Here is a 288,358-nt window from a genome sequence, read left to right on the forward strand (position 1 = left end):
TGCAATGGAGGAATTGTGAGATTCGGAAATGATGCTCCTTGTGGAGTAAAAGGTAAGGGGTCTATATCCCTGAATGATAAGACAAATTGTGATGATGTCTATTGAGTATAAGGGTTAAAATATAGTTTTTTAAGTGTTGCACAACTTAACAATAAGGGTTACCAATTAGAATTCAATGAAGGAATATGCAAAATAAATGATAAATTAGGAAGTCTAATTGCTACCAGTAAATAGTCAAGAGGCAATTTGTTTCACCTAGACACCACCATAGGTAGTTGTCTAATGGCTAAGGTAGAAGATGGTTGGTTGTGGCACAAAATATTGTGTCATGTTAACTTTGATAGCATAGAAAAAGTCAATAAGGGAAAATCTGTTAGAGGTATGCCTAACATAGTGAAACCTAAAAACACTATGTGCAAAGAGTGTCAACTAGGAAAGTTGATCGGGTCTAGTTTCAGCAGTAAAACCATTTCATCTAAAAATGTATTGGACTTAGTTCATATAGACCTGTGCAGTCCCATGAGATTCAAGAGTTTCTATGGAGACTGGTATTTTATGTTGTTTGTGGATGACTTCTCAAGAATGATGTGGGTTGTATTCTTGAAGGAAAAATATGAAGCCTTCATATGTTTAAAGTTTTTAAGGCTCGAGTAGAGAGAGAAACTGGTAAGAATCCAAAGTGTCTAAGATCAGATAGAGGAGGAGAGTTCACCTCTCAGGAGTTCATGAATTATTGCAAGGAGCAGAGGATTATGAGACACATGTCTGCACCCAGAACACCTTAGCAGAATGGGGTTGCTAAAAGAAGAAACATAACTCTTATTGATTGTGAAAGGACTCTGATGATAAAGAAAAACATTCCACATATTTTCTGGAGAGAAGCAATAAGAACTACTATATACACCTTGAACTGAATACAGGTAAAGAAAGGGACAAATAAAACTCCCTATGAACTATGGTGTGGATACTCACCTAATGTTTGTTATTTCAAAGTATTTGGAAGTAGGTGCTATATCAAGAGGGATGAGTACACTAGAAAATTTGATCCCAAGAGTGATGAAGGAACCTTCTTAGGTTACTCCACAAAGAGTAAGGCATATCAGTGTTTGAACAAAAGGACCGGTAAGATTGTAGAAAGTGCAAATGTCGGGATAGATGGGTACTCTAAGAAGAATGAACAAGATAGTAAGAGTGAACTGGAGGACTACAAAGGGTTTGAGTACAATATACCAGTAAAACCTACTGAAGAAGATCTTGTTGAAGTGGCAAATGAAGAAGATTGTGAAGTAGAACTTGCACAACCAGTTGAAGAAGCTCCAAGAAGTGAATCGGTATTGACTAAGTATATTAGAAACAATCATTCTACAGAAAATATCATCATGACAAAGATGTAGGGGTTCTACCCAGAATAAGAGCAAGAGAGAATGGTTGTATTCTCTCCATATTTGAGCCCAAAACAACAAAGGACGCTCTAAAAGATGATGATTGGGTCAAAACCATGGAAGAAGAACTAGAGAAAACTGAGAAAAATGATACATGGACTCTAGTGTCTAGATCGGAAAACAAAAATGTGATAGGCACTAAGTGTGTGTTCAGAAATAAAATGGATGAAACTGGTAAAGTAATAAGAAATAAAGCAAAATTAGTCTATAAGGGCTATGCTTAAGAAGAAGGTTTGGACTATGGAGAAACCTTCACACTATTGGCCAGGCTGGAAGGGGTCAGAATTTTACTAGCGTATGCTGCTTATACAAAAATTTAAAGTTTATCAAATGGATGTCAAATCGGCATTCCTAAATGGGGTGTTAGAGGAAGAAGTGTACATAGAGAAACCAAAAGGGTTTGCATCTAAAGATGGAAGAAATATGGTATGCAGGTTGCAGAAGGCTCTATATGGGCTGAAACAAGCACCAAGAGCTTGGTATGACAGGCTACACTCATATCTGCTAAGCGTAGGGTTCAAAAGAACCAGTGATAACCGTAACCTGTATTTGAAGAGTGGAGCTGAAGGAAAACATCTAATTGCTAAGATCTTTGTAGATGACATCATCATTGGGGGAGATGATGAGATGAGAAGAAGCTTTAGAAAACAAATGAAGCAAGAATTTGAGATGTCCATGATTGGCGAGATAAAGTTTTTTATTGGCCTGCAAGTCTCATAGCTAGAGAATGGCATCTTCATCAGTCAGACTAACTACATAAGGGAAATTCTAAATTTTTTTCAAATGGAAGATTGAAACTTATTGGAACTCCAATGGTTATAGGTTGCAGGCTCTCTAAATATGATGAGGCTAAAGAAGTGAATGAGCCACTTTACCAGTCCATGATCGGTAAGTTACAATATGCAGTACATAGTAGGCTTGACATAGCACAATTTGTTGGCTTGGTTGCCAGATTTTTTGCAAATCCAAAAGAGACTCACATGGTGGCAGTCAAAAGAATATTTAGATACCTCAAGGGAACTGATGAATATGGTCTCTGGTATCTACATAAGGGAGACTTCAGCTTAAGTGTCTTCACTGATTCAGATTGGGCAGGAAACATTAATGACAAAAAGAGCACTAGTGGAGGTGCATTCTTTCTTGGAGATAGGATTGTATCCTAGAAAAGCAAGAAACAAAACTACATATCTCAATCCATAGTTGAGGGTGTGTGTAGCTAGTGCAATCAACTGCACACAGATAGTTTGGATCAAGCAATTATTGGAAGGTATCCAAGAAAAAGTGATTGGATTGGTAGTGATTCATTGTGACAACACCAGTGTCATTGACATATCTAAGAATCCAGTGATGCACTCCAAAACGAAGCATATAGCCATCAAATATCACTATCTAAGGGAACAAGTTCAAGAAAAGGAAGTGATGTTGGAATATATACCAACAAAAGAGCAAGTGGCTGATATCTTCACCAAGTCACTATAGAAAGACACCTTTCACTATCTTATAGGTAAGTTGGGGGTTATTCCCCTACATGCAATAAAGTAAGCAAAAAGGGCTCTACATCAATCTGGTATGATTTCAAGTTTTTCTTCTAAGACTAGATTGATAAGTGTGGACTACTCTAGTTAGGGGGAGCAGTCCTGTAAGTATACTAAAATGATTCTTTCTCATTGTTGTCAAAGGGGGAGATATGATTATAGTGTTTGAGCATTGGTAAGTAGTAATAGATGAAGTTGTTGTATTAGAGTATTACCAGTGATAGGGGGAGATATTCATTACTTAGGGTAGAAGTAATGACCAGACTGATATAGAGATGAAGGAAGAAGAAGAACATGCAACTGATTAGACAGATGTTGAAGTGTTTGCCATCAATTCCAAAGGGGGAGATTGTTGGCATTGACAAAATCGATCAATCCAGAGAATCGGTATATGCACTAAGATTTGTCATTGATGTCTAACACTAACCAGTGAAGACACTAACCAGTGTAGTGGTATCGGTAGAGTGATGTTTTCTCAGTAAGAAAAGGTGATGACTTACAAACACATGGAAACAACATTTGTAACAAATGACCAAAAGTTCAATTAGCTCAACGAAAGATAGAATAAGACAACCAATCTATCATTTAGGAAGATCGGTCACTCTGGTGATGATGAAGTCACAAAAGGTGACTCAGGAAAGAAAACTTGAAGTTGTATGCAAACCATAACCTCATTGGAAAATAGGGGAAAAGACTTGATGCTAGCACAACAAACTAGCAATCATGCTTGATGCTAGCACAACAAACTAGCAATCAAAGGATGAACTGGTAATATAGAAGTGCACTGGCATACTGGTACACCTGTATGACAGAAGGAAGATAGGTGATCACCATACATCATGGAGCGGTGATTGGTTATTCAGTTGTGGTGGTAAAAGATGAGTTGGTGATCTTGTGTCTATGCCAAATCACATGTTGGTAAGGTCAACTTCAGTTATCACATAGTCAAGCATGATTACCTGCAGATTTTTTGGTTCGCACTTAATTGGCTGAACATGAGCTAGAAGTTATTATCTTTGGGAGATGTAGTGGTAGAATTTGTTGAATACTTGGAGGAATTGTTATGAGGAGCACAGAGAAAGAGTGGGAAATTTTGAATTTGAAATCTTTTGAAATCCATGATTGCTTTGATTGAGGGAATGCCTAAAAGTATCGGTAGAAAATGTATAAAGTGTTTTTGAGTTTATTCAGAAAGATTTGATTGTGAAATTTGCAATAAGTAGATCTTGTTGAAGGCAATCTAAAGTGAAGAGCAGAGAGAGAGGTAGTGCTAAAAGGATGTATCAGAGTAAAGGGTGTTTGAGGTAGACCGGCAGAGTGCAGAGATGAGAGATAGAGAACCAGCAGAGTGTAGAGCTGAAGGTCAGAGGATTGAAAGAGTGCAAAGCCAAAGGTCAGAGGATCGGAAGAGTGTAGAGCTGAGGGACAGAGGACAGACTGAGTGAAGAGTCGAAGGTGGAAGAAGAAAACTGGTGCTTTGTAGAGAAGACACAACCAGTGTGGATAGAATGTGATTTATATTGAGATTTGATGAAGCTATCAGTAGCTAATTCAACAAATCATCCAAATGTTGCTTTCTAACCATTGCAACTTAAATCCCTTAACTGGGTGGACTTTAACAGGTCCCTTTTGTAAAATCCCTTAATTGTGTGACATCTTAATTGATGTTCTTAAGTTCTTTAATCAGGCTACCTTTAACAGGGTAAAGGTACTAACCATCCTTAAATAAAATCCCTTAACTAGGTGGCACCTAACAGTGTCTTTGTAATATCCTAACAGGGATGGCTCCGCACGGGGCATACTCCAGAAGAGTACAAATTTTGTGAGTTCCTACTCAGACTGTGGTTTTCTCCCATTTGGGTTTCCACAAGATAAATCTTGGTGTCACTGTCAACTTCTCATGCTTGCATATTTTACTTTAGTGATTTAGTATATTGATAAATATTAGATAAGTGCAGATTAGAGTTAACAAATTTAATTGTGAAAAATTGATCAAGTGTTGATTCACCCCTCCCCTCTCAGCACTGGTTGGGACTAACAGTGTTTGATATGGATCTTGTTGCTTTCGATATGAGTTGCTAAGTTGATTTGAGTCTTGATTTTAATATGGGTCTGATTCTGATTTTGATATGGGTCCTAGAGTTTGATTTCGATATGGGTCTTTGATTTTCAATATGGGTCCTTGATTTTGATATGGGTCTTTGATTTTTGATATGGGTCCTTGATTTTTGATATGGGTCTTTGATTTTTGATATGGGTCCTTGATTGATTTTTGATATGGGTCTTTGATTGTTTTTTGATATGGGTCTTTGATTTTTGATATGGGTCCTTGATTGTCGATATGGGTCTTGATTGATTTTTGATATGAGTCTTTGATTTTCAATATGGGTCTTTGATTGATTTTCAATATGGGTCCTTGATTTTCGATATGGGTCGTTGATTTTTTATATGGATCCTGATTGATTTTCAATATGGAACTTTGATTTTCGATATGGGTCCTAATTGATTTTTGATATGGATCTTTGATTTGATGTACTGATTGATTCATTGATTGATGTGAATATGTTTTTGATGTTCTCTTGAAATGCTTTGCTTTTTCAAGTTGATTTTATTTGATTGCTGATAGATTGGATGGAATTGAGAACTGATGATAGATACTTGTTGATTTGTAGGCAGAGCTTGGCATGCTCCAATCTCGAGAGCAAATTATGAGGCCATGGACACTTATCCCACGTTTGTCACAGGCTGATAGAGATGTGATTGAGAGATGTGGGTTATCATCTTTGTTAGACATGCCTTGATATATCATTAACTGAGAGTTATTGACAACTTTGGCTGAGAGGTGGCATAGTTATACAAACACCTTTCACTTGGTGACTGGCAAGATGACACTCACACCTGAGGACTGTTATCGGATTCTATGAATTCTTGTGGCTGGGGATTTTTTACCTTACAAGAAAACCGAGGAGGGTGGCATAGAGGCTCTTTGCCACATCTTTATGGATGATGAGATTAGTGGCTATGAGATCTTGTGGCAGGAGTTTTTGGATTTAGGTTATGCTCCACTGCCATTAGTATTAGAAAGTTTCATTGGTGGGTTCTTGTATCTCGACCATAGGTCAAAGGGACTAGCCATTGTATGGGGATTGGTGTTGGAGGACATGGTGACATAGGGACACAGGTTTGCATGGGGGTCTTGTATGTTAGCCCATCTATATAGAGAGCATCAATAGGTAGTATATCTAGGATATACTATTTTATCAGTCAAGGTGAAATTGTTACAGGTGTGGGCCTGGGAGCATATACCAGTGTCAACACCTCTTGCAGACATGGATAGGCTAGTTGGTCAGGCCTATGTTTATGGGTATATAGGTGTAGTTGTCTAGCATAAGTTGGGCAAACTAGAGCATTGGTAGAGGGCACTAGATGAGAATGATATGGTCATCTGGAGACCATATATGGATTGTGAGGTGTGGGTAGAGGACGGGCTAGAAATACCCTATGTATACATGTTGAGGTACTTGATTGGGTGGATGCCCTTTATTATTGAGTGATTCTTGCATAGCCACATTCATTGGTAGTATGGTAGATAGCAGGGGATGCCATAGGGAGCTTGTTTGTATGTTCGTCAGGCGATGGGATGTGTCAGAGTGGGGACCTACCCTAGATAGCGAGATAGTTGTAGATGAGTACATGTCCCTAACAGGATAGATCTGGGATTATGGGGCTGGGTAGTGGATGCTAGGATGATGGAGGAGTTCTCCACCTACTTCATGGAACATGCAGTGGCATGCATATTTGATTCAACAGAGCTTTTGCCAGCTTTTAATGGTGATGAGGAGGAGCAGCCATAGAGGTGAGGGGTATCTAGATACAGAGAGGAGGATGAGGGAGAGTAGGTAGGAGAGGGAGGTGGAGGCAGGGGTGGTGGAGATGCAAGTGGAGGAGGTAGAGGTGGAGGTGGCGAAGGTAGAGAAGATAGAGGTGGAGGAGGATTTAGAGGTGGAGATAGAGATAGAGGTGGAGGAGGAGCTAGAGGTGGAGATAGAGATAGAGGTGGAGGGGATGGAGGAGATAGAGGTGGGGGTGGCCAAGGAGGTCTCATTCTTGGTGTTGGTGGGGGTGGTAGGGTAGGTGTGGTGCTAGCTATTATGGGAGGGATAGAGGATGATAGGTGACACATCCAGAGGAGGAGATCTGATTTTCTACCTCCACCAGTGCCTCAAATAGGGATACGTGTGGGTGGGATGACAACATAGGTACCCGTTCAGATCAAGGTGCCCACCCATCGATAGGATTCTTAGATCAGAGCGTTATAGGTTTTGGTACAGGAGATGCAAGCATAGGTGCTAGCGCAACAATGACAGATTACGTAGGTTATCGCAGAGTGGGATACGAAGATAGAGCATTGGGGTCGGACAAAGGCCCTTTCTTATAAGTTAGAGATAGCCACAACTGGTGCCCTAGTTTGAGACACACTATGAGACATATAGTACTTGGCCAAGGAGGCTAAGTATTATGGGTGTTTATATGAGGAGGTGGTCCCTCAAGATCATAGAGCTCCTAGCTATGCTACAGTGGCATCCAATTGATCTAGTCATAGTCATATGAGGACAGAGAGTTGAGGTGTTATGGGGCTTGTCCGACATGATCCACTTGGTGGAGATCCAGGAGCTAGGACATCTATTGCTAGACTGTCTACCTCAGGAGATAGTCATACCTGAGATACCTATCTCTATTTTTTTTATCACTTTTGTTGTATTTTGACAGACATGATATCCCTTGTACATTTTGACTATATATATATATATATATATATATATATATATATATATATATATATATATATATATATATATATATATATATATATATATATATATATATATATATATATATATATATATATATATATATATATATATATATATGGCACTGATTTCTCTGATCCACATGTGATGTGTTTATTGATGATGATTGATTTATGATGTGCATTATGTTTTGATATGATGATACTATGAGGATGATTAGACACTTAGATAATGATACTCTTATTTTTTTATATGATGATGTGAATGCATGATTCATAATGGAATGAGTTATAATGTGATGATGTATTCTTGTGATTACTTTAATAGGAGATGTAATGTTATCTAAATGTTATGATTTGTATGATGTATCTTGAAAATGAGATGTAATGTTATCTAAATGTTATGATTTGTATGATGTATCTTGAAAATGAAATGTATGATAATGATAATGATGTGAGATGTATGCAATATTAAGATGATATGCAACTAAATGCAAGATTAAGATGATATGCAACTAAATGATCACTTTAATTCCATCATTGTCATTCTCATTTAGTCACTTGTTTGTGCTCTTTTTGTTAGCATTGAACTTTTGATATGTTGAAATTTTAATACAAACATCATGGTATAATTGAACCATAAGGACCTAAGTAAAACTTACATGGATTTTTTATATTTCAAGACAACACAAGCATCAAGGTATAATTGAACCAAGACAACTTGAGTGTTGCTTGAGTAAAATAGACAAGAGTTAACCATTTTAATGTACAAAGTGGAAAATTTCTTCAATGATATGTTTCTAATAATGTCTGGAGATAAATTTGCATCATACAAATGATCACCTCACAAACAAAAAACAAAAGAAAATATCAAATTCCTTCATTGCTTCTCTAGCTCACTGCATCCTTGAGTAGCTCAGGAGATCTAATGATTCAGAAATCAAGATACAAATAGTCAAAAATTCATGCTAAAATGTAAGCAAATCATAACTCATAAAAATCATCCATCGTGTGTGTGTTGAAATTATAGTTGGAAATGATCCTGTTTTCTAGCCTGAATGAGCAGTTTTGACATTGGTTTCCTAGTATGTTGTGATCCTTGTTTGTTGTTTGAATGCTAAAGTGAGAGGAATGTTTCCCCCAATTATGGATACTCGATGATATGGATATATACATTGATCACCAAGTCATGGTGGGATACGATATGGATAACTGTTTTTAGATAATCAAGGGCAGTGAGTACACCAAGTATGTCCGGGATAATGTTGCGTGTATAAATGTTTGGCAATGGCTATTTGCTGAACTAGATGGTTCAAAGATATGAGTACTGATAGATAGAGGAGTTGTTCTCTAATAAATAGCACTTATTGCCAAGTTTTCAAAACTTTTTTTTATTGCACTTTTTGATTTTTTTTTTTTTTATTTGTAATTTTCTTTTTTTTTTTAATTTTATTTTTGCTTTTCCATGCATTGGACAACTCAAGTATAGAACTTATTTAAATGGATGTTGTTGGTTGGTTCATCAAGCATGTCCCCTTCTGAAGTTGACAACTAATATGCTCTTGATCCATAGGCTGACATGATGACAAAGGGTCCCAACTAGTTAGGTTCAAACTTCCCCTTCTTTTCTCGATCTTGTTGATTTCAAGGATTTTCTTTTAGGACAAGATCACCAACTTTGAAAGCCCTTGGGATGAATTCATGATTATAGTTGTATGCAGGAACAGCAGGTTGATGAAACTTAAAATGTGAAAAATGAAGCTCCAAGAGGCTTGTCCACACACCCATAGGACTTCTTGGTGCAAGTTATGGAGTCATGAAGAATGACTCAACTTCCCAATGATGGTTCCATGGTTCTCTATCTCACAAGGTCCCTCAAGCCAATGCCTTTTCTCTCAGATCACTGAGCAAAGTGGCTTAGGGATGACAAATGCAAGAATGAGGGATGCTTGTGATTGATTTAGTCATGAAAATGCATCCTATCTATGCATGATTCTACAAATACGATAAACTAGATTATAAGATGACAAGATTAGTAACGATACTATCCTAACATGATATGCTAGTTTATGAGTTAAGCTAATGATAAAGGAAATAGTCTAAAATGCTTATTAGATTTATTCCTATAACAAAGATAAGCTAGATGAGTTAATAAAATTGAGCATAAATGAGATACTAAAGCTTGCATGGATCTTTAGATAATAGATTTTTTAGATTCATGGATCCTCAAAATGGAGGAAGGAGAGCTCTATTTATAGCAAAAATAGGGCAATGGATGGCCAGGATTGAAAGAGTTAATCAAGGGTCAAGATTGAAAGTTTTCAATCCATGTTTTCAATTTTCACTAATGAAAATTGTCAACATAAGGTTGGTTGAGAGGAGATGTAAGAAGCATTAAATGCTTGAGAAGACCTCATGGTTACCCTAGGAGGTAAGGGTTAAGGTTAGGTTAGGGTTATCCATTGGATAAAGCTTTTATCCAAGGCATAAACTCTTGTGCAAATGTTAAAGGAATAACTATGGTCAAAGCAATAAATGCTTGATGAGACCTTTGGGTTAGATGGAGGTTAAGTTAGGAAAAAAGTCTCTAACAATGCCACTAAGGATTAGTTAACCATTAATGGTTTGAAGACTTTGGGGACAAATTTGTAAGAGTCCTTCCAAATTTGGGGGCATTCAACATAAAGACTTTAATGCATTTTGAAGACTTTACTCCAAATTTGAGAAGTGACCTCCTCAAATTTAGGGAAAGGGGATAATTGATGGGTTTGGGTTAATTGATTAGGATTAGATGGATTCTAGAAGAATTTGGGAATAGGGTTTAGGATGAAAGTGGGAGATGTAGGAAAGTGCAAGTGGGTGATGGAAAATATAATTTAATTAAAATAAAATTAATTTATTTCAATTTGGTTGCAATTTGGGAATTTGAATAAATTAGATTTATTCAATTTGGGGTGAACTATTTAATTTAATATAAATTTAATTAAAAGTAGAGAGAAGGGGATTTAATTAAATAAAATGATTTATTCAATTAAATGATGCAAAAGGTTTAAGTGAATTTAACTAAATAAATTGAATAATTTACTTAATTAAATAGAGGAATGAGAATAAAATGAACATTAAATATTCATTTAGGAATATGGTCATTTTTATATGTCTACAATAGCTTCTACACATTTGTTGCTAATATGCCTTGAGATGGTCATAGGCACGTTGTCATTTTTCATCAAGAAGTTCTAGTTCTTGCAACCTGTTTACTCGATATTCCTCATTTGGTATGAGTCCCTTCAAATATAATTGGAGAGATGCGATTTTGACCTCCAGAGGTAGAGTTGCATCTAAACCATCCACCAATGAATATGGCGTAGCCCTTATAGGTGTCTTGATTCTCGTTCTATAAGCCCAAAGTGTCAGATTGAGCTGTACATACCAATCCTTGCCAACATCATTTACTATTTTCTTGAGGATTTTAAGGATTTTTTTGTTTGATGCTTTTTTCTTACCATTCCCCTGCGGTTAGTATTGTGTGGAGAAGCGATGTTGGATTTTGAATCATTCACATAGATCTTGTACATCTTTTTTCTTGAAAGGACATCTGTTATCTGTGATGATGGAACTAGGAATGCCATATCTGCAAATGAGATAGTTGAGGATAAATGATGAGATCTATTTTCTAGTTATGGTGGTCATCAGGATGACTTCAATCCACTTGCTGAAGTAATCTATGTCAGTGATAATGAACTTATGCCCATTTGAAGAGGAAGGATAAATATTTCTGACCAGATCAAGTCCCCATTGACAAAAGGGCCAAGATGTGGTGAACGGTTGTAGCTCCTGTGTTGGTGCATGTATAAGGTTGCCATGAATTTGACATGTAGGATATTTCCTAGAAAATTGATAAGACTCTCTCTCCATTGTCGGCCAATAATATCCCATTCTCAGAAGTTTCTTGGCGAGAGTAGGACCACTTGAATGTGTACCACAAATACCTTCACGAAGCTCATGTAAGGAAGAGTCAAATTCATTACGATCGAGGCATCGAAGAAGAGTACCATCTAGATCTCAGTGGTATAGTGTGTCAGCGGTTAAGGTATACCAAGTGTCTAGTCGTATGAAGCTGCATTTTTGGTTGCAAGATAGGTCAAGTGGGAGAGTATTGTTTTTGAGATAATCATAGATCTTCCCATATAGAGGTGAATCCGAACTAGTTAGGGCATAAATGACTTGGGATGCAGAATTGTCATAGGTTGGTGAAAACAATTGCTCCACCAGGAATTCATAACGATTCTATTTTTTTGGAATTTATGGAAGTGAGGCAATAGTGGCCATTGCATCGATAGCTCTATTGTCCAATCTTGGGATTTTCTCAAAGGTGATGTGCACAATGTATTTTTTAAAATCATCTGTCATTCTCTTGTAAGGCATTATCTTATCATCCTTTGTCTGATAGGCATCGTTAATAACCAATTATGTGTCCCTATGGAGTGACAAACAAGATGTTGACACCCGATCCATGTTGTGTATAGGATCCATCAAAGTATAGGGTCCATTGCTTGGGTGTGATAGTGAGTACATCCATGTCCAGAAATTTCACCTGTAGTGGTTGTTAGTCTGGTAATGGTACTTCTGCCAGTAGATCTGAAATTACCTGTCCTTTGATAGCTTGGTGTTTTGTATACTGGATATCAAACTCACTCAGAATCATGACCCATTTAGCTAATCGTCATGTGAGAGCTGCCTTGTTGAGTAGATACTTGAGAGGATCAATCTTTTCCACCAGCTTGATTGTGTAGCATAGCATATAGTGGCAGAACTTTTGAGAAGCAAATACCACTACCAAGCAAGCCTTCTCAATGAATATATCATTGAGTTCATATCCATTCAACATTCTTCTAATGTAATAGATAGCCCTTTCTTTGCCTGCTAGATCTTCTTGTGCTCGCAATACCCCCAATGATACTTATGTTGTTGATATATAGGGAATTAGTGGTTTGCTTGCTATCGGAGATACCAAAATTAGCGGATTCACCAGATATTGTTTGATCTCATTGAATGATTTTGCACACTTGTCTTCCCATTTGAAAGGTATATTCTTATGAAGTAGATGAATGAATAGGAGACATTTATCTGCTAGCTAAGAAATGAATTGTTTGTTGGATTGCAGTCGTACCTAAAGAGATCTGAGTTGGCTAATGTTTTTAGGAGGTTGCATCTCCATGATAGCCTGAACCTTTGCTGGATCTACTTCGATGCCCTTTTCTAATATAATGTAGCCTAACAATTTGTTGGATGTGACCCTAAAGACAAACTTCTTAGGGTTTATTCTGACCTTGAATTGCTCCAATCATTGGAATATTTTATCTAGTATGCCCAGGTGTTCTACTTGGGTGAATGATTTAGCTAGTAAATCATCCAGATAGTCCTCCATGAAGTATGCATCATGTCGTGGAATATTGTTGCCATGGATCTTTGATAAGTTGCCCCAACATTTTTCAAGCCAAAAGGCATGATGTTCCAACAATATGTTCCCCATGGACAGTTGAATGCAGTTTTATCTCAAAGGGAAAAAGTGATTTCTTTTGTCTCATTTATGGTTGTTGACTCTGGAGATAGTGACATTTGGAGTGAAGTCAACATGCTGATTCCGTATTCTTTTCATTGATTTGAGCGCGTTAGGAGGTATCAGAGGCCTATCGCATATGGACCACCGGTAAATCAACCTTTTTGACCCCTGTTTGATTTTTTATTTTGTTATTTTTGGTCATTTTTTGAAATTTTTATGCGGATTTTTACGTTTTAGCGCATTGGGTCAAAAGGGTAGCACATACGAAAAATTGCATAGCATGTAGGTTTTAACAATAGAGGGCAGCATCCAAAAATTTTAGGCTAGCACATCGTTAGGTTAGGGTAGCGCATAGGATTAGGTTAGTACACCGGAGGCACAGGGTAGCGCATTGGGTAAAATGGGTAGCACATAGAAAATTTCCAGTGTATAGGGCTTCTAGGGGGTCGCATGGGTAGGTCTAGATAGTGTGTAGGTGTGACCTAGCACATAGGGATAGATACGTAACACAAGAGTAGGATAAAATAGCACCTAGGGTAGGTTTAGCGCATAGGGTAGGTTAGGTGGCACTTTGGTAGAAAAGGGTAGCGCATAGGGTAAATTAGAGAGCACATGGAGAAAATAGGTTAGCGCATGAGAAGTAGTTTAGTGTGTAGACAAGATGATTTAGCGCATATAGGAAAAATTTTGGTATAGTGGGATATGGGAATGAAGAAAATGGGTAGGGTGATGCCAGTTCTGCTGGGATAAGTGCGTTTTGCTAGTGTTCATGTTTGTTGCCATTGGTGTGATAAGTGTGTCCAATATGAGTTCTGAGATAACTTGATTTGATTTGTGATGTTTCAAGTTGATATAGATTTGATGCGATTTTGATATGATATGGAACTTGATTTAAATTGTTCAAAGTTTTCAAGTTTTTGATATGAATGTGTTTGATATGAATTGTGGAGCTTGAGTTGTGTTACAAGTTGCATTGATTGTGGAACATGAGTTGTTTTACAAGTTGATATGGAACTTGAGTTGTGTTACAAGTTGATATGTTTGTGAAACTTGATTTAGATTTGTTCAAAGTTTTCAAGTTTTTGAGATGAATTTGATTTTGATATCTATGTGTTGATGAGGGAACTGATATTGGACTTGTGTTACTTTTTGACAGGAGCGTCTTGGAGTGGTGCAGTCGTGTGAGAAATTTTTGAGACCGTGGTCCTTGATACCACAATTGACACAGGCTGACAGAGACATTATTGAGAGGTGTGGTTTGACCTCTTTGTTAACTATGCCTCAGTTTATCATAAACTGAGGTTTATTGACAGCCTTGGCAGAGAGGTGGCATAGCGATATGAAAACCTTTCATTTGACGATAGGAAAGAATATAGTAACCCTTGAGGATTGTTACTAGATTCTGTAGATTCCTATAGTAGGAGCATTGCTACCCTACGAGCAGACCGAGGAGGGTGGGACTGAGGCACTTCCCTAGATCTTTTAGGATGATACTGTGTGCAGGTATGAGATCCCCTGGCAGGAATTTTTGGATTTGGATTACGTGCCTCTACCATTAGTTCTGGCAAGCTTTGTAGGTGGTTTCTTATGTCCCAACCATAGGTCAAAGGGACTAGTAGTGGGGTGGCGATTGGTTCTGGAGGATATGGTGACGTAGGGTCATCGATTTGCATTGGGGTTGGCTATGTTGGTTCACTTATATAGGGATTTACACTAGGTGGTATACCTAGGCTATGATAGTTTATCAGCTGGAGTGATATTGCTACAGGTATGGGCATGGGAGCATATTCCCGCAGCTAGGCCACTAGCGGACAGAGATAAGCCTGTTGGGTGTGCCTATGCATATGGATACAGAGGGATAGTTGTCCAGTGTAAGCTGGGCAAACTAGACTAGTGGAGGAGAGTGCTGGATGACATTGGTATGGTCATCTGGCAACCATATGCAGGTTGCGAGGTATGGGGCAAGGATGGGATGGAGATGCCCTATGTCTACATTACCAAATATTTGATAGGGCAGATGCCCTTTATCATTGAGAGGTTTCTGCATAGCTAAGTGTTGTGGTAGTATGGTCGACAGTGGGGGATTCCATAGGGAGCATGTTTTTATGCTCAACGGAGATAGGATATTCCAGATTGGGGATCGACGATTGATAGAGGGGTAGTAGTGGAGGAGTTTTTTCATGCAGCTGGCCAGATTTGGGATTATGCCCCTAAGATAGTAGATGCAGGGATGATGGATAATTTTGCAGCACTCTTTCCAGCACGTGCAGTGGCTTGGATATCAAATCCAACAGAGATGATTCCTACTTTTGATGACAATGAGGATGATCAGCAAGGAGAGGTTGGTGAGGAGATAGAGGTTGGAGGTGGGGATGGAGGGGGTGATGATGGAGGAGGTGATGATAGAGGAGGTGGCTGGGGGCGGTGGGGGGAGAGGAGGAGATTGGATTGAGGAATACTTGATTAGGGGAGGAGAGGAGAGAGAGGTGGAGATGGTGGTATGGTGATGGATAGGGGGAGAGGAGGTTTGGCTATCAAAGTTGGAGAGGTGCTAGTGGTGGTGGGAGGGTATGATGATTTCAGACAAATAGCCCAAAGGAGGAGGTCAGATGGTTTACCTCCACCTACACCGAGGATAGTTAGAGGGACAGGGGGTACCCCTTCATAGGTACCCTTGCAAATGTGGATTTTGACGCATGTGGAGGATGTACAGATTAGATTGCTGCAGTTGTCAGTGCAGCATTTGCAGACACAGTTGTTGGTACATCAGCGTCAAATGACACAGCTAACCACAGAGCAGGATACTGCTTTGGAGTGGTTGGGTCGAGCAAAGACTTTGGAGAGAGCGGCAACAGGTGGCCTGATGAGAGACACCTTGAGAGAGCTGGCTTTGAGAGCCAAGGAGGTGGAGTACTATAGGAGACATTATGAGGATGTGGTGCCCAGGGAGCACCAAGTGCAGAGTTTTACATAGTCGAGATCTAGTCGAGGACGGAGAGCAAAGGCGTGACAAGGCCTCCTAGACAGGATCCACCTAGAGGTCCAGGAGCTAGGGCATCTACAACGAGACCATCTCCTTCAGGAGATAGTCATACGTGAGAGACGTTGTCTCCATTGTATTTTGATCATTGTATTGTACTTGGCACAGACATGACATATTTTGTATATTGATCATTTGTCGAGATATATATTACATCATTTTCTTTGATCTTCATGTGATGTGTTATGGATGATACGTTCTAAATGCTTTTGTTTATTCTATGATGATGCAATGCTTAGATAGATGTATGTGATGCAATATTTGATGAATATGATGTGATAATGCATGATGCTGTGAGATGTTTCTTGTATGATATGATATGCTGTGAGATGTATCTTGAAAATGAGATGTATCTTGAAAATGAGATGTATGATATGATATGCTATGAGATATATCTTGAAAATGAGATGTATGATATGATATGCTATGAGATGTATCTTGAAAATGAGATGTATGATATGATATGCTGTGAGATGTATCTTAAAAATGAAATGTATGATATGATATGTTGTGAGATGTATCTTGAAAATGAGATGTATGATATGATATGTTGTGAGATGTACCTTGAAAATGAGATGTATGATATGATATGCAACTAATTGTAAAATGATATGCAAATAATTGTTTTTGAGCATCCTCATTCTATATTTGTCATCCCTGTATAGCCACATGTTGTTTGCTATCTATATATGTATCATCATTAAGCATTGATTTGTTTGGGATATGTTGAAAATTTATACAAGCATAATGGTATATTTGAACCATAATGACCTGAGAAAAATTTACATGATTTTTTAGTTTGCAAGATAGCACAAGCGTCAAGGTATAGTTGAACCAGGACGACCTGAGTGCAGATTGCGTATAAACAGACAAGATTAAATAATTTGTGCGTAAAGTGGAATCATGTCTTCAGTGATATGCTGTGAATCACATCTCAAGACAAGTATTTACACAGTATAGATGATCACCTCACAAACAGAAAACTAAGAAAAATATTGAAGTCCCTATGACATTCTCTAGCTTTGAAGCATTGTTGAGAAAATTTGGAGGATCCAACAATTCAAAAAGTTAAAGTGCAAAAATAGTCAAAACTTTATGCAAGATGCAACATTTGATATTTCAGAAAATCATCCATCATATTTTGTGAATCCTGTTAAGCGATCAATGTTTTGCTTTACAATTGTACGAGTGTTGTTTTGCTGGATATGAAGTTCTAAGTTTGTGACAAGTTTTGATGTTTCAAACATGTTACAAGTTTTGATTACTGCCCCTAGTCAAGTGTACTTCTTAATGTGGATATGTACAGTGATTACCAAACCATGGTGAGATGCAGTGAAAGGATATGCGGACAAACTAGGATAGTGACTACACTAAGTATGGCCTGGATGGATATTGTGCTAAAAATGTTGAGTGATGGCCGATAGTGCTTTACTATGGAGATAATGGTATGTATATAGATAGAGGAGATGTCCTCTCACAATAGCGTCTGTTGTCAGGTTTTCACCAATTGCTTTTATTGTACCTTTTTATTTACCCTTTTCTTGATTTTTTTTTATTTTTTTTATTTTTTGACTTTTCTGTGCATTAGATTACTCAAGTGTAGTATTTCTTTAGATTAATGATGTTAGTTGGTTCATCAAGCACATCTCTTTCTAAAGTTGTTAGTTGATAGGCACCTGATCCATAGGATGGTATGATGACATAGGGACCTAACCAATTAGGTTCAAATTTCCCTTTCTTTTCCTGATCTTGCTGATTCCTAGGATTTTCTTTGAGTACTAGCTCACCAATTTTAAAAATTCTGGGAATGACCTTGTGGTTGTAGCTCCTGCACATATGTTGATGATATGCTTTGAGATGAGTGTAGGAATGTTGACATCTTTCATCTAGAAGCTCGAGCTCTTGCAGTCAGTTAACTCGATACTCTTCATCTGGGATTAAGCCTTTCAAAGAGACTCTAAGAGATGGAATTTCTACCTCCAAGGGTAAAATTGCTTCTGATCCATATACCAATGAATAGGGTGTAGCTCCTGTAGGTGTGTAGATGCTATCTCTATAGGCCCAAAGTGCTGGATTGAGTTGTATATGCCAATCTTTGATTGCATCATTCACTATTTTCTTTAGGATTTTCAATATTGTTTTATTGGATGCTTCCGCCTAACCATTCCCTTGTGGGTAGTAAGGTGTAGAGAAACGATGTTGGATTTTGAATTTTTCACATAGTTCTCATACACCTTGGTTTTTGAAAGGTCATCCATTATCTATGATGATGGAGCTTGGAATGCCATATCTACAAATCAGATAATTAAGGATAAAAGAAGCAATTTGTTTCCCAGTCACTGTGGTCATGGGAACTGCTTCTATCCATTTGGTAAAGTATTATGTTGTCATTATAATGAAATTGTGTCCATTTGAAGATGAAGGATAAATTTTGCCAACCAAGTCTAGTCCCCATTGACAAAAGGGCCAGGATGTTGTGAATGGCTACAGTTCTTGTGCTGGTGCATGTATAAGATTGCCATGGATTTGGCATTTAGGACACTTTTTTGCAAAGTGATAAGAGTCTTTTTCTATTGTTGGCTAGTAATATCCCATTCTTAGAAGCTTTTTAGCAAGAGTAGTACCACTTGAATGTGTGCCACAGATACCTTTGTGAAGCTCATGTAAAGCGGAGCTAGATTCATTACAATCAAGACAACGAAGAAGAGTACCATCTAGACCTCGATGGTACAAAGTATCAGCCGTAAGAGTATAATGGGTGGCTTGTCAGATAAAGTTGCACTTTTGGTTTCAGGATAGGTCAATGGGTAGGATATTGTTCTTAAGATAGTCGTAGATGGGTCTATATAATGGAGAGTCGGAACCAATCAAGGCATAGATAACATGGGATTTTGAATGGTCATAGGTAGGGGAGAACAATTGCTCTACTAGAAACTCATAACAATTCTATTGCTTTGGAATTTGCAATAGTGAAGTGATAGTAGCCATGGCATTAGCTACTCTATTATCCAACCTTGGTATTTGCTCAAAGATGATGTGTACAAAATATTGTTTGAAATCATCCACCATTCGCTTGTAGGGTAGCAACTTATTGTCCTTTGTCTGATAGTCATTGTTGATTTGATTTATGATGAGTTGTGAATCTCTGTAGACTTTTAATTTGGTGATCCACCATTCTATGGCCATTTTGATGCCTATAACCAATGCCTCATATTCAGCAATGTTGTTGGTGAATGGAAACATAAGCCTATATGATCTTGGTATAGTGTGTCCTTCAAGAGTGATGAATAGAATGCCAACACCTAAGCCATGTTGTGTGTAGGATCCATCAAAATATAAGGTCCATTATTTGGTAGAAATAGCGAGTACGTCCCTGTCCAGAAATTCGATCTCCATAGTTTGTTTTCCAAGTAGTGGTGTTTCAGCCAGTTGATCTGAGATTGCTTGTCCTTTGATAGCTCTTTGTTCTATGTAGTGGATATCAAATTCACTAAGAGTCATGACCCATTTAGCCAATCTTCCTATAAGAGCTGCCTTGCTGAGTAGATATTTGAGAGGATCAATTTTTGCAACTAGCTTAATTGTGTGCACTAGCATGTAATCTTAGAATTTTTGAGAGGCGAATACTACTGTTAGACAATCCTTCTCAATGAATGTATAGTTGAGTTCATGTTGGCATATGGACACTCCAATGAGACATTATGTATGATTGAAGGTTTTCTCATTGATGGCAACCTTGCAATCCTATGGCACCAGCAAGACATTATACCGGCAAAGCATTACACAGACAACCTTGCAATCCTATGGCACTGGCAAGACATTATACCGGCAAAGCATTACTCAAACAGAACAATGTACCGACATCAACAAATCAATCTACATTAGCACCAGCACAGAAGATGTACACTAGCACAGAAGGAAATATGTATACCGGCACAGAGGCCGACAGGATTTTTGATATGTAATATTTTGTTTATCATTGTAAGCTGACTTGGCAAATTGTAAAATGACTCTTGTATATAAAAGAGATCATTGTAGGCATTTGTAGGATATGGAGAGAATGTAATAAAGAAATTATAAGGTAGACCTAATGTGCAAATTATAGGTCAAGGGTATATGTAAAGAATAGAGCAAGAACTGGTACTGAATCTGGCATTAAAGATGCTATTATAAACCAGTACAGAATATTAGATTTGCATAAATCCTCATTGTAAGTCAGTGTGACTTCTTGTTGAGCATTGAGCTCTAGGTAGTTGGCCTTCCTGCATGTGCAGGCCCCTATTGTAAGTAATATTCTCTTATTGGCCAGTAAGTGAATATTGTGGGTCACAAATCCCACCGAGGTTTTTCCCACACCGGGTTTCCTCATTAAACATCTTGTGTTATGGTGTTCTTTTCATGTGGATGCTTTTGATTTTGTTATTTGCATTAATTCTTGCATACCGGTATACTGTTACTTTATATTCTGCATATTCAATTTTAAGAAAATTACATTACTAGTCAGATACTGATTCACTCCCCCCTCTCAGTATCTGTGGGAACCCTAACAATTCATACGTGTTCAATGTCTTGCTGATGTAGTATATAACTCGTTCCTTGCCTTGTTGATCTTCTTGTGCTAACAATGCCCCCAGTGATATATCTATTGTTGAAATGTATAGAATGAGTGGCTTTCCTTCTATTGGTGGTACTAGAACTGGTGGGTTCATTAGATACTATTTGATTTGATAGAAAGATTTTGTACATTTAGCTTCCCATCTGAATGGTACATTTTTATGTAGCAAATTATTAAATGGGAGACTTTTATTTGCTAGTTGAGCGATGAATCACTTGATTGATTGGAGTCATCCTTGTAGAGATCTAAGCTGACTAATATCCTTTGGTGGTGGCATCTCCATAATGGTTTGTACCTTAGCTGGATCCACTTCAATACCCTTAGGTGAAACTATGTAGCCTAGTAACTTTCCTGATGTAACCCCGAAGACACACTTCTTAGGGTTGAGTCTGACTTGGAATTTCTCCAATCGATCAAAAATATTTTCTAAGATGCTTAGGTGTTCTACTCTGGTGAAGGATTTAGCTAGTAAATCATCTACATAGTCTTCCATGAAGGTATGCATCATGTCATGAAAGATTGTTGTCATTGCTTGTTGATAAGTTGCGCCTGCATTCTTCAAGCCAAAAGGCATAACATTCCAATAGTATGTTCCCCAAGGACAGGTAAATGCTATTCTATCTTGATCTTCTGGGGCTATCTTGATTTGATTATAGCCTAAAAAACCATCCATTAGTGATAGAATTTCATGGCCTACTGTGAGGTCTATAATTATGTTGCTACTGGGTAAAGCAAAGTCATCCTTTGGATAGGCTTTGTTGACATCTCTGGAATCAGTGCAGGTTCTGATAATGCCATCTTGTTTTGATACTGGTACAATGTTAGAAATCCATTCAGCATAGTCAATGGGTTGAATAAATTCGACGTTTAATAGTTTCTTCAATTCAGCTTTAACCATGAGTGCCACATGTGGATTCATCTTTCATAGTTTTTGCTTGACTGGCTTAGCTCCTGGAGCAATGGACAAGTGGTGCATGATTAATTGTGGATCAATCCTGAGAATATCTGCATATGACCAAGCAAATTTGATCTGCTTTTCTTTAAAAAATTTGATAAATTCTGATCTTTCTACTTCCGTCAGAGATTCTACAAGGTGTATAGTTTTGGCTACTTCTGTAGTACCAATGTTGATTGATTGAGTGGGCTCAATCAATATGAGTGATCAATCATGATAATGTTTAGGAAGAGTGTCAAGTCTCTCATCCTTAGGTTCCTTAAAAAGGTTTTCACCCTCAGATGCATCCTTTATTTTTACTTTTGTGTGATCTATTGCTGCCATTGACTGGTTTTTAGCAGTAGATCCTTTATTTGGTTCATTTTTGTGACTGAGAGACTTGGCACTCCCTAGATTGTACACGTCGTTACTTTGTTCACTGGTAGATTATGTTTCCAGGTTAGCAATACATAAGTAATGGATAATGGATTCATCATTTGGGAAAATTGGTATATCATGTATTTCAGGTTCGTCCCAGTCTATGAGGTCAAGAAAGACAAGTGGTAAGGAGTCATTTGACCAATCAAGTTCTGTTGTTGTAAGTGTCAGGATGGAAGTATCATCATGATTGGTCAGGGTGTTAAAGAAGTTAAGGATTTCATCAAGGTCTTTGATGGTATCATCTTCCGTATAGACTTGCGCATAATGTTGCTGCTCATTTTCCTTGGCGTCATAGATATTTTGTGGACCAAATTCAAGTGGTCTAGATTTTGTGTTGCGTTCTTCTTGAGAGATGGGTGTATTACTATCATTTGCACAAATATCTTTAGTAATATTAGAATAGCTGCCCCATTCATATTCATTGGAATTAGTCTCAGAGGTATTATCCTATATTTTATCAGTGTTGTGAACTGGTATGTTGTAGGGTGAGAACAGGTCTTTGATGATTGACACAAGTTGGATAGTTTTCTCTGACTCTGTATCAAATCCTGCTTCCACTTTTTGCAATTGTTCATATATTGTCCCTCCTTGGGGAGGAATGATGTTTTTAGGAGGTGATTCCCCTTTGCCAGACATGAGTTCTTAAATATGATGTACCTCTGCACAAGGTGCTTCTTTCTTTGGAATAATGGACGTCTCTTGATGGTTCTTTTGTTCTTGATAATCACATTCCTTACGTATGTTCTCTACTGACTCAAATAGTGCCTCCTACAAGGAGTTTTCCTTGTACTTCTTCTTTGCTTTCCACTGAGGTTTTTGATATTTGTGTGGTACCTTTTTTGATAGTAGAGCGAGTTTAAAGCCCAATCCCTTTTTGTCTTTACTGAATTGTGAAGGAGGATCCAATGGTTCTGTGACGCCTTCCTAACGCTTGCCAATAGGTCCTTTGCCATTGTATCCCATTTGCTGCATGATTAAGTAACCTTTTCCATACAAGTGTCTTGGTATAGCTACATCCATAGAAGTTGCTCTGTCTTCTTCCTCATCTTTGTATAACTAGCTAAGGATGTCCTTTTCCTTGGATTCATGTGCTAGAGTGCCGAGTCGGATGAATGTGCCATCAAACTTGGTGATGGGCTGAGTTGCTTGATGTGTTGATGTGGTAGGTAATCCATGAGATTCAGGTGATGTTGGTAAGTTGGCCAAACACATGGGTTCCAAAGAGTATTCTCCCATGCCTTGTTCTTTGATCTTCATTTTCTGCTTGAAATCTCTAAGTAATGATTTAGACCTTTCTTGTTGAAGATCTTGTGTTGATGAATTTTGTTTTTCTCTATTATGTGGAACCAGGCTGTCTTGGGCTGCCCCCATTACATTAAAATGTTGAAATGGATTATGATCAGCTGATATAGAAACCTCTTGGCCATTATAGGGAAATTTGACACACTGGTGATATGTAGAAGGCACTGCTTGCATTTCATGTATCCAGGGTCGACCTAATAAGATATTGTATGTGAGATCTATGTCTAAGACCTAGCACATAGTATCCTTGTGTATTAGTCCTACTTGAATAGGCAACATCACAATTCCTTTAGATGATCTTTCTTCATCATCATATGCCTTTATGATGATCTTCTTGCGTGGATCAATAGACTCTTCAGAAAAGCCTAATGCACAGATAAGTTTTAAGGTACAACTATTAAGTCCAACTCCTCCATCTATTAATACTTGTTTAACTCGGTGTTTATAGACTATGACTTTAATATGGAGAGGAGTATTATGTGGATGGCTCAATGAGATATTATCATGCTCAGAAAAAGTGAGATTATGAGGCCCTGTCATATGAGTGACCATGGCTTGGAATTTGTCAGCATCCAGATCTTGAGGTACATTTGTTTCTAATAATGCTTGTTCCAATATGTCTTTGTGTTTTGGCAAAAGTTTCAACAACTCAAGTATAGATATTTGAGCAAGAGTTTTGCACAGTTGACTGACTAGGTAATATTGAATTTTGGGTACAGTTTTTGTCATTGATGTATGTCCCTTCAAGACATATTTTTGAGCTCTGGTTGTTACATTGATGGATTCATGTTCACACCTGTCTTTGATTATGATAACATTAACTTGATTTTCCTCTACTGATAGGTGATTGATGGTGTTATTGTAAATGTGATTGATACGAGCTCCACGTGTATCATTTGAGGTTGAAGCTCCATCCTTGTTGTAGTTTGGAAGAGGAATTTTAAAAGCTTTGTGGTCACCATTTGTTTTGAGACCATCGACTATTAAATCACCTCTGTCGATCATGTCTTGAACAATGTTTTTCAACCTCATGCAATCATTTTTTTGATGACCTTTATTGTGATGAAAATCACAAAAGTGTGAGTCATTCCACCAGGGTGGTTTGATTTGTGGTTCAAAGTTGCTGATTGCAGGTAAAGAGATAATTTTGTTTGCTAGGAGTTCTCTAAATGCTGACTCCAGTGATTGCCCTAGTGGTGTATAAATGTGTTTTGGAAAGTTGTTTGTGTTACCCCATGAGTTTGGATTAGGTCCTCTATTGGTGTTATTGTTTTGGGTATTGTTGGTGTTGTTTGTGTTGAGTTGATCTTGATTGGTATTTGGTGCATAAGTGTTAGTGCCTGGGTTAGCACCTTTGGTATTTTTTGTAGCTTGAGGGTTACCTGATAATGTGAGCACGGGGTGTTTAGATTTTGGATCATTTGATTCATTACCTCCTTCATTTCTATTGTTTTTGTTTCTGGTCCAGAATCTAGATTTGTCTAAATTGTTGTTGTTTTGATTATTGTAGTTTAATGAACTTGTTCCTTCTTTGAAGAATTTTAGCATTCCTTTCTTGACACATGCTTCTTCCACTTGAATGCCATTCTCAACAAATTTAGTGAAAGATGGTATGCATTGGAGTTTGAGCCTGTAACTCATCTCACCATTTAAGTTGTTGATGAAAATTTCCATTTTCTCATTTTTAGGGATATCTCAAGGATATCTTGAAACCATATGCCACTATCATTGAAGGAAAACCATGAATGTTTCATTGTTTTTCTGTTTGGTGTTACAGACGTCTAACATGGTGATAGCATGTTGAATGTTATAGGAATATTGAGTTATGAATTTGTTGACTAGTTCATCAAATGATCTAATGGGAGGTGTGATTTTGGACAACCATTCCATTGTTTGCCCTCCCAAGCTTCTTGGGAATAACCTCATCAAATAGGTATCATCATGAGCGAATTCAAGACTCATTGTGCATAATTCTCGAACATGATCATAGGGATCGCTTTTTTCATCATATTTGTCAAATTTGGGAACATCTAAGTTTGGAGGAAAAGGTATCATGTTCAATCTTCTGTCAAACGGATAAGGACAAATTTTAGTTAAGGAGTACCATACTATTATACCTTGTTGTATGTCTTGCATTTTTCTTTGTAACATTTACATTTGTTGAGTAAGAGCAATCAAAGGTGCATTGTTTTGTTGAGGGAAGAATTCTTCTCTTGCATTAATTCTAGGCTGAAATGAGGTATGGAACGGTATGTTTTGTTCGGGGATGTTTTGCTCAGGTATATTTTGTTCTTGTAGATTTTGTTCATGAATATCCTGCTCAGGTAACATGTCTCTTCCTCTCATTGTCATTCTTGATATTCGTAATTTTGAGATCTTGTTCAAAAAATGTCTGTATCAAAGTCCTTCAGAAGTTTGACTCCTTTTCTTATGAGCATGAGTAGGTATTTTTCTTTGTCATTTTCCATGAGTCTTTCCACAAGCCTTTGAAATGAAGCACTTTCTTGAAGAAGTTCTACAGAAATTTCAGTGTCCTCTAGATGCAGACCTTTGAAAGGATTAGATAACCTTCAATTCATGCTGGATTCAGTTTGTGCTTTGCTTTGTTTGTTTTGTTGAGAGCGAGTGATAATAGGCATTTTAGAAATATTCTGGGGTTGGTGGTGGTAACCTTGGGAAGTTCTAAGTGATGCACTCATTGGGAAAGAATGCTCGATTGATCTTTCCTCCATGATTTATTTGTTGACTAAACACAGATTTTTGAAAGAATGATCTACTCTGCAAAGGTTCCTTGTTAAATTCATTTGATTTGTTCTGAATATATAATCATACATGACAAAGGAATGTTTGATGAGATTTGAAGAGTTGACGATTGATGTATAAAAATTTATTTCTTTTGGAAAGTTTCGAAGAACTTGGTTGCCGTTTCTTCAACTTAGTATTATGATAAATATTCTTTCTTCTCAAAATATGAGGATTATGTTGGCATTACAATAGAAAAGAGATTGTTGGCATTTCAATAAGGATATTGAGAAGGTTGTTGGAGATTATTGATATAACTGAAGAAGGATGATTACTGTCTTAATAATATTGTTTTGTCATTGATGTCAAGAAATTGATTTTCTGATTCAGTATGATGTTGCCATATCTTGAGAAGTATGTGTTGATGAGTATTAGGAGGTCGGTAAGTGACACAAAAATAATGTGATAATAAAGGGGTGATATAAGTTATTCAATGGGCAACTATTACCGAGTTAGAAAATGATGAGATCATGTTGTTTTGATTGTTTTGATATCCTACACATGTTGTTGATTATAAGGTTAATATTGTATTATGTCACTGAGCAAGGAACCTAGTCAGTAAACCCTAAGGTACCTAGTTGATAAACCCTAAGGTTATTGATATCGGTTAAAGAAGGCATAATGTCTACCGAGCGAAGTTCAATATTAACTGAGTAACAACCAAGTTATAATAGATCGCATTGGATGGATAAAAGCATTATTTAATGAAGGATGCTGATGAGCTAGAGTTGATCAAATGATTGGTTTGTCGTGCAAGAAGTTTGTTGAGGATTGACGACAAGGAAAATACAGGAGGAAGATCTACAACATAGATTGAACCACAATAACCTAGCACAAGTTCCAAGGTGAGGTAAAATGTTTTCAGATCAAAGAATACATTGAACCTAGTCAAGTTTGATGATCTGATGGCTAAGATTGATCATGGGAAATGTGATCAAGGAGATTAAGCGGTTAGAAATTGTTTATAAATAATGAATTGTTGATAAACAATGCATGCGGGTAAATGTATGCATAGTGATGCTACAAGAATGTTTACCAAGCTCAGAAGCTTGAAGATCTGATTGAAGAACAGATTGAAAAGCCCAACAAGCCCATCAAGGGACTAGATAAGTCTTATGACAAGATTGTTTTGAGCAAATAGAATTTGCTTTAGTATTTCAGATGTGAAGTTGCAGATATATTTATTACTATTATTTATTTTGTAAGTGAGAGGAAATCTCTTAACTGAGTGGACCTAACAGTCTTATTTGTAAACCCTCTAGCAAGGTAACATTCTAAATGAGTCTTTGAAATCCTTTAATAAGGCCACTTCTAACAAAGTGCAAGACTCTAACAAGTCTGAGGGAAATCCCTTAACTGAGTCACATCTAGCAATGTGTTTGTAATCTTTAACTAGATTTTCTTTTAACCGAGCATACTCTAGAAGGGTATATTTCTTAGTGGGTCTGAAATCCCACAGTGGTTTTTCCCTATTTGGGTTTCCACATTAAATTTGGTGTTATATGTGTTGTGATGTTATATGTTCATGAGTTTTAATGTTTTACAGTTTTGGTTATGTATTCTAAAACATAAGCTACCGAGGTTGAATCTGTTCAATATATTGAAGATTAAGTTTGTATGATTCACCCCCCCTCTCATCTTATTTACTATTATCATCAGAGCTTTACAATTGGTATCAAAGCTCTACAATTGGTATCAGAGCTCTAAAATTGGTATCAAAGCTTTGGACTTCAGAAGAAAATTTTAAACAAAGCTTTGGACTCCGAAAGAAAAGTTTAAAGGTACTTTAGGCAAAGATCCAAAGATGTATAAAAGGGATGCACCAAAGCTAAACAAGTCAAGTTTCTCCACATGGCAGAAAAGGATGAAGCTGCACTTATCAAGAATTGGAGAATATGCAACATAATATTTGGAGAATGATTACATAGCACCTAGCACCAACCCGATGACCTTGGAAGAGATAAAGGCAAAGCAAGAACATATTCAAGATATGATTGAAATAACATTAGCATTGACCGACTCAAAGTTTAATGATTTAGAAGGCTGTAATGATGCAAAAACAATGTGGACCAAGCTCATATCTGTGTATGGCAGTGATGAACATGTTCAAAGAGAAAAAGTAGATAGTCTAAGAGGACAACTTGAATCCATGAGAATGAATGAAGGTGAGAACTTAACACAATACAGTACAAGGTTAAAGGAAATTGTTAATCAAATTAAAGGAGCAGGAGGAACTATTGAAGAAAAGGATATAACAAGTAAGTTGTTGAGAACCCTTCTACCTTCTTATGCCATTTGAGTCTCTTTGGATGCCACTATTGGTAAGCTACATGCATTTGAGTTAAGTAATTTTGATAATAGTGGGTCTTCGGTAAATAAAGTAGAATCAGCATTCAGTTCTTTTCATATTGGTGAATCTGATGACTATAATGATAGAATGAATAAGTATTCTGAAGGAAATCACAGTGGAGCAAGTGAGAGATTTTGTAAAAACATGGAAGAAGTACACAAACTATATGAGGAAATCAGAAAGCAAGAAGAGTTTGAAGCACTATTGGCCAGAAGGTTACCGAGAGGCAAAGGTAAGTATAAAGAAAAGCTACCTTTAAAATGTTTCAATTGTGATAAAATAAGACATATGGCTTCTAACTGCCCTGACAAACAATCTAGTGAAAAGAGAGAATATCGAGAAGACTGACATAAAGACAATCAATACATAGGACACTGAGACTTCAGAAGGAGAGACAGAAAGACATGCCTAGTAGCTGATGAGGAGTCCAACGATGATAAATCTAATGAAACTGATATAGAGGAAGTTGTTTATGTGGCTATGAAAGATGGATCAGATGAAGAAAGGTATGAAGAAAAAGCCCTAATATCTCACATAAATAATAATGATTCTTGGATCATAGACAATGGATGCTCACATCACATGGCAGGTGATAAACACAAGTTTGTTAAATTAGAAGACTATGATGGAGGATGTGTAAGATTTAGTAATGATGCACCATGTCTGGTGAAAGGTAAAGGATCTAAAACACTTCTTAAAAATGCTAAATGTGATGATGTATACTAGGTTGAAGGTTTGAAATACAATTTGTTGATTGTAGCATAGCTAAACAATACAGGATACCGAATAGAATTCTAGAAGGGATGTGTCAAAGTTAATGACAAACTTGGAAAGTTGGCTGCTACCGGGACACAAACAAAAGGTAATACATTTCATCTTGACTCAACTTGGAACAAATGTCTATATGCAAAAATAGAAGATACCTAGTTATGGCATAAAAGGTTTTGTCATGTAAATTTTGATAATCTAATCAAAATAAGTAAGAAGCACCGAGTAAGAGGTCTACCGAGCCTAGAAAAACCTGAGAATGCTATGTGCTGAGGATGCTAGATGGGTAGGATGACAAGATCAAGTTTTACAGGTAAGTCCTACACTTCTAAAGGAATTTTAGATCTAGTACACACTGATCTTTGTGGTCCCATGAAAGTTCAAAGTTATTATGGTGACAAATACTTCATATTATTTGTGGATAATTACTCAAGGATGATGTCAATTATGTTTTTAAAAGAAAAATCAGAAGCTTTTCAAATGTTTAAATGGTACAAGGCAAGAGTTGAAAATGAAATAGGAAGACAGCTGAAATGTCTTAGATCTGATAGAGGAGGAGAATTCACTTCTGATGAATTTAACTTATTCTGCAATGATCATGGTATAAAAAGGCAAGTGTCTGCACCGAGAACACCTCAATAAAATGGGATAGCTAAGAGAAGAAACAAATCAATTGTAGATTGTGCCAGAACCCTGACGATAGAAAAGAGGGTACCTCAAACATTTTGGAAAGAAGCAATCAACACTACAGTTTACACCCTGAACTGAGTACAACTGAAGAAAGGAAATATGAAGACACCATATGAAATTTGGTATGACAAGAAACCTAATGTAAGTTATTTTAAAATCTTTGGAAGTAGATGTTATGTTCACAAAGATGACAAGAATGGAAAGTTTGATCAAAAAAGCAAGGAAGGAACATTTCTTGGTTATTCTTCTAGAAGTAAAGCATTTAAATGTCTGATCAAATCATCTAACAAAATAGTAGAAAGTGCAAATGTGAAAATTGATGAATTTGCAGAAATAAATGATGAAGGAAATTCCAAAGAACTTGAAAATTATGAAGAATTTGTTTATGTTCAATCGAGAAGTCCTACCGGGAAAGTTGTTGAAGGAAATGAAGATAATATCTAGTTACTAAGTGATGAAGAAGATCATACAGAGCCTACTGAGCCTATATTAGCCAAATATGTCAGAAGAAATCATGCATCAAGTGAGATTATAGGAGACAAGGATGATCCAGTGATGACAAGGAACAAACTGAGACATAACACATGTCTAATATCTGAATTTGAACCGAGAATAGTAAAAGAGGCATTTAACAATGAAGATTGAGTGAATGCTATGACAGAAGAGATTGATCAAATCAAGAAGAATAAAACATGGACATTGGTCCCAAGACCAAAGGACAATGTAATTGGTACAAAGTGGATTTTCAGAAACAAGCTAAATGAAAAAGGTGAGGTCATTTGGAACAAGGCAAGACTAGTTTGCAAAGGTTATGCTCAAGAAGAAGGAATAGATTATGGTGAGACTTTTGCACTTGTGGCTAGACTTGAGGGAGTAAGAACATTGTTGGCATATGCTGCTTTCAAAAATTTCAAGGTATATCAAATGGATGTTAAATCTTCATTTTTGAATGGTATACTAGAAGAAGTTTATATTGAACAGCCTGATGGATTTGTTGAAGACAAGAGTAAAGATTAGGTATGTAAATTAAACAAAGATTTATATGGTCTGAAATAAGCACCTAGAGCATGGTATGAGAGACTACACTCTTATTTGATCAAGATTGGATTTATAAGGACAAGTGAAAACAATAATATGTACATGAAAAATGATGAGGACAATGGAATACTGATCTCAGCCATATTTGTTGATGATATTATGTTTTGTGGAAATGATTCTCTATGCAAGAACTTTGGAAATGAAATGTGCAAAGAATTTGATATGTCATTAATCGATGAGATAAAGTATTTTATAGGTTTACAAATACTGCAAATGAAAGATGAGATTTTCATTACTCAATCCAAGTACATAAAGGAAATCTTGAAGAAATTTGGAATGGAGGATTCTAAACCTGTAAGTACTCCTATGACTACTAACTGTAAACTATCAAAGAATGATGAATCTGCATCTATTGATGAGACACTTTACCAATCTATGATTGGAAAGCTAGAATATGTTGTTCGCAGCAGACCAGATATAGCACATGCAGTAGGAATAGTTGCAAGATTTTCTACAGATCCCAAAGAAACCCATATGACAGCAATCAAGAGAATTTTCAGATACCTGAGAGGCATTGAAGATTATGGCTTAGTATATGAAAAGATGAATGATTTTGATTTAAAAGTTTATAGTGATACTGATTGGGTAGGAAACATTGATGACAGGAAAAGCACAAGTGGTGGAGCTTTCTTCTTGGGAGATAGACTAGTAAGTTGGCTTAGCAAGAAACAAGGATGCATTTTACAATCAATGGCTGAAGCTAAATATGTCACTGGAGCACTGAATTGTACCAATATAGCATGGATCAAGCAACTATTGGAAGGTATAAATGAGAAAGTTACCAAGTCAGTACTATATTATGTGATAATACTAGTGCCATTAACATTTCAAAGAATCCGGTAATGCACTCTAAGACAAAGCATATCTGTATAAAGTATCATTATCTCAGAGAAGAAGTTCAAGAGAAGAAAGTTGTACTGGAATATATCAGTTCAAAGGAGCAAATAGCAGACATCTTCACAAAGCCACTGTCAAGAGACACTTTTGAGTATCTAAGAAGCAATTTAGGGGTTCTACCCCTATCTTCTACTCACTGACAGAGTTCAGTGAAAGCATCAATTTGATGACTCCATCGAATATTATTTGTGGATTGATGCTGATTTACACACTTTAGGAGGTTTTCTAAAGGTGTGCAGGAAATAGTGATTGGAGACAAGTTGCTCTGACCAAGACTGAGATGATACATGTGTAACACAGTAATGCAAATTACTTCACAAAGGAATAAATCATGAACTAAATGGAGAAGATAACAGAAAACCAATGACAGGGGGAGAAGACTTCAAGAAACAGCTCAAGGATAACAAGAAAAGTCTAACAAAAATCTGAATCCAAATCAGTTGGAACAAACCAAGTTGGTATTACCATTTAATTGTGGGTTTTGCCATCAATGTCAAAGGGGGAGATTGTTGGCATTACAATAGAAAGGAGATTGTTGGCATTTCTATAAGGATATTGAGAAGGCTGTTGGAGATTATTGATATAACTGAAGAAGGATGATTACTGTCTTAATAATATTGTTTTGTCATTGATGTCAAGAAATTGATATTCTGATTTAGTATGATGTTGCCATATCTTGAGAAGTATGTGTTGATGAGTATTAGGAGGTCGGTAAGTGACACAAAAAGAATGTGATAATAAAGGGGTGATATAAGTTATTCAATGGGCAACTATTATCGAGTTAGACAATGATGAGATCATGTTGTTTTGATTGTTTTGATATCCTACACATGTTGTTGATTATAAGTTTAATACTGTATTATGTCACCGAGCAAGGAACCTCGTTGGTAAACCCTAAGGTTATCGATATCAGTTAAAGAAGGCAGAATGTCTACCGAGTGAAGTTTAGTATTAACTGAGTAACAACCAAGTTATAATAGATCGCATTGGATGGATAAAAGCATTATTTAATGAAGGATATTGATGAGCTAGAGTTGATCAAATGATAGGTTTGTCATGCAAGAAGTTTGTTGAGGATCGACATGGAAAATACATGAGGAAGATCTACATCACAAATTGAACCACAATAACCTAGCACAAGTTCGAAGGTGAGGTAAAAGGTTTTTAGATCGAAGAATATATTGAACCTAGTCAAGTTTGATGATCCAATGGCTAAGATTGATCATGGTAAATGTGATCAAGGAGATTAAGTGGTTAGAAATTGTTTATAAATAATGAATTGTTGATAAACAATGCATGCAGGCAAATGTATGCACAGTGATGCTACAAGAATGTTTACTGAGCTCAGAAGCTTGAAGATATGATTGAAGAACAGATTGAGAAGCCCAGCAAGCCCATCAAGGGAGTAGATAAGTCTTATGACAAGATTGTTTTGAGCAAATAGAATATGCTTTAGCATTTCAGATGTGAAGTTACAGATATATTTATTACTGTTATTTATTTTGTAAGTGACAGGAAATCTCTTAACCTAGTGGACCTAACAATCTTATTTGTAAACCCTCTACCAAGGTAACATTCTAAATGAGTGTTTGAAATCCTTTAACAAGGCCACTTCTAACAAAGTGCAAGACTCTAACAAGTCTAAGGGAAATCTCTTAACCAGGTCACATCTAGCAATGTGTTTGTAATCTTTAATAGGATTTGCTTTTAACCGAGCATACTCTAGAAGGGTATATTTCTTAGTGGGTCCGAAATCCCATAATGGTTTTTCCCTATTTGGGTTTCCACGTTAAATCTGGTGTTATATGTGTTGTGATGTTATCTGTTCATGAGTTTGAATGTTTTATAGTTTTGGTTATGTATTCTGAAGCATAAGCTACCGAGGTTGAATCTGTTGAATATATTGAAGATTAAGTTTGTATGATTCACCCCCCCATCTCATCTTATTTACTATTAGCATCAAAGCTTTACAATTGGTATCAGAGCTCTACAATTGGTATCAGAGCTCTATAGATTAGTCATGCACAAGCGATCAATGGTTTCCTTTGAGTTGTTTTGGGTTCAATTTATCTTGTTTTGGAAACTTAAGTTTTTACTTTATCAAAGTTAAGGTTTAGATGCCCCCTCACGACAAAGTGTGTCAAATGATATGGAATAGAGCTTTCCTGATATGGAAACTTGATTTGACAACTTGGAGTTTTAAACAAGTGTTTTTTGGGATAAAAATCCGTGTGATTAAAAGGACCTATTTGCCACTTGTGATGATGTTTCCTGATTTTGATATGATAGATATGTTTATCATGCGACCAGTTTCAGATTTTGGACAACTTTTGTTTGATGAGAAACTTGCTTTGGAAATAGTTTTTGATATTTTGTTTTGATGAAGTTAAGGTTGATGAAAGGAGGTTTCTGAAAATGTTTTCAAAATTTTCCAATTTGACCTTTGTTTTGCCTCTTGTTTTTATGGTTTTGACCATGTGCTGAGATAGAGACTCTATATGCTATAGAAAGTTCTCAAAGCACTAAGGAAAAGACCCCACATGCTATGCTGCCCCGTGCTACGCACTAACTGGTTTTACGGGTTAAATTTGTTTCATCTTTGGTTTAAAAGATCATGCGCTAATATGAGCTGCTGACGCGCTACTATCTATACTCTACGCACTAAAGGTTGACTTCCACGCACTAAGCTGATGCTTCAACGCGCTAAACTATTTTCAGAACATGCTAACTGCTACTGCTGATTTTAGATTCTAGTGAAGTGCTACTGTTAAGACTTTACGCATTAAAGGTAGGGTTTGATGCACTAAAGTATGGTTGCTACACACTAAGATGTTTCTCTTATGCACTAAACTGCCCTGACTTGATTGTTTTCTGCAATTTTGGGAACTTTTTTTTGAGTTTTCAGTGATGATAAATGATTTTATGAAGTAACAAATGAAGACACAACACCAAAGAAGAAACCATTTTTTCTTAATCTAAATAGTAAGTGTATGTTTTGTAAGGATGTGTTCAAATCCCCAATATTTCAACAGGTTTGGATACAAAGAATACACTTCAAAAAGACTCTTTATTCAAGGGTCACAAGTAATACCATAGCCCACTAGTCTCGATACTCCATGAGCTCAAACAACCGTGTCACCCCTAGAGGGCGCCCATTTTTTTGCCTTTGCCAGAAATTAAGTCAAAGTGAATTTCTTCACAATTGAGTAGTTATCTTGGGAGATATATGGTGAGCGATCTTGGGGGGTAGATTCTTCCCCACCCTTGCACTATGATATTACAAATGTTTGGTTACTAACTCGGCTCAAAATTTCTATGCTAAGGTTCGTAATCAAGCTTCTTGTTTGACTATCAGTGATAAACTCCCTCAGGAGGCTTCCCAACCTTTAGAACAAAGGCTTTACATATCTCAAGGATACTGGGGGAAGGCTAATCGCTGTGTGTAACCGTTGAAAAGGACTTTCATCACTTTCCACATTTGATAATAGTGGGTTGGAACACTTGGCTTCAAAGTTGTTTCCCACTTAGGTCATTCCCTTCACACTGGCCAAAAATGGCTTTAAGAGTTTTTCAACCCCTCGGGAAGGTAGGCCTACTAAAGGATTTATTGCTTGAATTAAAGAAAGCTTTTAAGAGTAGTTTGGCATTTTGATCACCCAATTAAGGGAAGAGCATATACCTTCCACTTTCGAGACAAAGCACACAAGTTCTTTTTAACCCTTCAAAGCAATGATTTGTTAATCCTATATGGAGATGTTGCTCCATGAAAACATGATGTTGTTTTTAAATTTTCAAGGCAATGATTTTCTAATCTAAAAAGAAGAACCTGGTCAACAAAATGAACATGATGTTTTGTCAACAAAAGAAATCGAGCGAAAGGGGAAGATCTTCCCTCTTTAAATTCCAAAACAAAAGACTTTTGGGACTGTGATTCTTTTCCTTGCTAAGACCTATAATGGATCCTTTTATACACCAAAGGATGGTGAAGTTCTTTTTAATCCATTTGTTTGTAAAACTTTGAAAAAACAAAATTGATTTGTTCTTTTTACAACCCAATGTAAAAAATTTCTCTCCTAGCAAAGCAAGGAAAAATTTGTTTTGTGGTTCTTTTTAAAGCCCAAAATAAAAGTGAGTTCAGTTTTAAGAAGAAATAAAAGAAGCTCAAATTTTAACTAGCTTAACTAAGTTAGTAAAAACTTTAAACTATCTTAATGGTCCTAAATTGAGCTCCTATTTGCAAGAAATTTTGTTAGAACCCTACAAAATAACAAGCAAAATTGTTAGATAATCTGTGGACTTCAACAAGTCTAATTTCGCACTTGGTTACAACTTTTTTTTTTTTTGCCTCAGTTTGTGATGCGCTATAGAACAAACTGTATGCACTACAAAGTAATCTAGATTCTCTATCGAAAAGGCCCGACGTGCTGAACTGTGTTTCAGATGCGCTACTCTTCTTTTCTCCCGTGCTAAGGCCAACAGGAAAGTATTAGTGGGGACGATGCACTAAGGGATGTTCCCTACGTGCTAATTCTTGTTTCCCGCGTACGTGCAAAAGTGTTTATTTTTGAAAACCAATTTGATTAATGGGAAAGGGTCCCATGGTGGGTGCCAAAAATGTATGCAGGAAAAGCGGGTTGATGAAACTTAAAATGTGAAAAATGAAGCTCCAAGAGGCTTGTCCACACACCCATGGGACTTCTTGGTGCAAGTTATGGAGTCATAAAGAATGACTCAACTTCCCAAAGATGGTTCCATGGTTCTCTATCTCACAAGGTCCCTCAAGCCAATGCCTTTGCTCTTAGATCACAGAGCAAAGTGGCTTAGGGATGACAAATGCAAGAACGAGGGATGCTTAGGATTGATTTAGTCATGAAAATGCATCCTATCTATGCATGATTCTACAAATGAAATAAACTAGATTATAAGATGACAAGATTAGTAAGGATACTATCCTAACATGATATGCTAGTTTATGAGTTAAGCTAATGATAAAGGAAATAGTCTAAAATGCTTATTAGATTTATTCCTATAACAAAGAGAAGCTAGATGTGTTAATAAAATTGAGCATAAATGAGATACTAAAGCTTGCATGGATATTTAGATAATAGATTTCTTAGATTCATGTATCTCAAAATGGAGGAAGGAGAGCTCTATTTATATCAAAAATAGGGCAATGGATGGCTAAGATTGAAAGAGTTAATCAACGGTCAAGATTGAATGTTGTCAATCCATGTTTTCAATTTTCACCAATGAAATGGTGACAATTGTCAACATAAGGTTGGTTGAGAGGAGATGTAAGAAGCATTAAATGCTTGAGAAGACCTCATGGTTACCCTAGGAGGTAAGGGTTAAGGTTAGGTTAGGGTTATCCATTGGATAAAGCTTTTATTCAAGGGGTAAACTCTTGTGCAAAGGTTAAAGGAATAACTATGGTCAAAGCAATAAATGCTTGATGAGACCCTTGGGTTAGGTGGAGGTTAAGTCAGGAAAAAAGTCTCTAACCATGCCACTAAGGGTTAGTTAACCATTAATGGTTTGAAGACTTTGGGGACAAATTTGTAAGAGTCCTTCCTGATTTGGGGGCATTCAACAAGTTATCTTGTTGAATAGATAAAGGCTTTAATGCATTTTGAAGACTTTACTCCAAATTTGAGAAGTGACCTCCTGAAATTTAGGGAAAGGGGATAATGGATGGGTTTGGGTTAATTAATTAGGATTAGATGGATTCTAGAAGAATTTAGGAATAGGGTTTAGGATGCAAGTGGGAGATGTAGGAAAGTGCAAGTGGGTGAGGGAAAATAGAATTTAATTAAAATAAAATTTATTTATTTCCATTTGATTGCAATTTGGGAATTTGAATAAATTAGATTTATTCAATTTGGGGTGAACTATTCAATTAAACGTAAATTTGATTAAAAGTAGAGAGAAGGGGATTTAATTAAATAAAATGATTTATTCAATTAAATGTTGCAAAAGGTTTAAGTGAATTTAAATAAATAAATTGAATAATTTACTTAATTAAATAGAGGAATGAGAATAAAATGAACATTAAATATTCATTTAGGAATATTGTCATTTTTATATGTCTACAATAGCTTCTACACATTTGTTGTTGATATGCCTTGAGATGGTCATAGGCACATTGTCATTTTTCATCAAGAAGTTCTAGATCTTGCAACCTGTTTACTCGATATTCATGATCTGGTATGAGTCCCTTCAAATATAATTGGAGAGATGGGATTTTGACTTCCAGAGGTAGAGTTGCTTCTAAACCATACACCAATGAATATGGTGTAGCCCTTGTAGGTGTCTTGATTCTTGTTCTATAGGCCCAAAGTGTCAGATTGAGATGTACATGCCAATCCTTGCCAACATCATTTACTATTTTCTTGAGGATTTTAAGGATTGTTTTGTTTGATGCTTCTTCTTGACCATTCCCCTATGGTTAGTATGGTGTGGAGAAGCGATGTTGGATTTTGAATCATTCCCATAGATCTCATACATCTTTATTTTTGAAATGATGTTCATTATTTGTGATGATGGAACTAGGAATGCTATATCTACAAATGAGATAGTTGAGGATAAATGATGAGATCTATTTTCTAGTTATGATGGTCATTGAGATGACTTCGATCTACTTGGTGAAGTACTCTATGGCAGTGATAATGAACCTATGCCCATTTGAAGAGGAAGGATAAATCTTTTCGACCAGATCAAGTCCCCATTGACAAAAAGGCCAAGATTTGGTGAACAGTTGTAGCTCCTATGTTGGTGCATGTATAAGGTTTGCCATGAATTTGACATTTAGGATATTTCCTAGAAAATTGATAAGACTCTCTCTCCATTGTCGGCCAATAATATCCCATCCTCAGAAGTTTCTTGGTGAGAGTAGGACCACTTGAATGTGTATCGCAAATACTTTCGTGAAGCTCATGTAAGGAAGAGTCAAATTCATTATGATCGAGGCATCGAAGAAGAGTACCATCTAGATCTCAGCGGTATAGTGTGTCAGCGGTTAAGGTATACCAAGTGTCTAGTCGTATGAAGCTGCATTTTTGGTTGCAAGATAGGTCAAGTGAGAGAGTATTGTTTTTGAGATAATCATAGATCTTCCCATATAGAGGTGAATCCAAACCAGTTAGGGCATAAATGACTTGGGATGCAGAATTGTCATAGGTTGGTGAAAACAATTGCTCCACTAGGAATTCGTAACGATTCTATTTTTTTGGAATTTGTAGAATTGAGGCAATAGTGGCCATTGCATTGATAGCTCTATTGTCTAATCTTGGGATTTTCTCAAAGGTGATGTGCAAAAAGTATTTTTTAAAATCATCTACCATTCTCTTGTAAGGCATTATCTTATCATCCTTTTTCTAATAGCCATCGTTGATAACCAATTGTGTGTCCCTATGGAGTGACGAACAAGATGCCGATACCTGATCCATGTTGTGTATAGGATCCACCAAAGTATAGGGTCCATTTCTTGGGTGTGATAGTAAGTACATCCATGTCCAAAAATTTCACCTGTAGTGGTTGTTGGTCTGGTAATGGTACTTCTGCCAGTAGATTTGAAATTACCTGTCCTTTGATAGCCCGGTGTTTTGTATACTGGATATCAAACTCACTCAGAATCATGACCCATTTAGCTAATCATCATGTGAGAGCTACCTTGTTGAGTAGATACTTGAGAGGATCAATCTTTTCCACCAACTTGATTGTGTGGCCTAGCATATAGTGGCAGAAATTTTGAGAAGCAAACACCACTACCAAGCAAGCCTTCTCAATGAATGTATCATTGAGTTCATATCCATTCAACGTTCTTCTAATGTAACAGATAGCCCTTTCTTTGCCTTCTATATCTTCTTGTGCTAGCAATACCCCTAGTGATACTTATGTTGTTGATATATAGAGAATGAGTGGCTTGCCTACTATCAAAGATACCAAAATTGGCGGATTCATCAGATATTGTTTGAGCTGGTTGAATGATTTTGCAAACTTGTCTTCCCATCTAAAAGGTATATTCTTATGAAGTAGATGATTGAATGGGAGACATTTATCTACTAGCTAAGCAATGAATTGTTTGATGGATTGCAGTCGTACCTAAAGAGATCTGAGTTGGCTAATGTTTTTAGGATGTGGCATCTCCATGATAGCCTGAACCTTTGCTAGATCTACTTCCATGCCCTTTTCTAATACAATGTAGCCTAACAGTTTGTTGGATGTGAAGCCGAAGACAAACTTCTTAGGGTTTACTCTGACCTTGAATTTCTCCAATCATTGGAATATTTTATCTTGTATGCCCAGGTGTTCTGCTTGGGTGAATGATTTAGCTAGTAAATCATCTAGATAGTCCTCCATGAAATTATGCATCATGTCGTGGAATATTGTTGTCATGGCTCTTTGATAAGTTTCCCCAACTTTTTTCAAGCCAAAAGGCATGATGTTCTAACAATATGTTCCCCATGGATAGTTGAATGATGTTTTATCTTGATCCTCTGGGGCTATCTTGATTTGATTATAGCCAGAGAAGCCTTCCATTAATGATAACATTGTGTGGCCCGTTGTTAGATCCATAATAATTTCAATGTTTGGCAAAGGAAAGTCATCCTTTAGACATGCTTTGTTGACATCCCTAAAGGTTGTGCATATTTTGATGCGTTTGTCAGGTTTTGAAACTAGTACAATGTTTGAGATTCATTCAACATAGTCTATAGGTCGAGTGAATCCGACATCTAATAACTTCTTTAGTTCTGCTTTGACCAATAATGCCACATGTGGATTCATCTTTCTTAATTTTTGCTTGACAGGTTTACCTCCACGAGCAATGGATAGGTGATGCATGAATAAATTTGGATCTATCCCTAGCATGTGAGCATAAGACCAAGCAAAATTAACTTACTTTTCCTTGAAGAATTTCATAAAATCTGGTTGTTCTTCTTCTATGAGTGATTCTACTAGATGTATGATTTTGACTTCTTCTTTAGTGCTGATTGTTGGTATTTTGGTATGGTTTTGTCATTGATGTCAACACCTACTAAAACACTAGAACTTTGGAGATCCAGTAGCATTCACCGACAAGCAAGTAACTATTGCACAGTTATTGGTATATGGTTCACCGACAGGATATAATGTTCACCAGCAGGATATAATGATCACCGACACTTGGAATGATATGGAAGACACTTGGTAATGTCGAAGACATCGTGTGAACACTTTATTTTTAAGAATTAATCATTGGTATATTCATATTCACATATTTGCTTTTACCGGCAAATAGGTCCCAGGTTACCTAGGGTTACACTGGCAGGTTTATCTTTTCCAAATCAGCATGGCACACTATGGAGATGATTTATTATTGTTGTAAATGCATTAATCCGACATGTTCAATCGGTTATTGCATCGGATATTATATTGTTTGTAAAATGTTTTTATTGTAATATCTTGTAGAGCCGACCTATCAAAATTGGTCTTAGGTTATGGTATAAATGTATGATCTTATTTGTTAGATCGAATGTGGAATGTGAGAAAAAGGATTGTGAGAAGGTATATGCAAGATTAAGTAGAGGTATACACGAAGACATCATTTGAAGGTGAAGCTAGGTTTTTGTAGAAGCATATCAGCATTACACTGATACTGAATCCAGCATATGAAGATGCTATTTTGTGCAGTACATTCTTATTAGATTTAACCATCCAACTGTAGTCAGTGTAACTCCCATTTTGTGATTGAGCAGTGAGCTCTAGGCTGTTGGCCTTTCTACATGTGTAGACCCCATTTATGTACACTTACTATCTGTAGTAGTATCATCTGATTGTGGGTAAGGTTTCCACCGTGGTTTTTCCCATTACAGGGTTTCCACATACAAATATTGGTGTTATGTGTTGTGGATGATTTTATGTTTGTGTTTCATGCATTAATCTTTACCGGTATAGCAATTTACTGTTAACACTATCTACTGACATACTTAATTGGTTTACCGGTATTAAGCATTAAGTTGGTTTAATGGTTTTTTATTTGAATTTATTAGACAACTGATTCACCCCCCCTCTCAGTTGTCTCTGGGACCTAACAATTGGTATCAGAGCCTAGTCCTATTTTTGCAAAAGTTTAACAACTTGAGGAGATCCAATGACTACTAATTATTTCAGGAAGGATAGTCCTAAACTTGATGGAACCAACTATGGGATATGGAAGATTAGGATGGAGACACATCTGGGAAGTTACAAAGAATGGTTATACTGTTGTTGTAGCTAGTCAGACTACTCCAACTACCTTAGCTAAAGATGAGGAGAATGATTGCAAAGCAAGAGAAGCACTTTTGAGTGCATTATCTGATCAACAAATCATGGGACTATTAGATAGATCTACTACTAAATCTATTTGGGATCATTTGGAAACACTGAATGAAGGAGATTCCACAGTCAAGATTTCAAAACTTGAAAGCTTCCGAGTCAGGTATGAACATCTAAAAATGGAAGAAGATGAAAGAATTTCTACTTTTATGGAAAGAGTAAATGAAATTGTTTTGGGTATTAAATGTTGTGGAGGAACCTTGAGTGAGGATGAAATTATTTCAAAAATCTTAAGAGAATTGCCACCAGCATATAAAATGAAGATTATTGCTATAAATGAGTTGAGAACATTGCCTAATACATCAGTAACTAGGGATACATTGATTGGAAAACTTTCAGCTTTTGAAATTGAGGAATTTGGTCCTCTTGCTACTATAAAGATAGATTTGGCCTTTAAAGCATCAAGATCATCTGCTCCATCATTTGACAAATCAGATTGGAAAGCCTTTTATGCAAGAGAACTTGAAGAAACTAGGAAGGAGAATGAAGAGCTTGAAGAACTTGAAGCACTATTTGCAAGGAAAATGCCAAAAGGTCCAGTTGGAAGTATGAAGGTAAAGCACCCTTTAAATGTTTTAACTGCAATAAGATTTGTCATATGGCTTTGAGATGCTTTGATAGACATGCTAGACTAAGAGAAGAAGCTAGAAGAACATACAAGCCTAATCCTAAATATCAGAGATACAGATTTAAGAAGAACAAAGACAAATCTTGTTACATTGTTGATGAAGGTGTGACTGATGATTCTGATGAGGATCCAACAGACAATGGATGGGTTTTTGTTGTTATAACAGAAGATCAACTAGCACCTACTACTCAACCAATAGAACAAGCCCTAACAACTAAAGTTGAAGTAAAGGATGAATGGATCATTGACTCAGGATGCTCACATCATATGACAGGAGACAAAGGTAAATTCTTGAACTTTCAAGAATACAATGGAGGTTTAGTAAGATTTGGAGATGACAAAGCATGTTCAATCAAAGGTAAAGGTTCAATATCTCTTGATGGTAAGCATAACACTGACAATGTCTACTATGTTGAAGGATTAAAGCATAATCTTTTAAGTGTTGGTCAATTGGTTGAGAAGGGATTTTAGTTACAAGTTTAAAATGGAAAATGCAAAATCCTGAATAGAACTGGTTTAGAGATTGCAACTGGTAATCAGACTAGAGGTAATATCTTTCATTTGAATAACAGTGAAAAGGCATGCTTGATTGCACATATAGATGAAAGTTGGTTATGGCATAAGAGACTATGTCATGTAAACTTTGATTGCATGGTGAAGATCAGTACTTCTAAGGTAGTTAGAGATCTAGCCAAAATTGTGAAACCTCATAATACAATTTGTAAGGAATGTCAATTTGGAAAACAAGTTAGAGCTAGTTTCAAAAGTATTCTAGAAAAATCCAATAATGCTCTTGATTTGATTCACACTAATTTATGTGGTCTAGCTAGAAGTAAAAGCTTACAAGGTGATAGATATTTCATGCTAGTTATTGATGATTATTCTAGAATGTGTTGGGTTACTTTTCTCAGAGAAAAATCATAAGCACTTGGAAAGTTCAAACTGTTCAAAGCAATGGTTTAAAATGAAACTGGTAAGAAAATAAAATGTTTAAGATCAAATCAAGGAGGAGAATTCACATCTAAGGACTTTAATACATTCTGTGAAGTGAATGGAATCAGAAGACAGCTATCAGCACCTCAGACACCATAATAGAGTGGAGTTGTTGAAAGGAAAAATAGAACTATCTTGGATGAAGCAAGAAGTATGTTATCTGAAGCAAATTTACCACATGTGTATTGGACAGAAGCAGTCAGCACAACCGTCTATACATTTAACAAAGTTCACATCAAAGGTGAAATCGGTAAGACCCCTCATGAACTATGGTTTGGTAATACTCCTACTCTTAAGTATTTCAGAATTTTTGGAAGTAAATGTTATATTAGAAGAGATGAGTATATTGGCAAATTTGATCCTAGAAGTGATGAAGGAATATTTCTTGGTTATTCATCTAAGAGCAAGGCATGTAGATGTTTCAACAAGTGATTGCAAAAAATTGTTGAGAGTGCAAATGTAAAGATTGATGAACAATTTAGAGTAACTTCAAGGTATATAGACTCTAAATCGGCAACAGAAGTTGTGACAAATGAACCTACACTAATTCCACTGGTATAGAATGAAGATCCACAGTAATTGAAGAAAAACAACAAACTAAGACACCCCGGTATGTAAGATTGAATCATTCTGAAGATCAGATAATTGGAAACAAATTTAAAGGAGTTATGACAAGAGGAAGATTGGCAAATGAAGAGGTATGTCTTATTTCTCAAATTGAACCATCATCTGTTAATGAGGCATGTGAAGATAAATTTTGGATTAAAGCTATGGAAGAAGAGTTAGGACAAATTGAGAAAAATAATACTTGGACATTAGTTCCCTGGCCTAAAGATAAAATGTAATTGGAACCAAATGGGTATTTAGAAACAAACTTAATGAAGATGGTAAGGTTGTCAGAAATAAAGGAAGATTAGTATGTAAGGGATATTCTCAGAAAGAAGGAGTTGATTACAATGAAACCTTTGCACTGGTAGCTAGAATTGAGGCAGTCAGATTATTCTTGGCCTTTGTAGCTCACAAGGACTACAAAGTTTATCAAATGGATATTAAATGTGCATTCTTGAATGGAGATCTTGAAGAAGAAGTCTATATTGAACAACTTGATGGATTTTCTTTGACACATGACAATGATATGGTTTGCAGGTTAAGAAAGGCTCCGTATGGGTTGAAACAAGCCCCAAGATCTTGGTATGCAAGGTTGGATAAGTATCTTTTAAAGATTGGTTTTACTAAAGGAAATGCAGACAATAATTTATATTACAAAATAACTAATGATGACATCTTGATTATAGAAGTATTCGTTGATGATATAATCTTTGGAGGAGAAGATGGATTATGTAAGGAATTTTCTATTAAAATGCAGCAAGAATTTGAAATGTCTATGATTGGAGAAATAAAATTCTTTTTAGGATTGCATATTTGACAGACTGACAAAGGTATATTTTTGAGTCAATCCAAGTACCTGAAAGAGTTACTAAAGAAATTTGGGATGGAGAACTCTAAACCGGTAAGCACACCTATGACTACAAATGACAAATTATCTCAAAGGGATGAATCTACACCTGTTAATCCAACTAGATACAAATCTATGATAGGAGGTTTAGTGTATTTGACACAAACTAGGCCTGATATTATGAATGCAGTATGTATTATTTCAAGATTTCAAATTAATCCTAAGGAAAATCATGAATCAACAATAAAAAGGATTTTCTGGTACTTACAAGGCAATGCAAATCTTGAATTATGGTATTCTAGAGATGAAAATTTTGATCTATGTGCATACACAGATGCAAATTGGGTAGGAGATGTGGATGATAGGAAAAGAACCACTGGAGGAGCATCCTTTCTTGGAAAGAGATTAGTTTCTTGGTTGAGTAAGAAATAGAATTGTACATCTTTATCAACAGCAGAATCAGAATATGTTGCAGTAGCAACTAACTATACACAGGTACTATGGCTTAAGCAAATGTTGAAAGACATAAAGGTAAAATGCAAGGAACCTATTACTGTATATTGTGATAACACTGCAGCAATTGATATATCTAAGAATCCGATATTACATTCTAAAACAAAACATGTTTCTATCAAACTGAATTTTCTAAGGGAAAAAGTTGAAGAAAAAGAGATAAAACTAGTTTATGTGAATGCTAAAGAACAGCTTGCAGATATTTTCACAAAACCTTTGCTTAAGGAGACTTTTGAATATCTCAGAGATCAGCTTCGAGTCATACCACCACCGGTAAAGACTTGGACAGTTGATGATTGTCATCAACCGGTAGAACTAAAAGACAAATCTTTTACTCTGGTCTTTGATGAGGAAGCTACTTCTCAGGGGGAGTAGTTGGTATATTGAACTGATTGGTATTTTGTATATGAACTTGATTTTTGTAACTTTGGCATTTGATGTCAAAGGGGGAGAGGTATCTATGGAAAAATGCATTATCTTTTAAAGAGAGATTGGTATTGAAAACCTTTTGATAACACATGTTGCTCCCAGGGGGAGAGATTGTTGATTTTTGGTATTTGGCATTTCTGTTTTGGCACTTTGATGGTTTTTCCATCTTGTGTTGCCATCAATGCCAAAGGGGGAGATTGTTGGTATTTTGGTATGGTTTTGTCATTGATGTCAACACCTACTAAAACACTGGCACTTTGGAGATCCAGCAACATTCACCGACAAGCAAGTAACTATTGCATAGTTACTGGTATATGGTTCACCAACAGGATATAATGTTCACCGATAGGATATAATGATCACCAGCACTTGGAATGATATGGAAGACACTTGGTAATGTTGAAGACATCACGTGGACACTTTTTTTTGAAGAATTAATCATTGGTATATTCATATTCACATATTTGCTTTTACCGGCAAATAGGTCCAAGGTTACCTAAGGTTACACTGGCAGGTTTATCTTTTCCAGATCAGCATGGCACGCTATGGAGATGATTTATTATTGTTGTAAATGCATTAAGCCAACATGTTCAATCAGTTATTGCATTGGATATTATATTGTTTGTAAAATGTTAATATTGTAATATCTTGTAGAGCCGACCTATCAAAATTGGTCTTAGGTTATGGTTTAAATGTAAGATCTTATTTGTAAGATCAAATGTGGAATGCGAGAAAAAGGATTGTGAGAAAGTATATGCGAGATTAAGAAGAGGTATACATGAAGACATCATTTGAAGGTGAAGCTAGATTTTTGTAGAAGCATATCAGCATTACACCGGTACTGAATCCAGCATATGAAGATGCTATTTTGTGCAGTACATTCTTATTGGATTTAACCATCCAATTGTAGTCAGTGTGACTCCCATTTTGTGATTGAGTAGTGAGCTCTAGGTTGTTGGCCTTTCTGCATGTGTAGACCTCATTTATGTACACTTACTATCTGCAGTAGTATCATCTGATTGTGGGTAAGGTTTCCCATCATGGTTTTTTCCCTTACAGGGTTTCCACATACAAATATTTGTGTTATGTGTTGTGGATGATTTTATGTTTGTGTTTCATGCATTAATCTTTACCGATATAGAAATTTACTATTAACACTGTCTACCGGCATACTTAACTAGTTTACTGGTATTAAGCATTAAGTTGGTTTAATGGTTTTTTATTTGAATTTAATAGACAACTAATTCACCCCCCCTCTCAGTTATCTCTGGGACCTAACACTGATATTTATTGATTGAGTTGGATCAATCAATATTGGTGACCTTTCTTTGATAATGTTCAGGAAGAGTGTCAAGTCTCCCATCTTTAGGTTCCTCACAAAGTTTTTCACCTTCAGATACATCTTTTATTTTGACCTTTTTGCGATCTAATACTGCCATTGACTGGTTTTCACCATTAGATCCGTCGTTTATTTTATTTTTGTGACTGAGAGACTTGGCACTCTCCTGATTGTAGATATCGTTATTTCATTCACTGGTGGAGCATGCTTCTGGGTTGACTGAGCACAAGTATTGGAAATTTGATTCATCAATTGGGAATATTGGTATATCATGATGTTTGGGTTCTTCCTAGTCTATGAGATCAGGATATATGAGCGGTAAGGAGTCATTTGGTGGGTTAAGATCAACTGTTGTAAGTGTCATGATGGAGTCATCGTTATAGTTGTTTGGGATACTAGTGAGGTCTTCGATGGTATTTTCTTTGATATTGCCTTGTTTGTATTGTTGTTTCTCGTTCTCACTAGCCTTGTAGATATGTCATGGTCTGAATTCAAGCGGTTGAGGTTCTTAGCTTTGTCCCTCCTAAGAAATGGGTGTGTATGCATGGATGGTATCCACCTCAATGTCTTTAGTAACATTAGATTAACTACCCCACTCATATTCATTGGAATCGGTTTCAAAATTACTATCCCAGGTTACCTCACTATATCTGACAGGTATGTTGTATGGTGAGAAAAGATCATTGATGATTGACACCAGTTTTGTAGCTTGTTCTAATTCAGGATCAATGCTTTCTTGTACCCTTTGAATTTGTTTGTACATTGTTTCCCTTCCATGAGTAGCAATTGCTTTAGGTGGTGGCTCCACCTCAGTTTGATCAGGTTCTTTCACATGATGTACTTTCTTATAAGAAGCTTCTTCCCTTTGAATGGAGATTTCTTCTTGGCATCTTTCATTTTCTTGATGCTTTTGCTCCTTCCTTGTTGTTTTTGTTTCTTGGTGTAGTGCTTCTTGCCATGATTCTTCATTATATTTTTTCTTTTCTCTCCACTAAGATTTCTGCTGGTGATTTTGCTTCTACCTAGGTGGAACGTGTTGTTCATACCCAAGTCCTGTTTTGTCTCTTGCAAATTGTGAAGGAAGTTGCAGGGGTTCTATAATGCCTTCTTGGTGCTTTCCAATAGGTCCTTTTCCTTTGTATCCCATTCTTTGCATGATCTAGAACCCCTTTCCATATTGTTTTGTTGGTACAACCACTTGTGTGGTAGTAGCTCGGACTTCTTGTTCATCCTTGTATAACTAGCTAAGGATGTCTTTCTCTTCTGATTCATTAGCCAGTGTGTTGAGTTGGATAAATTTACCATCAAACTTGGTGATGGGTCGTGTTTCCTAATGTCTTGATGTGGAATGTTGTCCATAAGATTTTGGTGATGTTGGCAATTTAGATAGGCATAAGGGTTCAAAAGACTATTCCCCCATGCCTTGGTCTTTTATTTTCATGACGATTGGATGTTGAGGAAGCTTGGGCCTCCCTATTGTGCAACACTAGGCTATCTTGAACTGCCCCCATAGCATTGCAATACTGAAAAGGGTTATTATTTGTAGATATCAAAATTTCCTATCCGTTGTAGGGGAACTTGATACATTGATGGTACATGGAAGGAACCGCTTGCATTTCATGGATCTATGGATGACCCAATAGTATATTATATGTTAAGTCTATGTCCAAGACTTGGCATATAGTGTCTCTTTGTACAAGACCTACATGAATGGGTAGTATTATAGTTCCTTCAGATGATCTCTTCATCATCATAGGATTTGATGGTAATTTTCTTTTTTGGATCAATAGACTATTCAAAGAAGCCCAATGCACAAATAAGCTTTAGAGTACAGATATTAAGACCAGCTCCTCCATCCATTAATAGTCTTTTTACTCTATGTTTATAGACTAAGAATTCGATATGTAGTGGGGTTTTATGTAGATGATTCAAGAAGACACCATCATGTTCAGAAAAAGATATGTTGTGTGGCAATCATATGGGCCATCATGGCTTGGAATCGATCAATATCCATATTATTTGGAACAGTTGTTTCAATAAGTGCTTGTTCCAAGATATCCTTGTGTTTGGCGAAAGTTTGAGTAACTCAAGTATGTTAGGCCCAATATGGAAAGCTAATGTACTGAGAGGGGAGGGGTGAATCAGTACTACAAAACTTTTCTTGAATAATAACTTTATTGTTATGCATAAACAGAATAGTGCAATAACATAAAATAAAGTTAAAGCAAATAGATAACAATCATACATGATTCACTCCATAACACATATATTTTGGTTACGCAGAAACTCTTGGTTAGAGAGAAAAACTGTGGTGGGGATGGCACCCACAACTTCACTACTGCAATAATAAAGAGTGCTCAATTAGAGCTACATTTTATCTATTTCTGATAGCTTACCCTGTTAGGAGTAACAAGATCTATTAGATCTACCTTGCTAGAGGATTTTACAACATTTATTTTGAATGGTGCACCTGGTTAAAGGCTTTACAATTTATAGACTTGATTAGAGTCTTTTACCCTGTTAAAGGTTTCTCTTTCAACTTCACAATATTACAATAAAATCATTACAAATATCTGTAACTTTACATCTAAAATGTTATAGCAAATTCTATGTGCTCAGAATAGATTACCTTGCTTATAGCATACCTTGGTAACCCATCTAGTAACTTGTTAAACCCTTCTGTTTACTCTGTTCTTCAACTGTTCTCTGAAAACCTTCTCAATGACCTCTGTGTCTCTATAACAATCTTCTTACACACATATACACTCTTAACTCATGTTGTATAAATAGATCTCTTAAGACGGTGATCTAATTCATTACTTTGATCTTACAAACATGATTCCTTGAATGAATAACTATACAAACTATTTCATTGGTTAGATTGATCACAAAATCATACATAATCTTCTGGTGCAATTTCCAATGTGATAACGGTTAGATGTGCCTTGATCTTGTAACACATTTTCATATGCATGTCTAGGTTCAATGTATTTGGTAACACATTGCACTCGATGTATATCAACTCACTGTGTCATCTTTGTTGCTCGGTAGACAGCTCGGTGTATACTACGTTCTGTGACTACTTTCCTCTGTAAGCAACTAGACTATGCATACCGACTTCTCTGTGTGTATCGACTACATGATTCGGTAGTGTTAACCGACTAGAGTATATAGTATGACTTTGAATATACAAACTAATGGCAACTTGATAAGTAGTAACAATCTCCCCTTTTGACATTAGTTGAGATGTTTGACAAAACTACTTTCAAAGTCATAACTCAAAAATCTATATACTTTGCAAAATGACTATACTTGACAATATATACAATAGTCAATGAAATAGTATAATTAGATATACTCCCCTTATCATTATACTGTACATAACTCTGATTTTGCATGCTTGGTTCTGTACATGTGTGCTCTGCTTACTCTGCTCGATATACTCCCCCTATATACAATACTCTGAATACTATATCAAAACTGTATCACTAAAACTGTATCACTCTCTAAATATATAGTATCACTCCCCCTTTTTACCAAACATCAAAAACTTAATTTCCATCTGGGGGTGGTAACTGATCAAAAATGGATTTATACTTTGTCCGGGCATCGGTGAGTGCAACAGAGAGTGCATCCTTTACATTTTCCATTAAAGAAGTTTGTGCTTGAATATCAGCCAATAGGGATATTAAGCCATCAAGAGTGCTTCCCTCTTGTGTAGTGGATAGGCGTGTAGTTCGGTTAATCTATTCTTGAACTGATGAAAGATGAGGGAGGAATAATGTCCGGAGTGTCATTATATCCATCCTGATCTTATGTTCTTCATTTCTTAGTTCCAATTGTTGAGCCATGAGCTATTGAAGCTTTGTATAAAAATTCGGAACTGAATTGGGCTCTGTGGTCAACTTATTTGAGAGATCGGTGATCTCTATCTCAATTGCATCAATTTTATTCTTGATATCTTTAATGAATATAGAAAATGTACAAAGTTTCTGAAATAAATAAAGAATATGCTTGAGTTGTGGGGACAACTCAGCAATGAATTTGACAAGCTTGACTTTGTCAATAGCTAGAGCTTTCTGTACCTCTTCTATCATTTTTGCAGTAAGCTCCTTGTATTTTAGCTTGCTCAAGTACTCAGATGCATCTACACCAGATGTTTCTATTTGATTAAGGAGTTCATCCAGTTGAATGTGGATGGCTGCATCAGTTGACACTGTAGCTATAGGTAGCATATCTGATAGCAGTGCCTTCACCTTCTGAAGTACTTTATTCTTCTTTTGTATGGCCATCTATTTTTCTTGTTTGGCCTTTGCTTTGCATAGTTCACCGAAATCAATGAGTGCTTGCCCCTTTAATTTTGATATATCCACATTGGGCAACACTATTAGTTGAGATAAATCAACTTTGAAGCTATGCTTTTTCACCTTCTTCTCTTTACCTTTGGTTAGTTGGACCAAGACAATAGCTTGAGAGGCTTGCTGACCCTCGGTAGGTTGCTCAGTAGAGGCAACACTTTGGTTGGTTCCTATAGCTACTGTGGTGTCTTTTGGTGCCTCGGTACTAGGTGTCTTAGCTGCTACATTTTTGGTGCTCGACAGTGCTTGAGAGGTCTTTTCTTGAGTAGTCTCTTCTCCTGTTGTAGACTTGTGACTTTCGGTGCTTTGTGCTGTATCTTGAGGAGCTTCGGTAGAGATAGGTGGATTTATCGATGGATAAGGCTGAACTTGTTCTAAAATAGATTCACTAGATACAAGTTTTGCATATGTAGTGCCTTCTATCATTTCCTGCTCTGGTTCCTCTGTATCCATGACATCTTCATCAATTTGAATAGTGTCAGTCAGGTCTTGTTCGGTAACATCAGGACCATGCTCAGTGACATCAACAATTTCAACTGTAGATTGTTCACCGAAATCTTTAGTTTTGAAAATTTCCTACCATTTTTCTTTTGTCTCATTTTCTATGTCAATATATAGCCCATTCATCAGTTTTAAGGCTCTCTGTTTGACAAGAAATTTGGAATTGTAGGTTGTCAAATGTTCCTTTATTTCTGCTACAGACATATTAAGAAATAGATGGACTAGACGTCTTTCTCTGATTTGTTTCTCTGAGTCCATTGCATATTTCCACCTATTGTCAATATGCAAGTAAAGTTCATTTGGAAGTGACTTTACTAGTTCCAATGGAGCTAGCTGAAACTTTAGAAGTGTGCAAATGACAGCTTCTTCAATTTGTCTCTTCTCATCATTATTTCTTGTTTCATACTTGACATATCTAAAAGAACCAAATCTGCCATATTCTTTCAGATTGGCACAAAAGTTTTCAACACTATGTATATTTACCTTCTTACTCTTGATAATCTGGAATTTGTTGGCATCCTCAGATTTTGTATCACTAGACTCTTTTGCCAAAATGAGTCTCTGAGTAGATTTCTTGTAGGTCTTGGTTACCTTGGGAGTAGTAACATTCTTTTGTTTCTTACTCGGTGATGCAACTGATTCTCTTGTATTAGTCTCTTTGTTGGAGGAGTCGGTAGGGCCTTTGAAGTGTCCAGTTTCTTTCTTTTCAACACTTTACCCTTAGGCAATTCGGTGCTCAATGTTATTGCTGCCTCTTGAGCTTCTGATTCCTCTTCGGTGATGGCAAGAGTGCCTTTGATTGGGAGTATTTAAAATTGAGTCAAAGTTTGTAGGCCTATTTCAAATTTTTGCTCTATATGTCAGAAAGGCACCCAAATAAGTCAGTTTGAATGGTCTAGTTAGCAAGGGGGTAAAATGGAGCCGATTGATTTTCAGAGGGTAAGGCTCAGGATTCATGTCCCACACCTTTCATTTGGCCTATTTAGTGTGTTGCAACTTTCAGAATTCAGTTTGGAGAAGTTTATCAAGTACCCATTTTGAGGGGTGAGCTGGAAGTGCATTTTAGGCACAAATGCAGATTTTATTGAGTAGCCTACTTTGAGTGATTACATCTTTTTCCCTATTGATCTTCATGAAGAAATTAAAAGTGGATTCAATTATATGCATAAATTTGAGTGAGCTCAAAAATTTTCAAGTCTTAACGAATCCATTTGCTTAGTTTTTGAAGCCAAATCCGTTTGCAGTTTGTATGTTTTGGCAAGTCCCTGTTTCGACAGCTAGTCGGAGCCCTGTTTCGCATAAGTGTAAAAGTTGCCTCAGTAAGAATCATGCCAAAGTGTTTCTTCCAGGTTGATGTCATTATAAATGGTGAGTTACGTCTCAAATTTCAAGTCCTTATGAATCCGTTCGCTCAGTTTTCAAAGCTCAATCCGTTTGTAGTTTGTGATGTTTGCACAAGTGTAAAAATGTCCCGGTGAGCATCATGTCAGAATGTTTGTTCCAGGATAATTTTGTTATAAATGGTGAGCTACATTTCAAATTTCAAGCTTTTATCAATCCGTTTGATCGGTTTTCAAAAGGACTCATTTTGCCATCAAATTCAGTTATCCGCACTTCCAGTGTTAGATCAGTTAATGTAGCCATTTTGGTGAGCGCGCCGTTTGCATCCTGTCAGTCGGGTGATCGAACTGAGAATTCAAAGATTTAATATGTACTTAAAGGTACCTATGTTCTGAATTTGAGAGCCTACGGAGGTCGTTTGATATTTTTGAGAAAGGCATCATGTGTTGCCAGAACATTGACTTCATCAGGTCCGCAGTGTCAACAAAGCCAATTGGGCATTTTCGGAAATTAATATCTCTTCACTCGGGACTCATCTTGAGAAACCATTTGGTAGATGTCATCCTTATATATCAAAGTACATGCCTGTCAGATGGTGAGCTCCAGAAAAGTGTTTTGACAGGTTTGAAAATTACGTCTTCGCGATTAAATGCGAAAATTGTGGCGTAATTGCCTGAAGGTTGTAAAATGCGGATTAATGATCCGAAAATGATGCCGATCGTTCCCAGAGGTATGTTTGAGGTCTGTGAAGATATTCCAGAGGCCAATAGCTTGAAAACAAAAAAAATTTTAGTCAGACCACTTTGGGGCCCGACCTGGCTTGCCGCTTCATGCATCTTTTCAGGCAAAGTTAAATTGTTATTTTCGCAATCATATGTTTATATGATTTAAATATGAAGGAATTGTATTTATATTGTTGAAAAGAAGAGATTTGCGGAGTTTGGGAAGTTTTAAAACTTCAAACAAGTGTGTTGACAATTCAGAACCAGCTTCTTCCCCCAATGTGGCAGTTGAACAGGAAGCTTAAAAGCTTTTTAGCAAAATGAAATGGCAATCTTATGTATAGTGTTTGGAGAAGGGAATTAAAACTCCAACAATACCGTTGATAGGTGAAGAGCCTCCTTCCTTCTCCCACGTGTTGGCAGCCCTCAAAAGATTTCATCAATGGCTGGGGAGTGCAAGTTAAAACCTTCAGCATTAAATCTTCAACCAAATTCAATTGGCAAATGTAAAACCAGTAGCTCTTTGTTGTAGCATGGTTTGGGGCTTCCTTTTTCCACGCTAATGTATAGGAAATAGAAAAAACCATAAAGCAATTCAAATGGCAAGTGTGCAGCTATGAGCCCTCCCTCTTGTGTAGCATATAAAAAACTCCAGACTTCAGCAAGCATGAAGGAAAAGTTAAATCTTCAAAGCAATTTGCAAGGGCATCAAATCAAAACCATTAAGAAAATGCTCTAGCTGTGCAAGGTCACGTGGAAGGATTGTTGATTGCAGCAGGCAATGTGGATGGTGAGGGGAGTTGAAGCAGATTTTCATGTATCCTTTTCTCCCACGTGATGCTCAGTCAATATATTCTACATTAAGATGTTTTAAATTCAACGAATGCAATGTTTGGAGTGTGGAATGTGGTGTAGCCTTGCAATCCTCCCCTCTTCTCACGTGCTAGCAGTGAGCAGCATGTATAAACCTTCAAGCAAAGTGAAAGCAGCATTAAAATGTTTCAAATCAAATGGAAACTTCTGCAATCTCCCCTCCCTCACGTGGTGTCTGGTAGGTTGGACGTGGTGATGAAGAAGGAAGCTCAGAAGATTTTAAACAAATGTATTGCTAGCCATTAAAACTCAGAGAAAAGCTCCAAAATCGCAATCCCAGGCATAATGCATTATCCCACATTGACTGGGAAAGAGACGTTTTTGATGTTTATATGCAAATCTCCACCATACTATAATGTCTAAGCCATAAAGGCTTTTGACACAAAGTGCCTATGGGCGCCCAAGGCGGGCCCACGCGTGAGCATGCTTCCCGAGAAACCCCATGAAATAGCGAAAGTGAATGAGAGTCGTCCACGTGTCGTGATAGGTGGTAGTCCAGCAGGCGGCTCCTGGTGAGGTGGCACATAGTTGGCGCACAGGTGGCAGTCTAGTGTCGATGACATGGTGGCCAAGTAGCAGTGATGAAGCAGATGACGTGGCGGTGATGAGGTGTCATCCCAGGTGGCGTCCGATCAACCCCATCGACCAATCAGAGGCCACCACGTGGCAAGGCATCAAAGCACAAATGGAGGCAAAAATCAAAATTAAAATGAATAAATGATATAGTTCTGACTATATTAAAATTTGAAATATTTAAATGACTGAGCACAAATGGGAATTAATTCATCCAGGGTCTAAATTTTGGCCAAAATATAATGTATTATATATCGCCAAAAAGCTCTCAGAGTGAGGAATCCGATTATGAGGTTAATTTTGACAAATGTGGGATGTTTTGGAAGCAGTATCCACGAAAACAAAATTTAGTTAGAGGGGCGACACTTGGCAATTTTCAGTTGTAGATTTGATTCTCTTCCCTCTCCTTATTCCAAATTCTTCTCAGTTGTAAGGGTTCCAGAAATTTGGAAAATGCTCCAGATTTGATGGCTTCCACTTTCTGAATATCATGACCCAGATTTGTGAATGCTTCTGTTTGGTTTCAAGGTACAGAAATTGTAGTGCATTGTTGTAAATGTGATTTTAGTTGCAGGTCTTGCTTGTGTCAGGCATGAGTAAATTCCTCACAGTATTGTCTCTAAGTATGCATTTCATTATCATAAATTGAATCCTCAAGGAGGATGAAGATTTGTCAATTTTAAGGAAATTGTGTGACTGTTTATAGGTATCCTTCAAGGAAGGTTTTAAATTTTGTAGTCAGTCATGAATGATGAAATGTGTATCCAGATCTGATAAATTTGTGAATGAATCAAATAGTGCATTAATATAAGGTATTGGTGTATGAATATTTTGTTTAAGGAAAATAAGCTTGCATCTATGATTCATATTTGTAGTTTTGTCTGTGACTCTGTTGCCCAATGAATAAGGCACTGGTCTCACAAGTTTGGGGATGTTTTCAGATATATATTTTAAACGACAAATCTAATTTCCCTTCATGTTTAGGGGTGTTTGTGTTCCATTCTTTCCAAGCTCTATTTCATCCTATTGTTTGTATAGATCTAGCCAATTTGTAATGTTTCTTAACCTGTTGAGCTTGTGAAATGATTTATCTACTTAGTGTTGATGCAGTTATGTGTCTGTAATTGTTGTATTTAATGCATCAAAAGGGTGTCCCCCCCTAGGTCTAGCAGAACCTGAAGTGCAGGAGGATCATTAGGATCCTATGTTATGTTGTCCAAGCCCTGAGGTGTTTCATTGATTGAGATTGGCTATCTCATAGATAGATTTACAGGTATCTTGGGTTATCACTTTTGGTGAACAACAATAGGTATGGAGGAAGAATATTCTCCGAATTTCTCCCTTAAAACCTTTATCATCTTTGTTTCTTTTCTTGTAGCCTTGGGTACTACAATGGTCATTTTTACTTTTCCCTTCACCTCTTCATAGGTTCCATACCTCAGCTCAGTAGCATGCCTTGGTAATGTAAGATATGCATCAATTTGTTGTTGTGTGATATCAAAGTTGATCTCGTAACCCATAGGTGGAAAAGATTGAGTTTTTGGTTCCATAGCATTCACATAACAGTAATTAGTATCTACCTCAAAGCATATATCATCCTTATATTTCTCCACTAGCTGGGGTGGAATCCGATACCTGTTGTACATTTTCTCCTGAAATTTACTAAAATAATCATCCATTATATCATTGAAATTATCACCTAGATTCTTGATAAAGTCATTAATTTGATGGGTGATTGGTCGGTGTAGCTCCCAAAATACTTTACCAACTGATGGAAATAATTTCTCAAAGTAGAAAAACATGCATACAAGAAGTGAACCAAACTTTAGTGTATTTGCCGAGTTGTTCTTCTTCAGCTTCCTTATTGTGCTCAGATTCTCAAACAGGTTCTTCAGTAACACTTCACATAAGTCAATTTTCATTCCCTTTTTCACAATTTTATTGGCTATGTCATCTACAGCATAGGGTACATTGTTTTCCCTTACAGATTGGAAGAAACAGTAACCGATTACTCTAATGGAAAACTTAAGTTCAGCATCAGTGACATTGTTCAATTTCAGTCCTTTGTAATCAGATTCTACTCCGGTTAAGCTGATTAATTCCTTTTGTGATATCATCTTTTGAGCTCATGCATGATCATAGATAGGATAACCGGTGATCACATGAATGATTTCCTTGGTGATTTTGAATGGTTTCTCTTCTAGCCACATGAAATCATCATGAACTCTGCTTAGAACAAACTTGACCCATTGGCGCTTGAACATGAGGGTAGGTTAGGGCTTCAGTCAATCCCTTGATTCTGATGTGTTCATACTTGTTGTTTAATACACCATCGGTACATAATTCATCATAGGTGCCTCTAATCTCAACATGACCGAGTTCTTCAACACAACATTTGGTGAAGAATCTCACATCTTCAACTAACAAGACTCGATCTGGGATGAGTGAAAAGGTGGTTTTGTCATCCGGTTCAAAGGCGACTTTAGGAGTCAAAGTGTATTTCAATGAGGGCTTCTATACATTCTTGACAACTATGGGATCTTCGATCTTGGGTGCCATTGTAGATTTCAGGTAAAAACTTAGCAAACTATCCTTAGGGTTTGACAGTTTACAAATGGCAGATGCTTCACACTCAACAAATAATAACAATTTGATAAGATTGGTAAGCTAGCTTAACAGTGTGATGAGATTTGATGTAAATACCTTGAATTCACTTAGAATGAGGTTTGATCACCTTGGAATCGCTCTTCTCTGCTCTTTCGAAAACTTGGTAAGTGTAAATGATCATGAAAATGCTTTTAAGTACACAAAATACCTTATCGGGCTCCATGCGGGTTAGGTCAAAGATATTAAATGCACTCGGTTCACCTTTTAACCTATTTACTCTCCTTTTTTTGTTTTAACCGAGTAACCAAATTTCCTTTATTTATCGACTTGATAGGCTTCCTGTATTCACTGACTTGATAGGTTTCCTGTAAAGTACTTTTGATAGAATTTCAAACTTACTAATGCATCTTAACTATGCAGATTTTGAATTTAGTACATAACAAAATAGGAACTATTATGATTTTAACCTTTAGAGAATGCAGTCCTTTCATACCTTTTCTGATTAATTTGGAATAGGTGCACCTAACTCAGTAGGTAAGGTGCTTTCTTCATTTGACACAATTTCCCTCTTTTTCCAAATCATCTTTAATTTCTCTTTTATTTCTTCAGTGTCTCCTCTAGGTTGATCTTTGCAATCTCCAGCTAAATGTCCAACTTTGTGACAATGAAAACATGCCATACCAGGATTTCTCCATGATCTTTGGTTGTTCATTCCAAACCTTATAAAACAGTTGGCACTAATATGTCCATATATTTCACAACATTCACACCATATCCTTGTGTTGTAATCCCATGGTACTACTGCATATTGTCTATAAGAATCTGTGTGAGTTCGGTAACCTCTAGTGTTTGCTCGGTGTGCAGACCACATGTAGTTCTTTTGCTTAAGCCAACACTTCTCAGTACTATGTCCATATCTATTGCAGTTTCTACAAAACCCTTTGTATTTTGCCTTCTAATAGTTGTTAACAGACTTTGTCCTACATTGGTTAAATGTGTGACCATATTTATTGCAATTGTAACAATAACCATTGGACTTAGTGATATTCAGTTGCTTACCTTTTCTGATTTGGTATATGTTGGCAGTATGACCTTGATTTCCATAGTAGTAGCAAATAGACTTCTTTCTTTTGATGTTATTCCTGTTTCCAGCTTGGCTTGATGATTCTCCTCTCTCGGTAGTATGAATTCCTTTGTAACCGAGTCCTGCATCTTTGTTGGGTCTTCTTGTATTAAATTTCTCATCCAACATCTTTGATGCTTCATAACTCTTCTTCAGTGTTTCTTTCAATTTCTTCTTTGTTTCAAGTTCATCGGTCAACCTTGATACTTCAAGTTTCAATGCTTGATTTTCATCATTCTTCAAAATTGGTTCATGATGTGCATAACCTAGTTGATCTGTCATATTTTGTTGAATCCCAATCAACCTTATGATTTCATATTTTTATCAGATACTAAGACTTCAAGTTGTTGTTTCTCTCTTTCTAGATTTCTTATTTTGTCCTCAACTGTCCTTAATGCATCTAGATTTTCAGTCATTTGTGTACTGAAATGTTCATGTTCTCTTTTCATTGCTTTTAGTTTATCAGTCAATGCTTTGTTCTTTTCTTTCAATACCCCAATCATTTCTTCAATCTCTTCAGATATACTATTCTTAGATGATGTCTCAATTTGTTCCACTAACTCTTGATAATCCTGCAAGTCATCAGATAATCTTCTTCTTACTTTCAAAGATTTTTGCATTTGCCTTTGCATGTCTGCAATCACTTGATTAGCATGATCCAGCTCTTCTTGCAAATACACAATCCTCCGAGATTGTTTGTAGCCTTCCATTGATAGGATCTTTTTATTTAGGTAGTTAAACCCTTTTTCAAGATTCAAGCACTGATACCAATTGTTAGGCCCAATATGGAAAGCTAATGTACTAAGAGGGGAGGGGTGAATCAGTACTGCAAAACTTTTCTTGAATAATAACTTTACTATTATGCATAAACAAAATAGTGCAATAACATAAAATAAAGTTAAAGCAAATAGATAACAATCATACATGATTCACTCCATAACACATATATTCTGGTTATGCAGAAACTCTTGGTTAGAGAGAAAAACTGTGGTGGGGATGGCACCCACAACTTCACTACTGCAATAATAAAGAGTGCTCGGTTAGAGCTACATTTTAGCTATTTCTGATAGCTTACCCTATTAGGAGTAACAAGATCTGTTAGATCTACCTTGCTAGAGGATTTTACAACATTTATTCTGAATGTTGCACCTGGGTAGAGGCTTTACAATTTATAGACTTGATTAGAGTCTTTTACCCTATTAAAGGTTTCTCTTTCAACTTCACAATATTACAATAAAATCATTACAAATATCTACAACTTTACATCTGAAATGTTATAGCAGATTATATGTGGTCAGAATAGATTACCTTTCTTATAGCATACCTCGGTAACCCATATAGTAACTCGGTAAACCCTTCTATTTACTTTGTTCTTCGACTGTTCTCTAAAAACCTTCTCGGTGACCTCTGTGTCTCTGTAACAGTCTTCTTACACACATATACACCCTTAACTCATGCTGTATAAATAAATCTGTTAAGACGGTGATCTAATTTATTGCTTCAATCTTACAAACATGATTCCTCAAATGAATAACTATACAAAATATTTCATTGGTTAGATTGATCTCAAAATCATACATAATCTTTTGGTGCAATTTCCAATGTGATAACGGTTAGATGTGCCTCGATCTTGTAACAAGTTTTCATATGCATGTCTAGGTTCAATGTATCTGGTAGCACATTGCACTCAGTGTATATCAACTCGGTGTGTCATCTTTTCTGCTTGGTAGACATAAAAAGATATTGGGTAGACAGCTCGGTGTATACTGCATTCTGTGACTGTTTTCCTCTATAACTGACTAGACTGTGCATACCGACTTCTTTGTGTATACTGACTGCATGATTCAGTAGTGTTAACTGACTAGAGTATATAGTATGACTTTGAATATAAAAACTAATGGCAACTTGATAAGTAGTAACAAAGTATAGATATCTGAGTGGGAGTCCTCCGTAGTTGATCAACCAAGTTATATTGAGTCTTGGGGAGAGTTGTCGATGTTGATGTGTTCCCTTTCAAGACATATTTTTTGCACTCTAGTTGTCACATTTATTGACGTATGTTCTTGCTTGTCTTTGATTTTTATGGAATTTACTTGATTGTCATATGTCGATATGTGATTGATAGTGTTTTCATATATGTGATTAATACGAGCTCCTTTGGTATTGTTTGATGTTGATGCTTTTCCTTTTTTGTAAGTTGGAAGAGGATTTTTGAAGGCTTCATGGTCACCATTTGTTTTATGATCATCAAGTGCTAAGTTGCCCTTGTCTATCATGTCCTAAACTATGTTCTTCAGCCTCATGCAATCATTTGTGTTATGGCCTTTGTTTTGATGAAAATCACAATAATGTGAGTCATTCCACTAGGGCAGTTTGACTTGGGGTTCAAAGTTGCTTGTGGCTAGAAATGTGATGATCTTATTCATCAATAGTTCTTGAAATGCTAATTCTAAGGTTTGTTCTAATGGTGTGTATATGCATCGAAATGGGAAAGTACTAGTGTTGCCTCTTTGGTTTGTGTTGTTTCCTTGGTTGGTGTTTTTGTTGCCTTGATGATTTTTGTTGGTGTTTGACGTTGAAGCTTCTTGGTTGGTGTTTCGCTGATAAGTGTTAGTGTCTTTATTAGCACCTTTTTGATCATTAGTGGATAGTGGGTTTCCTGATAAAGTCAACACTGGTTGTTTAGACTTCACATTGTTGGCATCAATTACCCCATCATTAACAATGATTTTGTTTCGTGTCCAAAATCTAGATTTGTCTAAAGTGTTGTTATAATTTTGATTGTTAAAGTTGTTATAGTTTGACGAATTAACACCTTCCTTAAAGAACTTCAATGTTCCTTTCTTGATGCAAGCTTCCTCTACTTGGATACCATTTTCTATCAATTTTGCAAAAGATGGTATGCATTGGAGTTTGAGTTGATAACTCATCTCACTATTTAGATTGTCGATGAAGATTTCTATCTTTTCCTTTTCAGGCATATCTTAGGGATATCTCAAAACCACGCACCTCCACCATTGCAAAAACACCATGAATGTTTCATTGCTCTTTTGTTTTGTGTTACACACATCTAGCATGGTGATTGTGTGTTGAATGTTATAGTATTATTGTGTTATGAATTTGTTTAGCAACTCATCAAATGATATGATGCGAGGTGTAAGTTTAGTCAACCACTCCATTGTTTTCCCTCCCAAACTTATTGGGAATATTTTCATTAAGTATGTGTCATCATGAGAAAACTCTAAGCTCATGGTACAAAACTACCAAACGTGATCTCACGGATCACTTTTACCATCATATTTATCATACTTTGGTATATCTAAATTTGGAGGAAAAGGTACTGTGTGTGTGGAAAAGTGAAATAAGGTCTGATAGCTGTAGGCACAACACTTCAATTAAGTCATTACATATATGGTTAGTAAATCAATATTCAATAAATAATAAACCATAACAAAGTGACTAATTGCCTTCTAAAAGATGTGAGTATAAGATTGCTCTCAGATTTTTATAAGCAATACCAGTGACTAGACTACACCAAGATGAAGGATTTAATCTATATGAGCATGATATTAAGCTATATGGATGCAAGATGGGTGAATAATTCAAGCAATAGTGATTCAAGCAATATGGATTCAAGCAATAATGAAATAAACTAAATATGGAAAAAAGCTAAACTAAGATGCAATAATCTCAAAAAAGCAAGCACAATACCTTCAATGACTCCAAAGAAAAATCAGCATAATAATAATCTCCAAGGTGTTTCTCAAATATCTTTGGGGTGATTTGAATGAGAGCTGAAGGCTGAATTTATAGAGAATTCACAAGAGAGATCAAGAAAAAGCACAATTTAGAATTAATTGAAATAATTGAGAAATCAAGTTCAGTTAACATTGAGATAGATTCCAATTATAGTTTAATTGAAATGCATTTAGATAAGAAGTTCAAGTTGCATTAGAAATAAGAATTAATTAATTCCATGCATTTGTGATAAAAATAGATAATTCTTTTATTTATTCAAGAAAAGAGTCTTTTAATGCAACTGAACATCTTTTTTCTCAAAAGCTATGAGTTCCAATTTTAGAGAATGATTAAATTCCTTTTAATTGTTTTTCTGATTTCAAGTTCTCAATTTAGAAGAAAGAAATAATGTCTCAAGTTTGATTTCTCTCTCAATTTAATTCTTTTATTTTATTTTCAATTTAACTCTTGCTTTGTAATTAATTCCTCTTTTGTAATAAATTGATTCCTTTTTTGCATGATTAAATGGCAAATATATTAATTAATTAAATATGCTAGGATATTTAATAAATTAAAATAGGGTAACTGATCAAAATGATATTCTTAGAATGATTCAATTAATTAAATAAACATTTAATTAATATAGAATAATTGACTTGCCATGTAATATTTGATGATTAAAGAATTAATTAATGTGTTCAAGATTGATTTAATTGCCTTTGGTTAGGACCTTGGTGATGCTATCGAGATTAGGGGCCCATGGTTTAGATGACCAATTTTAGGGTATTACATTTGCCCTTCTTTGAATTAATGTGTGAGCAATGCGTTGGTTCAAAGAATATGTTGATGTGTCTAGGAGATGCCAGTTCTAAACTTGATTGATCATGAACCAGATGAAGAGCGAGGTGTTTAACTTGATTTGAAGCGACAAAGCTGAACAAAGTTGATTAAAGCATTACCGATCCCAAACTTGATTGAACTAGGAATGATAGAGAGAAAAGATATCAAACTTGAACTTGATTGATCAAGAAGCGGATCTTACTGATCTAGAACTTGATTGAACTAGACACAGCGAGCGAAGATAAAATTGATCTTGAACTTGATGGATCAAGACACAATGAGTGAAGGTAAACTATCCAGCTTGATTTGATGTGATGAAACTGAACACCTGCTTAGATTGAGTGTGTGATCGAAGATACTCTTTAAACCCTTGATTGAGTTTAAATGAATAATCAGCTTGATGAAAAGTGATGAAACCGATTAATGTTAAGAGACTAATTCAGATGAGGGCAAATATCAGCTTGATTTGAAGCGATGAAACTGATATGCCCTTAGTGATTGATTCAATTTGGATGATTGAGAGATCTCAACTTGATGTGAAGCGATGAAGCTGAGAGCCCCTTAGCAATAAGAATTTGATTTTCTTTAGTTGAAAAAGATTTTTTTTTTTTTTTTCGACTTTGATGAAGATTTAAAAAATTTCTTGACTTTGAAGATGTAAGGTCATGAGTATGCCCCCTCGGGAGCGAAATCGAAAGATAGTGAGGGTACATGATGATTAGGCAATTGTTTAGTGATGATAATTATTTGAGCACAAATTGATTCAGAGGAATTTTTGAAAATTTGGCATTGATTGATGAGAAATTGAGCACAAATTTTATGTAGAATTGAATTGAGATTCAACATTGATTTATTGAAAAATTAAGTGCAAATTGAAACGAGAATGAGCATCTGAAAAAAAAGCGCTAAGTGGTCCAAATTGTGAAATTGACTAGGAAAATAATCTCGTATTTCAATTTCAATCCTGAAAATGGAATCAGAATAGGCAAATTGGTACAGTTTTCATGTCCATCGGAGCAAGTTGAAAAATTAGGGTTTTGGCTATATATGGGGTAAAAGTGTCATTTTCAAATCATTTTAACCCTCCAAGTTTGAAAATTCAAAAAGTCTTCTATGAAGAAAAGTGGTGGTTCCCATTCATATGCATCGATTCGAGCACTAGAGATGACATAATCGACCTCAGAACTATGAGCCAGCAGTAAGTGATCTATCTTAAGCCTGTTATTCATTTCAATTTTGAATTTTTTTGTTGAATTTTTCAATTTTTGGTATGTTGAAGTCGGGATTTCTTGTTTTGTTGTGCAAGATAGGATCATGTCTCATACGACAAACTAACTGAGTCTCTTTTTTCATTTTAGTCCATTAGTTTTGTCATTCTAGGCCTACCCTTATATCGTACAAGAACAGTCAAAAGAGCCCCTTTTGTCATCCTAAAGCTAGTCTTGTGTCGTATGGGAGTCTTTTGTTGTACTAGACCTATTTCTGACTCGTACAAGTTGCTGCCTCTACTGTGTTTTGTAGTTTGAAAAACAGTGAGCATTTTTAAATGTGCAAACTTGAAATTTTGATTTTGTAGTTGATGTAGTTGGATATGCGTGATGTTTTGCTTCTCTTCTAGGCTAATTTGAAATGTTTCCTGATGCTTTGTTGTTTGATTTTTGTAGGTTCGATTGCCTCATATTCTTTTCAGATGTGTATATCCACTGATGATGACATTAGTGCATCAGTTGTCAGAGGTTGACCAGGCACATATTGATTTGTGCAGATTGACCCACCTTCTTGATTTACCTGATATCTATGTGAATCACAGAATGTTGACTATGCTTGTAGAGAGATTCCATTATGAGTATAACACATTCCACTTGCCAATTGGGGAGATGACCATCACTCCTGAGGATGTATACATGATTCTCTGTATCCCTTTTGCTGGGGATAAGGTGGATTATGATGCAATGCAACTTCCTAGGTTACTAGCTGTTAGACATGTTTTTAGGGATCCAGATATTCTGACACGTTCTGTCAGTTGGGACTGGATGATGGGAAGGTACAGTGAGGACTTCCCACTTGCTTGCATCTTGGCAGGTTTTATCGACTATTTTCTAATGCCGGACATGGGATAGTAGGGTTTTTTGTGTGGATGGGGTAGGATGTTAGAGAGGATTATTGAGACCCCTCAAAGATTAGGCTGAGGCTCTTGTATATTAGCACACATGTATTGCGAGATACATGAGATTGTATTTAGGGAGGGGAAGAGTATGGCTATAGGAGTTTTGATTTTACAGGTATGTTCCTAGGAGCACCTCCCAGTTTGTAGGCTGATTTTAAATGACGATAGAGATCCTGGTCAGCCCATTTTATATAGATATTCAGGATATGTTAGACAAATTTTTGGAGATGACAACTGGATGGTTTGATAGCTGTGACATGGAGACCGTACATACAAGGGTCTAGAGCCATGGGATGATTGGAGAGTTGTTCACAGGGATTTGTTCATGACTTACCGACTCATCGATAGATCATAGATAGTAGTCGAGCGGTTCGTTGTTTCTCGAGTGATGAGGTAGTATGGTAGACCTCAGGGGATCTCGCAAGAGTACATTGCATACGTGTGTTATGTAGATGAGGAGAGGCAGGGATGGGCACTGAGATTATCTTATACCTTGAGCATGTAGGAGCTGACTAGATTACATAGTCTCAGATGGGACTATATGGATGATGTTGTAGATGTGAGGGTATTACCCCAGTAAAGGAATTGGTTCTAGTAGCATCCATTCCCAAGATTTACGGATCCAGCTGAGCATGCACCTCGCATAGAGGAGATAGAAGATGATGCCCCCACACAAGAATAGGGATAGGGACAAAGACAAGGACAGAGAGAAGAGACTCTGAGGCAGGCAGGTGGTGATCCTGGTGCTAGCAGCAACAAGGTACGAGCTATTGGTAGATAGTAGAGAGGAGAGGGTGGATCCCTAATTACGGTTGGAGTGAGAGTGCTGGAGGGTGGAGGAGAGGAGGAGAGAGTAGCACCGAGATAGGTTTGGCAAAGGAGAGAGGAGCAGGGGGGAGTCAGAAGTGGAGATGGAGGAGGAGATGGAGGCAGAGAGCCTGCGAGGGATGAGGGGGCTGACATAGTGTGGTCGATGAGAGCATGCCTAGAAAAGTTACAGTCACAGTTGATAGTGTCACAGACTCAGCTGGTGGAGTGAGACTATTAGTTAGTGGATATTAGAGCGGAGCGCGATCGCCAGGTTGCAGTGGTGAGGGTAGAGCGAGACACTCTTCAGCAGGAGGTTCTCGATTAGACGAGTTGAGCAACCTATTATGTTGTAGCTTATAGCATAGTTGTTCTAGTAGTGCAGCAGGTTGTACCATATTCATAGTATATGGCTCGATCTGAGGGAGCGCGAGCACCTCATTAGGATCCCGGTCAGCAGGCTCCACCTCCTCCACCAGGCGATGAGGGAGAGGCCAAAAGCTAGATTTTATTTTTGTAGCTCAGAGATTTTTTGTAGACACACCCATTTTTGTAGCCCTTATGATTCTTGCTCCGATGGGATTTTGTATATGTCAGTTGACATTATTTTGTACCCTAAGACTTGATGATTATATAGATATGAGATCTGATTGGACTTCATAGTACTTGTGTTGATCGATTATGAGATGTCTTCTATATGATTTATTCTATATGTATGCATATTTTTTTTTCATGGATGTATGTAAATTCAAATGAATATGAATGTTTGTTTTTGTTTCTTTTCATATACAAATAAATGATGAAAATGAGTAATGAGTAATGTAATTTGTTTTTTCTTTTTATGCAATAAGATGAATGCGAATGAGTGATAATGAAATGGATGAATCTACATAAGATGATTATGTATGCAGATAACATCTCAATACACAAGTACTCGATCGAAGAAATGATGAAAAAGAGACTGCTTAGCTAAGAAATTATGATGCATCTAACTCTCATTCAGAAGATAAAGAGATTATTACCATACCAAAATCACAAAATACAGAATGAAATGCAAAATGAGATGCAAAATAAAATGCAACCTAAACCTAGTCACTGGATTTAAAATGCTTAAATTTCATCACTGAGCATAACAAACATAACAGGCAGATTAGATTTCCTTTCTCTTCATTTGCAATATTAATTATCTTGTCCACAATGACCCTTTTTTTTGTTCATATCCTTGGATAGATTTCGCAGGGACCCGGATTGCGTGATAAAGAAATTCCCTCAAAATAGACAAAGAAATGATGTGAACCTCCCTGTAGCATACAAATAAGTGGAGTCAAGGTATGTGTGGCAATTTCACCTTGATGTGAAGGCTCTTATCAAAGACACCCAGCTTATTAGATGTTTCTAGATCATCGGAATCATTCCTACAAGCAGAATACAAAGAAAAAATTATGTCCCCAATCCTTGCTTCTCTTAGTCAAGATAGACTTCCTTGAGTTACTAAGATGGATAATGATCAAAAATCAATATAAAAGACAACATACAAAGAAAATTTTCATTCATAGCTCAAACTGTTTAGTGATTGTTTCCAGTAATGTTTTTTTTCTTGTGTACTCAGTGATAAAACTCTTCAGTAGTTAGGAGATAGGTGACTGACTCAGAGTGGATGACTAGGTTTCACTGATGGAAAGATGACTTGGTTGATACTTCTTAGGACATGTAAATTGCTCTGTCGATTAACCTAAGAATAAGAAATTGATAGTTTCAAGCCATGAGGGTTCCAATGAATTAGGATGTCACAAAAGTGACTGAAATATATGTACAAGCAAAAGTGTAGATGCAACACATCAGTATAGGAGATAAGACTAACCTGGAGAAAATCCAACAACCATACTAATCGATGTCATTGTTTTGATTTGATTATTGATAGGAATTTATGGTTTTAAAGAGTAAGTACCCCATATAAGACTGATCTGTTTGGTTTGGAGTGTACCCTTCCTTGTATAAGACATGTTGATGTTTGATAGTTTGATAGATTGATTAACAAGACATGCGATAAGTTTGATTGCAGACTTTGAGAGTTTGTTTGTGGTTGATTTGGTTTGAAGGATAGTCTATACTTTCTTGCTTCGGTTTTTTGGTTTTTTATTTTATTTTATGATTTTTTTTTTAGAATTTTCTCTGCTATGCCCCTAGTATGCAGACCTATATGACATGATGATCTGTAGAATGCATATGTAGACAATAATTTTTGATATGATCTATATTAATGCAATATGCATGATGAAGATGCATTTCCTATTTGAACAAGGATAACCATGTTTGTTTAGCACTTTGTAATACACCAATTGAATTGGAGATACAAAACATTTCATAGATAAGCAATTAATCAATCCTTAAGGTTCCTTGGAACATCCAAATTAACACACTTAGTGACTAGGATTTACAAATGGAGATGCAAAAAACTTCCCCATTGGTTCTTGAAACTTTGATCTTCTTTTGCCCATGTGAGTGCAAATGAGTTAATTCCCACTCTTGTGTTCACTAAAGATCATTAGCATCCTATATGACTAGCTATGTGGATTATTCTAACTTCAAAAGCATCCTGAATAGAGCCTCATTGCCAGCAAGCCTTGAGAGCTCCGACAAGGTTATAAACTATAATTTCTCAAATATTGATCCATTGCCAGTAGGTGTCCATAGCCCTGATAGAGTTACTCGCATGGTCCCATAGTCAAGCTTTTTGTCACACTTTGTATGCATGATATTTCAGTTATATATCATTGCTCTTTTGCCTTGAGATGAATATTTGGCATAACACTTTTTCTCTTTTTTTTTTTCTTTTTTCTTTTGACTTGTAAGTAGTGAAACCTACTTGGGTGTGACAATTACAGCGGCAATAAAGTAGAATTTTAGATTTTTCACTAGTCATATGATCAACCAGGTGTCTAGAATGAATTAGAGATTTTTTAATGTGTTTGAGATATAGCGATTGATAGATTTTGGGTTAACAAGTCTCAAATAGTGAAATCACTACCCAACCATAAGTAAAGTGTCGTCACAGGGTAATGTTGAAAATGAATGACCTTATAAACTCAAGGACTTCATGTCTGAATATCTAAGAAAGGAGACAACCCTTGTTTGTCTTGAATGCAAACAAATGATAAACTTGGGCAATTGTCTTGTTTTATTAATGCTGCTATATGCTAATGCATAAATTGTATGAATGAGATGCATTTGAAAAAGAAAGTATATGTGATGCAGTGCTTTGAATAAAATGATATTCAATGCAGAAAGCAAAACCTGAACTAACCCAGCCCTTAGATATGATATCGTTGAAGGTGCATGTTGTTCATAGGATCAGGGAATTTTGTGTAGGTAGTTCATTGGTCCAACATAATGATGTCTTTCCAAGAAGGACTCAGGTAAGTGTACATGTCCAGCATCTCCAATGTTGATTTCCTTAGTTTTTGGATTTTGCAATGAAACTAGGGTAAAGTTTTATGCAAAGGATTGGATAAGGGGTATGGAAGGATGAAAATGAGGTGTTGGATAATGGACCAGATATTGAAAGTTTGTTGCATAAGAAAATGGAAACGTTTGTGGGATCACCATTGGCACACATCTTGAGGGATGGTGGATTGATGGAGGAAAAGTGGATCTTAGATTTTGAGATTTGAATGGAGGAACAACTAGGGATTTTGGGACATATAGATCCAGAATGGATGAAGGAGGTGATGGAAGAATAGATTTGGAAGGTTTGGATGGAGGAACAACAATCTTGGCTATTGATTTGCAATTTTCTTTAAATAGTTATGCTTCAAGGAGGCGCTTAGGGATCCACATGGTTTTTTATTTTTCATGCTTTTGCAGTTTCTTGGAATGCATTGCTTCTACAAGTGCCTTAGGAACCCATATAGCTTTTGATTTTTCTTTCTTTTGCTCAGTGAGCCTTTGTGTCTTTTTAGATGGATGGAAGGTATGTGAATGTGTACACCTTTGTTGATTCTGCACAAGGGATGGAGGAATATAAGGTCCTAAAATGGATGGAAGAGATGAAGGGAAAGGTGTGTACCTAGATTTTGGTTTAGTAAGGATACCACCATTTTGAGGAATGTCTCTAAGGCCATGACCCTTAATATTTTCTTTAACATGGAGGGATTCTTGCTTGTGAAGGTCTACCCCTTTGCATTTATAAATATTTTGACTTGTAGGATCATGAGAGGGTTTTGTAGGCATGATGGATCCTTGAGGTGAACATTGAAGATTATGACAAGGAGATGAAGGTATTATTTGATCTTGACATGGAAGAGGGTCATTGGATAGAGTATTTGACTCTTCATTTTGAATAGGATCATTTGAAAAGGTATAAGAGGCATAATGATCTTGCTTAGGAAGGATGCTTTGCTCTTGAGATGGAAGGAGATCATCTTGGAAGAAATGGAAAGGTATAATGGGATCCTCATGGGATGCTATGGAGATAAGATCCTTTTCAACCATTGGATGGGATTGAGGAGTTTTGGTGTCTTGATCTTGATTTTTATGATAGGACTTGTTTCTTCATTCCTCAAATTATCCTCCTAGCATGGAACCACTTCTAAGGAAGGGATAGGATTTTGCATAGGCATAGGGGATTCTTGGAAGGTCTCCATATTTTGGCATGATGGGGAAGCATTTTGAGTGGGATTCTCCGGAGTGGGAATGTTTGGAATTGGACTACATGATGGCATAGGATCTAGGATTTTTAAATCATGTGAGGAACTTATATCAAGATTGAGATTAGCTTGAATTTCAATAGGAGATAAACCCTGAAGGTCAACATGAAAAGTTTCATCATTAGGTTCATTGTTTGAGGGATATAATATGGATTGTTGTTGAGAAGCCTTAGGAGATGAAGACATCATGGAAGAGATGGAAGCCACATATGGAGCCTGATGAATACTAAGAGGGGGGGGTGAATTAGTATGCCAAAAATCTTTGCACTAAAACACTTACACAGTCTAGAGATAAACCGGTAAAGCAGTCTAACAATCAAACCTGTTATCACACATACAAACCAAAATGTGAATAAACCATTCACCCACAAAAGTAATACAACCATAACACAAGATATTTGATGTGGAAACCCAACTGGGAAAAACCACGGTGAGATGGAACTCACAAGTCACTATCTATAGAATAGAAACCAGACCGGTTAAGGTTAGACCAATTAAGGTCTTACAATGTTCTTCACCAGAATAGATCCTATTATGAATCTCAATCTTTGTTAGGAGATAAGTCCGATTAAAGACTACCTTGTTAGAGGATTTTAGATTCACATGTGTGAAAAACCTTGTTAGAGGATTTTACAAAGGCTTTGAGGCCTACCCGATTAAGGGCTACAAACTTGTCAAAGATGTGAGTAATCAACAAGTGTTTGATCTATCTACTAGCACAAACTACTTGGTTAGATCCAGTATGCTCACAGCTAATGCATTCTAGCATTACTTCAGTCTTCTCTATCTCACTCTGAGTTACAACTCGATCTCCTCTCATAAGATCACTCTACTCTTTCACCTTAAACCCTAGCTCAACATAAACCCTATTCACAGCTCTTTCAACAACTTCTAAAACCCTAGACATGATGTCCTTTTAAAGGAATCTGATTTCATGTCGATCCAATAGGATTACATTACAATTTCCTAGGTTCAGTGAATCTAGACATACTCAATAACACGACACAAGAATCACCGTCAATGTGTCGACACCATCAAACAATCGGTGGATTGGTAACTCATCACAAAATGTTGGTTGGTAACTCATCACAGAGTGTTACCGGTTCATACAAAATGTTCATTGCTGGTTTGACAAAAATGAAGACTGGTAAGAATGTGTTGTGTCGCTTTGCTTCCTTGTACCACTTGTGATCTATGAACCGCTTGGGGTCGACATGCCACTTCAGACCAGGAAAACACATTCTACAAAATCACTACTAGTCTAAAGACTAGAGTACAACATACCGGTTGGAACAAATACCAGTTGAGCATGAGTTCATACATATAAAGGGGATCTCAATACAAGTGTGTGTCCATCAATGACAATCACAACATAAACATCAAAAATGCCAACAATCTCCCCCTTTGGCATTGATGGCAACACTTAGGAAAATAAAATTTTGACATCTAAGTGTTTTACAACAAAAACTTTCCACTAACAAAATTGCTCCCCCTAAGCATATACACTATCCCTTAATCAACAAAGTGTATAGCAATTTTGCATTCAAAGCATAATCATCAAAGCATATAGCATATATCACAGCATATATCAAAATTTCAAAAAAAAGATACTTCTCCCTCGGATATACTTCTCCCCCTGATATACCAAAATTTCAAAATTTAAGACCATCAAAATTTTAATTAAAACTATGTACTTCTCCCCCTTTGCCAACAATGACAAAGTACCATTGCAAAAACCTGTTTCCATATATATAAAAGAGTTTATGACAATAATGAATAATACTTGTCAAAAACCACTTTGTAGTCCTACAAAAATTGTTTCATGGAGAGAGACCAGGACTCAAGTAGGGAGGTCGCCACTTCCTTCTCTGTCTACATTTGTGATACCTGTTCCTCCATGGCCTCTATTGTGCTCAGTTCTTGGGTGACTGTCAGTGCTTCCAGGTTCAGATAGCATTTCTGAAGAATTTGCAGTCGTGGAAGTAATACCAGTTGAAGTTCTTGCAAATCCCTAGATCTTGTGCTGATCTCTTGCTCTATCTTGGCTGACTAGATCTGGAACCAATGAACAGTTCGCCCATATGCCACAAAGGAGTTGTAAGGAGTCTTGAATGTACTTAAGTAGGACTATAAGTCCATTTGAAGTTGTTGCTTCTTAGCTAGCACATCATCACAAAATACATGAGGTTGACAGATTTTGCTGAGTAGCAAGTTTCCCTCATCCAAAGCACTCCTTATGTCCTTTTGATCCTTTGACAATTCAGTCCTAAGCTCATTCAGTTTCTTCACCAGAGCAACATTAAGAGCCTTTTGGTGCTCTTTCTTTACATTGGCCTCAGCTACTTCTTCTAGGCTTTGCACCTGATCATCCACTATAGTACACAAAAGTTTGAGTTGTGCTAGTGATGAATCAGTGTCAGGAAGATTAGTACCGGGGATTAAACCGGTGAGCGTGTCTATAGCTTTCTGAATGATGTCTTGTTCCTTTTTTCTGTGGATGATCTCAAGGTACTCTTGAGCAACCTTGATGCTCTGCATAAGTTCTGACTCACTTGTAGATTGGAGATCGATAGGACTAGAGAGATCAACCGGTGAGGGCTGACTTCCGGTTGCCTTCGGAGTCTCCACCTGAGAGCTTTTTTCCGCTTCACATTCCTTGGCTTCTTCAACTTTATTCTTTTCCGCTTCTCTTCTCTTCTCTTCTTCCTTGTCTTCTTCTACCTTGTTCTTCTCCTTTTCTCTCCTCTTCTGCTCTTCCTTTTCTTCTTCTTCCCTCTTCTTCTTCTCTTCCTCTTCCTTTTCCTTCTTTTCTTCCTCTTCCTTCTTCTTTTCTTCCTCTTCCTTCTTCTTTTCTTCCTCTTCCTTCTTCCTCTGTTCCTCTTCTTTCTTCTTCTTTTCTTCTTCTTCCTTCTTCCTCTTTTCTTCCTTGTCCTCTTCTTCTTTCTTTTTCCTTTCTTCTTCTTACTTCTTTTTCTCTTCATCTTTTCTTTTCTCCTCTTCCTCTTTCTTTTTCTCTTCCTCCTTTCTCTATTTCTCATCTTCATCCTTCTTCTTTTTCCCTTCTTCTTTTCCTTTTGCCACTTGTTGTGTGTCCACAACTTGTTCACCACCCTGATCGGCCTGTTGCCCCTATTCAGTTCCTTGAGTGACATCTTCTGTTTCCAAGGCATCGACATCTATGCTATCGATTGGTTCCTCCACCAGGTTTCCTTCCTCATCAAAAACTTCATCTGGTTTGGAAATAACTGGTTCCTTTTCCACTTGGAGGTTGGCCATTTGAGCTTTGTGTGAATTGATAGCATGGGCCATGTGTTGATGTGTATCCTTTTCTACATCATCAACTCTCCCTTCCAACAACCAAAGTCTTCTTCTCCTTGTGAAGAAGAGACCTTTATTTTGATCTAATACATTAAATAATTCTGAGTTTGAGAGTTCAAGGAAGTAATGTGCAAAAAATTTCTCCCTAATCTCTTGTTCCTTTTCAATGGCGATGCGCCATCTATTATCCAATGCTTTATACAATGAATCTGGTGTCTGAGATTTAATCTCTGATGGTGACTGGTCATTTCTACATAAATAAAGAATAATCTCCTACAATACTTCATCTTTTTCCTCACTATTGAAATCATCATAATAATCAATTAAATCATGAAGTAACTTTCTCCTAATATTCTTTACTATTCTTTGACAATGTGTTAAAGGTTTGTAAGAGGAGATATCTATATTTACCGGTGTGGATGTTGTCGGTTCATTCTTCGTCACCTTCTTGGTCTGTCTAGCCTTCTTTGGTTGTTCATCAGACTCAGTTTCTTCGGAGTTCAGTTCATTTGCCTTAGTCTTCCTCTTTCTTTCGAAGACTTTTGCCAGTGACCACTTGGTCACTTTTGGAGTCTCAGTGGTAGTTGCTACTGATGCTGGATGCACTTCCATAGCTTTCTTGGCTGCCAGTTCTTATCCCTTCTTCACTGATGGTTCTTCAACGAGTGCAATCCTCTCCAAGTAGGTTCCGGTTCGCTTCACCTTTGGATCAAGAGGTGAGGCAATAAGGGTTGAAGCATACCCTTCCAACATGTCATACATGACTTCATAGCCCATAGGCTCCACTTCCTCCACTCTAGGCTCAACAACCTCCATTAGACATTTGTCCACCTGAATAGTGAAAAAGATGTCGTCTTCATACTTCTTCACTATGTCACCTGAGATTCGCATCCTCTAACTCATTTTTCTTTTGAACTCATCAAAGTATTTGTTTAGGATCTCAGGGTAGCCGGTTCCAATAGCTTGCACACTTTCCTTTATCTGCTTGGTTACCAGTTGGTCAGGGGACCACTAGACATCTCCTACAACTGGAAAGTAGCCTTGGAAATAGAAAAATAGTCCTACCAGTAGTTGTCCAAATTTAAATCTCAATGAATTTTCCTTTTTGATTGCCTTGAGATTTGATAGGAGTTACCTTTGCATACCGGTGCATAAGTCAAATGATTTATCCTCTATAATCATTCAGTAAGCGGCATTTACCACTGCAGCAGATACAGAATTAATCCTATTGGCTGAGAATGTCTTGTAGCCTAACACCATGCAGGCGTATTTTACCAGTTCATCCTTGATAGAATTAACTATCATACCTCGTGAATCACTTGTTGAACTAGTGAGCTTGGTCATTTCCATTTTCCTTACCGTTCTCAGGGCTGATACTTCCCTTGTGTTGCAGAAACTAGTGACTGCATGAATTTCCTCAGGCATGATATCATGCGTTCTCTCTAGGTACATCTTGTCACCATGGACTCTGCTCAGGATGATTTTGATGTGATCCTCTATGAAATCGTCCAAAAAATACACCGCATTATGGAGTTTCTTCTTCTCTAAGATACTGAACTCCAATTTGATCCTTTTATCCTTTCCGCAAAATAGACCTAATTGAGTGTGAATGGCCAAGGACCCTATGTCCTCTATCTTGCAATCAATATAGTCAGAAATTCCTTCTTCGACTATGACTCCAGCTAGGACTTGTGACAAAACATTATACTTGGACTTCCTCTGAATGAAATTTTCTGACTCAATGGATGTGCTTGAACTAGTATGAGATGCGGAAGCCATTGAAGAGTATTTCAAGAATACGAAAAATACCTTTCAAACGCAAATTTAGGGCTTCCTGATTTTGCTTTGCTTCACTCTCTGTCGGATGCCAAATCACTGCTTTGAGTTCTCCACTACCGATTGCAAACTATATTTGAATACCCTTCAAATCTCTCCAATTCCTTGAAATCTAAGCTCAAATCGCCTTCTCTTTGCTCTGCACTTGAAAACTTTTCTTCACTCAAAAAACATATAGTGAGAAATGATTTGAAAATTGCATTTATACATGTCTCTCACCTACCATCATTAATGCTCCTATATTAGGGCATAAACCCTAATTTGCCTATTTACCATTTCTGGTCTTCTACTAAGTGACAGGTGTAGCATACCGGTTAAGGTCTTTTACCAGTGTTAACTGAGGGTTCGAAAGCATTTTTCCATTTGCTCCCCCTAAGCCTTTGAGGCTTAGTTTTCCGGTTCAGATATTTCCACACTGGGTGTAGAAACTAGTTCCTCCTCCAATAATACTGGTTTCTTCTTCCATACTTTCTTCATGTCTTCTTGAACTATTTCAACATCTATTTCTCCTTCCTGAGTGACTGGTATATCATCAGATATACTTTTTCTGATTCTACAGAATCTTGCAATGTGACCCAGTTTGTTGCAGTGATAGCAAACAAGTCCAGGTGTTCTCCAAGGTCCATTGTACATGTTTCCATTATTCCTTCTGCATGTTGCAGCAATGTGACCATGACCATGACAGATCATACAACTTTCTCTCCATCCAGTTGCCGCTTGATGACCACCACTTCTTGACTGATGATTGAGGACATTAAATTGGTTGTGGTTCCGATTCATAAAAGATTCGGGACTAGTTCCTTTGGTCCTCTGAGGATATCTTCAAGTGTTATCCATTACAGACTTGCATTCAAATTCTCTATTCCCAAACTTGTTGCATGCATAACAATGACCATTGAACTTATTGGATCTAGGTATATTGTTGACAAAATAAGGAAAATTATTGTAGGCTTTGCTCTTACACACACTGGCAGTGTGTCCTTCTTTAAGACAGTTAAAGCAAATAGGTTTGAATTTTTGCTTACCTTTTGCTTTGAGTGTCGGTTGCTTCTTTGATGCTTCAGCATTTGTCCTTGAGGATTCTCCTTCCTCATGTTCAGAAAAACCAAGACCATTGGTATTCTTTGCCGGTCTAGATGATTCAAACTTTTGCTCTAGCCTGACTATACTTTTGCCAAACTTAGCTAGCATTTCCTCTGATTCAAAGAGTTCTTTGGAAATAGCAGTGTTTGTCTCCATAAGACTTGCATTTTCTAAGATGGCAATGTTCAGTTCTCCTTGCATGTCTTCTTTCTCCATTCTACTCTCAAGAAGGCGAGTAGTTAGTGCACTAATCTCTTGTTTCAACTTGGAGATCTCATGATCTCTGTCTTTTACCAGATCTTCAGCCTTTCTCTGGTTCTCAAGCTCTTGACTAAACCAAATAGTCAATCCTTCCAACCCCTTTCTCAAATTAGAGTTTGAATCATTCAGCTTATTCACTTTAGTAATCATAGCTTCCATGTTAGCTTCATCTTTAGAACTAATTTCAGATAGTTCCATTAGCCTCTCTGCATGTTCTCTTCTTTTTGCTTGAGATGCCTTATATTTGACCATAAGATCATCATAGGCTTGCTCAGACTTAGTGAGCCATTGAGTAAGTTCCCTCAATGTGTATTCTCCCATATCTCTTTCCAAGTGGTTAAACTTATAGAAAGGTTGGCTCTGATACCAATTGATGAATACTAAGAGGGGGGGGTGAATTAGTATGCCAAAAATATTTGCACTAAAACACTTACACAGTCCAGAGATAAACCAGTAAAGCAGTCTGACAATCAAACCGGTTATCACACATACAAACCAAAATGCGAATAAACCATTCACCCACAAAAGCAATACAACCATAACACAAGATATTTGATGTGGAAACCCAACTGGGAAAAACCACGGTGAGATGGTACTCACAAGTCATAGACTGGTTAAGGTCAAACCGGTTAAGGTCTTACAATGTTCTTCACCAGAATAGATCCTGTTAAGAATCTCAATCTCTATTAGGAGATAAGTCCAATTAAAGACTACGTTGTTAGAGGATTTTAGATTCACATGTGTGAACCACCTTGTTAGAGGATTTTACAAAGGCTTTGAGGCCTACCTGGTTAAGGGCTACAAACTTGTCAAAGATGTGAGTAATCAACAAGTGTTTGATCTATCTACTAGCACAAACTGCTTGGTTAGATCCAATATGCTCATAGCTAATGCATTCCAACATTACTTCAGTCTTCTCTATCTCACTCTGAGTTACAACTCAATCTCCTCTCATAAGATCGCTCTACTCTTTCACCTTAAACCCTAGCTCAACATAAACCCTATTCGCAGCTCTTTCAACAACTTCTAAAACCCTAGACATGATGTCCTTTTAAAGGAATCTGATTTCATGTCGGTCCAATAGGATTACATTACAATTTCCTAGGTTCAGTGAATCTAGACATACTCAGTAACATGACACAAGAATCACCATTAATGTGTCGGCACCATCAAACAATCACTGGATTTGTAACTCATCACAAAATACTGGTTGGTAACTCATCACAAAGTGTTACCGGTTCATACAAAATGTCGGTTGCCGGTTTGACAAAGATGCCAGTTGCTGGTTTGACAAAAATGAAGACTGGTAAGAATGTGTTGTGCCCCTTTGCTTCCTTGTACCGCTTGTGATCTGCGAACCGCTTGGGGTCTACATGCCACTTCAGACTGAGAAAACACATTCTACAAAATCACTACTAGTCTAAAGACTAGAGTACAACATACCGGTTGGAACAAATACCGGTTGAGCATGAGCTCATACATATAAAGGGGATCTTAATACAAGTGTGTGTCCATAAATGACAATCACAACATAAACATCAAAAATGCCAACAAGCCTTTCTAGACACAGATTCATAATTTTGATTAGGCATGGAGGTAGTTCCTTTTCTTTCTTTAGGTGAGTCATTAGGACCTTCAATTTCAATGACACCATTATCGATGAGATCTTGAATCTTATGTTTTAATTCCATGCATTTCAAAGTCTTATGTTCATTCTATCTATGATATGCACAATACTTACTCACAAATTCACATCCCCATGTGGTCTTCTTAGGCAATATGATAAGATTATGCTCAAGAAGTTCTTTCAAAGTTGACTCAATAGATTCCCTCAAAGGTGTAAACTATCTATCTAGGGGATATATGTCTTTTTGTCTTGGTGAAGGTGTCTTGTGATTTTGTATGAGATTTGGCTTTTGATTTTCAATTACTTTATGTTCTATCTTATGTAATTGTTTTAGCATTTCTTGAAGTCTAGTGTTCTTAATATCATGAATTTTCATCTCAAGAGGAGTCATTGAATCTTTTTGTTGAGCTTGAATATCATATATTTCTCTCTTGAGAACTTGAATTTGTTGAGCCAAGGTAGTCATGGGTTTCTTACTTTTGTCAGAATTTTTAGAAGAGCTTCTGGTTTGAGTAGGCATTTTTATTGACTAGTGTGTCCTAAAATTTTTTGTGATGTAGAAGTCAAGATCAAATTTAGAGCTAGTTGTTTAGTTAACATATTGTTTGAGAGGAGCAACTAAGATTTAGTCTAGTTTCAGGAATGATCTATCCTTTATAAGACATTTATCTAAGTTGATCCGAGAGAAGTGACTAAGACTCAGTCTGGTTTCAGGAAAGATCTATCCTGTATAAGACGTTTATCTAAGTGACTTAGGTTTGATATGCAATTGCTTGAACTAGCTGAAAGATAATCGACAAATCATGCAACACAAATGGTAGAGGTACACTGTTTTGATCTGTTTATGCTCAGGATGATGATAACCAGTTTTATGCTCGTTGTAGACTATTTTAGGAAAGTTTGACTATTTTGGACTGACAAAATCAGAGATTCATTTACAGGTTTCTCAGGACCAGACGACAATTCAATAGTTTCAGGATGACAACAACTGTGTTTCATACGATTTTCTACCTAGTACCATACGAAAGATGGGTATGTCTAGAACAACAGACTGATCAATATAATATTTATCATACAACACAAGATTTAGGATAAATGACAATTTTCAGAATCAGAGGATAGATAATCAGGATGCGTACGACACAAGATGCAGGCTCAAACAATAGATTGTTAGGACTGATGGAATTTCATACGACATAGAATATGAAACAAAATGATAAATCAGAAGGCTCGTACGACTATTTACTAGATAGAGGCAAAATTATGAGTTTTCAATGATTGAGTATGACCAGATTTGAGATGGACTGGGTTTTGATCGCTAACTGATGATGAGAAATTTAGAGGTGGACTGAGTTTTTTTTATCACTTAGGTATACTAGTTTGTGAGATAGAGTTTCAACTGGGATAGACTAGTTTTGACACGGACATAGTTTTTGATCATTGAGTTGTTTCTTGTTTTTCTCTAGTTTTGGTATTTCAATTTCAGTTTTAGGGATGAAAACACAAAAGACAAGTAGTATGAATAATAACTCCAATCACAACATGCAAACCCTACAAAAATTGGTGAGAGAAGAAAACCTTTTCTTGTAGACTTAGGTACACACCCAATAGCTAATCAGAATACGGTCATTGAGTCTCACGCAATGGATTCTCAACGTCATATTAGCTGACTCCAAATGCTAATGGGGGCATGAAATGACAAGTATCTTGGGAGAGTTACTATCTCTCTTACACAAAGATTATCCCCCCTTTTGGAGGTGAACTAGGTAGCTTCTAATAAGGGGTCTGTTCGGCGCGTCGAGGTATAAACTCAATTAAGAGGTCTCCCAGCCTTGAAAACCAAGGTTCAATATACCCAAAGGTACCAAGGAGAGCTATTCTTGAGCACTGTCATTGACTTGATTTTCATCAAATCACATTTATTTTATAGTGGGTTGGAGTACTTGGTGTAGACATCTAAAAATGGTCAATGCTTGTGGAGTCATACTTTAACATTTGTGCATTGCCTTATTTTAGGGTTCTTGCATCGCATTAACATTTCTTCTATGTTGCACACTTGGTCTTTATCATTTGCGAGCATTGAGTCCTTCTTCTGCATTCCTTATTTTTATCACTTTCAAATTAGGTCTTGTCGATAACAATCTTCAGTCATGATTTTGGTCGATCTTATCCTTTCGCATCATGGTGCATGCTCATTTATCATCATTTTGGACATTGTCAATCCTAATCATTGATAGAATTAGGGTTTTGTCCTCTTGTCAATCTTTCAATCATCTTTAGCTTGTTAGTAATCATTTGTGATTATCAACTTGTCAATCTCATCATTTTGTGATCGATTCGTCATCGATCCTTGTCCTTGTCAATCTTGTCATTTTGCGATCGATTCATCATTGATCCTTGTCCTTTTCAATCATGTCAATTTGGATCAATTAGTCATTGTTCCTCATCAATTGGCGCCTATCAATTTGTCATTTATTTTTGTCAACCAATCTCAATCATTTATCAACATTGGTCCTTTGTCAATCAGAATCATGATCGAACCTACATTAATTTCTTGTTGTCTTGACCTAATTCCTTGTCCTCTTATTTATAGGGTTTTATGATTTGTTCATTTAATTATTTTCTTCTTCTTTGTGGGTTAAATAAATCTATTTATTTAGTCCTAGGTCTCTTTCATGAATTAATTAATAGATGAAAACCTATTAATTAATTCACCTAATTTCTATTTCATCTTTTTCCTCAATTTTCTAATTTGCTAATTTCTCCTAATTCCTAATTTCTATTTCTCTTATTTTCTTTAATTTTTCTAATATTTCCCCTAATTTTATGGGAATGGTATTTCAATCTTGTCATAATTTGTCATACATCTTGCATAGCAACTTGTCATAATTTGTCATACACCTTGCATAGAAATTGTCATACATTTGTCATAATGTTGCCATTCTTGATTTAAATTTCCTTTCAAATCTCTTCATGTTAATCTTGTCCTCTCTCCAATTTGTCTATAAATTGGGTGAGTTTCTTCAATCAATGAATCAATCACATCTTCGAGTAACCTTATACTGTGAATTTCATCAACAACTTGCTTTCCACTTGCATTTTGCACTTGTAGGTGAGATCCATATCAAATTTGAAGGTGAAAGAAGAACAATGGAGCCACATGAAGGAGATATCTACGTCGGTTTGCTTCGATTTCATTTGATTTGAATATCTTGTCTTTATGTCTTCATTGATTGGATTGGGATTGTTTTCATAGCAGCTTTAGGTTTTGTGGTTCTCCTAATTTGTATTGCTTTGATGATTTTCAATTTCCTGATCTACACTTGGCATTTAGCCATTCCTACTTGGGTCATTCCCCTCACACTGGTCATAACGACTTTAAGAGTTATTAGCTCCTCAAGAGGGTAGGCCCGCTAAAGATGTACAAATCTCAAACTTAAAGAAAACGCCTCAAGGGTCTAGATTTTTGATTGTCTATGCAGATAAGAGCATACTCTCCTACCTCTCAAAATTTACTTAGAACATGAAATACATATTTGTTCTTTAACTAGATAGCAATTTAGGTGCCTAAAAATGAATTTAACTAATACACGATGTTTGGTCGATTCTTCTCAAGCAACCTGCAAAGACAACGAATCAATAGTCATATTGTCTTTGTATGACAAGCATATTCTTCAACAAGCATTCTGCAAAAAACTGATTAGGCTATGAAAGATTCTCAGATAGATAGATAAACAGCTAGGGTCAGTCATCATTATAATCAAAATTGAATGAGAAAATTGAAGAATGAAATCTGCTTTTTAACCAGAATACAGAATTGTATGATAATTTTTACCAGACCGTACGATAAACCATACCAGATCATATGACACCTACAGTTTGTCATTTGGTCATATGGGAAATGTCACACGACAAATCATGAAACCTATATGGACGAAAATCTAAAAAGTCAAAAAATCCAAAAAATAATAAAAATAAATAAAAATAAGCAATTAGTCTTGGAGGCCAAAAAATGTAGTCTTTTGCCCCATGGTGGGCGCCAAAAATGTGTGTGTGAAAAAGTGAAATAAGGTCTGATAGTTGTAGGCACAACACTTCAATTAAGTCATTACATGTATGGTTAGTAAATCAATAATCAATAAATAATAAACCATAACAAAGCGACTAATTGTCTTCTAAAAGATGCGAGTATAAGATTGCTCTCAAATATTCCTAAGCAATACTAGTGACTACACTACACCAAGATGAAGGATTTAATCTATATGAGCATGATAGTAATCTATATGGATGCAAGATGGATGAATAATTCAAGAAATAGTGATTCAAGCATTATGGATTCAAGCAATAATGAAATAAACTAAATATGAAAAAAAGCTAAACTAAGATGCAGTAATCTCAAAAAAGCAAGCACAATATCTTCAATGACTCTAGAGCAAAATCAGCATAATAATAATCTCCAAGGTGTTTCTCAAATATCTCTGGGGTGATTTGAATGAGAGCTGAAGGCTGAATTTATAGAGAATTCACAAGAGAGATCAAGAAAAAACACAATTTAGAATTAATTGAAATAATTGGGAAATCAGGTTCAGTTAACTTTGAGATAGATTCCAATTATATTTTAATTGAAATGCACTCAGATAAGAAGTTCAAGTTGCATTATAAATAAGAATTAATTAATTCCATGCATTTGTGATAAAATAGATAATTATTTGATTTATTCAAGAAAAGAGTCTTTTAATGTAACTGAACTTCTTTTTCTCAAAAGCTGTGAGTTCCAATTTTAGAGAATGATTAAATTTCTTTTAATGGTTTTTCGGATTTCAAGTTCTTAATTTAGAAGAAAGAAATAATATCTCAACTTTGATTTCTCTCTCAATTTAATTCTTTTATTTTTTTTTCAATTTTACTCTTTCTTTGTAATTAATTCCTCTTTTGTAATAAATTAATTCCTTTTTTGCATGATTAAATGGAAAATTTATTAATTAATTAAATATGCTAGGATATTTAATAAACTAAAATAGGATAATTGATCAAAATGATAATCTTGGAATGATTCAATTAATTAAATAAATATTTAATTAATATAGAATAATTGACTTGCCATGTAATATTTGATGATTAAAGAATTAATTAATGTGCTCAAGATTGATTAAATTGCTTTTGGTTAGGACCTTGGTGATGCTATTGAGATTAGGGGCCCATTGTTTAGATGACCAATTTTAGGGTATTACAGGTACCATGTTCAATCTCCTATCAAAAGGATAAGGAAAATTTTTATCCAAGGATAATCATACCTGTTACTACTTACTAAGTTCCCATTAGTTTTATATCCAAAGTCATTCTATATACTTTAGTCGGTTACTACTACCAAAATATTCAGTCGGTAAGCACAACACAGTCAGTTATAGAAGAAAGTAGTCATAGAGCTTAGAATACACCGAGCTATCTACCGAGTAACACTCTATGTCTACTGAGCAACAAACATGATATACTGAGTTGATATACACTGAGTGAAACGTTTTACTAGATTCATTGAACCTAGACACATGTTTGGAAACGTGTTACAAGATTGAGGAACAAAGAACCGTCATCTTATTGAAAATTGCACTTAAAGATTTTGTATGATTTTGAGGTCATCTATCCAATGAAATATTTTGTATGGTTATTCATTCGATAAATCATGTTTGTAAGATCGAAGCAATGAACCAGATCACCGACATAAGAGATCTATTTATATAGCATGAATTGGGATCAAAATGTGCATGTGTGTATGAGTGTGAAGACAGACATATGTGAAAAGAAAAATCATGGGAAAGCACTCAATGTTATGACTGTTATAGAGACACAGAGGTCACCGAGAAGGATTTCAGAGAATAGTCAAGGAATAAAGTAAACAGAAGGGTTTACTGAGTTAATCTATTGATTACCAAGGTATGCTATAAGCAAGGTAATCTCATTTTGAGCACATAGAATCTGCTATAACATTCTAGATGTAAAGTTGTAGATATTTGTAAATATTTTATTGTAATATTTTGAGTTGTAAGAGAAACCTTTAACAGGGTAAAAGACTCTAACAAAGTCTATAAATTGTAAAGCCTTTAACCAGGTGCAACATTTAGAATAAGTGTTGTAAAATCCTTTAGCAAGGTAAATCTAATGATCTTGATACTCCTAATAGGGTAAGCTATCAGAAATAGCTAAACATGTAGCTCTAACCGAGCAACCTTTATTATTGCAGTAGTGAAGTTGTGGGTGCCATCCCCACCGCAGTTTTTCTCTCTAACCAAGAGTTTCTGTGTAACCAAAATATATGTGTTATGGAGTGAATCATGTATGATTGTTATTTATTTGTTTTAGCTTTATGTTATGTTACAATAGTTTTTGGTTTATGCATAACAGTAAAGTTATTGTTGGAGAAAGGATTTGAAGTACTGATTCACCCCTCCCCTCTCAGTACATTAGCTTTCCATATTGGGCCTAACAATTGGTATCAGAGCTTGAATCTTGGAAAAGGGTTTAATAGCCTAAATAAAAAGATCTTATCAATGGAAGGCTATAAACAATCTTGGAGAATTGTGTATCTGCAAGAAGAGTTGGATCATGCTAATCAAGTGATTGCAGACATGCAAAGACAAATGCAAAAATCATTGAAAGTTAGAAGAAGATTATTTGATGATTTGCAGGACTTTTAAGAGTTAATGGAACAAATTGAAACATCATCTGAGAATAGTATATCTAAAGAGACTGAATAAATGATTGGAGAACTGAAAGAAGAGAACAAAGCACTAACTGATCAGCTAAAAGCAATGAAAAGAGGACATGAACATTTTTTTAGTGAATAGATTTGCTCTTTGTTTTTAAATGATTAATTTTAAACTCTGTTACCTTATTCTAAGAACAAATGATTCACTGAATAGTTGGGTAAGTGTTGTTCAAATCACTTCCCTCTGAATTTTTGCATAGGTACAACTCCCTATCTTGGTTTTTCATGAAATGTGTTTTGTTTTTATTTATATATGAATGAAAGCTTTTAACCCAAAAGCCTATAAGGCCACCTATTCCATTCTTGGATGAAAGGCTGCAACTTTGCACATGTCTCATAAACAATAAAAAGCTATTTTCTTTAATTTCCAATGCATGTAACTATAGAAACTGAAACAAAGTTCAATATACTTTCTCCACGTAAACTAATAAAAGATGAATAGATTCAAGGAAAATAAATCCGCTCTCAATCATGAGTCTTTTCTAAAGTAAACAATGCATTCAAAGGAAATAACATCAGAGGAATAATGAAATACTGTAATGGAATGATTAATTATTGTTTCTTGATCAGATGAATATATGCAAAGATATGTTATCTATTCGGATTCAAAATACACAGATCTTCCTTCTCCCAAAAAAATATGATTAGATTTCATATATATATCTTTATCTAACAAAGACACAAAAATATATCAGCCAATATTTTCCATAACAGATCCCAACCATTTGATTCTTCCTTTGATTAAAAACAGAAAATGCCAAAACAAAAACTTAAGTCGAAGCTCACAAAATTAGTTACTAAAATCTAACCCTTCTACCATCTGTTTTACTTAATTTATAGTCTAAATAGGGGAGGTCTCCCTGAAAACTCGACCACTCCCCGATAAAACAGTTATGAAACCAACAAAAAGTATTTTGGGACAGATGTCCTGAAGTTTTTGCATAACTATGAGAAATGTTTTAAAAATAAAGGAAACTAGTCCTAAATTGATGCATTATGTCATATTCCATCATCGTCATCTTCTCTGTCTTCGCGGGCCTCATGAGTAGTTGTGAGTTCTTGAACCATGGATTGGCTCAGGACTTTCATTGCATTGAGTTTCACCTTTGCCACCTCTTTATTCCACTTATGTTGCACCATCTTCTCTGAGTGTTTTAGCAGCTGATCATTCCCAATGAAAATCATAGATTCGATCCTGGCCACCTTGGTTATATCCTCCAGCATGAAGCTACTCTTGACTCTCATCTTCTCCATGTTCAACCAGAAAGATTTGATTGCTTCCTGTGTGCTTGAACTGCAGATTCCTAACTCCCAGTCATGATCAGGATTAACCACTTTATTATCCTTGACTATACTACTTTGCAAATCCTAGAGTTCATAGACAGAGGTTCTTGCATCCATAATCACCGACTGAAAGGTAAGCACTCGCCACATGATTGTTTTCTTCAGCATGAAAAGTTGACATTCATTGACCACCAACTTAATTGAATGTTCTATCAGAAACCTGGTAGTCCCATATTCTTCGATTTTGGCAAATAGAGGCAGGACATTCTGCCATTTGTGCTCTTCTTTCTCCCATGGCACAAGCTGGTTTTGGACTTTAGAAATCAGGGTTTGTATTTCATCACACAATTTCTAGGAGTCAGTAATGTACTTTTCACCGTCTTTGATTATTTGTTCAATCCACTTCTCAACTGCTTCAGCGATGCTCTTAGCCCATTGAACTTGGTTCATCAACCTCTTGTTTTCTAGAGAAGTTGGGTTGAAATTCTCAGTGGCATGGGATATTGGAATTGCTCCAAGGCAATCGATACTATCGATGAACTGAGCCAAAACACTTATGTGTCTTTTAAGTTCTCTTTTCTCTCGTCCATCCTTCTCTGATTGGGTAAGCATTTTCTTTGTTGACACTTGGAAAAAATGGTTATCTGTATCTCTACTCATTTTTCCCAACTCTACCTTTGTGATCTCAAAATCATCAGGACCAGCCTCTTTGTTTTCATCTTTCGGTTTGTATGAGGCAATTTCGGCCATCCATTTTCCAGTTTCTTCATCATTGTTTAGGTAAGCAGTGGTCTTGAACCTTTTTCAGCTTTGGATTCTTCTCTGAATACTTAGCAACCATTTCCTAAATTGGAATGGTCATAGGAAGAAAGCTCCTTTTCTTGTTCACTGAGGTTGTTAACCATTTAGGGGTCGCAGTGGAATGAGTAGTTCCTTCAATCATTTTTGGTGGTGGCGTCATTGCCACAGTCACTATTTGGGAGTCCAAAGCACAAGCAACTTCACCATCCAAATCTTCAATTTCAAAAATTTGAGCCTCAAGCACAACATCCTTTACTCCCATATCCTTGACCTAGTCCATTTTCCTCTGGGTGACACTTCATGATCGAGTATGTCGTGGGGTACTAAAATCCAGAGTTGGACTAGACCTACATCTAGGTTGAGGTGACTTGGTATCCTTACTTGCATGAACAAGAGCACTGTTAGAAGGATTTTTTGGTGAAGATAGTGGATCCTTATTATTTCTTGCAGAAAGGGACTTGGCGTCTGACTTTATTGGTTTCTTTTTAGCCACCCAAGCCACGGTTCTTTCTAGAACTTGTTTGGTCCTCAATTGTATGTCATCATTTTCCTCCTCATCCCAATTAATTGGGAGCATTTCAGTCTCTACATGGGCTAAATATCCTAGTTCAAACAATTCAAGATAATCCTCTTCGAGCCCTTTAATGTCTAACTTTATTTGCAAAGAGACAACCTGTTTTAGCACCAATCTCATGTTTTCCCTTTTGAAAACTTCAAGTTCATCTATACAGTCTTCCCAGAAATCTTCTAACTGTGGCATGGGAAGATAAGGCATTAGGCCAAGGCTACGAGAAAATCCCTTATTGTCAAACCCTTTTCTTTCAGAATACAGAGAGAAATTAAAACTCCTAAGGTCTGTTCCTATACTTAGTGCATCAAACATTGAATTACAAGACAACACTCCCAATTGTATAGGAAAATGACCTTCCCACTTGTCCTTAGGCTGTGTCTTTTTTATCACAGAGGTCAGTTGCCTGCATACTTCTGCTAGAACAAAACAATTAGAATAGAAGTGGGGGAACTTGAAGGGTTCCTCTTCAAAGCCTCCTACTCGTATATAGAAAAAGCATGGGAACTGGATGTAAAAACTTCCGAACTTCTTAATCAAGATCTATGCATCATCTGAAATCCACTTAGCCTTTGTACTCTTCAATTCATGACACATATCACCCAGTAATGCATTGTGTACCCTTCTAAAATCTTGTAGGGTGTTGTCTTTTTGTAGCATAGGATAGAACTCATACATGGGAACATCCTCCTCAGTGGGCTACTTTGGTGTACCTGTTAACTCTGTAACACAAGCTAGACAATACAAGAGATATGAGGACATGAAGAAGTTTTGTTGAAACTGCTTGGCTAGACTCAACAACTCTCTCATTGAATCAGCAATTAACTCTACCCAATCCAAAGATTGTTTTCCTTCCAGAACTAATTGCACATAGCAATAAATCCAATCATCAAAGCTATAAGCTTCGGTAGAACCTCTAGCTCGATGCAACAAAAGCATCACATCATGGATATGTGGCAACATGTGGTTCTTGTTAGGATTTTTAGGTAACCTAGAACCACCTCTCTGAGGGACCTTCAACCAGAATTTTGCCACATTATTTCAGTGTCTGGCTCTATCTGCATTGAACTCACTGATTGACTGGGTAGGAGAGAAATTAGAAAACTGGTAATCCAGTATCTTGAAAACTGAAGCAATCACCTCACGGTTAATGGCAAGAAGGGTTTTACCATTATCTCTCTTAATAGTTTCAGATACTGGGTCATATCTAGCAATACACTCCCGAACCAACTCTGGACAAGGAACTGCTGGAGGAAAGGTTGCGGCTTCTAAAAGTCCACTACTCAAAATATCTATACAAAAAGATTTATCAATACCCTTGAACACCCTTTCTTTCAACTCTTCAAGGTTCTCTCCTTTTAGGTCAGTATCACTAACTATGGCTTCTGTAGATGCCAAACTAAAGATGTTTCCAAACAAATGTAGAGTGGAATTCATAACTTCAAAAAAAGAAACCTAAATCTGATTGCAGTGAAACCTTCTATATGAGAGAAAATGCAAGGGAAAACACTGGAGAAAATAAGGAAAGACTCACCTTCACAGTTATATAATCAGACGATAGCTAGCAGCAAGAAAGACTCCTATCCAGGGATAACATAAACAAAAGTCCAACAGCAAGTAACGAATGTAGAACACAAATAATTTTCATACCTTATTGAGAAAGGTAATGATACAGAGACATTAAATGCAATGATTTCACAATTTCTGTCTAGACGTGGCAAGTTGGTAGATTAGACCTTCGCACACATGCATTGAATGCATGGCGGCATGCTTTAAGAAACTGCTAGTTCTCGAAATGTTCACTTACTTCGAAAAAGCCAAAGAATGACATCACCTTAAGATAAGGTTCTACCTCTCCATATTTAGCAATGAATGCACTTCCCAAAACATTAGAAACTGCAGGACCCACCAATATTGAACCCACATGAACATCTTGAATTGACTTCTTGAGTGTTCAAGTAGTTCAAGATGTACGTCGTGTCAAACTATTGACCACTTGCTATGTTGAACACGTTGAACATATTTGAACCCTTTGAACTCAATTCAATAAGTTCAACACAAATGCTATGTCACCGAACAGGAAAAACTTTTGGAAGAGCCGCTACAAAACACTTAGAGAAAATGTTAGTATGAAAAACTTTTTCCTGAACACCTTAGAACCTAATGAACCTATTGAACCCAGTTTAGAACGGTTCGACGTAATCAAAGAGTTCAATCAATTGTCTGAACTTGACTTAAATGACTAGAGAAAGGATTTGAGGATGCATTAAAGACTTGAACCAAGGTAATATGGCATGAATTAGGACTCCAACATAAAAAAGAAAAGATGCCCCACTCTTGCCATGAGGAATAAATGATGCGATAACACATTTTAGCACACAGATGACTGAAAATCTTGATGCATTGAGGATAGCCGAGGATAAAGTAAGAGATCTAGAAAGAGAAAAACAACAACTTGAAGCATTAGTATCTGAAAAAGAATGATGAAATCATTAGGATGACTGGAATTCAAAGTAATCTATCAGATCAATTGGGTTATGCACATCATGAAGAAAATATGAAAGATGATGAGAATCAAGCATTGAAACTTGAACTATCAAGGTTGACTGATGAACTTGAAACAGAGAAGAAATCCAAAGAAACACTGAAAAAGAGTTATGAAGCATCAAAGATGTTGGATGAGCAACTGAATACAAGAAGACCCAACAAAGTTGCAGGACTCGGTTACAAAGGAAAAGACTCTACTGAGAAGGGAATCCACACTATCGAGAGAGGAGAATCATCAAAGCAAGCTGGAAACAAGAATAACATCAAAGGAAAGAAGCCTATTTGCAACTACTATGGAAAATAAGGACATACTACTAATATGTGCCAAATCAGAAAAGGTAAGCAATCGAATGTCACAAGGTCTAATGGTTATTGTCACGATTGCAATAAATATGGTCACACATCTAACCAATGTAGGATAAAGTCTACTAGCAATTATCAAAAGGCAAAATTCAAAGGATTTTGTAAAACCTGCAATAGATATGGACATAGCACCGAGAAGTGTTGGCTTAAGCAAAAGAACTATATGTGGTCTGCACACCGAGCAAATACTAGAGGCTACCGAACTCACACAGATCCTAACTGACAGTATTCAATAGTACCATGGGATTATAATACAAGGATATGGTGTGAATGTTGTGGAAGATATGGACACATAAGTGCCAACTACTTTATAAGGTTTGGAATGAACAACCAAAGATCATGGAGAAATCCTAGTATGACATATTTTCATTGTCACAAAGTTGGACACTTGGCTAGAGATTGTAGAGATCAACCTAGAGGAGACACTAAGAAAATAAAAGGCAAATTATAGATGATTTGGAGAAAGAAGGAATTTGTGTCAAATGAAGAAAGCACCTTACCTACCAAGTTAGGTGCACCTATTCCAAATTAATCGGTAAAGGTATGAAGGGACTACATTCTCTCAAAGGTTAAATCTTAACAGTTCCTATTTTATCATGTACTTAATTCAAAATCTGCATAGCTAAAGATGCATTAGGAAATTTGAAATTTTATCTAGTCATCAGAAAGCCTGTCAAGTCGGTAAATACAAGAAGCTTGTCTAGTCGATAAATACAGGAAGTCTGTCTACTCGCTAAAAGCATAAAAAGGAAGTGGTACCGAGTGCATTTAATTTTTTTGACCTAACTGCATAGAGCCCGATAAGGTATATTGTGTACTTAAAGCTTTTGTGTAGTCATTTCACACTTACCAAGTTTTCAAGAGAGCAGAGCAAAGCAATTCAAAGGCGATCAAACCTCCTACGAAGCAAAATTCAAGGTATTTACACATCGATCTCAAGCATTTCTAAGAGCTAGCTACCGGTAAATATCAGTGTGATTATCTATTTTATATTTTCTAAGTGAAAGCGTCTATCGTTTAAAAGTCCTCGAACCCTAAGAATCTTTTGTTAGTATTTATCCAAAATTTGCAATGGCACCTAAGATCCAGAAGCCCATTGTTGTTGAGAACATTGAAAAGGCCTCACTGAAATACTCTTTAACTCCCAAAGTAGCATCTGAACTGGATGATAAAACTGCTTTTTCACTCATTCCAGATAGAGTTTTTATTAGTTGAGGATGTCAAATTCTCCACTAAGTGTCGTGTTGAGGAACTAGGTCATGTTGAGATCAAGGACACATATGATGAATTGTGTACCAATGGGAAATTGGATAGCAAGTATGAACACATCAAAATCAAGGGATTGATCGAAGCCCTAACCTATCCCCGCATCTTCAAACCCCAATGGGTCAAGTTTGTTCTGAGCAGAGTTCATGATGATTTCATGTGGTTAGAGGAGAAACCATTTAAAATCACCAAGGAAATCATTCATTTGATCACCGGTTACCTTATTTTTGATCATGCCCGAGCTCAAAAAATGATATCACAAAAGGAATTGACCACTTTAACCGGAGTTGAATCTGATTGCAGAGGACTGAAATTGAACAATGTGACAGATGCAGAGCTGAAGTTTTCCATTAGAGTAATAGGTTATTGTTTCTTTCAATCGGCAAGGGAAAATAGTGTACCCTGTGCAGCAGTCGATTTATCATATAAAATTGTGAAGAAGGGAATGAAAATTGATCTTTGTGAAGTATTGTTGAAAAACCTGTTTGAGAATCTAAACACCATAAGGAAGCCAAAGAAGAACAACTCGGCTAATACACTAAAGTTTGGATCACTTTTGGTATGCATGTTTTTCTATATTGAGAAATTCTTTCCATCAGTCAGTAATGTAGTTTGGGAGCTACACCGACCAATCATCCATCAAATCAATGACTTCATCAAATGGCTAGGTGATAACTTTAATGATATTATGGATGATTACTTTAGCAAGTTTCAAGAAAAGATGCATAATAGGTATAGAATTCCACCCAAGCTAGTAGAGAAATACAAGGATGACATATGCTTTGAAGTAGACACTGACTACTTCTATGTTAATGTTGTGGAACTGAGAACTCAATCTTTGCCACCTCTGGGTTATGAGATTGATTTTGACATCACACAACAATAGATAGATGCTTTTCTTACATTACCAAGGCATGTTACCGAGCTGAGATATGATACATATGAAGAAGTTAAAGAGAAAGTTAAGATGAGCATTGTAGTTCCCAAGGCTACAAGGAAAACAACAAAAATGATCAAGGCATTATTAGAGAAATTTGGAGAAGGTTCTTCCTCCACACCTGTCAAAGGCACTCTAGTAATCACCGAGGAGGAATCTAAAGCCCAAGAGGCAGCTATTACATTAAGCAACGAGTTGCCTAAAGGGAAAGTTTTGAAAAGGAAGAAACAAGATACATCAAAGGTATCACTGACTCTTTCAGTCAAGTGCCCAAACACAAGATCATTTGTAGCGTCACTGAGTAAGAAACCAAAGAATGTTGCCGCACCAAAGGTAACAAAAAATTACAAGAAATCTACTTGGAGACTCATTTTGACTAAAGAGTCTAGTGACATCGAATCTGAAAATAAAAACAAATTTCAGATTGTTAAGAGTAAAAAGGTAGATGTACACAGTGTTGATAATTTTTGTGCTAATCTGAAGCAATGTGGTGGATTTGGAGCATTCAAATATGTTAAGTATGAATCCAGATCTGATGATGAAAAGAGACAAATAGAAGAAGTTGTCATCTGCACACTTCTGAAATTCCGATTGGTCCCATTGGAAGTAACTAACTCTCTTCCAAAAGAGTTGTATTTGCATATTGATAATAGGTGGAAGTATGCCATGGACTTAGAGAAACAGATGAGAGAAAGAAGTCTGGTACATCTCTTTCCAGACATGTTGGTAGATGAGATAAGTGAACATCTGAAAAACTGCCACACAAATCTCCTATTCAAGCAAAGAGCCTTCAAATTGATGAATGGCCTTTACTTGGATGTAGAGAATGAGACCAAAGAAAAGTGGCAGGAAATATTTTGAATCAAGAATGCTGGTGAAAAAGTTGAAGTTGAAATAGTTGATGTCACCAAGCAAGACCCTGCTGACACTATACAATTTGATGAGGATATCATGGACACCGAGGCACAAGAATGAGAAATGATAGAAGGGAATGCATATGCCAAACTGGTATCTAGTGAGTCTGTGTTGGAACAAGTTCATCCCTATCCTCCGGTCACTCAGCCTGCTTCAACTAAGGCCCCTCAGGATACTGAACAAGGAACAGAGGATCACAAGTCTACAGAAGGAGAAGCTACTTCTCAGGCCACCGGGGAACAGACTTCTCAAGCACCTGCAAGCACTGAAACTATTGCCACCGAGACCCCAATCACAGAAGCACCGAAAAACACAACAGAGGCTGTAGGAACTGACAAAAGTGTTGTCTCTACCGAGAAACCTACCAAGGTTCAACAAGCCTCCCAAGCCATTGTGTTAGTTCAACTGGTGAAAGCAAAAGACAAGAAAATGAAAAACCATAGTTTCAAATTAGATTTGTCAAAACCAATAGTGTTGCTGAATGTAGACATATCCAAATTAAAAGGGCAAGCACTCATTGAATTCAGTGAACTATGCAAAGCCAAAGCCGAACAGGAAAAACAAATGGCTATTCAAAAGAAAAACAAAGTACTTCAGAAGGTGAAAGCATTATTAACAGATATGCTACCTGAAGCTACAGTGTTAAAAGATGCAGCCATCCATATTCAACTGGATGAACTCCTAACTAAAATAGAGACATCTAGAGTAGACGCATCTCAATATTTGAGCAAATTGAAGGAAAAGAGCTCATTGCTAAAAGATTGAAGAGCTACAAAAAGCTATTGCTATTGGCAAAGTAAAACTTGTCAAATTTATTGCTGAGTTGTCCCCTCAACTCAAGCACATTCTTTATTTATTTTAAAAACTCTATACATTTTCTTTATTCATTAAAGATATAAAAAATAAAACAAAAGTGATTGAGAAAGAGATCACCGATCTCTCAAATAAGTTGACCATTGAGCCAAATTCTATTCAGCATTTCTATACAATGTTACAAAAGCTCATGGTTCAACAATTGGAACTTAGGAATGAAGAGCACAAGATCGGGATGGATATAATGACTCTTCAGACATTATTCATTCCTCATCTTTCATCCGTCCAAGAGTAGATCAACAAAGCTACCTCCCTACCCACTCAAAAAGAGGGAAGCACCTTAGATGGACTTATTTTACTATTAACTAACATTATAGCTCAGAATTCACTCATGGAAAGTGTCAAGGTTGCCCTCTTTGCCGCTCTTACCAATGCAAGGACAAAGTACAAATCCTTTTTTGACCAGTTACCTCCACTGAATGGTAACTAAGTCTTGATGTTTGTCAAAAAGGGGGAGTGAGTATAGTATCAAAGTATCAAAGGGGGAGTGTAGTATAGAAGGGGAGTATACCGAACAGAACAGAGTATCCAATGCACAGTTAATTTTGACAGTGATCCAAGTAGTTAATACAGAATATTGATCATAGAGCATGCAAAATCAAAGTTATGTATAGTATATTGATAAGGGGAGTATATCTGAATATACTATTTCATTGACAAATGTATATACTGTCAATTTAGTCAAATTTTGTAAGTATATAGACTTTTGAGTTATGACTTTGAAAGTAGTTTTGTCAAACATCTCAACTAATGTCAAAAGTAGAGATTGCTACTACTTACTAAGTTGCCATTAGTTTTATATCCAAAGTCATTCTATATACTTTAGTCGGTTACTACTATCAAAATATTTAGTCGGTAAGCACAACGGAATCGGTTATAGAAGAAAGTAGTCACGGAGCTTAGTATACACCGAGCTGTCTACCGACTAACACTCTAAGTCTATTGAGCAGCAAAAATGATATACCAAGTTGATATACATCGAGTGAAACATTTTACCAGATTCATTGAACCTAGACACATGTGTGGAAATGTGTTACAAGATCGAGGAACAAAGAACTATTATCTCATTGGAAATTGCACTTAAAGATTTTGTATGATTTTGAGGTCATCTATCCAATGAAATATTTTGTATGGTTATTCATTCAATAAATCATGTTTGTAAGATTGAAGCAATGAACCAGATCACTGACATAAGAGATCTATTTATATAGCATGAATTGGGATGAAGATGTGCATGTGTGTATGAGTGTGAAGACAGACATATGTGGAAAGCAAAATCATGGGAAAGCACTCAATGTTATGACTATTACAGAGACACAAAGGTCACCGAGAAGGATTTTAGAGAACAGTCAAGGAACAGAGTAAACAAAAGGGTTTACCGAGTTAATCTATGGATTACCAAGGTATGCTATAAGCAAGGTAATCTCATTTTGAGCACATAGAATCTGCTATAACATTCCAGATGTAAAGTTGCAGTTATTTGTAAAGATTTTATTGTAATATTTTGAGTTGTAAGAGAAACCTTTAACAGGGTCAAAGACTCTAACAAAGTCTATAAATTGTAAAGCCTTTAACCAGGTGCAGCATTTAGAATAAGTGTTGTAAAATCCTTTAGCAAGGTAGATCTAACGATCTTGATACTCCTAATAGGGTAAGCTATCAGAAATAGCTAAACATGTAGCTCTAACCAAGCAACCTTTATTATTGTAGTAGTGAAGTTGTGGGTGCCATCCCCACCATAGTTTTTCTCTCTAACCAAGAGTTTCTACATAACCAAAATATATGTGTTATGGAGTGAATCATGTATGATTGTTATTTATTTGTTTTAGCTTTATGTTATGTTACAACAGTTTTTGGTTTATGCATAATAGTAAAGTTATTGTTGGAGAAAGGATTTGAAGTACTGATTCACCCCTCCCCTCTCAGTACATTAGCTTTCCATATTGGGCCTAACATATACCATGGTTCCTTGTTGCATAGCCTACATTTGTCTTTGCAATGTTTGGAGTTGTTGTGTAAGAGCAGCCATGGGTGCATTTTTCCTTCGATGGGGAGCTTCCCCTCTTTCATTAAAATTGTCCCGATTGTAGGCATGGTCTTGTTCGTGAGTGTTGTCTTGGTTGTGTATGTTTTCTTGATCATGTATTTCTTCTTCTCTTCATTGTTCTTGATAAGCATAGTTTCTTAATCTTGTTCTTGAAATTCTCTCGTCTATATTTCTTAAGTTTTCTGTGTCAAAATCCTCAGGAATGTTGACTCCTTTTCTAGTTAGCATGAGTAGATATTTTTCCTTATCTGCTTCTATAAGTATTTCTATGAGTTTTTGAAAAGATGCATTCTATTGACATTCTTGGAAAAGTTCTTTGGTGATCTCTGTTTCTCCCATATTTGCATATTTATCAAAAGGATTGGACAGTCTACGACCCATACCTTATTTTGGTTGTGATTCCTTCTTTTTTTTCTTTGAGATCGGGTGACAACAAGCATTAATATATCTCTATCATAATGAATTCTTCTTCTTCTATTGGGGTTCTTGGTGGAGTTGGTGGCTCAGGTCGAGCTTCATTGTAAGTGATAAGAAACTTTGGAAACAAAGAAGGGTTAATCTGTCCTCCACTATTAAGGCATTGGTTGAATGCCGCTTTCTGAATGTAAGCCCTACTTCTCAAAGGATCTTTGTCAAATTCATTTGTTTCTCCTTTGATATACAACCGCATATGATGTAAGAATGAGCAATGTGATGCAAAGAGTTGACGGATGATATAAAGAAATTTATTCCTTTTGATAAGTTCATTAGAACTAGGTTGTCTCTTCTTCAACTTATTCTTTTGATGAAGACTTCTTCTTCTCAAAATATGAGGATTGGTCATACACAAATGATCAAATATTGATATTGATGTTGGATATGGATAATTCATTTGAAAACTCAAGTTTAATTTATCAAGTAGAGGTTTAGTTCAATTCGCCTCCACGACAAAGTGTGTCAAATGATGAGTCAAGTTTCCTGATGTAGAAACTTAATTTAACTTGAGGACCTAACTGGGTATTGTTTTGATAGGATTCGTTGGATGGTGGAACTTTGATCACTGCTCTGATACTCCTTAATTTTGTTGGATGAAATCTAATCTTGAGCTAGTTCATGATTTGAAAACCCTTTCTAAGAGTGCTTTGTTGGATTCAAAATTTTCTCACTTATGATCCCTTTTGAAGTTTTGTTGCTGGATTTGTCAGAGGACCCAAAAGGGTATCTGAAACTGTTGATAAAAGTTTTCCAAAGTGACTGGTTTGCTCTCTGTTTTTCACTAATTTTGACCATGCGCTAAGACAGAGACCTGATGCGTTAAAGGATGTTCTCAAAGAACTACAGAATGTTTCAGATGTGTTATGTTGCCTCTCCCACATGTTATTTTAGACTGTTTGATAATAAAATTATTGGATGGGTCATGTTCTAATATGTCCCTTTTAGGCACTAATGTTTGGTATGAAAGCGCTATAATATGCTTTGAACGCGCTAGGGTGATGCTTATATGTGCTACAGTGATGTTGACAAGCACTATCTAAATTATTACTAGTGTGATAATGATTACATGCTAATGTGAGTGCTAAGAGCATTAACCGTTGGTTGAAATGTGCTACTGAATGTTCAAGATGTGTTAGGATGTTGCTCCTATGGGCTAACTGTCCTGATTTATTCATTTTTTATGTTTTTGTTGTGATGGTAAAAAAATAACACTTGTGATTTAATGGATGATCTTCTAAAAAATGACTTGAAAATACAACAGGTAGAAGAGATAACAACTTGTCTATGCTAAACAAATAGTGTATGTTCTTTTGAGAATGTTTTCAAATCCCCGATGTTTTCACTGGTTTGTATTACAAAGAAGACATATCAAGCAAACTCTTTATTCAAAGGTCATCAACAATATCATAGCCCACTAGTCTCGATACTTTGTTAGCTCAAACAAGCTTGTCACCCCCTAGGGGGTGCCCATTTTTTTGCCTTTTGCCAAAAATTAACCCAAAGTGAATTGCTTCACAATTGGGTAGTTATCTTGGGAGATATATGGTGAGTGATCTTGGGGTGGATTCTTCCCCACCCTTGCACTATGATATTGTCAATGTTTGGCGATTGACTCGGTTCAAAGCTTCTACTTCTATGGTTTTTAATCAAGCTTTTGTTCGGTCTTCAGTGATAAAATCCTTCGGGAGGCTTCCCAACCTTTAGAACAAAGACTTTACGTATCTTAAAGATACCGGGGAAAACTAATCACTGAGCAAAACTGTTGAAGGGGACTTTCATCAGCCTCCACATTTTATTATAATGGGTTAGAACACTTGGCAATAAAGTCATTTCCCACTTAGGTCATTCCTCTCTCACCGACCATTAAAGGCGCCCTAAGGGCAACTCGGGAGGGCAGGCCTTCTAAAGGATTTGAGTGCTTGAAGTAAAAGAAAGCAGGAAAGAGTGGTTTGGTTTTTTTTTTGTCACCCAATTAAGGGGAGAGCATATACCTTCCACTTTTGAGACAACGCAAACAATGTTCTTTTTAACTTTCAAGGAAATGATTAGCTAAGATCTATTTGGAGATGTTGCTCCAACAAGGATGATGTTCTTTTTACCCCACAAAGCAATTTTTTCCCTAAATAAGAAATTGAAATCCTGGTCAACAAAAAGTAAAATACGTTTACTTGAAATGGAAATCGCTTTGCAAAATAAATGGAAAGATTGATTGCTTTTTACTTTTGCAATAAAATGAAAATTTGTTGTTTTTTTTCTATCCCAAATGAAGTGTTTTCCCTAATCTTGCAAGAAAGAAAAGTGTTTGATTTGTTGTTCTTTTTACCTTGCAATGAGGTTCTTTTTATGTCTAAAATAAAATTTGATTTGTTTTAAGCCCAAAATAAAATGAGATTATTTTTAAACCAAAGGGAAATGAGTTGTTTTTAAACCAACTTAAAAAGATAGAAAGAAATCAAAATTCCCAAATCTAACTCCTCCAACCTACAAGAAATGATTAGTAACCTACAATAAAAGGAAGTTAGTAAAAAATCCAAGCTTTAGGTGGGCTTAGACAAGCCTAATTTTTTTCTAACTCTGTTACAAACTTTCCTTTTCTTTGTCAGATTTATGCACTAAACTTTCACACATATGCACTACAGAATGGCATAAAAGCACTAAAAGATGACTCCTACGCACTACTCTGATGCTTGAATGTGCTACATTGATACTTCCATTTCTAAAAAAAAGCAGAGAAGGTTATGCACTAAAAGGAAGTTCAAAAGCACTAGAAGATGGGTCCTACGTGCCAAACAGTGTGATGAATGCGCTACAGTTTGCACTAACTCTCGATGTGCTAAAAAAGTATTCCAGTGTGTTTGCAATCCTTAGCCTACACAAAAAATGATGTTATTTATGGGGACAAGCCCCACGGTGGGTGCCAGAAATGTATGTGGCAAAATGCGGTGATGAAAATGAATAAATCGAATCTAAAAGACCCACACAACAATGAGACTTTTGGTTCAAGTATATGAACTAATTCAATTAGTTCAGCTTCCCAAGGGGTGTCCCATTGTTCTCTATCTCACAGAATCCCCAAAGTCAATGTTTTTCTCTTAGACCATTGAGCAAGTGACTTAGGAATGACAACTCCAAGAATGAGTGATATTTGATCTATATGCATGAATGCATTCTAAGATAAATATATATATATGATGTTAGAACTATAATGATTAAGATATGTATGAAGATGATGATATGATAAAATGTTAGCAAATTATCCTAGCATGATATACTATCCTAGCATGAATATCTTATGATTTGAAAAAATATTCCTAAATGTTATGATGATATTCTAACAAAGAGAGGCTAAAATGTTTAGTAAATTAGACTGTAATGTAGATGCATGGAAACTTGGATTATTAAAAATGAGGAATGAGAGCTCTATTTATAGGAAAAATAGGGAAGTGTGTTGGATTTTGCCAAGATCAAGAGCTCAATGAAATGTACAAAATAGAGACATAATATGGGACAAGAATAAACTGTATTCTCATCAATAGAAATGATCAATAACATAGCTTCATACAATGTAGAAGAGCCTGCTTATATAGGCAAGGCTAGGGATATGTGAGCACACAAACATGACATGTGGCTCAATAAGAAACAAGGGTAGGTAGGAAATAGGTGTGGGTAGGTAGGAGAAATAATATAATATTCCACATGAGGTGGATCACCCACTGAATGTGGAGTGTAACAACAAGAGTGGAGTGTAACAGCAAAATCAACACCATAAAGGTGGAATTTCTCCTACACACACTATCTCAATGTGGCACAAACACCCAAGTGTCTCATACCCAAACTACTATGAAATGCATTATCCTAAGTAAACTTAAGTAAGTGTAATAATATCCATGATGAATAATTATTTACACCAACACCCCCCCTTAAGTGCAACTTAGGGGAATGCACTTAAGTCTACAATGCAACTAAGCAATGCAAGATGGGTCCTAGCTACTAGGCCATGTTAGGTACCCATGTACAAATGCAAATGCATGCAAACCAATGCAATGAAATCTCTCACAAAGTGGGGAAAGAGAGAAAAACCCAATGGGAAAAAAACCTCCCCCAAAAAGAGAGATGAAAGCTATACAAGAGAACTCTCATAGAAGAATGTGAAGGACAAAACCCCATGTGAGGAAAAAGTCCCCCCCATATGAGAGGAGAAGAGAAGTCAAACTGTGACCCCCCCTCAATGGAGAATCTGCACCAATGATAGAAGCTCGATGTATGAAGAAACTGCTCCACGAATGTTGAACAACATTCCTCCCCTTAGGAATAAACAAAACCAAAGGTGTATCCATGAAGTCTCCCCAATTATGAAGGGAAGATGTATGAAGAAAACTCATGATGAAAGGAATCTCTGAAAACTGCTCAAGTGTCCCCATGTCGATGCTGAAAGATACCCCCTCCAAAGGTGGTAAACTGTGCCACACTGCTGAAAAAGGCACTCCAAGATCTAGTGGAGATGGATGTAGAACATGTCCCAAAGACTCATATGTCTCCTCAAAACATAAAGAGACCTCCTCCAACTGCTGTACATAAGTATCCACAATCATGTCAACCTCGAAAGAATGATCCTGTAGAGAATGAACAAGAGGGTCAGAGTGTGCCCTCGCAACAATTGAAGAAGGATCATCTTCATCAAAGAGAAGATGAATGCCATCAATGATGTCTCCCAAATCTGCAATGCAGGATTCCACAAACAAACCTGCAATATCTGTCAAGTAATCATCCCATGAATCTGAAGCTGGAAGACAATGAATATCCTGCTGCACTGAATCACATGATGGCAAAACTGTCGCACTATCCGCATCATCAGGTGCAATAGGTGATGTGATATCAATATGAGGAGATGAAATACAAGACTCAAGAGTGGGGTCACATGTGAGAATCCCCATGTTCTAGTGCCCAAAGTTCTCCTCAAAAACTGAACCATCACAAGAAGTGTGATCATCATGTGTAGAATCATCAAATGTGAAATCATCATCATCAACAAAATCTGAAAAGGAGTATAACTGAGATGCATGATCAACCACCCTAGTCGCAATGATATCTCTAGTCTCCAAGTCTCTAATGAAAATTGACTCAAGTGTGAACTCCACAACTCTCTTAGTTGCGCCATGTGTGATTTGATAGATAGAAAGGAGATTGTTTGTCAAGTGGGGTACACACAACACATCATTGAAGGAGTTATCCCCAATATCAATAGATCCTTTCCCAATCACATCCATGTATGTATGATTGCCCATCAAAATCTATGGCATGGTGCAAGGCTCAAATGTAGAGAACATAGACTGCGAAGATGCCATATGATGAGAAGCCCCTAAATCTAGAAGCCATCTCTCTGAATCATGACTGATAGTAGCACATAGAGCTTTTCCTTTTCTTGCTCCAAAAGAGTGAGTTTTTCCACTTGTAGAAGCCATGAATGCTTGCCCTTTTCCTTTTGAATGTGAGGAAGTGGAAGTTGATGAATCATCCTTCTTGTAGACTTTAGGCAAATCAATGTTATGCTTTTTGATGATATGTGTAAGCTCATCAATCTTCTTAGAATGGCAACGATGCTCCTCATGACCAATCTTTTTACAATAAGCACAAGTAGGTCTCTCTCTCTTTGGTGAATTATCTCTCTTGGAAGAGGATGAATCTCCTTGTTGTGGAGAAGATGGTGCTTTGTCTTTAGGCTTTGATTGCCATTTCTTCTTGTTTGAGTTGTCCTTTCCTTGATTTCCTTTGTTCCCTTGATTTGCCACTAATGCTTGAGACTTAGAAGCCTTAAGAATGCCCATGCCTATCAACTTAATTTGTTCCATCATCAACATTTCATTGAAAGCATCAAATGTAGGCATTGTGTAGCTTGAACCCATTGTCATCCCATGGGTTTGAAAACTAGAAACAAATGCTACATATTCTTGTGGAAGCTTGCCTATCAAGTTGAATATCAATTGAGTATCCTTTTTATCAATGCCACAATCTTTGAGTTGTGCCCTCAACTCATTTGCCTTAGTGACATAATCTTGTATAGTATCAAAGTTCTTGGGATCTAACATGGTGAGATCACTATCAATTTGATATCCCCTAATCTCATCAACTTGACCATACAAGTCTTGAAACTTTTGCCAAGCATCCTTGATTAGAGTACATTTCTCAATATGAAAAATGAGATCCTTTGATACATACTTTCTTAAGGTACCATTTGCCATGATATTTTTAGTGAGCCAATCTAAGTGACCAACTGGATCAGCCTTAGGATCAGCTGGAGCAACAATAGTTCCATCAATGTAATGAGTGAGTCCTTTTTCCATAAGTTTACTCCATGCATCAATTTTCCAAGTAGCATAGTTATGTGGAGTTAAGAGAGGAAACTTAGAAGAACCCATAGCAGCAAAAAGGAAGGAACACAAGAGCACAAAAGCACGAGACACCCCCCTAAATTCACTCAATCAAAATACCCCCCCTAAAGTGATGATTTTGGCACTTTATACTTAGTGCGATTACAATGAGCCACTTGCAAAGCAAGGCAAAGTGGACTTATGATGCAAATTTTACAACTTCTCAAATGATATACAAGAGACATCAATCAATAGTGCAATGAATCTAACTAAGATTCAAGCAAATATACAAGTACCAAGAGAGCTAAAAATGGCCAAAATTTGAAAGAACAATTTCTACTTACAATGGCATCAATTTGATAGCATCATGTGAAAGTAGACAAAAAAATATGCACTTTAAAAAAAAACGGCACCTGAAAAGGAGGTCGTATGACCCCAAACAAAGCCTCTGAAGTTGCAAAAACTGGGATTACTCAGGTACAGACACCAAAAACTGCATTTTCTGAAAAATCCGTGCATCAAAATGAAAAAAAAATTTCACCACTGCGGAGAGCACAGAATTCTAGCCCATTTCAAAAAAAATTGCACCCAAAAAGGAGCAAGTTATGGCCATTTGAAGTTGAACTGCAAAATCAAAAATGCAAATGAGAGGGGGTCCAAAAATTTTCAAACCCTGTTGATGTGGCGCTGACGTCAGCAAGTAACGGGATTAAATTTGACAGCCGTATGACCGTCGCAAAAACTTCGCACTCTGCTAACTGGGCGTCCGTACTGTACGGACGGATGACGCAACTGAGTGACTGTGTAGTCCGTACTGTACGGATTTGCTGACTGGATGAGTTGATTCGACTGCTGATGTGGCGGTCGTACGGATATATGTGTGGCACTGTACGGAAGTACGGAAGGTGACTGGGCGTATGGTTTTACCCGTGGGCCAGTGGCCGCCTGCCACGTGGCGGGCGCGGGTCCTCAAGGTTAGGTTGACCACCGGCGAAGCGGGAGACACCGGCGGCGAATTTGGGCACTGGCGGAGATGAGTGGATGGGCGCGACGGGAGGTGGCGCGGTGGGAGGTGGCGTGGTGCCAGAGCCGAGGCATGCGGGAGGCGTGTTCCCGGTGGGTAGCGGAGGCGCTCGGGCGTGGACATGGTGGCGCTGCAGGCCGGGAGGTGCAGGCGGGAGAGTCCGACGGTCAGCGGCGTACGGGCGGCAGATGACGGTGGTGCTCGGAACAGACTGTAGTACGGGCTCGACAAGTATGCAGTCTGCAAACCTGCAATCTGCGGTACACGTGGATCACAGGGTGGGGGGGTCTACAGACCCCCCAAAAAACTTTTTTTTTTTTTGATTTTGATTTTTTTTTTTTTGATGATTTTTCAAAAAAAAAAATTTCTATTTTTTTTTTTTTTTTCAAAAAAAATAATAATATTTCAAAAATCCATACGAATATAGCAAAATTGGAGAAAAAATTTTTCTCACCAAAATAGGCCGAATTTATAACCAAAATTCATGGAAACGACCTTCTGGACGCAATGGCGGGGTCGGATCTGGTCTAGGACGCCTCCAAAAGATGCTGCTCCTCAGATCTGCCTCTTGACGTCGCAATAATGCCTCTTCAAGATGAATCAATGAAGCCCCAATGGCTCTGATACCATGTTGGATTTTGCCAAGATCAAGAGCTCAATGAAATGTACAAAATAGAGACATAATATGGGACAAGAATAAACTGTATTCTCATCAATAGAAATGATCAATAACATAGCTTCATACAATGTAGAAGAGCCTGCTTATATAGGCAAGGCTAGGGGTATGTGAGCACACAAACATGACATGTGGCTCAATAAGAAACAAGGGTAGGTAGGAAATAGGTGTGGGTAGGTAGGAGAAATAATATAATATTCCACATGAGGTGGATCACCCACTGAATGTGGAGTGTAACAACAAGAATGGAGTGTAACAACAAAATAACACCATAAAGGTGGAATTTCTCCTACACACACTATCCCAATGTGGCACAAACACCCAAGTGTCTCATACCCAAACTACTATGAAATGCATTATCCTAAGTAAACTTAAGTAAGTGTAATAATATCCATGATGAATAATTATTTACACCAACAAAGTGAATGGTTAAGATTGAATAATCTTAGCAAGGGCTAGGATTGAAAGTTAATCAGTCTATGTTTACAATTCTCACCAATGAAATGGTGACAGTTATCAACAAGAGGTTGCTTGAGAGGATATGCAAGAAGCATTAAATGTCTGAGAAGACATGAAGGTTACCTTAGGAGGTAAGGGTTAAGGTTAGGTTAGGGTTATCCAATGGATAAACCAAGGAGTAAACTCTTGTGCAAGGGTTAATAGGATAACCAAAGTTAAAGTCATGAATGCTTGATGAGACCCTTGGGTCAACTGAGGGTTAACTTGGAGAGAAAGTCTCTAACCATGCAAGAAGGTTGAGTTAACCATAAATGGTTATGTAAGAGCCTTTAATGGTTTGGAAGACTTTTAGTGGTTAACCATTTGAAGACATAAAGCCTTTAATGGTTATTGAAGACTTTGGAGGCTTTGAGAAGTGACTTCTCTTTGCTTAGGAATGTGACAATAATTAGGAGATGAATTAGGCTAAATTGGAAGTGATTAGAAGAATCTAGAAGGGGTTCAAGAGGCAAGTGGGAGATGTAGGAAAATGCAAGTGGATGGAGGAGAAGGATTTTAATTAAAATAAAATTATTTTATTTCAACTAAAATAGATGCAACTTGCATAAATACAAGTGGGGGATTTTAATAAATAAATTAGATTTATTTATTTGCAATGATCAATTTAATTAAAAAAGGACAAAGGGGAATTAATTAAATAAAGTGATTTATTTAATTAAATAAATTGAGTAATTCATTTAATCAAATAGATGAATGTGAAGAAATTAATTAAATAGAATTTAATTAATAGGAGGAATGGGGTTAAAATAAATATTAAATATTTATTTAGGAAAGTGGTCAGATTTATACATCTACACTTTGTATCATGAACCTGTCAAAAATCTTTAACTTTTTCCCACTTAGTCACACAATTAATACAAACAAGACTATAATCCTTTTGAATAGAAGGTGGATCAATAGACCTTACAAAACCTGATCATTTTTCAAAAGATTTAATACTTATTTTAGAATGGAGAGGCAAGATTGAACTAACCCATATACTAATATGAAATCATATACAACAAATTCAAGACAAAATTTATGCAATGTTGACAAATTATATGTACAAGACTCTAGTATTAGTAGATTTAACTATAAAATATTCTCCATAATGTTCAATGTGATAGGCATGGAGTATATATAAACTTTATATTCATGAATACACTTACCCATTACATTACATTGCCCAAACCAAGATGAAACAAAGATTCATTAATGTTTGAAAATTGATTTGTGGATGAAACTAGCTTTCTCTTATTCATGGCGACTATGCTTGTATTTCAAGCTAGGACTAACTTTTAAGTCAATCAAAATCAAACTTAAAATATGTGAATAATTTACTTATTAGCGATAGGCTTCACTACCCATTATCAAACCATGGCACAACAAAATATATTTCTCAAAACTATGAGATTTTCTCAAGTGCTCTAGAATGAATGCAACTACTTCTGTTAAATTCAATTGCAGAAATCATGCAAATCATCTAGCTAGAAGTTGGTCAACTGAAAACCATACAACTAAAAGGGAACTAATAAGATCTCTTTATACCAAACTTGTGCTCTTAAGAAATTAGTTTTATCAATACCAACATATCTTCTTTTACTGAAGCTTCATAAGCTGACATGGAATTGAATAATCATCTAAATTTTGTGCTAATTTTAAAAGGTGTTTTGATTTATATATATATTGATCTATGATATAATCTTATGTAAATTCATATTTTAGGTCTTAAATTATCTATCAACCATTTAAGAAAATTTCTATATATCTATTATTTATCCTATGTTCACATATTCTTATAAATTAGCCTTGCTCACTTATTTATTACCATCATACTCACACTTATTTTCATGTATATGATATCCCCTATGATTCATGATTGCAAGGTCTTCATAGTTGTGCATAAGTCTTGCTTTAATCAAATTTGATTGATTTTCTATATTAGTCATCCTCCCTAAAGTCAATGAAACACGAATTTGTATATTATGTAGCTATGTTCTTGTATTTAAAGACATTCAATGCACTCATTCTAATCGTAAAACAATCAATAGATTATAAAGATAAACCATTCACATCTACAGATTTTAGTTGATTTTCTAAAAGGAGTCTTCTCTTTCACAATCATTCTAGAGACATGAGACATTTGCATAACTAAAGAGTGGTGTTTTTAATAATATTCAATTTCAAGGGGTTGATCAGAGTATAGAGCCACCACAACTTCAAGTTCAATTGTCAGATATAAATTTAAATTAGGAATTTGTCACGCTTTCACAAACTAAAGAGTGGTGTTTTTAATAATATTCAATTTCAAGGGGTTGATCACAGTATAGAGCCACCACAACTTGGTTTTATGACAACCTAAGAAGGATATTTATTGATACCACAAGCCCTTATAAAATAACAAAAATTGTAAAAGAAATCAATGAACTTTGAGTGAGATAAAAGAAAGTAAACTATAAAGTGCACAAGTTAAGTTTGTGAAAGCGTGACAAATTCCTAATTTAAATTTATATCTGACAATCGAACTTGACCCCATATAATCACAATAAAATATTGTAAACCTTGAAGTTAACAATATAATAACTATTATTCAAAATTATAAATACATCAGATCATCTTTAATTATTAAACTAAGCACAATTATTTTTTATTTAAAATTATTAAAACCCTTACAAATTACCATAATCCCAATACTATCAACTCTCATTTCCTTACTTAAAACTAATTTATACTTATTTATATACATTTTATTAAACTAACCTGATGCCATTACATTAATGAGCATGATTGACATGATCCTACGGTAACAGATTTTGCATCATAAATTCTGATCCATTTTCAAAGTGTGCAATGTAAAGCTGTCAAAAACTACTAGAGTGATGATGATGGGAATGAATAAAATTGTGTGGATGCTCCCCCACAGTTGAGGTGGAACAAGGAAGAAGGAAGAAGGAAGAAGCATCGCAATGTTTAGCTGAATTGGGTGACAGCTCAACAAAACCAGTACTCCATTACAATTGTACATCAACCATCAAATCCGTATTATTATTATATCACAAAAACCCATTTTTCTTAAGAGATAACGAATACCCATTATTGGAGGAGTAAATCTCCCATTCATTACATTCTCAAGTTAGGATGTTACCATCTGTTAAAAAACCTATTAAATCTAGCTGTCATTGAACATGCATTGCAATTATTAGTAGATCACTTTTCTATAATTAAATAGAGCAGAGATTGTAGAAATCAAAAAGTTTTTGTATTTTTACAATTCGGTTTTATCTGTTTTTATTGATATCTTTTCAATTAAAAATAAAAGATTGAGTAGTATTCATTTTATCAAAATTATTATATCAAGATTTTATATCATTCATTCATGAATTTGTTTTGTTATTCTTTATGAGAATGTGTAGTTATACTGTTAGTTTTCTTATCTTTTATGAGAACGCGTGTTTATACGGATCTCTTCAACTAAAAGTAAAAGATTCAGTAGTACCCATTCCGCCAAAATCATTACATCAAGATTTTATATTATTTAAGAGTTTGTTTTATTATTCTTTATGAAAACATGTGCTTATACATATATCTCTTTGACTAAAAGTAAAAGATTGAGTAGTACCATTGTGCTTATACATAATCCTTTATATCATAAATAATAATAATAATAGAAGCATGTTGAAATTCAATGAAAAGGCAAGTAACTTGAGTCAGAGAATTATCCATTTTCTTGACTTTAAAGTTGGAACAGACCTGCAACTCACCGACTTGAATGATGATATGTAGCAGAGCCCTTTTTATTTTATTTTTTGTCATTTCTCATATGATGCTGGGCTGGGTGATATGATTGGAAAAGATAGCAAGTAATGACAATATAAGGAATGAGTATGCCAAATGCAGAGATATGTGACAGACATGGCAAAGTCAAGGAGAAATTATTGTGTTGTCCCCGTATATACATGTGATTAAATTTATCATCTTCTTCAAATAATAATTTGATTTTACACAAGGGACCCACTTGCTGAATATTATGATACAATCTTATGCTCTTTATTCACAGTATGCTAAAAAATTATTGTAGCTATAGTGAGGTTGTTGCAGTGTAAATTGGGGTCTTCTGGTTGAAGTAGGAGAAAGTATTAGTGGATCATGCATTGGAAGTTGTGGATGTGTGAAGGTAATTGTAGAATAAGGTGTAAAAAAAGTTAAGGGTGAGGAATTCTGAAGGGAAAATTAATTTTGGATAAAAAATTAGTTTTTTTAATATGTTATTTTTAATGTCGTATTATTTAGTATGATAGTGTATTGGGTAATAATTAAAGTTTTAAGTTTTTTTGTTTTTTTTATGATTTTCTTATATATATTATTTGTTAATTTTTAAGCATGTTTGATTTTTTTTTTCATTAGCTTATGTCTTAGGCTGATAGGTTTCATTAGTCTTGAATATATTTTATGAAATGAGTTTTGCTATGAATAATCTTGTTTGCATTACATTAGGGATTGGTATACATGAGAAATCATTGAATCATATTTAAGTAAGTACCCATACACTAGCATTGCATATTGCACTCTACTTTGCTCATGTTCTCGCTTTTTTATGGCCCTAGGTTCTCAAGAACAAGTTTATTTTATAATGTTCACGACTCCTAACCCTTCTTGCTAGAAAAGTCTTTATAGACCTAATGAAGGGAGACTCTCCCTCAAACACAACCTTGCACTCAAAAAAAAAAATCAAGAAGAATAAAATTATCAATTCTATTATGCTTCAAGAAATCAAATACAAACATGCATTTTAATGTAATTATAGAAAGCTAGGCTACAAATACATGCAAGAAATTAGACATGCAAACTTGAGAATGACAATAATGGCCAATCAAGAAACAAAACTCCAATCTACATCAAAAAGTACAAAATTCTCCATCTCTTCATCTAGAATGAGCTACTTGCTCTCCATCACAACTCTTATTTGATTTTTCCCTTTGCCAATGAACTATTTTCCAATTTTATCACTAGAAAACTCTAGCTATCCTTTCATCTCATTCAAGAAAACTTCTATTTTTTTGCAACTTCTAGAAGCCATAACTTTTGATTTGACCATTGGATTGACAAATCATTTCCACCTTTGGAAAGATCTTCACAAAAGGTAGCTTCAAAAAATATGGGCCTTTATGATATATTTTGATTTTAGGCCAATTTTTTGGCCCATCCAAAACCTCTATGTGCCTCAAATTTGACTTTGCACATTTTTAAAGAGACTTAGAAAATAAAAATATTAATATTATACAAATGACAAATAGTGTTGAAATGATTTCCTTGCCATTGGCTTCATTTCACCATTCTAGAGCCTGTGTAAGATTCTGTGTCCATACATGCACAAATGTCAACTTACTAAAAATAGTAACCCTACCATGTTTAGTCCTTATTGAAAAATAAACAATATTTTTGAGTGATGCATGATTTGTCTTACACCCTTGTCCTCTTGCATCAAGACCGAAGGAAGCCACCACTTTACAAATTATCTCTCTTTCAGTAGTCCCACCAAATCTTAGTCAAATTAATCATCTAGGTAGAGATCAACAAGTTAACACTATTTTATTGTAATACAAATTTTATCAAGCACCCCAATAATAAGTTCTTTATCAAGCTATATCAAGGTATATAGTTACCTTTTATTTTCAATTCGATTACATAGCTTATATTTTTGTTTCATTGAACATTGATAGAACTAATTGTGTAAGTTTTGATGAACTTCAAGTGAACCCTTCTTTTACATAACATTTTTTCTCCTTTACGTGACAATTATATTGATGGTCAAACCCATCACAATGAGTTCAACCCCAACCAACCACTCATTAGGTACCAACATAGAGACCAACATAGAGGCCTCTTTTTTTATTAATTCCTTCAAACCCTAGCCAATAATAACCAAAAATTACTTTAAGATCTATAAAATTTTCATAGTTTCATTCCTATTCCTCTAACCCTACTAACCACCTATCCTCTACAATTATATAAGCCTGTTGTAATGCCTACCAAAATACCCTCAAGAAACTAACCATCTAATATGGAAACAAAGTTTTTTTTTTTTAAACATCTACTAATGCAACACAAATCACTAAATACTCGTATGCATAAACCATCAAACATTAGTTATATACATAATCAAACTAAATATAATCTTGTGCTATGCAAGTGGAAATAAATAACATCCCATCATCTAGAAATCCCTAGGGTATCTTAACGTTGTCACTTAACCCAAGTAACAATGTCATATACTTAACCACATCATAACTAATCTATATTTATCCTATAATGATTTCATCTAAAACCGTAGAAAGATATTCATTAGATTGCCTTGATGCATATGCAACACATCCCCATTTAGCCTAACACTAGATTCATTTTATGCACTAGCTCCAAATATTCCTAATACCTAATCCTAACCAATCAAGATATCTAATAAACAAGGTAACATTCCTAAAGCATAATCCTTTCTTTCCTTATATCCATGCATCATTAATCCTTTATTCCCATTACAAATCATAAAATACATACATTGTTATATCTACCACTTATCCATCATGAACTCAACTTCATGCAATATGGATTATAAACATACAATATACATCGCATATCCAACATGGGTTTCAACACATTTATAATAAGAATAATAACCATAACCTTTACTCAATTCCAATACCAATGAATACAATATTGTTTCATATCAATATATATACATAGTCTCCAATCTATAAGTATACAATCTCAAGATACAAGATACAACAATGTATCACATAACTCATGAAATACAATAATCTGCTCCAAGAAACCAATCATGAACTGAAGGGCTAGAGAATCCATATCCACACATGAACATCTAAAGAAGAGCACCCCAATGGAATAAGGCATCAAACCACCTAGCCATGTGGAAGCATAAGAAACCACCCCCTGTACTAGGAGATGACACAAGATCCCACTCACACTCTAGATCAAAGCTGACACATAACAACCAAAGGATACAACACAAGAATAACTCAAACAACGAGATACAAACATAAGACCTCCAAAGGTGACATGTCAAATCAATACTCAAGGTGCTAAGACCTAAATTTGGGGAAAGAGTGCCATCTCATGCAAACATAATGGGAACCTGGGCACCTATCCCAACATCCAAGATGCTCATGCAGAGCTTTCTCAACCTTGAATGAGTAAGGGAGATTAGCTTACCTAGATCACCAAAGCCTTCCCAATCCTATCCTGGATACCACCCTTGGCAAGGCATTGAGTCCATCATAACCTTTTCTTATCCTATTATGGTGAATTACTATTACCCAACCCTCTTGGAATTAATTAGTTAGATTATCACTTGATAACAAGGTAAACTCTGAATGAGATATTCTAGCAGTCTAGACCCTGAGTAACTCGACTGCCTACTCCTTGCAACCCCAATCACTCACTTGGAAGCCCACTCCCCCTAGCATGCACCTATACCTTAGGGTAACACAGTGCACTTCTCACAAAGAAGGGATCTCAATTTTGTTGTTCTCCATTTTCAAAACCTCTATTCCCTCTCTTTTTTATAAGTGAATGTTAATGCATTTGTGCTGCAATGGAAGAGGACAACAAAAGTTTGAAATAAAGACAACAAAACAAGGTTTCAATTTAGGAAACCTCCTACACTTTAAGCTTATAAAAGCTCGGGCAGGTGAACCCTTTTATGACTATTTTCTTACAAAAATAGCAAAAGGTTTATAGAAAACCAATGTACATTCCTATAAACTTTCCTTACTGGCTGGTACAACTAAACATAAAATGGAAAGTTAATATGACTTTTCCAAAAGGACCACAAAAATGCATCAAAAAACAAACAAGTAAATCAATGCCTTATCCGAGAAATAGAGTCATCGACAATAGACTGTAACCTGACAAAATAAACTCATACAAAAGTCACAAGTTAATGATCTATCAACTCTATATATGCCTGACATATACAAAGTCCTAATCTGTACCAGACTTCATCATCAGATCCACACCAAAAATACTAATATCAATGACTTTTTTTAAAGTACGTTTATATTTCCTCCTTGAGGAAAAGACCTAAAACAAATTCATTAAATGCCTAACAAGTCATTCAGATAAATAATCCTTGATTACTTAAATGAAATGAACACCAGTACAATGACATAGAGACAATACAAGTCTGAGTTTAAATTCTCTAGACTGTATATTTTATTTCTCCATCGAAAGATTACAAGTACTCCTATCTGACTCAAAAATTGCTAAGAAAATGGCCTGTATTAATTTTGCCAGAGTTTTGCTACAAAATTTGCATCCCTTTTCTAAGTAGTCCTAGTATCCATTTATAGAGATATGGATGCAACAAGCTTCAGACTTCCCTCGAAACAAAAATTCTAAATCCTAACCATAATCCCCCCTAAAAAGGTTACATTGATTACCATCAAAGCAGGAGCATAACAAATCAGTTAACCAGCTAGAGAAAGGCCAACTAACTACTCAGTATTCGCCGATCAAGTGCTAGGTGTCTTTGATTCCTCAGAATTCTGATTTCCAAAAAATCGTTGCAAGAATGAACCGCTTCTGGTTGGCCGAGGGTTACTGCATATTGGAGTGTTAGTCGATTCTTCCTTCGCTCAGTCCCTTTCATCACATATTTACCTTCCAATTCTTGTTGCCTGAGAAAATCACGAAACCACACCTATTTTCTCTGCAAATCCCCTTGAATACCTCTCTGCAAATTTACACTTCAAAACAATGTAACCCTTTTGAAAATTTAAATTTTGGCACCAACGGACCAGAAAGGCTTTCTTCTGAGTAATTTTCTTTTACTCGTTGATCCGCAAAGGTTACAAAATGAGCACTATCCCATTGTGGTATCATGACAGCCATTGGATTATTTCATTATTACTCGGGTTTTAAAAAACAGTCACAACTTAACCGCCTCCTTTAACCGCCAAAACATGATAGATTAAAATTAACCATCGGGACTATTGGTGGTTTGTCATTGAGTCGCAAGGAATAACATTTCAGGCACTTCACAACTATGGTGCAGCGATAGCCACTGATAGTCCCAAAATTTTACTTGGGCGCGACTTGTCTGCCACCTCAACACTGCCACATCAACACTGGAATTTGGTTCTTCTTTGTCACTGATCCGCGAAGAATAACGATCATGCAACTTTACATAGAGGCTCAACGACAATCGTTGATCTTCCCTAACTTGCATTCCCTTTAACATATTCTTAGGTACTCCCTTTTGTCGGGTGTCACCACGTGGCACCTCCTGATTGGCTCTAGAGTCCCTATCCTGACACCTTAGCACGACCTCACTAAGCGTCAGAATGAAGCTCTTCTTTGTCATTGGGTCACGGTGGATATTCTAACAAGCAGCTTTATGTTGCGATCTCATGACAACCATCAATCATTTTGAACTGACTGTTCGATCTTTTAAAAAACTTTCTGAACTTAACCTCCTCTTCTTAACTGTTTCCTTAACTGTCTGCCTGGGCCCACCGCTAGTGGTTTGTTGTTGGGTCACAAGAAATAACCATCGCCCACCTTTATGTCATGGTACAGCAAAAACTATCAGATCTTCCTCTCGACCATCTAATTTTCCTTGGACTTGCTCAACTTTTACCTTGCCTGAGTAGTTCTCTTCTCACAGGCCCCACCACTTGGTCATTGGGTCACGACAAATATTCCATCATGCAACTTTATGTTGTGATCTCGTAACAACCATTGATCTAATAGGAACTTGCTCAATTTTTAAGGACCTGACACATACATAGGAAAAGACATAGGACTTAGAAAAAAATGCGACATATTTCAAAATTAAAAGAACCTGCCTAAGCTTAGACCATAAAGTGGCTCCCTTTTCAATGATGCGGTGACCCTTCCACTTAAGTGAAAAAAGGTAATGGGCAAATAGAATATTTGGAGAAAAAGAAACACAAAGGTTTATGTTTTCAAATGGTTTTGAAATGTAAAATTAAACGCTAAACCCTTAGAACCATAAACTCGCAAACAAAGGTCAAATTTCTGAATTTTGACAGACTCCAATAGCTAAAAGGCAAGATTTTCAACATTATCGAAAATAGTGATAACAACACCTTTGACTGTGGATGGTTGGATGCAAGATCAACATAAGGATCTAAAAATACTTTGGAACGCAAACCAACAAAACCCTAACAAAAGAAAACTAAAACAAAGCAGAACAAACAAAATCAAACCTAAACTACTCTGCATGGAAAAACTCATGAGAAATATTGTTTCATAAACTATCCATGCACTGGTAGTTCCTGTAACTCACCATTCAATATTTGAAGAAAATAGGAATCTTCTCCATTGACATAAAAAATGATCAGAGGGCCTATCCATAGAGATTCAAATTTCTTATGCTTGTCTTTGTCTTGATCTCTTGCATTCCACTGCAACACCATATCACCAATCTGGAATTTTCTTATACTAGTCCTTTTATCAAACATGTACGTTGACTGTAATTGAAGTTTCATATTCCTTTTATGGGCTATAGGCCTCATTTCCTCCAGCTCTACTAATTGAATCATTCTTTCTTCCATGGGCTCAGACATTTCTAATTCTTCAATCTGCAAAAATTTGTAAACTGGAAGCAAATTATTCACCAGTAGTCTGGCTTTCACTCCATAAACTAGCTCAAAAGGGGATGTACCAATGGCTTTTTTTACAGTCACCCTGTCAGCCCATAAAGCTAACCTGATCTTTTGATCCCAGGACCTTTTATTTCCCTCTAGGATCTTCTTGATAATATTGAGGAGACTTTTATTACTTGATTATGCCTGGCCATTTCTCTGTGGGTGGTATGGTGAAGAGTATGACATAATAATCCCATAATTAGCATAGAACTCTACAAACTCCTCAGACCTAAAGCACATGGCATTGTCCATGACCACTTTAGCAGGCACACCAAACCTTTTTATTATATTATCCATCAAAAAATTGATGACCATTTTACTAGTGGCCTGTTTGGTAGGTGTGGCTTCAATCCACTTGGTGAAATAATCTGTAGCCACCAGGATCCATCTATGACCCCTGCTTGATTTTTCTATTATCTCTCCAATAAAATCAATGCCCCATTGAACAAAAGGGGCTTCAATTGTAACAGAATTCAAAGGAAAAGCACCAGCATACTTTAGTTTAGAAGAGAACCTTTGACAAGGATCACATTTTTGAACATACTTATGAGCATCCTTGAACAAAGTTGGACAGTAATACCCTACTTGGATTATCCTACTAGCAGTAGTCTTAACTAAATAGTGACCTCTGCATACCCCATTTTGCATCTCTTTCAGAACCTTCTCAGCTTGGAATTTGTCCAAACAAACCAATAGCATCCCATAACTGTTCCTCCAATATAGGTCTCCCTGAATAAGAACATATTTCTATGATTTTAACTTTAGTGTTCTCTTTTGGTTGTGTGGCATACCTTCTGGACATGAGGCATTCTTCAAGAAGTATACTATATATGAATACCATGGCTGCCTCTCAATACTAGTAACCATAACCTCTTCAACCTCAACATTATTTATGTCAATATCCTCAAAGTTTGTCTCAGTCATTAACTTGGCTAAGCCTAAACCTCTCACCAACTTTGTGATTTTGATCTCATGATCAAATTCTTGTATTCTTCTTATCCATCTGCATCTCTTTCCAATTACTTCAAACTGGGATAGGATGTCTTTCACAGTTGCATGTGGTACATAGGCTACAATTTGGGAATTTACCAGATAAGGCCTAAATACTTTAACAACCTTGACTAGAGCATATGCCTGTTTTTCCATGATTTCATACTTTAATTTAGCAGTCTGTAATGATTTATTGTAGAAATCAATTGGATGTTCATAACCTTCACCATCGTTTTGTAATAGTACAACTTCCATAGTATGATATAAAGTGAAAGAAAATAGTAAAAAAGGCTTACTATAGTTAGGGGACTTAAGCACTGGGGCTTCCTGAAAAGCCTGTTTAATCTTATCAAATGCTAGTGCTACCTCATTATTCCAAACAAACTTGGCATCCTTCTTCAAAACCTTCACAATGGGCTTGATGACTTCAGAAAATTTTGCAATAAATCTTCTAACAATGTTTACTTTACCCAGAAATGACCGAATTCCTTTAATATTTTTTGGTTGATGCGCCCTGTTGATAGCTTCAATTCTTTCAGGGTCAATTCTAACTCCCTCCTTAGATATAATGTGCCCTAGTAACTTTCCTTCAGTTATAGAAAAGTGAAATTTCTTTGGATTTAAAGATACACCAAACTCCAAGGCCTTGCAAAATATTTTTTCCAAATGACCATAGTGGTCATCTACCTTCTTTGAGAAACATGTCAGATCATCCTGGTAGACAACCATTATGATATTAATACATTCCTTGAAGGCTACATCCATAGCCCTCTAAAAAGTTGCACCAGCATTCTTCAAACCAAATGGCATTCTTACATACACATAGGCTCCCCAAGGGGTAGTAAAAGTAGTCTTAAACTATTCAGACTCTTTCACTAATACTTGATTGTAACCAGAAAATCCATCCATCATTGACAGTAAATCACAACTAGTTACCCTTTTTAACATAGCTTCCATGTTTGGGGATGAATAATTGTCTTTAAGGGAAGCAACTTTCAAGTTCCTAAAATCCACACAAATCCTTATGTCCCCATTCTTTTTTTTTGACAGGCACTAAATTTGATACCCATGAAGAATGCCTTATGGGCTTTATAATACCCCCTTCTCTCAACTTAATCAACTCTTGCTACATCTTGGGTTCTAGTAGGGGGTTAATGGGTCTTTGCTTTTGTCTAAAAGGCTTAGCATTAGGATGCAGAGGTATTTCATGTTGAAATAAGTCTTGTCTATATGCCTTCAAATCCTCATAGGACCAAGCAAAAACATGTGTGTACTTAGCAAATTAAGGAGGTTAGTCTTAATATGGGGAGACAAGTTTCTCCTGATATACACTAACTTAGGGGAAGATTTTGCCCCCAATTTTACCTCTTCCAACTCCTCAAACTTTGTAGATGACGCTTGATGTAAGTGACCATCACTGTAACTGAACATACCCTCTAGTTCAACTCGTCCCCTGGGTATTTCATTTGTCTCTAACTACACTATGTCACTTGCAAAAATTGTTTCCTGTCCATCTACTATCTCCACCAATGCATTACAATCAATCTTTTGACCTTCATAGTCATCTATGCATTGTACAAATCTAAGGATGTCTTCATCATCCTCAAAAACTTGCCAATTGTACACATTATCTAGGATGGTTGGTCTGGCTTTTGTCTCAATTATTGAAACTCCAGTCAATGTTACATCATCATTTTTTATGCAACATTAGCTAAAAAATATGCCATAATGTTCTTAGACCTTTCAATCCAATCAATGGAAAATGCATCAAAGTGTTCAATGACATCCCAAACAGCATGCTTGTACCTTTTTAACTTGTCATTTTTAGATGCATACCTTGACCTTATCTGAGACACTACAAGTTTATAGTGTCCATAAACCCTTAACAACTTGATCTCATGTCTTTTAGCAATTTCTAAGCCTAATAACAGAGCCTCATACTCATTTGTGTTATTTGTACATTGGAATGCCAATAGAAAAGAATGCTTGAGGGTAATACTTGATGGGGAAATAAAGAGCACTCCTGCTCCAGACCCTTCTTTAGAGAAAGATCCATCAAAATACATCCGCCACAGGCCTTCTTGTTGGGATTTCAGCTCATAAACAATAGCATCAGTATTCTTCAACTGAGGCTGAATGGATTCAATCCTGAAGTTATCAAGATCTACATATATCATGCAATTAAGCATGTTTGGGTCTATTTTTTCAATAACCACTAGGGCACGTGGTTCTTTGTACAATTTTATTGAATTCCCATTCACTGGGATAGTTGCATATGATAAATCTAGCTGAAGATGTCCTCCAACAACAACAGTCCACTGTCTAGACAAAAGCATGCCATAATGGGGCTCGGTGTTTGTGACTATTACATCCATTTTATAAGTAGCTTTAGGGAATGTTGCTATTTTTACCTCTACATCTTTCATAGTACCCACAACAGGAACTTATCTATTATCCATAGCATAACACCTCCCATATGAAGTGTGTACTGACAAACCTAGTTCTCTCATAACCCCATAAGGCATTACATTAGCAACTGCACCATAATCTATCATGCAATTTTTTATCAATATGTTATTTACTAACAATGTGACATAAAAGGGATCAATTTGTGATGGTTCCTAATTAATAGTGGTGCCCAAATAAACTTTTGGGACCTTTTGTTCTTGATCCTTCTCATCTTTTTCATTTTACTTTTTAGAAGTATCCACATCTGATATACTTGAAATCAAAGAAAAAGAAACCTCTCTATGTTCTTTCATTTTCAACAGCTCTATCAAAGGTACTGAAACTTTCATCTATGTTAAAGCTTGGGTCATATCAAAAGCAGTATTAAACATTAGACTCAACATGAGGTTTAACCTTCTTTGTCTTTTGGTGACTTGTTCTCTTGTCACTAGTAATCTCTGCCTTATTACCTGTGGTATCAACAATATCAGGTTTCCCTGAATTACTTTTAGCCTGACTATCTTTGACAGGAGTTTTGTTTTCAGTGGCCCTCTTAGAAGAAACTTCTTTAAAAAACATAGAACCAGGCTTACCCTGATCTTCATCATCTTTGCAGCTTCTCAGATTATAGTTATGCTTAGCTTTGGCTATTGCAGCCTTGGTGAGATTCTTGAGTTCCTCCTCACTAGGCCTTCTGAGATGAACCTCTTGATCTTCTATTGTGACTACATTCAAACTAGGATGCCATTCAATTGTCAATTGCCTTTGGCAATTTGTATTGCTTCTTGAGACATCATATTCACTTGCTTCATCTATTGAAGACTCCCAGTCACTATCCATAGTATACTCAAACATATTGACTCCAGGTTCACCCTCATTTCTCATGGATTCATTTAGAGCTTGAGCCACAATACATTGATAAGGGGAATGTGGCCCATCAGATGCTATACACAAAGGGGTATTTTCCATATTATGTACACTTCCTCCCTTTAAAGGATCAAGGGTGTCCTGATTTTGTGTGCCTTTTGATCTATCTTGCATAGGCTTGCCATCTTTCCATGCAACGTTATATGGCATATCATGCAATCTAGCAGGTCTATCTTGCTAGTTGTAGTGAGGCTTCTCAGCTTTACTTAATTTAGCAGTAAGATCCTTAAAAAAAATCATTAATTTCTCTATTTTATCCTCTTCTTTAGAGGATTTAATTTTTTGTGGTTTTTGTTCCTGCCACAATCTTCCATCATTCCTTCTTCCCACTTTACCTGATGCTTTTCTATTATTCTCTACATTGATTGCAATTCTGAAAGCATCTCTTAAACTATGTGGGTTCTTATCTCTCAGAATGTAAGCCATCTTAGGATCAAAGGCATTGTAATAAGTGGTTAGACATACATCATCATCTAACCTCATACATTGAAGGAGCCTATGCATTGCCTTTTGAAACCGTGCATTAAAATTTGTAACAGCCTCATTATCAGACTTCCTGATAATGTTAAATTCATTGAGCATGAAGCTCACATTTGTCTTATCTCCATATTTCTCTTTAAAGTAATTCTTGAATTCCTCCCAAGAACTAATGCTATCTATTGGTAACCCTATGTACCAATCTCTAGCATCCTCAATCAAAGATTACACAAATAGCTTCATGATGACATCCTCATCACCAATTTCATAGTCATTAATCATGTCACCAAAAGATTTCAGATGCTCTTCAGCACTGATAGCATTGTTCCCAGCAAACTTCTGGAGTCTATCCCTCATTCAGTAGGGACATGGTTTGGATATCCTAGAATTCCATCAAAATGCAACTACCTATACAACTCAACATTTATAGGTCTCCTTTGAAACTGATTTCTAGTAAATTTATTTCCGGCATTGACCCTTGGGCCTGAACCACCAGCTATAGGAGTTTGACGACTTTGATTATGAGATGGTCCATGACTGGTTTGGCTTGCTGGAATTGTACTTGAGGGAACATCAAAATTATTTGGGGTAGCATTTATTTGTATCATTGGTTGAGTATTCAACAGAGAGGCAAAAGTATGTTGAGATGTAAAATTACTTTGATCTATAGATGGGAAAGTTATAGGAGGAGCTTTAATGCAATGTATCTTTCTTATGAACTCAACATTAAGTGCTTCTATTTTAGCCTTTTCTAACTCCCTTTGTAGGTTTTCATTTTTATTCCTTATCCTTTCTACCTTAATCTCATGCAAAGTCATTCCCTGGGGTCCTTTTGCACTTCCTGACACTAGATCCGCAGACCTATTCTCCATTTCTTTCTACTTCCCTTTGTCAATAACAAGTATGTTAAGTTGGGGATCATTGTGAACCTCCCTACTAGGTTGTGCTGCAACTTTAGGTGCAGAATCAATTTTAGGATCCAAGATTTCTCTTATAACAGGACCATGCTCTTCACTCCTAGGTTCTTCTTGAGCAAACAACTCAAGATCTGCAATCTGTCTTAAAAATCTTTTTCTTTCAATAAGTTTGGCTTCGGTTTCGTTCTCCCTTTCCTTTTCCTTCTTTTTTCACATAGCAATCAATTGATGTACTCTCTTATTGAGAACCTCAATTTCTTGGGACACTTCATCTTGGTTTGGCAAGGTTTCCTCTGAATCCAACACATTTAGCTAGTCCATATCAATCAAACTGATATTTCTTTCCATAATTTTGGGAATGAAACTAACCCTATTAATTGTACTATGCCTATCTCTCCCAGAAGCACTGGTATTAGATAATCTTTGGCGAAAGGTTTGGATATCATCATTAGTACCAAACAGGCCAACATGAAAACCATAATATCATGGTTAGAGTCATGAGAAGAGGTATTGGACCTTGCATATATAGGACATTCAGAAGACTCACCTGTTTAATTACTCTTCTATTTCCATGACTGATTTGACTGATCAAGAAAAATAGTTTCCTTCTAGCCCTTCCTAACAGGTTCAGGTAACCCTTCATGCAACTTCTCTTGAGGGTTTTTCTTCATATAAGACCTAGTATTCCTTCCCCTATTCATCTCTCTAACCTTTTGAAGTGACTGTGATTTTTTCTAAAAGAACACTGGTTTTTTCCTAACTTCCAAGTTGCCACCCAATATCTTGGGAATAAAATATATTTTAACACAGTGAATCACTTTAATGTAATAAAGACACATATCTGGAGTATAATACTTATCTTATTTGACTCTCCCCAGAAGAGTCGCCAATTTTGTTATGGTGACTCAGATGGACAAACTCTCTTACACTCTGATTCAACAATCTATACTAGAGATCTTTAGATTACTTCCCAGCAGAGTCGCCATTTTTGTTGTTCTCCATTTTGAAAACCTCTATTTCCTCTCTTTTTTATAAGTGAATGTTACTGCCCCTGTGCTGCAACAGAAGAGGACAACAAAAGTTTGAAATAAAGACAAAAGGATAAGGTTTCAATTTAGGAAACCTCCTACACTTTAATCTTATAACAGCTTGGGTAGGTGAACCCTTTTATAACTATTTTCTTACAAAAATAGCAAAAAGTTTACATAAAACCAGTGTATATTCATGTAAACTTTCCTTACTGACTGGTGCCACTAAACATGAAATGGAAAGTTGATTTTTCTTTTTGTAAAGGACCACAAAAATGCATCAAAAAAACAACAAGTAAATCAATGCCTTATTCGAGAAATAGAGTCATCTACAACAGATTGTAACCTAACAAAAGAAACTTGTATGCAAGTCACAAGTTAATGATCTATTAACTCTATATATGCTTGACATATACAGAGTCCTAATCTGTACTAGACTTCATCATCAGATCCAGACCAAAAATACTAATATCAATGACTTTGTTTAAAGTACGTTTATATTTCCTCCTTGAGGAAAAGACCTAAAATAACTTCATTAAATGCCTAACAAGTCATTCAAATAAACAATCCTTGATTACTTAAATGAAATGAACACCAGTACAATGACATAGAGACAATACAAGTCTGAGTTTAAATTCTCTAGACTGTATATTTTATTTATCCATGAAAAGATTACAAGTACATCCTATTTGACTCAGAAATTGCTAAGAAAATAGTCTGTATTAATTTTGCTAGAGTTTTGCTACAAAATTTGCGTCCCTTTTCTAAGTAGTCCTAGTATCCTTTTATAGAGATATGGATGCGACAAGCTTTGGACTTCCCTAGGAAACAAAAATTATAAATCCTAACCATAATCCTCCCTAAAAAAGGTTACATTGGTTACCATCAAAGAAGGAGCATAACAAATCAGTTAACTAGCTATAGAAAGGCCAACTAGCTACTCAGTATTCACCGATCAAGTGCTAGGTGTCTTTGATTCCTCAAAATTTTGATTTCCAAAAAACTATTGCAAGAATGAACCGCTTCTGGTTGCCCGAGGGTTACTACATATTGGAGTGTCAGTCGATTCTTCCTTCGCCTTGTGCCTTTCATCATATATTTACCTTCTGATTCTTGTTGCCTGAGAAAATCACAAAACTGCACCTATTTTCTCTGCAAATCCCCTTGAATACCTCTCTGCAAATTTACACTTCAAAACAATGTAACCCTTTTGAAATTTTAAATTTTGGCGCCAACGGACCAGAAAGGCTTTCTTCTCAGTAATTTTCGTTTAGTCGCTGATCCGCAAAGGTTACAAAATGAGCACTTTCCCATTGCGGTATCATGACAGCCGTTGGATTACTTCATTATTACTTGGGCTTTAAAAAATAGTCACAACTTAACTGCCTGCTTTAATCACCAACACATGACAGATTAAAATTAACCTCCGGGACTATTGGTGGTTTGTCGTTGAGTCACAAGGAATATTATTTCAGGCACTTCACAACCGTGGTACAGTGACAACTACTAATAGTCCCAAAATTTTACTTGGACGCCACTTGTCCACCACCTGTTGGCCACCTCAACACTGCCACATCAATACCTGACTTTGGTTCTTCTTTGTTGCTGAACCACAAAGAATAACGGTCATGCAACTTCGCATAGCGATTCTACGACAATCGTCAATCTTGCCTAACTTGCATGCCCTTTAACTTATTCTGAGCTGCTCCCTTCTGTCAGGTGTCACCACGTGGCACCCCTTGATTGGCTCCAGAGTCCCTATCTTGACACCTTAGTACAGCCTCACTAACCACCGAAATGAAGCTCTTCTTCATCGCTGGGTCATGATGGATATTCTAATGAGCAGCTTTATGTTGCGATCTCGCAACAACTGTCAATCATTTTGAACTAACCATTTGATCTTTTAAAAAAAATTTAGAACTTAACTACCACTACTTAACCATCTTCTTTAACTGTCTTCCTGGGCGCACCGCTAGTGTTTGTTGTTGGGTCACAAGAAATAACTATCGTGCACCTTTATGTCGTAGTATAGTGAAAACCGTGAGATCTTCCTCATGACCATCCGATTTTCCTTGGACTTGCTCAACTTTTACCTTGCCTGAGCAGTTCTCTTCTCACAAGCCCCACCACTTGGTCGCTGGGTCACGACAAATATTCCATTGCACAACTTTATGTTGCGATCTCGTGACAGCCATTGATATAATAGGAATTTTCTTGATTTTTAAGGACCCAACACATACATAGGAAAAGACATAGAACTTAGGAAAACATACTACATATTTCAAAATTAAAAGAACTCGCCTAAGCTTAGACCATAAAGTGGCCCCATTTTCAATGATGCAGTGACCCTTCCACTTAAGTGGAAAAAGGTAATGGCCAAATAGAAGATTTGGAGAAAAAGTGACACAAAGGTTTATGTTTTCAAATGGTTTTGAAATGTAAAATAAAACCCTAAACCCTTAGAACCATAAACTCACAGACAAAGGTCAAATTTCTGAATTTTGACAGACTCCAACAGCTAAAAGGCAAGATTTTCAACATTACCAAAAACAGTGATAACAACTGCATTTGAGTTGAGTGAGTTTGGGGAATAACACATGTGGTAAGTTTGAGACTGCATTCAAAGCCTTTGTATCTAAGAAGCAACTGTATGATCTGGGAGAGAGTTCATCTAGAATTTCAAGATATGAAAGAGAGATGAGAGAGATGGAAGACCAAGAGTAAGAGTTGGATGAGCTTGAAGCATTTATTGCCTAGTGATTTCCTAAGGGAGCCAGTAAGTATGATGGAAAGTAACCTTTTAAATATTTCTCTTGTAATAAGATAGGACATTTTGCTTCTATGTGTCCTAAAATAATGTCTAGGTATGATAAGCATGAAAGACATGATAGATTTGATGAGCATGATAAGCCCTACAAGCCCTATCGGAAGTACAAAAATTAGAAGAGATACTATTATGCTACTAATGAAGGTGTGACTGATGAAGAATCAGGTAATTTTAATTTAGGAGATGAGTTTGTGTTCAATGTTATCCAAGAAGATGATCTTGTACCAATGAATCCTACAAGCTACATTGTTGAGGAGAAAGCTTTGGCTGCTAAGATTAAAGAGAAAGATGAATGAGTAATTGGTAGTGGTTGTTCACATCATATGACTAGTGATAAAAGTAAATTTGTGAGTATGGAAAGGTATGATGGTGGTATAGTAAGATTTGGAGATGATAAAGGTTGTGTGATTCGTGGTAGAGGTTCTATATCTTTTGATGGTAAGAATAATACTGATGATGTCTTATATGTTGAAGGATTGAAGTATAATCTTCTGAGTGTTGGATAGATGGTTGACAAAGGATATTATTTGAAATTCAAGAATGGTAAATGCAATATTTTGAATGCCTCAGGTGTAGAGATTGTAACATGGACTAAAATTAAAGGTAATATTTTTCACTTGAATGTCGATGAGAAAAGTTGTTTGATTTCTCAGATAGATGAAAGTTGGTTGTGGCATAGGAGGATGTGTCATGTTGATTTTGACTTTATGATAAGGATAAGTTCTACTCAATTTGTTAGAGACTTTCCTAATATTGTGAAGCCCTCTAATCTGGTGTGTAAAAAATGTCAGTTGGGGAAGCAAACAAGAACATAATTTAAAAACAAATTGTATACATCTAATGGATTGTTAGATCTTGTGAATACTGACTTGTGTGGTCCTACTAGAGTGACAAGCATGCAGGGTGATAGGTATTTCATGTTGCTATGTGATGATTCCTCTAGAATGATGTTGGTGACTTTAATAAGGGAGAAATTAGAAGCATTGGAGAAATTCAAGGTATTGAAAGAAAAGGTGGAGACTATGACAGGGTTGAAGCTAAAGTGTTTGAGATCTAAAAAAGGAGGATAATTCATGTCTGGTGAGTTTGATACATTCTGTGAGAGGAATGAAATTAGAAGACATTTAACTGCCTCTAGAACCCCTCAGCAGAATGAAGTTTTTGAAAGGAAGAATAGAACAATCTTGGATGTTGCTAGAATGATGTTGATTGAAGTAAATGTTGGGAAAACCCTTTGGAAGGAAGTTGTTAGCACTATTGTTTACACATTCAACCAAGTGCATATAAAAGGTGATTCTGATAAGACTCCTTATGATCTATGGTTTGGTCATGTTCCTATAGTTAGATATTTCAGAGTTTTTGGAAGCAAATGTTACATAAAAAGAGATGAGGATATAAGAAAGTTTGATGCAAGATGTGATGAAGGAATCTTCTTGGGATATTCTAATAAGAGAAAGCCCTATCAGTGTTAAAATAAGAGGTTGTAGAAGATGGTAGAAAGTGCAAATGTAAAAGTTGATGAATGTTTTGGTAAGAAGATCAGAGCATGCAAATATGAGATTGATGAACATGATATTGTATCTAAGCCTGCATAGACTGAGATCATGAAGCAGATTAATCTTCAATAGAGACAGTTAATCCAAATATTGTTGTTGTCAGGGAAGGACTTCAAGAGCCTAAGAATCAGAATAATCCAAAGACTCCAAGGTATGTAAAATTGAATCACTCTAAGAATCAGATTATTGGTGATAAGAACAAGGGTGTGATGACTAGGAGAAGACTTGTTGCTAAAGAGATATGTCTGATTTCTAAGATTGAGCCTAAAGATGTTACTGAAGCATGTAAGGATGAGAATTGGATAAAACCTATGCAAGAGGAGTTGAATCAAATTGAAAAGAGTAGCACTTGGGAGCTTTTTCTGAGACCTGAAGACAAAAATGTGATTGGCACTAAATAGGTGTTCCAGAATAAATTGAATGAAGTTGGTGAAGTGGTAAGAAACAAAGAAAGGTTGGTATGTAAGGGATTCTCTCAGATGGAAGCTATTGATTATGAAGAAACTTGTTCTCTTGTAGATGGAATTGAAGCTATTACATTGTTGCTTGCATATGCTGCTTATAAGAATTTCAAGGTTTATCAGATGGATGTCAATTCATCCTTTTTGAATGGTGATCTTGAGGAGGAAGTCTACATTGAGCAATCAGAAGGATTTTCTTTATCAGATGAAGGAGACATGGTATGCAAATTTAAGAAAGCACTATATGGATTGAAGCAATCCCCTAGAGCCTAGTATGCAAGATTAGATAAGTATTTGATGAAGTTGGGATTTTGTTTTAGGTACTACTAATAGTAACTTATAATTTAAGGTTGAGAATGATAATATTTTAATTGTTTAAGTATTTCTGGATGACATTATTTTTGGAGGAGATGATGATTTGAGTATGAAGTTTTCTAATGATATGTAAAATTAATTTGAGATGTCTATGATAGGTGAGATGAAATTCTTCTTAGGATTACAAATTACTCAAATCGGTAAAGGTATTTTCATTTCTCAATCTAAATATGTGAAGGAATTGTTGAAGAAATTTGGGTTAGCTAATACTTAGCCTGTTGGAACTCCTACGGTGACTGTATGCAAGTTATCTAAGAATTATGAATCAGAGAAAGTGAATCAGACCTTGTATAGATCTATGGTTGGTGGAATGTTGTACCTGACTTTGACTAGACTAGATATTATGCATGTTGTGTGTCTTTGTGCTAGATTTCAAGATGATCCTAAAGAGACTCATGTTACTATAGTTAAAATAATTTTCAAATACTTGAAGGGAATTGTTGATTATGGGTTATGGTATCCTAAGAATGATAATTTTATGCTTTGTGCCTATACTGATGTTGATTGGGCAGGTGATGTAGATGACCTGAAGAGAACTATTGGTGGAGCTTTCTTTTTGGGGAAGAAGTTGGTGTAATGGGTGAGCAAGAAACAAGATGCTATATCTTTATCTTCTGCTAAAGCCGAATGCATTGCTACTGCTAAAAACTATACTTAGGTAGTTTGGATGAAATAGATGTTGAAATACATTAGAGTTGTGTATGATGAGCCTACTGTTATTTACTGTGATAATTCAAGTGCTATTAATATTTCTAAGAATCTAGTACTGTATTATAAAACTAAGCATGTATAAATTAAATATCATTTCTTGAGCGAGAAAGTTAGTGATTAAGAAGTAAAATTGGAGTATGTATCTACAAAAGATCAAATTGCATATATTTTCACTAAGCCTTAGCCTGCAGATACATTTGAGTTTTTGAGAGACAAACTAGGGGTCTCTACCCCTCTTGATGAGAACTAGATGCATTGAGATTCATCAATCCTATGGACTTTACAGTCTTATCTCTTTATCCAGTTTGATGAGTTGATGTTGCTACTCAGCTGGAGTAGTTAATGATTTGTTTCAAAGCTGTGGATTTATTCTAAGGGGGAGAGAAGCTTGATCAGTTTATATCTTCGATATTGCTATCAAAGGGGGAGACGTTGAATGTGAAAAAAAAAATTATCTTTGGAGCTTTGTATGCATGATCTTAGGGGGACCCTATTGGATTTTGTTGATGTTGACCTATTCCTTTCCATTGATTGTTTTTCACATTTATATGTTACCATCAATGCCAAAGGGGGAGATTGTTGGACATTGCTGCTTCTAGCATATTTTGTTCTCAGTGATGTCAACATATTCCTATGCTTTGGTATTGTAGAGAATTGTTTTGATGATCCAGTGATTGCATTTGAGGTTTTGATCTTTCTATTCAGTGGTTGGCAGAGTCTAGTTTTTGATCTGGTGAGCTTTGATATAATTATATCTTGAAGTAGTCACTAGTGACAAGGGACCTCAAGGAGATCAATCCAAACTGGTCAGCAAGAGTAAACACAATGGAAACACACAAACATGATGGAGGCAATGTGGAACAAATAGTTTTTATTACATGAAATTTGATTACATCTAACCAGGTTACAACATACCGAGACACAGGCCATGTAGAATAGGTCTCACTGGAACCTTGAATCGAAAGATCTATCTTATAGGCACTATCTATCTATCTGATATTCCTTATTCTCAACTTGATTATATTCTAAAGCATGATTACAAATATATATCGATCTAAAGGATCCAGTCAGCCCAAAAGGGATCAAAACCCAAAGAACAACACCAAACATGAAAAATGAACAAGGTCAGCCTCTGCCAAGAGATTCCTCTGGAAAATCTAAAGGATGAAATGGAGAAGGTTGGCCACATGCCAAGAAATATCGATATCAACACCTAAGGCTCCACAAGATTCAGAATGGGTTCTGGTAGATCACCAGAATAGGTCTCAGGAAACTAGTAACAAAGGAACAACTGGTAACAAGAAACTGTCATGGAAACTGGTAGTGATATCTTGCTAGAATGTGATCCAAATGAGATGTGGTTTGAAAGAAAGAAAAATGATCAAGTATTCAAGTAGAATCCAACTCCATAGGATCTGGTGAGCCAAAACCAAGACACATAGAAAGGAAAACTGAAACTACAAACAGAAAACAAAACATAAAAGAATTTTTTTTTGGTTGATGCAAGATTGTTGTGAACCGAGGATGCTCCTGCATCAGACATCCTATGTTAATGAAAAAGTGAGCCTCTCACTTTTTGGGGGTCAAAGGGAAACCAAGGTGGTCTACCTCTACCTAAGAAATCCAAGATGAATCTTCATTTTGTCTTCTCTTCCACTTCACAAGATATTCTTTGTACTGACTGTTCCAGGTACTATGCCCAATCCTACTATCCAAAATCTCTTCAATCTGATTTGGTTCCTTCCAAGGAAATTGTTTCTCAAGGTCTACAACACTTTCCTCACTAAATTTTGGTTCATGGTACTCATGAAGATCTGCAATTTTGAATATAGATGAAATACTTAGACTATCTGGTAGCCCTACTTCATATGCATTTCTAGAACTGAACTTCCTCAAAATCTTACATGATCCAAACTTTTTCATTTGCAACTTATTATAAGTTCCAACCGGGAATCTCTCTTTTCTCAAGTATACCATTACCTCATCACCAACTTCAAATTCCTTATGTCTCCTCTTCTCATCTGCCTTCTTCTTATATTTTCTATTCATGTCCTCCAAATGTTGTTTAACCTGAATATGTAATGCCACCATGTGATCTGCAAAATCTGCTACTTTTGAACTCTTCTGGTCTTCACTGCTAATGTCTCTCAATTCTAATATTCCTCTAGGATGCACTCCGGTAACAATCTCAAAAGGTGTTTTTTCAATACTTTTATTCATTGAATTCTTATAGACAAACTCTGCTTGTGCAAGGATGAAATCCTAACTTCAGGTTTTATCTCCCACTAAACATCTCAACAATTTTCCCAAACTCTGGTTAACTACTTATGTCTATCCATCAATATGTGGATGAAAAGTAGAATTTAACTTCAAATTTATCTTCATCTTCTTCCAAAGTACTCTCCAAAAATAGCCAACAAACTTAGTGTCTTTGTCTGAAACTATGCTCTTAGGTAATCCATGCAATCTCACCACTTCCTTGAAAAATAGGTCTGCTACATGCAATGCATCTGAGGTCTTCTTACAAGGTATGAAATGAGCCATCTTTGAAAATCTATCCACTACCACAAATATAGAATCATCCCCTCTTGGTGTCTTAGGTATTACAAGTACAAAATCCATGGTTATATCCTCCCACGATCTTACCGATAGTGTCAAAGGTTTTATACAATCCCACATTTTGACTACTGCCTTTTGCAACTTGACAAACTCTACAACTCTGCACATATCTCTTAACGTCCTTATGAATCTGGGGCCAAAAGTATTGCTCACTCACCAATGCAACTATTTTATCAATGCTAAAATGTCCATCTAAACCTCCACTATGATTCTCTTTGATTATGTTCTCTCTCATGGAACTCTTAGGTATGTATAACTGAACTCCCTAGAATAATATCCCATCCTGAATGAAATAATCCAACCATTTGCTTCTATCAACTGTAACCAGTTCTCTACATGCGTTCCAAGGTTTTGCAAAATTCGGGTCTTCATCATACAAGGTCTTCAAATATTCAAAACCTAATACTATCATTCTCATCTTTGTCAGCAAATTCCTTCTCCTACTAAATGCATCAATAACTTTGTTAGATTTCCCACTTCTATGCTTCAACACAAACTCCTTAGGAAGCAAGTAGTGTCTCCATTTCTTCAAGGCTTGAACAGTGGTATAAAATTACTGATCATACACTGAATATCTCTTCCAGGCATCATTCAATTTCTCACTGAAATATGCTATTGATCTCCCTTCTTGACTCAAAACTGCTCCTATTGTTGCTCCACTTGAAATACCTTACTGAAATCTAGTAAGGCCAACACAGGTTGCTCAGTCAATTTCTATTTCAACAATTCAAAACCTTTATTTCCTCCAATGGTCCACTTGCATTCCTTCTTATCTCCTCTCATGGTTTCAATCATAGGGTTACAAACTGAACTGAAATTTTTGATAAACTTCTAGTAAAAACTAGCCAATCCATGAAATGATCCTACCTCTCCAATGCTTTCTGATGTAGGCCACTCAAAAATGGCTTTCACTTTCTTAGGGTCCATCTTCAAACCATCCTCAGATATCACAAAGCCCAAATAGACTAACTCATCCTTCATGAAAGTGCACTTCTTGATATTGATCAACAACTTTTCTTCTCTCAACCTCTGCAAAACTTGTCTTAACTACAACAAATTCTCCTCTTTTGTGTTACTGAAAATCAAAATATCATCCAAATACACAATAACAAACTTACCCAATAATTTCTTCAATACCTCATTCATCAGCCTCATGAAAGTACTCGGTACATTTATCAATCCAAAAGGCATCACCAACCATTCAAATAGTCTTTCATTTGTCTTAAATGTTGTCTTCTACTCATCACCTTCTCTGATCCCGGTCTGATGATATCCACTCTTCAAATCTATCTTTGTAAAGTATTTTTCTCCACTCAAATAGTCCATTATGTCATCCATCCTAGGCAAAGGAAACCATTATTTCACTGTGATCTTGTTTATTGGTCTTGAATCGGTAGAAATCCTCCATTCTCCATTCTTCTTAGGTGCTAATATTGTTGGTACTGCACAAGGGCTCAGGCTTTCCCTGATCAAACCTTTCTTCAACAACTCCTATACTTGTCTCTTCAGTTGTTCATTCTCTACCAGTGTCAACTGGTGTGTAGCTCCAAGAACCAAGTCCATTTAATGACTAATACTTCTAACATGTGGAAATCCATCAGGTACATTATCTAAAATGATGTCCTCATATTCTATAAGCAAATCTCTTATCTCTGTCGGGTGTTCTCAAAGATGAGGAATTAAGAAAAAACACACATTCTCATGTCTCAGGCCATCCATAATTTCCTTCCATCTACTAAACAAATTTTGGTATTTGTACATACTTCACTCTTCAAAGGTTCCTCCAAAGGTAACAAGGTTTGCTTCATCCCATTGGCCATAATAGTGTATGTATTCTTTCTCCCATCATGTATTGCCTATCTATCAAACTGCCAAGGTCTTCCCAACAAAAGATGACAAATATCTATAGGCATAATATCACACAAAACTTCAACATGATAATTCCCAATTTTCAATTTTACTAAACATTGTTCACTTACTAACAACTATTCATCTTGAATCCATGCTATCTAATAAGGCTTAGGGTGTTTCAATCTCTCCAATTTCAACTTATTCACCATCTCTTCTGAAACAAGATTATCTAAACTACCATTATCAATAAAAACTTTACAACACTTACCGGATACCTTGCATCTGGTCTTGAATAGGTTCTTCCTCTGTAAGGGCTCTTCATCTCCTCCAGTATAACACAAAGCTCTCCTCATCATCAATAATTCTCCATCTTCTAGTTTATTGTTTGATCTAGTGGGGTTTTCTTCCATCACTATTTTTCTTCAGGTAGCCTCTATCTTATTACATTCAAATGAATGGTGTCCTTCTCCTCCACACTTAAAGAAGATTCCTCTAAATGTCCTCTTGTCTTGTCTTGCAAAGTTCTGATTTCGATAACCATCCAGTTCTCTCCTCCGGTAGAAATTTATATCATCCTTCTAGTATAAATTACCTTCCTTGCTCACTTCCTTTTCCTTGTTCTTATCTATACTAGTTCCTCTTCCTTTGGTATATCCTCTTCCTCCTTGAAATATTCCTCCAATAAACCTTCCACCTCTACATCTCTATCTCTGCTCATGTCTTTTATTGAATTTATCTTCAGCCTTTATTGCATACTGGTAAGCCTCTTCAACACTCTCCAATTTGATCATACTGAGTTCATCTTGTATAGAAATCCACAATCCATTCAAATATCTTGCAATTTATTCAACTTCATCATCAACATGTTTGGATCTGATGTTCAACTTGTAAAATGCTTCGATGTACTCCTTCACACTAGATTCCTTCTGTCTTAGATTCTGCAACTTTCAAAACAATCCACTTAATAATTCACTAGAACAAACTTTGATTTTAACTTAGCAATCATCATATCCCATGTCTTAATATTTTCTTTACCTCTCCTCTGTCTATCAACTTGCAAATTCTCCCACTAAAGAGATGCATGACCTTTCAACTGCGTACAAGCATATTTTACCTTCCTCTCTTCTACAGTGTTTTCAAAATCAAAATACTTCTCCTTCTCTAAGATCCAATCCATCAATTCATCTGAATATATCTTCCCATCATATTCTGGTGGGGTAAAATGAGTTTTAGTGTTCACCCTACTCAAAACCCTTAAAAAAATTTCTTCATCTGGATCAACTGCTAGTAGGTTCACTTGTTCTATCGAGGATTCTTCTCCTTCATCTTTGTTTACATCCTCAATATGTCAGCCTCTTCTCTGGGTTGTATCCACGACTTCTAACTAGGCTGCTATTCCTTGTAACATCTCCATCACAATAGGGTTTTCATTCCCATGCACTCCACCATTCCTAGTTCCTCTTTGTGCCATTGAATCATGTTAGTCCTCTACAATTGCAGGTTAGATCTGCATTTTGTCACCCTACAACAAAATTTTAAGACACACAACCTCCAGAATGAAACTTCACTCTGATACCACTTGAAGCAATCACCAGTGAGGAGGGACCTCAAGGAGATCAGTCCAAACTAGTCAGTAAGAGTAAACTTAGTGGAAACACACAGACCTAATAGAGGAAATGCATAATAGATAGTTTTTATTGCATGAAATTTGATTACAACCAACTGGTAAGAATCGGGTTACAACATATTGGCACACATGCTTGGTAGAATAGGTCTCACTGGGACGTTGAATCAAAAGATCTATCTTCTAGGCACTGTCTATCTATATAATAATCCTTATTCTCAACTTGATTACATTCTAAAGCATTATTACAAATGTAATTCAATCCAAAGGATCCAGTTGGCTCAAAAGGGATCAAAACCCGAAGAACAAGACCAAACGTGCAAAATGAACAAGGTCGGCCTCTGCCAAGAGATTCCTCCAGAAAATTCAAAGGATAAAATGTAGAAGGTCAGCCACATGCCAAAAAACATCAAGATCAATGCCCAAGGCTCGACAAGCTTCAGAATGGGTTCCGGTAGATCGCCAGAATAGGTCTCAGGCAACCAGTAACAAAGGAAGAACCGATAACAAAAAACTGTCATGGAAATCGGTAGCGATATCTTGCTGGAAAGTGATCCAAATGATATGCAGTTTGAAAGCAAGAAATATGATCAAGTCTCCAAGTAGATCCAACTCCACAAGATTCGGTGAACCAAAATTAGAACACACAAAAAGGAAAACTGAAACTGAAAACAGAAAACAAAATAAAAAAGAAAATGTTTTTGGTTGATGCAAGATTATTGTGAACCGGGGATGCTATTGCATCATATCTTGTGTTGCGTATTTGGGAGAATGTATTGGATCTTTGTGTGTATCATCATTTCAAGTGGTTCATGATTTGGTGTTGTGGAAGCTATCTTTCTTATCTAAGTTGTTGTTAAGTGTTATTGAACATTAGCATGTTGATCGATGAAGATTTACATAAATGGTGTTGGTGCAGCTATTACAGATGGTTCTAATGTTCTTGTTGGTGTTTCCTAATCGTGTCTTATTTTTCTTGGTTGTCTGCATTGATTATTGTGTGATTTCTTAATGATCTTCTTGGTCCAGTGATATTCTTTGTGTTACACGACATTCTTGGTGGTGTAACGTGTTGTGGTTGTTTGTGGTGATATTTCTGGTGGTGGTGCATGTTTGAGAAGTTGTCCATGCTATGATGCCTATGGTATTGTATTAGCCCGGTGGTTGATTTATGTATTGTGTGAGGTAATTTTGTAATTAGGTGTTATGGGTTTGGATGACCTTGTAGTCAAGGTTGATAATCTGTATAAATGGGTGTGATTTCATATAATTTAGGAGATAGGTGTCGAGTCTGCATTATCAAAGAGTGGTATATGTGCGAACAAGTGAATTCATCTTTTAGTGTGGTGTCTTGAGCAGATATTGGTGAAGAGAAGACATTTGAGCTTAACCGGAACTGTCATCAGGCATTAGCAGATAATATTTTTGTAGTTCATTCTTTTTGGATTGTAGTCTGAATATTTTTGTAAGGTAGTGAACCTTCTCTTAGGGTTGGAGCCTTTTGGGTCATTGTAATTTGAGTAGTGAGCTTTAGGTAGTGTGCCTGAATGCATGTGTATTCCCCATTGTAATATTTACACATACTACTGAAGAGTATCATCTTATTGTGGGTAGGTTCCCACCGTGGTTTTTCCCTTAACCAAGTTTCCCATATCATAAATATTGGTGTTATGTATAAAACTATTATTGTTGTTATCTTTCTTTCAAATTGTAGTTGATCAAATCTAAGATTATTCTTAATTGATTTAATCTAGTGAAAATTGATTCACCCACCCCCTCTCAGCTTTCCTTCTTGTTGTTTCCAACAAGAGTTAGTGTTGCAATAATCCTTTGTTGGATTTGCTGCAAACAATTGGTAGAGCAGTGTAGTAATCCTTTATCAGACCTACTATAGGTGTTTAGTGACACAAAGATCCTTTACCAAATATGCTATAAGTTTTGTGTATTAAGATTTGAGCTTAACCTGGAACTAATTTCATGCAATTGGAGATGCAACTTTCCTTAGTTTATTTTTATCTATTGTAGTGAGATTTTCGATAGTGAGTATTTTTTTGTAATTTAGTAGTGAGCCATCCGACAATGAGCCACTCATTTTGTAAACACCATATAACTAGTTATATTATCTTGAGAGTTAATACTCTCTGTGGTTTTTACCATTTAGGTTTTCTATGTATAAAATCACGTGTTCCATTTGTGTTTGTGTTTTCATGTTTATTCTATATTTGTTATTTCATTTTGATGTGCCTAATTGATAAATCTAATATACCAGTAAATGGTTAAGAAGTTGTGTGAAAGTTTTAGAATCTGTGGGAATATTGATTCACTCCCCCTCTTAATATTCCAGACCTTTTAACCAATCCAATAATTGGTATCAAATCTTTGGTCCCTTTCTTGAAAGCTTAACCACTTGAGGGAGATCCTTATTGGTTGAATCATGGAAATATTGAGTATGACCAAAGAATTTCAATTAGATGAGGAATTGCAGACAACCCTTGAAGATCTAGAAAGTGTTGAATCAAAGAATGAGAAATTGAAAGAGAATGTGAAAGTAGTGAATGAATGTGTCTAGAAGCTAAGAGAGAAATTCCATAAATTCAAATTGAGGCATAAGGAAGTTAACAATCAATTGAAGTGGGCAAATGAGACTATTAAAGATTTGATACAAAAAATTGAAGAGAAAAATAAAGTAGAGGAAACTCTAAAAGAATCAATCAAGCTGAAGACTAGAGAAGCTAGAGCAAGAAGTGAAGAAGTTGAAGGTAGAAAATAAGGTTCTTGATAGCAGTAAGCTCCTGGAGGAATTGATAAACATGCAAAAAGAACATTTGGACAAGACTAGACTTGGATTCTAGCCTAGTGAATGTTCAAATCAGAATGACAAAGATGAAAGCAAAGAGGTTAAGGCTAAAACTAAGAAGAAATTAGAAGATGTAGGAAAGGGCCAAAATTGGAGTACTAATGCAAGAAGGCCTTTGGTTCATCAACCTAATGCACAAAGGTATCCATTATTTAATGGTTATTGTTTTCAATACAATAAATTTACTCATAAGGCTATAAACTATAGAAGCAATTAGTGTTATAATTGCAAGAGGTTTGGTCATAAAGGGAATCACTATACAAATCATGCTATGAGTCAGAATCATAATCTAGTTGGAGAAAATAAGGTGAATAATAAATTTCATGGATACTGTTGTACATGCAATGGCTATGGTCATAAAGGTAAGTAGTGTAGATCTAGAACCCTTATGGTAAATTTAGTGAAGAACAACTTAAAATGTTACAAACGCAAGCAGTCCAGACATTATACTAATTAGTGTAGAAATGAAAATATGGATAAATCTATTGAGAGGAGTGTAATTGTTAGATAGTTCAAATAATCGAAAGACAACTGAGAGGGGGGGGTTGAATCAGTTGTCACAGATTACTAGAACCATTAGCAATTAAAAATTTAATACCAAAACCCCAAATATTAATAATGGAATAGTAGTTAAGCCAATTAAGCATAAACAATAATCACAAAATAAATACCATCCACATGACACCAAGATTTGTACATGGAAAACTCGGTAAAGGGAAAAACCATGGTGGGAAGCCTACCCACAGTTAGATAATACTTTTGCAGTATGTGAATTACAATTGAGGGGCCTACACTTTCAGGAAGGCCAAAAAATTAGAGCGCATTGCTCATCACAAAAGGAGCCTCACTGACTACATATAAATCCAGACTACAATCCGAAGAAGTGTTGAACTGCAAAAGATAGCATCTCCTATGCCTGATTATAGTTCCGGTTAAGCTCAATATCGGAGGACTAAATCCTCTCACATAAACCCAATTCGATCTCCAATGATCAACCAAATCTTCTACCTGAATGATATTACATTATTCACACATTACATTCATTTCCCATTCCTATTATCTCTACCATAACCATGATGATGTACAATGAGATCTTACATTATATATACAAACCCTTGACCATAAACAATTAGGTTGGCCACCAGATAATAAACCAATTACATAATTATAAACCATGTCAGCCTTAGACCAAAAAAATAATATACAACACATAAGACATCCCGGAAACACATCGAGAGGCCCAATCCACACGTTGCATTAAAGTTAGTCCATAACCTAGATCAACTGGGACCCAGTATAGGTCCACATGCTATAGAAATGATCTCCATCTACCAGGTCTCTAACATGATCACTGTCAGCATCTTGAAACTCCACCAGAAGCTAAACCAACACCACTTATGCAATTCATCAAAGATCTTCATCAAAAGCTTTGTCGGTGAAACCCTCGCCAGAACTAGAAACCAATCTTCCAAGAAAATAGGATAGCATCTGATTACTAGACCAAAACCATATTACTGAATATGAGCATGAGTATCATGAATAAGCCAATTCCATAACCAAACCATACCGGAGCCTACCAGATCATGCCGGATCCAAATCAACCAGAAACCACTCAACCTACCGGGACCAGAAAGGTGTCGGTAAAGCATCCAAACAAATAGTGTTGGCATCAATGACAAAACATCAATGCAACACATAATCAATTCCACCAAATGGCCAATAGTAATGAAGGATAATGGATAAAAGAAAAAGGAAATTTTAGTTTGGAGAAAGAAAGAAGTGGATAATGGAAGCAAACATGGTATACCAAAATCTAGTGTAGGCACCTCTTCCTCAAGTAGCTAAGCATATTGCTTTGGCTCAAGGGGAGATCTTGAAGAAAAATATTTGTTTCCCCCTTTTCTGAGAAAATCATGTTGTTAATTTGGCATGACTAAGTTAAAGAGGCTATCTAGTAATTAGAAGTTTTTACTAACATCATCGACAAGACACTTTTTGGGAGAAAAACCTTAAGGCAATTTTTGGCAAGATAAGTATCAATGTTTGAAGTCATTTTTTATTTATCATGTCATTAGTACTTGAAGGTGTTGTGAATAGTTGAAGAGAAGTAGAGAAAGTAATCATGAAAGGCAAGATGATTGTCGGAGAATCGAGTAGCAGGAAATTGCAGGTTGTGGAGAAAGTATTTTTTGATGAATTTAACTCAGAGAAGATCAGGAATGTGGAAAATAGTCTGAGTGATGTAGAGTTATAGGGAATCAAGGAATTAGAGCATAAAGGATTGAATATATGGATACAATTTCCCCAGTTTGATGATGCGGAAGTGATCAAAGTGATCCTTAGTCATGTGCAAAATGATAGCATCATGTTGGATAAACCCTATCCAATCATGAAGAAGATTATCTCTATAATTACTTGTTTGTGTGACAATGGATTTGGTTTGATTAAGAAATCAATAAAGAACAAAGAGGTCAAAACCCTAACCAATGTAACTGGTGATCAATAAGAATCAATCATTGACAAAATCATGAATCCTATTGTGAGGTATGTTGCATATGGAATCTCTTACAAGATATGTTTCAAAAATAGGGAAGGTTCCACTTTGGCTATTATAATTTACTTGCCACATATGCTTGTCATGGAAGATAAAATGTTTGACTTGTGTGAATTTTTGATGGAATTGTTGTTAGAAAACACCAAGATGTTAAAAGAGAAGAATTACCCCTTTCAGTTTGGATCATTACTCATTTTCTTAGATATGTATTTTTTGGGATCCCTTCAGGCTAATGAAAATGTGATATCGGAGTCTGGTGTTATGGCTACGAGACAAATTTTTAGATATTTGAATAGTTTGGATAAGAGAGAGGAGGCATGCAATGAATTTTCAATTTTTTGCTGGATATATGGAGTGTTGGTTTGATAAGCCCTGCTACTAGTTTTTCTAAAGGAGGTTATTCCCCTGGAAAGAGGAAAAGGATAGAATCTATACCTATGAGTGTCCCATAATCCAAGAGTGAGAAGGATCAAAAAGAAAAAGATGTAATAATTGATGATCTAGAATTTCTTGTGGATAAGGGAGAGTTGGTTGTTTTAGAGCAAGAAGTTAAAGAATCTGACAATGAGTCAAATTTACTTGAGATTGTTGGTAGTGTTGATGGAATCAAGAAACTTGGTAAGAGGTGGCTAACAAATTTTGAGTCAGATAAGATTGAGAATGTTCTAAAAAACCATTTGGTCTAGAATAGTATCAATATTAAAGATTTTAGCAATGTGCTTCTGGAGTCCCTGTATGAAAATGTTAAGGAGAAATTGTCCAAGCAATCTATTGATGTTGAGGTTTCTAAAGATAAAGGTATTGATATATAGAATTTGTTGAAGAAAAGAATTGATGTGAAGAGAGAGCTATCCATATGTATTTATGAGATACAAGACTATATTTACAGTGCTAGCAAAGTCTACAAGTAATGTCTTTCATGTTCGACAACTAAAGTAAATCACAAAGCAAAGGTTGATGTCATTGAGAATGAATTAAGTTCATTAGAAAAATATTTTGATTTTTTGAGTGACAAGGATGGAGAACAAAGGAAAAGGATAAATTCTCTTCAAGTTGAACTATTATTTCTATAGAGGCAAATAGAAGACTTTGTGAGCATTTTTTGGAGAGTAAAGAAATTTGTTGAGGCAAAGTTGGAGCACTTTTCAGCATTGCTTGATAGTGTTGTTGAGTATGAGCAGAATCCATCTTCTTCAAACAAATTTTCCCATGCTATTTATTTGTTGGTGGAGTGTAGAAATTTCTCAATTAGCATTAAATTGCTCATGGGCTCTTGGGAGGTTCTTCTTCCAAAACTGAAAGAGAAGTTGAAAATTCCTTTGGGTTGGTATAAAATTTTGAAATCTTTTTTTTAATAGTTGAAAGTGTTCATATTTTTTTCTTTATTTTTCATCAAAGGCATCATTTGTCCTTGATGTCAAAGGGGGAGAAAGGTTTTGGAGTAAGGAGATATATGAGTTAGGGGGAGTCGTATGAAAATATGTTTCTTTTTTAGATGTTTTCCCATCAATGACAAAGGGGGAGATTGTTAGACTTGTGTGAATATTGTCATTATTGTCATTAATGTCAAACCAATTATTTGGTTTGGTCTAGATAATATATATGTAGATGGTTTGTAGAGATGATGTATGTAGTATTTGTATTGCTTGAATTCATGTATGAAAGATCCTCATCTTTGTAATCTCGAGTTATGCTTATTTTCTGGTCCTGCTATCAGTTGTGTGTCCTAGTATCAACTATTTCAATTATGTCAGTTGTATCTTTTATGTCTTGAGGTTTGGTATCTGTGGAATGCATGGTATCTATATTTTGGATTTTTGAGTTGCTATGCATGGAGTTTTGTGTTTATGGGTTAGCATCTGTGGGTCCAGATGACCCCTGTTAAATTATGGTAATTAAGGTGTATGCATCAGTGAATTAAATGTGTAAAGGAAGCATGTCAAGATCTTGTGGAGGTTGACTTGGTTATCATTTTTTTATTAAAGGTTTATTGGATAACGTGTTGATCTAAGAAGCGTATTACTTTTGCATGGCTAACATATTATCTCGATGTGTAATTTTTCTAGCATATATAGAATTATATATATGCATGGATGTTTGTGTGGTGAGGATAAGTGAGAAGTAGTGTGTGAAGTGTGAGTTGTGGATAGAAAAGTAATTGGAGAAAATTTAGAGTGTAATCAGTGTTGCAGTAATCCTTCACCATATCTGCTGCAAGTAACCGATAGAGAAATGCAGTAATCCTTTGCCGGACCTCCTGCAGGTGTTTACTGACACAAAGATCCTTTACTGGTTCTAATATAAGTTTTGTGTATTAAGATCTAAGCTTAACATGGAACTGATTTCATACATTTGGAGATGCAATTTTCTTCAGTTCCTTTTTAATGTATTGCAATGATCCATTTTTCTAATTTGGTAGTGCTCCATATGACAATGTGCCACCCATTTTGTAAACACCATATAACTAGTTATATTATCTTGAGAGTTAACACTCTCTGTGGATTTTCCCATTTGGGTTTTCCATGTATAAATTATGGTGTTATATTTGTGGTTGTGTTTTCATGTTTATTGTGTATTTGCTATTTCATGTTGATGTGCTTAATTGATAAATCTGATATATCAGTAAAAGGTTAAGAAGTGAAATTTTTAAAATCCATGGAAATGTTGATTCACTCCCTCCTCTCAATATTCTAGTCATTTCAACTAACCCAACACAAATAACAGTCACTACACTATATCAGACTATGCAAGTTTTATACTCAAACCAATGAGATGACATTACCGAACCACAAGAATTATCACCATAGTTGCAGAACCTTCTCCAAACAAAATACAATGTATCAAAACTGAATGAGCACATAGTGTTGGCATATGCACACTCCAATGAGACATTGTATGTGATTGAAGGTTTTGTCATTGATGACAACCTTGCAATCCTATGACACCAGCAAGACATCATACTGGCAAAGTATTACACATGCAAGATAGTGCACCGACATCAGCAGATCACACTCTACACCAGCACTCAAGACACTGGCACCGGCACAAAAGAAAACAAGTATACCAGCACAGAGGCCGACAAGATTTTTATTATGCAATATTTTGTTTATTATTGTAAGCCAACTTGGAAAATTGTAAAATGACTCTTATATATAAAGGAGATCATTGTAGACATTTGTATAAGTGGTAGAAAAAGGATTAAGGAAAATATTAGGCAGACCTAATGTGCGAAATATAGGTCAAAGGGTATATGTAAAGAATAGAGTAGGAACTGGTACTAAATATGGCATTGAAGATGTAGACGTCTAAAAATGGTCAACGCTTGTGGAGTCATACTTTAACATTTGTGCATTGCCTTATTTTAGGGTTTTTTGCGTCACATTAACATTTCTTCTATGTTGCGCACTTGGTCTTTATCATTTGCGAGCATCAAGTCCTTCTGCATTCTTCATTTGTCTCACTTTTGAATTAGGTCTTGTCGATAACAATTTTCAGTCATGATTTTGGTTGATCTTATCTTGTCGCATCAATGTGCGTGCTCAATTGTCATATTTTTGGACATCGTCAATTCGATTTCATTTTGGACATCATCCATCCTAATCGATGATAGAATTAGGGTTTTTTCCTCTTTTCAATCTCATCATCTTGCGATCGATTTGTCATCGATTATTGTCATTTTCAGTCTCATCATCTTACGATTGATTTGTCATCGATCGTTGTCATTTTCAATCTTGTCATTTTACGATCGATTTGTCATCGATCGTCGTCCTTCTTAATCATGGAAATTTGGATCAATTATTGTTCCTCGTCAATTGGCACCTATCAATTTGGTCTCTTTATCAATCTTGGTCAATTTGTCAACCAATCTTAATTGTTTATCAGTCAAATCATTTATCAAGTCAGAAATCATGATCAAATCAATCAACATTAATTATCTTTTGTCAAAACCTAATTGTCGCCCTTGCATTTCTAATTCATCTTCTAGGTTTCATGATTTATTCATTTAACCTTGTTTGTCATCTCTCCCTCTAGGTTAAATGATTTATTTATCCTAAGTCTTCTTGTCACAATTAAATGTTTATTTAATTGGCTAATTAATTCCTCCTCTTTTTGTAAATTAATTAATGAATGAGAAATCATTAATTAATTTACCTAATTTTCATCAATTTCCTAAATTCCAAGTCATCATTTCTAACTTAATTTTCTAATTTCTCCTAAATTCCTAAATGTCTATTTCTATTTCAAATTCTTGTCATAATCCTTGCATAGCAATTTGTCATAAATTGTCATAAATTGTCATAAATCCTTGCATAGCAATTTGTCATACACTTGTCATAATTTTGCTATTCTTGATTTGAATTTCCATTCGAATCACTTTCATGCTAATCTAGTCTTTTCTCCAATTTGTATATAAATTGGAGGAATTTCTTCAATCAAAAGGCCGAATCAATCACGCTTCTAGTACCCTTATGTTGTCGTCTCGTCTTGTCAATCTTGCTTTCATATTATACTTATTCACTTGAAGGTTAGATCCACAAAACAAAGTAATTTGAAGGAGAAAGAAGGACAATGGAGAATTATGGAGAAGACATTCACGTTTGGAATGTTTTGCATTTGATTTGAATGTCTTGTTTTCATATCTCTATTGAATGTTTGTAGGTTTTGTTATCATTGCAATCTGGTTTTGTGATTGAGCTAGGCTAATGTTTATATTGCTTTGATGATTTCTAGATTCCTATCTACATTAATTGGTGAACCCAACATGAACTAACCATCTAACCATATTTTGAGTGCCTTTTGAGCTGATTTGCAGGTAAAAACCCAAGAAATAGGGCAACTCAGGGCTTTCTAGGCACTTCTGCACCTGTGTCAAAGGGATCTGTGCCTGTGTTAGCACTTCTGCACCTGTGTCAAAGGGATTTGCACCTATGTCAGAGGGATCTATGCCTGTGTAAGGCAAGAAATAGAGATGAAAATCAGTGTTTTTGCTTGCAAATTACTTTGTTTGGCATTCTGTTCTTGCATTTTGGTTTTCTTTGGTACTGATTCTCTATGCAGAACCTTGGCATTACGTGTGATGAAGACTGAGAATGAAACTACTAACAAATCTTATGCAGGTTCGCTAGTCAAAGACTAAACAAATCAAACTTCTAACTTAGTGATTTTGCAGGTTGCCTTTGTATTCCAACCAAACTTTGTGTTTGTGATTCATAATTAGGCACCTAGTATGTTTTCTAAGTAGGATGGAATGAATATGTGTTTTCTTTGTTTGTTGAGTTTGACATTCGAGTAGGAGAGTATGCTCTCATCCTTCTTAGGGTGATCAAAAATCCAGATCTTCGATACCATTCTCATGTTTTGGATTGTGTGTTACCTTTAGAGGGCCTACCTTCCCGACCATTTGCTTTCTTTTGCAAGCAAGTGAGCATAGCCAGAGTACCTTGGCATTCTAACTCACTATAAATAAATACCTGCTAGGCGAAAGCTTTGAAGGAAGGGTTATGTGGGAATTGTAGTTACTTGGGAAGTGATGACCCTTGGAATCTTTCTCATATCAACATCTAAGTAGGGCCTCACGGTCTAAATCATGCTTGCACGAATAAATTTCTTTGGTATCTTGGTGGGCTTATGTCTCAATCACGCTTGCGTGACACCAAGGAGTAACGCTTAACAGAAATCCTTACTAAACAACTTGTATTTAGAGGCCAAAAATCCTTCTAGTTTCTTGAGAAGGAGGAGTTCGGATACTTGGAAGAGATACTAAGTTCACCATGGGGAGATTTCCATGGGGACTGATGCTTGGCTTCCCTGAGAAGTGAGTACCGTGGAGGGGAGCCCGTGGGGTCAAGCATCTATGTATTCTCCTTGAATCTCATAACGAGTCTACCTCTCAAGTACCTACTGTCTTTACCTACCATAAGAAATGTGTGAATGAGCATGATTGTCTTGAGTCTAAGTGAAAATATCTTGTCTTCTTTACTTGTCAAAAGTTGAGTTGTGTCTCATTTCAAAAACAAGACAAATTGATTCAAAACAAGGTTAAACACAAGAGTATTTCATTCAACAAAGTTCAAAACACCTTCAAACATGGTTGTCAAACATTTTTCAAAATCTTGTCTCAACATTCATGTCACTTAGATTTAGGTTCATCCTAGGTTTGCATTTTGCAAATTCATTGTCAATTACCAAGGTTAAGTTTCACCTAGGTCATACTCCTTTGCATATCAATAAGGGTCATCCATTTGCATGTGTCTTCTTGCATTAGAGTAATACCATTTCATAATTCAACCTTAGGTTTTGTCTTAGGTTGACATTGTCATACATTTGCATTTGCATCCTTGTCCTCATAACATTAGGTCACATTTGCATACCCTAGGTCTCTTCATTAAGCTTAGGTCATTATCATATCATATTAGGGTCATTTTCATAGTAATTGTCCCTTTGCATATAGTGTCAAAACTAGGTTTTGTCATACTTGAGTAATGAAAATCTTTGATAAACCCTAAGTTATTGTTAGGAAGTCTGGACCTTGTCAAACTTTTGTCTTTTTGCCATCAATGTCATTTGGTCAAACCTAGCTTAGTATCCAAGCATATAGGTGAGACATTGTCAATTTGTCCTATTGTCACTTGGTCCTTTTGTCCTTTGAGGTCTAGACATCATTTCAATTTCCTAAGGGTCTCATTTTTAGAATTGCATTCATGAGTTTGTCAAAATCTTGAAAAACAACAAAAACATTAAGTTGCATTGTCATCCTTTAGGTTGCATTTGTCAATCCCATTAGTTGCATTGCATAGTGACATGTTTGTTGAAATGAGGTCTCAACCTTCTTACGAAGCCATGTCATCACAATTGAGAAATCAATCATGTCAATCAAATCTCTACATGTCTCAGAACTTGGATCAAACTTATCATGATGATGTAAATGTCCAAATACAAAAACTAGAGGAGAAACTAGCTCAAGAAAATGAGATTTTGGAACAAAGAGTGAAAAACATTGAGAAGAATAGATCACAAATGTCCAAAATGTTTCAAAAATTTCCAGGTCGAAATCCAAAGATTGAGCCAATTGATGTAAGATCTCTTCTTGAACGATCAAACATACTAGCTCTCCTCTCCCAAATAGAGATGATGAAACAATTTCAAGAAAAGAGACAACATCAATTTCAACATTATGTGCCTCCACAACAAGAACAAGAAGGTGTTTACTATCAATCAGATTTTCAACCAATACAACCAATGGTTCAACCAATTGTTCAACATATACATGTCCAACCAACTATACAATGTCCACAAATAGTTCAACCAATGGTGGAATATCAGCAAGTTCAATCAACATATCAATGTCAACAACCACAACCAAACATTCAAAAACAAAGGTTGCAACATGCACCAAGCCAAATTTTGAACATGTCAAACCAATTTGATCAACATCTAGTTCAAAATCAAAACATGACATCAAACCAACTCCTTGCCAAACAAGTTAAAATTCCAGATCCAACCATGTCAAAACCTCGAAAGAAAGGTGGCTTTATTGCAATGATCTTAAGGAAACTACCAAGTGAGTTATTTGAGGAAGATCAAGATAATACACTTATGTCTAGCAATGCCTCATCCCCCCACAAACAAATTGACTCTCGAGTGGCATCTATCCCTACACCTCTAGAAGTTTCACAAGAACCTTCCATATTGTCCTCATCAAATAATACACCCAAGGATGAAATTATCCAAGAGCTATCCATAATTGATTGCCAAGATAATCCAATTCATGATGCACATCCTTGTCATGTTTCAGAAATACAAGACCCAATGCCACCATGCACTTTATTGCCATTACCTATTTTAGAGGACCCCATTCGAAGTCCCTCTTCCTCATGTTCAAGCATTGATTCCTTGCTAGAATCCATCATAAATGTTCAAAGTGCATTTCCTTCATGCCAAAACATTGATCCCTTTTCAGAATCCCCCATGCATATCCAAAGTCCAACCTCATGTCAAGAGGATAATTTAGAGCATGAAGAAACATGTCTTAAAGAAGATGAAGATCAAGATCCCAAAACCTTATCATCCCATAGAATTGTTGACTAGGACCCCATCTTCCCAGACACTCATGATGATTCCCCTATTCTTGTCCATCCTATCCAAAGTCCCATTGACACTCCATTCCTTGAGCAAGATCAAGATATCCTAGTCCATCCAATCCCCAACGATCCCCTTCCATTTCATGAAAAAAATGTCCTTTCAAATCCCATTGTCATTCCACTTCCTAAGAAAGATCAAGATATCTTTTCCACCCTTTACGATGATCCCATTAAAAGTCAAGAGCAAAGCAACTTTAAAGAGGATTCCAATGATCTTCCTCCTTGTCAAGATCAAATTATTTCTTTAAATCCTCCACAAGATCCTTTTGTTCCTCCATCTCCTTCTCTTAATGCTCCATATACACTCCAAGATCTCATTCCTTTTGATGATCCCATTGTTTATCCCATTCCATCTCTTGAATATCTTGTCATTGATCCATGTCCACCACACAATCCTAGTCCCCCTCACAATCCTAGTCCCCCTCATGATCCTAATCCCCCTCATGATTTGAACGTGTCAGTGCAAGATGTTCATGAACCCTTGACATTAACAATGGGTTCTTCCTCTTTGGTCCAATCTGATCCACTTCAAGATCTCATTATTTCTCTCATATCATATCCACCTCATAATGGACTCGCATCTTCTTCCCAAAGAAAAGAGTATCCTACAAGTCAAGATATTCATAAAGGCAAAGGAGTAGATCTCCATAAGCAAGAATCTCTCCATATGAAAGAAGATCTTAAGGTCATGTCTACACAACTCACTCTCAAGACGTGGGTACCCCTACTAAATCCAACATCCCTTCAAAATCAAAACATACACCTTCCCCATCATACTTTCCATCCATCTTAGGTCCTTATATCCCTTCGTCCTCTATGCAAGGTCAGCAAAGACACACATCCTTGAGTAAATTTCATCAATCCAAAAGAAGTCCATTTCATTCATATCCATCCATGCATTCCTTTCCTCCTCCAAGCAATTTGGATGCCAAGTATAAAAGTCATAAGTCTAAAAAACCACATGTATTCAAGGATCAACATGTCCAATATAATCAACATGTCAAAGCAAAGAAAAATATGATTTATAAAGAAAAGGAAAAATCCAAAAGGTCACAAAGGCCCATTGCTCAAAACCAAAAGTTAAAATCTATATGGGTTCCTAAATCCCTTGTGTTGGCAATGCACTCCAAGGAACCACAAAAGCATGAAAAATCAAAAACCATGTGGATCCCTAAGCAGCTTCTTGAAGCACAAAAAGAAAAATCAAAATTGGCATCCAAAATTGCTATTCCTCCATCCAAACCTCTCAAATTTGTTCCTCCACCGCCTTCTTCATCCATTTTGGGCCCTTATGTCCCAAAATCCCAAGCTATTCCTCCATCCAAATCTCAATATCCAAAATACATTTTTCCTCCATCAGTCCATCACCCCTCAAGGTGTGTGCCAATGTTGATCTTGCCTTCATTTCCATCCAGTGAAGCTCAATTCTTCCAATACCCTATCCATTATCCAATGCATATTTTCCATCCTTCCATCCCTCTGGTCCAATCCTTTGCATAAATCCTCGCCTTAGTTTCATCTCTTTTTCCATGTCCTTATCCTACCAACATCTTTGAGCATACTTTTCAAGGTCATGGTCCATTTTTTTTCAAGGCTACTATCCAAAAATAGATTCTTGAGTCCTTCTTCCATCCCCTATCATGTGTCCATCTTCTATTGAAAAAGTCAAAAAAAAAAAAAAGTGAAAAAAAAGACAAAAGAAAAAAAAGTAACACAAAAATAATTCGTCCACTGGTGAAAACTTGGCAAACAGGCGCCTTGGGAAAGTACCGTGATGAAAACCTGGAAAACAAGCATCATGCATAATCTATGAACTTCTTGCATACCATACTTGGGGGCAGGTTTCCTCCTTCATATCCTATTGCCCTTCATTATCCTATCATACCATGGCATTACCCTTCATATCCTGTTGTCTCTCCTGTTCATTTCCTCTTTCCACCTTTGATTTTGACAAGTCTGAGGATCTTCATGAGCATCATGCATCTTGTTTGTAGCTTTTAGTCCATCATAGCTTTTTGTATTTATCCATTTGCTTATTACAACCTTTCATCCATATTCCCTAGCTTATTGCAACTTTCTGCCACTATCCCTTAGCCTATCCCAACCTTCAGTCCATGTCCCTTATCCATTCTTGGTCTTGCTTATCCTATCCATATCTTATCACTATCCATACACTCTTTTTCATTCCTTGATCTTGATCTGACATAAGGACGCAAAGTTTAAACATACTTTCAAACATCTCTTGACATGTCCCTCATGCCATATTCCTGCTTTACATTGTCATATCCAGTCTCTTGTCCCATCATGCAATAGCCCTTGAAAATTGCATCTATATTGTCTCCATGATAAAAGGCCTTTATCTTCCCTCTATCCACCATCATTTCAGAAAGCCTATTTATTCACCTGTCATATTCCTTGCCTTGCTAGACACTGGGGGCAAAATCATAAAAATTGAAAAATGTCTTGAAATAATCAAAAAAATTGAAAAAAAAACTTGAAAACATTCAAAAAACATAAAAAAAATCATGTGTTCATTTTCAACTAAAATGAAAAAATCTCTAAAAATCAAATAGTGTCTTGAAAAAATAAAAAAAATCAAATAATGTCTTGAAAAATTCCAAAAAAGTCAAATAATGTCCTGAAAAAATCCAAAAAAATCAAATAATGTCCTGAAAAAATCCCTAAAAATCAAATAATGTCCTGAAAAAATCCCTAAAATTCAACTAATGTCCTGAAGAAACTCCAAATCCAAAAACAAGCATTTTGTCAATAAATGATCCCTTTGTGCATAGACAGATCACTGAGCATACATCCAACGACAATCAATCAAACATTGTGCTTTAATGAAATCACACATTAACAGAAGAACTGTTTGACCAAGCAAGCATTCAACCTGATCACATTGTCACATCAATCAAAATAGCATCAACATTACCATTGGTCCTTGTCAATATTATCATGGGTCTTATACAAGGTGTGGTATACTCGAAACCAGACTGTGTCTTGTCTTAGACAGGGTACCGCATTCCCTGAAACTAGACAGCATGATCATTCTTGTTTTCCACTTTTGACAATGATGATCAGACTATTTGTTTGACTTGGTTGAATTTGTGCGTCTTATCTTTTTACTAATTTATCTTTAGCTTCGATCATGTTCCTATGTTGCTCGATGATGTCACTGAGTGATTTAGAGTGACCGGGATGGTTCATGGTCCCTTTCCTTTCTTTTTGTTGTGTTTGTTGTTTGTGGAATGTTTGTCACAAACTGGGGCAACTATATCATTGGGTGTCTGTGATAAGTACATTCACTTTGTGAATGCCACACATACCTCGATCCTTGATGTATGCACCCTAGGATGCTTCACTCATTCCTTGTATGCAATGTGTCTGTCTTTTGCAAAAGGGGTTGCATTCTAGCTCTGGCCTTCAATGCCATGATGCTCTGCATCCGCTTTGCTACATTAAATAAAGGTTCTCACCTACTTATGTGCATTTGTGAAAGCAAGTTTTTCTTCATCTCTAACTGTCCTCTATCTAATTTCTTCTTACTAACATTTCTTCCATCAGTCTTGACAGTCTGTTCAAACTTATCATTTTCTATCATTCTTATCAATCAATTGGCCTCTTTTCTGGATGTTTTTGGCCAATTCCTCGAGGGGGCATGCATATGTCATCATTATTGTCTGGGGCATTTTCATTATTGTTCTTTGAAACAATGCTTAGAATTGCATTATCTCAAAGAGGGGCAAAATGTAGACATCTAAAAATGGTCAACACTTGCGGAGTCATACTTTAACATTTGCGCATTGCCTTATTTTAGGGTTTTTTGCATCGCATTAACATTTCTTCTATGTTGTGCACTTGGTCTTTATCATTTGCGAGCATTGAGTCCTTCTTCTACATTCTTCATTTGTCTCACTTCTGAATTATGTCTTGTTGATAACAATTTTCAGTCATGATTTTGGTCAATCTTATCCTGTCGCATCAATGTGCGTGCTCAATTGTCATATTTTTGGACATCATCAATTCAATTTCATTTTGGACATCGTCAATCCTAATCGATGATAGAATTAAGGTTTTGTCCTCTTTTCAATCTCATCATCTTGCGATCGATTTGTCATCGATCGTTGTCATTTTCAGTCTCGTCATCTTGCGATTGATTTGTCATCGATCGTTGTCATTTTCAATCTTGCCATTTTACGATCAATTTGACATCGATCGTCGTCCTTCTTAATCATGGCAATTTGGATCAATTATTGTTCCTCATCAATTGGCACCTATCAATTTGGTCTCTTTATCAATCTTGGTCAATTTGTCAACCAATCTTAATTGTTTATCAGTCAAATCATTTATCAAGTTAGAAATCATGATCAAATCAATCGACATTAATTATCTTTTGTCAAGACCTAATTGTCATCCTTGCATTTCTAATTCATCTTGTAGGTTTCATGATTTATTCATTTAACCTTGTTTGTCATTTCTCCCTCTAGGTTAAATGATTTATTTATCTTAAGTCTTCTTGTCACAATTAAATGTTTATTTAATTGGCTAATTAATTCCTCCTCTTTTTGTAAATTAATTAATGAATGAGAAATCATTAATTAATTTACCTAATTTTCATCAATTTCCTAAATTCCAAGTCATCATTTCTAACTTAATTTTCTAATTTCTCCTAAATTCCTAAATGTCTATTTCTATTTCAAATTCTTGTCATAATCCTTGCATAGCAATTTGTCATAAATTGTCATAAATTGTCATAAATCCTTGCATAGCAATTTGTCATACACTTGTCATAATTATTCTATTCTTGATTTGAATTTCCATTCAAATCACTTTCATGCTAATCTGGTCTTTTCCCAATTTGTCTATAAATTGGATGAATTTCTTCAATCAAAAGGTTGAATCAATCACGCTTCTAGTACCCTTATGCTATCGTCTCATCTTGTCAATCTTGCTTTCATATTATACTTATGCACTTGAAGGTGAGATCCACAAAACAAAGTAATTTGAAGGAGAAAGAAGGATAATGGAGAATTCTGGAGAAGACATTCATGTTTGGAATGGTTTACATTTGATTTGAATGTCTTGTTTTCATATCTCTATTGAATGTTTGTAGGTTTTGTTATCATTGCAATCTGGTTTTGTGATTGAGCTAGGCTAATGTTTATATTGCTTTGATGATTTCCAGATTCCTATCTACAGAATATGTTATTGTAAAGTAGTACAAGTTATTGGATTAGTATAATCCTTATTGTAAGTCAATGTGACTTCCCATTGAGCAGTGAGCTCTGGGTAGTTGGCCTTCCTGCATGTGCAGGCCCCTATTGTAAGTAATATTCTCTTATTGGCCAGTGAGTGAATATTGTGGGTCACAAATCCCACTGAGGTTTATCCCACACCGAGTTTCCTCATTAAACATCTTGTGTTATGGTGTACTTTTCATGTGGATGTTCTTGATTCTGTTTATTGCATTATTTCTTGCATACCGGTACACTGTTATATTATGTTCTGCATGTTTTAACTTAAGAAATTATTATTACCGTTTAGATACTGATTTAGCCCCCCCTCTCAGTATCTGTGGGACCCCGAACAATTGGTATTAGAGCTTGGTCCTCTATTTTCAGAAGCCTAACAGCTTGAGGAAGATCTTGACACTGATAAAGATGGAAAATCTGATGAAGCAACTTGAAGGAGCTCTTATAGACTATGATACAGAGAAATTGAAAAATTTCAAATTAGAAGATGATTTAAGGGCAGCTCAGGATATCATTCAGGCACTTCAAGAAAATTTTACTGTTGCAAGAAATAAAAGAAGAGAACTTTGTGAAAAATTGCAAAATGAGAATGATGAAAAGGAATCACTTAATGATATGATAAGCAAGTTGAAACAAGAGATCATGACAAAAAAAATGAAATGCAGGATATTACTATGAGATTTTGCAAAGAGATTGAGGATAGGAAGAAGAATGAAGAAGAATTGACCAGAAGACTAAGTGATGCAGCAAATGAGAACACAAGACTTAGCTATGAAAATGACATGTTGAAGACAGATCTGATGCATACTCAGAATGACTCAAATGAATTGATGAGACAAAAAGAAATCTTGAAAAGAGAATTGGAAACAGCAAATCAACACAAATAAAAATTCAAGAAAAGCTCAAAGGAACTTGGTACCTTTCTAAAGAATCAAAAACCTAAAGGTGACACTTCTAGAATTGGCTTTGAAGTTGGTGAAAGCTTTGGTATTGCAAATACTCAGGATCATAGCAAACCGGTAAGACAACCTAATGCTTATAAATTCAATGGAAAATGTTTTAACTGTAATAAGTATGGTCATAGAGCAAATGAATGTAGATCTAGGAATTATCAGAATATCAACACACCCACTGGTCAATGTTCAAAATGCAACAAAATTGGTCACAACTCTGAAAACTGCAGAATGAATGTGAAATGTTATGTTTGTGGAAGATTTGGACATTTATCAAATCAATGCAGAACACAAACCGACATAGGTTATGGGAAAGCTATTCAGAAGAATAATGTAACTTGTTATGCATGTAACAAGATTGGACATATTGCTAAATTTTGTAGAAGTAAGGGAACACCAGTAGACAACAAAAGTGCTAGCTTGAAAGGTAAATAAAAAGTTGAGGAGGTTAAGCAAGAATTCTCAAAATAATGGATTAGAAAAGCTGATCTAAATATTGGGAATACTTCTACACTGGTAGAACCAACCAATGCTTCACCGGTAGGACAAAGTGATGCTTCACTAGAAGGACAGTGCAGTGCTCCACTGGTAGGAAGTTCTTCATCTAATTGAAGAAAATTTCCTTGAGGGTTTGGCAATCAAATGACACATGTGCTAATTATTCCCTCGGTTAGAGATAAGAAGTTGAAAATTACTTATTACCAGTAGACAATGTTAAGTGAATACTTAACCGACATGCAATTAATGTGGTAGATGGCAAAAAGATTATAAAATAAGGTTTTGGCTCCATTTCATTTCACCGTGATTTCAAATTTTCAGAGAGCATGAAGATTCCAAGCTAAGGCATTTTGAGCAAGAAGCAAGCACACTCCAAGCAATCATCCATCCAAGGCAGTAAAAGGTATTTAATCATGGCATCCACCTCTACAATTGAATACATAGAAAACCCTACTGTTGGTGAAATAATAAAAAGACCTAGGCCCGTATTTCAGTTAGTTCCCAAGATAGCAAAGAAGGATGATACCTTAGGTGCTTTTTCTCAAATACCTAAGGGAGTTGTATATGTTGAACACCCCAGAATGTACATCCACTGCAACATTGAAGAGTTAGGAGATGAGGAAATCAAAACCATGTATAAAACCATGATATGTGATAACACCAACAATGTTAAAGATGAACACAAGATTATTGAAACCCTAGGATTTACAGAGATCCTTAGCATTCCTAAATTTCCTAAGGATGTGATTAGGATAGTTTTAAGCAGAGTTCATGGAGAATTTTTCTGGTTAGATACAATCCATAAGATCACCAAGGAAGCTGTGAACGTTATCATAGGGTTACCGACCACTGGTAAGAGACCAGATAAAACCAAGAAGGTTCCCAATGACCTAGTTACAAAACTAACTAGTGCAACATTCAACAAGAGGTCTCTAAGGGTTAATGATGTAAAAGATATCAATGTGAGATTCATCAGTATGATATTGGGTTATAAAGCCACTCATGCTAATAGACTTAATTTAGTTTCAAGTTTATGCATTAAGAGTGCTTATGATATGGTAACAGACAATGCAAAAATTTACATATGTGAATGGTTAAAGGATGAACTAATTGACAACCTTGGAAAGAACAAGAAGGACAAGAAAGGAACTTTTAGATTTGGAAATTTGTTAGTATGCGTAATGCTACACATAACAAAATAGGTTCCCAGTATAGGTTATAAAGAACTTGGATATGACATACCAGTAGGAAAGCAATTGACTGAACTATTCAATAACATGGGTGAGAATAAGGAAAACAATATTAATGAATTTTTCCAAACATTAAAGACCAAAATGAAGAAAAGAGTAAGGTTATCTCAGAAAATAGTAGACAAATACAAAGATGATATATGCTTTGTTATTAAGAAAGATGAAATTTGGATGGAAGCGGTCATCCCAAGGACAATTTGGGTAACCGAGATGGTCTATGAAACAAATGACCACATAGTTGAAACATATGCTAAAGCACTTCTGGAAGCCCCCAATGAACCTAAGGAAGAAGTATTTGGTAGTGCTGAAACTATAGAAAGCCAAATACAATCAAAGAAAAAAGTAAAGAAGGTTGAGGCATTTGTAAGGAAAGGGTCCAAGCAAAAGCCATTAAGGAAGATGTATTGAAGAAAACCGGCATAACAGAGGATGAGTTGGCAACTCCACAACCTGAAACTCACCCATCACCAGTAGGTACTTCTTCGAAAGGTGACATGCCAACAACTTTTAAAAGAGTTGTAAGAAAAAGAGATCCCTCACTGGAAACCACACCTTCACCTAGAAGAACAAGGAAAAAGCAACAAGTAGTGAGATCTCCGGTTAGAAAGGCCACACCAAAGAAGAAGCTGACACCTAAGAAGAAGAAAAGGACAAATAGAGACTTGGCACCTCTTGATGTACTGCTAAATGAAATCATAGAGGAAGGAAAACTAAAGAACATAGAGAAAATTTATGACAATCTAACTACTGATGAGAAAGAGCAAGTTGAGAACATTGTTATATTGCATATGGACATGTACAAGAAATTTTTGATGGAAGTAGTAAATGAAATTCCTGATGAATTATTCAAAAGACTTGAGGCCAGAAGGCAAGCAGTGATAGAATTAGATAAGAAAATAAAAATTGAGAAGCTACATTCTGTATATCTGGTAAACTCTCCAAAAGAAATTGATGATTTGATTGCTCAAGCAAACCGGTCAATATTCTCTACTGCACACCGACATATTTCACTAATGGTAGGAAGAGTTAATGAAGTGACAGAGGAAACCAAAGATTGATGGGATATATTCCTGGTTGAAAAAGAAAAATAAGAAGAGTACAGGAACCCTAAACCTATAAAGGTATATCAGAAAGATAGAGACAAGGGGAAAGGTAAAGTTAGTGGACCACCAAGCATCAAAGTTAAAGACAACCTACCTCCACCGGTGAAAATAACAACTACTGAAGATCAACCGACAGCAGAAAGTATGGATGTAGAGGATAACAATCCTAATTTTGAAGTCCTATATACTGTGAATGTTGATACTTAGAAGATCAACATAATAGTAGACAACGATACAACTAATAAGTCAGATATGGCTAATGAGCCTCCGGTAGCAGGGGAAACAGAGAAACTGGCAGAAGATATAGAGAAAAAGGTAGAGACTGAGTCACAGATAGAGACAACACAACATACAAAGAAACCAACAGAGCTAAAGGCTCCGGAACAACATCAACCGGAACAGGTACATAAGGAAACAGTGCCATCGATAACTAGTGAAGTAGGAAAACCAGTGCTTAAAGAAATTCAGACACAAACTGACCTAACAGAGGTCAATACAAGCATGGTTACTTCCATCGATACTCAGATTGTTGGATCATCATCAGCATTCAAGTCAACAAATGTGACTGAGGTATTACTTGATTCTATCAAGAAAATAACTGATTGCAGCTCACAGGCTTACAAAGCAATTGATGATTCTATACCAATTTTGAAGGTAATAGCTCCCAACTGTAATATAGATAATAAAGATTCTTTAGGACAATTGGATACATTATGTAAATATATCTCAGAAAATATTGAGAAAATAAAGGAAGAATCAGTGAAGGATAAGGTAGAAATTGAAAAACAGAAATTCTTTGATGAGGAAATAAAGAAGTGTAACAGAGATTTTAGTACACTTCTACTAGAACTATGTAATTTGTTGAAAGAATACAAAAATCTATATAAAGATACCTATAAAACAAACTTTTTGACTGTAGATATTGACAAGAAAATGAGCGAAGCACAGGATGAGATAAATAAACTTGCAGACAACTTTGTCAACTCACCTGATACACTATCAGTTTTTGAAGAGAAGATAGCAAATTTTGAGGAAGAACTACTCAAATTGGAAAGAGACAAAGAAAGAATAATAAATAAGGAAAAACATTTGAGATCTAAACTAAGTCCAAGATTGGACTATTTAGCATCTCCATGGAAGGAAATTTCTGAGGCATTAACACAGGGAAGCAAAACACTGGAAGAGCATTTGCAGCATCTCACCGGTATAGTGAAGAGAACTGAGACAACAATAAAAGATAGTAAGAAGTTTATGGATAGTCTAAACTTGATTTTGGGAGATCTTTTTCAGATTATAACTACCCAGCTACAAGGTTGAGGTTATGGATAGATGAAACTACAAACTCTACTAACATCTTGACAACCTTTGTCATTGATGCCAAAGGGGGAGTAGTGGGATGAGAAAATTCAAAACACAGGAATCATATGCTTAAGGGGAGCTCTCACATTTTTGGTAACATTTTTGCATACTTTTTGAAATTTCTCATGAGTGTTCCCATCAATGCCAAAGGGGGAGATTGTTGGCATATGTACACTCCAATGAGACATTGTATGTGATTGAAGATTTTGTCATTGATGGCAACCTTGCAATCCTATGGCACCGACAAGACATCATACTGGCAAAGTATTACACGAGCAAGATAGTGCACTGACATGAGCAGATCACACTCTACACTAGCACTCAAGACACTGCCACTGGCACAAAAGAAAACAAGTATACCGGCACAGAGGCCAACAGGATTTTTATTATGCAATATTTTGTTTATTATTGTAAGCCAACTTGGAAAATTGTAAAATGACTCTTATATATAAAGGAGATCATTGTAGACATTTGTATAAGTGGTAGAAAAAGGATTAAGGAAAATATTAGGTAGACCTAATGTGTGAAATATAGGTCAAAGGGTATATGTAGATGTAGCGTCGTAAATTGTACGCACTTTCTAGGGTGGTACAATTTCACACCTAGTTTAGCACCCGCCTTGGCGCATTTTGCATTTTGCATTGCATTTCCCCTTTAGCACTTAATTAGTCAAATTAATTAGGTCTAAGGTTCTATTTCATCATAAAGTTGGGCCCTTTCATTAAAGTGTGCCCCTTTCATTTTATTCTTCCAATACATCATTTAATCAAAAACCCTAATTAGGTCCTATTTTGAACTTGGGGGCTTGATTTCGGGGGTCAAAACATCTTGAAATCACCTGTAACTTCGGGATTCTCTCTAAAATCATCATATCCAACAGCCTTGAAAATTTGGTGAAAAGTTGTCAGGACCATGGCGCCCGGAGTGCACATGGTCCCGGACATTTTTCCCAAAATTTTAGGAGCGTGATCCAATCATAAAATAAAGCTTAACCCCAAGAAATTGGCGGGATATTCAATCTCTAGGTTGGCCAAAAGTTGAAATTAAGACCTAGGGTTTCATATATAAGAGCTCTCTTTCTTCATTTGAAAGGATCTGAATTTTGGCTTTGGAGGACCTTCTATGAGTGAAAGAGAAGATCTTCGAAGACTTCAATAACATTCAACATCCATCCATCAAGAATTCATCAATTTCATTCATTTAGGGCTTGGGAGACATTGAATAACAATAGGAGATTACCGACTGAAGATTGGCTTGTACTCCTCCCTTAAGGGTTGGGTATGATTTCATGTTGTTTTCATGTCTTTGCATAAGCTTCAATATATCCTTTATTCATGCTTTAGATCACTTTGCATCTTGATTTAGAGCATTTACATTATCATTTACAAGCAATTAGGGTTTACTTTCTAGGTTGCTCTAGTTTGCTTTCTTGCATTTAAGGACCTTGCACACACACTAGGTCTGCACACACAATACATTTTACAATACAACTTGGCTATTCGTGGAGGTGGAAATCACCGAAGCGGGGGCTTGACTAAGGCAAAACCCTATATAGCCGCCCACCACACCTTTTCAGATATAAGTGCAGGTTTCGGAATTCGGACGACACCGCAAGTTACAGATCTGGAAGAAGCAGACGGAGACCGAACTTCACACCAAATCTCAGAGCAAAAGACCAGGACAGGGGCATGGGGCGCCTTGGTCCTGCCAGGACAGGGGCGCTGGGCACTCTAGTCCCTGGGACAGGGGCGCTGGGTGCCCTGGTCCTTCTGTCGGACAGCAGTTTTCAGCATTTTTGACAGCTTTCCAGGTTGCAAAACAGTAGTTTCCAGAGCAATTTCAGGGGCAGAATCAGGACAGTGGCGCCCGCACCCCCATCCCAAACATTTTCACTCAGATTTTAACTCCAGGTACGCATTTGCATTCTTGTCTTGTCCTTGTGTTTACAGCTTTCCATTGTTTAAGTTCAATTCTGCAATCTTGTTATTAGTTCGTACTTGCACTTTGGGGTTAGGAATTGAACTTGCATCATTTTATCTTTCAATTGCAACAAAGGAATAGAAATCCTAATAGGTAACCCATGGCTCTCTCTTCCACAAAAAGAAGTAGCCAATTGTGTGATACCTCTAGGCTCTTTCGTATTCCACAAGTGTGTGTGGTTGAAAGTGAGATTAGGGCATGTTTGCTTAGTGTCACTTTTTCCCCTACACATTTTGGTGAACCCGACGTGAATCTATCATTGCTTCCTCTTGCATTGCATTTGTTAGATCTAGATCTAGATTTAGTGTGTTTTCATTTCATTTTCATTAAAAAGAAAAAAAAAAAAAAGTGTTTTTCTTTGCATTGTGTGTTTAAATTTTATGCAATTTCAAAATGTCAGATTTTTATTTGCAAGATGTTCATATTTGTGATGATTATGAGTTAGATGAAGCTTTAGATGAATTTTTGAAACCTAAATATACCAAACCTTCATTTTACCAAAAACTCATAAACATTGTTACTATGCCATTTCGTTGTGATGAGAAAGATAAGTCGAATGATTCCTCTCAAGGGTACATTCCTATCAGCTCTTCCACTAAATCTAGTAACATGGTTGTTTTCAATGATCCCCTCTATGAAGAGATATCTCCTTTTGAATCAAAAGATAAACCTTTTAATAGATATGATCATGCTTTGTTGAATGATGCCCTTGATGCCTTTGTGTCTCCTAAAAAACACTCCCTTCATGAGGATCCTTTTGTGCAAGAAGATGACATTATCCCTACATTTCCTAGTGATGGCCTTTCCTTTTCCAACAAAATTCCCACTAGAGATGATGAATTAATGATAAATGCTTACCCTTCTCCTAAAGTTGGTCTTACCCATAAGCATTCCTTAGAGAAAGAAGATGAAATAATAAGCAATTTCCTTAATTCTCTCTCCCCTAAAGATCATATTGAACATATTTTGAGGAAAGAGGATGAGTTTAACACATCTATTGATGCTCTCCCTCCTAAGGATGAGGAATTAATAAACAATGTTATCTCCTCTCCCGAAATTGACAATACTTCAAACATTCCTTTCAACAACCTCACTATTTGGGATGAACCATTAGAAGAAGGTATAGATTATTCTCTACCCCTAGCCAAAGGGGGTGAAATCAAGATTGGAAACTCCCTTGATAGTTTCTCCCCTTCCTTGAATCTCAATTATTCTCCCTCCAAAAATAAAGCATCTCCCTCTCCTCAACTTGGTTCTACTCATAAGGAAACCCTAGTTCAAAACAAGATGGTTAACATCTCTTTCAAAGATCTCCATCTCAAAAGTGAGACTTTAGAGAGAAATGTTGATCCTTCTCCTAGAGAGTTTATTCCCCATGTAGATCCTTTGATGATAGAGGATGATATGACCTTTCCTATTATTACTCTTCCTACTAGAACATCAATGCCTATCCCTTGTCTCTCTCCTAAAATTGATTTGATCCGTGATAAGATTTTAGTGCAAGAGAAGACTATCAATAATTCTTCCAACACTTTTGTTCATTCCTCTAAACCATCCTCAATCAATTTGATACATGTGAATGAGACACCTAACAAACCTCTCTTCACTGTCCAAGGTGCTTGTCCTTCTCAAAATTCTCAACCTTTAAATAAGCCTATCTTAGTGGTTCAAGGTGGTTATGCTAATGATTCTTTTTGCACTCCTAAAAAACCTGTTATTACTGTGCAAGGAGGTTATTCCTCTAAGAGCCCTTATGAGTATGCTAAGCAATTGACTAGAGAGAGTTATCATGCGGTTGCCCATACTTATAATACTAGAAACAATAGGCAACCTAATCCTCCTCCAGTTATCCCAACTTCACTTCCTCCTTCCCAACCTATTCTTCCCCAAGCTCCACGTATTTCACAAGTTCTTGGTAAGGAATATGATCTCATAGAACAACTTAAAGCTACCCCTGCTAAGATATCCCTTTGGGATCTGATCCAAACTTCTTCCGCTCATCATGGAATGTTACAAGATGCCTTGAAAGATTTGAATGTTCCTCCACCTAATACATCTAGTAATATAGTGTCTTTGGTTAACTCTGTGATGAATCCTAAAGCTCAAATTGTGTTTACCCAAGATGAGTTGCCTACTAGTGAAATTCAACATCAATATGATCCCTTGATGATTGTGGTTATCATAAATGACACTGCTATAAGACGAACACTGGTAGATAATGGCTCTGGCCTTAATGTGTGTAGCATTAATCTATTGCATAAGATGAATGTGGATACATCCCTCATTGAGCCTGACTCTCATCCCATTTGAGGCTTTGATAATGTGGCTAAGTCTTCATTAGGTATTATCACCTTACCCATCACAGTGGGACCTGTTACTTTTCCTACTCCTATCCATGTTATGTCAGGAAATCTAACATACAACTTGTTATTAGGGAGACCTTGGATTCACAGTATGCAAGTTGTCCCCTCTACATTGCATAGACAAGTTAAACTTATTTATAACAATAAGACATATACCTTGATAGGTGATACTAATTCTCAAGCTTGTTTGCAAACATCTACTTCCAAAGGGAGTTCTTCTAAGCCTTCCTCTTCTAGTGATGACTCATTAAACAAGATACCTATGGATGAATCATCACCCTCTGATAATCAAAATTCTTTGGATGAGTCTGAAGTTCCTGAAGAAGATTCTTCTCAACTTGAATCTACACATGAAAAGGCTTTTTATCCTGAGAAGGTTCTCGTAGAAGATGATTGGAGATCCCTTGATTTCAATCCCACCTTTGTAGGTGAGTATAGGGTTCCTCCTAGAGAGTTTAAAGTTAAAAAGAAGGAAGAAACTAAAAATCAATCAATCTTACCTGAACCTATGAGAAATAATTTTGTGGCCGCTTCTCAAACTTCTTCTCCTCACACCTCTAATTATGAAGAGTTTGATTCTTTGTCTTATGAAAAACCACCTTCTCTTCCTGAAATGGCTGATCGTTATGGTCGTGGTTTTCGCATTTTTGCTAAGCATGGGTATCATGGAAATGGTTGTGGCACTCATGAACAAGGGATAAAAGTTCCTCTAGAGACTAATTTTCACAATTATGCCTTTGGACTCGGCTATAATCCCTGCAAACATACCAAAGCATCTAAAAGACCATCTCTCAATGTAAATGCTATATTTAGTAGTGATGATGATCTCACTTCAACTAAATCATCTTCTACTTTTATCAACTCTCATTCCCCTCATAAGGAAATCTTGGCAATAAACAAATCTCTTTATGAATTCTCTCAAATTTCTAAATCCACTTATGAATCTTTATCTCCTATTCATCATAAAGTCCTTTCCTCTAGGGATAAGGCTCTAATAAATTACACTCATCCCTCTTCTAAGATTTCATGTGACTTTTCTTCTTCAATTTTTATCATTTTATACATGTTTTTGATCTCACTTATAGTTGAGCATTTAACATGTCATATTCAAATACCTCATTTAGTCTATCATGTCTTTAAATAACATTAATGGCTATTATGTTGCTCATCATTATGTGACATTGGTAGCTCATTTACTGGGGGCTCATTGTCATTCATGATGGTACAATTTCAAGTGCAATCATATTTTTTTTGAAGCAACATAATAGCCTAATTTTCTTGTTCCTATGGCGACAAGAGTGATTTCATACATCTCTTCTTTTGCTTATGTCCAAATCTCTCCCTAGAAGATTGTGTAAGTCCTTCTCATTGTCCTTATCCTTGGGAGGCAATGATCTTTCCTTATTTTTATCTAAGGATCCACTTTTTCCTATTTTGTGGATGGTGTGGACTTTATTACTTGATGTTATGCCTTGTACGCATTTGTTGTTGTTTTTTCAAAGGATTCTCTCTTACAAGAGGTGTAAGTCCTTGACTATGACCTCTTTTGCACTTGGTAAAATACATCCATAACGAATTCACTCTCCCAATTGGGTTAAAAAGAGCGTCATCCTTCATTAAGAATCACTTTCACCTCGCAAAAGAAGGAAGTATTGCATTCTTATTCTCTTCTTTGTCTTATTCTAGAAGATGTTATATTTGTCTAAGACAATTCCTCTCGGGGATAGGTGTCTTTTGTACAAAGATCTCTTCTCCCCTAAGGATCTCCTTTACACATACTACAAGATATCCCTTTTCAACTATCTTATCCTTGCTTAAAGAGTGCAAAACTCTCTTGCTTGGATCTATGACATTGTTGCATTTTTGGGTATCTTCTTTTGTGATGAAGGTAGGTATCCTTGTTCTAATTTTCTTATGACATAAACATTACACTTTTTGAGCAATGGGTCATTCTCGGAACCAGAGCATAGACTCTTAGAGCAAGATGTCATGCTTTTGTACTATACATATACAGGTTGTAGCATACTCGGGCATAGACTCCTATGAGATGCTTCTAACCTCACTTACACACACATGCACGAGGTTGAGTGGAACTAGCGGCATAAGGCTAGACTTTCTCACTTTCCTCCCTTACATGGATCACCTAGACAGACTCTAGGGGCTAGTTTTCCATGTCCTTTTTCCCATGGATCACCTAGACAAGATCTAGGGGCAAGAAGTCCATGTTTTTCTCTCTCATTATTCTTCTCATGGATCACCAATGTGTGTATTCATGCTTTTTCCTTTCTTTTCTTCTCTTTGCATTTTGTTTCTATTTACATCCTTCATCTTGTGTTAGAGAGCTCTCAAATCCTCACACTCTTTGTTGTGTTGGAATTGAGGTTTAGTCCTCTTTCTTACCAAATGATTCTCCATTAGTTTTTTGATCTCATATCAAATCTTCTTGTGAGCATTTGTCATCAATATTCTTTAACAATTCGAAGTGGTAAACATGATACCCTGTTTCAACTCACTAAAATTTGCAAGCCAAAACAGGGGGGGCATATAGCTACCCTCGAATTTTCATCACCTTCCTTAGTAAGCATTAGGTGATTTTGTGATCTAACGTGTGTTTTGTAGGGTGCGGTTCCTAACTGTGTATTGCAGATACCGCTGGGGGCTTCGTTCGACAGACTTATGGATATATCCTTTTTCAAATAATGTTTACTTTTCTGTACTTTAGCTTGCATATGCACGTAGTGTTCATATGACCGCTAAAGTGGGGGCTAAATGTAGCGTCGTAAATTGTACGCACTTGCTAGGGTGGTACAATTTCACACCTAGTTTAGCACCCGCCTTGGCGCATTTTTCATTTTCCATTGCATTTCCCCTTTAGCACTTAATTAGTCAAATTAATTAGGTCTAAGGTTCTATTTCATCATCTCCCACATCATAAAGTTGGGCCCTTTCATTAAAGTGTGCCCCTTTCATTTTATTCTTCCAATACATCATTTAATCAAAAACCCTAATTAGGTCCTATTTTGAACTTGGGGGCTTGATTTCGGGGGTCAAAACATCTCGAAATCACCTGTAACTTCGGGATTCTCTCTAAAATCATCATATCCAATGGCCCTGAAAATTTGGTGAAAAGTTGTCGGGACCATGGTGCCCGGAGAGGACCATGGCGCCCGGAGTGCACATGGTCCCGGACATTTTTCCCGAAATTTTAGGAGCACGATCCAATCATAAAATAAAGCTTAACCCCAAGAAATTGGCGGGATATTCAATCTCTAGGTCGGCCAAAAGTTGAAATTAAGACCTAGGGTTTCATATATAAGAGCTCTCTTTCTTCATTCGAAAGGATCTGAATTTTGGCTTTGGAGGACCTTCTATGAGTGAAAGAGAAGATCTTCGAAGACTTCAATAACATTCAACATCCATCCATCAAGCATTCATCAATTTCATTCATTTAGGGCTTGGGAGACATTGAAGAACAATAGGAGATTACCGACTGAAGATTGGCTTGTACTCCTCCCTTAAGGGTTGGGTATGATTTCATGTTGTTTTCATGTCTTTGCATAAGCTTCAATATATCCTTTATTCATGCTTTAGATCACTTTGCATCTTGATTTAGAGCATTTACATTATCATTTACAAGCAATTAGGGTTTACTTTCTAGGTTGCTCTAGTTTGCTTTCTTGCATTTAAGGACCTTGCACACACACTAGGTCTGCACACACAATACATTTTACAATACAACTTGGCTATTCATGGAGGTGGAAATCACCGAAGTAGGGGTTTGACTAAGGAAAAACCCTATATAGCCACCCACCACACCTTTTCAGATATAAGTGCAGGTTTTAGAATTCGGACGACGCCGCAAGTTACAGATCCGGAAGAAGCAGATGGAGACCGAACTTCACACCAAATCTCAGAGCAAAAGACTAGGATAGGGGCGTGGGGTGCCCTGGTCTTGCCAGGACAGGGGCGCTAGGCACCCTTGTCCCTAGGACAGGGGTGCTGGGCGCCCTGGTCCTTCTGTCAGACAACAGTTTTTAGCATTTTTGACAGCTTTCCAGGTTGCAAAATAGCAATTTCCGGAGCAATTTCAGGGGCAGAATTAGGACAGTGGCGCCCGTGCCCCCGTCCCGAACATTTTCACTCAGATTTTAACTCTGGGTATGCATTTGCATTCTTGTCTTGTCCTTGTGTTTACAACTTTCCATTGTTTAAGTTCAATTCTGCAATCTTGTTATTAGTTCGTACTTGCACTTTGGGGTTAGGAATTGAACTTGCATCATTTTATCTTTCAATTGCAACAAAGGAATAGAAATCCTAATAGGTAGCCCGTGGCTCTCTCTTCCACAAAAAGAAGTAGCCAATTGTGTGATACCTCTAGGCTCTTTCGTATTCCACAAGTGTGTGTGGTTGAAAGTGAGATTAGGGCATGTTTGCTTAGTGTCACTTTTTCCCCTACACAGTAAAGAACAGAGCAGGAACCAGTACTAAATCTGGCATTGAAGATGCTATTACAAAGTAGTACAAGTTATTGGATTAGTATAATCCTTATTGTAAGTCAGTGTGACTTCCCATGGAGCAATGAGCTCTAGGCAGTTGGCCTTCCTACATGTGCAGGCCCCTATTGTAAGTAATATTCTCTTATTGGCTAGTGAGTGAATATTATGGGTCACAAATCCCACCGAGGTTTTTCCCACACCAGGTTTCCTCATTAAACATCTTGTGTTATGGTGTACTTTTCATGTGGATGCTCTTGATTATGTTTATTGCATTATTTCTTGCATACCGGTACACTGTTATATTATGTTCTACATGTTTTAACTTAAGAAATTATTATTACCAGTTAGATACTGATTCACCCCCCCCTCTCAGTGTCTGTGGGACCCCTAACACATAGCTGTAGTTAACCTTTCACCAATCAAACTACCAATGTGTGGCACTGCATTGTATCAGACCACATCCAAACCAAAATTTTTGACATTAACGATAACATAAACTTATATTTGCAACAATCTCCCCCTTTGTTATTCATGGCAAGACTTGTGTGGATATAAAATACTTATCTCTCAAAATAATTCTCCCCCTTTGACATCAAGGACAAGGTGACCCTCCTCTCTTTAGTTTCTATACATAAATATAAGCACAACAGTCTCTCAAAAATGAAAACCTAAAATAAATAAATCAACATGTTTAGTTGATATATCTTTATTCATTTATTGTATTACTTACCAAAAGTTGACCATCCCAATAATGTCAGCATGTCTTAAGATCTTTTAACAAGTTAAATGTTCATAGATTGTCATGTAAGATCCATAATATTGAATCCCATGAACATGTTGTAGATGAGAAGATTTTATTTTGACATTCACACTAAAGATACAATTCTACTACAATATCAAAGGCATTTAGATTCTTTTCTGCTCTATCCTTTTATCAACCTCCAAAGAATTGATAAGAGAAGACATTTGTAACTCAATTTCATGTTTAAGAGAACAAAATTCTCTCTTATATTTATCTCTCTACTCTTGTAGTATGGATAGTTGTGAATGGAGATAACATATCTTGGATCTGACAACACCATCTTTATCCTTGTATACATCAAACAAACTGGCCAAGTTAGAAATTTATGTTTCAATTGAGTTACTTTGTTCCTTGAATTTATTAGTGCCATCAGGCCATCTTAAACAATGATGATATAACTAAACATCTTCAATACATTTCCTAAGATTCTTCAAGTAAACTTTTCGTCTATTATGTGTCTTTACACATTTCCCAATCATCTTAATATGTAAATCCTACATTTCCTTATCTTCCATATTAAGTTACTTTCCTTACTCCTCTTTGTATCTCCACATCCAATATACTTTGAAGTCACATGCACAATAAGAATGTTTACCTAGACTTTAAAAATATGATCAACAACATCTTTAAGAATTAATTTGTTATAGATTAGATAAGCAACAATTGCTTGTTCAATAATCATCTGATCATAGGCTGGTATTGCAAGGTACAAATCACCTTTATCTCTAAGTCCATTAGGGTACTAAATCATATTCAATACTTTGTGTACCTCAAGAGGATCTCCCCTATAATATGAAGGGAAATACATCTTCTCTTTTTCATCATTCTCTTCTTCCATGACTTCCATTTGTTTGTCATATTTTTTAAATGAATAGGTATCCATTGAAAAAAAAAAAATTTAGGCTTGTCTCTATCATTTGTTCTTTTATTATGTCATATATTCTATAATTATCCTTTCTCTTATTATCATCATTTGATCTTTTATAATTATCTTCCCTAAAAGTAAATCTAGTAGCATAATGACCAATTCTTCCACAACAAAACATTTCAAAGCCATCTTACCTTTGTATTTTCTAGATTCTTTCTTTAGTCTCCTATCATTGCTTGTTTTAGGTACATCTTCAAGATTCTTGGTAGCTTTCAATGTAGATTCCTTGTTAACATTGTGCAGCTCCTCAAACTCTAATATATCAAAGGCAAACAAAAACCCATAGATCTAATCTAAGGTATATGTATCCATGTTATGGCTTTCTTCAATACCATACAACTTAGGGTTATAAGATCTAGGCAGTGTCCACATAACCTTTGTCATGACTTCATTTTCTTTCAATTCTTCGTCAATACATTTGATTGTACTTAATATCTCATTCACTTGGTACAAATAACCTTCAATGTTCTCATATTCAGATATAGTGTCTCAAATCTGTACTTTAGATTTTGCATCTTGACTTGCTTGGTCTTTTGATCTCCTTCATAAATTTGATCAACTTATACCAAATTTCCTTTACAAATTTGTATCCCATGACCTTTAAGAGCTCTTAGTCACTCAAACTACTGACAATTGCATTGTTTTCCTTGGCATTATTTTCATGATCCTTAACCTCATCTTAAGTATAAGGATCACCAATTGAAGGAGTATAACCAATTTTAATAATATCCCATATTCTAAGCAATAGATAATTCAAATGATATTACATCTACACCTTCCAAGTTGAATAATTTGTACCATCAAACTTTGGTTCTTTGTAAATATTCTCTTGTGCCATCTCAGACCTTCCTCAAGTAGTTAATCTTATCTTAGAGGAACCTCACTCTGTTACCAATTGTTGAACATGCCATGAGACTTAGAGGGGGGTTGAATCTGTCTTGACTAAATCCTTCAACTTCTTTAATCACCAATACTTATTAATTATCATTAAATGACTAAACATCAATGAAAGGTGAAGAAACAAACACCTAACACATGAACACAAGAATTTTATGTGGAAAACCCAAAGTGAGAAAAGCCATTGTGAGAATCACACTCACAATATGAATAACTGAATATAATGTTTTAGGGTCAATGCCAAGGAAGCTCACATCTCCTAATTTGGACTCGGAGGCTAAGGCACACAACCTTAGGGAAAGATATAATGGACTTGCATTATTGAAGCTCACTTCTCTAGAGAAATATATAAAGAACTTGTAGAGATAAGATGCATGATCCCAAGGAAAGATACAAATCTGTACAAGATGCCAAAAGGACTCACTATTTTTCAACAAGCATAGAGAAAAGATGAAATAAATTGAGTACCATGTGTTTATCATAAACACGTCACAAACTAATATTTTCACTCATACTTCTACATCATCCTCAATCAATCCACACTCTCATTAATCAATCAACACTATAATTCACACATTTGTACATATATTTATATCAACTTATTCACCAAAACACTCAAATAGATTGGCCATAAATAGAATAAAAATGAATTAAATAAATTCATCCACCATGAGCAATTTTTCTAAATGTTGTCCACTCCAAGAGATAAAGGAGACCCAAATACATCAGAACATGTCTTCCTAAGATGATTCCAATGAACTGCACACACTAACACATCCTTCAAAGTTGGCATCAAATGTAATGTGTAGATAAATAATAAATCACATTAATTGGTCAACCTAAAAACATTATCCAATGTAAAAAATTGAATGTATATCTTCACAAAAAATGATAAGACCAATAATAACACTTTAACTTAACCTGCAATGTATATTTGGACCAAAAGAGTATTTAAATAAGATAAACCAACTGATTCAGTCAGAGACCAACACAACCGGTAACATTGACCAACCGCATAGCATAAATTCACTTGTGGAGAAAACCTATTGGTTGGAAATTTTGTAAACTGGAAAGGTTTACAAAATGTGAGTTTCAGCCACAAAGTGTGAGATTAAATCTTTCCTCACAAAGGGTAGGTTTCCTTACTACCTTTCCACTTGGGGAAATAGTATCTATTCTATCCAAGGGCATTACAATCATACAATTCCCTCTTTTAGAATGAATGTTTTATTATTCTCTTTTTTCAAAATAAGGGGACCTACTTCTCAAAATACTTGGAACTTTCAAGACACTAGCATGAGAAATAATCACTGAAAAAGAATTAAGCTGATCTAAAGAACAATCTAAAAATGTACCAGTGCAATTTATACAATTTAGAAACTTGCATAGCACACAAAATTCCACAACTTCTTATCTAATTCTAATAATAAATATAATACTATATTAAAGAACAAAGAATTTTATATATAATATCATCAAAAATATACGATAGAGAAAATTTGTAGCTCAAAAACTTCTCAAAATTTTCTATCTCTCAAAGTTTTGACTTCTAACTTCCAAACTTGATATTGTAGCTAAAAGACTTACAAAAATCAAATTCAAATTTCTTTTAAAAATTGCAATAACAACACTTCAAGTAAATTAAAGTTCATATAATTGCATTGACATAAGAACACTACACTCATAACAAATAATTCGTCAACACAAAGTTTGAAGGAACAACTACTCCTTTATTCACTTGAAAAATGTTTCACAAAATAAGCACAATGTCTCAAAATGCTACACAATTTGGAAGAGTTTTGTTGCAATGCTAAAAGATGATCATTTACAATGAGCACCCTCATATATATATGTGAGGGGTTATGAGGAATATTAGGAAAAATACAACTAAGTATGACTTTGTCAAAAGCAAAGCCCTCATTGACTTAGGACTTGTGTAATCTTGCATACAAAAATATATTTACAAAATGGCACCTAAAGTGTCAATTCTTACATATAAAAATGCACCTAAATTATAAAGCATAAAAATTAATCATCCTATGATACTTCTTGTTCATTCTAATCTTGTTTAAAGAATTCATTATTTTTTTGTAGAGTAATCTTCATCTAGGACTCATCAGGACCTTGAGTATGGCTAGTGATGACCTTAACCTGAGTAATAGAATCTCCCAAACCAATATAACATTTCTTGTGTTTCTTCAGGAGAGATCCTAAGTTATCCAAATTCACTTGTAGATCTATTAATTTTTTAATTGAGGATATAGAAAAATCCTCTTTATCAACTTTTGCATTAACTAGCAAGCTGATTTACTTGATGACTACATCCATGTGAAGAGTCCCTTGGTTTTCATCTAGGAATGTGCATGGAAACTCTAATGTTTTCTCTACATTTCCTTCTTATCTACAAACTAATTTTATTCCTTCCACATATTTTGATGAGTAGCTCCAAGGTATTCATTTGATGTTCAAGTAATTCTCGCTTCTCAATGTACATATATTAGGTGAGAAGCACTCCATTGTCAACCAAGATTTGTAAATCAAAGTCTTCTAGCTTTAACCAAGCATCAAAAAAAATTTCATGTGTTTCCCATTCTTGTGAGAGAAGATCTAGTGTTTTGTCCACCTCAAACTTTACACTTTCTAGATTATTAATAAATGTGATTGCAAATCTCAAGAGATGTATTCCTTGACTTAGCATCCTATCCATTCATTTTCCAATTGCCTTACTCCATGAGGTGACCTGTTCAACTTTCTTTATCACTTGTTCATCAACTGATGAAGTCACTAGCTCAATTATCTCTGAAGACTTTGATATCTTTGAACCAAGGGAAAACCAAAGCAAGGTTAGATTGTTAGTTTCAAGCCAAATGAACTCAAGAACTCAATTGAAAGCATAAACTAAAAAAATAATTATACCTTGCAAGAGAGAGTTCTCTCTATTGGAAAAATGATGAAATTGATTATGTTGCACTGATGTTTTTTCATTGATGTCAACACTAGTTGTTATGATTGTTCACCGGCTTTTGGTAGAAGGATTGGATTGGGAAGTTTATCAGTTGATTGTTACCAATACGATCTGGATGATGGAATAAGTTTGTATGGATGGTTTATATGCTTCTAAAGTGTGTTTCAGTCAGTTGGTATTGACCTAATGATCAGATGCTATCTTATATTCTAGTATGCCTTCTTTCTTGATTCGGTAAGGGTTTCACTGACAGAACCTTATTGAAGATTCTTGATATTACACATAAGTGGTGTTGGTGTGTCTTCTAGAAGGGATTAAGGATGCTGATGGTGATTGTGTTTTTGCCTTGACTAACTAGAATCATTGTTGTAGCTTGTGTGGATCTATTTAGGTCTGGTGGTATCTAAGTTTTGGACCAATTTCATGAAACGTGTTGTTGGATCTTTTTGATGCATCTCCAGGATTTTTTATTGATTGGATGATATTTGTTTGGCCCCAGGCCAACATGCCTTATGATTTTAATTTGGGATTATGTCATGGATTTATTGTATTAGCATTTTTTGGCATTCTACACTCTTATGAGAATAGTGGTGTTGTCATTGATGGCAACCATCTGGCAACTGTGTGTGTGAAAAGTGGACCTGTATCTGTATCTGAAATACACAACACTTCAATTAAGTCATTAGATGCATGGTTAGTAAATCAATATCAATGAATAATGAACCATTACAAAGCAACCCATTGCCTTCTAGTAGATGCGAGTTTAGATTGCTCTCAGATTGCTAAGCTATCCAATGACTAGACAACACCTAAATGAAGGATTTTTAAATCTATATGAGCATGAATATGAGCTAAATGCATGCAAGATTTAAGCTAGATATGTAGGATTAATCTAACATGATTCAAGTAATATATGAATATTTAAGCTAAATGATTTAAGCAATATGAAATAACTAATATGCAATATCTCAATGAACCTAGAGCAAAAACAACATAATAACAATATATTCTCCAGGATTTTTGAATGAGAGATGAGAGCCTGAATTTATAGAAAATTAAGAAAGAAACCAAAGGCTGAGATCAAATGATGATGAGCGGTCAAGATTTTCCAAGAGGAAGCACAATCTAGGTGAATTGATGTGATTGGATGCTTTTCTCAGTTTTAAAGGAAATTGAACTAAAATTAAGATTAAAAAAAAAAAAAACTGATTTATTCTCTATTTCATTCAATTTTAATAACTAATTGTTTTAATTGCTTTCTTTGAGATTATTTATCAATTTTTAATTTGTTTTTCAAGATTATCTCCAATTGATTTCTTTTCTCAATTTTTAATTCTTTTTTTGTCAATTAGTTCCTTTTTTGATTTATTTCCTTTTTTGAAGATTTGTGCTCATAATTTCCAATTCCTCTTTCTTGATTTCTTTCCTTTTTTTGAAAATTTATAGTAAATTGATTTATTTAATTAAATATGCTAGGATATTCAATTAAAATAAATAGGATAATTGTTTAAAATGATTTACTTAGAATGATTTAATTAATTAAATAAATATTTAATTAATATTGGTTGATTAATTTGTCATGTGACATTAGTGATTAAAGAATTAATTGTGTGCTTAAGATTTATTTAATTACCTTTGGTTAGGACCTTGTTGACGTTGTCGAGATTAGGGGCCCATGGTTTAGATGACCATTTTTAGGGTATTACATTTATCCCTCTTTTAATTAATGTGCGAGCAACGTGTTGGTTCAAAGAAAATTTGATGTCTAGGAGATGCCAATTTTGAACTTGATTGATCACGAACTAGATGAAGAGTGAGGTGTTTAGCTTGATTTGAAGCAATGAAACTGAACATAGTTGATTAAAGCAATATCGATCCCGAAATTGATTGAACTAGGAATGATAGAGAACAAAGATACTGAACTTGAACTTGAGTGATCAAGAAGTGGATCTTACTAATCTAGAACTTGATTGAACTAGACACAATGAGCGAAGATAAAATCAATCTTGAACTCGATTGATCAAGATATCATAAGCAAAGATAAACTGTCCAGCTTGATTTGATGCGATGAAAATGAACATCTACTTAGATTGAGTGTGATCAAAGATACTCTTTAAACCCTTGATTGAGTTTAAATGAATAATCAGCTTGATGAAAAGCGATGAAACTGATTAACGTTAAGAGATTGATTTAGATGAAGACAAATATCAATTTGATTTGAAGTGATGAAATTGATATGCCCCTAGAGATTGATTTGATGGAGCTTAGTTGCTCGACTTGTAATGAAGATTTTTGAAATAAATTCATGACTTTGAGGTCATGAGTATGCCCCCTTGGGAGTGAAATCGAAAGATAGTGAGGGTTTCGCAGTGATTTTACGTATTTATTTTGAGCGATTATAAGTTATTTGAGCATAAAGATTAATGTTAAAGATTAAAATCAGAGTTAATGTGTAAATTGAGATTTAGTGTTGATTAATGAGAAATTGAGCGCAAATTGAAGAAGAGAATGAGAAGTTGATGAAAGCACTAAGTGGTCAACATCATGAAATTTTGATGAGAGAATTGACGTCAGATTTCAATTTCGATCCCGAAAATGGACTCAGGACAGCTGATTTACGAGCTCTTGATTTGATTTCATCATACTTGTGTTGATTGATTATGAGATGTTGTTCTATATGCTTTATTCTATATGTATGCATATCTTTTCAGTATAGATGAATGAATGCAAATGGAATATGGGTGTTTATTTTTGTTTCTTTTTATGCAAATAAATGATGACGCAAATAAATGAGGAGAATGAGTAACTAGTAATGCAAATGTTTATTTTTCTTCATGCAATAATATGAATGCAAATATGTATAAAATGAAATGTATGGATCTATATAAGATGCTCATGTATGTAGCTAACATCTCAATACACAAGTACTCGATCGGAGAAATGATGATGAAAAAGAGACCACTTAGCTGAGAAATGTTGAAGCTTCCAACTCTCATTCATAAGATAAAGAGAGCATTGTTATTATACTAAAATCACTCTAAATTCACAAAATGCAAAATGAAATGCAAAATGAGATGCAAAATGAGATGCAATCCTAAACCTAGTCACTGGATTTTGAAAAGCTTAATTTTCATCATTGAACATTTTACAACCACAGTAGGAAGATTAGAGTTCCTTTCTTTTCATGTGCAATATTAATTATCTTGTCCGCAATGATTAGGATTTCTTTAGAACTTTTTTCTGATTTTTAGGATTTCTTCAAGACATTTTATGATTTTTTAGGATTTCTTCAGGACTTTTTAGCTACATAGGCTACTAGAGCAGAGAATATTTAGGTGAAGAATTTCTTCAAGTGAATGGTGTTGATCGGTTCACAGAGCTGTTCTCCTTTCAATGTTGAGAGTTGATAGGCACTAGAGCCAAACACTGCAGTAACGATTTAGGGACCCAACCAGTTGGGTTCAATCTTCCCTTTGTTGTCTCGAAACTATTGATTCTTAGGATTTTCTCTTGAAACAAGGTCACCAACCTGAAATTCTCATTGTCGAACCTTTTTGTTATAACCTCTAGACTTTCTCTTTTGATATGCTCTTAGATGATCAAATGCCACTTGTCAACGTTCATCTAGCAATTCAAGTTCTTGCAATCTAGCTATTCTATAGTCTTCATCAGTAACAAGACCTTGCAAAGAAACTCTTAGAGATGATATTTCCACTTCAATAGGTAATACTGCTTCGGACCCATACACCAAAGAAAAAGGTGTGGCCCCAGTAGGTGTTTTGATACTTGTTCTATAAGCCCACAAGGCAGGATTGAGCTGTAGATACCAATCCTTTCCAGATTTATTGACTGTTATGTGTAATATAGTCAACAGATTCTTGTTAGATGCTTCATCTTGTCCATTACCTTGAGGGTAGTACACAAATGACTAGTGTTGTTTTAGTTTGAATTTTTCACAGAGTTCGTTTAGATCTTTGTTCTTGAACTATCCTCCATTGTCAGTTATAATGGATGAAGGTATACCATACCTGCAGATGATATAATTAAGAATGAATAGAGCTACTTGTTTACCGGTCTCATTGATGAGCAGAACTACTTCTACCCACTTAGTAAAGTACTCAGTGATTGTTATAATAAACTTGTGTCTATTAGATGATGCAGGATATATTTGGCCAATTAGATCAAATGCCCACTGTTGAAAGAGCTAGTGTGTAACAAAGGGTATGAGATCCCTTGCTAGGGCATGGATAAGGTGCCCATGTAGTTGACACTTTTTGCAAGTTTTAGCAAATTTTATAGCTTCTTTCTCCATGTCTAGCCAGTAGTAGCCAACCCTTAGTAGTTTTTTGCTAAAGTTAGACCGTTCGAATGGGATCCACAAACACCTTCATGAACCTCGGATAATGTGCGTTGGGACTCCTCAGTTTCTAAACATCTAAGCAAAGTATTATCTAAACCTCACCTAAATAGGTCATTGGCAATGATGACATACCATGATGCATTTCGGATTAGGTTCCTTTTTTTCATTTTGGGAAAGATTAGCAGGGACAACTTGGTCATGCAGGTAAGAGTAAATGTGGCTATAACAAGATTAGTCATGTCCAATAATAGAATAGACCATCTGGGACTTGGGAGAATCATAGGCAGGATGATGTAACTCTCCCACCAGGAATTCAAAGTGAAAATTAGATTCCTGTAGCTGTGGTATAGATGCCAAAGTGGCCATTGCATCCGCTGCTCTATTTGCTGATCTAGGGATCTGCTAAAATGATATGAAGGTAAAGTATTTCTTGAGATCATCCACCATTCTCTTATAAGGAATCAATTTCTCATCTCTTGTCTGATATAGATCATTGATTTGGTTGATATTGAGTTGAGAATCTCCATAGATGTGTAATTCAACAATCTTCCACTCAATGGCCAGCTTGATCTCATTTACCAAAGCTTCATATTCTGCAATGTTGTTTGTGCAAGGGAAGAGAATCTTGTAAGATTTTGGGATTGAATATTTTTGGGGAGTAATAAAAAGTATTCCGAAACCAGAACCATGTTGAGTGAAAGACCCATCAAAGAACATCTTCCATGATTGTTGAGTAAGGTGCATGATTGATTCATTTGGGAATTCTATATGCAGAGGTTGACTGTCTTCAAGTGGAGCATCAACAAGTTGGTCTGTAATAACCTGTCCTTTGATGGCTTTACATTCCACATATTCAATATCAAATTCTGTAAGAACCATGACTCATTTGGCTAGTCTTCCTGTAAGCATTTCTTTACTGAGAAGATATTTGAGTGGATCAATCTTGCCTACCAGCTTAATAGAGTGTGCTAACATATAGTGCCTTAATTTTTGTGATGCAAAGACCAATGCCAAACATGCTTTCTCTATTATAGTGTAGTTCATTTCATAAGACACCAATGTTCTGCTAATGTAATATATAGCTCTCTCTTTTTTATTTTCATCCTATTGTGCTAGAAGTGTCCCCAGTGAAGTATCTGTAGTTGATATGTATAGAATCAATGGCTTACCTTGAATCGGTGGCATTAATATGGGTGGATTAGAAAGATAATCTTTGATTTGTTTTAAATGTTGTTCACAATATTTGTCCCAATTGTATTGAACTCCTTTCCTTAATACCTTTGTGAAGGGGTGAGCTTTGTTTGCTAGCTGAGATATAAAGCACCTTATTGACTAAAGACGGCCCTGTAAACTTCTCATTTGACTGATATTCTTGGGTGGAGGCATTTCCATTATAACTTGGACCTTTTCAGGGTCAACCTCAATTCCTTTTTTTGAAATTATGTAACCAAGCAATTTTTTGGATGTTACTCCAAATGCACACTTTTTAGGGTTTAACAAGAGCTTGAATCTTTCCATTCTATCTAGTATGAGGCCTAGTTCTTGAATATGCATAGATCTCTTCATGGTTTTTATTAGGGTGTCATTAACATAATCTTCCATGTTTTTATGCATCATATTGTGGAAGATAGTGGTTACTGCTCTTCGGTAAGTTGCTCCTGTGTTCTTTAGCCCAAATGGCATGACATTCCAACAGAAAGTTCCCCATGCACATGTGAAAGCTATCTTTTCTTGATCTTTAGGCGCTATCTTGATTTGATTGTAACCAGAGAATCCATCCATCAATGAATACATCTCATATCCAGCAGTCATATCTACTATCATGTCAATGTTGGGCAATGGAAAATTATCTTTCAGACATGCTATGTTGAGATCCCTGAAGTCTATGCAAACTCTAATAGATTTGTCTACCTTTGATAAGGTACTATGTTTGATATCCATTATGTGTAGTCTATAGCTTTGATAAATCCATCTTTTAGCAATTTTTCTAGTTCAGCCTTGACTAGCAGTGCCACATGAGGATGCATCTTACGGAGTTTTTGCTTGACTGGTTTAACTCCTAGTGTAATAGAGAGATGATGCATGATGAGATTAGGATCTAGTCCTAGCATATCTGAGTATGTCCATGCAAAGTTGATATTCTTTTCTAAAAAAAGGTTGCTGAAATCGTTTAACTCTTTTGCTGATAGTGATTGAGCTAAATAAATGATATGTGGTGTTTCTTGACTCCCAATGTTCATTGGATGAGTTGGCTCGATCAATATAGAAGACCTCTCCTAGAAATGACTTGGTAGTTTATCAACTATCTCACCTTTAGGCGCCTCAAAGAGGTTTCAACCTTTAGGTATGTCCTTTATTTTTACTATTTTTGATTCTGACACCACCACAATGTGGTTTTCGCCATCAAATCTCTTATTTTTATTTTTTTTATTTTTATAACTGAGATACTTGATGTCTGTTTCAGTCATTTTCTCTCTTTTCTCACTGGTGGAAGAGTTCATTGGTTCCACTACATTAAGATAGCAGGCTAGTGTGTAGTCATTGGCAAAGGTGGGTATATTCAAGGGTTGGTTATAAAGAGTACAATCAATCAGTTCAGGATGTATTAAGGATAAGGTTTGAACAAGCTCAAGGGAGTTCATGGTACTATCATCATGGATTCAGACCAACCAGTTGAGTTCCAGAAGACTACCTTGTGTATGTGTCTAGAGACCAAGAAGAGTTACAACACGATTATCGAAATTCATGTTAGTATTTATTGGACCTATCCCAACTGACCTACTTCTAGCATCATCACCTACTTTAAACTAGACTACATACCATGGTGTGACAGTAACAGGGTCAGCAGACAACATCTCAACATTCATGACAAAGTAGTCATAATGCGTTGTTGAATAGTTGTTGTTATAAATAGAGCTCTTGTCTTAGTTATCAGAGTCATAAGATGAATTTTATGACTCATCTTCAAGTGCCTTAGTAAAAGTATATATAGTATCAATACCTACATCTTTTATGTTGCAATTTCCTTCATGATTTGGTTCATTGATCACTTGTATTTGACACACTTGTGGACATAACCTTGATGGTTCTGTTAATCCCTATCATCTGTTCCATTCAGCTTCCTCTGGTTTGATGACTAGTTCTGTTTCTGTAGCTTCTAATTCTTCTTTTGTAGTTTCATACCTGATTTGTCCTCTCTCATTAGAGGGAGAGTTGTTCTTTCTTCCTCCAGCTATTGTTCATAGTCTTCTTGTCTTTTTATTCTGATTTCTTCTATTTCCTTTTCATTTTTAGATGTATTAGCTCTTGTGCTTCATCTATGATATCATTTGATTCTTCAGGGGTTTTTATAGTAGATGTATCTGAGAGGCGGTCTGGACCCCATTCATACTCATTTGAATCATTTTTTGAATCATCTACTTGTTGTCTGCCAGTATATATTACCGGAATGTCTAGTGGTGCAAACAATTATCTGATTCTGTATACTTCATCTCTCATATCCTCTGGGACTTCTACTTCCTATGGTATTATAGCTGATATAATTGGAACTTGATTACTGTCTGTTTCCTCTCTCTAGGTTGGCAATTCTTTTTGTTCATCGCTACACTCTTCCTGAGTTTGTTGAGTATTAATTTCATGTGTTGTTAAAGGTAGTACCTTTTTCTTCCACTTGAGTTGATGGTGGGACGTGTGCTTCTGATCTGATGACTTTCTTGGATCATATCCCATACCAGCTTTATCATTGACATACTTAGTTTTTAACTAAATAGGTTCAACAATACCTTCTTGATGCTTGCCTAAAGGACCGGTACCTGAATATCCCATGTGTTGAAGCATCTTATAGCCTGGACCATATTGTGTCAAGGAAATATCACAATGTCCTATTTCTTTGTTTGCACTATCTTCTTTGAAAAGTGATTTGAGAACATCATCCTCTTTTATTTCATCTGCAAGAGAAGTAGAGGACTATATAAAGAGACCATCATAAATGACTTTTGGAGTTGAAGTTTGTGGCTTCATAACCTCTTATGGTTTTCCCAACTATCTTGATGATGGAGGAAGAGACATTAGCGAGAGAACATGCTCTATCTTGTAGCCATCCATGCCAGTGTTTGTAATTTTCAATTTCTTTTCTAAATCTTTCAGCAAAGATTCTGAACTTTCAGCTATGGAGGCTGCTCAATTATGAGGAACAAAAGCATTAGCACTCTGTGTTAATGCATTGCAGGTATAGCTTGTATCGACATAAATACTGACTTAACTCCATTATAAGGAAATTTCAAGCACTGATGATACGTAGATGGTGCTGCTTTCATTTCATGAATCCATGGTCTGCCCAGTAAGATGTTGTATGAAAGATGAAGATCAAGGACTTGAAAAATGACATCTCTTTCTATGGGTCCTACCCTGATTTGTAATAGTACCAGACCCTTAGAGGTTCTTTCTTCTTCATCATAAGCCTTGATTGTTATTTTCTTTGTTGGATCAATAATATTTTCAGAAAATCCCAGCTATGTCAATAGATTGTAGGTACAAATATTCAACCCAGTTCCTCCAAAAAACCTTTAACTCGGTGTTTATGGATCATAGCTTTGATTTGTATTGGTTATCTCTCTTGCACAAAGATTATCCCCCTTTTGGAGGTGAATCAGGTAGCTTCTATCTTATAGTTCTTAGTTAGGAATTTTGTTTGAAATTACCCCTTGAAGTCACGCAAGCATGATTGAGACATATAGCTTGACAAGGTATTGAAACAAGCTGTAGTCATGTAAATGTGATTGAGACCACGAGGCCCTACAAAATGCCCAATATGGGAGATCTCAAAGAGAAAACTCAAACAATCCCATCCTCTGAGACTTTAATAACTAGAGGCCTATTTATTATACTGAGTTGGAATGCTCAAGTCCAGCTATACTCACTTGGGTCATTCTCACAGGGTGATTACTTTTTTCCAATGTGACAGGCATGCTAAAGGTACACAAATCTCAAAACTTAGAAAAAAGCTTTGAGGGTCTAGATTTCTAATTGTCTGTAAAAGACAAGAGCATACTCTCCTACCTCTCAGATTTTTCTGAAAACACAAAAGACAGATTTGTTCTTTAACTAGATAGCAATTTAAGTGCCTAAAAATTAATTTAAAGAATACACGATGTTTGGTCGATTCTCTTTAGGCAACCTCCAAAACTAGAGCATCAGTAGTCACGTTGTTTTTTATTCTTTGATAGGCGTATGTTTGATTGATAAATTATTTGTCAAGCAGACCTACAAACATTAAAAGCCCAAAATTAGTTGCCAAAATAACATTAAAAAAATCATCAAAATAAAATTCTAGCATGCAAACTATGAATTAAACTAATCTAACAAGAATTTCCATTTTTTATGACTGTCCTAGTTGTGACAGTTTTAATAGTACTTCACTCTGTCATTCATAACTTTTTAACCAGAGTTAATTCAAAAAATCTCTTTGGTGCAAATGTGGACAACTTGGTTTTACAAAACATATTAAAATTTTGTTTAGATCCAATGGTTCAATAAAAAGTTATGCCCTTCGAACAGAGAACATTTTTTATTGTCACAGAAGAATAAGTAAAATGATAGTACTACACTCTGTCATTCCTAACTTTCAAACCAGAAAGTCTTAGGAAAATCGCTTCAATGAAACTGTAGAAAACTTGATTTTCAACATATCAAAAATTGGTTTGGATCCAATAGTTTAATAAAAAGTTATGCCCTCCAAAAAGAAACCATTTTTTACTGTCATAGAAGAATACGCAAAAAGAAAGATTTTTATTTGCAAATTTAACACATGTTTATTAGTTATACAAACCAAACATTAAATTTGTTCAAGAAACATTAAAAATCTTGTAGTCGTGGGTTTGTGCCCCATGGTGGGCGCCAAAAATGTGTGTGTAAAAAGTGGACCTGTATCTGTATCTGAAATACACAACATTTCAATTAAGTCATTAGATGCATGGTTAGTAAATCAATAATCAATGAATAATAAACCATTACAAAGTGACCCATTGCCTTCTAGTAGATGCGAGTTTAGATTTCTCTCAGATTGCTAAGCTATCTAGTGAGTAGACAACACCTAATTGAAGGATTTTTAAATCTATATGAGCATGAATATGAGCTAAATGGATGCAAGATTTAAGCTAGATATGCAAGATTAATCTAACATGATTTAGGTAATATATGAATATTTAAGCTAAATGATTTAAGCAATATGAAGTAACTAATATGCAATATCTCAATGAACCTAGAGCAAAAACAACATAATAACAATATATTCTCTAGGATTTTTGAATGAGAGATGAGATCCTGAATTTATAGAAAATTCAGAAAGAAACCAAAGGCTGAGATCAAATGATGATGAGCGGTCAAGATTTTCCAAGAGGAAGCACAATCTAGGTGAATTGATGTGATTGGATTCTTTTCTCAGTTTTAGAGGAAATTCAACTAAAATTAAGATAAAATCAGAAAAAACTAATTTATTCTCTATTTCATTCAATTTTAATATCTAATTGTTTTAATTGCTTTCTTTGAGATTATTTATCAATTTTTAATTTGTTTTTCAAGATTATCTCCAATTGATTTCTTTTCTCAAATTTTAATTCTTTTTTTGTCAATTAATTCCTTTTTTGATTTATTTCCTTTTTTGAAGATTTGTGCTCATAATTTCCAATTCCTCTTTCTTTATTTGTTTCCTTTTTTTGAAGATTTATGGCAAATTGATTTATTTAATTAAATATACTAGGATATTCAATTAAATTAAATAGGATAATTGTTTAAAATGATTTAATTAATTAAATAAATATTTAATTAATATTGGTTGATTAATTTGCCATGTGACATTGGTGATTAAAGAATTAATTGTGTGCTTAAGATTTATTTAATTGTCTTTGGTTAGGACCTTGGTGACATTGTCGAGATTAGGGGCCCATGGTTTAGATGACCATTTTTAGGGTATTACAACAACCTTTTGGCATTCATCCGGTAAGCCATCTACAGATACTGGCATCGGCATAGACATCTACATACACCAGCAGACACTTCAGTGATAGCTACATCAATGCATACTCGCACCCCAGCCAACAGGGAATACACTTTTGTTTATTGTATTTAAATGTAATTATCTTTTGTAAAGCCGACATGGAATATTGTAAAAGACTCATATATATGTATGAGATCTTATAGGTCATTTTGTGTATGAAAGTAGTATGCATGGAGAGAATATTTGGATGATATTTTTGTATAAGGAGATATAGTTGACAGCAAAGGTTTTGGTTATAGAATGAGCTTAAACCTGTACTGAACCTGGCATAACTAATGCTAATTTGAAGCAATACATTGTATTGGATTTCATAATCCACTTTTGTAGTCAGTGTGACTCTTACTGAGCAATGAGCTCTAGACAGTTAGCCTTCCTGCATGTGCAGGCTCCTCATTGTAAGTAATATTTATTCATTTTTCAGTGAGTGAATATTGTGGGTCATAAATCCCACCGAGGTTTTTCCCACACTGGGTTTCCTCATTAAACATCTTGTGTTATGGTGTGTTTTCTATGTTATCTTTATTGTTCTTGTTTACTGCATTCATTTTTATTTACCGGTACACTGTTTTGGAATGCAAAGTTCTTAATAAGGTTAAATATTCTATCAATCGGTTAGATACTGATTCACCCCCCCTCTCAGTATCTTTGGGACTATCATTAATCCTAACAATTGGTATCAGAGCCTGGTCCTCTATTTTCAAAAGCCTAATAGCTTGAGGAAGATTCTGACACCGGCACAGATGGAGAACTTAAGAAAACAATTGCAAGGAGCTCTTGTAGACTATGATGCAGAGAAGTTGAAGAATATCAAACTTGAAGATGATCTAAGGACTGCACAGGAATTCATTCAAGGACTTCAAGAGAATCTTACTATAACTCAAAATAAAATAAAAGAACCTCATGAGAAGATGTAGAATGATAATGATGAAAAGGAAACTCTTAATGAGCTTGTGAACAAGTTGAGACAAGAAAATAGTACTATGAAGAATGAAATGCAAGATATGACTATGAGGTTTTGTAAAGACATTGAAGATAGGAAGAAGAATGAAGATGACTTGACTAGGAGACTCAATGATGCTGGAAATGAAAATCTAAGACTTAGTCATGAAAATGATATGTTGAAGACCGATCTGATTCACATGCAACATGATAAAACTGAGCTTATGAGACAAAAAGGAATTCTGGAAAATGAGTTGGCTACTGCAAATCAACACAAAGAGAAATTCAAGAAAAGTTCTAAGGAATTTGATAATATGTTGAAAAGTCAGAAAACTAATGGAGATACAAATGGACTTGGATTTGAAGTTGGAGAAAGTTTCGGTACTGCAAACAATCATGACCATAGTAAATCGGTAAGACAACCTAATGCTTACAAATTTAATGGGAAATGCTTTAATTGTAACAAGTATGGTCATAGAGCAAATTTGTGTAGATCTAGAAACAATCAAAATATTAATGCACCCACCGGTCAATGTTCCAAATGCAACAAAATTGGTCATAATTTTGAAAACTGCATAATAAATGTGAGATGTTATGTATGTGGAAGATTTGGTCACTTATCTAATCAATGCATAACACAAACCGACATAGGATATGGAAAAGCAATTTAGAGGAATAATGTGACTTGTTATGCTTGTAACAAAATTGGACATATTGCAAAATTTTGTAGAAGCAAGATTTCACTGGCAAATAATAAAGGACCCATTTTGAAAGGGAAAGAAAAGGTAGATGAGGTAAAGCAAGAATTTTCAAAACAATGGATTAGGAAGATAGATCAGAATGTTGATGAGACTATTTCTTCACTAGTAGAGCAGAGTATTAATCCACTGACAGGAGATTCTTCATCCAACTAAGAAGTAACCCTTTGGGGGTATTGTAGCAAGTTGAATATCATGTAGATTACCCTCGGTTGATAATGAGAAGATATATTTCTTCTTTAGCGGTAGATGTGTTAAGTTTTAACTTAACTGATGAGCATTTAATGCGGTTGTTGAGAGAAAAGTCATTATAAATCATCAGTTTTCCCTCATTTTTGATTCACCGAGCATTCAAATTAGCAGAGAGCATGAAATCTAAGTGAAGACACTCAAGGCAAAGGTGTGAAGTGATTTCTTTCAATCATTCAAACATTATCAAGCAGCTAAAGGTATTTTTCAAATGGCTTCTTCTTCTGCTCTTGAATTTATTGTGAACCCTACTATTGTGGAAACCATAAAATGCCTTAGGCCCATGTTTAAAATTATTCCCAAAGTAGCTAAGAAAGATGATTCCATAAGAGCATTTTTGAAGATTCCTAAAGGTGTAGTTTATGCTGAAGACCCTAGGATATATATACATTGCAACATTAAAGAATTAGGTTCTGAGGAGTTGTTGAAAATGTTTAGAACCATAATTTTTTATGAAAACGGCACTATCAAACCCGAGCACAAGATTGTGGAGACTTTAGGTTTTGTTGAAATATTGAATATCCCTAAATTTTTGAAAGATGTAGTGAGAATTATCCTAAGTAGGGCACATGGAGAATTTCTATGGTTAGACTCTGTCTAGAAATTCACCCGGCAAGTAAGTTTGATGGTAGGTAGAGTAAATAAGATTACAGAGGAGGCTACTGATAAATGGGATATCTTCTTTATGGAAAAATAAAAAACAAGAGGAATTGAACCGACCAAAGAAAACATTCAAAGTTTATCAGAAGGATAAAGACAAAGGGAAAGGTAAAGTTGGTGGAATAATGAACATCAAGATAACCGATAACTTGCCACCACCTTTGGATACTACACTGGTACATTCTAATGATCCACCAGTTACTGAAAGTGAAGGTGTCACACATGATAACACTAATCCTGAATCTGAAATACCATTCACCATGAATGTAGACACTCAGGAAGTGAATATTGTTATGGATAAGGATGGTACAAAGGTTAAGGATGATAATGTTGATAGTGGCAACATTGCTGATAAACTGGTAGAGACTATTGAGGTTGAGATCCCAACAGAGAAAACATTACAAATAGAGCAACCATTAGATACTGGGAAGAATACTGGAAGTATAGCTGCTAGCACATAGAAACCTACTGAGACTAGGATACTGACAATTGAGCACACAGAGAAATGGGCAAAGGGAAAGGTACATATTGAAGTAGTGAAACTAGTTATCACTAAGATACCTAAACAATAAGAAAAACCATTGCTAGTTGAAATGCAAACTCAGACTGATCCACCGAAGGTTAACACAAGAAAAATGGTTACTAATGTTGGAAGCATAGATAATTAGGGTAGTTGGTCAGACATTTGGTACTTCATCAAGTGAATTCAAACCTACTAATGTAACAAAGGTACTCCTGGACTATATCAAGAAGATAATTAACTATAATGCATTGGCTCACAAGGCAATTGATGACACCATACCAATTCTTAAATTAATTGCACCAAAATGTAACATAGATCATGTAAAGGATTCTTTAGGTAAATTGGACACATTGTCCAAATTCATTACTGACAATGTAATAACGGTTGATAAGATGAATGAGGACATATTCAAAGAGAAAGTTGAAAAGGAAAAGGATAAATTCTTTGAGGATACAATAAAGAAGTGCACAGAACACATGAATACACTTTTACCGACACTGAACACTACAATTTTGGAATATAAAGAGTTGTATAGAGAAACATGCAAACGACATCTTTTTACAAAAGACATAGAAAAGGAAATAAGTAGAGTACAAAAAGAAATAGATGACATAGCTAATAACATAATTGGTTCATCCGAATCTATATCAATTATTGAGTAGGAAATAGCAGGTTTGGAGGAGAAATTGGAGAAATTTGAGAAAGAGAAGGCAAGGATTAAGGCTAATGCCAAAGAACTTAAGTATAAGCTTGGTCCTAAGTTGGACAATCTAATCTCTCTGAGAATTGACATCTCTAAGGCACTACTTCAAGGAGAAAGATCATTGGAAGAGCACATGTATCATCTCACCAACACGATCCAACAAACTAAGGCAACCTTAAATGACAACAACAGATTCATTCAGAGTCTAAATTTGGTTTTGGCAGACATATTTCAGATTGTAACCAACCGGTTACAAACTTTGAGGTGAAATTTTTGCACTCATTTGACAATTTTTGACAACCTATGTCATTGATGTCAAAGGGGAGTAGTGGACAGAGAAAAATGATTAATCAAAGGAGATCATCTGCTTAGGGGGAGCACATCTTTTTGGTAACTTTTTGGACATCACTTTTTGGAAACAGTTTTTGGATTTTTCTCATGAGTGTTGCCATCAATGTCAAAGGGGGAGATTGTTGGCATTCTACACTCTTATGAGAATAGTGGTCTTGTCATTGATGGCAACCATCTGGAAACCTTATGAAATTCATCTAGTAAGCCAATGATAGGCACTGGCACCAACATAGACATCTACATACACTGGCAGACACTTCACTGGTAGCAGCATCAATGCATCCGACACCCCAACCGATAGGGAATAAACTTTTGTTTATTGTATTTAAATGTAATTATCTTTTGTAAAGCCGACATGGCATATTGTAAAAGACTCATATACATGTATGAGATCTTATAGGTCATTTTGTGTATGAAAGTAGTATGTATGGAGAGAATATATAGATGATATTTTTGTATAAGGAGATATAGTTGACAACAAAGGTTTTGGTTATAGAATGAGCTTAAACCGGTATTGATCCTGGCATAGTTGATGCTGATTTGAAGCAGTACATTGTATTGGATTTCATAATCCACTTTTGTAGTAAGTGTGACTCTTATTGAGAAGTGAGCTCTAGGCAGTTGGCCTTCCTGCATGTGCAGGCACCTCATTGTAAGTAAAATTTATTCATTGGCCAATAAGTGAATATTGTGGGTCACAAATCCCACCGAGGTTTTTCCCACACCGAGTTTCCTCGTTAAACATCTTGTGTTATGGTGTATTTTCTATGCTATCTTTATTGTTCTTGTTTACTACATTAATTCTTATTTACCAGTACACTATTTTGGAATGCAAAGTTCTTAATAAGGTTAAATATTATGTCAATCAGTTAGATACTGATTCATCCCCCCTCTCAGTATCTTTGGGACTATCATTAATCCTAACAACATTTGGGTGGCCGACCTAATTGTTTAGGTCTCAGTTTAATATAAATATATGTAAGATCTCATTGTAGATAATGTGTAAGGAGCAAATAATGTAATAATCATATGAGTAGAGGGTTTGGTCGATCATAAGTGAACAATTTGGGTTTATGCAAGAGATTTTAGACCTTTAGTATTGAGCTTAACTAAAACTATAATCTAGTATTATTGATGCTATCTCTGGCAGTTCATCTTTCCAGATTGTTGTCTGATTATTTTGAGGTGGCTAACCTCTTTTGTAGTCAGTGAGACTCCATTGTGATGAGCAGTGTGCTCTAGGCAGTGTGCCTTCTTGCATGTGCAGGCCCCTATTGTAATCATATACTTACTGTAGAAGTATTATCTGACTGTGGGTAGGGTTTCCCACTATGTCTTTTCCCTTTACCAAGCTTTCCACCTACAAATCATGGTGTTATGTGGTATGGTTGTATGGTATTGATTCACTAGTTTATTATTATGCTTTTATTCGTAATCTTCTATACCGGTATATATTTTTTGCTATTTCGGTAAAAGGTTCTTAGTGCTTTAATTTCTCATAATTTGTTGACAACTGATTCACCCCCCCCCCCCCCTCTCAATTGTCCACCAATTATCCTAACACTCTTTTGTTCCTCTAATTGAGCCTTAGATAAAATGAGGAATGTGCCCCTTCATCACTTGATTGGATTGGCTCCTTCTTTGGGATGTGTATTGCTCTCCAACATTGCACAACACTAGTGGATATGGGAGATGGATGGATGCTCAAGTGATGGATGCTCAAGTGATGGATTAAATCACTAAGTGATTATGGATACTAATTTCACTATAATTATGATGCTTTGGTTGATTTCTAAGCACAAACTAACAACATAAGATTTGAAGGAGGAGAAAAGGATGGTTGAGATTGAATGTGAGGAGCACATGTATTAAGGACCAATGGTGTGGAGACCAAGAGATTTTCCATAAAGGCATTTATTTTTTGCACTCCACAATGTACATGGAGAAGAGATCCCCAAGTACATTGGGAAGACAAAAAGTAATTAAAAATTGCTTGGAAGAAGAGAGAATTAAAAATTCCCAAAATATTGGATGCATGGTGGAATGAGATAAGAAAAGGAATTTAAAATTCCTTGAGAAGGTGAGGGATATGGGAGAATGTGAGATTTTGAAAATCCCATAGTCACCCAAAAAGGGAGCATTTAAGGTGGAAGGTGAGGAGGGTACAAGAGGGATTTAGCCATAAATGGCCATGGGTTGACTTTATGGCTAATCTTGGGGATTAGCCACTAGAAAATTATTAAGAGGGTGATTATGTGAGATAATGGAGAATTAGGAGGCAAGTGGGATTTAAATGAGGATTTGAGAAGAGGAGAGAGAATGAGTGGGGGAATTTAAAATTGAAGAATAATGCTAAGCATGATTATGAGGGATTATAGAAGAATAAACTAAGATAATGGAAGATCTGGGAAAGTGATTTGTAGGAATCACCTTATTTAGCTAATTAATTTAGATTAATTAACTAAAGAAATTTTAGAAGAAATAATTAATTGGCAAACTTTAGAAGAGTAGGGAATAATGTTTTATTAAATAAATCAATTATTTGGATAATAGTGACAAAATTAATTAGATTTAATTTAATTAATACTAAGAAGAATAAAAGTTAACATAATTAAATTAATTAAATTAATTAATTTAAGCATCAACATTTTGCCCCTTTTACATAGAGGCAAAATCGACGATGGGTAAAAGACAGAAAAAAGGATGCCCTAGCGTGAAATGTGGGTGGTATATGCCCCCTCGAGAATTTTTTCAGAATTTTAAAAATTTTTATTGGAAAATTCTTAAAAAGGAAGAAAATGATAGGAGGATGAGGAAAATGAGAGGAAAAGAAAAGGAAACAATGGAGGAAGAATAAAATGAGTGAACCAAGGGAAGGGCAAGGAAATGAGGCCTTGGGGAGGGGGGCTATATAAGGCACATAGGGCCCAAGGAAGGGTCATTGTCACACACACCCATTGGAGAATAGGGAGCACAGAGCCCTCGGAGAGATATGGATCATGTTCTTGTGCATAGCGACCACACCGAGAGGGTCCAATGACATGAGAGAGCAGCCCACTATGTACCACTGGTAGGTACCCTAGACCCACTCAGTGATTTGGTAGATAAATTTTAGGCCTAGAATTAGGGTTAAAAAGATAGCATGTGTGCTAGCGATTAGCAACAACACTCACGGGGAAAGGGCAAATAGGATGAATGAGCTCATGTGCCCATGTTTAGTGCGTGTGCTCACACTAGTCAGTGCAACCAAAGGGGTCAATAGGGTCAAAGGGGTGGAGGCCTGTAAATAGATGCCTTTACTTGTGGCATGGTGCATGCACGACAATTTCAATGCATGTGTTGAACGGATCAGCATGAGTGTCAGGGGAGTAAAGGTAGGGAAAATGGGAAGGGGAATAGGGATTAAAAGGGGTCAAAGGGGCACATGGATACCCCAGAAGTAAACTAAGGTGGACATAGGCTATAATTGTATAAGATTAGATAGGATTAAGATAGAATATGAGTGCTAATAAAGTGAATTAGTTGGGTGCAGGAGAGTCTAGGGCCACTCATATTCATGTGAGCACTGGTCGACCACCATGAGGTTATATAGGAAGCTAAGAGATGATGAGAGAGATAATGAGCATAGTGGGATTGGGTTTCATTGGTAGATGGTCGAGGATGAGGGTGCATACTGCCATGATGAGCGCATTGGTGGAGAGATGGGACAACATGACATGCACGTTTCACTTGCCTACATGGGAGGCCTCTATCACTTTACTTAACATCTAGAGGATCTTGAATATCCCCATACATGGTGTTATTCTTGAGTATTGATTGGAAGCGATAGAGTATTACCTACACTAGTTGTGTGCGTATGACAGGCTACCTATGGATGGGACATAGATGCATCTCAAATAGACGATGCGGATTAGGCAAATTTTGTGTCTGTTGCTCTTCATTTATGGGTTGATCAGTGGATGAGTGCTATTGGATATGGGTGGACATGGTTTCTAGATGGGATGGAGTATGTGTGTCTATTATATTGTGCATGACTGTATGGAGTATGCATGGGGTGCAGTGATGCTAGGGCAGTTGTACCACAACATGCATTTGGTTCTATACGGGGAGTACCAAAGTCTATCTGTAGGAGTCACTCTCTTAAACATATGGGCATGGGAGAATATTGTGGTTATGCGACTAGTGGGGGTACAAGATAGGCGGTGATGGTTCTCATATATGGACCAATATTGGGTTCTGCTCCATTATACTAGGGTTGGAGCGATGTGGTTTTAGAGGAGGATCTTTGATGAGCTCAAGGTCTTCACATAGAGGCCATTTTTGTATTGCAAGAGATGGAGGGTAGATTGGCACCTTCACTAGGCTCAATCAAAGATTTTTTTGTTCAGCATGACTATTTATGCTATAGAGCACTATGTTTCACATCGATTGGCTAGGCAATTTGGAGACATATAGGATATAGTAGGATATAAGTAGCTATATCCAAGGCTAACTAGGGAGATGGTGACATGGGGGTAGGCCATCAACCCTTTAGAGGTTTAGGTGGGTTGGGAGAGTATGGCTATCAGGGTATGGGATGAGTAGAGGGGAGCAAGAGAGGATCCAGATATGACTAAAGCTTACAGGTGCTGGTGGGAGGCTCACCTACTAGCAAGACTCATGATTCCTCGAGTGCTTGAGGAGGATGAGTTACAACCATTGATTGATGAGGTCATAAGGGGGAGAGGATGATGGTCCTATAGATAGAGCAATGACATAAGGGGGAGAGGGAGGTCAGCAATAAAGGAGGGGAGGAGTGAGGAGAGGATAGGCCCAACAAACAGGGTGAGGGAGACAATAGGTCTCATAGATAGAGGTACCATTATAGGTTCTATCACCAGTCACATAGATTGGATAGATGGCAGGAGAGGGGGAAGGAGGAGAAGAGAGGGGGGATTGCATGGACATCCCCAACATATAGGTATAGGATGAGTGAGCACTAGTACATGTACATGTACAAATGACAACAAGGGATAGGGTGTCAAGCGATAAGTACAACAAGGTTGTATAAGAGAGGGATGGTGCATGTGTCAGAGCAAGGAGTTTGGAGAATGATCTAGAGGGGTTGGATGTTTCCTGGGAGAGATATCAAAGGGAAGAGGAGGATGTACAAGTAGAGATGGAAATGGAAGACAACCTTAAGACAGAGGTGACATAGCTAAGGGGAGAGACGGATGACCTAGTAGTGAGCCTAGAGGTGGCTCAAGTGGAGGTAGACTCCATGAGATAGGAGAGATGATGTAGAGGAGCTGCTAGATCAAGCACAGACTGGAGAGGCCATGAGTCAGCTATGAGGCATGTTGGATAGGCAAGCTGATAAGCTTGCATCTCTTAGGGCTAGGGTGGAGAGAGTAGATTCAAATGCGAGGAGAATGCAGGGAGAGCGAGATGCAGCCCATCACTTGCTATAGCCATCAAGATTCTCTTAGGTCTTCAATGAGTATATTGAGTATAGGGGTAGGGCAGAGAGGTTATCTCGAGAGGTAGCCTACTATAGAGGCTTGTATCATGGAGTGGTGTTGGTAGAGCAGAGAGATGCATCATACACCAAGAGTGTGCAATCACATAGGACACAAAGCTAGCAGATAGCAGGATCAATGGCTATGAGGCCACCTAGGGGAGGGGGTGAAGGACCATTAGGAGGTGTAGCCAGTGGTGGAGATGGGGATGGAGATAGTGATAGGGATAGAGAGAGTGTGGGGGACCACTAGATGTATGTGACATGGTATTTTGACCCTTTGGGGATTTATATCATTGTACCCTTGATTGACACATTCATTTTTTGATATATATGAGCTACGATTTTGGCATCACATGGACTTTATCATGGACATTGATGGACTATAATTTATTATTTATTATATAATATATGATTATGATCATGGGGTGATTATGCATATGATGGATATGATTTGGCCTACCTATGATGCAGGATGGATGCTTATATATACATGTGTTAAATGATATGTGATGTTACTAATGTTCTTGTGGGTACAGGATGTATGATTTATGAAGGATGCTTATATGATATGCATGTATGTTTTTGGATTTTTACAATGTATGAATATGATGGATGATGAATGATTATTTTGTATATGTGATGAGTAATTTTGGATATTTCATGAGATATGTATGACCTAATGATTATGTGATGCAGATGATATGATATGGATTCTATTATGCAAAACACATTTGGTGACACTTTTAAATAAATTGTGAAGTTATTGCAATCCTTAAAGAAAATTAAACATGGGCATGAATAACTTAAAATGATTTGACACATAAATGGACCTAAATTGAATCCATACAACTAAGTGAAATACATATGAATGCGATAAATGATAATTGACTATGATGAATATGCATAGTAAATTAATAATGTACCTACAAAATGCAATGTAAATGATAATGCAATGTGGATGAATAATACAACTTCATGAAATGAATGATGCCTAAAATGCTCATGCAATCTGAGTGATGGAACTATATGATAATCCCATGAAGATGATAGCAAAAATGTAAATGATAGTGTCACCTAAATGAATAATTGGAATGCAACTAAATGAATATGTGGATAATAACAATGCAACTATATGTGTAATACCCTAAAAATGGTCATCTAAATCACGGGCCTCTAATCTCAACAATATCACCAAGGTCCCAACCAAAGGCAAGATTGAGCACATAATTAATTCTTCAATCATCAAATGTTACATGGCAAATCAATTACTCAATATTAATTAAATATTTATTTAATTAATTGAATCATTCCAAGAATATAATTTTGATCAATAATCCTATTTTAATTTATTAAATATCCTAGCATATTTAATTAATTAATAAATTTTCCATTTAATCATTCTATATGCAAAGCAAGAGTTAAATTGAAAATAGAATAAAAGAATTGAATTGAGAGAAATCAAACTTGAGATATTATTTCTTCTTCTAAATTGAGATTAACTTGAAATCAGAAAAATAATTAAATTGAATTATTAATCATTCTCTAAAATTAGAACTCAAAGCTTTTGAGAAAAAAAAGTTTAGTTGCATTGAAAAGACTCTTTTCTTGAATAAATAAAAGAATAGCATGGAAACGCCTATTTTTATCACAAGTGAATGGAATTAGTTAATTCTATCACCCATGCAGCTCAAACTTATAACCTAAATGCATTTCAATTAAGCTATAATTGGAATCTATCTCAAGGTTAACTGAATTTGATTTCTCAATTATTTCAATTAATCCTAAATTGTGCTTTTTCTTGATCTCTCATGATTCTCTATAAACTCAGCCTTCAGGTCTAATTCAAAACACCCTGGAGATTTATTGTTATTATACAGTTTCTGCTCTGGAGTCATTGAAGATATTGTGCTTGCTTTTTGAGATTATTGCATCTTAGTTTAATTTCTTTTTGCATATTTCATGATTGTTTGAGTTCATATAGCTTACTATTCATCCATCTAGCATAAAATTGCATCCATTTAGCCTAATCTCATGCTCATATAGATTAAATCCTTCATCTTGGTGTAGTCTAGTCACTGGTATTACTTATACAAATCTGAGAGCAATCTTATACTCGCATCTTTTAGAAGGCAATTGGTCGATTTGTAATGGTTTTATTATTCATTCTTATCTCTGTCTAACCATACATGTAATTACTTAATTGAAGTGTTGTGTCTTGCAGCTTATAGACTTATTTCACTTTTTCACACACATTTTTGGTGCCCACCGTGGGGCAGAAGACCACTTTTTTTCAGCCTCCAAGACTAACTTTTTATTTTAATATTTTTCGGATTTTTGACTTTTTGAATTTTTTACCGTATAGTTGCAGCAAAATATCGTACTACATCTCTCACATGCCATAATTACAAACTGCAGGTATCGTACTATCTGGTACAGATTATCGTACGACTAGGTGAGAATTGTCATACGGATCTATATTTTTTGGTAAAAAAGAACAGATTTCATTCTTCAGGCTCTCTATTCAATTTTGATTATACTGATGCTGACCCTGGCTTGTTATCTATCTATTTGAGAAATTTTTATAGCCTAATCAGTTTTTGCAGAATTCTTGTCAAAGAATATGCTTGTCGCACAAAGACAATATGACTACTGATTCACTGTCTTTGCAGGTTTCTTGAGGAGAATCAACCAAACATCATGTATTCTTTAAATTATTTTTTTTAGGCACCTAAATTGCTATCTGGTTAAAGAAAAAATATGTAATTTGTGTTTTAAGAAAATTATAAGAGGTAGAAGAGTATGCTCTTGTCTTTATAGACAATCAGAAATCTAGACCCTTGAGGCATTTTCTTTAAGTTTGAGATTTGTATATCTTTAGCAAGTCTACCCTCCCGAGGAGCTAATAACTCTATAGCCATTATGACCAGTGAGAGGGGAACGACCCAAGTGGGAATGGATAAATGCCAAGTACTCCAACCCACTATAAAATAAACATGATTTGATGAAAATCAAGTCAATGATAGTGCTCAGGAATAGCTCTCCTCTATACGTTTGGGTATATTAAACTTTGGTTTTCAAGGCTAGGAGACCTCTTAATTGAGTTTATACCTCAACACGCCAAACGGATCCCTTACTAGTTCCAATTAAAATTAGAAGCTACTCGGTTCACCTCTGAAAGGGGGGATAATCTTTGTGCAAGAGAGATAGTAACTCTCCCAAGATACTTGTCATTTTGTGCCCCCATTAGCATTTGCAGTCGGCTAATACAGCATTGAGAATCTATTGCATGAGACTCAATGGTTGTATTCTGGTTAGCTATTGGGTGTGTACCTAAGTCTACAAGCAAAGGTTTTCTTCTCTCACCAATTTCCATAGAATTTGCATGCTGTGATTGGAGCTATTATTAATATTACGTGTTTTCTATGTTTTCATCCCTAAAACTAAAACTGGAATACCAAAACTAGAGAAAACAAGAAACAAACTCAGTGATCAAAACTTTGTCCATGTCACAAACTGGTATACCTTAGCTATCAAAAACTCAGTCCACCTCAAAACTGGTCATACTCAGTCATTGAAAACTCAGGATTTTGCCTTTGTCCAGTAAACTGTCATGTGAATCTTCTGATTTATCATCCTGCTACATACATATTTTTGTACAAGATTCCATCAATCCTAATAGTTTGTCATTTGAGCTTGCATTATGTGTCGTACAATACTTGATTATCTGTCATCCTATTTAGGGAACTATTGTTCGATCCTGCATTCTATGTTGTACGATAAATCATTGCATTTATTAATTTTGTCATTTCATACTTACCCATATGTTGTACAGTACTAGGCAGCAACTCATACGAAATACTATTGTCATTGTCTTCAAGTTATTACACTGTCGTCTATGTTGGCATCTGCACACTCCAATGAGACATTGTATGTGATTGAAGGTTTTTTCATTGATGGCAACCTTACAATCCTATGGCACTGACAAGACATTACACCGGCATCAGCAGAATGCACTCTACACTGGTACCAGCATAGAGAAAGGAAGCATACCAGCACAAAGGCTGACATGATTTTTGATATATCATATTTTGTTTATTATTTGAAAAACTTTGTAAGCCAACTTGATATAATTGTAAAATGACTCTTATATATAAAAGAGATCATTGTAGACATTTTGTAAGAAAGTGAAGTAAGTGAAAAAGTAAGGAGAAAAGATTAAGTAGACCTATTATGCGAAATATAGGTTAAGGGGTATATGTAAAGAACAGAGGAGGAACCAGTACTGAATATGGCATTGAAGATGCTATTGTAAAATAGTACAAGTTATTGGATTTGCATAATCCACATTGTAAGTCAGTGAGACTTCCCATTTGAGCAGTGAGCTCTAGGCAGTTGGCCTTCCTGCATGTGAAATCCCCTATTGTAAGTAATATTCTCTTTTTGGCCAGTAAGTGAATATTGTGGGTCACAAATCCCACCGAGGTTTTTCCCACACTAAGTTTCCTTGTTAAATCCTTGTGTTCTGGTGTGCTTTTCATGTGGATGTTTTTAATTTTGTTTATTGCATTATTTCTTGCATATTGGTACACTGTTACAATATGTTCTGCATGTTTTAAGTTGAGAAATTCTAATTATCAGCTAGATACTGATTCGCCCCCCCTCTCAGTCTTTGTGAGTTTCCTAACAGTCTGGTCCTATAAAACCTGTCATACGAATCTCTGAATTGGTCAGTCCAGAACAACCAAACTTGCCTAAAATAGTCTACAGCAAGCATAAAACTGGTTATCATAATCCTAAGCATAAACAAATCAAAACAATGTACCTCTGCAATTTGTGTTGCATGATTTTGTCACTCATCTTTCAGCTAGTTCAGTCAACTACTTATCAAATTTAAGTCACTTAGATAACATCTTACATAGGATAGATTGTTCCTGTTTACAAACAAGGTGATTCTTCAAAGACAAAAGGAGGTGCCAAATTAAATTACACTTATACTAGCAATGACAATATGATAAAAATGATGGAGTCTTCCCAACCTGAATATTGCAATGTGATTATAATCAAAGACAAACAACATGAATCACAACATGCAAATGCATGAACTATTCTCATAAGAAAGTCACTCTCCAAGGAGCTAGTTCTTCAACTCTGGCTCAAACAACATCAAACCTACTAACCTCATCAAACAAACAAAAAGATACAACATTTGATAAATTTGAATAGCTAACTTCATCATCATCCTCTAGATATAGCATTGTCAAACAACTAAAAAGAATGGATGCTCAAATCTCCATCTTTGAATTTCTCAAAATCTCTTTTGCTCATAAAGAGATCCTGGACAAAGCATTGCTCACAACTAATGTTCCAAAAGATTTAGATATATATCGGTTTCAATCTATGGTGGGTCATCTGACTTCACCTCACTATTCGACCTTCTATGAAGAAGATGACAACTCGCTAAATCATCCACATAACCAACCATTGCATATTGAAGCTATAATCCATAAACACCAAGTTAAACATGTTTTGATAGATGGAGGCGCAAGGTTGAATATTTGTACTTACAGTTTGCTAACACAACTAGGATTTTCTGAAAAAGTCATTGATCTGACCAAGAAAATAACAATTAAAGCCTATGATGAAGAAGAAAGGACCTCTAAAGGTCTGGTATTATTACCAATCAGGGTGGGACATGTAGAAAGAGACGTCATTTTCTAGGTACTTGATCTTCCTCTATCATACAATATCTTACTAGGCAGGCCATGAATTCATGAAATGAAGGCAGTTCCATCTGCATAACATCAATGCTTAAAATTTCCTTATAACAGAGTTGAAGTCAGTATTCCTACTGATACAAATCTCCCCTGTAATGCATTGAAAAAAGGTGTTGATACCTTTGTGCCTCATAATAGAGAAGCCTCTACAAATGAAAGTCCAAAAGCTCTGATAAAGGATTTAGAAAAGAAATTGAAGATTACAAATACTGGCATGGATGGTTACAAGATAGAACCAATACTTTCATTAGTCTCTCTCCCTCCATCACCAAAATAGTTGGGCAAACCATAAGAGGCTATGAGAACACAAACTTTAACTCTGAATATCATATATGATGGTCTTTTTGTACAGTCTTCTAATTCCCTGGTAGATGAAATAGAAGAGGATGTTATTCTTAAGTGGCTTTTCAAGGAAGATAGTCTAGGTGAGGAAGTACGACATTGTGAGATTTCCCCAAACCAATATGGTCCCGACTACAAAATGATTCAACACATGGGATATTCAGGTACTGGTCCCCTAGGCAAACATCAAGAGGGTATTACTAAATTGATTCAGCTATAAACAAAATCTACAAATGATAAGGGTGGACTGGGATACAATCCTGAAAAGACATCAGACCAAAAACATGCTTCTAAGTCTAAGTGGAAGAAAAGGATATCGCTTTCAACATCATAGGAAGTCAATGCTCAACAAACTCAAGTAGAGTGTGGAAAAGAACAAGATGAACTACCAATCAAGAGAGAAGAAACAATTAGTACTCAAGTTCCAATGGTATCAGCTACAACAATACAAGGAGTTGAAGCTCCAGAAGATATGAGAGACGAAGTAGAAAGAATCAGAGAATTGTTTGCACCCCTGAAATTTCTAGTCACATACACTGGTAGGCAACAAGTAGAAGATTTAGAGACTAACTCAAACGAGTATGAATGGGGTCCATACCACCTCTCAAATATATCCATTATAGAAACTATAGAAGAGTCTAGTGATATTATAGATGACACTCAAGAGTTGATGCGCTTAAAGCTAGAAAAGGAGATACAAAAAATCAGACTAAAAAGACAAGAAGACTATGAACAAAGGCTGAAAGAAGGAAGAATACCAAAAAAAAATTCATCTATTATATACCCCTCTAATAAGACAGAACAAATTAGGTATGGGGCTACACAAGAAGAATTGGAAGCTACAGAAGAAGAACTGGTCATTAGTCTAGAGGAAGTTGAATGGAGTAGACGACAGGGACTCACAAAACCATCAAGGTAATATCAACAGGTATGTTAGATACAAATGATAAATGAGCCAAATCTTGAAGGAACTTGCAACATTAAATATGTATGTGTTGATATCAATCACTTGAAGAAGACTCAGAAACTTCATTCGATGACTCTGATGACTCTGAAAACAATCCTATTTATGACAATGTTTACTCAGCATCAAACTTTGAATCCTCTAATGTATATGATGAGAATCTATCTACTAATCTTGTTACTGTCGAACCATGATATGAAGTCCACTCTGGCATAGAGAATGATGCTACAAGTAGGTCTATTGAATTGGGTCAACTAAAGATTAACGTGTACATTAATAATCATGTTTTGACTCTTCCTGGTCTCAAGACATTTATGCAAGGTAGTCTTATAGAACTCAACTTTTTGATACATAGTTGTGATGACAATACCATGAACTCCCTTGAATCTGTCCACACTCTATCCTTGGTACATCCTGAATTAATTGACTATAGTCTACAAGACCAACTCATGAATGTACCTACTTTTCCCAATGACTACACGCTATCCTATTACCTCAATGCAGTTGAACCCATGGACTCTTCCACTAGCGAACATAGTAAGAACATGACTAAAACAAATATCAAGTATCTTAGTCACAAAAATCAGAAAAATAAAAATAAAAGATCTGATGGTGAAAACCACATTGTGGCGGTGTTAGAATCAAAAAGAGAAAAACTAAAGGATGTGCCTAAGGGTGAAAACCTCTCTGAGGCACCTGAAGGTGAGATACTTGATATACTGTCAAGTCATTTTTTTAGGAAAGGTCTTCTATATTGATTGAACCAACTTAGCCAATAAATATTGAGAGTCAAGAGACACCACATATCATTCACTTAGCTCAATCATTATTAGCAGAAGAGTTAAAAGATTTCAGCAATCTCTTCCTAGAAAAGAAGATCAACTTTGCATCGACATACTCTGATATGCCAGGCCTGGATCCTGATCTTATCATGCACCATCTTTCTATCACACCAAGAGTTAAACCAGTCAAGCAAAAACTTCATAAGATGCACCCTCACGTGGCAGACAAATCTATTAGGGTTTGCACAGACTTTGAAGATCTCAACAAAGCTTGTCTTAAGAACAACTTTCCATTGCCAAACATTGATATGATAGTCAATATGATTGTTGGGTATGAGATGTACTCACTAATGGATGGATTATTTAGCTATAATCATATCAAAATAGCTTTTGAGGATCAAGAAATGACAACTTTCACATGTGCATGGAGAACCTTTTGCTGGAATGTCATGCCATTTGGGCTAAAGAACACAGGAGCAAGTTACCATAGAGCAGTAACTACTATCTTTCATGATATGATGCATAAGAATATGGAAGATTATGTTGATGACACTTTAGTAAAGAATATGAAGAGATCCACCCATATTCAGGAGCTAGGCCTTATACTAGACAGAATGGAAAAATTCAAACTCTGGCTAAATCCAAAAAAGTGTGCATTCATGGTAACATCAATGAAATTCCTTGGCTACATCATTTCAAAGATAGGAATCAAGGTTGATCTTGAGAAGGTCCAAGATATAATGGAAATGCTACCTCCAAATAACATCATTCAAATGAGAATTTTATAGGGACGTCTCCAATCAATCAGACACTTTATTTCTCAGTTGGTAGACAAACCTCAACCTTTCACAAAAGTATTGAGGAAAGGAGTAATATACAACTGGGATTGATAATGTGAACAACACCTTCAGGAAATCAAAGAATACCTATCCAATCCACTAATATTGATGCCACCAATTCAGGGTAAACCATTGATCTTATACATATCAACTACTGATTCATCATTGGGGGCACTTCTACCACAACAGGATGAAAATAAAAAAGAGAGAGCTATATATTACATCAATAGAACATTGGTGTCTTATGAAATGAACTTTACTATAATAGAAAAAGAATGCTTGGCATTGGTCTTTGCATCACAAAAAATGAGACACTACATGTTAGCACATTCCATCAAGCTAGTAGCTAAGATTGATCTACTCAAATATCTTCTCAACAAAGAAAAACTTACAGGAAGATCGGCTAAATGGGTCATGGTTCTTACAAAGTTTGATATTGAATATGTAGACCACATATCCATCAAAGGAAAGGTGATTGTAGATCAACTTGTTGATGCTCCAATTGAAGACACTCAACCTCTACATACTGAACTTCCTGATGAATCAATAATGCACCTTACTCAACAATCATGGAATATGTTTTTTGATGGGTCTTTCACTCAACATGGTTTTGATATTGGAATAATTTTTATTACTCCTCAAAAGTATTCAATCCCAAAGGCTTACAAGATTCTTTTCCCTTTCACAAACAACATTGCAGAGTATGAGGCTATGGTAAACAGGATCAAGTTGGCTATCGAATGGAAGGTTTTGGAATTACACATCTATGGAGATTCTTAGCTAATCATCAATCAAATCAATGATACATATCAGACTCAAGATGAGAAACTGATTCCTTATAAGAGAATGGTGGATGATCTCAAGAAATGTTTTACTTTTGTATCATTCCAGCAGATTCCCAGATCTGCAAACAGAGTAGTAGATGCTATGGCCACCTTGGCATCCATACAAGAGTTACAAGAGTCTAATTCTCTCTTTGAATTGCTGGTGCAAGAGTTACATTACCTTGCCTATGATTCTCGTGAGTCCCAGATGGTCTGTTCTATTTTTGGACATGACTCATCTCACTACAACCATATTTACTCTTATCTACGTGATGAGATTATCCCTGAAAAATCTTACCCGTAATGAGAAAAGGAATCTAATCCGAAATGATTCATGGTACATCATCATTGCTAATGATTTATTTAGGCGAGGTTTGGATAGTACTTTGCTTAGGTGTCTAGAAACTAAAGAGTCCCAACGTGCATTATCGGAATTCCATGAAGGTATTTTTGGATCTCATTCGAATGGTCTTACTTTAGCTTGGAAACTAATAATGGCTGGCTACTACTGGCTAGACATGGAGAAAGACACTATAAAGTTTTCTAAAACTTGTGAGAAGTGTTAGCTACATGGGAATCTCATACATGCTCCAGCAAGGGATCTCATACCCTTCATTACACATTGGCTTTTTCAGCAATGGGCCTTTGATCTCATTGGTCAAATATATCCTGCATCATCCAACGAACACAAGTTTATCATAACTGCCACTGAGTACTTCACTAAGTGGGTAGAAGCGGTTCCACTAATCAAAGCAACTGGTAAACAAGTAGCTCTTCTCATCCTTAACTATATCATCTGTAGGTATTGGATACCTTCATTCACCGTGACTAATAATGGAGGACAATTCAAGAATAAAGATCTAGATGAGCTCTGTGAGAAATTCTAAATTAAACAACACTGGTCATCCATATATTACCCTCAAGGAAATGGACAAGCTGAAGCATCTAACAAAAACTTGCTGAGTATCTTGCATAGAACAATAAACAAATTTGGGAGAGATTGGCATCTGCAGCTCAATCCTCCACTATGGGCTTATAGAACAAGTCTCAGAACACCTACTAGGGCTAAACCTTCTTCTTTGGTGTATGGGTCCAAAGCAATCTTACCTATTGAGGTGGAAATACCATCTTTAAGAGTTTCTTTGTAGGGTCTTGTTATTGATTAAAAAGAGAGAAAACACCCTTGTGAAAGCCTAGCAAATAGGCACCTTGGTTAAAAAAAAAAAAAGATCTTTGCCTAGTAGGTGAAAATTTGGCAAACAAGCACCTCTTGTACTCAAGCACTCCATCTATCAACACAACATTGACATTCCTGCTTTCATGCATCTTTGCTATCACTTGTACATATCTTATAGTCATTTTTGTGAAACCCTGATTCATTGGAACCCTCATGGCTTGAAACTGATTAATGTCCTAGTCTTAGGTTAATTGACAGAGCACATTACATGTCCTAAGTAGTATCAACCAAGTCAACTTTACATCAATGAAACCTGGTCATCCACTTCGAGTAAGTCACCTGTCTCCTGACTACTTAAGAGTTTTATCATTGAGTACATAAGCAAACCAACATTACTAAAAACAATCACTAAACAGTTTGAGCTATGCATGAAATTTTCTCTGTGTGTTGTCTTTGTTGTCCTAAGAGTTTCCTTCCCCTTAACATCACTCTTGCACAAAGTTTATTCATCTTATTATAAGGATGTTTATGACAAGGTTTGACTTAACCTTCTACACTTCAGACTTATTCATAGTCCAAGCGGGTATACCTTTGTGAACTGAATTCACACTTTTCAAAAGATAAATCCATAGCAAACTAGTCCAGAAAACCAGTGGATCTATTCACCTTGAAACTAACTGAAGCAAAGGAATGAAAATTATACTCATATTTAGTATTTTGATCAACAAAACATGCAATAGACAACCTTGATCGATACCAGTGCCTTATCCAAGGTCACAAAGTCACCAAAATTCAAACAATACTCCCCAAAGAGAATATCTTCACACATCCCATTAGCTCAGCCTCTTTTAATCCCTATATATGCCTAACATACATGAGAATTTATACATATCGAATCAAACTATGCTCATCAAAATTCAAGATGTCTCACAAGTAATTTACTAGTAGAAGTGATCCCTACATATTTAATTTCCCTCCTAAAGAGAAAAACTAGAAAACACATCTACTGAAAGTTGCCTTACAACCCCTACTCAAACAAAATAGCCCTAGATTATTTAGTATGAAATAGTAAATAAATGCAAACACATTTGAAGATGACACAAAGCTTTACTCAAAACCGATGCTCTGTATATTGATATTATCTTCAGAAAAGTATTACAAGAAACTTTTGAATATTCCCCATTAAACTCAGAAAAGCTCAGATAAATTTCTGCAGCGTTTTCTTACAATTCTTTGAGATCCATTTTTACTTAGTCCTGGTATCCATTTATAACAATATAGATGCACATAGCTTTAGACTTTCCTACGAGAATTAGTTATAGTCATTTCTTTTCCAAAAGAGGTTACAAAGCCTTTTACAAAATGGTTACAAGTCCTTTTCGACTTCTACAGCTTCTTCAACTTGTTGTCCAGTTGCAACCTCTTCCAATTGTTTCGGAGCGCCCTCTAACTACTCGGCTTCCTAGATGGCATATATCGTTATCCATTCATTGTACACATCATCAGTTGGCCACGTGAAATCAATCACTTTTGTCTTAGCCTTGGTCAACCTTTTCCAGGAATTCCTCATCTTGTTAACCTCTGAATTGAGGAAACCATAATGAGATTTAACTCTTTCTATCTCCTGAATTATCACAACAAAAAAGGAAGCATCATCTAAATCAACAATTCCTTTTACTTTGGCTGACAATTTGGCCTCTAATTCTTTAAGCCATACTTGTTTGTCCTTTAGTTGATTTGGGCTAGCAAAAACTCCTGGAATCAATTCAAAAACCTGATCAATGTATTCCTTTTTATATAGGTTGATTTTCCTATCAACATTGTCTACCTCTCCTGCCAATTTTACTAGATCCTTGGTTGTATCACAAGTGGATTTAATGATAGGATTAGCCCCAACTTCATCATAAGATGCACAAATAGCTTCCAAGTCCTGCTCTCTGGGCTTCCACTTGTCAAGAATAGGTACCAAAATGGCCTTATCCCTATTGAGCTCATTCCTCATATCCAAAATCTTACCTATGTTATTATATAGAAATGAGGCACTCATTGCATCTACAAAACTAGAAATTGTAGCCCTTACTCTCTCCTCATACTTCTTTTCATATAAGGTCTAAGCCTGTTTTAAATTTTCTAGTTCTTGAGGAGTAATCTCAACCATTTGAGATTCGGAGGGTGCTAGAGATGGTGGGAACTCAATTATAGGGCAAGTAGGTGGAGGTCTTGTAGGAGAAGAGGAGATCATTAGTGTTGAAGACTCACCTTGATGGTGTTGTCCAGTCAACTGGCTCTGCAACTTAGCAATGATGTCATCCTTACCTCTTACCTCCTCCTTAGCACTATTGTAGGCCTTCAAAATTGTCTCCAACTTGACTTGGAGAATCTCCTTTTCCTTGGCTTCCTTTTCTACTACTGCAACACTAAATTTTGTAGTTTCTAACACAGTGCTAGCAGCTTCCACTACCCCTATATTCTGCACTCTCTTTACCATCATTCCACCAAGGTAACTTGATCCTGGGGTATCCTTGCTTTTCTTATTCTCATTTCTCTTGAGAGACCACATGACAAGTGCAACATTATCCTTACTGAAATTAATTCCCTCCATGGGCTTGGTCTCCTTTCTCACTGCGTCTAGTACTAGCGCATCTGCTATATCTGATTCATGTAGAATAAGCACTCCAGCTTGTGCCACCATATCTCTCCCTTGCTCAGGGGCGATGGTCTTAAATTATTCCATCATCTCTTGTTTTATTTCCTCCTCCACTAGAGTTGGATCCTTAATAGGCTACTCACCTTTTCTCTTTTCACATCTAGCATTGTACTTATCTATGTTTTGTTTCCATATAAATTTCATAAATGCTCTTGATGTGACAAAATTGTTGTCAACCAAGAAGTCATTACTTGCCCACCTTATCTCAGGATCCCACTCATGGCCTTTGAGTTCAATGGTGGTAATGTCCATTTTAGCAGCAAGAGGTTCTTCTGGCATTCCTTCTTCCACTTCATCATAAGTGTAGGCAATTTCCCCTAGACTACCTAGCTATAGGAGTTGTTCAGCTGCTGCTTGCTCATCTCCTATGTAGATAGGGGATTGGGATGGAGAATACAAAGGTGCATCCGATTCTACTTCTTTCCCTACCCTTTGCTTCTTTGGGCTCTCTTGGATGCCAATGACATCTTGTATCTTCCTCTTTCCTTTAGAGGTAGAGGGCTCCCCTATTGTAGGCATCAACACACTATAACTAGATTTCTTATGTAGTGTATAATCACCAGGAGGGATTGCTTTGCTAGAAGCTGACCTACTTAGAACCACTCTTGCCTTTTCAGGTTTGCCTTTAATCACAACTTCCTTCTTCTCCTTCAGGGTCTACATCACATCCTCAAAGCAAACAATTAAAAACTTTATTTTCTCCTCTAGAGGGAAAAAGCTAGACAATGGGTCATAGCTGGCATCAAACTGATGCACAAAATCTAAGGCTTTCTTATAGGCCACCCATTTCTCCTTCCCCAGCTCCTAATCATCTAGTTCAAACTCATTTCTGATGAGGTCTTCAGGAAATTGAAATTGATGGGGTCTACCTCTGCATGTTGCTCTCTTTCTAAACATGCCATTGAAGAAGTCTTCTGGATCAGCACACCTGGATATTGTGGTAGACAAATGATAAGGCTTGAGAAAATTCTCAAAGTAATTCCAACCTGCTTTTGTTATTGCAAATTGGTGGGCTATGGTAACTATAGGGAAAATAGTCCCTTTACTCCTGCCTATCAGTTCTGCCTCTTGTACACCACCAATTTGTCTAAGGATCTCTGCAATTCCCACTTTGAGAGGGACCTAATAGGGTAACAAGAATGGGGTGCCTCTAAAACCAAAAACTCTGAAAACTGTTGAGACTAGGTACAGATAAATGTCACCCCAATTGTGAACAATTTTTATGTTCTCTACAAATTCTTTTAGTCTTATGAATTCTAAAAGAACCTTGGGGATTCTTGGGTTCTCTGAGAGCAGAGGAGAGTCATCATCTTGGATGAAAAGTATTTGTCAAACTTCAAGAAACTGGAATCCTCTCTATCCCATGACAACACAGTACTCCATAGTTGTACTAGCATCTTTTCTCCTTCTTTCTCTTTTACGAGGTCCAATCCACTGGCAAAGTAATCTCCACCTTTGAAAAGAAATAGATGCATTAGGAGTGAGTACCATACGAAATGCCTATCCACCTTTCCATTCTTTATTCCTGTTAACCCTCCATGGATAGCATTAGCAATGAAAGAAGCATAATCAAACGTTACTACAAGAGAAGGATTCAAAATCTGAGCAATCATTAACAAGTAGTGAATAGGCATATTCGCTTCAGCATCTTCTCCCAAAACTTGGCAAAGTGCCCAATACATTCCCTTAGCCCTAAGGGTGAACATACTCAATGAAAAGGGATCTTCTGTGTTGGGCCCTACAACTGTCAACCCACCTATCTTCATGAACAATTCCTTGAGAGGCCCATTCCTAAGATGACTCCTCTGTGCACTATAAATTTGAGCTAATGATTTTAAATTTATGGGTTATAGAAAATTTGTAAACTCATTAAGCCCAAAAGCATTTCTGAATTCTTCAGTATTAATCTCAATAAGGGCTTTTCCATTTATATCCTGAATCCTTCTTGTGACTGGATCATAGTTAAGTGCAATTTGGGTCAACAAATCCATATCCATAAATACCCCTGGGACTACCAACTTCCCAACATCTAATTGCCAAATACTGTTTTGTGGGGCTAGAGAATTTCTCATTCCAAATCCAACCTTAAATAACCCCAACCCAGACAATCCAACTCGTGGGTCTCTCAACCAATTACCCTTGTCATACAGTCCTTCTCCTACTTTCAAATGAGGAGCTCTAGGCACTAATTCTTTTGCTTTCGATGCCTAATTAGTTGACAATGTCAGCTATTCAACAAAATCATCATAGATGGCTCTTTCTGGATAATTGACTTTCCCAGAAAATTCTCTCTTAGGTGCCATTTTGAAAATGTAAGAAATGAATACTTCCCACAAATAATTCTATGACAAATCAATATCTTATCTAAAACACACCACATAGAAATTTCTACATGAGAGTACAAGAAAACATGTTCTTAACTCGAAGGAATTTGCTCTGCAACTGAATTGACTTGCTCTGTATTGAAGAAAATAGCTCTGTATCTGCTCCTCTACAATAATTCTTTAAAAAGATACCTTCATCCGGTTGATAGGAAATCATATATTGTACCCAAGGTCTTAACTGCAACATTGATTCTGCATGCTTCGGCCATCCTTTCAAAATTGAATTCATGGGAGAATTCATATTTTTCGCTCTAATGGGCCACAACATTCCTGCAATTCTTTCCTTTCACTCTTTCACAACTTCATGAAGCATAACCATTGGGTAGTTTGGTCCTGCGAAATAGTGCCAACCGTCCGATGAAAAGAAACTTGATCGAGTGTTACACTAACTAACAGCCTTGGCTTCACATTGGGTCCCGCTTCTTTATTGGCTATGTGCTACCACGTGGCACTCAACCACTGGCTTTGAAAAATGTTTCACATTCAACTCAATGTTGGCTGCGTGTCTTTCCTTTATACCGTCGGTTCCACCTTGGCAGGCCCATGGCTTCTTCTAAAACCATGTGTCCATGGACACATTATCATCTATCATGACACATGGATAGTCCCCTTTTACTTTCTCTATTTTGTAGTGTGTAAAGCATGAGCATCTTACCCTTGTGAAATCATGTGGGCCATCAGATCATTTTTTAGTTGCCCAACACTTAACCATCTGAATAGACTTCGAGAGGCATGGGCCCTCTAACTCAACTTTGAACACCTAGCGTCCAGTCACCTTCCGAGCTAACATGTCAATTTTTCATTTTCTGAGAGAAAGCACTAGGCTCTGATTAATTCTTGACACCTGCATCTGCCAGGTCATCTCCTATCCTACGACCCGACTCACCTCTGGGACCTGCCTTTTAACCTTTAATCTTGACTTGCTGACTATTGTAGCTGATGCCGCGTGCCGCCACTCTATTTGCCTTCTTGACCAGCTAGAACATCTAGCTGGCATGCCATGTCATTTTCGCAACTTCGCTAGTTTTAAACTACATGCAACTTCACCTAGCGAAATAGCGAAAGCCATAGATCCATCCGCGAGATGCGCACTACTTATCGGGCTCAACAACTTTAGGAGGAATACACATAAGGCATAAATTTTTGTGATTAATTCACATGACCGCCTAGGCAAAAAACAAAGGGGGGGACACTTCCCACGATCCCAGGACCCATTACTTAAGTGAATAAAGTAACGAAAGAATAGAAACCAGAGGGTTTTTATTAGACATTAGGCGATTTAAAATCAAAAAACCCTAAACCCCAAAGACCTAACACAGAGCTAAAGTAATTGAAAATGCGCCTTACTCAAGACTTCAAAATCATAGCTAATTATGGGAAAGGAAAAGCCCATTTTTAATCAGTGATAACAGTGGCTCTGATTGGGGATGGTTGATCACAAGGTCAACACAAGAAAACTCAAAAATTTTGGGAAATTGACCAAAACGCAGACCCAAACAAAACAAAACAGGAAGGAAACAAAATATGTACAAACAAAAGACCTACTATGCATGGACATCAAGAGAAGTAATGTTTCAGGAATTGTCCATGCACTAGAAATTCCTATACTTCATCGTTCATATTCTTCACAAAATATGAATCCTTACCATTTATGTCATAGACCACAAAAGGACCAATCCATAATTATTCGAATTTTTTGTACTTTCCTTTGTCCTGTCCTTTTGCATTCCACTGAAGAACAATGTCACCGATTTGAAAATTCCTTAATGATGTCCTTTTATCAAAAAGGTACTTGGATTGCAATTGGATCTTTTGATTTCTTTTGTGAGCTAAAGCTCTGAGCTCTTCCACCTCCACAATTTGGATCATTCTGTCTACCATAGGTTCAGATAACTCCATATCCTCATCTTGCAAGAACTTGTAAACTGGAAGAAGATTATTTACTGGCAATCTGGCCTGAGCACCATAAACCAGTTCAAAAGGGGACATTCCAATGGCCTTCTTAACTATTATTCTATCTGCCCACAAAGCTAACTTCAATTTTTGATCCCAAGATCACTTATTTTCTTCAAGGATTTTCTTGATGATAGTCAAAAGGCTTTTATTGCTGGATTCTGCTTGTCCATTCCCTTGAGGGTGATAAGGTGAAGAGTAGGACATGAGTATTCCGTGACTAGTACAAAATCCTACAAACTCTTCTGATCTGAAACACATGGCATTATCCATCACCAATCTTGTAGGTGTTCTAAATCTAGTTACAACATTATCCATCAGGAAATCAATGACAACCTTACTAGTAGCTCTTCTTGTAGGGATAGCTTCTATCCATTTTGTGAAATAATTAGTGGCCACTATGATCCATCTGTGACCTCTCCCTGACCTCTCAACAATCTCTCCAATAAAATCAATGCCCCACTGGACAAAAAGAGCTTCTACAGAGACTGGATTTAGGGGTAAGGCTCCTTCATACTTCAGCTTGGATGAGAATTTTTGACACGGGTCACATTTCTGAACATATGCATGAGTATCTTTAAATAGAGTAGGCCAATAGTATCCAGCTTGGATTATCTTACGAGCAGTAGTCTTAGCAGAGTAGTGGCCTCCACATACTCCATCATGCATTTCAGTCAACACTCGTTTGGCCTAGAATTCATCTAGACACATTAGTAACTCTCCATCTCTTTTCCTCTAGAATAGATCACCCTGAATGAGCACATATTTTTGGGACTTGAGTTTCAAAGTTCTCTTCTGATTATGTGTCATTCCTTCTGAGAATGTGGCATCTCTTAAAAATCTGATTATCTTTGAGTACCAAGGCTGCCTTTCAATGCTAGTGACTGAGGTATCTCTGACTTCAACATTATGTATCTCAATGTTCATAAGATTGGACTCAGTCATGATTTTAGCCAAACCTAAACTTCTTACCAATTTGGTAATCTTTATCTCCAAGTCAAATTCTTGGATCCTATTAAACCATCTACATCTTTTCCCTATAACTTCAGACTGGGACAGAATATCCTTAACTGCGGCATGTGGGACATAGGCAATGATATTTGCATTCACTAAGTACATCCTAAAAGCCTTAACAGCTTTTACTAGAGCATAAGCTTGTTTCTCCATGGTCTCATATTTCAGTTTTGCCACCTGCAGAGACTTACTGTAGAAGGCTATGGGATGTTCATATCCCTCATTGTCTTTTTGTAGCAATACTACAGCTACCGTATGATATGAAGCAAAAGAAAACAGGGAAAAGGGCTTACTGTAATCAGGAGATTTTAGCACTGGTGCCTCCTGAATGGCTTTCTTAATTTCAGCAAAAGCCTTGGAGGCTTCTTGATCCCAACAAAATTTAGTATCCTTTTTGAGCAACTTGGCAATAGGCTTCACTATCTCTACAAAGTTTGCAATGAACCTCCTAACAAAATTCACTTTGCCTAGAAAAGATTGAATGCCTTTCACATTCTTAGGTTCAGGCATCTTATTTATTGCCTTAGTCTATCCTTACCCCTTCCTTGGAAACAATGTGTCCTAGTAGTTTTCCTTCTATGACTCCAAAATGACATTTCTTGGGATTTAGTGACACACCAAATTCTAGAGCTTTATTGAACACCTTTTCCAAATGTCCACAGTGATCATCAGCCCTTTTAGAGTAACAGGTTAGATCATCTTGATAAACCACCATGATGATATTGATGAATTCTTTAAAGGCTACATCCATGGCTCTTTGAAATGTAGCTCTAGCATTTTTCAACCCGAATGGCATTCTCACATAGACATATGTTCCCAATGGAGTAGTGAAGGTAGTTTTGAACTATTCAGATTCCTTCACTAACACTTGATTGTACCTTGAAAAGCCATCCATCATAGATAAAAGGTCACATCTTGTCACTCTCTGTAGCATGGCTTCCATATTCGGGGAAGAGTAGTTATCTTTCAAAGAGGCAACATTTAAATTTCTGAAATCTACACACAATCTAATGTCCCCATTCTTCTTTCTTACTGGGACTAGATTGGAGACCCAAGAAGAATGCCTTATTGGTTTGATAATCCCCCCTTCTCTCAATTTAGTCAACTCTTGTTGCATTTTAGTTTCTAACAAGGGATTGATGGGCCTTTGTTTTTGTCTAAAAGGCTTAGCATCTAGAAGTAAAGGAACTTCATGCTGAAAAAGATCTTGTCTATACACCTTTAGGTCTTCATAAGACCAAGCAAAAACATGTTTATACTTCTTCAATAAATTAATAAGGTTAGTCTTGACATGAGGGGGTAACTTCTTTCCAATATATACTAACTTAGGGGATGATTCATTCCCCAGGTTTACCTCCTCTAACTCTTCCAACTTGGTGGTAGACTGCTGATGTAAGTGACTATCATTATAATTGAACATGCTTTCCAACTATACCAACCCTTTAGGTATCTCATTGGTTTCTAACTGGACTAAATCATTTCCAGACACTGTTTCCTTATTGTCAACCACCTCCACCAGTGCATTGCAATCAATCTTCTATCCATCATAATCATCAACACATTGGATGAACCTAAGAATGTCTTCATCATCAGCAAAAACTTGCCAATTGTACACATTGTCAGGGATGGCAGGTCTAGACTTTATCTCCACAGTAGAAATACTAGTTAGTGTTGCATCATCATTTTTCAAGGCAACATTAGCTAGGAAATCTGCCATAATGTTCTTTGATCACTCTATCCAATTAATAGAAAATGCACTAAAATGCTCAATAACATCCCAAATTGCATGTTTATATCTCTTTAATCTATCATTCTTGGATGCATATTTGGATCTTACCTGAGATACAACCAATTCCGAATCCCCTGACACTATTAGCAGCTGAATTCCATGCTTCTTTGCAATTTCAAGCCCCAACAATAAAGCTTCATACTCTGCAGTATTATTTGTGCATTGGAAGACCAATAGGAATGAATACTTAAAGGTCATACCTGATGGGGATACAAAAAGAACACCTGCTCCAGATCCTTCTTTGGAGCAAGCTCCATCAAAATACATCTGCCATAATCCATATTTTTGTGCTTCTAATTCGACCACAATAGGGTTAGTATTCTTCAGTTGAGGTAAAATTGGTTGCAGTCTAAAGTTATCAAGATCTACATCAATCATACAATTGAGCATATTAGGGTCTACATTCTTAATTACCATAGGAGCATGTGGCTCTCTGTACAATTTGACCTAATTTCCATTGATTGGAATGGTGGCATAGGATAGGTCCAGCTAAACATTTCCTCCTACTACTGTTGCTCACTGTCTGGAAAGTAACATACCATAATGGGGCTTAGTATCAATAATAATAACATCCATTTTATAAGTTGCCTCAGGGAATGCTGCTATTTTTACTTCTACATCTTTCATTGTACCTATCATAGGTACTTCTCTGTTATCCATGGCATATCATTTCCCATACACAGTGGTTACTGATAGTCCTAATTCTTTCATAACACCATAGGGCATTACATTAGCAGCAACTCCTAAATCTATCATGCAGTTTTTAATCAACCGGTTATTTACTAACAAAGTAACATAGAAAGGGTCTACCTATGAAGGCTCTTGAGTGATAGTGGTTCCAACATAAACCTCTAGAGTTTGGAACTCTTGATCCTTTCCAATTCTAGCTGAACCTATGGGTAAGACTTTGTCACTATCAGATATACTAGAAAATAAAGACAAGGCTGCATCCCTATGTTCTTTAATCTTCAGTAATTCTACTAATGGAACAATGACTTTCATTTGAGTAAGAGCTTGAGTCATGTCAAATGTAGAACAATTTCTTGTTTCAGTATTAGCTCTAGCTCTTTCTGTCTTGAGCTGACTTGTCTTTTTCACTGTGGCAGCTCCTTGTATATCACTAGTATCTATACTCTTTGATACACCTTTGACCTATTTCTTCTTTTCTTGATCAATCTTAGGAATAGTAGTATCACTACCTATTGCCCCCTTTTGGGTGATCTCTTTTATAAACAAGGAACCAGGTTCACCCTAATCAGTGTCCTTCTTGGTGCTTCTCAAGTTATAGTTGTGTTTTGCTTTGGCAATGGTGGCTTTAGTGAGATTTTTGACTTCTTCCTCACTAGGCCATCTAAGATGAACCTCTTCATCCTCAATTGTTACCACATTCAATGTAGGATGCCAATCTAAGGTTAGTTGTCCTTGAACAAACCTTTCATTATCTAATACATCATTGTATTCACTTTGTATAGACTCCTCATCACTTTCTATGATGATTTCAAACATATTGATATCAGGCTCAGCTTCTTGTCTCATAGATTCTTCAAGAGCCTGAGCCACTGCACACTAATGAGGAGAATGTGGTCCATCACAAGTAATACACTAGAGAGTGTTTTCTATATTATGGATATTTTTCCCTTTCAAGGGATCTGGAGTGTCCTAATTTTGGGCAATTTTGGGCTTCTCATTTTGGGGTTTGTCATCTTTCCAGTTAGTATTATATGGCATGTCATGCAACCTAGGAGGTCTATCTTGCCAGTTATAATGAGGTTTGTCATTTTTGTTTACCTTAGCAGTCAGATCCTTCATCGCAATGACCAACTTCTCTATCTTGTCTTCCTCCTTTGGTGCTTTATGGGGCTGCTGTTTTGTCTCTTGCCATAATCTACCATTTGTTCTTCTTCCCAACTTCCCAGATGCTTTTCTATTACTTTCTACATTAATGGAAATTCTAAAAGCATCTCTCAAATTATGTGGATTCTTATCTCTTAAGATATAGGCCATTTTAGAATCAAATGCATTGTAGTGAGTGTTCACGCACATGTTATCATCCAATCTCATTACTTGATACAATCTGTGCATGGCCTTTTGGAATTTGGCATTGAAATCAGTGACCATTTCATTATCAGACTTTCTGATATTATTGAACTCATCGAGCATAAAGCTCACATTAGTCTTGTCACCATATTATTCTTGAAAACAATTTTTAAACTCCTCCCATGACCCTATGTTGTTTACTGGAAGACCTCTGAGCCAATCTCTTGCATCATCAACCAAGGACTGAACAAATAGTTTCATAATAACATCTTAATCCACTATCTCATAATCGTTTATTAAGTCCCCAAAAGATTTTAGATGTTCCTCAACACTAATGGCATTGTTTCCAGCAAATTTATGGAGTCTGTCTCTCAGCTCAGTAGGAACATGATTGGGATATCCTAGGATCCCATCAAAAAACAATTGTCTGTATTGTACTAAATTGATTGGTATTCTTTGAAAAGGGGCAGGAGCATTATTATTTCCCATGTTCATTCTAATTGTTGGAATTGGAGGCTGAGCTATTTGGGTGTGATGACTATTCACAAGGGTTTGACTTACCGATGTTACATTAGTGGGCACTACAGGTTGAATTTTAACAGGGGAAGGGAAAGTTGCTGAGGATCAGGCTTATTCAGATCTTCTAATGGGAACATGATAGGGGGAGCCTTTAAGTAACTGATTTTTCTTTTTACCTCCTGATTTGCTGCTTCTAGTTCAGCTTTCTCTAATTCCATTTGGAGATCCTCCTTTTCTTTCCTCATTCTTTCCATTTCTTTCTCATGTGCTGATAACCTATGAGAAATATCCTCTGTAGTTTTAGATTCAATTCCATCATCTACCCATTTCTGTTTTCCTTTATGTGCCTTTGTCCTAGGAAATTGTGAATCACTGAGCATTTCTTTACTTGGCTGGATTACTGACCTATAGGCTGGCTTGACCTTGGGGATCAAGATTTCTCTAATCACAGGGCCTTCTTCATCACTCTTTTCTTTCTCCTTAGCTAGCACCTCAAGATCAACTATCTGTCTAAGAAGCCTGTCTCTTTCCATTAATTTAGCTTTGACTTCCTTCTCCTTATTTGCTTCCTTTTGGGCTCTTAGGGAGATTAAATGGTGAACTCTTCTATTCAAATCCTCAATCTCTTAGGACACTTTATCCTCATCAGGGAAATTTTCCTCAGAATCAGATATATTGACTTGGTCTATGCCAATTAAACTAATGTTTCCATCTATCATTCTAGGCACAGAGTGTCTAATTGCATTTGAACTGGTCCTATCTCTTGCAAAAACACTAACATGAGATAAAGCTTGATTTAAAACAGGTGCATTATCAATATTTACAAACAATCCTGAATGGAAACCTAATATATCATGTTCTGAATCTCTGGAAGATGAATTAGACTTTGCATAAATAGGTCGATCAGGCATCTTACCAGTATTATTGTTCTTCTATACCCAAGTAGCATTTGATGGCTCATGCAGCATAGATCTCTTCTGGCCCCTTCGTAACTACTCTGGCAAACCTTCTTGCAAAGTTTCACGAGGATGTTTCTTCATGAATGACCTAGTGTTTTTTCCTCCTTGCATTACGCTTGTTTTCTTTTGAAATGATTTACAATTCAGAAGGACTGGTTCCAATAAAATAGAGTCACCACCCACAAGAATATGGGATTTATGAGAAAAGCTTTTAGAATAATATGCAAGGATTCCACAAAACACAATGTTTTTCTTTACAAACTTAAGCACAAATTTGCGTCTGGATCCTCAATGTGACTCTACCCAGCAAAGTCACCACTTTTGTTGTCTTCAAAATCTGACTCACTTCAACATCCTTTTAATAAGATGATTAAACTCTATGCAAGAGGGATGTTAAGGGGAACAAAACTCTTAGGACAACATATGACAAGGTTTGATTTAACCTTCTACACTTCGGACTTATTCATAGTCCAGGCGGGTATACCTTTGTGAACTGAATTCACACTTTTCAAAAGATAAATCCACAGCAAACCAGTCTAGAAAACCAGTGGATCTATTCACCTTGAAACTAACTGAAACAAAGGAATGAAAATTATACTCATATTCAGTATTTTGATCAACAAAACATGCAATAGACAACCTTGATCGATACCAGTGCCTTATCCAAGGTCACAGAGTCACCAAAATTCAAACAATACTCCCCAAATAGAATATCTTCACACATCCCATTAGCTTAGCCTCTTTTAATCCCTATATATGCCTAACATAAATGAGAATTTATACATATCAAATCAAACTATGCTCATCAAAATTCAAGATGTCTCACAGGTAATTTACTGGTAGAAATGATCCCTGCATATTTAATTTCCCTCCTAAAGAGAAAAGCTAGCAAACACATCTCCTGAAAGTTTCCTTACAACCCCTATTCAAACAAAATAACCCTGGATTATTCATTATGAAACAGTAAATAAATGCAAACACATTTGAAGATGACTTAAATCTTTACTCAAAATCGATGGTCTGTATATTGATATTATCTTCAGAAAAGTATTACAAGAAACTTTTGAATATTCCCCATTAAACTCAAAAAAGCTCAGATAAATTTCTGCAGTGTTTTCTTACAATTCTTTCGATCCATTTTTACTTAGTCCTGGTATCCATTTATAACAATATGGATGCACATAGCTTCAGACTTTCCTAGGAGAATTACTTACAATCATTTCTTTTCCAAAAGAGGTTACAAAGCCTTTTACAAAATAGTTACAAATCCTTTTTCACTTATGTAGCTTCTTCAACTTGCTGTCTAGTTGCAACCTCTTCCAACTGTTCCGAAGCACCCTCTAACTACTCGGCTTCCCGGATGGCATATTTCATTATCCATTCATTGTATACATCATTAGTTGGCCACGTGAAATCAATCACTTTTGTCTTAGCCTTGGTCAACCTTTTCTAGGAATTCCTCATCTTGTTAACCTCTGAATTGAGGAAACCATAATGAGATTTAACTCTTTCTATCTCCTGAATTGTCACAACAAAAAAGGAAGCATCATCTAAATCAACAATTCCTTTTACTCTGGCTAACAATTTGGCCTCTAATTATTTAAGCCATACTTGTTTGTCCTTTAGTTGATTTGGGCTAGCAAAAACTCCTGGAATCAATTCAAAAACCTGATCAATGTATTCCTTTTTATACAAGTTGATTTTCCTGTCAGCATTGTCTACCTCTCCTGCCAATTTTACTAGATCTTTTGTGGTATCACAAGTGGATTTAATGATAGGATCAGCCCCAGCTTCATCATAAGATGCACAAATAGCTTCTAGGTCCTGCTCTCTGGGCTTCCACTTGTCAAGAATAGGTGCCAAAATGGCCTTATCCCTATTGAGCTCATTCCTCATATCCAAAATCTTGCCTATGTTATTATATAGCAATGAGGCACTCATTGTATCTACAAAACTAGAAATTGTAGCCCTTACTCTCTCCTCAGAATTCTTTGCATATAAGGCCTAAGGCTGTTTTAAATTTTCTAGTTCTTGAGGAGTAATCTCAACCATTTGAGAGTCGGAGGGTGCTGGAGATGGTGGGAACTCAATTATAGGGCTAGTAGGTGGAGGTCTTGTAGGAAAAGAGGAGATCACCAGTATTGAAGACTCACCTTGATGGTGTTGTCTAGTTAGCTAGCTCTACAGCTTAGCAATGATGCTATCCTTACCTCTTACCTCCTCCTTAGCACTGTTGTAGGTCTTCAAAATTGTCTCCAACTTGACTTTGAGAATCTCCTTTTCCTTGGCTTCCTTTTCTGCTATTGCAACACTAAATTTTGTAGTTTCTAGAAATGTGCTAGCAACTTCCACTACCCTTGTATTCTGCACTCTCTTTACCATCATTCCACCAAGGTAACTTGACCCTGGGGTATCCTTGCTTTTCTTATTCTCATTTCTCTTGAGAGACCACATGATGAGTGCAGCATTATCCTTACTGAAAGTAATTCCCTCCATGGGCTTGGTCTCCTTTCTCACTGCGTCTAGTACTAGGGCATCTGCTATATCCCATTCAGGTAGAATAAGCACTCCAGCTTATGCCACCATATCTCTCCCTTGCTCAGGGGTGATGGTCTTAAATTCTTCCATCATCTCTTGTTTTATTTCCTCCTCCACCAGGGCTGGATCCTTATTAGGCTGCTCACCTTTTCTCTTTTCACATCTAGCATTGTACTTATCTATGTTCTGTTTCCATATAAATTGCATAAATGCTCCTGATCTGACAAAATCGTTGTCAGCCAAGAAGTCGTTACTTGCCCGCCTTATCTCAGGATCCCACTCCTGGCCTTTGAGTTCAGTGGTGGTAATGTACATTTCAGCAGCAAGAGGTTCTTCTGGCATTCCTTCTTCCACTTCATCATAAGTGTAGGCAATTTCCCCTAGACTGCCTAACTGTAGGAGTTGCTTAGTTGCTGCTTGCTCATCTAATATGTGGATAGGGGATTGGGATTGAGAATACAAAGGTGCATCCGATTGTACTTCTTTCCCTACCCTCTGCTTCTTTGGGCTCTCTTGGATGTCAATGACATCTTGTATCTTCCTCTTTCCTTTAGAGGTAGAGGGCTCCCCTATTGTAGGAGGGATTGCTTTACTAGAAGCTGACCTACTTAGAACCACTCTTGCCTTTTCAGGGTTGCCTTTAATCACAACTTCCCTCTTCTCCTTCAAGGTCTGCATCACATTCTCAAAGCAAACAATTAAAAACTTTATTTTCTCCTCTAGAGGGAAAAAGCTAGACAATGGGTCATAGCTGGCATCAAACTGATGCACAAAATCTAAGGCTTTCTTATAAGCCACCCATTTCTCCTTCCTCAGCTCTTGCTCATCTAGATCAAACTCATTTCTGATGAGGTCTTCAGGAAACTAAAATTGATGGGGTCTACCTCTGCACGCTGCTCTCTTTCTAAACATGCCATTGAAGAAGTCTTCTGGATCAGCACACCTAGATATTGCGGTAGACAAATGATAAGGCTTGAGAAAATCCTCAAAGCAATTCCAACCTACTTTTGTTATTACAAATTGGTGGGCTATGGTAAATGTAGGGAAAATGGTCCCTTTACCCCTGCCTATCAGTTCTGCCTCTTGTACACCACTAATTTGTCTAAGGATCTCTGCAATTCCCACTTTGAGAGGGACCTGATAGGGTAACAAGAATGGGGAGCCTCTAAAATCAAAAACTCTGAAAACTGTTGAGACTAGGTACAGATAAATGTCACCCCAATTGTGAACAATTTTTATGTTCTCTACAAATTCTTTTGGTCTTATGAATTCTAAAAGAACCTTGGGGATTCTTGGGTTCTCCGAGCAGAGAGTCCTGATCTTGGATGCAAAGTATTTGTCAAACTTCAAGAAACTGGCATCCTCTCTATCCCATGACAACACAGTACTCTATAGTTGTACTGGCATCTTTTCTCCTTCTTTCTCTTTGACGAGGTCCAATCCACTGGCAAAGTAATTACCACCTTTGAAAAGAAATAGATGCATCAGGAGTGAGTACCATCTGAAATGCCTATCCAGATTTCCATTCTTTATTCCTGTTAACCCTCCATGGATAGCATCAACAATGAAAGAAGCATAATCAAATGTTACTGCAAGAGAAGGATTCAAAATTTGATCAATCATTAACAAGTAGTGATTGGGCATATTCACTTTAGCGTCTTCTCCCAAAACTTGGTAAAGTGCCCAATACATTCCCTTAGCCCTAAGGGTGAACATACTCAATGAAAAGGGCTCTTTTGTGTTGGGTCCTACAACTGTCAACCCACCTATCTTCATAAAAAATTCCTTGAGAGGCCCATTCCTAAGATGACTCCTTTGTGCACTATAAATTTGAGCTAATGATTTGAAATTTATGGGTTCTAGAAAATTTGTAAACTCATTAAGCCCAAAAGCATTTCTAAATTCTTCAGTATTAATCTCAATAAGAGCTTTTCCATTTATGTCCTGAATACTTCTTGTGATTGGATCATAATTAAGTGCAATTTGGGTCAACAAATCCATATCCATAAATACCCCTAGGACTACCAACTTCTCAACATCTAATTCCCAAATCTTGTTTTGTGGAGCCGGAGAATTTCTCATTCCAAATCCAACCTTAAATAACCCCAACCCAAACAATCTGACTTGTGGGTCTCTCAGCCAGTTACCCTTGTCATACAGTCCTTCTCCTACTTTCAAACAGGGAGCTCTAGGAACTAATTCTTTTGCTTTCGATGCCTGATTAGTTGACAACGTCAGCTGTTCAACAAAGATAATTGACTTTCCCAAAAAATTCTCTCTTAGGTGCCATTTTGAAAACGTAAGAAATGAATACTACCCCCAAATAATTCTTTGACAAATCAATATCTTATCTAAAACACACCACACAAAAATTGCTACACGAGAGTACAAGAAAACATGTTCTTAACTCGAAGGAATTTGCTCTGCAACTGAATTGACTTGCTCTGTATCTGAAGAAAATAGCTCTGTATCTGCTCCTCTGCAATAATTATTTAAAAAGATACCTTCATCCGGTTGATAGGAAATCATATATTGTACCCAAGGTCTTAACTGTAACATTGATTCCGCATGCTTTAGCCGTCCTTTCAAAATTGAATTCATGGGAGAATTCATATTTTTTGCTCCAATGGGCCACAACGTTCCCGCAATTCTTTCCTTTCTCTCTTTCACAACTTCATGAAGCATAACCATCAGGTAGTTTGGTCCTATGAAATAGCGCCAACCGTTCAATCAAAAGAAACTTGATCGGGTGTTACACTAACTAACAACCTTGGCTCTGCGCTGGGTCCCGCTTCTTTATTGGCTACGTGCTACCACATGGCACTCAACCACTAGCTTTGAAAAACCTTTCGCATTCAACTCAACGTCGGCCACATGTCTTTCCTTTATACCATCAGTTCTACATTGGCGGGCCCACAACTTCTTCTAAAACCACGTGTCCATGGACACGTTATCATCTATTATGACACATGGACTGTCCCCTTTTACTTTCGCTATTTCGCACGATATAAAGCACAAGCATCTTACCCTTGAAAAATCACGTGGGTCATCAGATCATTTTTTAGGTGCCTATCACTTAACCATCTGAATAGACTCTGGGAGGCATGGGCCCTCTGACTCAACTTTGAACACCTGGCGTCCAGTCACCTTCAGAGCTGATATGTCAGTTTTTCATTTTCTGAGAGAAAGCACTGGGCTCCGATTAATTCTTGACACCTGTATCTACCAGGTCGTCTCCTATCCTGTGACCTCACTCACCTATGGGACCCACCTTTTAACCTTTAATCCTGACTTGCTGACTATTTTAGCTTATGCCACGTGCCACCACTCTATTCACCTTCTTGACCAGCTAGACCATCTAGTTGGCATGCCATGTCATTTTCACAACTTCATTGGTTTTAAACTACACGCAACTTCGCCTAGCAAAATAGAAAAACCCATAGATCCATCTACGAGATGCGCACTACTTATCGGGCCCAACAACTTTAGGAGGAATACACATAAGGCATAAATTTTTGTGATTAATTCACATGACCACCTAGGCAAAAAACAAAGGGGGGGACACTTCCCACGATCCCAGGACCCATTACTTAAGTGGATAAAGTAACGAAAGAATAGAAACCAGAGGGTTTTTATCAGACATTAGGTGATTTAAAATCCAAAAACCCTAAACCCCTAAGACCTAACACAGAGCTGAAGTAATTGAAAATGCACCTTACTCAAGACTTCAAAATCATAGCCAATTATGGGAAAGGAAAAAGCCCATTTTTAATCAGTGATAACAACCTTTTATATTGGTTTTTGAGTATTATCCCTCTGAGTAACTCGAGGAAGTCTATCTTGACTAAGAGGAGCAAGGATTGGGGGCATAATACTTTCTTTGTTTTCTTCTTGTAGGAATGATTCTTATGATCTGGAAACATCTAATCAATTGGGTGTCTATGATAAGTGCCTTCACATTAAGGTGAAATCACCACACATACCTCAAGTCCACTTATTTGTATGCTACAGGAAGGTTAGCATCATTTCTTTGTCTATTTTGAGCGAATAACTTTATTGTGCAATCTGGTTCGATGCGTAAGTTGTCCAAGGATATGAACGAGAAAATGGTCATTGTGGACAAGATAATTGATATTTCACATGAAAAGAAAGGAACTCTAATCTGCCTGCTACGTTTGTTAACGCTCAGTGATGAGTCTTAAGCATTTCAAATCCAGTGACTAGGTTTAGGTTGCATCTCATTTTGCATTTCATTTTGCATTTTGTGAATTTAGAGTGATTTCGATATGGTAACAATGATCTCTTTATCTTTTGAATCAGAACTAGAAGCGTCATCATTTCTTGGCTAAGGGGTCTCTTTTTCCTCATTTCTCCGATTGAGTACTTGTGTATAGAGATGTTAGCTGCATACATAAGCACCTTATATAGATTCATACATTTCATTATCACTCATTCACATTCATCTTATTGCATAGAAAAATGAAAAATTTGCATTACTCATTACTCATTTTCATTCATTTTATTTGCATATGAAAAGAAACAAAAAATAAACATCCATATTCATTTTCATTACATCCATACTAAAAAGATATGCATACATATAGAATAAAGCATATAGAACAACATCTCATAATCAATCAACACAAGTACGATGAAATCAAATGAAGAGCTTGTAAATTGGTTGTCCTGAGTCCATTTTCAAGATCAAAATTGAAATCTGACATCAATGGTCTCATCGAAATTTCATGATGTTGACCACTTAGCACTTTCATCCTCAAGTCAATTTTTCAAATCATTTTGCTCTCAATGCTAAATCTCAATTTAATTCTCAAATCAACTCTAGTTTTAATCATCAACAATAATCTTTGTGCTCAAATCATTATCATTGTCAACAATTGCCTATAAACATGTACCCTCACTATCTTTCGATTTTGCTCTTGAGGGGGCATACTGATGACCTTATGACCTCACATTTTCAATATCGAGAAAATTTTCAAATCTTCATAAAAAGTTGAGAAAAAATCTTTTTCAACTAAAGAAAATCAAATTCTTGTTGCTAAGGGGCATCTCACCTTCATCATTTCATATCAAGTTGAGATCTCTCGATCATCTAAATCGAATCAATCGCTAGGGGCATATCAGTTTCATTTCTTCAAATCAAGCTGATATTCATCTTCATCTGAATCAATCTCTTAACAACAATCAGTTTCATTGCTTTTCATTAAGCGATTATTCATTTAAACTCAATCAAAAGTTTAAAGAGTATCTTTGATCACACGCTCAATCTAAGCAAGTGTTCAGTTTCATCGCTTCAAATCAGGCTAGATAGTTTATCTTCCCTCATCATGTCTTGATCCATCAAGTTCAAGATCGATTTTATCTTCGCTCATTGTGTCTAGTTCAATCAACTTCTAGATCAGTAATATCCACTTCTTGATCAATCAAGTTCAAGTTTGGTAGCTTTGCTCTTCATCGACCCTAGTTAAATCAAGTTTGGGATCGATATTGCTTTAATCAACTCTATTTAGCTTCATTGCTTCAAATCAAGCTAAACACCTTGCTCTTCATCTAGTTTGTGATCAATCAAGTTCAGAACTAGTATCTCCTAGACATCAACTATTCTTTGAACCAACGCACTGCTCGCACATTAATTCAAAGAGGGGCAAATGTAATACCCTAAAAATAGTCATCTAAATCATGGACCCCTAATCTCGACAACATCACCAAGGTCCTAACCAAAGGCAATTAAATCAATCTTGAGCACATAATTAATTCTTCAATCATCAAATGTTACATGGAAAATCAATTACTCAATATTAATTAAATATTCATTTAATTAATTGAATCATTCCAAGAATATCAGTTTGATCAATAATCCTATTTTAATTTATTAAATATTCTAGCATATTTAATTAATTAATTAATTTTCCATTTAATCATGCAAAAAAGGAATTAATTTATTACAAAAGAGGAATCAATATGCAAAGCAAGAGTTAAATTGAAAATAGAATAAAAGAATTGAATTGAGAGAAATCAAACTTGAGATATTATTTCTTCTTCTAAATTGAGATTAACTTGAAATCAAAAAAAAAAAAACAATTAAATTGAATTATTAATCATTCTCTAAAATTAGAACTCAAAGCTTTTGAGAAAAAGAAGTTTAGTTGCATTGAAAAGACTCTTTTCTTGAATAAATCAAAGAATCGCATGGAATCACCTATTTTTATCACAAGTGCATGGAATTAATTAATTCTATCACCAATGCAACTTGAACTTATAATCTGAATGCATTTGAATTAAGCTATAATTGGAATCTATCTCAAGGTTAACTGAATCTGATTTCTCAATTATTTAAATTAATCCTAAATTGTGCTTTTTCTTGATCTCTCGTGATTCTCTATAAATTCAACCTTCATCTCTCATTCAAAACACCCTGGAGATTAATTGTTATTATACAGTTTCTGCTCTGGAGTCATTGAAGATATTATTCTTTCTTTTTGAGATTATTGCATCTTAGTTTAATTTCTTTTTGCATATTTCATGATTGCTTGAATTCATATAGCTTACTATTCATCCATCTAGCATAATCTTGCATCCATTTAGCTTAATCTCATGCTCATATAGATTAAATCCTTCGTCTTGGTGTAGTCTAGTCACTAGTATTGCTTATATAAATCTCAGAGAAATCTTATACTCGCATCTTTTAGAAGGAAATTAGTCGATTTATAATGGTTTTATTATTCATGCTTATATCTGTCTAACCATACATGTAATGACTTAATTGAAGTGTTGTGTCTTGCATCTTACAGACTTATTTCACTTTTTCACACACATAATATGATAATGAAATAAATAATACAAGTTTTTTGAGAATGTGCCAACCAAAGTACAATGATATAGGAACAAATAGAGGAAGATAGGAAAGTCAATAAATTGAGGTCTCCAAAATGCAAGAGGGTGAAATGAAGATGATGGAATGGAAGGGATATGTTGTTGTGCAAAATGTGGAGACCAAACCTAGTTTTGATATTTCCAAGGGTAGTATACACCACTGATTATAGGAATCAGGATGATATGAAAAACCCAAGGCATGGACTCACTCTCAGACAAATAGGAATCTCTAGCATGCAACCTTGTAAACACAATATAGATGTAGATACAAGGTTGCAGGTTCGTACAAAATAGACCTCAAAACACACCATACCACAAAAGAATGCCCCATTATAACCCAAAACATAACATACCAAGTTATAGATTGATCCTGGAAGTCATGGGTAGGAGTAGTCATAGGAAAAAATGATGCAAATAAAAGGAAAATATCAAATCACACAAATAAAATGCACATGGCCAACTGACATCTCTTGCCAAGAGTAGGACTAGGATTTGGGATAAACTGTCGGATAAGGGAAGGATACATCCAAAAAGGCAGAAATAATTAATAGGATAGTGTAGGCAATAGAATAAATGCTCATGGACATATGCAAGTGGATATAATACTGATTGCAAAGACTTGATGGAGTACGTGTGGATGGATGTTTGGATAACACACAAGTCAAGAAGAAGCACAAGCTCAAGACTTGGGATTAATCTCAGGGTATTGGGATAAAAGCTCAACATGATGGATGAAAGCTCAATCTGATGGGATGGAAGCTCAGATTGATGGGATGATCCTTATTCATGACTCATGTAAAGACTCATCATCATATATTGGGGGAGGGGATGGATAAGTAGCTTGCTGAGGATAGTTTGGTGGGGATAGAGGGTAGGATTGTTGTGGAGGATACTAAAATGAATCGCAACTTCTATGGAGGTGGTCAGGAGCACCTTATTCCTTTTCCTTTTCTTGTGGAGAGATTGCATTTTCTTGTATAATGAAGAAGTCAATCGATAGAAACCCATGAAGGGGTTTCAGAATCAAGATGGGAAACATCTTGCACAGATGTCCTTTATTCTGGTGCTTGAGTCCTACATAAGGCAGATGGGTGGGTTAGTAAAATGGAGGATTTACAATTATAGGAGCAGATGTGAGTCATAAATAGGATGGTGGATGCAACTTATTTACCTTGATGCATGAAACTAGGTTTTCACCAAGATACTTTCCCATAGCACCACAAATTGGTTTTCATTGATGGACGAATTGATTTTTCTTTACTTTTTTGCTTTTTCTTTTTTTGTATTTTTTTGTATTTTTTATTTATTTTTACTTTGTTGCTAATTTTTTTATTTTTTCATTCTTTTAGACAACTGGTGACCTTCTAAGGAATAGGCATAAAATCTCTTTAGGTGCATGATGTTCATAGGCTCGTCCAAAGGATCTCCTTTAGGAGTAGCCAACTGATATGCACCTGATCCATACTTTGTTGTGATCACATGAGGTCCAAGCCAATTAGGCTCAAACTTGCCTTTCTTTTCTCTATCTTGAAGGTTTCTCTGATTTTCCATAAGGAAAAGATCACCAACTTCAAATTCTCAAGTTCTGGCTTTCTTGTTGTAGCTCAACTATAAGTGATTTTTATATACGTGGAGATGGTTTAAGGCCTTGAGGCACCTTTCATCCAACAATTCCAGCTCTTGCAATGTGGAAACTCTATATTCATCATTAGGGAGGATATTCTACAGTGACACCCTTAGGGAGGGGAACTCAATCTCAAGAGGGAGGACATCTTTGGAGCTAAGGACCAGGAGTATGGAGTGGCATACGTGGGTATTTGAATGGAAGTGTGGTAAGCCCACAGAGAAGGATGGATTTGGAGATGCTAATAATGGCCAGCTTCATTGACTATATATTTAAGGATTTTGATTAGGGTTTTATTAGAAGCCTCAGCTTGATCATTACCTTGCGAGTAATAGGGGGTGAAGAAATGGTGTTGGATATCAAACATCCTACAAAGCTCTTTAACATCCTAATTTTTAAAAGGTCTGCCATTATCTGTGATAATTACTTTGGGGATTCCATAACGGAAGATTATGTAGTTCAAAATAAATTTAGATATTTTCTTCCAAGTGGTGAAGGTAAGAGGAATAGCCTCCACCCACTTGGTGAAGTATTTGGTAGTGGTGATGATGAATTTATGATCGTTGGAGGATACAGGGTGGATATTCCTAATGAGATTGAGCCCCCACTATGAGAAGGGCCAAGGTGTGATAAAAGGTTGTAGATCTTGTGATGGAGCATGAATCTTTTCGCCATGCTCCCGACAAGGGATACATTTCTTCACATAATTATATGCATCTTCTTCCATTGTAGGATAGTAGTATCTCGTTCGCAGGAGCTTTTTAGCCAAAGTGAGCCAACTTGAGTGTGGCCCACATATACCCTCATGTATTTCACATAGTGCTCATTCAACCTCTTGTTTGTCTAGACACCATAGGAAGGAACTATCAAAATTCCTTTTGAATAGGGTATCTCCAAGGATCGTGTAATGAGTACAATGACAAATGAAGGTTTGTTGCTGGGTTCTAGTGAGGTGGGGAGGAATGATGTTGTCTTTCAAATAGGTGAAGATCTCTTTATACCAAGGGGATTTGGGACCAATGAGTACACACACCAATTCAAACACAGGTAGATCATATGTTAGTATGAAGAGTTGCTTGACCAAAAAATCATTTTTTTTACTATGTGTCGACATCTGGAGGAGAGAGCCAATAGTAGCCATTGCATATGTAGCCCTATTATTTGTGTGTGGAATCTGCTCAAACTATATTGTTGTGAAGTGTTTCTTTAGTTCTTCTACCATTGTGTGATAGGGAAAAATCTTGTAATCTTTTGTTTGATACTCATCATTGACCTATTTAATGACAAATTGGGAATCACCATAAACATGTAATTACAATATCTTCCATTGGATGACTAAGAGGATTCCATTGATAAATGATTTATATTTTGTAATGTTATTGGTACATGAAAAGGCTATATTATATGATTTAGGGATGCAATCCCCTTGTGGTGTGGCCAATAATATGTTTTCCCCCAATCCGATCTACATGTAGGAACCATCAAAGTATAACTGCCATGTGGAAGGTGTGGTGACAGTCATTATGAACTCATCAAGGAATTCTGTGAGGATGGGTTGATCACCTTGAAGTGGAGCATATGCCACTTTTCTTCTATCACTTATCCTTTCATTGCATTTCTATCTGCATACTCAATGTCAAACTCACTCAGTAACATGACCCATTTAGCAGTTTTTTCTGTGGGAGCAGCCTTTGATAAGAGGTAATTGAGGGGGTCAATTTTAGCAATCAATTATGTTATGTTTTTAAGCATGTAGCGACAAAGTTTATGTGTGCTAAAGACAAGTTCCAAGCATGCCCTTTCAAAGGGGTATAATTGAGCTCATACCCTACTAATGTGTGACTAATATAGTACATGGCATGCTCTTTATCTTGATCATCTATTTATGCCAATAATACCCCCAGTGCCATTGTGGTTGTTGATATATACAAAAGGAGTGGTTGTCTTGGGATAGGAGGCATAAGAACTGGAGGTGATGCTAGGTATTCCTTGAGTTTCTCAAAAGCCTTCTGACATAGGCAGTCCCATTTGAATTTGGTGTCCTTGTGTAGTAAGTGTGAAAATGGGTGACACTTATCTATGAGTTGTGCAATGAAGCATCTAATAAATTGGAGCCTTCCTTGTAGACTATGTAGTTTCTTGAGTCTTTGGGAGAGGCATTTCCCTAATACATTTCACCTTTGTAGGATCAACTTCTCTACCTAAGCTAGAAATAATGAAACCAAGAAATTTCCTAGATGTAACACCAAAGATCAACTTCTTAGGATTTAGGCACAGCTTATACTTTTTTTATCCCTCAAAAATATGCCTTAGGATAGGAATATGTTCATCTCTTGTCTTGGATTTTACTAGATCATCCACATAATCTTCCATGATTTTGTGCAAGAGGTCATGAAAGATGGTTGTCATTTCTTGTTGATATGTTTCTTCAACATTCTTGAGACCAAAAGGCATGACTTGATAAAAAAAGGTGCCCCAAGGTGTTGTGAATGTTGTTTTGTGTTGGTCTTCTTCTATTATCCTAATCTGATTATATCTAGAAAATCAATCCATGAGTGATAATATTTCATGTCCTGTTGTTGAGTCTACGATCATGTCTATGTTGGGAAGAGGGAAATCATCCTTAGGGAATGCTTTATTCAAGTCACTAAAATCCATGTAGATTATGATGCCCCTAGTATCTTTTCCAATAGGGAAAATGCTGGACACCCACTTAGGATAATCTATTGGTTTTATGAATCTAGCATCCAACATCTTTTGAAGTTTTACCTTGATGAGGAGTGCAACGTGCGGATGTATTTTGCGTAATTTATGCTTCATAGGTTTGGCATCTGGATGGACAACAAGATTGTGGACTAGTGAGTCTAGATCAAGGCCTGGCATGTTAGTATATGACACGACAAAGTTAATCTTTGTTTCTGTGAGAAAATTGATGAAGTTATATTTTTCTTGATCCGACAAAGACTTAGCAATGAGAATGTTCTTAGGAGTATCTTCAGTGCCCATGTTGATAGTGTCTATTTCCTCTATAAGTAGGGTTGACCTATCTTTTTGCAGGGGAACCATTGTAGGGAGGTCAAGTTCCTCATCCTCAAGTGCCTAATTCAGGTTTTTGATTGAGGATACACCCTTTTTTTTTTTACTTTTTCCTCATCCATAGGTACCTCGCGAAGATTTTCACCTAAGGAATCATGAATTTTCTTTTTATTGTCTTTTTTGTCGCTAAGGGCATTGACCTAGCTACCAAAGTATCCTTCTTCATGCAGTTGGATCCCATGAAGTCTGTTGTAGTCTTCCAAGTTGTGCATAGTCAAGATAGTCATGAGAGCATTGTGATTGGCACATATGTCCAGAGCAAGTTTTTCTCATTGGTCTCAGTCTATAAGCTTAGGATGAACAAGTTGCAGCTCATGTGAAATGGAAGAGGTTACAGGGGTAATGGCATTGATATGGGTGTGAAAGAAGATGTCATCTTGGTATTCAAAAGGCATTTCATGAAATTCCTCTTCATCGGAGTCTTCAATGTCCAAAGAGGGATATGAAAAGGCATTGACGATAGTGATCTTAGGTATTATAGTGTAACCTGAGACCCTATTGTGTTTATATGAGATAGAATTTATAGGTGCTTTTATTCTTTTTTCTTTGGGCCCCAAGTCGTGTCCTTTATAACCCATCTTATCCACTATGGTTGATGTTTTTGGGTACATCTTCTTGGGGAACTTTGATGGTTCTTCATCTTCTTCTTGATATAGCTAGGAGGAAAAATATGTCTTGAGACTCTCTTCATCAAGTAGGCCCCATTGTTTAAAGGTAGTATCTTTGCATTAGATAGTGGATTTTTGATGTTTCTTAATTTCTTTGGGCTTGCTAAATGACTTGGGAGATAAGGGGAGTTTGCCCACAAGTAGGAAATCCTCAAGTTTCTACTCTTTGTAGCCATCATCTATGATCTTGACCTTAGGTTCTGGTTGAGATGAAGTGGAGGCAAATTTACATGTATCAGATGTAGGAGGTGGAGTAGGTATGTTTAACAGACAACGGTATGGATGCTTCCCTTCTAGGATTTTACAATTTTGAAAAGGTTGTGGATCACCTTTGATAGTGATCTCTCTTCCATTGAAGGGGAATTTAAGGAATTGATGGTAGGTGGAGGGGACAGCTTGGATTGAGTGAATCCATGGTCGGCCAAGGAGGATGTTATAGGGGATTTCAAGGTCCAAAACTTGGCAAGGGGTTTCAACTATCACAAGGCCCACTTGAAGAGGTAGAGTGATCATGCCTTTGAAAACCCTTTCTACATCATTATAGGCTTTTATTGTGATTCGTTCTGAGGGAACAACCAGGTCCTTAGAAAGTCCCAGTTATTTTATTAACTTATATGTACAAATATTAAGTCTAGATCCACTATCTATCAGGACTTGTTTTACCTTATGCTTTTTGATAAGAGATTCTATGTGCAAAGACTTATTATGGTTATCATCTTTGGACGAGGTATCATTGGAGGTGAATATGAGATGGTGCTAGGTAGAAAGATTTCTGATAAGAGCCTAGAACTGGGCAGCATTAATATTGTCAAGGACACAGGATTCAAGTAGGGCCTGTTCCAAAATCTCCTTATGAATGAGAGAGGTTTTAAGTTGCTCCAAAATGGAAATTGTTGGCATCATGGTGGGCATGATGAAGTTTGAGGTACTTAAGAAGTTGTAATATCATCATACCCAATCAGAAAAGGATTATAGTGGATTGGTAAGGAACAAGGGACTAAAATATTCCACCAGTGAGAAGAGACCAGTTTATAGGAAGCAACAAGTAGTTGAGCTGAGTCAAGAAGGTTCACCAATATAAAGAAAACAACTGGTAGAAGATAACAATGGTGAAATGTAGATCTGATCAATTTAGAAAGAGCTAGTTGAAGTCAGAGTTCTTGCTAGAGAACATGCAAGATTTGTAGCATGAATGGTTAGTCTCACCGGTATAATCAATGAGATTTGAGGAACAAACAAATGGGTGCATAGAATGAATTTTTGAGTTCAAGTTTTGGAGTGAAAGTTTGCACCAAGATTGAAGACAACTATATACATGTTTTTCATCTTGAATTTGTAGTGTTGATGGAGTTCTTAGTGGATTGAGGTTGAAAATCAGAGTAAGGTGAAGAACAAGCGAAGTAGAGAAGAGTTCCTCATGAATTGGTGAAGTCATCACCGAGAAGAAATTGAAGAAGATACAGAACATATCTATTCGACAAAAGGGTATCATCATAAAATCAATGATTTGTTGCTCTCTAATAATTGTAGCAGATTAAATCCCTTAACAAGGTGAACCTTAATCTGTTCTGTTTGTAAAATCCCCTAATAGGGTCACTCCATAAAGGAAGTGTAAAATCCTTTTGCAAGGTGAATCTTAACAGATTCCAAGGTATTCTTAATAGGATACCAGTCATCTTTAACAGGGTGATGTTCTTAGAAGGAACAGGATTGTAAGCTCTTAACTGGGCACTCTTTTTCACTGTAGTAAAAGAGATTGTGGGTTATCCCCACCATGGTTTTCTCCCTCTAACTGAGGGTTTCCACATATAATTATTGGTGTTATGTGATATTTACTTGATGCATGTAAATATCGTTCCTTTAATGTTCTTGTAATCATGATTAATGCAATGTTTAAAGTTAATTTGAAAATGGTAGTTGCAGACCGATTAGCTTGAAAGTTTAATTATATAAAAATTATTTTGACTGATTCACCCCCCTCTCAGTCACAGATTAATATCTGACAATTGGTATCAGATCTTTGGTCCTCTAAAGAAAAAAAAGTGTAACAACTTGAGGAAAAGATCATGGAGTAATATCGGTATCAGAAGTAGCTTGATGAAGCTAATGAGATGATTTCTCAACTGAAGGAGAGACTGAAAAAATCACTTGCTAAAAGGAAGGAAATTTCTCTACAACTTAATGAGATTTAGGATATCATAGATCAAATCTTTGATCAGAGTGGATCTAAAGAAGAAAAAGAGGTAGTCTCAAAGTTGATGGAAAAGAACAAGAAGTTGGCTGAAGAAATCACAAATCTAAAAAGAGAGCATGAAAGTCAGGCCCTGGGAATGGCTGAAATACTAGAAGTCAGCAGGATAGTAGAAGAAAGAAAGAGAAATGTAGATGAAGCACTATCAAAAGATAAAAGGGCCAAAAGGCTTGTTGAAGAAGCCGTAAGAGAGAATGATGCAATCATCATTGAAAAGGATGTAGAAATTTGAATCCTTACTCAAGAGAATACAATTATGTATGATCATCTGCAAGGAAAAATAGAGGAAAATGAGAAGATGATGAAGGAGATTGAACAACTCAAAAATGAGTTGAAAGATGCAGATGAGAGAAATGAAAAGCTGAGAAAATTTAATGAAATATCTGAGAAGATAGATGAATAATTAAAAGCTTAGAGGAGAACAAAGAAGACAACCAAATTTGGTTACTCTGGTATAGGTCCAATGGAAACTGGAGAATTATCTAATCCCAAGAGGATGAAAGGTATGAATTTTTCTAAATCCTCTTGCAATTATTGTGGTAAATCGAGTCATAAGTTTGATGTCTGTAGAAATCAATCGGTCAGTTATAAGAAGCCATTCACATTTGATTGTTATTGCTATAACTGTCACAAGTATAGACACACTGTTTATGAAGGTAGACCTCAATCAAGTAACATGTCTAGTAGAAGAAGCTTTAATGGATATTGCTTTATGTGCAATAAATATGGACACAAAGATGAAGAATGCATGTTCAATAAAAATGCATCAAGATCTACATCCAAACCAGTTAGCCCTAATAGAAAGAGTAATCAGCTCAATGCCACTTGTTCTACTTGTGGAAACTTTGGTCATGTTGTATTGAATTGCAAGATGAGAATGGGTCAGAGAAACAATGCAGGACCATGGAAGACAACTAGTATGGCATGTTTCAATTGCCATAAGATCAGTCATTTGGCCAGAGAGTACAAGAATCGATCCTATAATCGGTCTGAAGACAGAAACCAGTTTGGCAAGAAGAAAGGGCCAAATGATTTGAAAGGAAACAAGATTTTTGAAGAGGTAAAGAATGAAATGAAAAGGATGTGGACTAAGAAGGAAGAAAGTAAAGAAGAAGAGAAGCAGTCTAAAACTAAGTCATCATCCACCAGTGATGATAGTTTTTCTTCTAACTAAGCAAATTGATGCTCAGGGGGAGCACTTATTGAAAAATCATGGTTGATTCCCCATAACAAAAGTGAGGTAACTCTTATTTGCATTACTTAGATGCAAAAATTTTGGCATATTATTTGTAACTTTTCATCAGTTGTATTGTTACTGGCAAGGAAGTGACACCAGTAAACTATAAGTTATTACTGTTTGAGATCGTACAACTTAACCATTGTATAAGTGCACCAAATAACTTATCAAAAAAATAAGGAAATGAAATCTCATTTTGTCTATCTTTCTTTCATTTGTGCATTCATGAGCTCCTAGTGAAATCAAAGGTTTTCTAAATTTGTCAAGTGCATTTTGTGCTAAAAGAGTTTGGATATCAAGTCGTGAATTTTTGGTGTTTGGAAGCCCTAGAAAAAATGGTAGAAGAAGTCAATCTGTAAATCTTGTTCAAGTTCATCATGACAACTTCCGTGTTGACTCCTGTGTTGGTTGAGGTACTCAAGGAACCACAACCTAAATTCAAGTGGCATCTTATGAAGGCGAGAGAGGTCAATATGGTCGATGCCCAATCATCTATGCCCTCCGGTGTGTTACTAGTTGAAGATGTTTGTTCCTTCATCCACTACAAGCTTGAAGATCTTGGAGACAAATTCACTCAAGATGAGTTCAAAGGGTTTTGCGATAATCCTCTATTGAAGGAAGAACATATGCATTTGAAGAAAAAGGGTCTATCATATGTTGTTGATATTCCAAACCAATTCCATGTTGATTGGATCAGTTATGTGCTAAGTAGAGTGCATGACCAGTTTCTATGGCTGGAAGCTAAAGCACCAATCAAAATCACAAAGGATGTGATACAAAGAGTAACAAGTTCAGAAAAATAGGTGAAGCACTAACCCTAAGGACAATATCATCTAGTGAGGTCACTCAGTTGACTCAATCCCGATATGACAAGAGAGAAATGACAGTCACTCACATTGAGGATGCATAAGTAAGGTTTGCATCTACAGTGATAGCTTATAGAGTGTACCAATCAAGTTGCATGAACAGTGTGTCGAGCGGTGCTATCCATGTAGCTTACCAGATCATCAAAGAGGATGTAACATACGACATTTGTGAGATGATAAGGATTCAATTCCTGGTGAACATGGACCGAATTAAGAAGGACAAAAATAAATCATTCAAGTATGGTTCAATACTAGTATGTATCTTCTTCTATGTGCAAAATTTCTTTCTCGATAAGGGCAATGTAGTGTGGTCTATAGATAAACCTATCATAGTTCAGATAGGTGAAATCATTCGAGACTTAGGTGATAAGTTTGGAGAGACAATGTTGGGTTATTTTAAAGAATTCCAAACTAGAATGCATCAAAGAGAAAGAATCATGACCGGTATAGTTCAAAAGTACAAGGAAACTATTTTCTTTCTTGTAGATACTGATTGTTGCATTATTCAACAGTTGAACCTAGAACTGTTTGGGTACCCACTATGAGTTATGAGATCGGGGCAGACATTGCCAAAATATATGAAAACATGTTACTGTCTAAACTAGTAGATAGGAAAGCTATGAGATTTGGAACTTATGAGGAGGCAAGCTCCAAGATTACGAAGGAACTCAAGGAGCCTATCATTCAAAATAAAGTTAGGAAAAATATTGACACCTTAGACAAGAAATATGGAGGTGAAGCATTCAGTGCCATTGCTTCCACTGGTACAAGTGAGAAAATAGGGGTAAAATCAAGCAAAAATGAAGACAAAATAGAAGAAAAGAAGAAAATGTCCAAGACAAGATCCAAGGGTGTTGCATCCATCAAACTGGAAACATATATGAAATAAAAGGACTTAGATACTCCTACATCTTCCCAAGGTAGAGGTGGACCGGTAGGAGTCACATATGCAAGAAAGAAAAAGAATGAAAGGAAAACTGACACAAAGGCTAAGAAGAAGCCCAAGAAAGATGAAAAGGAGGATGATAACTCTAACACCCAATATGATGTGGTAATTAAAGAAGTCAAAAGTGGTAGGAATGTAGCTCCAACTATTGATGAATTGGTCCATGGGATCAAAGAGTATGGAGGTTTAGTTGGTGTTGGGAGAAAGTATCCCCTCTGCAACAAGAAAGACAAAAGAAAAATTGAAGATGCACTCATCTAGAATTTACATAATTTATGCAGAATTCCTAGTGAACTACATGAAATAATTCCATCAGATTTACAAAATCTCGTTGAAGGGAGATGGAAAACAGAATAAAGGCACTCATGGAAGTGCAACATTAATTGGATTATAATCAAGCAACTTTATTGGCTAAAGCATGTGTACAAAATTTCAAATAAGGAACAGAATAGGGAGAGTGGCCATAGGAGACATTCAAAGTGTGCATGATGAGGTCCTTGACATGTGGAAGACAATTTTGAGCCAGCAAAACAAAGTTGAGGAGGAAACAGAAAAAGAAGTGAAACAAGGACAAGATATAGCTGCTCAAGAAAAGAGAAAAGGAAAAGACAAGGACACCACCGATGGTTTTGATGAATTTAGAGTTGGAGATATCATAGGTGGTGTTGTGTCAGATATTCCTGTATGCGGGAAAAGCGGGTTGATAGAACTCAATATGTGAAAAATGGAGCTCTATGGAGCCTTGCTCACACACACACAGGACTTCTTGGTGCAAGCTATGGAGTAATGAAGTATCACTCAGCTTCCCAAGGTGGGTCCCATGGTTCTCTATCTTACACGGCCCCTCAAACCAATGTTTTTGCTCTCAGATCACTGAGCAAAATGGTTTAGGGATGGCAAATGCAAGAACGAGGGATGCGTTTTGTTGATTTAATATGAGATGCATCCTAAACTATGCATGATTCTAGAAATGCAAATAAACTAACTATAAGATGACAAGGTTTGGAAGACTTTGGGGATATTAAGTGGTTGAAGACTTGAAGCCTTTAATGGTTATCAAAGACTTTAAGGTTTTGAGAAGTGACCTCCCTTTGCTTAGGGATGTGACAAAGTTTTAGAATATGGGTTAATCTAATTAGAAGCGATTAGAAGAGTCTAAAAGAAATTAGAAATAGGTTTAGGAAGCAGGTGGGAGATGTAGGAAAATGCAAGTGGATGGAGGGATAATAGGATTTAATTGAAATAATGTTAATTTAATTCAGTTTGGTTGCAATTTGGGGAAATTAAATAAACTAGATTTATTTAATTTAGGATAACTATTTAATTAAATTTGAATTTAATTAAAAGTGGATAGGGGGGATTTAATTGAATAAAATGATTTATTCATTAAATGGTAAAAAGAAGTCTACTGAATTTAATTTAAATAAATTGAGTAATTTATTTAATTTAAATAGAAGAATGTGGGTAATTTAATTAAATTGGATTTAATTAAATAGAGAAATGAACATAAAATATTCATTTAGGAATATGGTCATTTTTATACGTCTACATTTTGCCCCTCTTTGAAATGACGTGTGTGCACATGTTATTTCAAAGAAAATGATGTTTTATTGTGATTTATGATCAAATGAAATTTTTGTGTTGCTTTTATGATTTGCAAGTCATGCCCCAAATTTGATTTGATGCGTGATGCCCCCTTGGGAGATGAATCAATATTTTGAAAATTTGGATTTGATTTGGCAATTTGTGTTTGGTGTGTATGATTTTGTCTATGTGAAATGTTGAAATTGATTCATCTCCCGATAATTTACAGATTTTAGGGTATAGGGGAGACCGCGACCACATTACATGTCCGGTTGGCTAACCCTAATTTCATTTTCCTCGTATAAAAGGGGAAAAGTGCCTTGATTTGATTCATTTGTGCATTGTTGACTTTGGAGAAAGAGAATTTGGTCTAAAGTAAAAATGCCTATCCCGTATTCCAGGCATCGTTTGAGTGCATTCGGAGGTACCAGAGGCCTGCCGCGTATGGACCACCAATAAGTCATCACATTTGACCCCTTTTGGATTTTTGATTTGGTCATTTTTGTTCATTTTTTGATTTTTGAAATTCGGTTTTAGCATTTTAGCACGTCAAAGTCGTAAAGTAGCACATACGAAAATTTAGGTAGTGCATCAAGCTGAATTTTAGGGCTACGTCTGAAACAAAATAGGGTAGCGCATAGAAAGTCTAGGGTAGCACAGGGAGTTAAAATAGAGCATGTCGAACGTAGGGTAGCGCGTCAAGTCAGCAGGGTAGTGCGTAGGGTAGACCTAGCACATAGGGGCCACAGGGGTGCACATGGGTAAGGGGTTTTAGTGCGTAGGGTAAACCTAGCACATAGGGTCAAACAGATAGCGCCAGCGAGGTATAGATTAGCGCATCCGTAGGTTTTAGCACATAGTGCAGGTTAGGTGGTGCATGGGGGGAAAGATTTAGCGCGTAGAGTCAGTCTAGCGCATAGGGTGAATAAATTAGCACGTAGGAAAAATAGCCTAGCACATGGGTGGATTTTAGCGCAGCGAGAGTTTGTTTTAGTGCATCAGAAAATGTTTTGCAAGATGAGTTGATTTGCGAAATTGTTGTGTCGTGCTATCATAATTTTTTATGGATTTATCCAATATGAGTGTCGATATAACTTGTTTTGATTTGCAATATGTCAAGTTATGCATAGATATCAATGTGTTGTGTTGATCAAAATATGATTTATGTGTGCACTTTGTTTCAAGTTCAATGTGTGAAGCCTGATTTGTGTTACAAGATGATATGGGTTGGAATCTTGAGTTGTTTTACAAGCTGATATGGGTTGGAATCTTGAGTTGTTTTACAAGTTGATATGGGTGGCAAACTTGAGTTGTTTTACAAGTTTATGTGTTTTGGAGACTTGAATTGTGTTACAAGTTTTGATATGGTTTTTGATAACTTGAGTTGTGTTACAAGTTGATATGAAATGATAGGATTTTGAACTTGATGTAGATGAGCGAATTGTTTCATGTTGTTAATGTGAGTTTGATTTTGATATCTTTGTTTTGATATGAAAACTAATATTGGATTTTTTTTGCTTGTTGATAGGAGCGATTGGGTGTGGTTCAGTCGTGGGAGCAATTTCTGAGGCCATGGACATTGATACCGCGGTTGACTCAAGCTGACCTAGACATCATTGAGAGATGCGGTTTGACATCCCTATTGGATATGCCTTAGTTCACTGTGAACCAGGGGCTACTTACAGCACTGGCAGAGAGGTGGCATAGCGACATGAACACCTTTCATTTTGCCACAGGTGAGATGACAGTCACACCAGAGGACTGCTACAGGATCCTATGCATACCCATAGTAGGTGCACTACTACCATATGAGCAGTCAGAGGAGGGCAGTACAGAGGCACTTCGTCGCATTTTTCACAATGAGATATGCACCCCTTCCATCAGTACTAGCAAGGTTTATTGGTGGATTCCTTTGTCCTGATCGTAGGTCAAAGGGATTCTCTATGAGATGGGGGCTGGTATTAGAGGAGATGGTGACACAAGCTCACAGGTTTTCATGGGGATCAGCCATGCTAGCCCATCTATACAAGGGCCTGCATGAGGTGGTATACCTCAGTTATGGCAGTTTATCAGCTGGTGTGACGTTGTTACAAGTATTGTGCTGGGAGCATATTTTGGCTGCTAGGCCATTAGCAGACAAAGATAGGCCTATGGGAGGCACATATGCTTATGGATACAGGGGTTTAGTTGTCCAGTAGAAGCTGGGAAAACTAGAGCATTGGAGGAGAGTGCTAAATGACATTGATACGATCACATGGCGACCATACACAGGGTGCGAGGTGTGGGTGGAGGATGGGCTGGAGATGCCCTATGTTTTTATGATGAGACACCTGATTGGGAGGACCCCATTTGTTATTGAAAGTTTTGTGGTGACCAGAGTTTTGAGATAGTTTGGTCGACAGTAGGGCATACCTCAGGGGGCTTGCTTATATGCACAGTGGAGGCAGGATGTATCAGATTGGGGCTCGACCATTGATAGTGCAATGGTGGTGGAGGAGTTTGTCAGGTTGGTGGGCCAGATATGGGATTATGCCCCAGAGATTCTGGATGTGGGCATGACTGATGAGTTCGTGAGATAGTTTGTTGCGCAGGCGGTGGCTAGGATATCTGACCCTAAGGAGATGTGGCCGGCATTTGATGATGATGATGAGAAGGGAGAGGGAGATGAGGAGGATGATGGAGATGATGGAGGAGGATGACAAGGGAGAGGAGTGAGAGGTAAGAGGGGAGATAGAGGGAGGAGAGGGGATAGAGGTGTGGAGAGAGCAGTTAGACAGGCGGTGATAGACAGGGGGAGAGGTGGTTTAGCTATTGGAGTCGGTGGAGAGGGGAGGGTGGGGGAGGTGCTAGCTATAGTGGGGGGTACTAATGAGGTGATGCGACTAGCACAAAGGAGGAGGACGGATGTGCTCCCACCTCCAACACCGAGGACAGGCAGAGCTAGAGGGGATGCCCCTGCACAGGTACCACTATAGGTTTAGGTCCCTACTCATGTTGAGGATGCTCAGATTCAGACCCTGCAGGTGACTATACAGCAGCTGCAGGCACAGGTTTTGACATATTAGCGACATATGGCATATTTGACTATTGAGCAGGACATATAGATAGAGCGGAGAGGGCGAGCGGAGGAGCTTGCAGCCAGTGTGCAGAGAGCAGCGGCGGGTGGTCCAATGAGAGACACCCTGAGAGAGCTAGCATTGAGAGCTCAGGAGGTGGAGTACTACCGGCGGCATTATGAGGCTGCGGTACCCAGGGATTGTCGAGTACAGAGCTTCACACAGTCGAGATCTAGTCGTTCTCAAGATACTGGGTCACGGTCTGAGAGCCGAGGTGTGACAGGGCCATCGAGATAGGACCCTCCTGGAGATCCAAGGGTGGGGACATCTAGAGCTAGACCATCTCCATCAGGGGATAGTCATACTTGAGAGACGTGGTCTCTGTTGTATTTTTATCATTGTATTCATTGTACTGGACACAGTGATGATATATTTTGTACATTTTGATCATTTTTGAGATATATATATATATGGCACCATTTTCTTTGATCATGTGGTGTGTTATATGGATGGATGTGCTTATGTGCTCTTTTCATTTATGTGAGGATGATGCAATGCTTAAATATATGATATAATGTATGATGCAGGATGTATGCTGTTAATATGTTTGTGAAATGTATCTTGAAAATGAGATCTATGATTTTATATGCTGTGAAATGTATCTTATGAGATGTATGATAATGATATGCTACTAATTGTAAAATGATATGCGGCTATTTTAAAATGATATGCAACTATGTTTTTGGTAGCATCCTCATTCTGCATTTGTCATCCCGATACAACCATATGTTGTTTGCTTTCTTTGTAGGTAATATCATTGAGCATTGATTTGTTTAGGATATGTTGAAAATTTATACAAGCATAATGGTATAATTTAAACTATGATGACCTAAGAAAAATTTACATGATGTTTTTGATTTTGCAAGATAGCACAAGCGTCAAGGTATAATTGAACCAGGATGACTTGAGTGCGGATTGTGTAAACAGACAAGATTAAATCATTTGTATGTGTGAAGTGGAATCAGGCCTTCAGTGATATTTGATATATCACGTCTCGAGGCAAGTATTCACACAGTACAATTGATCATCTCCCAGACAGAAGACTAAAAAATATTGGAAGTTCCCCATGATCTCTAGCTTTGAAGCATTTTAGTGAGAAAAGGAAGAGATCCAATAATGTAAAAAGTTCAAAATGCAAAAATAGTCAGGATTTTTATGCGATAATGCAACATTTAGTACTTCAGAAAATCATCCATCCTTGGTATTTCTATGAATGGTTTTGTTTTTGTTTTGTTTTGCAATGAAGTGTAGTTTTGGATGTTGGTTGTAATGTTTCTGAATTTTGCAAATAGTTTTGACATCTTGAATGTGTGCAAGTTTTGGCAATTTTAATGCCCCTAGCTGAGGGTGCCTCTTGATGTGAATATGTATAGTGATTTCCAAGCCATGGCAGAATGTGGTAAGAGGATATATATGGATAACCCAAGATAGTGACTGCGTTAAGTATGTCCTGAATGGATATGTGCTAAGTGTCAGGCGATAGCCGATAGTGTTTTTACGGATAAAATGGTATGGAGATAGATAGAGGAGCCGTTCTTTCACAAGAGCGCCTGTTTACCAGGTTTTCACCATTTGTTTTTATTATACTTTGTGTTTTTTCTTTTTCGAGATTTTTTTATTTTTTTGCTTGTTTTGGCTTTTTCCATGCACTAGGCGACTTAAGTGTAGTACTTCTTCAGATGGATGTTGTTAGTTGGTTCATCGAGCACATCTCCTTTTGAAGTTGTTAGCTGATAGGAACTTGATCCATAGACTGATATGATGACATAGGGACCCAACTAGTTAGGTTCAAATTTCCCTTTCTTTTCTCAATCTTGCTGATTTCTTGGATTTTCTTTGAGGACTAGGTCACCAACTTTGAAGTTTCTTGGAATGACCTTGTGATTGTAGCTCCTGCACATGCATTGCTGATATGCTTTGAGATGAGTGTAAGCATGCTGATGTCATTCATCTAATAGTTCAAGTTCTTGTAGTCGGTTAACTCGATATTCTTCATCTGGGATTAAACCTTTCAAAGAGACTCTGAGAGATGGGATTTCTACTTCCAGAGGTAAAATGGCTTCTGATCAATATACCAATGAGTATGGTGTTGCTCCTATAGGTGTGTGGATGCTGGTTCTATATGCCCAAAGTGCTGGATTAAGTTGGACATGCCAATCTTTGCCGACATCATTCACTATTTTCTTTAGGATTTTTAGTATTGTCTTGTTAGATGCTTCTGCTTGACCATTTCCTTGTGGGTAGTATGGTGTAGAGAACTGATGTTGGATTTTGAATTTTTCACATAGTTCTTGTACATCTTGGTTTTTGAAAGGCCATCCATTATCTGTGATGATTGAACTTGGAATACCATATTTGCAGATCCGATAATTTAGGATAAAAGAGGCAATTTGTTTCCCAGTCACTATGGTCATGGGAACTGCTTCAATCCATTTGGTAAAGTATTTTGTTGCTGTTATAATAAACTTGTGTCCATTTGAAGAGGAAGGATGAATTTTGCCGACCAAGTCTAGTCCCCATTGACAAAAGGGCCAGGATGTTGTAAATGGCTGTAGTTCCTGTGCTGGTGCATGTATCAGATTGCCATGGATCTAACATTTACGACATTTCTTGGCGAAGTGGTATGAATCTTTCTCCATTGTAGGCCAGTAGTATCCCATCCTTAGAAGCTTTTTAGCAAGAGTAGTACCACTTGAATGTGTGCCACAAATACCTTCGTGAAGCTCGTGTAAAGTAGAATTGGAATCATTACAATCAAGGCAATGAAGAAGAGTACCATCTAGACCTCGATGATACAAAGTATCAGCGGTAAGGGTATAACGGGCAGCTTGTCAGATAAAGTTACATTTTTTGGTTACGGGATTGGTCAATTGGTAAGATATTATTCTTGAGGTAGTCGTATATTGGTCCATATAACGAAGAATCTGAACCAGTCAAGGCATAGATAACCTGGGATTCAGAGTGGTCATAGGCTGGGGAGAACAGTTGCTCTACCAGGAACTCGTAACGACTCTGTTGCTCTGGAATTTGTAGTAATGAAGTGATAGTAGCCATTGCATCAGTTGCTTTGTTGTTTAACCTTGGTATTTTCTTGAAGGTGATGTGCACAAAATACTGTTTGAAGTCATCCACCATTCGCTTGTAGGGTAGTAGCTTGTCATCCTTTGTTTGATAGTTGTTGTTGATTTGATTGACGACTAGCTGTGAGTCTCCATAGACCTTTAACTCTATGATTTTCCATTCTACGGCCATTTTGATACCTATAACCAATGCCTCATATTCAGCCACATTATTTGTGCACGGAAACATAAGCCTATATGATCTTGGTATAGTGTGTCCTTCAGGAGTGATGAACAGAATGCCAGCACCTGAACCATGTTGTGTGTAGGATCCGTCAAAGTATAGGGTCCATTGTTTGGTAGAAAGAGCAAGAATGTCCCTATCTAGAAATTCGATCTCCATGGTCTATTTTCCTAGTAGCAGTGCTTTAGCTAGCTGATCTGCAATTGCTTGTCCTTTGATGGCTCATCTTTCTGTGTATTAGATGTCGAATTCACTAAGAATCATGACCCATTTAGCCAATCAGCCTGTAAGAGCTGCCTTGCTGAGTAGATATTTGAGAGGATCAATTTTTGCGACTAGCTTAATGGTGTGTGTGAGCATATAATGTCAAAACTTCTAAGATGCGAAGACCACTATTAGGCAATGCTTTTCAATGAATGTATAGTTGAGTTCATAGCCATTTAATGCCCTACTAATATAATATATGGCTCGTTCCTTTCCTTGTTGATCTTCTTGTGCCAATAGTGCCTCCAGCGATATATCTGTTGTTGAGATATATAGGATAAGAGGTTTTCCTGCGACTAGTGGTACTAGAACTAGTGGATTCATCAGGTACTATTTGATTTGGTAAAAATATTCTGCACACTTGGTCTCCCATCTGAATGGTACATTTTTGTGTAGTAAATAGTTAAATGGTAGAATTTTATCTACTAGTTGAGTGATGAATCGCCTGATTGATTGAAGTTGTCCTTGTAGAGATCTGAGTTGACTGATATTCTTTGGTGGTGGCATGTCCATAATGGCTTGTACCTTTGCTGGATCTACTTTGATACCTTTAGCTGAGACTATGTAGCCTAGTAACTTGCTTGATGTAACCCCGAAGACACACTTCTTAGGGTTGAGCCTGACTTGGAATTTCTCCAATCGATCAAAGATCTTTGTTAGGATGCTGAGATGTTCTGCTCTGGTGAAGGATTTAGCTAGTAAATCATCCACATAGTCTTCCATGAAGGTGTGCATCATGTCATGAAAGATTGTTGTCATTGTTCTTTGATAATTGGCCCTTGCATTCTTTAAGCCAAAAGGCATAACATTCCAATAGTACGTTCCCCAAGGACAGGTGAACGCGGTTTTATCTTGATCTTCTGGGGCTATTTTGATTTGATTATAGCCTGAGAAACCATCCATTAGTGAGAGCATTGCATGCCCTGCTGTGAGATCTACAATTATGTCGATACTGGGCAGAGGAAAATCATCTTTTGGACAAGTTTTGTTGACGTCTCTAAAGTCAATGCATATTCTGATACTACCATCTGGTTTTGATACTGGAATGATGTTGGAAATCCATTCTGCATAGTCAATGGGTCGGATGAATCTGACATCTAATAGTTTCTTTAGTTTAGTTTTGACCATGAGTGCCACCTGTGGATTCATCTTTCGTAGCTTTTGCTTGACTGGTTTAACTCCTGAAGAGATGGACAAGTGATGCATGATTAAGTGTGGATCCACTCCAGGCATATCAACATATGACCAAGCAAAGTTAATTTGCTGTTCTTTAAAGAAAATGATGAATGTGATCTTTCTTCTCTTGTCAGAGATTCTGCAAGGTGTATGTTTTTGATGGCTTCTGTGGTACCAATGTTGATTGATTGAGTGGGCTCAATCAATATGGGTGATCGCTCATGAAAGTGCTCAGGAAGAGTGTCAAGTCTCCCATCATTAGGTGCCTTAAAAAGGTTTTCACCCTTAGATGCATCCTTTATTTTTACTTTTTTGTGATCTAGAGCTGCCATTGTTTGGTTTTCAGCATCAGATCTTTCTTGTGATTTATTTTTGCGACTAAGAGACTTGGCACTCCCTGATTGGAAGACATCATTACTTTGTTCACTGGTAGAGCCTGTTTCTGGATTTACAGTACACAAGTAATGGATAATAGATTCATCATCTGGGAAAATTGGTAGATCATGGATTTCAGGTTCATCCCAGTCGATGAGGTCAGGAAAGACAAGCGGTAAGGAATCATTAGGTGGATCAAGTTCTGCTACTATAAGTGTTATGATAGAGTTTTCATCATGATTGTTCTTGTTTTTAAAGAAGTCCAGGATTTTGTTGAGGTCTTCAATGGTATTATCTTCCGTATAGACTTGTTCATAATGTTTTTGTTTGCTTTCCTTGGTGTCATAGATATTTTGTGGTCCAAATTCAAGAGGTCTATCCTCTGCGTTATGTTCTTCTTGAGAAAGGGATATAGAATCAGTATCATTAGGGATATTTGTAGTAGCATTGGAGTAGGTACCCCATTCATATTCATTGGAATTAGTCTCAGAGGCCGCATCCCAGATTCTATCAGTGCTGTAAACTGGTATGTTGTATGGTGAAAACAAATCTTTGATGATGGATACATTTTTGATAGTTTTTGTTGATTCTGTGTCAGATCCGGCTTCTACTTTTTGTATTTGTTCATAGACTATGCTTCCTCGAGGAGGAATAATGGTATTTGGAGATGATATGATTTGTTCTTGAGATATTGGTGTTGGAATATGAGCTACTGCTGCAGATATGGCCTTCTTGTGGCTTAGAAGCTTTCCCTGATGTAACTTCTGATCTTGACGTTCCCGTGCCTTGTGGATTGTTTCTGCTAATTCAAAGAGTGCTTCCTACCAGGATTCTTCTTTATACTTCTTTATTTTCTATTGAGGTTTTGTAGTTATGCTGGGTAGTTTTTTTAATAGGAAAGTGAGCACACAACCCAATCCTGCTTTGTTTCTACTAGGTTGTGAAGGAAGATCTATGGGTTCAGTGACCCCTTCTTTGCATTTCCCAATAGGTCCTTTACCTTCATATCCCATTTGCTGCATGATTAAGTATCCTTTTCCATATTTGTGTGTTGGTAGAACAATGTCCAGAGCAGTTGCTCTATTATCTTCTTCCTCATCTTTGTATAACCAGCTAAGAACATCCTTGTCTTCTGATTCATGTGCTAGAGTGCCCAATTGGATGAAGGTACCATCAAATTTGGTGATGGGCTGAGTGGCCAGATGTGTTGATGTAGTAGGCAATCCATGAGATCTAGGTGATGTTGGTAATTTGGCCAAACATAAGGGCTCCAAAGAGTATTTTCCTATGCCTTGGTCTTTGATTTGCATTTTTTGTTTGAAATCTCTAAATAAGGAGTTGGGCTTTGCTGTTTCGAGATTTGATGTTGAAGATCATTGCTTTTCTCTATTATGAGGAACCAAACTATCTTGGGCTGCCCCCATTTTGTTACAATGTTGAAATGGATTGTGATCAGTAGATATGGAGATTTCTTGTCCGTCATAAGGAAATTTGACACACTGGTGATATGTAGAAGGTATTGCTTGCATTTCATGTGTCCAGGGTCACCCTAACAAAATATTGTAGGTGAGATCTATGTCTAAGACCTGACACATAGTATCCTTTTGCACTGGTCCTACTTGAATGGGTAACATCATAGTTCCTTTAGAGGACCTTTCCTCATCATCATATGCCTTTATGGTAATCTTCTTGTAGGGATCAATAGACTCTTCTGAGAAGCATAATGTACGAATAAGCTTTAAAGTACATATATTAAGTTTGGCTCCTCCATCTATTAAGACTCTTTTTACTCGGTGTTTGTAAACAATGACTTCAATATGGAGAGGAGTATTATGCAGATGACTCAAGGAAGTATTGTCATGCTCTGAGAAGGTGAGGTTATGAGGTCCTGTCATATGGGCAACCATGGCTTGAAATTTGGCTATATCCAGATTTTGAGGTACATTGGTTTCCAATAGCGCTTGTTCCAATATGTCTTTGTGCTTTGGTGATAGTTTTAGTAATTCTAGTATAGATATCTGTGCTGGAGTTTTGCGTAGTTGGCTAACCAAGTCATATTGGATTTTTGGTGTAGTAGTTGCTGGTGACGTATGTCCTTTCAAGACATATTTCTAAGTTTGGGTTGTTACATTGACAGATTCATGATCACGCCGATCTCGGATGGTGATGACATTTACTTGATGATCTTCAGCTGATATGTGGTTTATGGTGTTGTTGTAGATATGGTTGATATGAGCTCCGCGTGTATCATCCAAGGTTGAAGCTCCATCCTTGTTGTAATTTGGGAGTGGATTTTTAAAGGCTTCATGATCACCATTTGTTTTGAGACCATCTACCATTAAGTCACCTCGATCAATTATGTCTTGCACCATGTGTTTCAATCTCATGCAATCGTTCGTTTGATGACCCTTGTTACGATGGAAATCACAATAGTGTGAATCATTCCACCAACGTCGTTTGATTTGGGGTTCATAGTTGCTGATTGGAGGCAAAGAAAGAATCTTTTTTGCCAAAAGTTCTCAGAATGTTGATTCTAGCGATTGCCCCAGTGCTGTGAAGATACGCTTTTGGAAATTGTTCATGTTGTTGCGTGAATTGTTGTTAGGTCCTAGATTCATGTTTTTTCTTTGAGTATCATTGATGTTGTTTGTGTTGAGTTGTCCTTGATCGGTGTTTGGTGCATATGTGTTAGCATTTGGATTAGCTTTTTTAGGATTCTTCATATTTTGAGGATTTCTAGATAATGCAAGCACTGGCTGCTTAGACTTGAGATCATATGATTCATTGTTGCCTTCATTTTTGTTTCGAATCCAAAATCAAGATTTGTCTAAGTTGTTGTTGTTCTGGTTATTGTAGTTTGATGAGTTTGTTCCTTCCTTGTAGAATTTGAGTGTTCCCTTTTTGACACATGCTTCCTCTACTTGAATGCCATTTTCAATCAATTTAGCGAAAGATGGTATGCATTGAAGTTTTAGCCTGTAACTCATTTCACCATTCAAATTGTCGATGAAGATTTCCATTTTTTCCTTTTCGAGAATATCTCGAGGATATCGTGATACCATACGTCACCAGCGTTGAAGGAATATAATGAATGTTTCGTTGTTCTTTTGTTTGGTGTTGCAGACATCTAGCATGGTTATGGCATGTTGAATGTTATAGGAATATTGGGTTATGAATTTGTTAACCAATTCATCAAATGATCTGACAGGTGGTGTAATTTTGGATAACCATTTCATTGTTTGCCCTCCCAGGCTTCTGGGGAATAACCTCATCAGATAGGTGTCATCATGAGCAAATTCAAGACTCATTGTGCAAAATTCTCGAACATGATCTCGGGGATCACTTTTCCCATCATATTTATCAAATTTGGGAACATCTAAGTTTGGAGGAAAAGGCACCATGTTCAATCTTCTATCAAATGGATAAGGACAGATTTCATTTAAAGAGTATCGCATTGTTGTCCCTTATTGCATATCCTGTATTTGTCTTTGTAACATTTGCATTTGTTGAGTAAGAGAAACCAAAGGCGCATTATCTTGTCGAGGGAAAAGTTCTTCCCTTGTATTTGTTCTCAGCTGAAAAGGTGTGTTAAATGGTATATTTTGCTCTAGAGTTTCTAGCTCAGGTATACACATTTCTGGTATACGTTGTTCTGGAATATGTTGCTCAGGTATGTGTTGTTCAAAGTTACGAGTTTCTTCTTCTCTTTGTTGTTCTTGATATGCATATTGTCAAGATCTAGTTTTAAAGATGTTTGTGTCTAAACCTTTGAGAAGTTTAATGCCTTTACTTGTGAGCATGAGCAGATACTTTTCTTTGTCATTTTCCATAAGCCTTTCTACAAGTTTTTGGAATGAGGGGTTTTCCTGACATTCCTGAAGAAGCGCTTAAGAAATTTTAGTCTCTTCTAAGTGTGGAACTTCAAAAGGATTTGACAATATTTGATTCATACTAGACTCTGCGTGTGTCTCGCTTTGTTGGTTTCTTTGAGAGCAAGTAACAGGCATTTTAGTAGAAACTTTCAGTGATGAAGGGGACAAAATCCTCTTCGATGTGTTGCTCGGGGGTGGGTGTTTCTGGTCGAGATGTGTTATAAGTGATACACTCATTAGGTAAGAATGCTAGATTGATTTTTCCTCCGCGGTTTATGATTTGATTAAAAGCAGACTTTTGATAGTAGGCTCATGTTTTTAAGGGTTCTTTGTCAAATTTGTTGGATTTGTTTTGGATATAACATTTATCATGATGAAGGAATACCCGATGAGATTAGAAGAGTTGATGATTGATGTATAAAAACTTATTTCTCTTGATGAATTTGGAAAAACTAGGTTGTTGTTTCTTCAACGTGATGTTACGATAAAGGTTCTTTCTTCTCAGAATATGGGGATTAGTCATGCATGAGTGATTAGTGGTTTCCTTTGATTTGTTTGGATTCAGTTGATCTTGTTTGGAAAATTTCAAATCTTACTCTATCAAAGTGAAGGTTTAGATGCCCCTTCATGACAAAGCATGTCAAATGATATGGATAAAAGTCTCCTGATATGGAGACTTGATTTAACAACTTGAAAATTTTAAACAAGTGTTTTTGAGATAAAATTCGTAAGATGGTAAAGGATTCTGCTGATACTGATGATGAGGTTTCCAGATTATGATAAGATAGACATGTTTTATTGTGTGATCAGTTTAGGATTTTTACAGCATTTGTTTTGACACAAATTTAGCTCAAGAAATAGTCTTAATGGTTTGTTTTCGCTACTCTATTTTGATGAAAAATGTTGTTGATAATGAGAGGCTTTTGAAAATGTTTTCAAAATTTCTAAAATTCCTTACTGTTTTGCCCCCTACCTTTTTGATTTTTGGTCACGCACTAAAACAGAGACTATATGTGCTACCAAAGTTACTCCACGCGCTAAAATAATGACCACACACGCTAGGCTGCCCCCAGACATGCGCTAAAGTTTTGACTATTCAAAAATTGTTTTCTATCTATTTTGAAAAAGCCATGCGCTAGCCTGGGCCTATAATGTGCTAACTTTTGAACCTAATGAGCTAATGTATGGTTTTCACGCGCTAAGCTGATGCTTCCACATGCTAGACTGTTTCTCTGATGCACTAAATGTTTCAACACTAACTTGATTTGGGATAAAACGCTACTGTTTGGAACTGACGCACTAACTTGATGGTTGGATGCACTAGCAAAAATACCTCATGCACTAAGAAGTTGGTTTTATGCGCTAAACTGCCCTGATTTTTCTTTTGATTGATTTTTTGTTGTGAATTTTTTAAGTTTGATGGATGATTTTCTGAAGTAGTAAATGCAAGCACGACACAAAAAGTACAACCATTTTGTCTAATCTAACAAAAAGTGTATATTCTGCGAGGATGTATTCAAATCCCCAATGTTTTAACAGGTTTGGATATGAATAATACACTTCAAAAAGACTCTTTATTCAAAGGTCATAAATAACATCATAGCCCACTAGTCTCGATACTCCGTCAGCTCAAACAGCCGTCCCACCCCCTAAAGGGCACCCATTTTTTTGACTTTTGCCAGAAATTAACTCAAAGTGAATCACTTCACAGAGTAGTTATCGTGGGAGATATATGGTGAGTAATCTTAGGGGCGGATTCTTCCCCACCCTTGCACTATGATGTTATAAATGTTTGGTTACTGACTCGGTTCAAAGCTTCTATTTTTATGGTTCGTAATCAGGCTTCCCGTTTGGCCGTCAGTGATAAACTCCCTCAGGAGGCTTCTCAACCTTTAGAACAAAGACTTTACGTATCTCGAGGATACTGGGGGAAGGCTAATCGCTGCGCGCAACCATTGAAAAGGACTTTCGTCACTTTCCACATTTGATTATAGTGGGTTGGAATTCTTGGCATCAAAGTTGTTCCCCACTTAGGTCGTTCCCTTCACACTAGCCATAAATGGCTTTAAGAGTTGATTCCAACTCCTCAGAAAGGCAGGCCTGCTAAAGGTTTTATGCTTGAAATACAAAAAGCTTAAGAGTGGTTTGGCTTTTTGATCACCCAGTTAAGGGGAGAGCATATACCTTCTACTTTCAAGGCAAGGCAATCAAAGTTCTTTTTAAGCCTTCAATTCAGTGATTTGCTAATCTCTACTTGGAGATGTTGCTCCAAAAAAAGCATGGTGTTCTTTTTAGTTCCTCAAAGCAATGATTATTTAATCTAGTGAAGGAACCTGGTCAACAAAGTAAAATTTTCAATATGGTCAATAAAAGAAAATCAAAAAAGGGGAATAACTTCCCTCTTTTGATTGTAACAAAACTTTGTAAGTGAGGTTCTTTCCTTTGCAAAATTTGAAAAATGAATCCTTTTATACACCAAAGGATGGTGAGATTATTTTTATATCTACTTTTGCAAAAAAGGGAAGTTTGTATTGTTCATTTTAGAGCCTAAAATAAAGTTTTCTCCTATAAAAGCAAGAAAATTTCAGATAGTGGTTATTTTTATAGCCCAAAAGAAATAAGTGAATTCAATTTTAAGAATAAAAGACATTTTAAAAAATTTAAACTAACTCAACTAAGTTAGCGAAAATCCTAAGCATCTAAATATTCTAAGATTAAGCTCCTTTCTGCAACAAATTTGTTAGAATCCTGCAAGAAAACCAAAGGAAAAACGTTAGATGATTTGGTGGACTTCCACAAGTCTAATTTTTAACTTTCGGTTACAAATTATTTTTTGTTTGCGATGCACTACAGAACAAACTGTACGCGCTACAATATAACCTCAATGCGCTAAAAAAAAGTTTCAAAGCGCTACTCTATTTTCGGGATGCGCTACTCTGTGCGCCGAAAGTGCTTCTCTATTTTTTTTCGCGCTGAGACCTACAGGAAAAGATTACTATAAGTCATGTGCTAATATATGGACTTCAAGCGCTAGATGATGGACTCCACGCACTAGATGATGGACTCCACATGCTGAACAGTGAACCGAATGCGTTAGGCTATTAACTGGATGCGCTAAACAGTTAACTTGATGCGCTAATTCATTTTTCCCGCGTGCTTGCAAAAGTGGTTAAATTCAAAAACCAATTTGATATATGGGGTAATGCCCCATGGTGGGTGCCAGAAATGTATGCGGGAAAAGCAGGTCAATAGAACACAATATATGAAAAATGAAGCTCTATGGAGCCTTGCTCACACACACACAAGACTTCTTGGTGCAAGCTATGGAGTAATGAAGTATCACTCAACTTCCCAAGGTGGGTCCCATGGTTCTCTATCTTACACGGTCCCTCAAACCAATGTTTTGCTCTTAGATCACTGAGCAAAATGGTTTAGGGATGGCAAATGCAAGAATGAGGGATGCTTTTTGTTGATTTAATATGAGATGCATCCTAAACTATGCATGATTCTAGAAATGCAAATAAACTAACTATAAGATGATAAGGTTAGCAAACAAACTATCCTAGCATACTATATTAGTTTAATGATTTAAGCTAATGATAATAGAAAGTATTCTAAACATGCATATTTAGACTAATTCCTAGTTAAAGAGAGGCTAAAATGATGAGCATAAATGGTATATGAAAGCTTGAATGTATTTGAGCATAAGTGTGATACTACAAACTTGGATTGATCTCTCAAAATGGAGGAATGAGAGCTCTATTTATAGCAAAAACAGGGCAATGGATGGTCAGGATTGAAAGAGTTGATCAAGGGTTGAGTTTGAAAGTTGGGGATCCATGTTTGCAATTTGCACCAATGAAATGGTGACAAATGTCAACATAGGGTTGGGTTGAGAGAAGGGGTTGGAGGCATTAAATGCCTGAGAAGACCTTATGGCTATCTAGAGGGTAAGGGTTAAGCTTAAGTTAGGCTTACCCATTGGATTAAGAGTTAATCCAAGGATAAACTCTTGTGCAAATGATTAAGAGATAAGCATGGTCAAAGCATTAAAGGCTTGATGAGACCCTTGGGTTGGATGAAGGTTAAGTTAAGCAAAAAGTCTCTAACCATGTAAGAGGGTTGAATTAACCATTAATAGTTTGGGAGACTTTGGGGATATTAAGTGGTTGAAGACTTGAAGCCTTTAATGGTTATCAAAGACTTTAAGGTTTTGAGAAGTGACCTCCCCTTGCTTAGGGATGTGACAAAGTTTTAGAATATGGGTTAGGCTAATTAGAAGCATTTAGAAGAGTCTAGCAGAAATTAGAAATAGGTTTAGGAAGCAAGTGGGAGATGTAGGAAAATGCAAGTGGATGGAGGGATAATAGGATTTAATTGAAATAAAGTTAATTTAATTCAATTTGGTTGCAATTTGGGGAAATTAAATAAATTAGATTTATTTAATTTAGGATAACTATTTAATTAAAAGTGGATAGGGGGGAATTAATTGAATAAAATGATTTATTCATTAAATGGTAAGAAGAAGTCTAGTGAATTTAATTTAAATAAATTGAGTAATTTATTTAATTTAAATAGAAGAATGTGGGTAATTTAATTAAATTAGATTTAATTAAATAGAGAAATGAACATAAAATATTCATTTAGGAATATGGTCATTTTTATACATCTACAATTCCTAATCAGACAAAGGATGTAGATCCACCGGTTGAGCAAAAATCAATTGTTGAAACTATTGATATTGTTGATACACCGGAAAATGGAACCGATTAAACTAAGCATCCCGGAGATGATGAAGTTACTATTACCTATTTTGGATACAAGCTCAATATGCCTCAGAAGGAGAAACAAGTGCTAATTATGAAAATAATACATGTTTTTGTCTAACTTGTTTGCTTCATGTGCAGATATAGGAAAGGTAAAATATACCATGTGGGTTAAAATTTGGCTCCTAAGAGGGTTGAGCCCAGCATACTGATGGAGATGAATGTTACAAATATAGATAGATCACATAAATGTTCATGTTCCATTGCAAAATTCATTTTTTGAATTTGGAGAGGCGCAGAAACCTTCAAGTAAAAGCAAACTGCAGGGGTTGCATGACAGAGGAAAGGCCCAAGAAGGACCATTTATCCCAAATTGGTCATGCAAAGGAAATTTATCACATTTATATGCAAGGCCGCATATATCCTTAGTGTAAAGCTTATAGGCTTTTGACAAGGAGCAGTTCAGTGTTGGTGGGCCTCCCATGTGTGCACGCACCTCAAAGCAGACAAATTTTGCAATGAAAGGGCAAATTAACAGGTGCGTAGGTTGCAAAGGATCTGATGGCCATCGCTATACTGCTATGCGAAAGTGCTCAACTGTTAATTACCGTGACTTAGTGACTGGTGAGGTGGCATCCAGGTGGAAGTTGAAGTGGTGCCCAGGTGGATCATGTAACAAAATAGAGGCGTGCCACATGGTGACACCGTGGCATAAGAGAGAGCCTTTTAGAGAGACTAAAGATCGAACAGATTCAAGTAGAGCAACACTGATCAAGAAAGATTTGACGATTGTTGCTATGTCGCGATAGGAAGATAATCGCCAAATAATACCCACGACTTGGCGACAAAGAACGTGCTAAAAAGGGAAAGTTAAAGCTCGAAAATATCATTGAGATCAATGACATATCAAGGAAGATCGGATAGTGGAGTGACATTCTCAAGCTATCCATGACTGTCATTGTACTATGGTTGTGAAGTGCCCAGAATGAATACCCTCGTGATAGGTGGTAGGTCAGGTGGTGTTGAGGTGGACTCTGAGCGTATCACAAGGTGATACATGGTGACATGCCTTGCGACAGGTGGCATGTCATCAAGGTGAATTTCAAACAAACCTTAACTGTGATAGATCTCTAAATGGTTTCACTGAATGCATCGGTTTCATCAAAATAATAGGTATTGATGAAACTGCAGTTTCGATGAGACATAAAAATTGTTCTTCAAGCGAGGTAGTTTGGCCAAAAGACTGATGCTAAACAAACCAAAGTAAAATAGTGGGCTAGGTGGTGCTGAGGTAGCGGATGAGGCCATGCTCAAATGGATCAGGTGGCAAATCAAGGATTGACATGTGGCATGGATGCTTAGAGAGACTAAAGACTGAGCAGATCAGGAAAGATCAATGGTATTCCAAAAGATCTAACGCCCATCTCTATACCACTATAGAAAGAAGCTCACCAATTATCATAGCAACTTGGTGACAAAGAACATGGAGTAAAGGTGAGTAGCTAAGAGGTTAAAGATTGAGAAGTTTGAGGACAGATCAATACTCATTGCTATACCACATGATGAAGATGCTCGTTTGTTATCTCATACAACTTGGCGACTGGCGAGCTAGAAGTTGAGATGGTCATCCAAGTGGGCTCAAAACGAATGAGGCTGCGCCACGTGGTAGAGAGAAGATGAAGAACCAAGTTAGACCAAGTCCAAATGGTAGACAAAGTGGACCCGCAAGAAAATTAGAGGCTGACACATGGCAAAAGTCTATAGACGAGCGAATGTCTATATTTTTTAAATCAACTTTGAACTTGAACTTTGAACCAGCTCAAAGTGGTTCAATGGTTCAAAGTTCATTATCGTTGCTTGTTCCTGTGGGCCCAGGATGAAGAGAGAAACAAGAGAGATAAAAGCAAAAAAGCAGAGTTGTTAAAAGCCGAACAGGTTCCTGAAGATCCGAGGGTTGTCGCTATACCGCAATGAAAAGGTGCATAAAGGTTAATCCTTGCGACATAGTGACAAGCCATCAGCTGTGCTGATAGTTTATGTTATGTGCTGACGGTTAATGTAGGTAGCTAAATCAAATGGTTAGGTAATGGGTAGCATCCAGGTGAACTCATCGCGAAATGATTTGAAGCTGTGTTTAGTTTGGCTACTCTTTTTTGTAGTTTTGGAAGAGTTTCTCTCTCAGTTAAGCCCCTTGATTTTGAGGAAAAGCTTAGAATTGATGACAACTGATCCATCTTGGAGCCAAAAATTTAATTTTTTGAATTTTTTTGCAAGCTTTGGTATAAGTGTTTGTTTTTTACTCTTTTGTAAGGAGTTGGGGAGTTTTGAGATTGTGTAGCAGAAGATGCTCAGGCTCCTGTAACTCATTTTTAGGAGTTTTTCTAGATTTGTAATGCAAAAAGTTCCTTGTTTTCAATAAAGAAGTCGAGTTCCTCCTTAAATTATTTGGTCTAAGTGTTATGATTGTAAGCATTTTGATTAAAGTTATGTGATTCTTTTGTAGAATCCTTCATTTTATCTTAGTTTCTTCAGATGCTTAGGGCTGAGGTACATGTTATAGTGCAGGTCTCTGATTGTGTATGTGATTTTGTTGTATCAAAAATTGTGAGAACATTATTATTCTCCTTTTTATGAACATCAGTAAGCTATCCTTTCAAGAGAATCATTTATGCAAACATGTATGTTTGAGTTGTGAGTTTAAGAAGTTTCATTAGTTGGTTATCTTGTGGTTTTGTAAGCAATTTGCAAGTCTTTTATCATTGGTGGATCACATAGCAGTAGTTAATTTTTAATTTTATGCATATCCTTCTTCCCTTTTCTCAGAAATTCATTTAAGCTCTTTAGGTGATCAAATAGGAAGCTGGCCTATAATCCGGAGGTCTTCTCTCATAATAGGATACCCACAGCCTGAGAGTCATCCAATGTGTCACTGGATTGCAGGAATTTCAAGCTTGCATCGGGTTTAAAAGGACTTGGAATCGGATTCCAGCATCAGTAAAACCTTCTAATGATTATGCTTTTTTGTTTTACCTAAAGGATTTGAATAGTGATATTGCACTCATGATACAGTCTATGGGGGGAAATAATTTACCAGCAGCACTTGATGTTGTTGTTAGGGCTGAGAATAGTCTTATTCAAGGAAGGAAGATAGCACCTAGTCCTCCCATGCCAATTTTTGCTGATATACAACCCATTATCCCTATAGTTCCACCTGTTATAGCTATTGTACCTTCATTTCCAACATATAATGCTCAAGTTGTAGCTCAAGAGAATGTTGTCCCTAGTCATTTGCAGGAGATAATAAGTATTAAGGAGCAAAACGCTAACCTACAGAAGACTTTGCAAAATTTTGGTAATGAGTTGGTTAATATCAAGAAAGCCCAAACTCAACCACCTTACCAAATTCCTTTCCAAGCTCCCTATCAGGCATCGTACCAGCCAAACTCTCAAGGTCAAAGAAGGAATTTTAACCAAAGGCCTTTTCAAAAGTATAATCCTAATACACCCAGTTCCTCAAGGTATATTGTTCTTGTCCAGAACAACTTGGTAGCTGACTATGAGTGGTGTTTTCCTTGCAACTAGCCACATAACCAATCTACATGCTCCAATGGCATGTTAAATTAGGCATTGATGGTGCAAAATAGTGTTGTTGTTCCAAGAAATCAGTCTTAGGAAGTTAATGAACAACATGCTACACCCATGGAACAAGGTAGTCCTGATGTTACTTTGATAAATTGGCAAGGTGAGGAGTTTTGTGGGTTTAATTAGCCTCAAAATCAGTCATATATCCTTGTAGCATCCAACACAAGATCCAAGAAAAGGGTTGTCGACATGGGGTAGTAGATTGATAAGAATAATGATCAGCCTTTCTCAAGTACCCAAGCTCAAGCAGGGCCTTTCTCCACTCAAAATACACTGATTCTTAAGAGATCATAGCCTGTGGTGACCAAAGATCAACCAAAAAGCCAACCTCAGCCAACACAAGTGCAAAAGGACACTGTTGTTACTAAGGGACAACAGAAGGTCAATATGACTGATTTTAATATTTTGGATCAGTTGAAGAAAACTCATGTGAGCATGTCAATGTGGGATTCACTAGCTCTGCCTGGGCAAAAAGATTTGTTCCATGATGCTTTGTTTAACCTTTCCTCGACTTCCCAACTATCTAATCAACAAGCTTCAAAGGTTGTCCTTACTAATAAGCCTCAATAGAAGAGTGAACAACAGTCTCAGTAGTCCAAGGTAAACAAACCACCTTCCTTTTATGTCACTCTAATCATTGGCCAACACCTAGTGCATAACTGCATGATAGATTCAGGTGCAAGTAGCTTAGTAATGCCCAAGTAGTTGGTTGACTAGTTAGGATTGACTTATGAGACATTGAATAAGGGTGTAGTGCAGCTAGATGGGACTATTGTAAATACTATAGGAGTAATTAAAAATTTGAGTCTAACACTCCTTGCTTGCCCCAATTTTTCTATTCTGCAAGATGTATATGTGAAAGACTTGTCACCCTACTTTGCAATTTGCTTATCAAGAGACTTTACAGCCAAATTAGGGGGTTATTTGTCATCTGACTGGTCACATATGTTTTTTAGGACTAGGTATGGAACTAAAGTTACTATTAAATTAGAAGCTTTAGCTAATGATCACATAGAACCCTATGTCCCTAGTGCTATCAATGCCAATTTGATGATTCATGAGCAAGATGACCAACCCATTCTGCATGATCCAAACACCGCTATTGATGACATTCCTAACATTATTCTAGATGAATGGGCAGCTGAAAATCTTGAGGAAGATCCTTTTAAAAATATGGATGAGGTAAACCTTGGAGTCTATATGTTTCATGAACAAGGTTCTGCTATCCCAAATTTGATGAAGGATGTTGGACAACAAGATAATCAACATCAAAATGAGCTTTGGAAGCTCTATTTGATGGGTCAAGAAGTAAGAATAGTGTTGGTGGTGGTTGCATGTTGATTGCCCCTATTGATGATAAGTATTATTCAACTTTCAGGTTTTCTTTTAGCTGCACCAATAATATAGCTAAGTATGAGGCCTTAATTCATGGTCTACAATGGGTAAAGAAGAGAGGAATCAACTATTTGGAGGTTTATGGTGACAGTGAACTAGTTGTCAACCAAGTAAGAGGTCTCCATACCACTAAGAATGATCTTTTAAAGTCTCATAAACATAGGGTATGGGATCTTATTGAAGATTTCCAAGCTTTCAATCTGCTATCTATTCCTAGAAATCTTAATAAGCATATTGATAGACTTGTTACGATAGGAGCACATTATGATATTCCAAGTGATATCAGCAATATTAATGAACATCAATATGTAAAAGTGATTGTTAGGTCTTCCATTCCTAACAATGCTGATCATTGGAAAGTTTTTGATAGTGATTAGCTGATTATTAACTTTTTTAGGGAAGAGGCAGAGTTTTCAAATACCAACCAAGAGAAGCTTAAGAAATAGTATGATGATCAGGTCATCCAGCTGAAAACAAATAAGCTGCCTAAGGGTTTGGTCACATTGGAGTCAATTTTCAATGAGGATGATCAAGTGAGAAAAGAAAAATCCCACTTGTAGATCAAGGAGGAACATTATGAAAATGTTGAGATTTTCAAGGATAAAATGTTAAAGCTTGGCAAGGTGTTACTTTAGAGGAAAGGCATACATTTGTTTTACTATGCCAAGTTTTTAGTGATATATTTGCTTGGAAATATTCTAATTTAAAAGGCTTTGACCCTAGTATTCCCCAACATACCATAGAGCTTAAGCCAAATGCTAAATCTGTGAGGCAAAAACAGAGACCTCTTAATCCAAAGCTTGAGCCCCTTATCATCAAAGAACTTAATAAACTCATTGAGAGAAGCATCATTTTTCCTATCAAACACACCTCTTGGGTGTCAAACCTTGTCCCAGTTAGGAAAAAGAATGGTGAGATCAGACTTTGTGTTGATTTATGAAATCTCAATAGAGCCTCTTTGAAGGATAGATATTTGTTGCCCTCTATGGAGCAGATTCTGCAAGTTGTTGCAGGTTCTGAGAGATTCTCCTTGCTAGATGGTTTTTCATGTTATTGTATGTTACTACTTATCAAATTCCCATTAGTTTTTATATTTAAAGTCATACTATATACTCTAGTCAGTTAACACTACTGAATCATGCAGTCAGTATACACAGAGAAGTCGGTATGCACAGTCTAGTCGGTTACAGAGGAAAGCAGTCACAGTTAGCAGTATACACCGAGCTGTCTACCGAGTAGCAAAGATGACACCAAGTTGATATACACTAAGTGAAACATGTTACCAGATTCATTGAACCTAGACATGCATATGAAAATGTGTTACAAGATCGAGGCACATCTAACCGTTATCACATTGGAAATTGCACCAGAAGATTGTGTATGATTTCGAGATCAATCTAACCAATGAAATATTTTGTATAGTTATTCATTCGATAAATCATGTTTGTAAGATTGAAGCAATGAATTGGATCACCGTCTTAAGAGATCTATTTATACAGCATGAGTTAAGGGTGTATACATGAGTGTAAGAAGACTATTACAGAGACACAAAGGTCACCGAGAAGGTTTTCTAAGAACAATCGATGAATAGAGTAAACAGAAGGGTTTACTGAGTTACTATATGGGTTATCGAGGTATGTTATAAGCAAGGTAATCTATTCTGAGCACATAGAATCTGCTATAACATTTCAGATGTAAAGTTGCAGATATTTGTAATGATTTTATTGTAATATTGTGAAGTTGTAAGAGAAACCTTTAACAGGGTAAAAGACTCTAATCAAGTCTATAAATTGTAAAGCCTCTAACCAAGTGCAACATTTAGATTAAGTGTTGTAAAATCCTTTAGCAAGGTAGATCTAACAGATCTTGTTACTCCTAACAGGGTAAGCTATCAGAAATAGCTAATATGTAGCTCTAACCGAGCACTCTTTATTATTGTAGTAGTGAAGTTGTGGGTGCCATCCCCACCATAGTTTTTCTCTCTAACCAAGAGTTTCTGCATAACCAAAATATATGTGTTATGGAGTGAATCATGTATGATTGTTATCTATTTATTTTAACTTTATTTTATGTTACTGTACTATTCTGTTTATGCATAACAGTAAAGTTATTATTCAAGAAAAGTTTTGGAGTACTAATTCACCCCTCCCCTCTCAGTACATTAGCTTTCCATATTGGGCCTAACAATTGGTATCAGAGCCTCAATCTTGAAAAAGGGTTTAACCGCCTAAAGAGAAAGATCTTATCAATGGAAGGCTACAAACAATCTCGGAGGATTGTATATCTGCAAGAAGAGCTGGATCATGCTAATCAAGTGATTGTAGACATGCAAAGGCAAATGCAAAAATCTCTGAAAGTAAGAAGAAGATTATCTGATGATTTGCAGGATTCTCAAGAATTAGTGGAACAAATTGAGACATCATTTGAGAATAGTATATCTGAAGAGACTGAAGAAATGATTGGAGTATTGAAAGAAAAGAACAAAGCACTGGCTGATCAACTAAAAGCAATGAAAAGAGAACATGAATATTTCAGCACACAAATGACTAAAAATTTAGATGCACTGAGGACAGTTAAGGATAAAGCAAGAGATCTAGAAAGAGAGAAACAACAACTTGAAGTCTTAGTATTTGATAAAAATGATGAAATCATAAGGCTGACTAGGATTCAACAAAATATGATAGATCAACTAGGTTATGCACATCATGAAGCAATTATGAAGAATGATGAAAGTCAAGCATTGAAACTTGAAGTATCAAGGTTGACTGATGAACTTGAAACAGAGAAGAAACCCAAAGAAACATTGAAGAAGAGTTATGAAGCATCAAAGATGTTGGATGAGCAACTGAATACAAGAAGACCCAACAAAGATGCAGGACTTGGTTACAAAGGAAAAGACTCTACCAAGAAATGAATTCATACTACTAAGAGAGGAGAATCATCAAAGAAAGCTGGAAACAATTAACCCTACAGAAAAAATTAAACAACATCATGCATCTATAGGGTTAATTGTTGTTTAATTTTTTCTTCCATCTGTTATTTGTTTTGTTTAATTCTATCTCAAATTGGGCTAATCAGGGATCAAATTGTTTTATTTCATGATTTGATTATAATAGTTTATGGAAAGAAAAGTACAGTTCAGGATTTTAGGTGCAAGAAGGACGAAACAACAAAGAAGAGAAGCCAAACACTATCAAAAGGTTCTCCAAGCAGAAAAATTGATATAGGATTCGGAAGAGCAACTAGCCTTAGATAGATATAATAGCCTAGTTCTTTCTTATATAGTTAAGTATGATCTAATAAATATTGAATGGATGATGAGAGATTTGGCTAGGGCTTCACAATTGGTTTTGTAGGTTCTTGATCGGGTTTAGTTTCCTTTTATTTTTTTATTTTTTAACTTTTGTTGTTGTCTGCCTTTTGTCACGCAATCGCCTTGTTGATGCTACGCAATCGATCAGTCTTCATCATGCATTTGGTCTATCAGAATTATGCATTCATTCTATCAGGTTCACGTATTTGGTCTATAAGTATCACGCATTCACGCAGGTAGGATTATCCATTAGTTTCTGTCAAATTTTGAGTTTCTGTTTTCTACTGTTTGGATTTTACTACTAATCTTCTGTTTACAGCCTATGGCAAATTTGCAGAGAGGATTAGATTAGTATTTTTGCATGCACACTTTACACTTGATTTTTGGTGCTTAAAATCAATAACAGTTAAAATGGACATGCATGGATAATCTCACACTTCGTTGTTGGTTCTTAAAATGAATAGGGGCTAAAATTGACATGCATGTATCTCACACTTGGTTTTTGGTGCTTAAAATCAACAAATGGTTAAAAATTGACATGTATGCCTTCATATTTTGATTTGGTGTTTAAAATAGACATGCACATGCATATCTAACACCTAAATTTGGGCTATAAAATGAACATGAATCAGGCTGCATTAGATTAAATCATTTGTCTTTTTCTTAAGGTAAAGAATTTTTATTGTATCTGGGGTGGACCTACTATTGCACTAACTAACTTTCCACCCACCTTTAGGGTCTTGGGAGAAAGAAGGAAGGTGACAACGACATCCAAATTTTATTTTATTCTACATAGTGAGGAGTATCTTTGACTAGGGATTTCATCACCCCACATAAGTACTTCAAATTGGGATGCGTTGGGGATATCATCTCTCCCAGCGTACTCTCGAGCGGGTTTTTCAAGCCGCTATATAAATGATAGTTCTAATAGTAATTGTAAAGTACTGATGCCAATAGCTAACAAGATGAGAGGGGGGGGTGAATCATTCAAACTTAATCCTCAATGAAATCAATAGATTCAACGTCGGTAACTTATACTTCAGTAATATAACCAAAAACTGCTAAACATGCAAACTCATAAACACATAATCATCATAACACTCATAACACCAGATTTAATGTGGAAACCCAAATAAGGAAAAACCACTATGGGATTTTGGACCCATTAAGAAATATACTCTTCTAGAGTATGCTCAGTTAAAAGAAAATCCTATTAAAGATTACAAGCACATTGCTAGATGTGACCCAGTTAAGGGATTTCCCTCAGATCTATTAGGATCTTCACTTTGTTAGAAGTGACCTTGTCAAGGATTTCAAACACTCATTTAGAATGTTAAATAAAAATATATCTGCAACTTCACATCTAAAATGTTAAAGCAGATTCTTATTTTCTCAAAACAATCTAATCATAGGACTTATCTAGTCTTCTACTAGGCTCCCTACTCTGTTATTCAAACAGGTCTTCAAGATTATGTGCTCGGTAATTACTATGTAGCATCCCCATGCTTACACTTACCTACATGCATTGTTTATTAACAATTCCTTACTTATAAACAATTGCTAACCACTTAATCTCCTTGATCACATTTCTCACGATCAATCTTAGCTATCAGATCTTCAAAATTGACCAGGTTCAATGTATCCTTTTGATCTAAAAATATTTTACCTTGCCTAGGGACTTGCATTCATTTCTTGGAACATGCACAAGGTTATTGCGGTTCACTATGCTATAGATCTTCCTGCCAATTTTCCTTTGCCATAGATCCTTAAAAAACTTCATGCACGACATACCAATCATTTATACATCTCTAGCTAATCATTGTCCTTCATTAAATAATGCTTTTATCCATCCAATGCGCACTATCATAACTCAATTGCAACTCGATAAATACTAAACTTTACTCGGTAGACATTCTGCCTTCATTAACTGATATCGATAACCTTAGCGCTTATCGACTAGGTTCCTTAGGGTTTACTGACTAGGTTCTTTGCTCGGTGACATAGTATAGTATTAACCTTACAATCAACAACATATGTAGGATATCAAAACAATCTAAACATCATGATCTCATCATTGTCTAACTCGATAATAGTTTCCCATTGAATAACTTATTCCTCCTCTTATTCATCACATTCTTTCTGTGTCTTTTACCGACATCTTAATTCTCTTCAAATCAATCTTCTCAAGATATGGCAGTATCATACTGAATCAGATAATCAATTTCTTGACATCAATGACAAAATAATGTTATAAAGATAGTTATCATCCTTCTTTAGTTATATTAATAATCTTCAACAACCTTCTCAATATCCTTATTGAATATCAACAATCTTTCTGATATTGAAATGCCAACAATCTCCCCCTTTGGCATTGATGGCAAAACCAACAATTAAATAGTAATACCAACAAGATATTCAAATTGATTCAGATTCAAATTGTTTTTAGACTTCTCCTATTATCCTTGGGCTGTTAAAATCTTCTGAAGTCTTCTCCCTTTGTTATTAGGCTTCTGGGTTGTTGTCTTGCATTTAGTCTTCTCCTTGTTGCAGTAATCTCCCCCTGTCATTATTCTTCTATTATCTTCATCATTCAATCAACCATTTAGGCATTTAGTCTTCTCCCCCTTTGACAACAATGCTAAAAAGTAAAAGAACTAAATCATGATTTCTTCCTCTGTGAAGTGATTTGCCTTGCTATGTATCATCTCAATCTTGGTCACAACAACTTGCCTCTATTCACTTTTTCCTGCACACCATTAGAAAACCTTCTAAAGTGTGTAAATCAACATCAATCCACACATAATATTCTATAGATTCATCGAATTAATGCTTTCACCAAACTCGGTCAGTGAGTAGAAGATAGGGGTAGGACCCCTAACTTGCTTATGAGATACTCAAAAGTATCCCTTGGCAATGGCTTTGTGAAGATGTCTGCTAATTGCTCCTTTGAACTGATATATTCCAACACAACTTTCTTCTCTTGAACTTCTTCTCTGAGATAATGATACTTTATAGATATATGCTTTGTCTTAGAGTGCATTACTAGATTCTTTGAAATGTTAATGACACTAGTATTATCACAGAATATAGTTACTGGCTTGGTAACTTTCTCATTTATACCTTCCAACAGTTGTTTGATCCATGCTATATTGGTACAATTCAATGCTGTAGCAACATATTCAACTTCTATTGTTGACTATGAAATACATCCTTGTTTCTTGCTAAGCCAACTTACTAGTCTTTCTCCCAAAAAGAAAGCTCCACCACTTGTGCTTTTCCTATCATCTATGTTGCCTGCCCAATTAGCATTAGTATAAACTTTTAAATCAAAATTATTCCTCTTTTCATATACTAAGCCATAATCTTTAGTGCCTCTCAGATATCTGAAAATTCTCTTGATTGCTATCATATGGGTTTCCTTGGGATCTATAGAGAATCTTGCAACAATACCTAATGCATGTGCTATATCCGGTCTACTATGCACAACATATTGCAACTTTCCAATCATAGATCGGTAAAGTGTCTCATCAATAGATGCAGATTCATCATTCTTTGATAGTTTACAGTTAGTAGTCATAGGAGTACTTACTGGTTTAGAATCCTCCATTCCAAATTTCTTCAAGATTTCCTTTATATACTTGGATTGAGTAATGAAAATCTCATCTTTCATTTGCAGTATCTATAAACCTATAAAATACTTTATCTCACCTATTAGTGACATCTCAAATTCTTTGCACATTTCATTTCCAAAGTTTTTGCATAAGGAGTTATTTCCACAAAATATAATGTCATCAACAAATATGGCTAAACAAGTTCCAACGACAGATTTTGGGGGTGGATTAACTGTCAAATTATGAGTGTTTCTTGGCATCATAACCAAGATCATATGTGTGTGAAAGATTATAGTAATAATAGTTGGGTTTGTGTGGACATGAGAAGCAACTTCAAAACTATGAAAGAGTCTTTACACGGGGAATCTAGAAATAACAAGTTTTCAGAGTTTTATCTGCGGATTGAGAACTGCAGCAGAGGGTATCTTTACTTGGAAATCAGAATGGGCGGTAACCTAAACAGGAACGAGCCTCTAGGTTGCGAGAATTGGAAGAGAAAAAGAAAGGTTTGGAGAAGGCTCCACAGAAACGGCTTCACTGATTATATGGAAAAGCTTCAAGGAAACAAAAACTCTGTGTCTTACGGTTTCGCTAAAAGGTAGAGTAACAACAGAGCCACCCTATTTGGGGAGATTTGGCAAATTGATGAAAACTTGATTGCAGAGGTCATGGGACTCAAGATGGAGGGGACTAAATTCTATAGGGATTGAAAGTATGCCATTAGGGCTTTCAAAAATTTCCCAAAGATGGAGGATGAGAAGGGCAACCTTGCAAAGAAGGACAACATATCCTACTACACCCCCCAATAGGTAAAGCCTTTCTGGAAAAAATTTCTTAGGGCTTTAATGGAATATTTGACTATGGATGGCAGATTTAAAAAAAATTATAACTATCATTTTGCTATCCTAAACCATTTCTATCATCAGGCTAAAATATCCTTGCCCTTCTATTTAGCCTCCTCTCTAAACGAGAGCCTTGCGAACTATGCTAAAAGGCCTAGTTCCTATCCTTTAGCTCACCAGGGACTCATTCTGCTTATATATGAACATATTAAGGATAAGGCTAGGGCAACCAAGGATGATCCTTTGATCATCAATGCTCATATATCTGAGAAATGAAAAGACTTTGATTCGAATGGGGATCAACCCAGCACCCCTACCCATAAAAAAAGGAAAGTTGAAATAGAGCATGAAGAAAAGGAGGTGCATTGTGATGAAGAAGAGGGAAATGATAAGGAAACTAATACTAAAATGGAGCCAAACAAGGATGAGAACTATGGTGAAGGGGAGGAAGGGGGTAATTCTGAGAACCCTCACTCTAACCCTAAGGGTTTAGAAAGTGAGAATGAGGCTCCGAATCCTAAGGAGGGTGACAACCCTAATGCTGAGGAGAATGAACAAAGCAAGAACTCTGCGGATACCATCCTGGACACCGCCTACAACTGCACCCTTGAATTCTTCAATTTCCAGAAATGGGTTGTTGAAAACATCACCAGCATGTAGGGTAAGCAAAGCGAGTTGGAAGATAAGATCAATAAGCTGATTAAGATGTCTGACTCTGGGAAACAGAATGAGGATACAGAAAATAGTGAAGTGGAGGAGGAAATGGAGATGGAGGACTGGCTAAAGAAAGATCTGATAAAAGGTGACCTGAAACATTTGGAGGACGTTATTAAAACTATGAAAGAATAGGTGGAGGAGGACAAAGACAATGTCAACACCCGGATTGCCCATAATGAGAAAGCATTGAAAAGCCTTATGAACAATAGCCTACAAGTCCTTAAAGTTTCTTCCCAGAATATGAATGCACTGGTGGATCATCTGGAAAAGAAAAATCAGGAGAAGAACCTAGTAATTATAGAAGATGCTCCAACTTCCAGCCTAACCCACCAGAACCCTAGGCACACAACTAGGTAGACTACTGCTGAGAAGGACATGAAAATGAAAGAGAGTTAGATTGTACAAGAAAACAAAGACCTAAGGGAAGCGGCCAAGGTAATGATGCTCTTGGTGCAAAATGCTGAGGAAACTATGAAGAGTTTTTAATTTTCTTGTAATACTGGGCTTGGGGTCAATTTCTTGCTGGCCTCTTGCTATCCTTTTCTCTGTTGCTAGTTTTTTTGTTGGTCTTTTGCAGCTATCTTGTTTTGTTTCCTTCTTGAATATCTTTCAAATGTAATTGGGTTTTGAGTCCCTTAAAACCTATTTTTACTTAATCAAAAACAAATATGGCTGAGATCAGTATTCCATTGTCCTCATCTTTCTTCATGTACATATTGTTGTTTTCACTTGTCCTTATAAAACCAATCTTGATCAAATAAGTGTGTAGTCTCTCATACCATGCTCTAGGTGCTTGTTTTAGACCATATAAAGCTTTGTTCAGTTTACATACCTAATCTTTACTCTTGTCTTCAACAAATCCTTCAGGTTGTTCTATATAAACTTCTTCTTCTAGTATACCATTCAAAAATGTAGATTTAACATCCATTTGATATACCTTGAAATTTTTGAAAGCACCATATGCCAACAATGTTCTTACTCCCTCAAGTCTAGCCATAGGTGCAAAAGTCTCACCATAATCTATTCCTTCTTCTTGAGCATAACCTTTGCAAACTAGTCTTGCTTTGTTGCGAATGACCTCACCTTTTTCATTTAGCTTGTTTTTGAAAATCCACTTTGTACCAATTCCATTTTTGTCCTTTGGTCTTGGGATCAGTGTCCATGTGTCATTCTTCTTGATTTGATCAATCTCTTTTGTCATAGCATTTACCCAATCTTCACTGTTAAATGCTTCTTTTACTATTCTCAGTTCAAATTCAGATATTAGACATGTGTTATGTCTCAGTTTGTTCCTTGTCATCACTGGATCATCTCTATCTCCTATAATCTGACTTGATGCATTATGTCTTCTGACATATTTGGCTAATATAGGCTCAGTAGGTTCTATATGATCTTCTTCATCACTTGGTAACTGGACATTATCTTCATTTTCTTCAACAGCTTTCTCGGTAGGACTTCTCGATTGAACATAAACAAATTCTTCATAATCTTCTAGTTCTTTGGAATTTCCTTCATCATTTCTTTTTGCAAATTCATCAATTTTCACATTTGCACTTCCCACTATTTTGTTAGATGACTTGATCAAACATTTAAATGCTTTACTTCTAGAAGAATAACCAAGAAATGTTCTTTCTTCACTTTTCTGATCAAACTTTCCATTTCTGTCATCTTTGTGAACATAGCATCTACTTCCAAAGATTTTAAAGTAACTAACATTAGGTTTCTTGTCATACCAGATCTGATATGGTGTCTTCATAGTTCCTTTCTTCAGTTGAACTCAGTTAAGGGTGTAAACTGTAGTGCTAATTGCTTCTTTCCAAAATGTTTGAGGTACCCTATTTTCTATCATCAAGGTTCTTGCACAATCCACAATTGATCTGTTTCTTCTCTCAACTATCCAATTTTGCTGAGGTGTTCTTGGTGTAGATACTTGCCTCTTTATACCATGATTATTGCAAAATAAGTTAAATTCATCAGAAGTGAACTCTCCTCCTCTATCAGATCTAAGACATTTCAATTGTCTTCCTATTTCATTTTCAACTCTTGCCTTGTACCATTTAAACATTTGAAAAGCTTCTGATTTTTCTTTTAAAAACATGACTGACATCATCCTTGAGTAATCATCGACAAATAATATGAAATATTTATCACCATAATAACTTTGAACTTTCATGGGACCACAAAGATCAGTGTGTACTAGATCTAAAATTCCTTTAGAAGTGTAGGAATTACTTGTAAAGCTTGATCTTGTCATCTTACCCATCTGGCATCCTTGGCACATAGCATTCTCAGGTTTTTCAAGACTTGGTAGACCTCTTACTCGGTGCTTCTTAATTATTTTGATCAGATTATCAAAATTTACATGACAAAACCTTTTATGCCATAACTAGGTATCATCTATCTTTGCATAAAGACACTTGTTCCGAGTTGAGTCAAGATGAAATGTATTACCTTTTGTTTGTGTCCCAGTAGCAGCTAACTTTCCATGCTTATCATGAACTTTGATAATTCCTTTCTGAAATTCTATTCGGTATCATGTATTGTTTAGCTATGCAACACTCAACAAATTGTATTTCAATCCTTCAACCCAGTATATATCATCACATTTAGCATTGTCAAGAAGTGTTATAGATCCTTTACCTTTCACCGGACATGGTGCATCATTACCAAATCTTACATAGCCTCCATCATAGTCTTCTAATTTAACAAACTTGTGTTTATCACCTATCATGTGATGTGAGCATCCACTGTCTATGATCCAAGAATCATTATTATTTATGTGAGATATTAGGGCTCTTTCTTCATACCTTTCTTCATCAGGTCCATCTTTAATAGCCACATAAACAACTTCCTTTGTATCAGTTTCATCAGATTTGTCATCGTTGGATTCCTCATCAGCTACTAGACATGTCTTTCTATCTCTCCTTCTAAAGTCTCGGTGTCCTCTGTATTGGTTGTCTTTCTATCTGTTATCTTAGTATTCTCTCTTTTCACTAGATTCTTTGTCAGGGCAGTTAGAAGCCATATGTCCTATTTTATCACAATTGAAACATTTTAAAGGTAGCTTTCCTTTATACTTACCTTTTCCTCTCGGTAACCTTTTGGCTAATAATGCTTCAAACTCTTCTTGCTTCTTGATTTCTTCATAAAGTTTGTGCACTTCTTCCATGTTCTTACGAAATCTTTCACTTGCTCCACTATGATTCCCTTTAGAATACTTACCCATTCTATCATTGTAATCATTAGATTCACCAATATGAAAAGAACTTAATGCAGATTCTACTTTATTTATCGAAGACCCACTGTTATCAAAATTTCTTAACTCAAATGCATGTAGCTTACCAATAGTAGCATCCAAAGAAACTGGCATGTTATGTACATACCTCAATTCATTGATTGCAGAGACTCGAATAGCATAAGCTAGTAGAAGGGTTCTCAACAACTTACTTGTTATATCCTTTTCTTCAATAGTTCCACCTGCTCCTTTAATTTGATTGACAATCTCCTTTAGTCTTGTACTGTATTGGGTTATGTTCTCACCTTCATTCATTCTCATTGACTCAAGTTGTCCTCTTAGACTATCTACTTTATCTCTTTGAACATGTTCATCACCTCCATACACATATATGAGCTTAGTCCACATTTCTTTTGCATCATTGCAGCCTTCTAGATCATTAAACTCTGAGTCGATCAGTGCTGATGTTATTTCAATCATAGCTTGAATATGTTCTTGCTTTGCCTTTATCTCTTCCAAGGTCATAGGGTTGGTGCTTGGTGCAATGTAATCATTTTCCAGATAATATGTTGCATATTCTCCAATTCCTGATAAATGTAGCTTCATCCTTTTCTGCCATGTGGAGAAACTTGACTTGTTTAGCTTCGGTGCATCCCTTTTATACATCTTCGGATCTTTGCCTCAAGTACCTTTAAAATTTTCTTCCAGAGTGCAAAGCTCTAATACCAATTGATAGTTCTGATACTAATTGTAAAGTACTGATGTTAATAGCTAACAAGATGAGAGGGGGGGGTGAATCATTCAAACTTAATCCTCAATGAAATCAACAGATTCAACCTCAGCAACTTATACTTCAGCAATATAACCAAAAACTGCTAAACATGCAAACTCATAAACACATAATCATCATAAAACTCATAACACCAAATTTAACGTGGAAACCCAAATAGGGAAAAACCACTGTGGGATTTTGGATCCACTAAGAAATATACTCTTCTAGAGTATGCTTGGTTAAAAGAAAATCCTATTAAAGATTACAAACACATTGCTAGATGTGACCCAGTTAAGGGATTTCCCTCAGATCTGTTAGGATCTTCACTTTGTTAGAAGTGACCTTGTCAAAGGATTTCAAACACTCATTTAGAATGTTACCTTGCTAGAGGGTTTACAAATAAGACTATTAAGTCTACTCGGTTAAGAGATTTCCTGTCACTTACAAAATAATAGTAATAAAAATATATCTGCAACTTCACATCTAAAATGTTAAAGTAGATTCTTATTTGCTCAAAACAATATAATCATAAGACTTATCTAGTATTCTATTGGGCTCCCTACTTTGTTATTCAAATAGGCCTTCAAGCTTCTGTGCTCGGTAATTACTATGTAGCATCCCCATGCTTACACTTCCCTGCATGCATTGTTTATTAACAATTCCTTACTTATAAACAATTGCTAACCGCTTAATCTCCTTGATCACATTTCCCATGACCAATCTTAGCCATCAGATCTTCAAACTTGACCAGGTTTAATGTATCCTTTTGATCTAAAAACATTTTACCTTGCCTAGGGACTTGCATTCCTTTCTTGGAACTTGCACAAGGTTATTGCGGTTCAATTTGCGCTGTAGATCTTCCTGCCGATTTTCCTTTGCCATAGATCCTTAAAAAACTTCACGCATGATATACCAATCATTTATACATCTCCAGCTAATCATTGTCCTTCATTAAATAATTCTTGTATCCATCCAATGCGCACTGTCATAACTCGGTTGCAACTCGGTATACATTATGCCTTCATTAACCAATATCGATAACCTTAGGGTTTACCGACTAGGTTCTTTACTCAGTGACATAGTATAGTATTAACCTTACAATCAACAACATATGTAGGATATCAAAACAATCTAAACATCATGATCTCATCATTGTTTAACTCGGTAATAGTTTCCCATTGAATAACTTATTCCTCCTCTTATTCATCACATTCTTTCTGTGTCTTTTACCGACATCTTAGTTCTCTTCAAATCAATCTTCTCAATATATGGCAACATCATACTGAATCAGATAATCAATTTCTTGACATCAATGACAAAATAATGTTATAAAGATAGTTATCATCCTTCTTCAGTTATACCAATAATCTTCAACAACCTTCTCAATATCCTTATTGAATATCAACAATCTTTCTGATATTGAAATGCCAACAATAAATATACTGGTCAGGCGGCCAGAGTGTTGAGTGAATTCGATGTATGTGGGGGCCTTCCCTACACTGATAAGCTCAACTAAAGACTTAAGTGGCTTGCTCTGAGAATCTATTGTTGGATTGGGACCCGTCAAAACCTAATACTATGAACCAATTTAGTTGCCAAAAATCCTACAATTAGTGGTTCTGGGAGTGCGGATCGTACCCCATAGATACCCCTCATGTACCTTACATTATGAGATATAAATCCCTTAGTGATAAGATCTTCAGATCTTTGGGGTAAGAGAGACTGGCATGCTCGAGAAGTGTGTGCAATGGAGTGGAACCAATGCTGCCAGACTCTTTATCTCTCCATCTTGTTTTGGTATTTTGCTGCGGGGGCCTCACTAAATGGTGTCCACTATCCAGCCTAAGATTGTATTATGTGCTTTTTTATGTATCATTGTTCTAGACCAATATTGTGTCAGTCCCTTGGGCTATTTCAGGCCCTATCCCACGTATCTTTGAATTTTCTGAGATTGTATGAAAATTGAGTCAGTCAACTATACATACCTACCAGCCATAGTTCTCAGATTTGGAAAACTACAAAACATTGTCCCATACATGAAGTTCTAGAAAATAAAGTCCATTTTGAAACCAAAACTCAAAAGTCCTTACATACTTGTGACCCTAGGCAATCTTTTACATAGTCCTTGCATAGTCCCACTTACATCCTGATTATTGTCCTACATCTTTTGCATAGTCCCACTTACATCCTCATTATCATCCTACATATTTTGCATAGTCCCACTCACGTCCTCATTATCATCCTACGTCTTTTGCATAGTCCCACTTACATCCTCATTATCATCCTAAGTATTTTGCATTATCATCCATATTAGTTACATAGTCCTATATTATCATATACGTTTCCATCTAGACCTCATATACATCTACATTCATTGTCAATTATAGATTCATAGCATGTGCCTTCATGGGTCTCCCAGGTGACGGTTTGCTCCCCTTTGAGCAACCTAATCTAGTTCCAAATGGTGGTCAATGAGAAATCATTGATGGTCTAGCTAACCTAGCTTGGGACTTAAGAAGAAGTGCACCTCAATATATAGGAGTCATACACAAGATAAACATTGAGTCTAGGATTTCCAGTATAATTGATAGAGAGATTGAGGCTAAACAACTTTGTCAACAAATGGAAAGACTTGCATTAGAGAAATCAAGAAATGATCAAAAGGTCTCACATCAAAATCTTCAATAGAGAGTCTAGTATAGCCTTGCATATCTCATATTTACATCTATAGTCTAGTGTTAAGTCATCGTCTTGCATAGAACTACCCTCATATAAGAAATTTTAGATGCCCGTCACAAGGTCGCAAAAAGTGAAAGGAATAATGGACCCAAACAACACATAGTTTGTAAACCCTACTTGGAATTTGGACATGTCAATAGGTCAACACTTAGGTACACAGACAATGTCCACCCTAAACGAATTACAACAGCATTTGACAAGGAAGAAATTAAGTCCACATAGCAAGACCCACACGTCCTCATGATTCTAGATGCACTTATACATAGTGATAGGGACAAGTATCTTTCGTTGTTAATACAAAATGGGGCAAAACTACCTGAGGATTTTGATGTCACAAAGATTTTACCACCAAGAAAAACTTTAGGTCAAGATAACAGTCAAACACCACCCTTGACACAAATACAAGCAATAACCTCCAATCTTCCTCAAAACGTACCTATCCAAACAAATGTCAACACAAATGCAAACTTTCCAACAAGTGTGTCATCCTCAGCGATCAATGCTAGTATACCATCACATAGCATACTGATAATATCAAGTGTCTCAGCACCTATTCAAACACAAACATCAAGTACAACTCAACCAAACATGGGTTCACATATCACCTATTTCACAGTACCTAGTGGAATGCACAACACACAAGGTTATAATCTTGGTACCTTCCAACAACCTCCTAGTTATGCAACCACGAATCCTTTTATGGGACATACACAAACACAAGGTCTACCTTTGACACAAACTGATATTCTGACACAATAAATATAGAATTTACAACAACAAATGACAACCATGCAAACCAGTAATGACAAGAAAAGCTACACAATGCAGGATCTATGTGCTTATCCATTTGATCACTAATTATACATGCCGCCTTTCCCACAATATTTTGAAATGCCCAAATTTGATAGATATCGAGGGAAGGGTGATCCTAGAGATCATATAAGAGATTTTTTTATGGCATGTATAGAGGTTGCCTCAGAAGATACTTATCTAATGAGATTATTTCCTAAAAGTCTGGGAGGTCTGGCTTTAGAGTGGTTTTCACATTTACCACCAACTATCACATCATGGGGAGAATTAGCTAAACAATTTATTGCAAACTTCTCGCACAACATTCACACCCTGGTTACTTTGATGGGCTTGTGTGTAGCTAAACAATATGAGAATGAAACATTTGCATCCTTCATACAATGATGGAGGGCTCTCTATAGGAGGTGCAAGATAGTTATCCTAGAAACAAAGCAAGTGGATATGTTCACAAAAAATTTGATTCCTAAGATTAAATATTTGATACAAATGCAATGTTTAACCACATTCAAACAAATCATGAAAAAGGCTCTCAAATGTGAGAAGGGACTTGTAGAACAAGGTCTTATTAAGTATGACAATACCAACAACAATGACAAATCTAAGTTTTTGTCGAAAAACAAAAATGTGACCAATGATGGTATTGCAGATGCCAGAACGATAAACAGAACTCAACCCATTTTATCTTTGGGAACAAGTCAGTCATCTAATCCATATATATGGAATAACACAACCTCAACAAATGTAAATGCTACACAAAACATGAACACAAGATACCCCAAGGTAAATTCTCCAAGAAGAAATTACACACCTCTAGGAGAACCTATTGAGACAGCACTCAAAAAGTTAATACAGACAAACATGATTACTTTACCGAAAGTAAGAGTGTATGAACCAGGTCCTTTCAAACCCACATGGGGGAATGATAATGATTTATGTGATTATCATTGGACTAAAGGTTACAAAACAACTAGTTGCTACAAATTGAAAAACTTGGTCCAAGATATGATAGACCAAGGGGACATCATAATTGATACTGATAAAACCTCAGCAAACACAAATCATACAATTTTTAAGGATCCTTTTGTTAAGCATGACAAGGGGAAAGCTACCACATCAGGTACCCAAGGAAATACAACTAACTACACAAAGGTCTCATACGACTACTCTATTCATGCCATTAGCTCAAGAGATATAGCAAACAATTATTAACAAGAAACACTCGACCAAGATGACCAACATCAAGGCACTCACATAGTTGATAACCAAATTTGCGTGATATCAGAAGTACCGAAGTACAATGATGATAGAAATCTTTGTCTCAAAGACTGGGGACATGATCAACCATCTCACTCAGGTTGGTTTGAAGATGAACTCATAGAACACATTATGGATGTCAAACATACACATAAATAATATGAAGAGTGATTTAACATAAATCTTGATAAAATAGCCTATGATATAGACAAGCCTTGTAAGTCATATGATACAGTCGCTACAATCACCATAACTCCCAAAGATAGAGACTATGTAGTAGTTACTCGCAGATCAAAGGTAACTTTACAAGGAATACCACAAAATCAACCACCAATAGTAGGGACTTACAATATTGTTGAGCAACTTAAGAAAACTCCAACACAGATATCATTATTCAAACTATTACGTATTTCACCCACTCATAGAGCTATACTGGACAAAGCACTTCAAGATTCGGTAGTGGACAAATATATAGATGAAAATGTCTTCTAGTCTATGGTGGGAAATCTGACACAAGGCACACATATTGAATTCACAGAACAAGATATTCCTAGTGATAGACTGCTTCATAATGACCCACTACATCTAGAAGCTTATTTTCATAAAAGAAGAATCAGAAGAGTACTCATAGATGGGGGAGCCGGTCTCTACATTTGTAATTTAAAGATGGTCAAAGCACTAGAATATTCTGAACTTCACATTGATTCTTCCAAGAGGATAAATGTCAAGGCTTACGATGATGAAGAACATCCATCAAAATGCATTGTAGCATTACCTATACAAGTAGGACCTATAATGATAGAGGTTTCTTTTCAAGTCTTGGACAGAGAGCTGTGATATAACATGTTATTGGGCTACCCATGGATCGACACCATGCAAGCTGTACCATCCATATTTCATCATTGTGTCAAATTCCCATACAATCTTATTGAAATCACCATAAAGGGTGATCCAAATCTATTCCAACATTGCAATTACCTAAAGGATAGTGTGGATAATCAGGTACCTATCAATCAAGCTCTGCCTCTCACTACACAATTGGAAACATTAAAGATCACATAAACAAAAAAGGAAATACCTACAACATCCTTCTTACAAATCAAAGATATGGGTTGTGGTGAGTACTCTATTACAAATACTTTAAGTGGGAAATAGTTGTCTCTTTCTCCTAGGTCCTTTGGAAAACTTCACAATACAGTACAAAAACAAGACAAAGGAAAAGAAATTGTTAGATATATAGACTCATGCTCTTTCATTAGATGGGGTGACTTACAAGAAGAATCCTTGAATGAAGATGTTAACCATTGGATATATATAGAAGAAGATCATATGACAATACCCAGAATACACACAAATTATTATGGCAATGGATTCAAAATACTCCAAAGACATGGATATGATGGTACCACAGGCCTTGGGTTATAGAAACAAGGAAGGCTAGAACCTATTGTTCCTAATGATAATCCAAGGAATAAAGGATTGGGATATAAGAATATAGAACATATCACGGAATCAAGATAGCATACCCTTGATATTCTAAATCGACCAAGAAAACCGTCAGACTATATATCACAAAGGAATTTGTCCACACAAGTGCTCCCATCTTCATCTCAAACAAGTAATTAGGTACCTACATCATCTAGTGCAGAATTAGATGGAGAAGACATGAGACAACTCTTGCAAAAAGCTACCACTGAGTTACAAAATGATGCAATTGTTTACACAACAGTACAAGCTAATGTGGCAACAAATGTAGGTTTACCACCACCACCCGAATCCCACCCATGGTTATTGTCACTACTTCTACCATGAGAAGCAACTCAGGCTCAACCTAACAATACAAATGAAGAAAGGTTGCAAAGGCTTATACCAGGCTTAAGAAGGGTAACTAATGTCCAAAGAAGACTAGTCAATCTACAACACAATCAGAGGTAGGAACAAGAAGAAATCAATGATGATAGCTCATATGATGAAACATATATTGAAAGTGAGACAGACTCACATGACTAAAAATTCTTATCACTCCATAACTCTAGCCCACCAAAAAGTGTAATATAAAACAATCAAGTCTTCATGTTATCAAAATCTACTAAAGAAGGGATTAATGATTTACCCCTAGTGCATTCACACTTGATTGATTGAGCACAAGAAGGAAAACCACCGCTGGATTGGTTTGAAAATGATGAAGCAATTTCAGAATTTCTAGGAGTCAGACAGGGATTTCCACAAGGTGATCATAAAGTAGGGTTTGTTATAGACCTAAATAGAACGACATACTTTGGAGAAGAAAGTGCTTCTACAATAGAAGATAAGGATCAAACTACCCATAATGGCAAGAGTGACTTGGGTAATCTTCCTATGGAAAGAGAAAGTTTAGCATCACTTACAGAGGAAACAAAAGAAGTAAACATAACAGAAGGGGAGGTTGTACATAACATCCATTTGGCAAAATCACTAAGCAAAGAAGAAAAAGATAGATTCATTCATTTTTTCAAGCAATGACCTATCAACTTTTCTTGGTCCTATTTAGACATGCCAGGCTTAGACTCTGAATTAGTGTTGCATCACTTACCTTTGATACCGGGAGTTAAACCTTACAAGCAAAAATTGAGAAAAATGCATCCAAGTATCGCATTACTGGTTAAAATAGAACTACCAAAGTTGTTGGATGTAGGTTTTATTAGACCTATTGACTACGTAGAATGGATATCCAACCTGGTACCTGTGACTAAGCCCATAGGAGGCATAAGAATTTGCACAGATTTCTAGGATCTAAATAAAGCTTGTTCTAAGGATGACTTCCTGCTACCAAATATCGATATGATAGTTGACCTAACAGCTGGAAATGAGATGCTATCCTTAATGGATGGTTTTTCAGGATATGACCATATTAAAATTGCACCAGAAGATCAACATAAAATGGCATTTACATGCCCATGGGGAACATACTGCAGGAATGTGATGCCATTTGGTCTCAAAAATGCCAGAGCAACATACCAAAGAGACATGACAATATTGTTTCATGACATGATCCACAACATAATGGAAGATTACGTGGATGCCATATTGGCTAAATCACAAACAAGAGAAAGTCACCTTGCAGTTCTTACACAAATATTTGATCGGTTGGAATAGTATAATGTCAGATTAAACCCGAAGAAGTGTGTGTTTGGCGTAACAATAGGTAAACTGTTAGGGTTTATAGTGTCAAACAGAGGAATTGAAATAGACCCTGCCAAGGTCAAGGAAATCATTGATGTGCAACCTCCATCAACACTTAAACAACACAGAGGGTTACAAGGAAGACTGCAATCCATAAGGAGATTCATAGCACAGTTGGCAGATAAGTGTCACCCATTCTAGCAATCACTCAGGAAAGGAGTTACTTTTAAATGGACAGAACAATGCCAGGAAGCTTCCCAAGCTCTAAAAGATTATCTTTTGAACACACTAGTGTTAATATCTCCTACTCTAGGAAAACCTCTATTGTTATACATATTAGCAACAAACTCAGCTCTAGGAGCTCTATTGGCACAACATGACCAAAATGGAAAAGAAAGAGTCATTTATTATATAAGTAGGACTCTGATCGACTATGAGCTTAATTATACCCCTATAGAGTGAGCATACTTAGCAGTAATCTTTTCATCCCAAAATCTCAAACATTACATGTTGAGTCATAAGGTACAACTCATTGCATGCTTCGAACCACTCAAGTACCTATTGAGCAGAGCAACATTGACCGGGCGATTAGCTAAGTGGGTTATGATCCTAAGTGATTTTGATATAGAATACATAGACAGAAAAGCCATCAAAGGAAAAATTATAGAAGATCAATTAGCAGAGGCTCCTATATAGGACAGTCACCCATTGCTGATAGACTTTCTAGATGAATCTGTGTTTACATTAACTGCCTCTGTAATGTGGAAATTATACTTTGATGGGTCATATACAAATCATGGATCTGGAGCAGGGATTCTCTTTATTACTCCTCAAGGGGACGTTATACCTAAGTCATTTAGGATCAATTTACAATGCACCAAAAAATTGGCTGAATATGAAGCTCTCCTCATAGGGCTTCATACAACTATACAATGGAAAATACAAGAGTTATAGGTCTATGGTGATTCTCACTTGATTGTGAACCAGGTCAATGATGATTACAACATGAAGGATGACAAACTCATGCCTTATAAGAAGTTGGTCAAAGATTACAAGGAGCACTTCATCAAAATTACCTTTGAACGAATCCCAAGGATACAAAACAAGGCCACAGATGCAATGGCAACCATAGGATCTCTTCTTAATATGCCTGCTAATGAAACTCAGTTTGAGTTCATCATAGAAAAGTTGATGCTACCTGCATATGAGACTCCCTTATCAGAATATGTATGTGCAATTGTGGGTCTAGAATCACCTTGGTTCAATGAAATATATACATATCAACATACTCAATACATATCACCAGATCTGTCTAGGAATCAAAAGAAGACATTTATTCATCAGGCATCTAGGTACACCATTATAGCTGATACTTTGTATAGAAAGGGTTTCGATGGAACTCTTCTTTGATGCCTAGATGAGAATGAAGCACACCTTACTTTAAAAGAAGTCCATGATGGAATTTGTGGGGCTCACCAAAGTGGTCCACCATTGTCAAATAAATTGTTGAGAATAGGTTATTATTGGCCAACCATGGAAAAAGATGCTTACAAGTATGTACAAAAGTGTAAACAGTGCCAAATGCATGGAGACCTTATTCATGCACCAGCACAAGATCTTCAACCCATTACATCACCATGGCCATTTTCACAATGGGGATTAGATCTAGTGGGTAAAATCAACCCTACTTCTTCCAATGGGCATAAGTTCATCTTGATAGCCACTGAGTACTTTACCAAATGGGTTGAGTCAATTCCTCTAACATACACTACTGGAAAGAAGATATCCAAATTCATGCTAAACTACATTATATGTAGATACGGAGTTCCAGTGTGCTTTGTTATAGATAATAGATGTCCATTTAAAAACTAGGAAGTGAAAGAGTTGTGTGACAAATTTCATATACAATAGAGATTTGCCACACCATATTATCCACAAAGTAATGGACAAGCAGAGGCTACAAATAAAACAATATTGAAAATTCTTAAGAAAGTACTCATTGACACTGGACGAGACTAGCATCTCCAGTTAAATCCCGCTCTTTGGGCTTACAGAACAGGAGTACGCATAGCTACAGGAGCAACACCATATTCCTTGGTCTATGGGATAGAAGCGATACTCCCCATTGAAATAGAAATACTGTCTCTAAGAGTCTCCTTACAGAACATCATATCAGAGGAAAACTACAGAGTAGCAAGGTTACAAGAACTCAAAACCCTTGATGAAAAAAGACAAACAACATTTAACCATTTACAAGGATATCAAAACAAACTGAGACAAAGTTATAATAAACGGGTCCATCTACAAACTTTTCAAGTGGGAGATCTAGTACTTAAAGAGAATCAAAGGAACCTAGCAGAATGAGAAAGGCCAGAGAAATTTAAACCTAGCTGGCTAGGTCCTTTCATTATAACAAGGGTCATAGGAAATGGAGCATATAATTTGGCTACCATGGAGGGAGATCCACTCTCTGACCCTATGACCAGCATGCACCTTAAGCGATATTATACCTAAGGGCTGTGTAGTTTAGGTTTTTACTTTCTGCATTGCATATCATATCATTTAAAACATCTGCATTGCATATAGTTTCTTTTCAAATGCATTGTATTCTCAAAATTTTTGGCAATTACATATAGAAGCATCAATAAAACAAGGCAACTATCCAAGTTTTTCATCTATGTGCATCCAAGAGAAGCAAGGGTTCTCTCCTTTCTTAGATATTTGGACATGAAGTCTATGAGGTCATAAGGTCATTCATTTTCAACACTACCCTGTGACGATGCTTTACTTATGGTTGGGTAGTTATTTCACTATTTGAGACTTAACCTAAAATCTCTCAATTGCTAAATCTCAAACACAATAAATCTCTAATTCATTCTAGACACCTAGTTGATCATATGACTAGTGAAAAATCTAAAATTCTACTTCAGCGCCACTGTAATTGTCACACCCAAGTAGGTTTCATTACTTACAAGTCAAGGCAAGAAAAAAACAAGAAAAAAAAAGCTATGCCAAATATCCATCTCAAGGCAAAAGAGAAATGAAATATAACTGAAATATCACGCATGCAAGTGCGACAAAAAGCTTGATTATGGGAACATGAAAGTAACTCCATCAGGGCTATGAATGCCTACTGGAAATGGAGCAATATTTAATAAATTATAGTCTATAACCTCGTCAGAGCTCTTAATGCTTGCTGGCAGCGAGGCTCTATCCGTGATGCTTTTGAAGTTAGGATAAACCATGTAGCTAGTCATATAGGACGCTAAGGATATCTAGTGAACACAAGAGAAGGAATTAACTCATCTACACACACATGGGCAAACGAAGATCAAAGTTTCAAGAACCAATG

The sequence above is a fragment of the Cryptomeria japonica genome, chromosome 1, assembly GCF_030272615.1.
Source record: "Cryptomeria japonica chromosome 1, Sugi_1.0, whole genome shotgun sequence".
Lineage (NCBI taxonomy): Eukaryota > Viridiplantae > Streptophyta > Pinopsida > Cupressales > Cupressaceae > Cryptomeria > Cryptomeria japonica.